The 259,550-nt window shown below is 45.3% G+C and overlaps 12 protein-coding genes, 1 long non-coding RNA gene and 1 pseudogene across 18 annotated transcripts; 8 read left to right on the top strand and 6 right to left on the bottom strand.

Annotated features, from left to right (window-relative positions):
* Positions 1 to 17,186: 17,186 nt before the first annotated feature.
* On the top strand, positions 17,187 to 34,870 carry LOC135896636 (carboxypeptidase inhibitor SmCI-like). Its single transcript, XM_065425114.2, has 7 exons — positions 17,187 to 17,271; positions 25,258 to 25,429; positions 26,399 to 26,632; positions 26,966 to 27,142; positions 29,204 to 29,377; positions 30,414 to 30,593; positions 34,723 to 34,870. The coding sequence occupies exons 2-7, from the start codon at positions 25,387 to 25,389 to the stop codon at positions 34,761 to 34,763; spliced, it is 849 nt and encodes a 282-aa protein (XP_065281186.1). The 5' UTR covers positions 17,187 to 17,271; positions 25,258 to 25,386; the 3' UTR covers positions 34,764 to 34,870.
* Positions 25,546 to 25,688, bottom strand: LOC135896643 (U2 spliceosomal RNA; annotated as a pseudogene).
* An 8,142-nt stretch (positions 34,871 to 43,012) lies between the features above and the next one.
* On the bottom strand, positions 43,013 to 63,590 carry LOC135896616 (neprilysin-2-like). 2 transcript variants are annotated; one of them, XM_070521713.1, is made up of 3 exons: positions 63,569 to 63,590; positions 45,679 to 46,133; positions 43,013 to 44,853 (listed from the first exon to the last, which is right to left on the bottom strand). In XM_070521713.1, the coding sequence occupies exons 2-3, from the start codon at positions 46,002 to 46,004 to the stop codon at positions 43,242 to 43,244; spliced, it is 1,938 nt and encodes a 645-aa protein (XP_070377814.1). In that variant the 5' UTR covers positions 46,005 to 46,133; positions 63,569 to 63,590; the 3' UTR covers positions 43,013 to 43,241. The 2 variants fall into 2 exon arrangements, with proteins under 2 accessions (XP_070377814.1, XP_065281161.1); XM_065425089.1 differs by lacking the exon at positions 63,569 to 63,590 and adding an exon at positions 47,973 to 48,055.
* On the top strand, positions 51,632 to 63,982 carry LOC135896634 (ipis-1-like). Of its 2 annotated transcripts, XM_065425109.1 has the most exons (7): positions 51,732 to 52,431; positions 54,931 to 55,005; positions 58,542 to 58,793; positions 60,521 to 60,745; positions 61,327 to 61,590; positions 62,880 to 63,196; positions 63,721 to 63,982. In XM_065425109.1, exons 1-7 carry the CDS (start codon positions 52,013 to 52,015, stop codon positions 63,945 to 63,947), a joined length of 1,779 nt encoding a protein of 592 aa, XP_065281181.1. In that variant the 5' UTR covers positions 51,732 to 52,012; the 3' UTR covers positions 63,948 to 63,982. The 2 variants fall into 2 exon arrangements, with proteins under 2 accessions (XP_065281182.1, XP_065281181.1); XM_065425110.1 differs by lacking the exon at positions 58,542 to 58,793 and having other exon boundaries at positions 51,632 to 52,431.
* Positions 63,983 to 70,452: 6,470 nt separating this feature from the next.
* Positions 70,453 to 87,233, bottom strand: LOC135896639 (uncharacterized). Its single transcript, XM_065425119.2, has 3 exons — positions 86,960 to 87,233; positions 84,355 to 85,546; positions 70,453 to 82,387 (listed from the first exon to the last, which is right to left on the bottom strand). The coding sequence occupies exons 1-3, from the start codon at positions 87,080 to 87,082 to the stop codon at positions 81,120 to 81,122; spliced, it is 2,583 nt and encodes an 860-aa protein (XP_065281191.1). The 5' UTR covers positions 87,083 to 87,233; the 3' UTR covers positions 70,453 to 81,119.
* A 2,456-nt stretch (positions 87,234 to 89,689) lies between these two features.
* Positions 89,690 to 104,410, top strand: LOC135896627 (BEN domain-containing protein 5-like). 2 transcript variants are annotated; one of them, XM_070521164.1, is made up of 12 exons: positions 89,690 to 89,937; positions 90,582 to 90,673; positions 95,056 to 95,368; positions 96,706 to 96,789; positions 97,588 to 97,638; positions 97,723 to 97,785; positions 97,866 to 97,925; positions 98,024 to 98,077; positions 99,398 to 99,451; positions 101,826 to 101,896; positions 103,092 to 103,314; positions 104,227 to 104,410. In XM_070521164.1, exons 1-12 carry the CDS (start codon positions 89,754 to 89,756, stop codon positions 104,337 to 104,339), a joined length of 1,362 nt encoding a protein of 453 aa, XP_070377265.1. In that variant the 5' UTR covers positions 89,690 to 89,753; the 3' UTR covers positions 104,340 to 104,410. The 2 variants fall into 2 exon arrangements, with proteins under 2 accessions (XP_070377265.1, XP_065281174.1); XM_065425102.1 differs by having other exon boundaries at positions 95,053 to 95,368.
* A 68-nt stretch (positions 104,411 to 104,478) lies between these two features.
* Positions 104,479 to 109,433, bottom strand: LOC135896615 (tigger transposable element-derived protein 6-like). The gene has a single exon (XM_065425088.1). The coding sequence runs from the start codon at positions 107,152 to 107,154 to the stop codon at positions 105,628 to 105,630; it is 1,527 nt and encodes a 508-aa protein (XP_065281160.1). The 5' UTR covers positions 107,155 to 109,433; the 3' UTR covers positions 104,479 to 105,627.
* Positions 109,434 to 119,468: 10,035 nt separating this feature from the next.
* LOC135896614 (uncharacterized) lies at positions 119,469 to 135,434 on the top strand. The gene is made up of 5 exons (XM_065425087.2): positions 119,469 to 119,583; positions 122,581 to 122,873; positions 125,496 to 125,720; positions 130,591 to 130,815; positions 135,151 to 135,434. Exons 2-5 carry the CDS (start codon positions 122,650 to 122,652, stop codon positions 135,221 to 135,223), a joined length of 747 nt encoding a protein of 248 aa, XP_065281159.1. The 5' UTR covers positions 119,469 to 119,583; positions 122,581 to 122,649; the 3' UTR covers positions 135,224 to 135,434.
* Positions 135,435 to 140,011: 4,577 nt separating this feature from the next.
* Positions 140,012 to 171,457, top strand: LOC135896632 (cathepsin L-like). The gene is made up of 14 exons (XM_065425106.1): positions 140,012 to 140,384; positions 146,164 to 146,271; positions 147,275 to 147,355; positions 148,547 to 148,591; positions 150,099 to 150,204; positions 151,638 to 151,751; positions 152,240 to 152,394; positions 153,540 to 153,636; positions 155,158 to 155,238; positions 157,828 to 157,947; positions 159,630 to 159,694; positions 161,941 to 162,034; positions 165,497 to 165,570; positions 167,367 to 171,457. Exons 1-14 carry the CDS (start codon positions 140,181 to 140,183, stop codon positions 167,448 to 167,450), a joined length of 1,428 nt encoding a protein of 475 aa, XP_065281178.1. The 5' UTR covers positions 140,012 to 140,180; the 3' UTR covers positions 167,451 to 171,457.
* Positions 171,458 to 171,870: 413 nt separating this feature from the next.
* On the bottom strand, positions 171,871 to 180,890 carry Aven (Apoptosis and caspase activation inhibitor). The gene is made up of 6 exons (XM_065425107.1): positions 180,562 to 180,890; positions 180,337 to 180,475; positions 178,099 to 178,259; positions 175,980 to 176,295; positions 173,879 to 173,965; positions 171,871 to 171,974 (listed from the first exon to the last, which is right to left on the bottom strand). Exons 1-6 carry the CDS (start codon positions 180,733 to 180,735, stop codon positions 171,916 to 171,918), a joined length of 936 nt encoding a protein of 311 aa, XP_065281179.1. The 5' UTR covers positions 180,736 to 180,890; the 3' UTR covers positions 171,871 to 171,915.
* A 145-nt stretch (positions 180,891 to 181,035) lies between these two features.
* Positions 181,036 to 183,574, top strand: smid (nuclear valosin-containing protein-like smid). Its single transcript, XM_065425105.1, has one exon. The coding sequence runs from the start codon at positions 181,177 to 181,179 to the stop codon at positions 183,376 to 183,378; it is 2,202 nt and encodes a 733-aa protein (XP_065281177.1). The 5' UTR covers positions 181,036 to 181,176; the 3' UTR covers positions 183,379 to 183,574.
* Positions 183,575 to 186,610: 3,036 nt separating this feature from the next.
* LOC135896640 (methionine synthase-like) lies at positions 186,611 to 232,597 on the top strand. Of its 2 annotated transcripts, XM_070521162.1 has the most exons (33): positions 186,611 to 186,700; positions 187,850 to 188,079; positions 189,344 to 189,433; positions 190,318 to 190,387; positions 190,591 to 190,683; positions 191,699 to 191,805; positions 192,425 to 192,484; positions 193,178 to 193,272; positions 194,341 to 194,441; positions 194,568 to 194,629; positions 195,635 to 195,782; positions 196,622 to 196,734; positions 197,599 to 197,739; positions 197,969 to 198,154; positions 198,822 to 199,001; positions 200,643 to 200,759; positions 203,603 to 203,743; positions 205,480 to 205,569; positions 206,255 to 206,353; positions 206,993 to 207,157; positions 207,978 to 208,078; positions 209,269 to 209,336; positions 212,016 to 212,136; positions 214,371 to 214,452; positions 217,114 to 217,212; positions 220,800 to 220,875; positions 221,997 to 222,152; positions 225,587 to 225,780; positions 226,564 to 226,694; positions 227,384 to 227,450; positions 228,673 to 228,774; positions 229,712 to 229,915; positions 231,679 to 232,597. In XM_070521162.1, exons 1-33 carry the CDS (start codon positions 186,673 to 186,675, stop codon positions 231,757 to 231,759), a joined length of 3,798 nt encoding a protein of 1,265 aa, XP_070377263.1. In that variant the 5' UTR covers positions 186,611 to 186,672; the 3' UTR covers positions 231,760 to 232,597. The 2 variants fall into 2 exon arrangements, with proteins under 2 accessions (XP_070377263.1, XP_070377264.1); XM_070521163.1 differs by lacking the exon at positions 228,673 to 228,774.
* Positions 232,598 to 233,615: 1,018 nt separating this feature from the next.
* LOC135896622 (uncharacterized) lies at positions 233,616 to 253,996 on the top strand. The gene is made up of 13 exons (XM_065425098.1): positions 233,616 to 233,720; positions 234,697 to 234,735; positions 234,902 to 234,926; positions 236,587 to 236,732; positions 239,446 to 239,548; positions 240,989 to 241,098; positions 244,392 to 244,547; positions 245,144 to 245,385; positions 246,425 to 246,528; positions 247,335 to 247,413; positions 249,102 to 249,269; positions 250,986 to 251,105; positions 253,744 to 253,996. Exons 1-13 carry the CDS (start codon positions 233,630 to 233,632, stop codon positions 253,873 to 253,875), a joined length of 1,515 nt encoding a protein of 504 aa, XP_065281170.1. The 5' UTR covers positions 233,616 to 233,629; the 3' UTR covers positions 253,876 to 253,996.
* Positions 253,997 to 254,543: 547 nt separating this feature from the next.
* On the bottom strand, positions 254,544 to 258,687 carry LOC135896630 (uncharacterized). Of its 2 annotated transcripts, none has more exons than XR_010562761.1 (3): positions 258,638 to 258,687; positions 257,257 to 257,361; positions 254,544 to 255,170 (listed from the first exon to the last, which is right to left on the bottom strand). It is a non-coding gene; the product is annotated as an uncharacterized lncRNA (long non-coding RNA). The 2 variants fall into 2 exon arrangements; XR_010562762.1 differs by lacking the exon at positions 258,638 to 258,687 and adding an exon at positions 258,498 to 258,521.
* Between the last annotated feature and the right edge of the window lie 863 nt (positions 258,688 to 259,550).

The following is a 259,550-nucleotide window of genomic DNA, read 5'->3' as shown; positions in this document are numbered from 1 at the left end:
ACGTTCGGCGCGGAGGAGCACAAAAGCCAGAGGTATAATGTTCCACCTCGTTTAGTTCCTCTCGAGGTGTAGCCTGTATGACACGGGAGAGTGTAGCGGTCGGGCGACGCGAAGTTGTCATACCAGACGGTGGATTAGTAGGACAATGCCAAATGGCAGGCGGACAGTGCGACAGGTATCGCTGCTCGGCAGCGATGGGAATGGACTACGTGCCCTTTGTATTCACAGGTTGACAAGTTTTACAGGAGCTTTCGGACATCGCCCGCCCCGAGTATGGCTCAAGGAGACGGTTTTCACGCAAGACAGATTGTTTTGTGCTCGCTGCTTTCCGGAAAATTAAATGTGAAGCCGCGGTGGCAGTATGCGCGTTTCACAGCAAATCAAAGTTTTACGCGAGGAGATTAGGGCGCAGGCAGCAGCTGCCGAGACAAGCAATATCTAGTATCGTCTATAAATGTCACCGTGTGCTTACGGAACTTACTAAAGTGCACCCACAAGCTGCGCTTAAAACTTGGGCCAACACAAAGCCATTTTTTAAAAACCTCGTTGCACCTCTATCACACTCGCACAAAAATGCATGACCTGCTCCGCTGCGCCGACTAGGTTTTGATGGCTCGAACACTACCGGGTATTGCATGAATTCCAACCGTACATTTGTTCAGCTATAGCTCGCAAAAAAACTTCGTCTCCTTATCACATTCTTAAAGGGGCACTAAAGAGAAAAATGATTTCTTCTGCGTCTCTTTTGAATCTGGTTATTAAAAAAAAAAACAGAATTTAAAGCCGACGAACAACACGAGGTACTTGTTGAGCCCCGAGCAATTGTCTCTGCAAAATGAAATATTAGCGAACTTAATTCGCTTTCTTACGCGTGAACTTCAATTGTTAATAACGCGAGACACTCCGTGCGCGTTGTGTTTAAATGTAAGCCACGACCTCTACTGTCACGCCGAGTCTGCGCTGTGCCTGGCGAGTTCACTGACCATTTTGACATGAAGCTGGAAAGAGATACACTGTTGGTCTTTTTGTATGGCAGATTAAGCGCGTACTCGTAGCTCACTGCGCGTTTTGTGTAGTCTGTCATTTACATGAGAACGAATCCGAAGTCTCAAAAAGCGTACATCCAGTGATTGTACTTCACCGCACTACCCACTTACTGCGCTTCCGTGCGGGTAAACAGCGTTTTTTTTTTCAGTGCAATTACAGTTTCAGCATAGCGGCGCCGAAACTTAGGCGAGCTTGTATGAGTGCATTGGTCAGGGCTAAAACACTGATATAACGCAGCATACGCAGTTACGAGCATACGCAAGTTACGAGTGAGTGTCGTAAACACGCAAGTTAATGGAAGGGAGTATATATACCTTCTCGACGTTGCTTAGTGAAAGTTGTTGAAATATGGCGGATCTCTTGAAATGCATAAGAAAAAAAACCTGCCTATTGAGTTTCGCTTGCGCATTACGGTGGAGTTCGACAGATCATGGTCGAAGGGGCAACGTCTAGAATCCCTAGGTATGAGCTGAATGCAATAGCACTGGTGCACGAACTTTCGGTGCAAGTCAAATAACCTAGGCGGCCGAAAAACTTTTGGATACACTCAGACTATGGCGTCTTTCAAAGCTATTTGTTGCATTGTAAAGGTAAACAGGGGCGTAATCAGGGGGGTGTTATCAGGCACGTACCCAGGGGGGGGGCTCGGGGGGGCCCGGGCCCCCCCCCGAAATCAAGTGGCATAACCCCCCCCCCCCCCCCCACCCACGCCGTCACTCCTCACACATTCCTAAAGCGCCGCCAGATCAATGTTGAGACTTGGCAGCTGTTCATCGGTCAGCATTATGCTGCCTTTTTCACTCCTTTTAGATGGCGGTAGTTATCGGCATCTCTTGTAATGTGAAGGACAGTTTTCTCATAGATTCCGCACCCGCGCGATTAACTCGAGATGCGTTCAGTTGTCACCATCTATTCAACCGTCACGCGCATAGCTGTTGCTTTTGTTAGTTCAACCTTCTTTGTTTAGGCTGATCCTGGGACCAGGAGAGGGATGCGGCTGTTACTCAGCTGGTCTGTACTCACATGGAACGAGCTGCGGCCGGAGAAAACGCCAATTGCGTTTAACTTATCCCTTTGCTTCATTATTACCTTGAGTTACGGCTCGCCGCGACGCTGGCAGATGCCCGGAACCATATACACGTGATATGGGTTAGATAAGGTGGGAAATAACATAATGTGAAAGAGCGTCCATCATGAAACCCTGCAATAACCGTTAAACCCATAAGCAAGATGACTGTCGCTCGTTACCTCGTCTGTTTTTCTCTAATTGTACATCACTTTTCGTGCAAAATTGGCAACTGGAAACAAAAATCGCAAGGAGTTGAGAAATTAAGCGATCTACTAAGGGAGAGAGTCAAGGCAACAACCAAACTGCAAGCAAAAGCGAACAATAAAAAAGTTAACCGTTGTTTGAGAATATTTATGGATCAACATCTATTCATTTAAAAAGGAAGTAGGGAAAACGCCGCCGGAAGTGGAGGACAATTACTTGTTTGGAATGACGCTTCTACAGTTATCGGTGGAACCGCCTCACGTAGCCACTTCTCTGCTGTGCTTATGTGGGTGTTTTCCAACCTTTCGCGGTGAGCGCAGTGCGTCTAGAATCGCAGAGTCCTGCGCTCTACGCGGTTGTATGGGACTGGCGGCCGCACAGTGTTACGCAATTCGCGGAACTGTCAAAACTGATCAACAAGGCGAAAATAACTGATATTCGAAACTATAACATGAGAAAGACTGAAGAAGCCGTAAGAAATGAACGCAGCCTGAAATCAGTAAAAAAGAAACCTGGCATAGGACAAACCATCATGCATGCACTAAAAGATAACAAGTATAATATCATCAGCAATCTCGAAGATATAGTAAAAGCAGCGGAAAAATTCTAAGCGGACCAGTATACAGTACCTAGAGGAGTCACGATACCTCACTTAGAAACAGTAGTGAACAGGATACAGAAACTCTCCTATAACTATCTATAACTATCGATGAGGTCAGATGGGCCCCGCAAGACATGAAACGATGAAGAGCAGGAGAAGGTGGAATAACAGTTGATTTAATCAAAGATGGAGAAGACATAATGCTTGGAAAACTGTCGGATCTTTATACGAAGTGTCTATCGACTGCAAGGGTCCTAGAAAACTGGAAGAATGCAGACATTATACTAATCCACAAAAGAGGAGACGTTAAAGAATTGAAAAATTATGGGACCATTAGCTTGCTCCCAGTATTATATAAAATATTTACCAAAATAATCTCCAATAGAATAAGGGCAACACTGGATTTTGTCAACCAAGGGAACAGGCTGGCTTCAGGAAGAGATACTTTACAATGGATCACATCCATGTCATCAATCAGGTTATCGCGAAATCTGCAGAGTACAAAAAGCCTGTCTATGTGGCTTATATAGACCGTTTCATCGGGCGAGGAGGATAGGGCGCGCGGGGACAACACCTCCTAGACTAGAAGGCCGGAGTGCTCGGCGAGTGACGTCACGGGCAAGAGGCCATCGGCACGCTCGGGGATACGGGTTCAGTGAAGGGATGGCGGCTTGGTTCACCTAGCAGCCGTATGCTTTTATTGACCACTCCACACGTTTTCTTCAGTCGAAACTGCGGAATGAGCAGCACGCACCTTACAAAGCATTTATTTAGAGGCACAGATACAAAACAGCTTTGTAAAGCTTGTGCATGTATTGATGCCAGAAGCTTTTATAGCATCGCGCTTTGTCGTCTTTTTAATGTACGTTTTTTGTGAATTATTATTATTATTTATTATACCCCATACTTCATACCTATTACTTCAAGTAAATTGAATCCATAAATACCTCTCCTTCCGTATTTTGTACTTGTGGTTTTTACGGCACGGCAATGACGAATGTAATGCACTCGATTAGCTTCACAATTGCGTATGAACAATCTTATTGGGGACACGTGTATTTATTACAATCTAGATTATGGTCAAACGAATAATTTCACTTTCGACGCACTAATTACCGCAGTCCACTAATTTACAACAACTCAAATGAGTTTAGAAATGGGATATAAAACATTTGTGCAGCTATATACACGAAAACAGCTGCCTTATTGCGCAGAGTTTCAGCTTTTCTCTTCCTTGCCTTAGCACTGGCATCCAATATTTTGTCATTCAACTTGCAGCAGTAGTTCTTCAATAAAATATTCGTCCTACACCACAAAAGGTGCCTTAACACAAATTCAGATTTATGTCTATCCTCGCAGGCGTCGAACTCTGAGGAAACATCACTTTCTGTAAATGCATTTGCTGTAATTGAGCAATTAACCTTTCCGTATTTTTCAAAAGTAAGTATTTAAAGAAGTTCTGAACATCTTACCCTAGAGTGCGCTAATACAATGAAGTCTGCACGTGGTAGCGCCCTAATCCAGGCACTCTGGGCTTCTTCATCTTGCGGAAACTTGAATACATTATTTTTCTGCCCTGATTTGTACATGTAATTGCTCCGGCAATTGGGCACGCAGCACTTAATAGGCATATCTTGGCATGGAACTCCACATTCCGAGGCAATGAAGACTCGCGGTACACACAATCGCAAGCACAGCACAAGTGTTGAGACTACATGCACTGGTCACGTCTAGAAAAAAATGTGCGTTCGGAAGCATGCAATAACATGGCCGAGCATGCCGGGACTTGTTTAACCCCGAAGCTATTCAAGGAGTGGCAGGGCTCCTGGAACTAATTGAATTGTCGCCACTTTCGTCCCCTCGGTCTTCTCCGAATAGCCGGGGTTAACCATTGTATATCTTCCGCGCTTCATTTTCAAAACTGATGCGCCGCTCGTAGCTTCGTAGCACGCTGCACGGAACTTCTATGTTGGCCTCTTGTGCGTGACGTCGCTCAAGGGGAGAGGGTCAGCCAGAAGGCCTTAAGTTCTCTAGAGGGTGTTGGCGGGGAGCCTTTCCTCCTCTCTGGCTTGGGCGAACCGGCGCGGCGCTGCTTGAAAGTAGTGCTGTCGCGTGCTGCGGAACGATTTCAAGATGTTTTAGATCTTACTTTGTGACATTTACGCCATGTCCGTTCATTTAAGGTCGCCAGGGAAGCCTTTCGGGGCATCAATAACTGGGCATGGCAGCATCGACAGAATGCGGAGCACTAATCCGTTTGTCTTCCTTGTGCAGCTGTGTGGCCTTCTTGGGTGTTTCAACGTTGGCTGTCCGGACATCAGCGTGCTGAACCTCTCTGCGCATGTCCATCTTTCAACGCATCAAGACATCGATCAAGAAATACGCCCACCAGCATTGGAATCTTGGCATCCGTATCATCATTCTTCGGCAACACGTTCTGATTGCCAGGAACCTGGACTGCAGGGGGCATCACAGTGCACTCAAGCTATAAATGGGACTCATGCTCGTTTTGCAACCACTGGGCATGGCAGCATCGACAGAATGCGGAGCACTAATCCGTTTGTCTTCCTTGTGCAGCTGTGTGGCCTTCTTGGGTGTTTCAACGTTGGCTGTCCGGACATCAGCGTGCTGAACCTCTCTGCGCATGTCCATCTTTCAACGCATCAAGACATCGATCAAGAAATACGCCCACCAGCATTGGAATCTTGGCATCCGTATCATCATTCTTCGGCAACACGTTCTGATTGCCAGGAACCTGGACTGCAGGGGGCATCACAGTGCACTCAAGCTATAAATGGGACTCATGCTCGTTTTGCAACCACTGGGCATGGCAGCATCGACAGAATGCGGAGCACTAATCCGTTTGTCTTCCTTGTGCAGGTGAGCAAAAAGTATGGAAAATGTTTTCGTTCTAATGACCTATTCCTGTTGGTGCTGCCGTGCCCTCGGCTTTGTTGCTTGCTACAGGTTTTCACATTGTGTCTGAGGAAATTATTATTGTTAGCCGGAGACATTGAATCGAACCCAGGCCCTGACATGACCCGAATTTTACAACAACTTAATGATATTGCAGTCGACATAAAAGATATGAAAGAGAACAGATTACTGAACATAGAGAACAAATTAGATGCCCTGTCCAGGCTTGAGAGCCGAGTAACGTCCTGCCAAGAACAGGTTAGTTGTATGAGTACAACGATTGAAAGGCTTGAAGCAAGGCTTGAGCATCTTGAAAATTATAGTAGGAGGTCAAATCTGATCATATATGGCATCCCAGAAACTGAAGAGGAAACAAATGAATCGCTTGAAGAAACCGTAAACAAAGATATTTTTCATGATATTTTAGGACTCGACCCTATCCCTATTGAGCGGATACATAGGTTAGGTAAACCGGCAATTGACAAAACACGTCCTGTAATCCTAAAGCTTTTAGACAGTAGGCATAAAACTGTGATACTCAAGAACGGAAAGAAACTAAAGGGAAAAGATTATTCAATTGGCGAAGACTTTTCAAAGAACGTTCGTGAACTAAGAAAGAAACTATGGGATAGCGCGAAGCCGAACCGAGATAAAAAAGAAAGGGTTTCCTTGGTGTTTGATAAGTTATATATCAATAATATTCCTTACGTTTGGGACTGCGAAAAAAATGATAAAGTGAGGGTTCGAAAAAACGACGGGATCGGCGCAAGTCGGCCCGTGACGCGAAGTTGTACGCAGTTGCGAAACCGCTCACCGATAAAGTGAGTGGTTCATTTACCTCAGCTTCTTTCTTCACTAAGACAGATAGCTTGTCTTGCCATAGTAACACGGGCCAATCTAGTATAAAAAGCTTGAGAATAGTTAACATTAACGCACGCAGCGTTGCAAACAAGAAAGACTCGCTTGAACTTAAACTGCTGGAGTTCGACCCACACATATCAGTCCTGACGGAAACTTGGTTACATGAGGACTTAGCAGATGACCTGGTATTTCCTCCTCATTATAAAGTTGTTCGCAAGGACAGGACCTCAAGGGGTGGTGGCGTAGCCATTCTCTTAAAAGACTCTGTAGAATGCGACCTTGTATATGATGTTCCTGACCTTGAATGCCTTTGCATAAAAATTTCTTGCTGGGGTCATTCTTTCATCCTGTATGGTTGCTACAGGCCACCAGATGCCGCACCCGACTATCTTATTAAGCTACAACATCACCTGTCTCATTTCCAAAATAAGAAAATACTGTTAATAGGTGACTTCAATCTGCCAGATGTGTGCTGGTACCGCTTACAAGGCGGTGCTAAGTCTGGGAGCAATGCAGACGTTCTGTTTGATGTCATGCTTACTCATGATTTAGCTCAAATTGTAAATCAACCTACTCGTGTACAAGGTTCATCTTCCTCTATACTAGACTTAGTTTTTGCTAGCCGTCAATATTCTATGCATACTGTATCGGTCGAAACAGGCATTTCAGACCATCACCTCGTAAGCGTATCGATAGATTTAGTTAAGTCCCCTTACCACAACAAAAAAGCCAGTCACGTACGTTGTTTCAAGGATTATTCTAGGGCTGATGATGCCGCAGTGATTGATCATATGGAAACTTGTTTATCGAGCTTCGATGATAATGACGATGTCTGCAAGCTGTGGGAGCGATTCGTCGAAATGTGTCAATATTGTCTAAATGCCTTTGTTCCGAATAAACGCAAAAAAGTTCACAAACGCACACCTTGGATGACGCGGAAGATTATTCAACTGAAGCGAAAACTAAAAAGATCTAAGAAAAAAAACCACCAGTTAAGTCAGATTGAAACGCTTAAAAATAATCTTGAACGTGCGGTTCGTGAGTCAAAAGACTTCTACTTTAACACAACATTACCCAGTTTTGTTAAAAATGACCCAAGTAAATTTTGGAACTTCCTGAGTGACAGCAAGAAACATATCTCAAAAATAACAGCGGAGGGAGATACTTTGACTGATCCGATTGACATTGCACGCCATTTTAATTATTTTTTTCACAGCGTATTCTCTGAAGAAGGTGTACAAACTGTACAAAGCGCATCAAATTTTCCTGTATCGGAGGTTGACTTTGTTAGCCTCCCTGGTGTATTTGCTTTGCTTTTAGAACTGAAACCTAAAACTTCTTCTGGTCCTGATAATTTACCCAATGTATTTTTGCGACGCTATGCCGAAATAATTGCGAAGTTTCTTTTTGTGTTGTTTAAAAAATCTCTGCTGTCATCAAAACTTCCGGTTGAATGGAAGACTGCTCGAGTTGTTCCCATCTTTAAAAAAGGTGACTGCACATTACTACAAAATTACCGTCCTATTTCTTTAACTTCCGCATGCTGTAAAATGCTCGAACATATTATTGCCAAACATATTAACAAATTTCTTGAAGAACACTCCATATTAAGCGACTTTCAGCATGGGTTTAGAAAGGGCTATTCTACAATAACACAATTAGTTACAATAGTACACACCTTTGCTAGAACACTGGATATGAATGGTCAAATAGACACCATATTTATGGATTTCAGCAAAGCATTTGATAAAGTTCACCACGAAAAACTGATTCAAAAACTAAAAAACATTAATCTTCCAGACATTTTAATATCGTGGATTCAAGATTACCTCACGAATAGAGTGCAATTTGTTTCAGTCGATGGGTGCAGCTCCAGTTGTCTCCCAGTCACCTCTGGGGTGCCCCAAGGAAGCGTCTTGGGGCCTTTGCTTTTTCAGATTTACATAAATGATATTGTTAATGTGGTTACTCCAGGAACTCATATTCGCTTGTTTGCTGATGATTGTGTCGTTTTCCGTCAAATTACGTGTACTAACGATCAAAACGAACTTGACCAGTGTCTTCGAAATGTTCTTGATTGGTGCAGCGAGTTTTCCATGGTTCTTAACACTGAAAAAACAGTTTCGATGCAAATAACACATAAAAAGAACCCAATTAACCACGTGTATACACTCGGATCATCTACACTAAAGCAGGTTAATAGCTACAAATATCTAGGTGTAACAATCACAAGCCGTCTTTCCTGGAACTCACATATAGATAACATATGCTCCTCTGCATTTAAAAAGCTGTGTTTTCTGAGGCATAAACTAAGAAATTCACCTTCTCACATAAAACTTCTAACGTATAACACTTACATCAGGCCAAAGCTCGAGTATGCTTCGGTTGTTTGGGACCCATTCACTAAACTTAACATAGATAAATTAGAAAGGGTTCAAAGAAAAGCTGTTAGGTTTATCTATTCCAAATTTAAAATCACCGACTCCCCCACTGACCTCATGGCGGCTAACAATATTGAAACACTTGAAACGCGAAGAGGAAAATATCGCCTTGAATTTCTTTATTCTTTACTTAACCATAAGTTTGCTTTGGATCCTTCACAGTACATATCCCCTCTAACCACACGTTATACCCGACATCATCACATTCACTCATTGACACCGTATTTTGCGAAAACTGACTGTTTTAAATATTCCTTTTTTCCGCGGACAATATCCGATTGGAACCATGTTATGACATCTTAATAGTTTGCAATATTTGTCTCCTTATTTTTATGTATATTTCTTTTCATTGTGTTCTGTATCTTTTGAGTTTTAAGAATATATGCCTGTCCTGCTTGGACCCTGAAAAGGGTCTGCAGTATGTACTAAATAAATAAATAAATAAAATACTATAGGCAGAAATATGTCTTGGGGGCACGAAAATGTGGCGCGCATAATCAGCCGCGGTGAACGCGCGTTATCAGTCGCGGTGCGTGTATGTGTTTACTATTTTGCTTATATCGATTTTAATTCAACAATCAAAACCAGCGTCTCTGTATTACCAGCATTAAATGGTAAATCAGCTCACCGTCTGATCGATTGGCGCAGGGAGTAAGACATAAAACATAAGAGCGCATGCTGGTGCACGGTCAACCTAAGGCAACCACGAAACATCTGAGCGGCAGGCACTATCAAATATTTGTGATACACTGGCCTCGTTCTCACGCATTTCAAGTCTAGTATGCTTGAAATTACCATATGTCTACGCTAGCCTTGCTGCATGAGGCCGATGGCGCTGCTCAACACAGCGATCACTGCGGTTGGTGAGCCAGCACGATACTTATGTAAGCTGCGTGATAGGGCATTGCCTTTTTGGCCTGTATACAGCCATATATGAGAGGGTTCGCATAAAAAGAATGCGATGGCTATTCTTGAGCACAAAATTTCCGTAATACGTGTGAGTGCGTCGTAGAGAACTGAACGAACACAACCGAAAAAAAAAATCGGTTATCATCCTCTTTCTCTAAAACGCAAGAGAAAACAGGCTAACGCCGCACAACGCTGATAAATATATAACCGTTGATGCCGTATGCTTGGACCATGCGCTATATAGAACGAGATATCTGTAATCCAGCTACTGCTTAGGACGCTCGCGCAGTTCGTAAACGGTCGCTTTGCTGGACAAGCTTAATTCGGACTGTAAGGTATGCTGCTATTACTACCCAAAACTATTTTATTCATGGGTGGAAACCTCATTCATCCAACCAAGTAGTCACGCAATGTAACCTGCAGCGAACAGTTTGAACGCTTGTCAAACAGCACAGCTCCTATCGTAGCAGAACGCTACCCACGCTGTTACGATCGTCGCGTATGGTTCATGGCTCCTAAACCGCAGCTTAGAAATAGAGGATAATACTGCAATAAGATCACTTTAGTGATTGGAACATTTAGAAATACACAATTGATCTCCGAGGCTGATTGTATATAGGCTCAAATATGCGCTCACACATCGCGCTGAGTGTTCCGTCCACCTCAACGCTCAGCAGAAATTTCGGCCTTGACGCCTTAAACCACTGCAGCACGTCTCACAGAACCGTTTACCACGTAGAAAACGCACGTCATACTAAACAGACCGCACGACCGCGAAAACAAACGCCAGAACCTGCCGCCGAGCGTATACCTGCCATGCAAAAGACCGCTTTCACCCAAGCCAGTATGGCGCTGCTCATAGGCGGCGCCACTGCGTTCACAATATGGCGGCGCCTACGAAAAAACGGTCTATAGATTACGAAAAGGCATTTGATTCAGTAGAGATACCAGCAATCATAGAGGCACTACGTAATCAAGGAGTACAGAACGCTTACGTAAAACGCTTCGAAAATATTGCTACATGCGTGTGGTATTTGTTTGTTTGAACGAGGCGCGTAGGCGCCATCTCTCCAGAAAAGAGGAGGAAGAACGAACTAGGCTCGCGCTGTGAATCTAACCGGTCAGCGCTGCAGCCGTTGTTGTAAATATATTCTGTAAATAGTTTCTCGTCTTACTGACTCGTCCTTCGCGTAAGAATATCTACAAATGTTCTACAGCTACCTTAATTCTACAAAAGAAATGCAGAGAGATACCTATAGAGAAAGGGGTCAGACAGGGAGACACAATTTCTCCATAGCTATTCACTGCGTGCTTAGAAGAATTCAAGCTATTAAATTGGAAAGGCTTAGGAGTAAAGATCGACGGCAGATATCTCAGCAACCTTTGGTTTGCCGATGACATTGTTCTATTCAACAGCAATGCAGACGAGTTGCAACAAATGATTGGAGACCTTAACAGAGAGAGTGTAAGAATGGGGTTGAATATTAATATGCAGAAGATGAAGATAATGATAAATGGTCGGGCAAAGAAACAAGAGATCAGGATCGCCAGTCGGCCACTAGAGACTGTGAAGGAATACGTTTACCTAGGTCAATTAATCACAGGGAACCCTGATCATGAGAAGGAAATTCGCAGAAGAATAAAAATAGGTTGGATCGCATACGGCAGACATTGCCAGCTCCTGACTGGAAGCTTACCATTATTATTGAAAAGTAAGGTGTGCAATCAGTGCATTTTGCCAGTGCTGACATATGGGGCAGAGACTTGAGAGCAAGTTAAGGACCGCGCAAAGAGCGATCGAACGAAGATTGCTAGGCATAACGTTAAGAGAGAGAAAGAGAGCGGTTTGGATCAGAGAGCGAACGGGTATAGACGATATTCTAATTGACATGATGAGGAAAAAATGTAGCTGGGCAGGTCATGTAATGCGCTGGTTAGATAACCGTTGGACCATTAGGGTTACAGAATGGGTACGAAGAGAAGGGAAACGCAATCGAGGACGACAAAACACTAGGTGGAGCGATGGAATTAGGGAATTCGTGGGCGCTAGTTGGAATCGGTTGGCGCAGGACAGGGGTAATTGGAGATCGCAGGGAGAGGCCTTTGTCCTGCAGTGGACATAAAACATGATGATGATGATGGAGGTGGTGGGCCCCCCCCGAAAAAAAATCCTGGGTACGTGCCTGGGTGTTATGGAGCTTCAGCACCCCCCCCCCCCCGAATTTCTTTCTTGCTGTCATGCAGCGCCGACCAAAACAGCCCCCGGCGCCGGAAATCATGCTGGATTTTGTCTAGAATGTGCCTTTCATGCTCGAAAAGATATTTCAGCTTGAACATTGCGAAATTGGGCTGGATTTCACGGCAACGCCCATGCACCGGGAGCCACATATCGTAACGCAAGGAGCCCTAGCCGCGCACAGTTTCAAGGGCATTTTGATGGCGAGCGGGCTCGTCGATGTATCTTGCGGAGGCCGCGGAACCTATGGAGCACATGAATTTCCATTCTGAAACCTTATGGGCCTAAAGTTCTCATAAACTTTTGATGCGAAAGGTGCATTGACATTTCCAAAGTCGTGCTTTAGATTTTCAATTCCGGCACTTTGAGGGTCTAATGTTGTTATAAACACTTGACGCCAAAGGTGCATTGACTTTTCTAAAGTCGTACATCGGACCATACGACGAGGCAAGCCAAATCAACGCACTATCAGATAAGTTCACAAAGCACGCAGCGAGGTCTTATGAGACGAAGCGTTGTGGTGGTTCATTTGCGCCGTCATGTCGCAGAAAAGAATATCGCTAAACACCCATACTTTTTTTCTAACGTCATCTTTGGAACGAATGCGGATATGGGTGAAAGAATTGCATAACTTACTACAGCATTTATAAATCGGTTTTATGCGTCGGTGGCCTATTACGATAGCAGAGACGATTTGAAAACTAGGAAAATGAGTTATTTAGATCCCATAGTCTGCGTTTGTCAAGACCGTCTGCTTGCGTAATGTTCTAATTATATTTAGGGAATTTTAGACTATATCAGAAGACTTCTGTACGTTTTTGTTAAACTGACTAGTTTTTATTGGAGCGACGACAGTGGACCTTTCTCGAACTAAATATAAGCTCTTTGCCTACTGACATCGCATAAACTGAAGCACCTGGTAGAGTCAATGCGCGTGATTCTTGGTGGTCTCCAGAATCCGGCCGTCAAAAGTGCTCTGCAGGTGCTCGCCGTACTAGAGCCGCTTTTCACAGCTCTTTGCATGCTGTAAAGCTTTTGCTCGGCGCCTGCATGCAGGGGAGGCCCACACACCAGCTTCGTCTTAGCGCCTGAATTCTCTCTATAGGTTCATTTGAACTATAGTGACTATGGGCAAGATACGGTACCCGGTAGTGGCTTCATTGATGATATTTCTGAATGTTTATCACGCTATTGCCGTGGTCGATGAGAGCGGTAAATTAATAAGTGCGGCGTCACTAAGAACGAGCTCCATTCATGCCGCCGAAGAAGCAAGCATAGCACTTGCAATTACAATGAGGAGAGGCTCCACAATTTTTTCCGATTCCCGTACAGCTATTAGGAATTACTCAGCCGGCTTCATCTCAGCGGAAGCACACAAGTTACTTAAACACAGTATTAATACTGATAATTACGACCAACTGGATAGCTCACACCTAGTCTGGTTTCCGGCTCATCAGGGCCACTCGGTCAGCCCCAGTGGCTGCAATCCTAACGAGCAAGCTCACTCTGCTGTGCGAGATCTCACATGCCGCGCATCAGATCAGGAACTGCTCCAGGATGACTGCGGCTCCTACAAAGACCCACTTACTACTTTTCACGAGATCACCTCACATTATAGGGACGGCAGGAGATTTTTTCCTCCCCCCCCATCAGAAGCTCAACCGAGCTCAGGCAGTCACATTAAGAATGATTCAAACTAAATCTTATCCCACACCTTTTGTGCTTAACAAAATTGACCGCGACTTTCCCGCGGAATGTAAAAGTTGTGGACACACTCCGTGTCTATTTGATCATATGTTCTGGCTGTGCCCCAACCAAAGGGCTTCGGATCTCAACAGTGAGGAGGACTGGAGTCGGCGCATATCCAGCGATGTCCTCCAAGATCAACTCCTGGCCGTCCGCAGAGCTCACGACATCGGGAAAGCCTTTGGCCTACCGGTGCCTACGTGGGCGGAGCCACCAACATAGCCCGGGGGCTTGTGCCCTCGGACCCTAGTTTCTCTGGACTAAAATAAAGTTCTTGCCATGCCATGCCTATCACCATAATGTTGAACTTAAGTTCACGTTTGTGCATCCCTCTTTCTATGCCATCATCATCCCTCATCACACCTTTATGTTCACGTTCCCACTCCCTCTGTGCAAAGTAGCAGGCTAGAGCGCGTTAGTTCAGGCCGACCTCTCTGCCTTCCTTCAAGTAAATTCTCTCTCGCTTTGTCAAAAAGGCCACTTTAGATCCCACCTGTAACACCATAGTGTGTGACTCTCGCTCAGCCGTTACTAACTTCAGCAAAGGCCGTATTTCTCCCCAAGCTCTTCGCATCCTCTGCCAGGCACCACACTCTAAAGACAGCATAATCTCCCTAACATGGATCCCTGCCCATGCGGGCCCTGTCCAACCACGCCTCCACAATCTCAACGAGGACACCCACTCCATTGCGCGAGGCCTAGTCAACCGCGCCGGAGTCACTGGAGATGAGTTGGACACCAGGGACAGTCTGACAACTTATAACGATCTCGTTAAGGCTTTTTACCTCAGTCGCCGAATCTTCCCCCCCCCCCCCCCCGCCTCATCCAAAGTTCAGCCGGGCGCAGGCTACCACCCTGCGTCTACTACGAACAAACACGTACCCTTCACCCGCCCGCCTCCACCTTATATTTCCGGACGTCTACACTACCCCCAACTGCCGGTGCTGTGGAATTCACCCGGCTACGCTTCCGCATATGCTATGGGAGTGCCCAGCACAGTACACCCAGACTAACACCACGACTCTCTCGTCGAGGTTGCATGAGGCTCTGCGGAGCTCCGCCCTCGACGACCAAACCTGGGCGACCCAGCAAGCCCGCGAGGCGGCGGCGAGGCAAGCCCTCGGCGTCCCTTCGTGGGAGGCGTAGGCCCGGCCATCATAAAGTGCTGGTTCTACAATAAAAGTTAATTCCTCCTCCTCCTCCTTGTCAAAAAGGAGCGTGTGCGTAGTTTCACTGCACTATTCGTAGTTGCAATGACTGATATATCTTTTATTTTTAAGACAGAGAGCAGCACCAAACAGAGGTCGTGACAATACACTTTAACGTCTATCATAATTCTACTATACCGATGTGCGCATGGCTGTAATGACCGTGTAGGTTACCACGCACACAATAACATTAGTTGACCTTTCTGTAGGTCTATATGTCTCGTCTCCTCGGAAGTCGACTATTCGGAAGAACAATGGAAAACAAGGTGCGGCTCATCTGAAATGTCAAAAGCCACCGCCAATCGCCCACATGCCTACAAAATATCTATAGCGATTCTACAACGTCACTACGACAAAGTGCGGGCCTTTTTTCTCGAAAACACCGATCCTACACAGAAACAATTTTGCATCAAAGAAAGACTTCGACACTTCCTTTGACGAGATAGTTGTCAAATGTCGTCCTATGCGCCTTGTCGCCTCGAAAAGGCTTATTTATTTCTCGTTATCGGCTCCTGCACTCGCATTTTGTTATTCTTAGCAATCCTTATTGCTGTTGCTAATGAAACAGTTTCGTCCTGACATCAGAAATAAGTTTCAATAAGGTCTAGATTAGGCATGGTCGAATGGAGGTATTGCCGAATCGAATCGTATACGAATATTCCAGAAAAATCACCTTTGACTATCCTATGGAATATGTAAAGTTCACGATATCAAAAAAAAAAAAATGAATGGAAATGTTCCCGGAAGTTTAGTTGCCATCAAAAGGCTCATTTACAATATTTGAAATATCTAGTGCCTTCAACAACTGCATGTTAGCTCAACTGAGAAGCTTGTAAATGATATACAAAATGTACATTCGCATATGTTGCACAATAATAAAAAGAAAGGAAGAATACCTCATAAAATGCTTGTAGTAGACTGCTGTGCTCGCTGAAGAAGCTAATGGCAGCAGTGCAATACCCTGCATTGTTTCGAAAGAAATCGAAAATGGTGAAATTGACCAATAAATTGCCTTGTCTAAATGAAGACGTCGAATGGTAAAGGCTGCCTAAGGAGAGACAGACGTATGCAACGGCTGGCAACTATGGTGTACGTGTGACCTCTCCATGTGTTTATTCAGAAAGTAGGTCGTCTGCGCAACTGCCGCAGAAGTGCGTTACCGCAAATATCACTGTTCGGGTCAGAGCGCGCGAAACCGAAACTATACTCGCGGCAGACAACTTCCCGTGGCTATGAAGGGAAAGCTGCGGAGGCAAAGCGGGCACAAGTGAGAGCGCTTCCGAAAAAGAGTCCCACGTTTTAGAACACGTTAGTTTAGGTTGGGGAAGACAGAACATAAACGCCTTATTAGCAACAGGTAAATGAGGCAGATTACGCCACTGAGCTGTAAACGTTCACTTATTTTGAGGCTTTCCTCTTCCACGTCTGGGGCTACGCGAAACCGCCGCACTAGGAAGCTGCGTCGATTCTGCGTCTGTTCCGAGATTTCCAAAAGCACTGTCAAACGCTACCGGACTACTTGGCGCAGTAACACACGTGCAGCAGCCACGTCGCCCGTAGCTTTCTTTCCCTTCGTAGCCACAGAAAGTTGTCCGCCAGTATTGGGAACTGCAGCGGTGGCCAGGAGGCGCTACGACAGTTTTCACGCGTAACTAAAGTATACTGACACCGTCCGGTATAGGAAGGTGCGAAGATGACACGACATATTTAACGATAACAGACGCGCGCCTGTATCAACGTTTGCATAGCTCAGTGCGCCCAGCCAAGTTCTGTCCATGGCCATGCGCGATGCGTTGAGCACATGCGCTGCTACGTCCTATAGCATGTCGTTTCCCTGTCACGTAAGGAGCCGTGAAAAGTGTCTCGAGACGATCGGTGAATCTGCTGACACGAAATCACTGCATGTGCTATGCTGGAAACTGTGTCCACCGCTCGCTATAGGCTGTGTGTTACGGCGCTGCCGATGGCACGCGAAGCTTCGGCGCTGGTTGCCCATAGGAAGCTGCAGCGAGCGCAAGGCCACGCCCCTCGAGGTGACGTTCTGCTTACGTCACCCAGCAGCGGGCAGACATCGCGCTGCGACAGCGAGGGGCAATGGACACGCGCAGCGCGCTTGCCGGCACATTCGCAGTGACACGTATTACCGAGTTAGCCGGGTTGGCGTCAAAGACGTTCATTGAAGATTGGCACACGCCTACTGTTTGAAGTGGCTTTTACGGCTAAGGTCTTTGCAGACGTCAGACTTTTTTAATGTTCAACGCGAAAGACAGGCTTCAGCAGTAAGGCAAGGATGACAGCACCGGCTCACGACAGATAAGTTTTTTTTTAAAATTTCCTACGCTCCCTATATCTGCTGACGGAATATGTGTTCTTCTGGGGAAAAAAAAAAGAATCCGCAGGGCTGTCGTTTGTGTCCTCTCGACCTTTCTAGAGACCTGTTCCTGTCACACTTTACACCAACAAGTACAAATTATACCAACTAACTTTATAAACAGTCAGTTCTTCGTAGACGTGCAACAGCACGAGTCGGACGGCTATACGTTAATGCATTCGATCATCTCCTCCTTTTTTTTGAAAATTTTTATTACTTCGGTTCTTTCGTCATTCTTTTTCTTTGTTGTTGTCACGCGGCAGCGAACACCTAAATACAAGGTGTCCCAGCTAACATTAGTCAACCTACTCATTAAAAGATTCAAGTATAAACACCATGCAAGCGATCTTGCACGCGACAGCGACAAGCGACGCGATGGAGATGGCTGTCGCGTTCGCTCGTCGCCTACAAGTTGTACTCCATGCGAGCGACGACTTCGAGCGACGTCTTCCCAGTGTTGCGGGTATGAGGGCAGCAATACAGGTGCCGAAACTAGCGTGACGCGTGCTTTATTAACTTAAGTTGATGTGTTTTACTGTAAAAAGCAGCATAAGATATTTCTGAAAGTCTTGCAGTAGGTTCTTATCCTTGCACGTATAAAAATTCAATCGTTTGCTCGTTCCGTGCGACAATCGCAAGTTCTTGAGTTATGTACATCTAATTCTGGCTTCGCGCTATTGGCTAGTCGCTCGCAGCACTTCCTGTCGACGAGCGACGTATTCTAGATTTGCAGAACCGAGCGATCGCGCGACAAGACCGAGCGACCTGTTCACGCGACGGCCCGATCCGTCGCTCGTCGCTGTCGCGCACAAAATCGCGCTCATGGGGTTTAGCCTTTAAAGGAGTACTGACACAAAAAAAATCCATGTGGTTTTTTCTGCTTTAATAAGTAGTTAATGACCCAGTAATCACGACATGAGACCTCATTTACTTCAGAGCGCGACAGGTAATTATCGGCAGTCTTTTTTGTAGCGACCAGTCCAAGTTTCGATTTCAGAGAGCAACGAAACGGTCCACCGGGAGTGTAAACAAAGTGGTCACGTGTTCGCAAAAAGCCATGACGTAGGCTCTGCCGCGCAGCCAGCGTGCGGCGCGCCGGCACGCGAGCTTCGTGTTGCTAGTCGTCTGCTACGCCTGCACGTGGTTTGCCATGTCCTCGCCATCATCGTCGTCGTCGTCCTCGTTTTCGTCGTCCAGCGGCGACGATTTCCTGCATGTGGGAATCGCCGCCGTATTAGACGTGGCCAATCACTTTCAATTTGACCCTCTGGAGAGCAGCGACTCGGATATTGCGGCCGGCGACGGCGAGCACGTGTAAAGAGCACGTGTAAAGCCGCATGGCAGCCAACGAAAATTCGTGACGTAGCCACATGACGTAGCGTTTTCTTGGCTATTTACAGACCCGGGTGATGTCAATGTCGCGAGGTGCTCTGTTTTACGGTTGGCTGCGCGCACGTACGTTAAAATTGATTTTAAATATGTTCTAAGCGATATTCGCCGCTGATATTTTACACACGATGTGTGTGTGACCCACTAAATCGATCTCAGAAGTTATCTCGACTTCAAATTTTTGTGTCAGTACTCCTTTAAGGCTTGATTTCAAGGCCTACGGTATTCGGTTGTCAAACCTCTGACGACTGTAACACCGCAAGTGTTATAATTGTGTCTTGCACCGTGGCATTTATAATCTTTTCTTTTTTTCGTTCAAGAGCTTGGCTAACGTTAGCTGGGACACACGGTTTTACAGACAGCGCCGAGTCAAATGGCGAAAAGTAACCTCACAAACACACATTGCCGCCGGGACATGAATTCTATAGTCGCGGTTACGCTAGTCTTTCTATAATTGGTGCTCGAAGCATGATGGCCATGACGTACTTCTGGTTCCAGCACGTTTCCGGACCGTGCAGTTATGCAAAAACGTAGCCATCTAGATTAGTCTATAGGGGCGTTTACACGCATGCGACAAAAGCGTATCGTATCAACTCTCGAGCGTATCGCATCTCATGTAAACGAGGGAAAGCGCTGGGAATACGCTGAGAAATACGCTGGGAAAGCGTGTCGCATCCAATGCGCCAAACAAGGGATAGCTTGAGATGGGAAATGCGCATTTCAGCGGTGCATGCTGACTACAGTGTAACCAGCCGTGGTTGCTTAGTGGCTATGGTGTTGGGCTGCTAAGCACGAGGTCGCGGGATCGAATCCCGGCCACGGCGGCCGCATTTTGATGGGGGCGAAATGCGAAAACACCCGTGGTATACTTAGATTTAGGTGCGCGTTGAAGAACCCCAGGTGGTCCAAGTTTCCGGAGTCCCCACTATACGGCGTGCCTCATAATCATATCGTTGTTTTGGCACGTAAAACCCCGTAATTGAATTGACTACAGTGCTCTAGAACGATTCTAGAAGCGTATATTATCAAGAATTATAGGAAAGCATTCGCTGCGGGATGACAACCGGTCAACCAAGCGGCGAAGGCCGCTGTCACACTGCAGGACATCAAGACAAAAATGGCGGATTACGAAGCAGCGTGGAGGAAGGAAAAAGGAAACTATGCTTCCGCGTTTGCAGACTGTGGCTATAGTCAGGGGCGTAGCCAGGGGGGGGGGGGGGCTTATGGGGCTTCAGCCCCCCCCGAAATTTTTTCGTGCTGTCCATGCAATGGCGACCAAAGCGACCCCCGGCGTCGGAAATCACTCTGGATTTTGTCTAGAATTTTGTCTAGAATGTCTTGACGCTCGAAAAGACATTTAACCGTGAAGATTGCAAACTCGGGCTGGATTTCGTGGCAACGCCCATACACCGGGAGTCACATAACGCCAAGCAGTCCCATCCGAGCACAATGTTTCGAGGGCGCTTTGATGGTGAGCGGGCTCGCCGCGGCATCTCACTGAGGCCACGGAATCTATGGAGCGCATGGATATCAATTGCGAAACTTTGTGGGTGTAAATCTCATAAGCTCTTGATGTGAAAGGTGCATTGACATTTCCAAAGTTGTGCTTTAGATTTTCAATTGCGGAACTTTGCGGGTTTAGTGTTGTTATAAACAATTGACGCCAAAGGTCTATTGACTTTTCTAAAGTCTTACATCGGAACATACAACAAGACAAGCCAAATTAACACACTAGCAGACGAGTTGACAAAGCAGGCAGCGAGGTTCAATGAGACGAAGCGTTGGGGTGGTTCATTTGTGCCGTCATGTCACATAAAAAAATATCAACATTTTTTAAAACCTATGCCAGGACATCCATGTCAAGACACTAAAGCCAGCCAAAGTAACTACGTTCTTATTTATTTTTTTCTACGTTGTCTTTTATTCGCGAGGACACATTGAGCCTCTTCATTTTTTTTTTTTTTGTTCTCGCTACCCTACCCGCGGGCTGCCAGAGCCAGCCAGAGCGCAAACGTTTTTCTCGTATGGCTCGACCACCGTGCGGTGCACTTCGGTGCGCGTTCGGTTTGCTCTGGCAGAGTGGATTTTCACTGGACAGGGTTTTGGACGCTTTCTGGCTAGCAGACGAGAAAAAAAAAAACAATGGTCGCTCGCCGCCATCACTGTGGGGACTCGAAGGATTGCACCGCATTCCTTGAGCGGAACCTTTCCGGAAAGTCTTGTTACGCCGCTGTAGGATACTGAGCAGTATGCGTATGGTTCTCAGTGGACCAAGCGTCTCATGTTTTCTTCGGTATTCCTTCCGTAGCCCCATTAGGTGCCCGAAGTAGGCATTAGATTCTGGCCAACATACTTTCCTATGCGTTTTTTTTTCATTTTGGTGCCTCCGCCTCACATAAAAAAAATACATAGTTGCGGCGTAGCGAATTGTCGCATGGTGAAAGTTCGATTTTGATACTCTTTTGCGGAAAGTAATGGGCGACGGGATGCTTCAGTTGCCGGATACGTTTATTATATTATTGCGAAAGCAGTTATATGGACACTCCAGGCGCATTCCTGCCATCGCCCTCATGTTTCGTATAAAGTACAAGGGTGATAACATCGTGACCACGCGCTGCATGCCGTATGTGCGAGTGAAAGCGTAGGAGGGGAGGTGGAATGGGTGAGCCGACGATGGTGGCTCAGTCTTGTGTGCGCAAAGGAGAAAAGCGGGGAGCAAGCGCGCCGCCTTCCGTCGCGTGCAATACATCCGGGGGAGTGGATGGAATGGGGGCGGAATATAGGATTCTGTGAATCTATGATTGTGCAACATGTTTATTTGCCTTGTTTGACGCATTATATACAGTTACTTCTTACATACATAGACTCATTGGAGACTTATACGTACACTTAAATATCTTGTTGCGAGGCTTTGTATATACATGCAGTGAACTTTGTTTCCAGTGACACTTTTTTGTCCTTTATCAAGCCGTATTTTCGCATTTGCATATCCCATTGTATCTTTGCATTTCTAATGTACGAGGGCGAGTGAAATGAAAGTGAGCCTATCCTAACCGCGCAATAATGGTTCGGTTCATTATCTGCGAGGCATGCGCGCAGGAGAACGGCATGTCTCATTTACAAAAGTGGCACGCAGGTGTGAAGATAAATGTTCTTTAATGCTCTCATACACTGGGTTGAATATGGTTGCGTCACATAATGGACACTTCAAAAGTTGAACAGCTCGGTGTCGCGAAGTTTTTCACAGCTGAAGGTGTTTCCAAAACAGAAATTAATCACCATATGACTGCCGTGTACGTTGAACACTGCATTTCATTGACCACTGTGAAGCGTTGGAGCAAACGGTTCAAAGGACGTTGCAAAGACATTGCAAGACCGGGCCAAAACCATCGTGCAATCACCCCTCACACAATTTCAAAGGTTCGTGAGCAGCTGAAACAAGAACGGAGGATAAGTATCGATGAATTGGCAGGCCGTCTGAACATCAGTCACGGTACGGTTCACGCCATAATTCATGAGCTTCTCGGTTATCGGCTCTTTGGTGCGCAATGGATCCCCAAGATTTTTATCCATCGCGAGAAGACGGAGAAGTTTCGCGCTGCCTTGACTCATCTGATCGGGTATCACAATGAGCATGACGACTTGTTTGCAACTGTGATCGGGGACGAACCTTGGTGCCACTACTACGAGCCTGAAACACGACAACAAAGCTGAAACATTCGAATTTACCACGCCCAAAGAACGTAAAGGCCATCGTTTCCGCTGGAAAGGTGTTGATGACTTTTTTTTTCGACCGACAGGGTCCATTACTGATAGAATTTGCGAAATCTTGAGAGGCTATCAATTGTTTCCGATATTGTGAAACGCCAGAACGGCAGCGTGTCGCAATCAAGAACGAACAACGTGGAAAATTGACGAATGTGGTCATCTTGTTCCACGACAATGTCTGTCCCCACGTCGCTTATGTGGTTAATACAAAACTGGAAAAGTTCAAGTGGGAAACGCTGCAACATCCGCCATGCAGCTCAGACCTGTCACCTTGCGACTTCTACATTTTGGGGAAATCGAAAAAACAGCTCAAGGGAACCAGATACAGACTTTTTGAAGCAGCAACCCAGGGAGTTTTATAAGACGGGAATCACGCAACTCGTTAGTCAATAGGACAAATGTCTAAATTCTCATGAAGACTACTTTTAAATAAAGTACCCCATTGTTGGCTCATTCATTTGACTTGCCCTTATATATCTAGCAGAACTCCTGCTTTTTATACGTGCTCTCTGTCGCGACTATAACTTCGGTGCAATTACTCACGATACACGACAAGGGACCGCTACTCCTGCGTAATACATTGGAACAAACGACAGCGTCATTGAGATATTTCACTGGCCATTGCATATATACAAGAATGTAAGCACGGTTCTTGAATGACAAAGTTTCATTAACATATTTGTCATCAACTTGTTCAGTTCATTGCCTTTTAATTTTTCATATCAACGGCATGCACTGCTTTCCTGGTTTCGAACTGATATATTTCTAAAGTTCGTGTGATATTTTCTTTACTTAATAAGTAGACAAAAAACATGGAAGCATTGACGTCGGTTATGTTGGACACAATTTTTGGCACATACGAGTATAATATTTTATGAAAAAATACATGTTTTACTTGTATTTGCAGTGCGTAGCTTTCAAGAATTCGTTTGCAGCATATTTGGCAATGACAATGCAGTTATTATTCATGTATTTGATCCCTCGATAAATTGTTTAAGAGGAAGCTTTAGCTCGGGCCCAATCCGACGCGGCCTATTCAAATACTTGTATAACGCAGAAACACTTTTCTGAGATAATCCTGCTAATTGCTTTTATTGAAATTGGTTGCATTTGAGAGAGAAAGTTAAATCCTAGTGTCTGTTGGAAACAGAACTTCAATTTAGGGCCTGAATTTTGTTTAAAATATTTTGGAAAATTCGAAAGTTTGAAAAAATAGAAGCACAACGTTTACAAACTAATAGCTATGCATGAAGAACAGATATTGTGGTTCTGTAAACTGCATTTATTATAACAGTCAAAGCGGACAAGTTTGCTGTGTCAATTTGTATCTTACGTGAATTGGTTACGTTGTGTACAAGGGTTCTGCAAAAGCCGTATTTCCACAATACAAAATTTTTTTGAGATTCATGTGTAACATATCTATTTTGTCCGCTGTAGATGTACTATGAGATGCAATTCACAAAATTGTGATATCATTTTTCATTGTTGAGTCACGGAGTTTTAAACTTGATAGTTTCGTTTCCTGAAAATTTTCAATTTTGGCCAAATTTTAATAAATAATTGACGACCTAAATGAAAAATTCGAAGCCAGTAGTCACTAGAATTAAACTTTTCCTTTTAAATGCAACAAACCTCCTCAAATTTAATGAAGTGCTTGCAAGGAAAAACGAATTCCCCTTCTACATGTACTTAATAGGAGCACCCGAGCTAAAGCTGCCTCTTAAGGAGGAGGCTGAGCTGCAACGTGCAGCTACATATGTATGTATATATATATATATATATATATATATATATATATATATATATATATATATATATATATATATATATATATTGGGCTAGTGGCGTAGCCCCCCCCCGAACAAAATTTCTGGCTACGCCACTGGCTATAGTCGTTACCTAAAACTAACGATCACTTAATCAGTGACTGTCACACATTCCCTAGTGTCCGTGACAGCCAATGACCGGTAAAGGTTCGATGGCAATCGCATAATTAGAACGTTTTCAGAAACACTGCTCCCTAGCGAGAGCTTACTCTGCAAGAATAAAGTTCAAGGAGGCGTAATGCTGGAGCAAGAAGAGTTGCCGAGCGTGGCATGCAGTGAGTGGAAATCAGAAAAAAAACATGTTGGAACTACTAACAATCATGCATCCCGAACAGCAGACCGCAAACTGAATATAGTTAACTTTAGGGGGCTCTAATTTAAAAGTAGTATGCTGAAGTACCAGTTTCAAGCAAAAGTGCTCATAAGCATGTTTAAATATCACCTCTTGAGAGGTGTGCTGTGAAAGGTTGTTTTAAATCGTCGATGGATGCAGAGTATATTCCGTTGACCCGCATATAAATTCATTTCGAGGCATTTTAAAGGCCGAGACCTTTTGGTGGAGTCACCACACCAGCTGCACTGAGCCGTATTTCATACAACAAAGGCATCACACACACACAAAAAAAAAACAGTCGACTGATACATCACACTTTTTTCTCTTTCAGTTGTACCTTTTTCTTTTCTTCTACGCGAAAAATGTCTGCTGCCTAACACAAACACGTCAGTTATAAAATGGACAACCAAGAAACTGCACAGGTTCTTCAGTCATCGTTCCTCGGCCGGTGAAAGAGTCTATGGATGTAGTTCGATATCTGCCTTCATTGCTCCTGCTCATGGGTAAGTTTCCACAGTGAAGCTATTTACCTCTAGCCTCCTATGCATCCCCTGCATGCGTTACCAGGGGGGGTGTACCCTGGCCGGCTCATACGTCCGTATCACGGCGCGTGAATAGGAATACGTGGGCCGATCCTTGAAATAGTGAAATGCAGGGCAGACCGGTGGCGGAGGTGAAGCAGGCTCCAAGCACTCTGCCAACTTCGAAAAATAAGTTTAATATCTTGGGTCCAAATGAACCACATAAATGCGGCGTTGTAAGAGAAACAACATATATCCGCGTACATACATACATACATACATACATACATACATACATACATACATACATACATACATACATACATACATACATACATACATACATACATACATACATACATACATACATACATACATACATACATACATACATACATACATACATACATACATACATACATACATACATACATACATACATACATACATACATACATACATACATCGGCAGCGCCGAGAATTTAAAGTTGTTGTCTATGTGATGAACAAACTTTGTGTGAGAGTATACTTTTCTTTAGGATGAAAATAAACACAATCATATGGATCGCAGTTAATTACATTGCCATCTGAGTACCCAGTTCACCAAAAGCTTCGCTTCCCTTAGATTCTAAGTTTCCGCCATGTGCATTGGATCTTGATAATGTTTGAAATGAAGGCTTAGAAAGTAAGCTAGTGCATGATGAATGAAATGAAAGACGAGGCTATTCTCTGCCTCAGACGAGCAGTTTCCTTAACTAAGGGCTCCACCCTACGAGGAAGTCACCCAATCTCATTGTAAATAAATGTTCTCTCTCTCTCTCTCTCCTGAAGCGTGCGTAGATCTGATACATTTTTTTTCTTCTGGTTTGCTTTTGCGCCACATACTAATACTATGGCCTGCATGTCCTCTGTTACGCGTTCTATAATGTAACGCTATTGGTGCTCATTTAGGGATTTGCTGCGTCTCTTCGAACAACGACTATTCCGGCTCTTCTGAGGAATGGGAAACAAGACAAGCCCCTTCAATGTGCCAAAAGCCACCCAGGAGTGTCCGAACGTCAACAGCTCGTCTGAAGTGGTTCTACAACGTGACTGCCGCACAATGCGAGAAATTCTACACGGATATGCAAGACGCTGGAAGAAACAGTTTTGAAACTATAGAAGCCTGTAACAAAGAGTGCAGAGGTAAGAACACCACACACAAACACACAAGAAGAGATAAGTTGTCGAATGTATACGGTGCAACAAGCTGCAGCCTCTATAACGACAACGTTCTCTTACTAAAGCGAAACCCATTTGCTAACTGCTCGAACGAAGCAGCTTCGCTGGAGGTTAGGTTGTGCGTCTCCAAGGTCGCACAAGTGTGCCGTCATTTATTGTTTCTGTCTTTCTATTGCTCGTGCATGGCAGCAATTTCTTTAATGTTGATAAAATTTTTCATCCCTGCAAGACGACCTGTCGCCATACCTTTGATTTCGAATGCGGAACGCGTTCACATTTTCTCTGTGACGTCAACAGATGAACACTACGGAATGTGCGGTGGTCCGAAGAACGATAGCCTCTGCAAGGAGCGGCCAGAGCTGCGCTTTTGGTTTGACCCGGACAGCAGGAAGTGCCAGTATTACATGTACGGCGGTTGCGATGAGAACAGCAACACATTTCGCACGAAGTTGGACTGCCTTACTGAATGTGCAGGTAAGACGTCCGGCAGCCGCTATCCCGAAAGTGGCCACGTTATGTCCCCTAGTAATGACGCAGTAAAGCAGTAAAGCAAAGTCAGAGCTGGTGGGCTAGTTGGTACTGCACAACTTGAGGTGATGCGCGAAAAAAAAGAAACGAGGACAAGGAAAAGAGAGCACTGTGTCTTCGTTTCATTCTCTCGTCCTCGTGTTTTTTTGCGCTTCGCTTCAAGTTATGTAATAAATCAGCACACAATAATTGAGTCAATATAGCCGGCACTTATGCAGAGAGAGATAGTTTAATTTTGGAAGTGTGGAGAGTTCATCATGAAGGACGTGTTTCTGGCACTTCAGTTTCTCTGTAGCATGTGACCCGTTAATATAAACGCTTGCCCCAAACTTCCTTGCGCTGGTACTTTCATCCCCTACACTTTCAATCATTCAGCTATATTTTGTGCTAAATACTTAGAAGCACAGCCTTGTTTCTACCAAACTAGGGAGTGAACGACGAGAAGCAAGGTGTATAACCGCGAAGCATAATGAACAATCTATTTCAACTCTGAGAACAACAACAACAAAAAAAAAAGAACTGTCAGCTCTCTAGAAGCTTTCCTCTTCGCATTGTCCGAGGCCTTCACTCGCTTCGGGGATACATCCATCTTGGAACTGAGGTACTGGCCGTCGATTTCGCCCCACACCTTCAGAAGCAATAAAACCTTTATTTGGTTAGTTGGTTCACAGCTGAAAACCTTGACGAGCAACGCAACTAAACACGGACAAAGATGACACAAGTACACAGGACACGCGCCCGTCCTCTGTACTTGTCTTCTTTGCCCATGTTTTGTCGAGTTGCTCGTTAAGGTTTTCACCTTCGGAAGGGCACACTGAAGGTTATTCAAATCCTCGTGAGGAGTAGCGCAGGCCTTGCTTTAAAGCAGCGACAACAAAGACAAATGAAACAGACTTAAGCCAAGACAAAAAAAAAAAAAAATGGACACGCCAACTAGCTCAAACCTGCGCGTTACTGACAGTCATAAAAAAACTGACAGAAAAGTGTTTTTCTTTATTAAAGCTCATAAATGAACGTTTTACTTGTTGTGTCTCGTGTACGAAGGAAAGAAAATTGTTCACTTCATTGCTTGCGAAGATATACAGACGTTTACGTACAACTTTTCGGAGCTGGCGAGTGCAAGATAACTGCGAAATTTTCGCGTTTTGAAAAGTGTCACTGCCTACGACAAGGGCCACTCAGGTTGCCTGCTTAACTAACCGACCCGCCGGGGTGGCACAGTGGGGGCTGGATACCCGGCCGGTGCTGCCGCATTCTTGTAGCGGCGGAAAGAAAAATAAGGCGCTCGTTTACGTAGATTAAGGTGCAAATTAAAGAACTCCAGGAGGGGTATTCTGTAAGACTCCACCTAGTGGACTGTCCATTTCTGCCGCTGCTGATTGGATGCAGCTGTACGAGCGAGGAGGAGATGAGCAGCCCTAGCCAATCAACAACGCAGCCTATAGTATTCGCTTTTACGGCCTCTACCAGTGTATGTGAAAACAATGTGATGTTCGGTTTTACTGGCTACTGTTACAGGCTGTTCGGAAATTGAACGTTTTCTGAGATCCCGTGGTTCCTCAACTTTCGTGGTTGACTGTATACGTGCAATGTATGCGCAGCTTTCTGTTCTCGTTGGCTCAAGGAAATGAAAGTTGTTTTGTTTGAATTTCGTAAGTAAAATCTAAATCGGCACGAGGCATTTCCAATTATTCATTTATATTTTGTGTTAAATACTTAGAAGCATACCCTCGTTTGCAACAAACTAGGGAGTACTCAACAAATTCAGATTTATTGACGATTCTTGGCTTCTCCAAAGTTTTTTTTTCCAGAGTTTCTCAGAGTTCCCATAGAGCTGGCTCCAATGTCCCAGAGGCCTCTGCCTCGGTGCAAACAGTGTCGTAGTGCGGTGGGAACAAGTCGAATGCACCACCAGTCATATTATAGTACATATGACTAGTAATAGCTGAGATCGCCCTACGCCCCTTTATTCTTCCGCGTCACAAATTCCGGTTTTCCATTTTCCAGAGTTCATTAACGACGCCTGCTCCCTTCCGATAGACGAAGGCGATTGCTTCTTAGAAGTGGTTCGCTTCGGCTTCAACACAGCATTTCAATCTTGTGAACAGTTCGTCTACACTGGTTGCGGAGGCAACCGAAACAACTTCAAGGATGCAAAAAGCTGCTGGATGACGTGCGCAAGTAATCGCCTCTTTTCTACAAATCTATTCAAACAATCTATTCTACAAACAATCTATTCTGCAAACCTATTCCGCCGAGATCGAATGATGTGCATCAGGACGGTTCCTATTCCGCGACAGACGCCTAAGAAGTTGCTCGCACTCGCTGTTTTCTGGTACAATGTCGTTTAGGTTACAGAAAACATACGAGAAACATGTCAAACGAGTGAGCTTGTGCGAGAACATAAAGATGGCACACTGCCATCCGTGTTTTCATTGATGCGTCTTTCCTTGTTTACCAAGCCTCTTCTCCTTGTAACAGTGATGGCTCTGATATTGTGTAATTGACTATAATACCGCTCAACTTAATTATACTCTACAGTGTGTTCCTTAAAGCGAAAAAAAAAAGCAATTGCAGCATCCGATATAATTTTTTTCTCCTCTTTCTCTTTGTCCTAAACAGTTAATCATCCAATATATTTATTGATAAAATTTTACTGCTAGTCATGAAGATTTGCTTGCTTCTGGTAAAGTAACGAGTAATCAGCAAATAGTCTTTGTCGGTTTCGCTTTGCTATTCATTGTATCAGATATGTACGTAACGATTGTCTAAACATAATTGAAATCAAGATAAGCAACAAGAAAATAAATAAGCACGCGTCACCGAACCTTTGCCCACCTTCCAATTTAAAGATGAGGAAATTTTCGTGAATATTGTTTCGGTATGTTTGGTGCTTAGCTAGCATGGGTATACTTAACTGGAAAAGGACTAAACACTACCTCTGTACATAAAAAAAAAGTTATGTCACCGTTAGCACTGTATGCGCAGAAACCGTCGAAGAAACATATGGTAGTGTGTTGTTGACGAAGCGGAATGATTTAACCTCATCTACAGATATCAAGACCTTAAATATTAAGCTTGTGCATCATTTATCTATCAAAGCAACGGTAGCGCTATTATTATATATATTCTTTTGTGTGTGGGTATTCTTGTAGAGCACTGCAATAGGCTACAGGTGCCGGAAAAAGCTTTAAACTTTCCTTCTTTCTTAAACCAGGAAACTCGAGGTGCCTAAAGTATACGCAAAAAAATACCCAGTGGTTCAGGCCCTTCACAAGCTACTTCTACGACGCCGACACCAATGAATGCACACTGACGAGAACTTTTTTCCGGAAGAAGAAGGGCCCGAAATACAACAGATTTCCAAACAAAGCCGAATGCGAACGAGTGTGCAAGCGTAAGTACTTTTCTCGTGGAGGGGTGGCACAACTATTCTGGCTGTCTTCTTCTCTTTAGTTCTCAATGTGTTTTGAAAAAGAACGGTGTGTGTGTGTCGTTGATTCCAGAACACCTTGCGCCCATGCTCAAAACTTCTCACGGGTGTTGTGAGAATGTTCACTGTCGGCATCAAGCCGGAACACGGACGGCAGAGCGCGTGGCGATGAATCGCAACCGGACGTACTCAATGCGTGACGTCATCCAGTCATGTGACCATTAACACTCGCGCACATCCGGGTTGAACCACCCTGCGCGATGGTGCTCCCCATAAAAATTGAATTATGGGGGTTTTACGTGCCGAAACCACTTTCTGATTATGAAGCACGCCGTAGCGGAGGACTACGGAAATTTCGACCACCTGGTGTTCGTTAACGTGCACCTAAATCTAAGTACCCGGGTGTTTTCGCCGCCATCGTAATGCGGCCGCCGTGGCCGGGATTCGATCCCGCGGCCTCGTGCTGAGCAGCCCATCACCATAGCCACTGAGCAACCACGGAGAGTAGTGCTCCCCATATACTGCGATATTTTCGTTTCTGCTCTGCTTATCTTTTATTTGAAAGGGAGAAAAGAAAACAAAAATTGGAGGACGCTTAAGCTTCGATTGCGTTCAAAGACCCCTTACTGCTTTTCATGCTTCCCGGCAACTGCAGCCCACGTAACCGTAACGTTTACCGGGAAACACTGGCTGCGAACGCTACGCACGAAGGCGAGCTTTCTGGTAGAAACGCGGCCTCTTGGGTGGGTCGATCTCCAAATATTTCGTTCTGAGAAGAGCTAACATAAAGGACATGTGCTGTCAGTGGTGTTTTTTACATTACATTTGTTTGTGGGCTGCCGTTCTTAAAATTTCGAGGGATACCTTTGTACACATGAAAACAAAGCTTGAGCAACTTTGGTGGTAGAGAAGTGGTTGGCCATGCGTGGTTCGGAATCCGAATGCCCATTCACCCTGTGAACCTTTGAAAGCTGAACCATAGGCTGAACTCTGAGGCTGGCTTAGCAGGACTCTTTGAGGAACTCGGATGTTGTTTGGGATAATATCGGCCTTGGTGAGATTAGAACAAGTGGTGAAGCTTACAAATTGTCAGCTATAGAGGTCTCACTGATAAGCAATACGGTGTAGGAGCCCTAATCCATAAGGACATAGTGGGCAACATTGACGAATTCTACAGCATTAACGAGAGGGTAGCAGTATCGTCGTAATCAAACTTAATAAGAGGTATAAATTAAAGGTAGTACAAGCCTACGCTCCAACATCCAGTCTCGACGATGAGGAAGTAGATCAGTTTTATGAAGATGTTTAATTAGCGATGAGAAAAGTGCCAGATTGAGCCGCAATCGTCGGCTCCACTCGCGCGCTTTCACTCGCACATACATCATACGGTGCGCGGCGACGGAGTTGTCGCCCTTGGACTTTATACCGAACATCGCGGCGGCGGCAAGAATGCGCCTGGAGTGTCCGTGTAATTGCTATCGAAATAAAACAGGAATGCTACATAGAATGTGAACTTGCATTGTCCGCTGAATGAAATTCACCCGTCTCTTGGGAATGAGAAATAGACCTTTTGCATCCGCGATGTGGCAGCAGTGCGTTCATGACCCCAGGGAACTTCCGGTCAGCCGTTTTCGACAGTCCAAGCCAAGAAAAAAAGAAGTATTTTGTCGCATAGTGTACTCCAGGCACATATTCTTGGTGTTTTCAGATATAAGGAACGTGCGCTGAACATCAAGCTCATGTAGGGGCTTTTTTTTGTTGCACTTAACACTACAATTCACCTGTAAAACGTTCCAACTCTGCAGCAAAACTGGTGCCAGCTTGAGGGTCCTATAAGTTTATAGGCTTTTGTAACATATGCCACTACTGAGGCTTTCTCTATGGCTTAACCGAAAGTCTTCTGGGAACTCCGATTGTAAGCATGAAAAGGGTCTATAGCAAAATAAGCAAAAATAAATAAATAAATAAATAAACAAATAAATAAGCACCTTCTTCCTGAGGTCGAACGTGCAGATTCATTATCTGAAGCGACATCTAAAGACCTGAAGTCGAGTTATGTGAATTTGAACTCCGAGGGGACCGGAAGTTTATTCGAATAAAACGGAGTTCGAGCGAAGGAGAGCCCCCTCGAACAAGGCACCCAATCAATTGTGCGACACAGCGCGCAAACCCTAAACCGTCACTGCGCTCGTATCGAAGGAGTCTTATCTTTCCGCCAATCAGTGCTCGACGACATGCGCCCGGAAGAAGCTTATAGGTTCGGCATAAACGTGCGAGGGTGAGCATTGAAGTATGGTGACTTGACGCGCGTCGTTCTCCCGCGTGTCTGTACTGGTGTAGATGACGTGGGCGAGCGCGCGCGTTATAGGAGGGGTACGTAAATGAGCGCGTGGTATAACGTGTATCAAGCATGAGTCTCCTTTCCGACTCCATTTAAGCCGGACGGGAAAGGAGGGCGCGCGCTGATCCGCTTGCTCCGGCTCGGTCTCGGCTTCGGTCTCGGTTTCCGGCTCGGTCTTGGTCTCCGGCTCGGTCTCGGTCTCCGGCTCGGTCTCGGCAAAAACCCGTTGCGTGGTTCTTGGGAGTTCGAATTCGCGGGAGTGTTTCTCTATTCTAGTGCATGGGACTTTGCCGGGACCTATGGAGCAGTTCGAATTATCAGTCAATTCGGATAAAGAGATTTCGAATTATCCGGATTTCACTGCATTTCTTTTGTTCTTCATCTATGAGCCCGAAATATTGTCACGAAGTTAACACGCTAAACCTTTGCAAAACGGTGTTCTTTGATTAACGGTTGACACTAAGATAGCACGCGTACCACCACGCACTTTGTCGTTTTCGTTCAAGTGGGCGGCGGCCGCAGGTGCCAGCCTGTCTCGCTTCAGTATGCGTTCTCACGGCAGCCAGCTTTCTAGAGCATATTCACGTTAGCTGGTGTATGCGTGGAGAATATTAAAAATAACATTGCTACGCTTCAAATTGGCCAGGAGAATTGAAGTTCACGATCACAGTGCCGTAGTCTGGCTGACAGCCTGTGTCGTGTTTGCATACCTCTGCTTTGAACTTGCGTTGTTCTTATCGTGGGTGCAAATCGAGCACCGCCAATATCTCCAGGCACCTCTTTGATTTTTAAAAATCATTTAGTATATGGACGGCGATTATAAGCTTGCAACTTAATGACACGTCTAGAGAAGCCCCGGCGTAATATTGAATATAATATTCCCGATACTCCTGGCAAACACTGCGAGAACTCTAGTAAGGCCTTAAGAACTTCCACGCTGCACTAAGTACCGTATAGATTCGTGTAAGGGCCACACCTGTGTTAGGGCCGCACCCTCAACTTGGCAGCCCAAAATTTGGGGGAAAAAAAGAACATTCCAACGGCTAGCACACTCAGACTTCTGCAAACCCGTTCGTATCCAGCTCCTCGGTCCCTTAACAGAATAGATCCTGGCCACTCACAGTCGTGCTCCAAATCTGGTCATGACTCATGCTCTTTTGAACACATTCTCTGGCTGTGCCCAGCCCTTAAAGCCTCGCCACCCATCACGAAATAATAATGGCAGGAATCTCTCAAGAGCAGCAATCTCCACATTGAATTCCAGGCTGTCCAGAGGGCCCACGACAATGTGGCGGGACTTCATCTCCCGGTCCCATCGTGGGTGGAGCCACCGACTTGATCTTTGGGAGCCTTCGACTTCGGCTCCCCAAGATCTCAGTCCCTCAGGACTGAAATAGAGTTCTTGTCATGTCATGTCATTCCGACGGATAAGCAATCACGTTACGTCCCTCTATGCTGCGCTCGGGCATCGGCGAATTTTCGCGATCTGCGTGCTTCCGCATGCCGCTACTAGATGGCGAGAGCAGCGAGTTGCAATGATGCAATGGTGCATCCGGGTATCCGGGGTCTGCACAAGTCAAGGCTGTGCCGGCACCATTTTGACCATCGAGTTCAATCCCGTGTAAAGGTCACGCCTCGTCAAAGTTGTAGGGAAAAGAAGTGCGGCCCCCACACGAGTCTAACGGCAATCACGCATCGAACGCAATATATTTAATACCGCACACTACAACTCCTGTTAAATTTGTTTTCCAGGAAAACACACGCCTATAAAACGATATCGGTATATGAAGTGAAAACAAGAATGGATATGTCCTTCACGAAAGCTGTACAGTCGCAACACTGCCACCTTGTAGACGTTTTGTGGATCTATATCTCCTGCTGGTACTTCTATGTGACCGAAACGGAAAGGAACATTACTTACTTCACAGTCACTTCTGAGAAATAAAAACCATCATATCAGTGTATACATTCGAATCAATCTGCTAGCCTAAGTCATTTTTTTACGATTCCTGGAACTCTGCACATCGTTTTCAACGCCAACAAAATATCTGCTATAGATTTGTCTGTTTTATCGTCTAAGCTAATTTGCTTTACAGGATTGCTCACGTCGTTATTTTGCATCTCGTCATGTTCAGATGATCTGGGGAATACGCTTATACCAAACGTCACACAAGACATGGTGCCGTCACATATTCCTCCCTTTAAAACAGGCAGTAAAATTACGAAAATTAGCGTCTACTACGCCTCACAGAGAGCCTGACCTCCACATGCTTCTACATCCTTTTGGTTTTCTTATAGTAGCTGAAGATATAGTACTCACGGACAGGAATGTTACTTTATGTAACACGACGAATAATGCTTGACATAACTGTTTATTAGGACACTGCTACGTACCAGTCTTGGATTTGATTCCCAACATGTCCCGCTAACCCCCCTGACGTAGTAGGAAATTGAAGAATACGAGAGGTATCGAGTTCCTTCATGACTATCAACCAGCGACGCACAAGCGGTGCATATGTCATAGAGTTTCCTAAATTTAATTACTAGAGGGAACTCTGGCGCTGCGATCGTCGAGCCACCATGTCACAGTAACCCCGTGAATGATGGGATGTGGTATGGATTTGTCTGATCTTCGTGCTTGCGGATTCAGACGTTCTTGCGGCTTTGTTTATTGCGCTTTATATGCCTTCGTTGTCGTAAATTGCAGAGCAAGCTCCACTTTTCGAAGTGCAGAAAACGCTGCGAACACGCACAGACGCTACTGAATTGCAACGCAATGTCTTGCAACGGTTCAGCTCGTTGAGGTGGCCAAATCGAAACGCGCCAAGCGTCTCAAGGCAGGGATAAATTCGCTCGCCCGCGATAAATTCATAAGGGCGTTTTGTGTCGCTGACGAGACGAAGAGGTCTCGTTAACATCGTTCTCGCTCTCTGCGGCTGTTCACTATACTGGAATAAACCACCAACTAGCCCAAGTCAGACTGCCAGCCATTCACATAAGCGCTATGCTATAAATAGTTTTCATGTGACAACACGGACGCATCTCTCGCTACGCTAGTGCCTAAAGATGGCGGCCACGATGACGTCAATGCATTGTATTATCGCGCGCACACTTCTTTGCTTATTGACGGTGGCTGTTTTTCACCGGTTTATCACTGTTATCGCTTTGTCGTTCGTCATAAGATGGGCCCGTCGTGCTGTCACGTTTCTTGATTGCACTGGTTCTCGACGTGCTAGTACTTAAAGATGGCGGCCGCGATGACGTCTGTACAAATTGTCTATAGTTGTCACTGCTATCGTCAGAGTCGTCGTTATTCATGACGGAGCCAATAGTATTCATTCTGTCCGGCGCAATGCAGCAGATTGGAAGTTGGAGCGAGCGCCGTTAACAGCGCTAAATACAGAAGTGACAGTTTTGCGCTTTGGCATTTGCTAAATGGTAAGATATGTACTACACGTGTGCAACAAACCCCAGATGTTTAGCATGTAGTAGACTCGCTATGGTGAATGCACAAAATGTGCGCACCCGATTAAAGGCGTTGCCCCTAACTACAGAGAGGAATCCTGGCGCGAGTATCTGTATATACAGTAGCCTCAAGTATGGCGGTTCAGAACATGGGAGGAATGATGACGGTTAATGGATTTGTCTAAGCTTCGTCCGTTTTGGCTTCAAACTGCTATATGGACTTCGCAAATTGATAATTTCCAACAAAATGTTGCGTCGTAAATGCAACAATCCGCAGGTGTGCGAGAACCTATTGCCTTAGTGCGCTTAGAAAGATATTTCTTGAAAATGTGGAAATATAAATCGCGACAGATAAACTCACAAGAACGGCTGAAGCCAAGCACGAAGTTTAGTCAAGTTCGTTACTACTGTTTGATCCGCACCGATGGCACCGGCTGTTGGAATCTCAGCGCTGCCACCAGCTGTTGGAACCTCAGTGCTGACACCCGTTGTTGCAACCGGACCGTTGGCGCCCGTTGTTGCAAATGGGTCGCAAGCCCCAAGGGTAGCGTTAGCCTGGCGGCCTGGGGCACACTGGAAGCATCCGAAGGTCCCGGCAAAGCATGAGTCGAATGCTAACAGAACAACTTGTTTATTCTAGCATCGCAAAGAGCGGGCGGTCAGGTCGACCGAAGTAGAGAGACGGGAGAGCACGCTACTCAACAGAAGAAATCGGAGCCTCTCTCCTGGCGTCCGGGGGCAGCTGCTCTTATACTCTTGGCGTCGCGGGCAAGAAGGAAGGTCACGGGACGACACCACGTGACAGCGGCGACGGACGGACTGAGAGACATGTAGAGACAAGGAGGTGACGCATCAGCCGGGCCGGCGCCGGTCAGACCTCCTCGCTTCACACTGGGGGAGCTCCTCTCCCCGGCTGCCGCGCTTTCACAAGCGTGGGCACACACACACACGCACACACACAAAGACACGTGGCACTGAACACGCCGGGACGCGCTCGGCGGGGATGCGTCGCGGCCGCTCCGAACGGGCCAAAATGTCCGCCGCTTTGAACGAAGCTCCGGCGTACGTTGCATCCGCGCTGGCTTTACCGCGCGTCGTAGGTGAAACGTAACACTACCAATAATTTCCATGGCAGTTAGACGATCGCGGCGCCCGAGTTACCTCTAGTAATTCTTGTTTAGGCAACTTTGTGATCACAACACTTGTGGCGGTAAAAAATTTCGTGGCGCCGTCTTTATCGAAAGCGCGCTGCATGCCTCTGCAGTTGGTCTTACGACGATCCGCATCGAGAGGATACGTCACCGTTCGCAATAAGAGTCTGCGAAGCAGCTGCTCACAAGAACAACTGCCTTCAGCTTTTCTGTCGGTGAAAAACGCGTTGGTGGCACCATTACGCATTCGTGATCTTTCGTTTCTTCTGTCCCATGTATGCTTCTCGTTAGAGTCGTAACCAGCACTTCCTCTCGACGAAAACTCACGGCTCACATGACGATGGATTAGCAGGAGGAGCATCGAGCTCCGAGTGAGGCACAAGGGAAAGACAGGGAGGTTAAGCAGAACACATCACTTGTCAGTGAAAGAGTCGGGCGGTTAGAGAACGATCACAGCGAGCAATTGGTATGCTTGAGCGACTCGAACGCGGTGACGTCAGCAGTCCCTGATAATGTCACCTATGCTCGCGGCACCGCACATTCATTGGGTTCATTGAACTGACGATGTAAATCTTGGTGACCTTCGCCGCTGCAGCTTCTCGACAACGTTCGATCGTCATACGTCGAGACAGACGTAGAATAAGTCACATTGATTCTTAAGCGACGTCACAAGGCGTTACTGTTTTACGTAAGTCGCGTGTACCGCTCTTTAAAAGCGGTTTTGCTTATTTAAGCAACCTACATAAACATCTCATCATTTACAAGTAGATAAGCTGAAACACTTGGAGGAATTCTTTTTGTATTCTTGCTCTTTCCGTACCGAAACCCCTATACGATTACGAGGCACGCCGTAGTGGGAGACTGCGGATTAATTTCGACAACTTCGGTTTCTGTAACGTGCACTGTACATAGGAGTTCTTTGCATTTCGCCCCCCTCCCCCCGTCGAAGTGCGGCCGTGGTGACCACGATTTGATCCTTCCTTGCGAGAAAGTTATCCTACTGAGGAACATAGGCAGTGCAAAAATGTTACGATTGCATCAGATATTACGCGTTGTACACAACATGAAAACAAACGCAATATTGTGCATCGCATTCGGTTTTATATAGCGTTTAATCAAGCGCTTCCCTCAAGCTTCGCCTCACCTATAGATTCCAACATCTGCAATGAATCTGCATGTCATTTTTTCCCTTCTGTTCGCTGCTTCACGTTTTTTTTATATTAGAAATAAAGGTATTTCGGTTATTCGATTTTATATTCGATGTCTTCAACTAATACTTCATGTGAGTCGAATTTCGCCCTATACTGGCACGCACGTGTTGCTTGTTTACATCGATCGAAATAGCAAAAGAGCGGTATTTACTTTGTATATTCTCACGCAAAATTATGGCCAGCGCTGTCGCAAGCAACATAACTGAGAGGTCCGGGTCAATTCTAACCACGTCAACTTAGCGCAGCGTGTCCAAAAACATCTGCGCATGCGCACATCTGCATTTCTTCCCGATCCAAAGCGCGGCTGGGAACTCGTGCTTTGCATCTGAAATGTAGCCGCGCATGCGTTGTGTAATGACGACTAAAAAAATGTCATTGCCTTCCTCGCTATAGAATAACAAGCATTTAAAGGCACGTCACTTACAGCATCCACAGCCACGTGGCCTCATGAATACTTGACGTGAAAGGTCAGGAGAAGGTCAGCTTATAAAGTCAGTTTTAACGCCACATGCGAGACCTCGGTGGCGGCCTGCGATTGCCACTCCTGTCGTTCACGGCATCATCACCGGTGCTGCCCCACATGTAGCACAGTTCTCAGAAATCAATCTGGCGTTGAGAGACATCGTAAGCTCCGGGTCAACTCCGATGCCACCTATTCAATTAATGTAAAACGTAGAAATGCTTTTATGAGACAATTCCTGGACCGATTTGAGTGAAGTTAGAAAGATATGTAAATTCTAGCGAATTTGAAAAAAAAAACACTATTTTGATTTGTGCCAGAAAATGTTTTATAAAAGTTGACAAAAACTGGTAAGTTATTTAAAGAAAAAAGAAAATAGAAGCACGAAGTTTACAAACCCGTAACTCCGCACCAAAAGCAGATGTCGAATATCTGCAAACAGCATCAATCTTATCAAATTTGATCCAGTGGTTGCCGAGAAAAAACGATTTATCCGTTCCCATGTATTTGGATACGGTTTGCCGAGCTAAAGCTTCCTTTTAAACGCCACTGAAATTGCGCAAACTTGCACGACACTGGACTTGCGAAATCCGTGGGGCCAATTTTACCTCTCTCTCTGCCGAACTCCCAAGGCCCTCCCCCACCTACCTCTTCTTGATCCGCCATTGTACCTGCTCTTACCCGCTCCCTCTCTATCACAGATAAATACCTCCTCTTAGTTTTGTTTTGTTTAGTTTTTTTTTCGTTTTGAACACCTCGACTTCCCTCACTCCTACGCACCAGCCTATATTCCTCCTCTCTCACAGAGAGTGAATGCGTTGAGAGTGAGTTAAGCGCACATAAAGGCAGCTAAGGAAAGCAGTTCCTGCTCAGACGAAACGTCCTCTCTTCGAAAAGTTGGCTCCAACAATGTTCTTTTTTACAGCGAAGCTGCGTATGGCTAGGGTTCCGTCCATTTTTGTTCTCCGTGAACAAAAACTATCATCGTCAATGGCTCATACCCCCGTAAGCATTCATTCTGCTGAAAGCAAGCAAAAGATGCAATGGCTCGCAGCCCCGTAAGGCAGAGGCTGCAAGCACTCAGCACAGTGAAGCGAGCAGTTCGCAAGCTCTTTCTAATCACGCATACAACATACAGAACAGCATGTCGAAAAATGTCATCAATGGCTCATACCCCCGTGAGCAATGGCTCATACCCCCGTAAGCAAGCAAAAAATGCAATGACTCATATGCCCGTAAGATTCATAACTACTCACTTTGCGTGAATTAGCTGCGATGACACTACCCCTGTTGCCGTTGATTTCAATGTGGATGTGTCGGTCCCGAAGAGGGAGTGGTTTACGCGTTCCGTGTTGCAGACATATCCCTTGCGATGCCACACCGATCCGGCTCAACCGACCACCCGGCGGCGCACGCGCATCGATTTGACATTATCAAAGAATGTGCTTGCAGTTAGGAGTGATCAAGACATTGAGTGCGCGTACCTTTCGTCACGATGACCACCCTTTAAGACAATGAGCGAGTTCGTATCTTTGTTCAAAATCACCTCCGTGTCACCTCCGTGCCAAACAGCTTCCCTGGTCAACCACCTTCACAGAGTGGAATGGCTCATAATGTTTTTCCACGACAGCTCGCAATTGTGAACTGATATACAAAATATATTTCATCTCAAGTTTTGATTGCGGTACTACAAATGCAACCAAATCGTTCGCGTATTTCGATGACGCTATGCTGGGGACGCGCCCTATTTATTCTTTAGTAATATGCCCGCCGCGGCTTCACTCGCTCCCGTAAGACGGCTGCAGGAACTGCCACTCCAGAAGTTTTATATAACCTGCTTGATGGCATGTTTGTACGTTTTCACGACCGCCCTCGTCGCCGTAGAGTTCTGAGAAACTCTAAGCTCGTCGCCCGACTACCACAGCGCACCACCAACATCCGCTACCAAAACATAGTGCATTGCATGCTGCAAGGTGTAGGCATACAAGCAATCCGTAATCCAACGTGAGGTTAACTTCGTTCGCTACAATTGTAATGTATCAAGAAGCGATCCTCTAGAAGCTGGTGCAAGTTCACTTCCAAACGAGCGCAGTTATACGCACACCTCTATGACCGCTGCAAGTTTTGGTTGCTCCAGCAGCATTACCTGCTAACTATGAAACAAATTATGGCTGTCAGTAATGCTTAATAGTAAAAGCCAGCTAAAAGGCACACGCCAGCGCAGAAGTGTTTTCTCCTATTTGTGCGCACTGTGTCAGTGCTTAATTTTCTAAGCAAGTGTATTGCCAAAAACTGCATAGCTTCCTTGAGCAACTAGCACGGTCTTGCAGAATAGCATGCATTAGGCTACCGAATGGTTCCGTTTTAATGCATACCGTCCTGTGACTGTAAGACCGAGAATCATGGTTGATTGCTATTCGCCTGGATCAATTAACTTAAAAGCTCTCCACGGCTACGACACCGATAAGCAGTGCGGCCAAAGTTATGTTTGCACGCGGGCGACCGCGGCTGAGCGTGAGCAGAAAGTAGACGGCTCCTTCCGGAGTTCCTATCGAAATTCGAGACGCAAATTTTCGTTCATCTCAGCCTGTTTAGTTAACAGCGCCAATAAATATACGCAGTAACAGCCAGGAAGAAGCGTACTGCATGATCGAAATACCATTTTTGATTGATGTCGGCTATCGGCCAATGGCAGCGTTCTGCGGGAATCTGCTCGCTGTTGAAAAGAGAGTAATTAAGGCAGAAAACTGGGCTAGCTGGGTTTCTGATAACTGATGCGTTTTCAGCGTTCCAAAGAGAGTGTTGAGTGAGTGAGAAAAAGGTGACTTCGCGCTACGCTTGAGAGAGAGAGAGAGAGAAGAATATAGGGATACAGGGATGTCCACCAGTCAAAAATCTCGTTGGCTATCCTGCGCTGGGGAAAGGGTGAAGGGGAAGAGAGAGAAAAGGTGCAGAGGCGTGTACGGACAGTACTTGCGCTAAAGCCGTTTGCGCAAACCAGACGTTCTGAGGAAGCACAAAAGTGCTCCGCTTGAGAACCCCATGCGCCGTGCACGGGCGCAAAAATTTGGCTGAGATACAGCAGCATATTCTATCCGCAGAACGGGTTTCCCCAAGCCCGAGGTGTGGTTCAGGGCCTGTTTAAGTGATGTGCATCGCTGCTTTTGACGGGGTACACGTCACCGGCGCCGCCCAGAGAATCGAAATCTGATGTACCGCGCCGGTACAGAGAAGGACTTGCCTTGTGCATGTTCTTTGTCGTATTTCGGCTTTTGTAAATGTGTACGATAAAAGTCCAGCTTTGAAGCGGAACTTGGGCGAAATCTGGAACCCCGTGCGAGTAAGCATATCTCATTCGATGTCTTCGATTCGATTCGAAGCTACGCCACACAACGAAGTCTTGGGCGAGTATAGCTAAGCCAAGCTTGTCGTTCCATCGCTTTTACTACAATCTCTGTAGATTTAGTTTATGGGACGCAAACCGCTTGCGTAACCAAGGGGCGACGGTACTGCGCATGTGCAGACTCAGACGTAGGGGTCTGCGCATGCGTAGTACAGTGGCCCCTAGTTCTTGCGTACGCAAGCCGCTTGCGTCCCCTAAACTAAAGCTCTCTAATCACTCAGGCCGATGTAGGGCTTCAAAGAAACCACTGTGTCAACAAGCTGTGACCACCGACAAAATATGCAGCCGTTCAGGCAACACATAGATTAACCGGCAGTTATACCGCTTGGAAGAGAGACACGCTACGAAGAGGTGCTGTGCTGTTCAAAAACCCAACTGCTCAATTACTCGCTACTTCTTTTACAAATAACGACAGTCAGTGCTCCAAAAAATATAAATAAGCACAGGTATAACGCGACACTTGCGCAACCATTGTAGAATTTCGCAAATGAAGTCACTAAACAAACTAAATAAACAAATCTAAACGCAAGTGTGTCAGCCGTAAACCTACGACACGTCTCATTGTTTGTACAAGCGGGTCATCAATATTGCGGGTTCATGTAGCTACCCTGCTTGCAGCCGAACGCGGTCACAAAGTCGGCCGCTCCTCGAAGAGCCGAGTTGCAATCGAAGCCCGCCGACATCCGCGTCTGACTGTGGCAGTAGTTGACGAAGAACACTTTCGCCGGCGAGAACTGGCCGGTGTTGAGCGGGGTGCCGTTCCTCTGAGCCGCCATCAGTGCGCGAAATGCCGGCAAGAAGACTCGGCCGCCCAGAGCGACGCTTCGCGAGGTCTCGTTGCGAACCGAATCCTGCGGAGCGCTGCCGTTGCTCTGCGTAGCGCCGCTCGACGCGTCACGGGCGGCGGCATGACGAAATTCGTAGGCGCGTTCCAGGCCTTCCAGGAGGGTCTTCGCAAAGCCCGCGCCCAGACCCCCGTAGTTGATCGCGCCGTCGCCGTCCCGATAATAGAACGGTTCGTGTACCGCGATCATCGACAGCGTGGCGGTGTCCAAGGTGGTTTCGTAGGAGAACGGGTCCTTGGCGTTGCACTGCGGCAGCCGCTTGTCCTCGTAGTACGCGTCGGACCCGATGAGCGCGGCGTTGCCCTGCCTCTCCGAGATCCAGTAGTCCAGCATCGTCTTCTTGCTCACGTACTTGAACGAGTAGATTCGTCGGAGCCGTTTGGAAGACCGGTACTCCGCCTTGGGCCAGAGATTCGTGGCCAAGCGTTTCAGCTTGTCCATCAACCGCGTCTTGGTCGCCGCCGGCAGGTCCGACTTTGCGTACTCTGCCACGGTCGCGTCTCGAACGCTGGTCAGCAGTTCGTTGATGCTTCGCCGCACGCGCTTGGGGAAGTTCAGGAAGATGTGGTTGGCGAAGAGCAGGAGCTTGAAGCAACTCTCGACCTGGGTCTCGCAGAACAGCGGACGAAGCAGGTTGGCGTTCTCTTCGCTTCCGTACTTTTGGACGAAGAATTGGTCATCCAGTATGGGCGCGTACACCTGCAGCGTCCACCAGCCCAGGTGACTCAAGACGAGCGAGGAATCAGCATTGGCGGTGATGCGGCGGACGACGTCCATCGTGCCCGTCGCCTTCACGAGGGCCTTGTCCACTGACGCGAACGAGGAGTCGTTGAGCCGGAAAATGTCGTTCACCAACGAAACGAGTCGTTCCGTCTTCTGGCCGAAAGCTTGCGCCAGGGAGCGGAAATCCAAGAGCGCGGCGCGCTGGTGCTTGCTGACTTCGGCGAGCAGAAAGACGACGTGCTTGGTGAAGTTGAACACCCTGTCGCACTGGCGGCGCTGGTCAGCGGAGACAACGTTTTGGTTCATCCCGTCCACGTCGATGAAGAAGGCCAAGTACTGGTCCACGTACCGCCGAACCGCGGCCTCGCTGTTCATGGCGATGTACTGGCGCCTCCAGAAATTGGCGTAGGCACTCGGGTAGACGTAGATCGCTTTTCGACCGGCCACGGGCTTGCCCGGAAGCATTTTCACGTCGAACCAGAGCGGTATGTTCCAGCGGACGCTCAGGTTGAGCTGGGCTTCGAACGGGTCTACGTCGCTGGGCGGCGTGTCGGGCCAAGGAACGCCGAGGTCGCGCAACAGCTGCATGAACAGCCTCCGCGTCTCGTCCACGTTCTCCTGTCCCCTGTTGGAGAAAGAAGTGCTCTTAAAACAAGCACCCTGCATTCGTTTGCCTTTATTGTTCAAACAACGTGTAAGAACGCAGTGAAATCTGAAACGTCAATTTCATGGCGTGCCATCATTTATGCTAACCCCTTCCGTCTATCATTACAAAATTTTATCTGTTCTATCTGTTCTTGTTCTGTTTAGCTGTTCTATCTCTCCTTGTATTTGTCTCATGTATGTACCATCGCCATTATAAATCTCCCTAGTATCAATCCTATATCCTTCACTTTAATGTCGCTCAAACCGACAGAAGAAACCGGCGCAGCGTATGCTGGCATCTTAGAATTGACGTGTAGTGGCTCACAATCGTGCTTTACGCTTCCGGAAAGATTCAACGTGCAGTGCTAAAAATAAAGGGCTGACACACAAATGCTGACAAATCGATCCTGCTTTCAAATTATCGTCTGGCTGAACCATGGGCTCATTCGCTGATTCATAGATTGATTGGAAAAAAAAAATTAACGCACCGACACAAACACTAACTTTGTTTCTACAATCTTATCAACCGTCTCAGCATGCTGAGAACCCCCCAGAATGACTGACTAGAAGACTCACTGAATGAGTGATTGAAGCACTTACCAAACCATGACGGCGTAATTGTCATGGAATAAGGGACGCGCCGATGTATTCATTCATTCAATCATTCAATCAATCAATCAATCAATCAATCAATCAATCAATCAATCAATCAATCAATCAATCAATCACCACGTGTCAGTTATTCCTTCACTTTGACATAGTAGCGGCCGCAAGAATCACAAAGCCAAGAGGCCAGCCAACAGACCTGTTCGCGCACGCTCCGAAGGACGATACGATCAGGCGTCCCAGCGACGTCTCGTGGTAGCGCCGTCGTATCTCGTCGGCCATGTTGCGCATCCACGCGTACTTGACGTTCCACGCGTACCTCCAGTGCACGTCCAGTTGCATCGACGCGCTGGGCAGCCAGCGGGAGGTGACGTACGCCTTGAAGTCGTGGCACGGGTCGACGCTGGTGTTCAGGGTCTCCCGGAGCAGCCCCTCGAACCTGGCGCAGCCGTCGCTGCGGCACGAGAGGCTCACGAGCTCGTCCGAGACGTCGTTGCCACGTGCTTCGGCCATGCGGGCGATCATCGCAGACACGTAGTAGATGGCCAGCGCAAAGAGCGCGACGCCTGCGAGTCCAGCGAAGACGACCGCGCACACCAGGCGCTTCGAGTAGGTGACCTGCGCCTCCTCGTCCGTCGTGGCTTGAGACAAAAACTGCGAAAAAAAAGAAAGAAACAAGAAAATCTTGGAAGTTGCTTTTCATTTATGAAGCGCCTGCCCTGATTTATCGCTCACGGTCAACGCCGCAAACGCCGACGCCGACACCGACGCCGACGACACCGGCTTTTCTGCGACACGAGCTCCTTAACGCTATCGCGTTAAAATATCGTTGGTAAATCGTTAGCGTCCTGTGCAGGAGTGCTCACTACGGTGCACGGCAGCACACCAAGCCTTACTGCGGAGTCTTGGGCTCACGTAAATTTGTGGTATGTAGGCTGGTTGTTCGAACCGTGACAGATGTTCCGAGGTAGCTTCGTGCTCACCCGTAGGGCAAGAGTGCTTCTGCCCGTGTGGCGTCTGCTATGTAACGGCTGAACTTTAGGCCTTCTGCCCATCTTCGAGGCCAGCATGTGTGTGACTACGAACGATGACAACGATGCGATGCGAATACGAGACGGCGGAAAAGTCGAACGCTATTTCACAATGCTTTCCATTCCTCCCCCCCCCCCTTCACAAACACACGCACTGAAGGGCTCCAAGCTGAGATTTGTGTTGTTCACACGCTGTTGATCGATCAAATAGGCTATTTCTCCTTCTTTCACAGCTGTCTTGTTTCTATTACTGCATTCAGATCAATCCGCGCAATCATCTATCGACCTCGATTACGTCTTCCTCTTCGTTGTTGTTTTTTCATCCACTTTCATTGCCATACATTTATCATTTCTTTATCTCAGTTAGTAAGTGCAAGTAATTCCCCCTACGTTGTCCTTGGTGTTTTTGTTTGTTGTCTTCTCATGATATGATTAACGTCACAAAGAAACTGGAGTGCTATGTGGCCTATATACCGAATTGATTCCGGTTTAAAACACGCATCTTACCTGTAGTGCGCCTCTAGTAATGATTCCTCGAAAGCGTGTGACGTCACCAGGGGCTACCCAGTATATATCGGTTGGGGCAAATATGTAGAGATCAGTCTTGTTCCCGCTCTCTCCTGTATAGCGTGCGTGTCAGCGTTATTTACACACCGCCTGCTTCGACGACGCCACACTAAGAGAGCAGCCGTAGTGGAAGCCTCCGAATTCGTTTTTACGACTACGCCTTCTTTAGCGTGCACCTAAATCTAAGTGCGCGGGTGTTCTCGCATTTCACCCCCGTCAGAACGCGGCTACCACGGTCGGTAGTCGAACCCGTGACGAAAGCGCGCGCTCTCTGGACCTGACATTGCGTGGTCGACCGAGAGACCCTTTAATCCGCGCGTCGCTTTAGAAGCGATTTTTTTATGCGAAGCATATTACTAGAGCTCAACCCAGCTCCTCAGGCGCGGCGGTGTCGCCTTCAATACCACGTGACACCGTGACGTCATGACAGAGGAGAAACGGGGCTCCAACTCGCGCCGTCGCTCGCGACGTCGCCTTCAAGGCTGACCACGTGACACCGTGACGTCACGACAGAGGAGAAACGGGGCTCTAACTCGCGCCGTCGCTCGCGGCGTCGCGGTGGTATATAAGCAGCTGCGCTTGCCTCTGCTAGACATTCACGAGGTGAGATGCCTCCTGGAGACAGAGCTGCTCGTTGGAATGAGAAGCGAAGGTTGCGGCGTGCTACAGAGACTGATAAAGAGCGGGAAGAACGTCTGGCCAAGCAACGTGCTCAGTATGCGGCTCGGCGACAAGTTACTTACCAAGTTTAGCCACCAATATGCTTCGCATCTGACTAGGCTTAACCAAGCTAAGCCTCAGCCAATTTTTTTTACAGGAAACTGCAGTTAAATCTTGTCTATCAAGACCTGGCCATCCTTTTCCAAAGGACTGCGCCGCTTTCGTCGCCTCTCACCTGTGGTGAGCCGCCCGGGGACACCCTCATTTTCGTTGCGGTGCGAAGGACGCGGAGTCGACAGCAGAACCGACCGCTTCGTTTCTTTTCTTTTCTTTTTTTTTTGCTTGCATACCATGGCGCGTGGCCACTACGGGAGATTGGCCAAGATTCGGGTGGTATTCGGAAATTGCAGGTAGTACTGCAATTGAAAAAAAAAAGAAAAACATATTCGGGAAGAAATGAAGAAAAAATAACGTATTTGAAGAACATAAGAAAATCTCCCTGAAGTAACTGCGGTATAAGTTCTTCCACGGCTGAGCAAACATCCTTATGGCCCCACCTATTCGATGATGATGATCATGATTCCCTGTACAAATGGCACATACCCACCGCGGGGGTCGGCCAATAACTGGTCGGTTTGGAGAAAATGTATGCAAAAAAAGTTTGGAAAAAACAAACTAGGGGAAGGTGTTCGAAGTGGAACAGTCATCACGCTACAGTGAATCGAAAAAAATAGCTAATTAATTATTATAATTGACTCTTTTTAGGAAGGCAGCCTATCGGAATCAAGATTAAAGTTTTTCATCGCAGTGCAAACATTCTGGTGGCTTTACGCCAATGTGGAAGCTCCAAACGAAAACAAGACTGGGACTTTCATGCTGAGGCCTACTTTGCACAAAGGGACCTCGAGCACCCTTTATCTTAATGATGAGCATCGTCGACATGCAAGGAGAAAGTGACCGATTGTTTCTGGTTCTCAGCACCGTGCACACAAAGGAGATGCTGACAAACTAGTTCTGCGTGTATAGAAATGTAGTGTCCACCGCTACGTTTCATTTCTTTGGTTTGCTTTATATGATGGTGCAAATACTGCGGGGGATTGCCAAAATTCTGTTGGTATTAGGAAATTACACTTAGTACTACAATTCCAAAAGCTTTTCAGGAAGAAATGAACGAAAAATAGCGCATGAAGGACTGAAGAGAATCCCCTCAAGTAACTATAAGTTCCTCCACGGCTGAGCAAACATGGCTCCGCAGCTTCGTGATCAGACTGTCTTCTTCTCGTCTCGTGTGAGATGATGATTCCACCTCTAAAACGCACAGGAATAACATGGGACCAGAACAGGAGCGCTTGCACATTTAAAACAAAACAGGAGAAAATAAATAAATTATAGGCAGTAAAAGAGCTAAAAAATGCAGCAACGGAATTCTGCAGAGTTGCTAGAAGATGAATGAAATAGAACTCGAAATTTGCATAAGGATTTTCAAGAAAGGAGAAGAAAGATAACATCAAATTAGCGAATACGAAACTCTTTGCGCTTCCTATGATATATATGCAAGGCAAGCATCCCTGTGACTGAAGCCCAGAGTATAGCGCTCCGGAGAGAAAGGATGATCGGGAAAGTCAGTGGAAGTTCGAGTTGGCGAGACGGGGCCAGAACAAACGAAAATACGCCAGACCTTAGCACCGCTAACTATTTTTAAGTATGCGACATCATACTTAAAATGCGATTATCGTGATGTCTCGACAGCCGAGTGCCCGTGCTTCGCGGGCGACTTCGCACACTCTCATTTACCAAAGTGGCGTTTCCATACGTCAATCTCTACGCAAGCTTGCCATTTCGTGCACGCTTTGACGCGTTCACATAATTGCAACGCAGCTCGCGTTTTCTGTTGCATGTACGTTCAAAGTGGGGGAAGTCCGTCTGCCCATAGAGTTTCCTACAAACTCTATGCGTCTACTCGTTTTGACGACATCTCGTCCGGTCGGTATAGGAAGCACGATGAACAAAAGAAACAAGCAGCGAAAACGCGGACCAAGGAGGGTATGCGTTTGGTCGGCGCTCTCGCCATTCCTTTCGTGCACCTGTATTATAACGCTACATAACGACATACGTGAACGATGATGAGATCGAACCTCTCTGTCTTCCAGCACTGCGCCAGACCATCGCTATGCAAATGAGCGTTTAACTGCGGAGTGCGGCACGCGGTGACGTGCGCACGGGCATATACAGGCCACAACGTTGCACCGCACGGCCTGTCTATAGACCGCCCGTGTTGTTGTTGTTGTTGTCCTGAGCGGCTGTGATTTCTTTCCCGCCCAGCGCGCTTCTATTTCCTCCATGCTATTAATGCTAAGCATTACCGTGTCCTGTCCATTGGGGGCACGTTAAAGGTTCATCAGAACTTTTTGTTGGGCTAGTTGGTGCATATTACTGAAGTACTATAGCGCCAAACAGACGACACAACGTCCGTGGCTCTTCTTCTTGTGTCGTCTGTTTGGCGCTATAGTACATCATTAAAGGTTCATGTCCGAGTCAGCCCAGTTTTTGTCGTATATCTGGTAACTGGCTTCTTTGGCGAAGCAGCCCCCATCGCGAAGCAGCGCCAGTTAAAAAGAAAGAAACTGCGTGCGGTTTGCATGTATAGCCATCGTATACGTAACTTCTGCCAGAATTAAACTACAAGCTTTGTAGCCCGAAAGAAATCACGTAGAACTGGATAATTAAATCATGAGATTAATGAGCCTTTCGAGAAGTGGATTTCTCTTCAAAGACCGTACCCTCTTGCTTTAGATTTGAGGTCGCACTTTTAATAGGGCGATGGTCCAATCGAGTAATGCCCCGTCTTGCTCGGGTACGTTGCTCCCGGAGACGCTCGTGTTACGGCTTGTAATGTTTTCCTAACAATTTATGGTGGTTTTTAATATATAGTGCAAGGCTAAGTCAAACACCATAACATGGGCAGTAAAGTAGAATAAATAAACACGAGAATATTCATTACTTACAGTAGGGTAATTATCTTTAGAGATCCGCAGGGAGGGCCAAACTATAGACAAATGTGGCAGGTGACTTTGCCCGTTGGATTACGGACCACAGGGCCGCTAATTCACTGCTGAAGCACCTGCACAGTACAGGGCTACGCGTGTGTTTATTTAATGCCTTTTCTTAATCTTTGCTTCATTTACCTCGTGGCAAGCCCACGGATTTAAAAAAAATTCCTAACAAAGAAAACAGCATAAAGTTCATTATAAGAAACAGATAATAGGAAAATAAACCAATGTACTCGAGTTAGTTACCAGTTACAGTTTATGAGCAAAACAAGAACAAGGTGAAAGCAGGAGCCAACGTTTCGACAAGTCGACTTGTCTTCTTCAAGATGACATATGCTTCTGAAGAAGACAAGTCCACTTGTCGAAACGTTGGCTCCTGCTTTCACCTTGTTCTCGTTTTGCTCATCGTCTTCAATCTCCATCTCCCGCCTTCCCCGTGGTTTCCCCAGTTACAGTTTAGTAATTCAAGAGCAAACTCAAAAGGAAGCAAACAGTACAGGAAATCGTTGTAACAATCACATTATCTTACAAAGGCTGTCGTATTATTGGTGCCACTCATCGATTTACACCACTGTGATTCAGAACACAACAAAAGCCGGATAAAATATTGTCTGCAACAGCAGCTAAGCGTCGCGGGGCCATACCTTGACGCTCATTCATTCATTCACAAAACTTTATTAGTGTCCTGAAGCCCGGTCTTTTCAGACTGAGGCGGGCCGCGTCCACGTCGGCACCGCCAGGCCGAGCCTTATGGCGTCATCGTGGACCCTCTGGACAGCCCGTAGCTGATCTTGATATGAAGAGCTTGTTATCAACTTGCACCAGTAAAGCCATTTTTCTTCGGCATACCTTGACGCTAGTCTTCAGATAATTTACCTACAGTAAGCGTGTCCCGAAGGCACGCATAGAAAAAGAAGAGTGCCTCACAATCATCACCGCTACACCGGCTCGCTGCACGAGCTATGACGTGCTGCACGAGCTGACCCGTCGCAACGCGCTCCATTAGCACCCGCGCACGCTCCATCGAACGGCAGCCCGTCCTCGACAAGCTCGATCGCAAACGCCAGTTCCACCCCCCGAGTCGCCTGCAGCTTCCCGAATAAGCGCCAGCTCCTCTCCCCTTTCGAGTAACGCGAATCCACCCTTCCCCTCGCGGCTTCCCACCGGCCTCCAGGACAGGGCGCCCACGTCACCGAGGAGTCCAACGCCGAGCGAAGCGGACGCAATGGAACGTCCAGCGCTTCCCAGCGATGGCGGCGTCGGCGGCCCGGCCCCGGACCAGCAGCTGCAGCAGCAGCCGGAACAAAGCGAACGCCGAGAACGGGGTCGCGGTGCAGCCCAGCCGGCGTCGAGGCAGCAGGAGGAGGAACGAGTACGGCCAGAGGCTGCAGACGAGGGCTCGCAGCCGATGCCGGCTCTGGGGCACCGAGAAGGCCAACAGCAGCAGCAGCAGCAGGACGAGCAGCAGCAGCAAGCACGGCAGCGTCGCAGGCAGAGCAGGTTGGAGGCGTCCAGCTTCGGTTCCTCGTCGTCGGAGGTCACCGCCACGGCTCCTTCGACCACTACCGTGCAGTCCCGGACGTCGTCGGCCGACTCCGCGACTTCCGTGTGCGGCGGCCGCGAGGCGAGGAGGCACGAAAGGAGGTAAAAGAGAACCTGCATGCTTATTTAGGCGAAGATGTATCGCCGGCATTCGGCGTCCTGCCACGCGAGAGAGATAGATAGATAGATAGATAGATAGATAGATAGATAGATAGATAGATAGATAGATAGATAGATAGATAGATAGATAGATAGATAGATAGATAGATAGATAGATAGATAGATAGATAGATAGATAGATAGATAGATAGATAGATAGCATTTGTTTGTCATGGGATTGGGTGACTTCCACGCGAGAAATTACTGAAACGGCCATCTGCAACGAAACTTCGCACTGAATAAATTGGATCTAAATGAGTACCCGCTGTAGTGGCTCAGTGCTTTTGGCGTCGCGTATACTATAGCAAGAGTGCTCAGGTGCCATTCTCGTGCAGCGGCGGTCAGCTGAGACGGTTCATTATTATTTTTTTTTGCATATCTATTGGGAAGCTGTCAGTGACGTATCAACGCGGTCTAAGCGCAATAATCGTGAGCTTGAGCAAAAAGGGAGATCCAGCACTCTTTTTAGCAGGCGCGATAAGTGCACGCGCTGCGCCTGAAAGAAGCCAGCACGCGAGCCCACGGGGTTTCTCCGAGATTGCGGCTTGATAAGGACTTGAACGAAAAAAAACAGTCAAAAACACAAAGGACAAGAGGAGAGGTTTAGACCACAACGACTGGTGGTGTCCACACACCACCAGTCGTTGTGGTGTCAACCTCTCCTCTTCTCCTTTGTGTTTTTGACTGTTTTTTTTTCTCGTTCAAGTATGTACCAACTGGCCCAGATTTCAACCCTTTTGATAAGGACGTTCGGTTGCGCGATGGTGAGGCGATAGTGCCGCGTAACTCGTCGGGGTCTGATAAAGCGCGTCACAATTGCGCATTTCCGCATTTCAGTTTCGGTTTTCGAAGTGAAACTGTCCGGAATTCATTATGATGCAGGAAGTATATATCAGCATGTGCTTTTTTGTTTGCACGGAACGGTTTACACTCTTAAAAAAGTTAAATCATCTGCCTTGCCTGCGTTTCCTTTCTTGAAAAATCGGCGCTCGCTACTTTCCTGTTGAGAACGCTGCGTCACACTGATAACGCGCATGCCGTTCGTGACTGACAAGTACCGAGCTCGCAGCGTTAAAGAAAGGAAACGCGGGAAAGACAAATGACGATCATTGTTGTGGGACAAATATACACCCCAAAGGGTGCAACCGTTTTAAGAGTGTGGCTTCTATATGGATATATATTGGATCTATGAATCTATATGGATCTATATATGGATCTATATTGCATTATAGATCAATCGTCTGGACTTGGTTCCAAGCACGTTGTCTTGGCACAGTGTCAGGGACCCCATTGACCGTATAGACGCCGACGTATCCACGAGGTCTAGGCGCGGCCAACTGCAGGCTTCTGTTTTCATGTTTTCGCATATCTCGAACGTCCGCTTATCTCGAACTTTCCCGATTTCTGAAGCTTCGGGTTAACTATGTATATGTATAAGAGAGTGCCTGTAAGAGGGCTTTCAGCTTAACTTCCCATTCCCATACGAGAACTATAGCTAGTTGTTACGCCACTGACAAAGGTACTTGCCTTCCTCAACCACGAAAATAAGTTCGCTTGTCTAAAATTGGCTACAGGCTGCAGCTTCCTTTGTTGATGACGGAAAGAAGCGCAATAAGCTTCATCAAAATGGGTGAACTGCGCGCGCTGGTATGCACTCATTATTGGGAAAAGCACGGCAGCTGCTAGGACAAAAACTACCTGCAGAAGCACTCGTCGTCTCCTAAAATTGCGAACATTTCCTAAAATTCCTAAAATTGGTTGCGCACTAATTTTGAAGAAAAGGAGGCGACCGGACAAAGCACTGTAGGCGCAACTAACGTCTTCAAACAGCCTTTACAGAAGAGATGCACACAGATCGCTAACAAGTCTTGCTACTGGACTAGGTGTTCGTGGTATAAAATAAAATTAAAAGCGCAAAAAAAAACAGACAAGACTGAAGAACACAAGCGCTTGTGTTCTGTCTTGATCACGTCTTTCTTTGCACTCTTTTAATTTTTCTTTACAGCACCGTGAAGTTTGTTCAGCATGTAGCCTAGCTAAGAATAATACTTCCCTTGTACGCCATCTTCTGATAGCAGCTAAACCAAGCCTTACAGGCTTATATAAACCAAGGCGCCTTAAGCACATAAAGAAAGTGCGTCCTGTTCGGCATTTAGGACTGAACTCTACAAAGGGTAAAAAAGTTCGTGGGAGTTTGACCACGATAAAGGTGCCTTCTCACGCCTCCAAGCATTCTTACGCCGTTTTCAGTACGAACCCTCATAAAATAGGCTTATTAGCCAATCCAAACAGCCGTGCTGAAATATACTTCACGCCATCTTCCACACAGTCTCTTCCATCTGTCGGTCACTTACGTCCTCACTGTGAACATAACGTTACACAAGTGCTTCCTCTCAGCAGCCTCACGAGTGCCTGTTCTTTTTTTTTTCCTCGCACGTCAAGCCAACGTGACACGCATTTGATAAGGGTCCCCCTCACCTACCGGCCGATGGGCTGGAGCGGACTGTTGACCACGAGGTAAGCACTCAGTACTGTCAATACTGTCAATACTGCCCCACAGGATTGAAAATTCGAGTTTATAACGGAGAAACTTTACATTAAGCTAAGCATTACGCAATGAACGACGCGACGGGAAATATACATTTTTAATGCGAATAGCGTTCTTGGCATTGTCAGACCAGTTTTCTTCTCTGGCAATAGACAGTTTTAGTATAGCGTACGCTATACCATTGCGTACGCTAAAAAATAGCGGGTCGTCACTGCGCATGCGCTGAACGCTAAACGAAATAGCGGGTATAGCGGGCGTACGCAACGCAAACGAGTTAACGTTAGCGTTTTTGCGGGGCTTGCGGAGTTTGCGGGAAACATGGCGGCGGTCCCGGCTGACCGCTTCGAATTGAATTTGGCGTTGCTTTTGTAAAATGCACTTCGTTCGTAGCGAATAACTGTGTAAACGGCTTTCGCTTAGTCTCAGGCCGCTTCGACGACAGAGTATTATGGATAACCTCGTGGTGTTTTCCAGAACGCTTCTCGTTTCGAACGAGTCGAAGCCTAACGAAAGAAACGTTCGAGATGTCAGCGCCACCTATCGCTACAGGCTCGGAATAGCCGCAACGACGGCATATGGCCTCTGAGATCCGAAGATATCACCGGCCAACTAAAACTGTAGAAAACGTGCGCTGCTTAGCGTACGCTATATCATAGCGTATAGCGTACGTATAGTTACGTACGCTAAACTAAACTGTCTAATCTAGCCATCCACCTATCCTACCAAACATGTGGGCCGATTGCGAACCTAGTGCGATTTTACAGCGCAGCTCTTACGTTCCTGCGTTCAGCGTCGGAGTCCCTCGGCGTAACCGAGCGAACGAGCACAGGGAAGGATGAAAGAGCGAACGCGGAGCGCAGCGGCGGATGAAAGACGGCGATAGCGAAGAGAGGGCGAGGAGGAAAGCGGTGGAGGAGGATAGGGCGAAAGCGTGAGAAGAAAAAAATTCGGAGGACGCTTCAGCTTCGCCTTCAAGAGTGGAACGCGATAGCATTCAAGGATCCCCGACTGCTTCTCACGCTTCCCGGCAACTGCAGCTTGTGTAACCGCACTGTTTAAAGGCCAGAATACATGGAGCGAATATGCGACGAATAGTCGGCGTTCGACGCCCGGCGGCGTACGCGCGGCGCCCGGCGCCGGAGAAAACGTCGTTCGCCGCCGATCTAGCTGGCGCAGAAAAGTTCGTCGGGCATCGACGATACCGGAAGCGGCAAACGAGCGGCGCCCCAAAGCGAGCCAATCAGGTCTCACTATCCGCCCCGACTTCCGACCTGGCTTCCCCGCTTGTCCGTGTATCCCGATCCCGCTCTATCGTTCACGCTGGTCTCCCGCTTTTCGTATTCATGGTATCCAAAGAGGCGCGGCTGGAATTTAACGACAAATTAATTTCGGCTGTTCAGAAGCGTGCCATCCTGTGGGACATTTCTAAACAAAATTTTACGCCTTTTTAGAGAGTTCCCCAATTCAAAAGCAATAATAGTTGTCGTTAAAGTTTTTTTTTGTCACGTGTTTCACAACAGCGCTTTTGCCTCGTCTAGCCACTCTGATGACAACGCAGCGACTCGCCGGCGGCGGCCGCCATGTCTTCGCTCCATGTAGCGCAGCCCGACGAACATAAGGCGTCGCGCCGCGGCAGATTTTCTGCCGCCCGAACTTCGTCGTGAAAGTTCGCTCCATGTATTCTGGCCTTAAACGGGAAACGCTGGCGGCGAACGCTATGCAGGAAGGCGAGCGGGCGAGCTTTCTGGTAGAAACGCGGCCACTCGCGGGGGCCGCAGATGCGTACGGATGCGCTGAGGCGAGCGCCATCTGGATGGCGTTGTTGCAAGGAACCGAGCGCAGCGCGCTGCTCTACGAATGGTAGAAACGCTGGAAAAAGGGCTTATGATTGAGTTTCCTCGTAACAGAATTGTGTTTTCTGGTACACTCAAAATATGATCCGAATCTATCATGTCTGTAAGTTGTGTTTAGGTTGTACTTTACAAATTTTCTGGCGCATCTTACTTTGAGGAATTCAGTTAGTTCAGTAACGCCTCTGCACCACGTGGAGGGCCTGCGTGGTTGTGGTACGGAATGATTTTGCGCTAAACGACGACCGACGCAAGGCGCCGACACCTGATTTTCTGCGACACGGGGCCCTTAACGCTGTCGCGTTATTATCTGTGGATCCCGCGCACTGTGGGAATCTAATGTACCTAAGCGAAGCGTTGTATGCCGTTTGCTTTGATTGAAGATGAATATAGCGGTGATGTTGGCGGCGAATGTGTAATTTCTTCCGCGTTGAATCCAAAAACGAGACTGGTGAGTTGATGTTAAACGTTACCATGCGTGCACCATTGCTGCTTGTCCGCGTAGTGCGAGCAACACACAGGGAGATTGGTTACTTGACGCGTTTCGCGCGACGCTTCTTCCGGGCCTGGCTGTCCTCGACGATGAGTGCTCGATCTGGAGCCGTTTTGCTGGCGCTTGTTTACGTGCTGCTTCTGCATACGTGGCCAGCACGCTCCTGACAAGCCAGCTCCAAGCGCTCTTTTCAGGCTACGGACGATTGTAATGCTTACACCCACAGCCCAGCACCGGCATTTTTGTCGCATGGGAAAGCAATCACAGCACGTGCCATAGGCACAATATGTGAAACGCTGCCGCGGCGGCGCCGGTCGAGATGCGCGGAGGCTAGCGCCATCTGGTGTTGCTGCGAGAAACCCAGCGGCGCGCGCGAGAAAGACCACAGCAGCAGCAGCGCCCGGAAAGTCGGGAGAAGAGGCAGAGAAAGTTTCGGTTTGAAAAGCGTAGTGCCGCGCAAGACGGGCTCTGCGGCGACGATCGCTACGAGATGGCACCAGTATAGCGCGCCGTCATCTGATCACCGATGACGCCACCGATCCCACACATGGAAACAAAGCGCTGCATGAGCGGTGGTCTGTCTGCGGCGACTGCTGTGAATCGCGCCCACGTGTCACCCACGCGCTGCCGATTAGCGAGGGGGTCGCGCCACACTTCGCTCCGTTTGCAATGTGCCGCGTGAGACAGATTGTCGGCGCCAGCGAATATATCGCGAAGTGAAAACGCGTATAGAGAGAGCTGCGGTCAAATTTCGCTTTAGAGAGTATGGTAATCCTCTGTGAATTTTTTTTTACCCACGCGATATGAATCGCGAACCTGTTGGACTAATCTGCGGCGCAGGATCAGGACTTCGGAATTAGCTTGCGGCTATTTTACACGGTGGCCCGCGGCCACACCGCGGTGCGGCCAGGCGAGAATACAGCACCAATCACGAGACACGCCAGTGTGGCGACGGTCAGATCGCGCTCGCCGCTGCAGCATTGGTCGCCGCGAGTCGGCAGTCGTCAGTCATAGGGTGCAATTGACGCGCGCGTTTCCCGCTTGACTGTCGCGATAGGTCGCGCTGCCTCTGTCGCTCCAGTGTGAACGTGCCCTAACTACCACATCGCATCTCTGTTCCACTGGAGTGATTTGAAAGGGAAACGCCACGATTCTCGCGCAGGATGTCGCCGTCTGTGCCGTTCTCGCTGGAACCCGAGCTCCGCGACCCGCTGCTCCAGCTGCCCCTGGACATGTGCAACGCGCTGCGACAGGAAGTGGGACACCAGGGCACCGTCCTGTTGTCTCCCAAGCTCGCGGCCTGCAAGCTAATCATGATGTACCACGGCGCAGCCGGCGAGACGAGGCGACAGCTCGGGCGCCTCCTCGGTTTGCACGAGGTCGATGCCGGCCCTCCAGAGGAAGACGTCGCCGCGTACGTGACATGTGTGACTAGGGATATGCTATTTCAAATCCAGTCCCTCAAATATTTATATCTGGCTAGGCGATAGCAGGCCTATAGACGTTTCTCTATGACGTATTGTAGGGGTTGAAGGACGGACTTCGGGATGAAAACAAAACGTGGGAGTATTTATTTTACATTATATACAGAGAGGTGAGAGTCATTTAACCGTCGTACAGTCGTTACGGGCCGGCAGCAACTCGGACGCTGCGGCCCGCGGCAAGAAGTTCGAGAGAGGTGAATCAGGGAAACAGGGAAAGCTCTGGTCTCTCTGGAATGCTTCTTTTAAACCTTTCGAGGACTGGAAGTCGCGTCATGTTCGACCAATGGGAGAGTCCGCTCAGATGACGCCATTTTCAGCCAATGGTTGGCGCCCGTATCGCGTTGTCACACCCGGCGGCTCTCTGCGGTCTTGCCCCGCAGACTTGCAATCCACTTCTTCTAAGGTGGAGAAGGGGGGGGGGGGGGCGCTCATGCTCCATTGTACAAGGGCCCACCTGCTCCCGGTGGTACGGCTCCGCAGTGGTGGCAAATGCCTTCTTCAAAGGCGAAGAGGGGTGACGATTGGGCTCTATTGTCCGAGGGCCCCTTCTAATCCCGGCGGCGTACGAACTTGTTTGCAAGTGTCCTGCCTCAGGAATGTGGCACCCCTGCTTCTGCATTCCTCAATTAGCTGTGCTGCGATTCGAAGTGGTTTGGGGAACTCGAAGTAGCCTCAGGAAACGGCGCCATATCTAACAGTATAGATATATACCCTGGAATTATTTTAAACGCGTATATGTTGAATAATTTTCGGCAAAGATATTGCGCGGACGACGGCCATCTTTAAGTACTTGCCTATTTCTGCGCGTGAGTCGGACACATCGCTGGCATATGCTCATATAAGTATATTATACGTTCTGACATGCCCATGTAATGACCTATGAGTTCTGAACAAGCAGTACATCGGCGCAGTGATAAATTCGTGGACTGCCAAACCCCCTAACCTTCCCCCTAGTAACGGCTTTGAATGTACTATTTCCGTCTCCAAATCGTCTTTTAACTCCAATCGCGTAACTGTAATCTGCGACTACCTTGCAAATATTTAAGAAAAAATTCAAACATTTCTTTTTGTAGCGATGATCACTTACGTCTACCGGTAAATATTCCCTTGTGTTACCTTATCAAATAGATGTGTTTTGATGCAGTTATTCATGCATTTTCTGCAGTGTAACCTCTTTTTTTTTCTTTTGCTTTATATCGTGCGTTTCTCTCATTTTACTTGCACAGGAGATCCCACCCAAGGTGACAAAACATTTTTCTAAACGCTTATGAGCGTGTGAATTTCAACTTGTTTAAATATAGTCACAGGGAGTTGAGGGAGGTGTGCGGGGAAATATGTATATACATTTTTTTAGTCTATGGTTCGGGCCGTTCATTTGGTATGCTTAATTTGCTACTTGGATATACTTTGATGCGTGCTGTATGTTGTTTTCGCTGTTACCAAGATAATGGGGATGCAGCTTTGTGAAGCTGTCTAGGACAACGTTTTCTGCAGGTCGTTTTTGTTTTCCTTTCGAAATGGAAATAGCGTTATTATTTAACCTGCTACGTCCATAATGTGTTGCCAATACCGTAAAGCTTTCACGTTACTACTTCAAATGGACCTCGACTGGTAAATCGGTTAAGCATTAATGACTGTTATGTTCGCCCAATCACAGCCACACTGCCACCCGCGGAGCCGACCACCCCCAGGGTTCGTTAGTGGAGACGTTCGGGATGCACGCCTGCCTGCTCTTCAGCAGCGACTTCCACCGGCCGCGAACCAAGCTGGGAGCAGCGGGCGCGATGACCAACTACCTCACGCTCTGGCACGACGCCAACGTCCGACTCGCACCCCGCTACCACCAGCCTCTGGTCATGCTCTCGCCCCACATCCACGCCATGTACGCAACCGCTTGTCGCAGCAAGAGGGCACCGCGCCAGCAGCGCTTTTAGCCAAGTTCGCATTTTGGGCTTAATACTTTAGGTCGTTACTCGGCTGGGCCACCAAGATGCGAACCTGGCGCGTGACAGTTCATATTGCCTTGCGAAAAAAGAAAAAAAAATGGCTGTGGCTTAGCTAAGGTTAAGCCCAGGATGCGAAGCATACTAGCCTTTATTTTAGTTGTTGAACCACTGTTTAGCTTGGTGAACTGCTGTTGCTTGGCTATATTTGATTCGGCTAGACGAAGAAACAACTCATGCAGGCGAGCGCACGAGCTGAGACCCGGCTATGTAGCTACGCGGCCGCAAGCGAGCGCACGAGTTGAGCCTCCGCTTTTGCAACTGTTATGACGTCATATGGTAGCTACGCGGCCGTGCGCGGTGCAGCAAGGAAGAGCGTGGTTGTGCGGCTAGTATGCTTCGCATAAAAACTGCTCGAGAGAACAGAACTAAGGAACAGAATAGGTAGATTAGCAACGCAGCTTGCTGTCTCTGTCTGTGTGTGGATTCGAGTGGGCGCTGCAGGGACTTTATGCTGCAGGGACTTCGCCACGTGCGCCGACGAGTGCCGCCTCCACATCGACGGCCTGTTCCGGGCTCTGTCGGACTTCACCTTCGAGAGGCCCCTGTTCTCCAGCGCATGCGTGGGGCCCGACTCGCAGCTCGTATTCGCCAGCCTGGTGCTGTTCGACTCCAGGCTGCCCGGCCAGTTCCAGCCGTCCCGCGGGTGGTTTCGCAATGCCTGTGGCAGTGCCAGCGCTGTGCATACGCTGCGACGCCTGGGGGCTCCTTACCGCACTGCCAGGTACGCGGTGCGAGACGCGGCTGAACTATCGTCAGCGCCATCCGCATCGCCATCATCTCCCGTTTATCATCATCATCATCATCATCATCATCATCAACAACAACGCAAAGCAAAGGCCTTACTCAGCGACTTCCCAATTACCCCTGTCTTTCTTCAGCCGATTCCATCCTACACTATCAAAAGATGTCGTTAAACTTGGGCTGCAGCTATAGGTGGGAACCTTGTGCGAATGAATATCTTCGCCTTATCTAATTACAACGGCGTTCCATGTAACATGACTGTATAACGAAATAATGGATATAGCGAAGTAATTCTGGCTCCCCCTTCAACTTTGTTATAGCGAGGCTTTACCGTACAGTTGAAAGATGAGCGTTCCTAGCAACTGTGTCGGTATTCGTGTAAGTCCGCGTTTAAAAGCGCCAGACATTTAATAAAAGGTTTCGGCTATTGTGGTTTAGTCTCCAGCCAAAACTGGTGCTGTTTTTCAGTGAGTACTTATTTATGCTCACGAAAATTACCGGGATGATAGCTGTTGCCGTAGTAGTTCAATTGAGGTCATCGCACGGCGTAATGCGGAAGGTGTGGATTAGATTGCCACCGGTACCAAGTTGTCTTTTCGTCCACTTTCGTTTCATTTAGCTCCTCATTTCTACACTTCTATTAAAACACAGGTAATTTCCCGTATGTGTTTCTTGGCTTCATTGCCTGCTGGTTTCACATAGCTGTGACTAACAAAACGCCAATACCTTGGTTTTCTTTATTCTTTTTCTTTAGTGGTTAATGACTTAGTCGCTTGTATTTGTAGAACAACTGCGCATATAATCAAAGTACTCCACTCACGTATTTCTTGTGTTATTGCATTAGGCTGTAACCACAGTGTGTGTTTCTAATAAATAATGTTCATAAATCCTTCCACGATTACCGTGATTGCGTATTCAGTCGTTCTGCAATAGCGGCATAACATGTCGTATAGCGAATTTATGCTATTTCTTTTTTTTTTGTATCCGACATTCCGAAATGCTTGAAGGGCTGTGAACTTGTCAAGCTGTCTAGGCAGCTTTCTTTCACAAAACCCTCTGTCTGTATTTGTGATAGATAGATAGATAGATAGATAGATAGATAGATAGATAGATAGATAGATAGATAGATAGATAGATAGATAGATAGATAGATAGATAGATAGATAGATAGATACTGACTATACTGATAGATACTGACTGACTGACTGACTCATTGCTTGCTTGATTGATTGATTTTTCGCCGTCCAACTTCTCCTGCCCACGTCCCAGGTGCGACGAGGCGACCGTGCTCGAGGTGCCCTACAACTCGCCGCTGCTGGAGTCCATGGTCGTGTTCCTGCCGGACTCGCCGTTCGGCGGCCTCGCCTCGCTCGAGCGGAGTCTCTCCAAGGACAAGATCATGGACTGCCTGGCGCGCCTCGAGCAGCGGGGCCCCGTCGACGTGACCCTGCCCAGGCTGCGACTCCGCTGCGCCACGGATTTCGCCCGTCTCCTGCCCGCCATGGGCGCTCGGGACGCGTTCGGAGCGGCGGCAGACTTCTCCAACATGGCCGCCGTGGAAGAAGGAAGCCGTGTCGCCGGAGCAGGTACATGTATATACGGAATGTATCAGGAAAGAAAATGATAGACCTAACTTTAAAAGGAACACTAAACGCCGAATCTGCCATGTGGTTGTGGCGTAAGACAAATGATTACTTGGTGGGTTTCGTAATTTAAAGAACCTATACTTCTGCCATTTGACGATCAGCAAGGTTCTATATGCACCTTCCGGGAACAAATCTTTACGTGTCAAAATAATTGCTGGCATGCAGGCGCTGATCCGCACACTGACAGAAACTTGGATAAAATTTTGTCAGGAATGTAAGACCTGGTACGAGCAACTTTAGCGATAGAATGGCGTGGCAATATAACCCGCATATACCGCACGTCGTATAGCATTGACATATGGCATACATTACCTAAATATACACGGGACCTCACGGCGACGGCAACGGCGAGGGCAGAAAATTCGATTGGAGTGTCCATGTAATTGCTATCGCGATAAAAACTGTATACGCTGTAGATGTGGACAGCGCCAGATTGCAGACCTCAACGCAAACCGGGGGCGCAGGAAGCCTGAAGGTGTCGGCCGCCAAGCACTTTGCCGTCTTCCGCACGGGTCTGCGCTCGGCAGGTGCGAGAACGGCGGCGCGGCCGACTTCGCTTCCGCCGGTCGTGGACCGCGCGGACGGACGCAACCTGGAGTTCACGGTCGACCGACCCTTCCTCTTCCTGGTGCTCGGCAAGGAACCCAGCAGCGTCCTCCTCCTCGGCTCCGTCACCAAGCCGAGCGGCTAGCGGGAAGACGTGGCCTCCGGGATCCGGGCTCGCGGGCCGCCTTCCTCGCCTAGCCTCCGGGATCCGGCGGCGCGCGCGCGAGCCATCTCGGAGGCTAGGCGAGGGAGGCGGCCCGCGAGCCGCCTAGCGGCGCCCGACGCGTCACGCGCTGCTCATTAGCAGCGCGTCTTTATCTTTCCAGCGGCGCGACCCGCTTCCGTTCTGTAGAACTTTATTTCGATTGTGTTTGTAACTTTAGCGAAATATTACCTGATTTATGCGTCATGTGCTTGCTTATTTCTGCGCGCTGTTAATCACTATGTGACACTTTTTTATGTTTTGTTGCCGTGTCCAAAGAAATGAATACTGCGTAAGGAAGCCACCGGGGAGTATGTACGAAAAGAAAACTTATAGCATAGTAACTTAAACAAGAGGAATCTAAAACTTGGAGGACGCTTAAGCTTCGCCTTTAAGAGTGGAACGCGATAGCACTCAAAAGATACCAGAGTGCTGCTCGCGCTTCGCGGCAACTGCAGCTTATGTAACCGTTTACCGGGAATCGCTGGCGGCGAACGCTATGCACAAAGACCTTCACTGTGTCTAATTCAATGCTTAATAAAAAAAAAAATAGGCGAGCTTTCCGGTAGAAACTCGGCCTCTTGCGTGGCCGAGTTGCGAGGCGGAGGCGAGCGCCATCTGGAGATGTTGCAAGGAACCGCGCGTGCCGCTTTCTGGCCCTTGATTTGCGCGCGCAAATCTGGGAGACCATGGGCGTTCTATGAATGGTAGAAACGCGGGAAAAGCGCTTTGCGTGTTATTTTTTAGGTTTCGCGTAGCAGGATTGTTCTCTCGTATTTCCAAACCACAATTCGACGTTATCGTGTATGTAGGTTGCGCTCAAGTCTGTCTTTAGCGTTTTTCTACGCATTTTACATTGAGAAATTGGTTCAACGATTTCCTTGCGCCACATGGAGGGCCTGCGTGGTTGGGTATGCGTGGTTCTAAATTCCTTTTGCCGAAGCGACGTCCAACGCTGGACGCCGGTCGCAGACGCCGGATTTTCTGCGACTTGGGGCCTGGCGCTATCGCGTTAACAAAAAAAGTCAGCACAAAAAAAGAAACATCGGGGCCTCTGTATGCGGATATACGTTCGAGCTCATTTGCTGTGATTGGCCTATATCTTGTTTCCTTGCATTTTCAGATACTTAAGCAGCTCCCGCAGTTTCGCATGGTAACGGCGATCTCGGTAACGACATATTCAACTCAAGTTTATTTGCATCTATACATGTACAGATGACAGTAGTACAGACAAAAAGCCAAATGAATACGGCTTGACGGGGTCTGTACCCCCTTGGGCATTCTCCCCTAATAGCTAGGTACAATCCTTAACAGCCTATAGTATTTTGAATGATGTTCGGAGATAGCACTAAATACGTTTTGCCCGACACCGTAGTGCTTACTGGCGGAGTCGCACTGCTTTCTTCAAGATATCTGTCTGTACATGGCACAGAAAACGCGCTGGCACTTGCATTCAGTAACAGAAAACCGTTTAGTGAAACAAAATACAAAAAGAAAATGTTCCGTTTATATGTGCTCTCTGGCATTCACGTCAGCCCCCATCTACGCCGTTACTACGAACTTTCTGCAATACACTTTGTGCTACTCACTTTGCGTGAATTGGCTGCGATGACACTATCCCTGTTGTTGGTGATTTCAGTGTGGATGTGTCGGTACCGAAAAGGGAGCGGTTTACGTTTTCCGTGCTGCAGACATATATATCCCTTGCGACATCACGCACAGAGAGAGAGACTATTAGAAAAAGAGTTCGATTCCCACCCAGCCCATTTTGCAAGTTGTTTTTTATTCATGAAGTGCCTGCCGGGATTTATCGCTCACGGCCAACGCCGCGGACGCCGACACCGACGCCGACGACACTGGCTTTTCTGCGACACGAGCTCCTTAACGCTGTCGCGTTAAAATAGGTTTTTTTTCCGGTGCGTATACAACAGCTGGTATGAAATAATGGCCACCCATCAAGACAAATGAGCTTGTACCTTTTCTTCAAAATTGTGTGTCGCCTCCGTGTTGTGCGCTAAACAGCTTCGCATGTCAACCACCTTCACAGGGTGGAATGGCTCACGATTTGTTAAGCCTGAGAAGATTTAACATACAAGACATGCGCTGTTGGTGTTTTGTTTCATGACATTTGTTTGCTGGCTGCAATTCTTAAAATTCCCGAGGAATAACATTGCCAAGAATGTAAGACGAGGTATGAGCAACTGTAGTGATGGAACGGTGTGGAAATATAACCCGCATATACCGCATGTCATATAGGAAGGCGTGGCATATATACCTAAAAATATATACGGCAATTTTCGCTCACGGACGACTCCGCCGACGCAGAAGCCGGCGCTGGTGCCGACACTGACGCAGGATGTTCCTGTGTCATAGGAGTCCTTGTGTATGGTGTCCCTCCCACACGTACTAACCCAGTCAAAAAAACCGTCAAGACGTTTTTGACGGAACGACAGCATCTCTGTGTGCAACGACACGATTCTTGTTTGCAACGATAGAATTCCTGTTTGCTGCTTTCCGTCACCGACAGAAATGCTGTTTGCAACGATAGAATTACTGTATGCAGCCTTCCGACACCGATAGCAATGCTGTTTGCAACGATAGAATTCCTGTTCGCACCCTTCCGACACCGATAGCAATGCTGTTTGCAACGATAGAATTGCTGTTCGCACCCTTCCGACACCGATAGCAATGCTGTTTGCAACGATAGAATTGCTGTTCGCACCCTTCCGACACCGATAGCAATGCTGTTTGCAACGACAGCATTCGTGTTTGCTGCCTTCCGTCACCGACAGCAAGGCTATTTGCAACGATAGAATTCCTCTTTGCATCCTTCCGACACCGTCAGTACTGCTGTTTGCACAGCCGTCTATAGCTGATGCCACTGACGGAGCGTCAATATGGCGGCCGCGACTAGATGGGCACTGTAACATACGCGTCGCCGAAGCAACGCATGTTAGGTTATGCGCGCGTTTATAAAGGCATGATGTGACACCAAACCCCAAGTATTCGATTAATTGTATCCTCATGAGGGATCGATGCTAGCGGATTTGTGTTGCAAGTCAGCAATTACGAAGGAAAGATGTCGCGATTGGTTGCCGAGGCGTCGTGCTCTTTCACAATTTCACAATTTCCGGCCTTGATTGTAAACGCTTAAAACAGTCGTACACGCGTGTCTTGCTTTATGGCAATAACGAGTCTACGCGTGTATGCACGTATCAGAAAAGTTGCTTCGTCAGTTTGCTTGCATGCGGGTGCACTTCGGAAGATTGAAGCTGTGCGGCAACTAATGCGATCGAGCACCGGTCGAGACTACATCATATGCACGTACAGTCCATGTTATCGGAAGCGTATCAATGTTTCGTTCCGTGGAAATCAATCACCGTAGTGATATTGTATTATGTTTGTCTTTGACTGCGTACGGAGCTGTCGCGCCAAGCCTGCGTGTGCGGCGGCAGCACATCGAAGCTATCTTGCAGATAGCGTTTTGCCTGCGGCCCTTTCCCTTCTTTAAGAAATCAATACAAATTTCACTTCAATTTGTGAAGAAGCATGTTTTATTTTTCTGAGGAAAAACCAAACATTACATATGCGATTCAAATTCAAGAGACCCCACTGAACTGTGTAGTTGTGAATGCTACAAATGCAAAAATGCTGTGAACAAGAACAGCGTACACACAACCTGTCACTTGGAAAATGCTCACATACTACTAATGCCTAAACGAGCTGCCAGAGCAGAAAAACTAGTATATTTAAATTACAACCAGCGTTATATGTAATACACTCAGTGTAACTTTAGGCACAGGGCAACACATGTAACAAACACAGAAACTAGTCAATTTTCAAATGGCCATTTAATATATAGGCTGCACTAATGAACCACATCAGGATGTTAAAAATGATGGGTAATCAGATCCCATGTACAACACTTTGTGCAAAAAATTACATAAAGCTTTGGAGGCTACGGAGAGAACAATACAGAACAGATTGAGCAAAAAGAACTAAGAAGAAATGGAAGTACAGTAATAAAGAGCAGATCAATATCTTATAGCGACCATATAATAATTGATACTTGCAGCCAGAGGAGCACGACAGTTCACATGATACAACATAGGTGCAGCTCACCCGTCCTAAGTAACAGGACAGACAAAATAAGTCCAGCATATACAGAATGGGAGTAACACAAATGCAACCATACAGAAAAGTTTACATTGCACAAAGACAGGGAATTTGTGGGTGCAGACTTAGCTTGGTTTATGTAAAGCATGAGTGAATGGAGACCTCAGAAAAGTCTGCGTCCCATACGCTTTATGATGGTCGAACAATCGCACCTTTGCAATTGAGCAGAGAATCAACTTTCTTCTCATTCAGCTTGCTGTTATGGTCATGTCTTCCTAGGACACTTGTACACCAGTGCTGTCGAATGCTAGCAAAACTAACAGGTCCTACAGAGCATTCAAGGCCAAGCCCTTCGGACATGTCTGGGGCTACCTCGAAATGCTTCAACCATAACAACAATTGCCACCGCGAGAGACCACCCAACAATGACCCATGTAGCCATCGACACACTCCAGGCACATGTTCGCCATATATCTAGAGTCCCTGACCACCATCTCGCTGGCTTCCCTGAGAAAAAACCCAAGACAGTGTTTTCCAGATCAGTTGCAGCTAACCAGCACTCTTTGTCATTGAGGCACTCGCCCGCAACAAGAACGCCATCCCCTCTGTGGTGCTTGAAAAAGCCTCCCGTGTACCTTGCCGTTCCAGAAATAGTGACGAAAGCTGGCATGACCACCACGGCTCTCAAGCAAATCACATTGGAACTTTTGCATTGTTCGTACGCTAACCGAATCCATGTTTACATGGACAGTTCCGTCTCGGAAAATTCGACAGGCGCCATTGTTATACCGTCTCAGTTAGTTGTAACCAAGTTTAAGGCTTCACACGTAATCATATCTACAGGTTCCAAACTGGCCGCTCTTCGCGCTGCTGTTAAAAACATTGAAAAAGAACCACCTAACAAACGGGCAATATTTTGTTAATCGAAAGCAGCTCTCCAGAGCTTGCGAGGTTTACGACGTGGCAATTATGAACACCTGGTGTCTAAAATCAACGAAACTTGCCATTGTGGTTCTGAACGAGGACATGATATCATCTTTCAGTGGCTGCCAGGACATTGTGGCATCGTTGGTAATCACCTCGCCGATGACGCTGCCGGACGTGCGCAGGCTGGCGCACCATCACTCCTTATACCTTTATCGAGAGTAGACGCTGCAAGAGAGCTTGGCTGTATCGCTCGTACCATCATGTTAAGTTACTGGTATACACCACAGAACTTTGAGTGTCATTTATGCAGCCTCGGCCCATCACTGAAACTTAAATTACCAGCAAACCTTTCACGATGTGACGCAACACTGCTGTGTCGGCTGTGGGTAGGAGTAGCATTCACTAACTCCTACAGCTATCACATTGGAATGGCGAACTCACCTATGTGCACTAAGTGCAAGTGTGAAGAGACCATCAGTCATCTTCTGTGCCACTGTTCTTGCTTTGATAAACAGTGTCAGACTCTCCAGTGTGCCTTGAATAGATTGGACAACAGGCCATTTACAGAAGCAAAGATCTTGGGAGCCTGGCCTCACAGTTCATTAGCCCAGAAAGCAGTTCGAGCGCTTCTTCACTACCTGAAGCCAACAGACTTGAATGCCCGATCATAGACATCCTGCACCTAACTTAGTGGGTGTGAAAGTGCAGTGTAGACTCATGTTCTCTCTCACTCCTCATTCCCCACCCCATGTGTAGTAGCAAACTGAACTCAGTCTGGTCAACCTCCCTGCTCTTTTTCCCTTCTCTTTCTCTCTGCTATGGTCATGCACATTTCTATAAGTTGTAGAACAGTTGCAGAGTGCAACATTCATGTCACTATGCAAATTATGGTTCACTGCCAATCTGTACACTTGGCAGGTACTGGAGCCAAAGCACTGCAGTGATCTTGCCTATGCAGCAAGCACGCGTATATACACTAGCCACTCTGGACAAGTATTTTCTTAAGACAACCACTACACTGAAACATTGCACCCTTAGCACCTGGTCTACCTTTGTTTCTTGAAAATGTTAAACACTAGCTGTTGACCTGTGTTCATTAACAAAGCTAGCAAAGGTACCAAATTTCTCTGTTGTGCCCGTTGTAAAGCCAGTGTGGAGATTACCGTGACTGGATTTATAAACTGCTGCAAAACCAATGCACTCGACAGCATCAAGGACATCGTTTGGGGTGCCAACGATGCTTGCGAAGCATCTGACTAAGCTGACTAAGGCAACATCTCTGGAAGCTCCACCGGGAATGTTGCTGTGGGTAGACCAGAGAGATTTCGTAGCCGAGCTTAGGTTTAATAAAGGTGTGTGATGTTCAAAAACTTGTTTTCAAAAAGATACGACGAATCAACCTAAATTTGAATTATAATTTTTTATTTCTCGGTGAGTTCAATATACAGGGGTCGAACTATACTTGTGTTCAACATATTTTCAAGTAAATACGGTATATAGAAATATAATATGCACACAAGCTCTGTAACCACTTTTCACACACAGTTTTATTCAGTAAAGGACATCATAAACTCTTTCCCTAACAGTTCTAATAATATGCAACATTTACTACAGCGTCCAGACTCAAATCTGCAGTTGAGGCTAGATGCACTAACAAGTTCAGCTTCGTCAGACACACTAATGTACACATTGGCTAGAACAATGGTACACACAGATAGCAGCTGTAGACTGGAGAAGCAGCTGTAGAAGGCATCAACAACAGTGCGGAAGTGTTCATAGCTGGCACATACAAGCACTGCAGCTAGAACAGCATATGTTTATGCCATACATGTTCCTCATTCATTACAGACGTGAAAAAGTTTTACCACATTGTGCACAAGTCAATGCATACGAAAAAAGTGCTTGTAAAAATGACAATGTCACTGTCTAGTACTGTGCACAATAGCCACCAAGTGAAGCACATTGCTAAGAATCACATAACTTAGTATTGCAACCATACACAGTTGCAGTAAAACTTCCCCTTGCGCTAGTTGTGAAGACATAATTGAAGGTACCATGAAAAAACAAACAAAAGGAAAAATATGAGGTACACAGGTAGCAAACAGCATGTGCAAAACATAGCTATCATAAGTCATTACAAGCTAGTGCACATTAAAAAGGACCACTAAAGTGAAACAATAAATCAGTTTAGACTAATAAAGCATTGTTTGAGAACCCTGAAGGCAGTCATTTCAAAATAATATTTTATTAGATGAGAAAATGAAGGTCGAAGCATCAGTATTTGAATTTCATGCCGAAACCTCGACGCCAATACGTCAGTGTGACATCAGGGATTCCAAAGTATATGTTTTCACATCTAGGCTGCGTTGGCTGAGTAAAGGTTCCCGAAACTTGCCATGTTTAATATTTGGTTCATTTAGAACACAATGTAGTCAATCTGTACTGCTATATAATTAAGTAGGCTCTAGAAGATGCCATCAAAATTTATGTCACAGTGACCAGTTGCGGGAACTCCAAGGAGGCGTTGCCACCCATCTTTCATTCTTGCGCTTTTCTGGCTTACCAGGCGTGTTATCATGGTAAGAGTGGTGTTTTCAGTGTCGTAGAAAGGTAGTTTACTGATGCAGAAGAAATCATTTTTTCTCTTTAGTGTCCCTTTAAAAGTAGACAAATAAAAGTGAATTTGGATCGCTGCTACGAACAATCCACTTTTTTACAGTAAAAATGGCTCCAATAGGAGTCATCCATCTTGGTTTACTGCCAAGCATCTGTATCCTAGCAAGTCGAGGCTCACAAATGCATGCTACAAAAATGCAGCAATACTTAACTTTTCTTTTTTAATATTTATTTTAACACGCTCCCTCATTGTCATTTATACCCCTGTTACACTAGATGTTTTAATGTCACTCAAAGTGAACAGCATTAGCATCGAATGACATTATTTGGCTTCTACACAGCAACACTTAATGCGATTAGAATCAAATTACTTTCGCAATCGAATGAGTTTGAGAAACTCAGTGCCTTTTACTCGGCATCTCCACCATAAGGGGCAAATTTGGAATTTGGGAGCCTTAGTTTACATTTCCAAGTTACATGGTCGTATTTGGAAGTGTTATGCGCTTGTCTGCATGTGATGCCAGTCTCTGGCCTGTTCCCCTACAGGGTCGGGTTGTGGGCGGCTGTATTGAAGCGAAGCTTTCTCTGACTTTCCCACTGCTGTTGCTGTGGCTACTGCTGTCTGCCACACCATGGCGTTAGGGTGTGGTTCAGAGCGTGTGTATACATGACAGTGGCGAGTCAGAGAGAAGAGGGAAAGAGAAAACTCGTTTGGACCCCACCATGTTGGATGTGCACAATGCCCTCTGGAGCTCTCTGGGCATTGCCACACCAGTCCCTTGACAGCTGTAATTATCCGTGGTCCCCCTCAAAAGCAGTGCAACTAACATGCAAGTCCAGAGGGGACATAGAACTGTAGAGAGCAAGGAGAAGAGGCAGTTCCCATACAAGGGGATGGGGGGAAGGCGACGTGAGAAGGCAAGGAAACCCTACTACTATACGACAGTGGTTGCAGGGAAACTGAATAAGCTTAAGTTCAAGCTATGGTACACGTATCTGCTATTTCTGAAAAATAAACACCGTGGAAATATCTCAAGTGGACAAATTACACAGGGCGTGCCAGAAGCAGAGCTGCTCTAATTAAACTGCACCACAGGGCCCAAGCAACACTATGGAAGTAGTTGACCGTGAAATCGGCACTTCTGTGCCCACCACGGTAGCTTTGCAGTTATGGCATTGCTAGAGGTCGTGGATTTAATTTTGACCGCGGCAGCCGCATTTTGATGGGGGTGAAATAGAAAACGCACATGCGCTTAGATTTTGGGACACATTAAAGAACATCATGGTGTCAAAATTAATCCGGTGTCCGCCACTACAGTGTGCCTAATAATCCCATTGTGGTTTTGGCATGTATAGGCCCATAATCCAATTCAAGTTTAATACTTCTGCCATGATGCAATGTGCCATGTGAGGCAATGACAATGCTCAGCCCTCTCAGAGGTTATGAAATATGGTGCACAACAATGCCTCAAGCAAACACCTCTCCCTGTGTGTTCTGTGTACTACATACATATGCAGACAAACAGCAGTGATGAATGCAAGGTAATGTTTAACATCAACTCACAACTCTCGTGTTAGACTAAGCGTTGAAGAAATTAAGGTTTCGCTGCCAACATCACCAGTAGTTGTCGTCAATCAAAGCAACCAGCAGAGAAAGCTTCACTTATGTCGATTCCCACAGTGCATGGGATCTGCATATTTTTTGTTTCTCTTTGGTTTTTGATGATGTCATGTGGGTTGATTAGGCGTTACTTGAAAGGACCAACTGGTACACAAATGCAAGTCATCGTTCAGCGGTGCCATGTCACTCATATAATTTTTGTTCAATTTATTGGCTCACTGCTAAGCTGGCTAAGCCTTGTCTTGGCTGTGGCGAGATTCTGAAATAGAAGTTTTATGTTCGTGTCATTTCAGTGAAGCGATGCTCCATATTTATTTTAAAATAGATAGACTCTTCAGACGCTCACATACACCTTGTTCTATTCTTGCAAAGTATTTTTGGAATGAGTGCTGCCGATATCACGACTGAATGACACTTAATCTTTCTTGTGTAGCACCACCATGGGTTGAATGGCATTTGTTGCACTGAATGACATTAAAATCTAATGACAATAAAATGACCACTGTGACAAAGGTATTAAGACAGCATCCAGTCATTGCCTATTAAAACTTTCATGCAAGTGGCATTGTATACCGCAACAGCAGCAAAGCTGACAAAGGGCATTTTGAATTTAGTTTCGAGCAGCTGCTTTTGTCTGCTGATGCAGGAAAGATATGCTGGCTTTGCCGAGGCTGAGAGCACGAGTGACATGTGGTTAGAAACCTTCTCCAAAGAGTAGAACACCCAGTGGACATAAAGCAATACCTAAGGCCACTCACACCTGCAATCAAGTGTTGTCTTTTGCTCCTTTCACACCCTTTCGCAGCATTGATTCATAATGGCCATGGTCACTGGACGAGGGAAGTCACCTTCAATCAACCTGCCAGTTTGAGCCCTAAAGCTATTGTGCATTTTGTGAACAGATGCTTCTTAAGCGCAGTCAACATATGTTGCGTACATTAATCGTGATGAAATAAATCTACTTCAGAAATTCCTTCATAGAAAATGTTTACTGCATAAAAAAAAATAAGGACTGAATAAGCATGAACACACAGTACACGTGGTTGCAGTAATCTTATAAGCCTCCTAGTACACAAATTGACAAACAAAAAAGAAATTTAAAAGTGATTTTAACATTGCAGCAGCCATTCATATATCTTTTTTATACAGTCAATATTAAGGCAAGTTTGAATGTATTAATAATTAATAAAAACATGCAATTTTTAGGGGGAAGTCACCCGATTTCTTAGCAAAGTACATTTGTCTTATTTCTAGCCATACAGTCCCAAACAAAAGCATATGCACTTCAATACACTGTAAATGTTTTGGGAACATCTGATGCTGGGGCTATTGCACAGTCCACTGCCACTATACAGTTATTCACGTTACTGTGTCAGCTACAGATTTGTCTCCAAGCTTCCAGGCATCTAGATAGTTTTCAATTCCATCCAGCAACCTGCCAGTCTTCAGCCAGTATAATAATGTGCCAAGTACAATGAACATGCACCAATGTAACTCCAACGACTGTGTATCGAAGTCGAATTATCAGAACATTTCGAATTATTGAAATTAGATAACATATGTGGCAATTGCTCAAGTCAAACCTGCATTTCTCATTATATGAACACACAAATACACATCAGCACCATATGTCTGCTGTGACGCTTTGAATTTGCTGGCTATCACCATGGTGCACTATAGTAACTTCACATTTCATTTTATTTCCTGCTGCATTCAAAGAGCAGTGGACCTCAGGAAAAAGGCCGTAGCTTGACTAGCTCCCGAGGCCCACAAGGTTCGTTCACAATGACACCATCGAGCATGTGGCACAAAGACGGGTTGCAGGAACATGAAAATTGACTCCAGTAAAAAACAGAGCACTTTTGTATTACTAAACAAAAAAACACCAAGAAAGACAGCAGCATAAGATATACACACAAAACAACAAATAAAATACAAAATTAAGGGTTTGAAGAACGCAACTTTAGAAGAATATATACAGGGATAACAAAACTAATTTCATTGTAGCAAATACTGGCTGTAAGGTTAGGTAAAAAGAAAGAAAGCGATGACAAGGTTTTATATACACAAGTGCAAAAAATGGAGACAATATACAAAAGCATAACAAGATGCTCCCAACTCAGCCTGAGTTGTAAGCACACATGATCAAGTTAGGATGCTTACTTACAACACAGTTTAACTACCTATTTCCGCAAGCTACATATTTCGCTTTTAACCGTGAATTCCGCAAGGATGAGCCAAACCATACAAAAAATGAGAAAAACACTTATTGAAAGAACGCTCGGAGGTCAACATTGCAGCACCTGTTAATATCAAGGGATGCATCATAGGGGCAGTTCAATAATGCTGGAAGATAATATTTAAGCATCTGTTGTCCATAGTTAGTCCGTGGTGTGTTAAGAGTGTAGTGCCTTGGATTCATGGCGTAACGGGTATGCCGCCGATAACAGTTCTAGATTAGCCAATTCTGACAGAGTTGAAACATTGCCCAGAATTTCCTGTCTGTAGTATAAGCACAGACATATATCGAAAAGACTGAATATTCACAGTATATTGCTGTCTTTGAAGAGGTCTGCGGAGGGGTGATCATAAGGTTGGTTGACGGCAATTCTTAAAGCCGTAGTATACGGAGAAGTTCCCCAAACTAGGTTACAGCAATGCAGATGCCACAAGAAAAGGGTTGTGTACAAGTGACACACCACCACTCTTCAGCTGGAGGAAGCACCAGTGCAGCAGAAACCGGAAGCAGTCCCACCGTGAGTCAAGTTCCAAGAATCTTCCGTCGCGCCAGCATCTCGGCCACCGGACAGGGACCAAACAAGGGTCGCGGGTTTGCCCCCTCGAACACATATGGTGCTTGCCTGCGTCTTTTGTAGAAAATAAACCCTGTCTTCTGCCACCAACCGTTGAGCATTCCTTTCACAGACGGGGCTCGACCCCACATGAAACCTGCTGACAAGGCAGGAGTTGAGTTACGAAGCGGAAAAGTTTTTGAAGTTAAGGCCATGGCTATAGGTGGAATTCACTATGCCATCGAGCTTTTCTCTGGCAAAATCATGGGCATCATGGATCCAGCATCTCGACTTTTTCTTCATGGCAAATGACATCAGCAACGAAGCAAAGCAAAGAAATGGGCACTTCTCCTCTGGCTTTGAGGGGCCGACAATTTCGAGACTGTGTACACACAGGTCACAGCGAAGACCCCGGAAGAAGTGAACCAATAACTTAGCCACACTTCGCTGGCTGCACATGGACCTCAGGCCCTCCGAGCTTTACAGCCAATATGTGTTTCAAAGATGTGACCAAAGGCCGGATGAGTCGATCAGCAGCTACATTGCAGCTCTCATAAACTTGACAGCCAACTGCAACACTGGAGTGCTGCCAATGGCTGCAACATTGACGTCACCTGACAGCCAAACGAGCACTTCAGCACCAAACCCAACCATGCTACCACAACATGTGATGCTCTGTGAGATTTGTTTGCGGCATCCGGGACAAACATCTTCAGCAGAGACTGTTCGTGGAAAAAGTGTTGACACTTCAATGCACTCTAGACTTAGCCTCATCAGCGGAAAGTGTGTCGTGGCGAACTCGGGGGAAATTACCAGCATGTCGCAAACCAAGCAAGGAAGCGAGAATTCATCAGACCTAAATTGCCATCGATGCGATGATTCACACTGCCCTGAAACATGCAAATTCAAGACAGCCGAGTGCCGCTTCTGCTACAAGAAAGGTCACATCAAGAATGCCTGCATTTCAAAAGAAAAGAAAAACAAGTGCCAACCCACTACCTGGCAGTGAGTCCTGCTATGAGCTACAATCAGCGAGTGGATGAATACACTCCTCCAAGTTCCTCACGGACTTGAGGATGGAGGCGAAGCTGCTCCAGTTTAAGGTAGATGCAGGTGCAGCTTGCTCCCTGATAACTGACGACAAATACCCCGAAACGCTGAATAAAAATGCTCTCCGGCTTTCAAGCAAGCTGCTGGACTTTCACACATGGTCAGGTGAAAAGATATGCATCCTGGGCTCTGCGCAAATTCAGATCAAGTTCAAATAAAAGAACTATGTGCTGCTGTTGCTGGTTATGAAAGGTACCAAGTGCGACCTTCCAGGAAAAACCTGGTTTTCGGCACTTCATAATCAGGTGAAAGGGATCAGCTACATAGGAGAGCCATGTCGGAGATTACAGAGGTTCTCTGACGGCCCCCAGATGTATCCGAGAAAAACATCTGGAGCTACACAGCTCCCTTGGTTCACCTGGGAACCAAAAATGGCGTGACTGTGAACCTTTGCAAGTGTCCAGTTCTGCCGGCACTGCAAGGGCCAATGGAAAAGGAGCTTGATCATCTACAGCAACACGGCATCCTAAAACTAAAGCAGCATACCAAATTGGCAACCACACTGGTTCATTCAGAACGACGACAGGACACTATGTGTCTGCGGTGACTACAGGAGTATTGTTAAGGGGGTATAGTAGGGCAAATCGACCAAAAAACTGATTTTTTTGATTTCATCAATAAAAAATAATACACACTGTGGGGAGCAAAACAGTGCAGCGGCGAGCGCGTAGGAGCGCTCTAAGCCATTTAAAAATGGCGCCAAAAAGCGCGCCGCCTGGTATTTAAACGTGACAGACGCGAGGGTTTGTTTACATGTTATTTTCCGTCATTTTTTCAGTGTTTACGTAATTATGTTTATTTCATGTTTACGTTTACGTAAACATGAAGAAAGGCTTTGGGGAAGACACCAAAAAAGCCAGAAAATTTCTGTACTCTGCTGGTGCATGCTGAACAGTTGTAGTGAAGGCGCAAACATAAAAATGCGTTTTTCTCAAAATAACATTTTTCAAAATTTTCGGAACTTGATGTACCTTTTCTGAAAAACTACTCAGCCCATTATGCTGAAATTTTCCCAGAATATACTCGCATCCCTTGCAAGTAATCTGAACCTAAATGTGTGAAAAAATCACTGGGTTATGACTAAAAAAAAAGAAAACATTATTAGAAAGACCCTCCACAGTACGAGACGTGTGACGGCAATATTTTTTTTCTTGTGACGTAAATGTAGCAAAGCATTTTTTAAAGGTTCCAGTTAAACCCACTATTATACAGAATTATTGTGCGAAATTTCACGGTCATGCTATTTTTTGTTTCTGAGAAAAGGTACATTTTATTTTCCATCATAGCTTAAAGTTTGGTTCTCAACTACACAAAAAATAAAAAAGGCCTTCAGTAAAAAATTACACCAATTAAGGCCAACACAATTGCTATTGAGCGTGCAGAATTTCACGCTAATATATAAAACAGTTGTTGAGATATGAAGCTGAAACCAAGATAGTTCATGCACCCTACCATACCCCCTTAACGCAGCAGTGAAGAAGGCATCATACCCGCTAGCAACTACGGATGAAGTGTCCGCAAACCCACATGGTGAAACCCCCTTCTCAACACTGGATATATATCAAGCATATCAACAACTGAAAGTCGAACAGCAGCACTGCTCACAGTCAACACAATAAAAGGACTGTTCAAAGTGAAATGCCTCCCATTCGGAATTTCCACCACACCAGCTACCTTTCAGCACCTGATGGAAACAATGTTGGCTGGAATTCCAGGGGCGAGTGTTTAGCTTGATGACATCATTGTTAAGGGGAAGGGTGCAATGTGCATGCACAGCGTCTGAATCAGGTTCTGTTGAGGCGAAGTGAGACAGGCTTTCGCCTCAAGAAAGAAAAGTGCCACTTTGGAATCGCGTCAGTTGAGTATCTGTGACATCAAATTGATGCCACTGGTGTTCACACCACTGAGAAAACGCTTGAGGATATGCTTCAAGCACCCAAACCATCTGACAAGACATTGCTAAGAACTTTTCTGGATCTTATTTCATTTTACGAATGACCTCACTTTAGAGGACAGAGCAACAGCTGCTGAATTGTATAGGCTTCTAGAAAATAACACACTCTGGAAGTGAGACAGCAAGCATCAAGCCGCTTTCGAGGCGCTTAAAGAGGTGATCCACACATCTACAGTACTCGTTCACTACAAGATGAAGCCCCCCCTTTTTTTTCGTGGATGCATCGCCATATGGTGTCGGCACTGTCCTCGCTCAGGAAGATTCTCTTGGCTGAGAGGCATCCATTGTATTCCACTGCGAACACGGCGACGCATTGAAAAGTACTCCCAGCTCGATAACGGTTTGGCAGCAACCTATGGCATGTCATTTTCATAAGTACATCGCTAGCCAGCACATGACCATAATAACAGGTCACCAGGCACTGACTGAAATCATAGGTGAAACAAAGCAAGTACCCTGGGTCCTTTCGCAAGGATTAACATCGCAAGGATTATGCGATGGTGCCTGAAACTAGCAACATACCATTACAAGTTGGTGTACAGGCCTGGCTGACAGCACCAAAACACCGACGCTCTCAGCAGACTTCCAATACTGGCACAGGCTGACGAGCTTTGTTGCCCGGGAGGAGTGCTCATGTTAAATACCATGCCCAGCTTGGAGCTTTCACCACATAAACTCTTGCAACTGACCCAAGAGGACTTGGTTTTTGTCCTCGGTGCTGGAGGCCACAAACTGGCAAAGGAAAGGTGTTCATCATACAGGAAACTTGAGACAGAGCTTTCAGTGCAAAAGGGGATGCCTTGTTAAGAGGCTCCAGGGTGGTAATTTCAACAAAGGCGAGAAATGACCTTCTTGAACTTGCGCATGAAAACCACTGTGGAATTGTGGCCCTGTAGCCATGCACATGCAGTCAATTTTGGTGGCAAGGCTTTGACACAGACATCTAAAGGCTTGCTAAAAGTTGTGCAACTTGTCAACACTTAAGGGCACCAACTAGGGCACCGGTCTCCGAATGGGAATATGCATTAACGTCTTGGGACACAGCTCACGCAAACTTTGCTGGCCCCGTAAAAGGCTGAATGCTGTTTATTGTCGAAGCATACAGCAAATCGTTCGAAATGTGCTCTATGCCCAACATACAGTCTTCCACATTGATTGAAGAAATCCTGAACTGTCTCGCAATATTTGGGCTCCCAAAAAGCTTGCGAGGATAATAGACCTTCCTTCACTTCAGTAGAAGTTGAGAGTTTCCTAAAGAAGAATGGGGTGACATATGCAACAAGCGCACCGTGTCACCCTCTAATGAATGGTCAAGCAGAAAGTATGGCTTTTGAAACGAAACGAGCACTAGCCAAAAACAAGGACAGAACATTCCTGTGTAGGCTGGCCCAGTTCTTGCTAAAGCAACACACCACTGTCTCCACATCAATGGGCAAACAACCGCTGCAGTTATGCTCGGGCACGAGCTGTATACAGCACCCATGCATTCAGCCCCAAGCAAAAGCGAACAAAACCCATACCAACTGCATATGCAACACAGTTTCGAGAGCACTTGTTGCAGGACAAGCATTTTTCTTTCGAAACTTCGAAGGGAACCCGACCTGGACGAAGGGAGCAGTTTTGGAAAAGCTAAGGCACCATTCAGGGCACGTTAAAAGCCTTAATGGTTTAGTACAACGACAATGGGATCACATAAAGCGCAGTGTTTTGAGACACAGCACAGAAGGTTCGTCAATACAGGATAACAGCTGTACACTATCCGCAATCAGCATGCTGCTCCCACAAGCCTATATATTGGAGAAAGTACACACGGTTAAATTGGAGTAGCCTACTACAGTTCGACAGCGACACAATTTGGAATTGATAAATACAACTACTCGACCTTAATAATGACTCTACAACTATCTTTCCAGAGTTTAAATTAATCAGTCACCTGTACCTGCAATCTTGAATCATGGAATGAACCTTCAAATTTCGATTTAGTTCTTTTCTACCTTATTAGGTAACTCAGATAAATATGAGATGTTACCAACACTTAAGAAGACACACTGCAATGTTATGTCTTCAACGCAATACAAGAAGTGGTTCTCAGTTGGAGGTGGATGACGGCACTGCAAAATGTGTGGCACATCGAATGCACTGGGTGTAGTGAGCAGCTGCTGGCAGTGAAAGTACATAGTGCCTGAAACAACATAAATGGCCAAGATATAACAGTACATGCCATCGGACATTTTGACATAGGAAGAGCAGGTTTTTCTTGGCACAGAGTACTCGGAACTGTGAATGACAATCGGGCCAACCTGGCACCTCAAATACTTGCACAGTTGTGGGAGGGTACCAAATCGTGAAATGAAAAGCCTTTTCAGATTTTCTGGAACATCATCAATTGGTCGTGCCTGCCCAAGAGCACATGTCTGAAAGCATCTCTTATATGTGTGCTCCAGCTCCTTCTTTGCAGACAAAAGATAAGACGAAAGTTCTACTTGTGCTGAAGCAGTCCGGTAGGCCTGGTGCATGATGCACCGTTCAGCAATTTGAACAGGCACATGCTTAGCAGCTGTTACAAGCTGGAGTGCCTTACCAATGCCATCTTCAAATGGAAATGTCGAGGTACCCCAAAGAGGCCCAAACATCCGTGCTGACTTTGAAAGATGCAACAACTGATGCATGTTAAATGTCATTGCACTTTCTCCGTATAGCTTTGCAGTCTGCTGAACAAATGCTAACAGTAACTTTTCAGCAGTACAGATTTCAGCTTCTATGACAATGTCTTTCAACAAAAGAAAGACTGCTTGTGTAAGAAGTGCAAAATGCGTCACATAGGCTCGTGGAAGTATGCTGGACACACATGGCAGACAATAAAACAAAAGCCAAGAGCGCCATTCAGCCGCCTTCCAATATGCCCGGTCTGATAAGGGCCGTCCTGACCTTGAGAAAATTATAGGTGGCCTTAGTGAACGTAGTCTTGCATCTACAAGCTTCAAGTGCCTGCCTATATACCACGAGGAACCAGTACACGACAGCCACAATTCAGTGATCTGCTTGGTAACGCCTTCCAAAACACAATGCATATAGTCAGGTGGAAGCCCCCAAACAAGATCAAGGCCTTGCAACTTGACCAGAGTTGATGGTCCCTTGATACCACAGACAGGTTCCTTACGCTGTGCTGCTTCAACCATTCCTTTGAGCACACCACTGTGAGTCCTGTCAGGGGCGTTCTGGCTGTTGAAAGGGTACTTCATTGTGCCTGCAGGCAAAGCATCATTTGTACTAAGCATCAGAATGATATCTGCATTTAGAATGTTCAGTTGGACACTGCAGTGAACATATGAAAGATTTTAAAACACTTCCGAGTAAAACATTTCACAGATAGCCCTTATGCAAAATTGATGGCATCTCTCAGCAGCACAGAAGAAGTGGTGAAAAGTTGCGACGTTGCAATACTGCACCCACCACTAAGTGGAGGAACCTGCCTAGGACAGTACAAGACTTGTGGTTTGCATGAGTCATGCAAGATAGCTCTAACATTTTCCGGGTTCATTTTTGACTTTGACTAAAGAGTTTATGAAATAGAATTTTTGGGTACCAGCTAGAAACAAAGGATGCAAGTATTCTTTCTTGCACATATATATCGCGAAACAAAAGCAACCAGCATGAGCAGCACTTTATCCAGAACCTATTTTGCGAGATTTTCCATCAGTATGCAGTTACTGTTAAAGTCAGATATGATTGATCCAACTACACTATGCATTTTTATGCACAGAAACAAACGCTTACCATTTTTTGCCGTTTATGATCGTGACAAGTTTCTTTGAAACAACTTACAGTTGCACAACGTCCTGAACTACACATAATTAAGGCATGAATTAACACTGTCAACGACAGTGCACTGTAATGTTTGGAGTGGCCCATGAGCATTGCCGATTAAAATTTAAATTTTGACAATACACAATCACTCCAGTGCAAGTGGTCTTGTTAGGGCTATTTGGCATGGCTCACAATTACTGCAAGTCTTGGATGGTCCTAGGTGGGTTCTTTCAGCTTTGTGATGGGTACATTCCTACAATATGGTGTGCCAATTTTGTGTAAGGTCTATAGCGCCATTGCCCTGCAGTTTCTGTTCGAAGAGAAATTTACAGGTAAGCTTCTGTGGCCTGGACCACAGCTGTGAACAGAAGCATAGCTGTGCAGGCACAAAAAAGAAGCCTGCGCACAGATTTTACAGAAGCAGATGGCAGCAAATCATGTTACTACCCATGCCACAGTGCAATGAGTGTCAAATACTATTTAGAAAAATGCATGTCTGAATGGCAAAAAAATGCAAAAGCTGTCAAAGGCCAAGAAAAACGGCACTACGCACCGCTGCTGTGTGTAATGCATAATGAATTTGTGCTTGCCTTTTATGCTACTGACCTTGAATGAGAAACAACACTCGCCCTATGGCAACACTAAAGTCAGTGTCTCCTTACTTTTTTTTTTCTTTCCACCATACAGCAGAATTTTTTGCCAGTTTTTCAAAGATAGAAAAAAAATTGCACTGAAAAGTGATGCATGTGAGCTGACTGCCATAATTTAGTCCAAGCTTCAAATAGTTTCGCTGTTTTCTAGATTTATAAGTACAGCAGTCAGCCTAATTGGAAAAGCTTTCTGTACTTCTTTTGCAGTATCCTGCTAAGGACACCTTCTGCACAAACTTGTCATCACATGCAGGCACACCCCTTAGCTGCTGTCTGCCAACGACAAACGCGACATCATTAAGGTATTAAAATTGTCGGATTTGCAACAAAAGTTAAAAATAATTAGTGGGAAAATGACTGCAGGTTAGTGACCGCATAATTGCATTATAGAATAGTATAAAAAGTATGCAGTCAATATAAGGTACATCAGGCATAGTCAGCCAAGGCTGCTAATGCACCAAGCAAAACAAAAAGCAGTATGGTACGGGGTTAGCTTTGTTAATTACTACAAACCTTGCTGTGAATGTTAAATACAGTAAGGAGATTTGACAAGAGCTATTTGGTATTCTTCAAATGTGCAGCACATGCACTAAAACAAAGATCAGATAAACATGCAAACCACAAAGCTTTCTTGGCAGCCTGTTTTCAGTTGTGCACAATACATTCGAAGCATACTAGTATGCATAAGCAAAGAGCACACACTGTTTTTCTCATAGACTTGACAATAGCTGTTTGCTGTTTAAGTGATTTCACTTACCATCTATAGTGATGCCTTGCTCCAAGCACCAGCTGCACCCAAAATACCCATTGTACTGCTTCCTGTTCAGGATAGCGGCTCTTGCTGGGGAGTCCACACAACACACAATAACGTGCACTGCTGACTCAGTAGTTCTTCCAGCGTGTGACCACACCAGCTTTCCGATGCTGTTGACTTCTTCAACAAACTGCTTCATGAAGAGGTGCATAGGTGGGTGAACATGCGAATACCAGACACCTGAAATTAGCACATTTTGCCACCGAGTTAAAACTGGCAGTTCATTAACCATCACTTGGATTGGCCATATAGAGTTTTTACTAGCATCGAACACAGGTGCCCCATCAGTGTTCATGGTCAAAGTGATGTCGCTCCATGTCATGTTCTTCTGCTTTCTAACACTGCGGTAAAGAATGCCATCCGTGATGTCACAATAGACACCCGACACATGAGCAACAGATGCAATCTTCTGCAAATTGGAAAGCAAGGTACTGCCAACCTGTTTCAATAGCACCAGAAGCTGCTGCTTAATGTTAAACATTAGGAAAAAACTTGCAGAATTCATTAAATGTTGCAGCTTCTTCTCACTGCTGCAAGAAGCACAAGTGATGGTGTCTTCATCTTTGACATCGCTGTACTTTCCCAGATATTGATGGCAGTTCTGGCAGTATAGGTGGATTCTTAATGCTTCTTTTCTGTTCTTCCACAGCCTCCTCACAGAATATGTAGAGCATGGCACAACTTGCACCCCAAACAGAGCATTTATTAAAGTAAGAAGCCCTTGTAGTTGTGTCCATGTAAGGCCAGAAGTAACAACATATGCCAGCACAAGGAGAAGAGCCTGTGCTTTTGTTGTTGTCTGGTTTGGAAGGTACTCCTCTGAAAGCTTTGTGAAGTACATGTCAAACTCATCATCTTCAAGGGCTTCATGCTCGCTTCCTTCAGCAGCATTCTCTGGTTGACTATCTGCATCATCATCATTGTTCAACTCGAAGGCAGAACTGCATTCATCCCTACTGCCTGTTTCGCTTGCAGATTCGTTAGTGCCTTCTACGTTGCTGACATAGGCACTTGTGCTTTCACGAGCATAACTTTCAGAAGCAAGATCAGTCTGCCCAAGATGATCTGCTTCATTGTCGTTGGAATCAATGTCAGTGACATCCGCGGAAGGGCTGCTCAGGTTTGCCAGATTCGTCTGAAAGAGCAAACAAATAAATTTTATCTTCTAGGGATAACACTGACAAAACAAGTGTCGCATTCACAAGACACATATATAGGGCATAGTGGTAACAGTGCGATTACCTCTGCTGTGTAAAGCCAGTTCACTGATTAAAATTCAGCGCAAACAAGAACCGTGTTGTTCTACATACATATTTAATTGAATTATGGGTGCGACAGTGTACGTCCCAAGGAGCAGCAAGGTGTAGGGGTCTTTCCATTCGAGGATGTTTCTCTTTACAAATAGCAATGTTTGCAGAATTTTACCTCAGTTTACCAACCCTACCTCAGTTAACGAAACCCTGTGAAAATGTGCTCCCTAGGAGTTCGCCTATTCTGTCATCAGCCACCTCTGGCCAAGTCCTTTTTGCAAGCACCCTGCCTTGTATTTACAAATAGTGTTGGCACGGCATAGCAGGTCAGCTTAGGTCTAAGCACAAGGGTCAGAAGTAATTATGACAGCCAATTATGTGCCGAGAAGTAATGCCAATGTAACCAAGTATTGTGTTTTTGTAGCATCTCCCGTTGCTGTCCAAGTCACTTTGTTTCATGAGCATCATCACACCCTTCCTGCACTTTATAGCAACAAATGTGGACGTCAAGAGGAAATCCGCTAAACATGGCTGGCTATATGTAGCGAGCTATTGTTCCATGTTTAAAAGTTAAACCATCCAGATGCAATATCCATGGATCCAAGTGTTCAACTCTGCACATAGTTTGTCGTACTCACAGTAATGCTCACAGTAATGCCTACCACAACAATGCTCCTTAAAGAACCAATATTTCACTGGGTTATTGAAATAGAAGTGTTGCAATCTGTCTACATGCTCAATCTCACAAAAATCCATTTCAATTAGTATAGATGCCTAATACTACATAGAAAAAAAAAGGAAAGAAGTTATCCTGCCAGCAGTTGCAGAAAACATTCACCACATGCACCACAGCGCATTAAAGTATGTCTCCCTCTAAGCCAGTAAAATTGCATAATTCAATGTCAGTAATAAGTGATACTGAAATTTGGAAACAATACAGTAGCTACACGATTAGGATACCTCGTGAACTTCGTTCTGAGAGAAAACTGATCGCTAAAGTTATGTGCGGCGGCAACCGTGACTCGATCGGGGCACGTTGTAACGTCCTTGGCTTTAAGCGCACTCAGAAGAAACGTGCGCATCCCGATCGAGTACCAGCACGAAACAATTCTCGCTTTCCTCGCGTCGAGACTGATCGATATGCGGGGCAGCACTCAAGACAAGCGTTTTTTGGACAAATGGCTCGGGAAGGAGACCGACGTCTCTGACGCGTTATAGTTTGCCCCTCTTGCAGTAAAACTCATTACTGCTTTTTGTTAATCGTAGATTGGAATATTGAAAGTTACAACGACACGTACCTGACTTGCAGCAGTGGACGACTTGGCTCTTTTCAGCACGTACTGTCGAGTTTGCCGTGGCACTTGAACGTTCGAGTCCGGCTGCAGGTACTGCCTGTAGCGTTTCCGCTGATTTTGGGACATTGCTAAAAGTTCGAAAGCCCAAACTTTCCGCTGTGGCGAACACCGCGATGCAGTCTAATGTGACAATGTAAGCGTAAGCAATGGCGGAACACTGAATTCACACACGATCACACCATAGAGAAAGAAATTATCACACGATGCACGATGTCAACTGTTAGCTTGGCTATAGCTTGGCTTCGTGTGAGTGGTCAGAATCACGTTCTGCTGGCGAAAGCACGTAATGCCAAGCCAATGTCAAATTATATATTGTAAAGTACACTATGTCACTAAATATGCAAAAAAAAGTTTCAATTTATTTGCTGGCCGTAATTACAGCCAAACAACTCGTAAGCAAAAATGTTACTGCTTGAAATGCGACTCGGAGCCTGCACATCGGCCGCTGTGAAAATTTGTAACTGCTTATCCCATAGAGTTTCCTACAATTTTTGTAGGAAACTCTATGGCTTATCCATACCTGAAACGTTGGTTAAAGCTTGAAACACTACACATGGCTAGAGTGACCTAGTGAAAGCATTGTTCAAGAAAAATGACGAACAATTAGTTGATTGTTTATTGTGAATCACTTTATAAATGAAGGGTTCGGAAAACCGCCTTGAAGGGTTGCGGCATACACATACACGTAAAAAAAAAACATGGAACGCACGCATGCGTATACGAATGATTGACTGATTGAATAAATGTTTTACTGATGGGATAGCGAATGGGTAAACGCCCTTTGTTGTCCTTCTGTTTCTTCTTATAAGGTTGGTTATGCTAGCACAAGATTCGCTCTGACCAAGATAGTGCAAAACGACAAAGGATCCGGAAGAGAGATTCTGAATATCGCAGCCGAGAAGATACTATATCTTAATTTTACTCGTGCTTGCTCGAAAATTATCAAGCACATGCACGTATCTCAGACAAGCAAGTGGCTAGATTAACTTTATTTTGTGCTTTGTCAACTGATCCAAGCATAATCGACGTCCCTGCATATTTTGCGCGCAGTGCTACCACATCTTGGTGTTGCAGTACATTTGTAAAAGCGGCGTGCACAGCCTACCCCTTCAGTAAACCACAGCCAATTAGCCGTCAAAACTCTGATACGTGTTGCAGAAGCTGCAGGCGGCTATATTCTCCTCTCGACGATATATTTCATTGTTTACAAGTAACAGGAAGGCACATGTAACCGGCAAACGGAGGCCTTTATAGAGCACCTGAGATTATGTAAAGCGGGAGGATCGATGCTAGAAGCAGGGCGGCCCGTGGGCCTTGGCGAGCCCCAACCCATGGACCATGTCCGGGTTCTAGCTTCGGTGCCCCATTAGCCACTTTGGCGTCATAGAGGCGCTGCCATACGCAATAATGAAACATTACACACACACACACACACACACACACACACACACACACACACACACACACACACACACACACACACACACACACATGTACACGCAAATATATATATGTGTATCTATATTAGTCACCAACTTGCTGAGATGCTGAGTCCTGCGGCGCTGGTTCTGCGCTCACACACCCAGCGACTTCTGCAACCCCAATCAGAACAAGTTATTTTTGTATGATTGTGGTTGTTGAGCATTTATGATCTTTATTTCAGTGCCCGTTTTTTTCTAAGCTTTGGTGCATAGAAGCTGTCTTCAGTTTTCCTCGAGCAGAAATGCCAATGCGTTGTTAATTAAATTGCATGCACGATTACCCGTTTCTGAACAGAATCAAGCTGTTTCAAATTTCCTTGTTTCGGCGGTGTCGTTTTGCAAGATCTGATAAATATATGCCCAAGCTTGGACCATCATATATGTAGCGTCATGGCGATATCAGCATTCCTAATAGTTTGCGGCAGAAATTGCTACATATCGTCTCGAATACAGCCTTTCTGTGGACGCACATGCATGCTTATCTATGTATTTGATCAGCTGTGTTCGCTATACCTGTGTTGCATTACTGCAACATTAAAAGGAAATGTTTTTTTTCCCCTGAAATCAGCACTGACCGTGCGCTGTTGACCCTACGTATGTCTTTTCCGCAGAATATCGCTCCCAATGCTCTAGATATAACACACCCTTTTGGAGTATCTAATTCATGTGACGTTGTTGATGTCTTGCTGAAATATAACCCATGTTTTTGTAACGCAGTTACACTTATTCTCATATGAGTTACGACGTCATTTTATTAATGCTTACGCCTAATGAAGTTATGAAAATTCCCATTAAGCTTCTGTACAACTTTGAGCCCGCTGCTGTTTTGCAGCATTATTCTTATTTTGGTTCTGCTGTGGTCCTTATTATATTTCGCAGAATATCGCTCCCAATGCTCTAGATATAACTTTAGAGTATCTAATTCATGTGACGCGTTGTTGATTTCTTGCTTAAGTATAACCCATGTTTTTGTAACGCAGTTACAGTTACTCTCATATGAGTTGCGTGGTCATTTTATGAATGCTTACGCCTAATGAAATTATGAAAATTGTTATCATTAAGCTTCTGTACAACTTTGACCTCGCTGCTGTTTTACATCATTACTCTTATTTTCTTATTTTGGTTCTGCTATGGTCCTGGCGAAGTCGCATGCGAATCCATAGCCATAGACTGCACAGCTGTCATCTTGAAGGATACGACTGTGTCGGTTCTGTTGCTCGATATCAAGCAAATTGTGCATATCCTCCTTGGTCGGGATGCGCGTATTAGTAGAGTATGAGGTGGACATGACCACTGCGGTTCTGGAGCACACCGCAGTGCAAAACTTTCATCCTGCAAACATTGCGGATTTCGATCCCACCGTCCGCTACGACGTGTGGTGGAATGGGGACGAGACCACGTCGGGAGGATACTATAAGGCCAGAGTGCTGCACATGGCTGGTAAGTACCACTCATTCCTCATTAAGCATACCTTAAGCTTATACGACGCGCCTTTCGAACGATATAATCTTTACCAGCGTGTGCTTTGTCCCACTCATTGTGCAGTAGTTAAGCAAACGGCCGACGGAATCTCGTAACGAGGCTTAGGGGTTTCCATGCGGCTGCACACAGGTCCGCCCGAGACGTATCACTGGGTATGGCTTTGATTAGAGTCTTGGGCTGTCTGCAAAATGCCTGAAAGGGTTGGCATTAAGAAATGGAGAGTGAGTGCAGCACGTCCTGCCTCGGGCGCTCAATGCGGACACCGCTTCGCAGGAGCCATCAGCGCAAATGTGTGCTTTTGTCAGTTACCAGTATACTTTTTGTTTCGACACTAAATTTTGGGCTTAAATAGTGTTCATTGACTCCATATTTAGTGGGATGTGATGACACCTGTCCACTGCTTGAACAGATAACTGTCATGCAGTGGACGTGGGAGCCACACTTGCAAATGCTTTGCAATTATGAAAAAATGAAACGAGAGTAATGCCAGAGGAACTAGTATACTGGCCAGATTTCTCATTACAACCCGTTCATGTTTCTCGCCTAACATTGCTGTCTGTCAGCAGTGTCAGCTTTGTAATACTTTGTTAAATGCAATGCAGAAACTGAAGAAGATATGACAACGCATATGTCCAAAAGGCTCAGAAAGCCTGTAGTATCCTTGGAGAAAGGCAAGAAGAGGGCCAAAGGAAAGGTATGGCAACTTATAGTTAACAGGATTTTAGTTTTATATGTTACTACTGATTTGGGTCATGTGGCTATGTTTTATGAGCGAAAGAATGTTGGTATACTTGCTAGCATTTTCTAAACAAGTTAGGCTTGTTGAAGGCCTTACAAGAACATTGCGCCTTTGTTCTAGGGAAATGACCTCTGCAGAAGACATCATGTAGAGCATATATTACATCCTCCCACGCACTGTTTCTTGTGATTTTCAGCATAGATAACTAAACACCCAACACCTGTTTCCTTGTGCTTTGTTCATTTTCATAAAAATTCCTCAATATGCTGTCATTTAAACATTGTACAGTTGTTATGTCGTGCATATTACTCAGTACGACAGTAATGGAGGCATTACTCATTCTCTACCTTTATTCCATCCTCTTTTTCCTCCCCCTTGGGCGACTCCAACCACGCGCCTTCTCATGACGCTGCGGTAGGCAGCGACACCTTATATAACAACAGTGTTATCTTAATTTATGAATGCTCTTGTTCACTGACAGCACCATTTCCAAAAGCTTTCCTCTGTTGATGAAACTTGCCTCAAGTGACAAATAGGATTGTGTAAGAGTATGGTCTCTATAAATTAAGCTAGTCTGCTGTTTAACACCTCTTTGTTCTTTTTACAGTACACATATTTCTATTTATGCATGCAGCATTAATACGACTTAGTTTGCTAGCCTCAGCGCAAGGGAGTGTTGATCAGGCTCTTGGCATGGTTATCCGAAGGGATTCACCCAATGAGAGTCGTAGGTAAGGTCCACCTTCCAGAAGCGCTGGTACTTGGAGTGGACGGGAGCATCAACTGGTTAGCAGTTGAGATAAGCAAAAGACGGTGGAAAAAAGGCAGGAAAGAGATTGATATGAACGGATCCATTACAGGCATAGATAACGGTGCAAGGCAGATGGAGAAGTTTTGAGGAAGGAGAAAAAATATAGCACACCTGATTAACTCAAGCCAGCTAGGCTGTCACCGCCTCGTTTCAGGTGGGATGGCAATAAATCATCATCATCGTGCGAGTGTTGTGGCGCTTATTCGAATAAGACTGGGAACAAGATGACACACAAAAAGGCACATGCGGCAATTCGTGTAGCACTGTGTGTGTAGTGTGTGTGTACTGTGCGTGTTCTTGTGTCCACTGTCCAGTCTTATCCACGCTAAAACACTCCCGCCAAGATGCCATACCAACAAGCCCACATTGCTACTATAGTTGTTGATCCAGCTCACTGACTACACTTCAGTGATATACGGTTGATATGTTTTATTTTGTATTAACTCATGTCATCGGCCATTGAACAGCTGACGATGGTCTGCGCTTTGCAGGTTTCTATCATCCAAATAGAAATCATGATTAGACATTATGCTAAGATATACAAACAATAATCTGACGAATCATAACTGAAACTGACGTCATTCACATGAGGTCACAGCTACTAGATGCCTGCCATCTTCATGAGCACAGGGTCTACTCTGCTCAGGGTACAGCAGTAAACAAAAAGATATATTTTGCGTTTGTGTCCTGTGAGCCAAACTGCTAGGAATGTTGGTGCTGCATTATGCCAGACTGCTAGCTCAGGGCAATAGGTCTCTTGAACACACACTTCTGTCATACTTTATTCACACCGCATGGCTGTGTACGTAATTTGTGTAGTCCAAGAATTTATCTCAAGGAAACCATAATATCAACCGGTAGTGAAAATGTGTCTCTGCTGGTGAGATAAATTTCAATGATGGATGGAAAGATTAGGCGAACAAAAGGTGTGGAATGATGCTACAGGTTCAATACATTGCCACAAAGTTAACAAGCGAGGCCTTGGCAAAACATTCTTTTAATAATGGTTTATACTCTGAGAGCGCGCATACCGCTACGCACTTTGTTGTTCTTGTTCAAAGTGGCCAGCAGGTGCACCCGCCGTGGTTGCTCAGTGGCTTTGGTGTTGGGCTGCTGAGCACGAGGTTGCGGGATCAAATCCTGGCCAAGGCAGCCGTATTTCGATGGGGGCGAAATGCGAAAACACCCGTGTACTTAGATTTAGGTGCACGTTAAAGAACCCCAGGTGGTCAAAATTTCTGGAGTCCTCCACAACGGCATGCCTCATAATCAAAAAGTGGTTTTGGCATGTAAAACCCCATATTTCTTTTTGGCCGGCAGGTTCAGGATCCAGCCTATCTTGTGTGAATAAAGAAAAATATGCACATGCATCTACTCTTGTAGGAACTCTGAAACGGGTAGCAATGAGCATCATTAAATGAACATGGAAATAGGGGAGCTTTATGGCACCCAAAATAAACGAAATGTTATTGATATCGGTCCATTTGGCTGCACCACAAGAATGGATAACATTTTGGTTATTGGTGATGCTATAAGCTCCACTTTCCACTTGGTTGACATCAAGGGGCTCACTGCTGCTCCCTTCAGAGTTTGTGTGAGTGAATGCGTGTGCATTTTTCTTTTCTCGCATTCTTTCATCTCATTACATATTAAACGTGTAGTAGCATACTAAGCCTTTTGTGTGGCTAACCTCTCACCTATCATTAATGTTTCTCTCACCAGTGCACACATATCTTGACTACTGTTTGATATTTTCTTGCAGTACATTATTGGAATACACAAATTATTGAGTGGGCTGGCTGTGCTGTGGGAGTAAAGTACAATGGCAGTACGTGTTCAAGAGACCGTTCCTCTATGCTAGCGGTCCGGCATAACACAGCACCAACATTCTGAGCAGTTTACCCCATAGAACCCAAATGCAAAATATATCTTTCTGTTCAGTACTGCATATGGTGCATATACGTCTGTGTGCTTAATATTGTTTCCACATGGCAATAAACTTACAGAAAATGATAAAATGCTTAGGAAATTGAATAGTACGATTCTTGACTATGCTCACCCGTCGTGGTTGCTCAGTGGCTATGGTGTTGGGCTGCTGAGCACGAGGTCGAGGGATCGAATCCTGGCCACGGCGGCCGCATTTCGGTGGAGGCGAAATGCGAATAACACCCGTGTACTTAGATTTAGGTGCAATTTCTGGAGTCCTCCACTACGGCGTGCCTCATAATCAGAAAGTGGTTTTGACACGTAAAACCCAATAATTTAATTTTTTTCTTGACTATGCTGGATGGTGTTATAAGTCTGCAATTTTTAAAGATGCCTTGAGTGTGAATAGATAAACCACAGTTATATTGTTTCCTATGGGAAACTGTGGTTCAATCCGTGATCAGTTCAGATGCTACCTGAGTTATGGAATTAGACTTATAAACTGAGGTACCACTGTATTCGCTGCATTGCGTTTTCAGGGAAGCTTGGCATGCGGTAAATTTCTTCTAATAAGATTTAAGCATGCTTGAGTTTCAGTAGATCGTTTTATTTGGGATGTATGAAAGTGAATTTCTGTGCTGTCATGCATTCTGTAGATTCAAATAAGGCTTCACAGGCGAAGAAAATTAGTCCTTGCCCAGGGTTAAACAAACAACCACTGCTTTTCCGGGGTGATTGCTCAACCGAGCTAACCAGGTGGCTAGCATGCGGAAGCTCAAGAGCAAATTCAATGACAGCTTGAAGGAAGCCATGCTTTGCTCATGTGTGAATGATCTTAAAACACCCCTCAGTGCAGAAACCGCCGACAGGAACACAGACAGAAGGCTTCATTGTTCTTAAATTATAATTTAAAACGATAATTTGCAGCTGAAGAAAATTGAACAATTGCGATGCTCCCTAAGGTGAAATTTGAGCACAACTCTGTACGTGTTTTCATTTTGGAATATATTGGCTGACACAGACAATTTGTCTCGTGTGACATGTTGCAAATGGGGCAAAGTGTGGCACGACTTCGCCAATCTTCAGATCATGAGAGCCAGCGCGTGGGCGCGATTCACAGCCGCCACCGCCATACCTCCCAGATGACGCATGCTACTGTGGCACCATTTTGTAGCTATCGTCGCCAAACTGCGCTTCTCATGCTTTCACCATACCCCCCTCCGCTTTCTGCCTCATGGTTCTGCTGCACCCTCCTCTCTGCTTTGCTCCTCGCTTCTTTCATGCCCTGCGGCGTTCTGCATTCCCTCTTTCATTCTTTGCTGTGCTTGTTCGCCTGGTTACAAGTGACAGTGCTGACGCTTGCTGCAGGAACAGGCACCTAAGAGCTGTGCCCTAAAGATTTGTCGTGGTTTGGGATTCGAACCTGTGAGCGGGACAAATTTTTGTTCAACTGCAAAATTTTGCCTAAAATGATCATATAAGCATGTTTTGCGCATGTACTGTGTGTTTTACATTTGCGAGATTGCACTGAAGGGATTTTAAGATGAGTTCTGTTGTGTTCTTGCCATGTGCTTAAAGCTGATTTTGTTTACAACAGCAGGTCACACAGGCAACAAAAAGTATGAGAGTGGAAGTTCAGCAAACTGTAGAAAGGGAACTTCTCGCAGAAATCCAAGATGCATGCCCGCAACAGCATGTGCAGTGCACATGCTGTGAGCAAGGATGCGTTGTTCTAGAAGAACTCGCGAAATGCAAAAAAGAAACTGCGGAGCAAAGCCAGCAGCTTGAGGAACGAAGGAAGCAGTTTGAAGACGTCGCTGAGGAGCTAAGAACTCTAAAGGAAAAGATGCTCATCTTGGAGAGCAGAAATGCACATCTGCAAGATGCTTTGGCTTCCAAAGTCTTAGCAAGTGGTGAGTAAGCGTTCGTTTGCTGAAGGTGGAATTAAATATACTCGAGTGCAAGTAGAATTGGCAGAGAATTGATGCATTCAGCAGCAATACTCAATTAGTGATCTGTTGGCGCGATCGCACACTTCTGCATGGAAATCGTGCTCTGCAGGTATACCTTAATGCAACATAACGAAGCACTCTCGCTAAAGCACTGCAACTAAACTAAACTAAACTCTGTCACACAATTTGTTGCCAAGTATCGGTCCTCAACCAGTCTCTGCCATGGATACTCCCTGGCAGCAGCTGCCATTAGCTTAGATAGGGTAGCTTGTCTAAAATGTACATGGAAAGCTGTAACTGAACTGAAGCAATGCTCTGGAAGACAGCCCATGCATTTATACGCTTGGCAAGGCAAGTGCTAACTTGACTCGGGTTGCCACGTTGCAGCATGACAATGTGTGACATGGCCCTCACATGGACATGTGTTTGCTGTAACCCATCTTCTGGGTCCAAGAATGTTCATTAAATGTGTAACGTGGTGCCATTGCAGTAATGCATATTTTGACGATTGTGCTGGCTTCGTTTCCACCTAGCAGAAGTTCGGCCCAAGTGAGCCCGTAAGTTGGCTCGTACTGCTCGCATCAGTGGCCCTTTCGTTTTAGTATCCTAAACATCTTAAATATGTCTGGTTGTTAGTTCATCTAGGCCTGGAATTTTCACTCGTCTACTGATGGGAATTAGTCATATCTTTAAAAGGCCTTGGCAACATTCACATTTACCTGTTTCTCATGCCATTAGTTCGTAATTTTTCAGTCTTGAAATAACTGCTAGGGCATCATAGTATATAAAGTAAAATTTGTGGGCTTGTTTCAGCAGATGATTGAAGTTTATTCTGATTGATTAATGGAAGGAGACGGACCTGTATTGTGCAGTATTAGCCAAAAGCAACAGTGGAGTTTGTATCACATGAAGTATGATTGAGTGCCTATGCAAAAAAACATCAGAGAAGAATAACAAAAACATTTGTGAAGCTGAGGTGGACTTTTTGAACCCCTTTGTTTTTTCTAATATTGCAATACTCGAAATATTTCAGACTCGTGAAAGCTAATGTAGATAGTGGAGAAACCTCAGTCAACGAGCAATTTTATTTGCTTTCTAGTGTGTCTGCAGGTGTACGTTTTATTCCTAAATAAAATTTTGTTCTTGCATACTCATTAGAGTGCTTGTGAAGCTGTATTAGCAAATTGGTAGCTACATGTGCGTGTCTACCATAGGTCACAGCCAACTGTACCAAATTACATTCTATTCTGTGGAAGCAATCCAGTCATCTGTAGCATGATGTATTGCAAAAATTTCAGAGAGCAGGATTATCTACGCCACGTCGTTGGGAGTTTCGGTGGTGGCAGGTCCTCCAGGACCAACAGGAGCACAAGGAGCCAATGGTAAGTTGTAAAGTGTGTAATTGTGTCATTTTTGTTAGCTTAATATTTATATCATTGTACAAAAGTCTTGACTTGGCTTTTGTTTATAAAGTTTTGGAAAAATTATAATTGAAATTATGAGCGTGTTCTGTTTCAATATGCAAGAACATTTAAAAAATACAAATTTACAGCCCGTCAGCTGGCAAAAAATGTTTTTTATTACGGCTGCTCACTCTTAGGAAACACTCCATAATGTGACTTTCTAGGGTCTGTAAAATGCACCGTGACTGCTGAGAAGTGGAATACATTAAGAGGCTATTTTTAATGACCACAGCCATTTGAAGGATGACGACATATCTTTACGGGTGTCTGTCAATTGGGCTTTCTCCAAAAATCACAACCACATAAGAGCTCTCCGTTTATTCATAATGGCAATTTTTAAATAATGCTAGAAGTCTTCATAAAAACACCCTCTATGCCTTCCCTGTTTTGTGTGCTATTCATGCAAATAGCACATAGAAGGCATGTGGTGTACTGGGGGCGAGGGGAAAAAGAAAGCATAACAGAAAATGATTATCCTGAGTCATGCTTTATCACCATGATATGCGCTCCTGTCTTTGATGGCAACTGGCAGAGGGCATGAACTGCTTGTTTGGCCACAAGTTTGACTTCACATGTTTATTTGATGCAACTAGTACAAAGGGCCACTGTTGTTAGCCATGGGCACTTTTATATATTTTTACAATCTGGTGGATGACTTGTTCTCTCATATCTGTCACCTAAATTTGGATATTTTTGTTTTATCTCTTGGAACCACAGATCCCGTACCTCTGGTTCAGCCGCGCCAGGCAACTTTTTCTGCAAAGCCCAGTAAGGATACATTTTCTTTGTGGTCGTGTTGTTGAACCTTTGAGAATATCACATATGTGAGTGGTCATTAAGTTTTACCTTCAGGAACCACTGCTGCCCCGGCTACCATTGTACAGCCACTATCAGCTGGCTACTTGTCGGAGCCCAGTAAGAATAATTTTTCTCTGTGGCAGTTCAGTGAATCTTTCAGAAGATAATGTGTGTGGTAATTGCACTTTTGTCATCAGGAACCGCTGTTGCCCAAGCTCCAAGCCATCCAAATGCAGCTGACTGCATGTCAGAGCCTAGTAAGGATCATTTTTCTCTGTGGCAGTTCATTACATCTTTCAGGGCATATTTTCTGCAGTCTTGGCAGTTCTGTCACCAAACAAATTTCCTGCTGCAGGTACAAGCTGCACACAAGTGCAGAGCACTGCAAGGGCTTTGACTCCAGAGCCAGGTAATGAGACATTCTTTTGTGGTTGCATCTTCAAGTTGCACTTTCATGTCTGCATTCATTTTATTGTGCAATTTTTAAAGAAATTATAACTGCAGCTTTGCACAATAGCATGGTAAGACTGTATTTCTTTATACAGCACTGTTCAGTTCCAAGTACAAATTTTTTTAGTTGTGCAGTACTTCACACATGTTAAATTCAATGGTAGATCCAAATCAAGTTTTTCTGCTCTGCATGGAGCAATCCTATTCCAATGGCAGAATGAGAGCGTGAGTTGTGTGTTCCAGTGGCAGATTGGGATCAGCCACCGATTCCGGATCAGTCTGTGGAGCAGAAATATTTTCTCCACCAGAATTGGCAGATTTGACCGGAAGTCCATGTGACATATTTCCTTCACCCACCTCTGCTTCCTGTCATGGTCGCTTGTTTTCGGTCGCGGGTGGCTATGGACGTTAAAAATATGGATGCTACGTCGCGCCGTGCGTTTTTGTTCCTGATAGTGACAGCTCAGACTCGGACACTATAAATTCCTAAGTGCAGTGATGATTCTTTTGATGCGGAAGAAAAACAAACGCACGGAATGCCCGGTGGTCATGGTGATGAGGCCTACCCAATCCACCTCTAGGTTAGCGCCCTCTCACTTGATTTCCTTGTACTAAGTACCCCATGGGAAGGCACACATTCCATTTGCAAATTTGACTAGAGCTATCTCAGTCCGAACGACTTGCTCCGTTCGTGATCTGGCCAAGCGCTCGCGATCTGCCATTGGAATTCAACATCATTGATATTCACTCTTGCTCAGCAGTGCTTACTCACTGCAACTACCTTACAAATTCATTTGTGCCTACAGGCGCTCGTCATGCATTTGCACTTTTTCACATTTGCTTTTATGATGTCACTAATGCCTACTCGTGCTAACATTATGCCCAGTCATGTCCAAAATTTCACGGAATAGAAGTGGTTTATATATTTTTCTTTTTTTCTTTTCTTGACTAAATTAGTTATGGTGGGCACACAAAACTGAACTCTGCTTTTGACAGAACCTAGCAGTTTACCTGAAAAACACTACCACCGACCACCTGGTAAAAGTTAATTTTCATGCGGAGTGTTTTTTTTCCAAATTGAGAGGTATCTGTGAAGCAGCAGAAACAGAACATGACAAGCAACTGTTATATTATTATTATTATTATTATTATGTACTGTATATAGTGTAAAGAAAATGGGTTGCATGGTTTGGCATTTTAAGAGAAAGATGGCATGTAAAGTTCGAGAAATGCTAGGTTTTACGATATTGTAAAAGTGATTTCAACATTAATTTTTCAGCGCCAGAAGATGGCTTCATCAGCGAGATGCCAGGCATGGTGCCAAATGACTTCGGTAGGAAAATATTTTGTTTCACACTAATTGTAGTTAAGGGTGTGCGAATATTCACACCTTTCAAATAATGAATAGTGTCCCTTCGATTCGGTCTTCGAACCAAATAGTCACTATTTAAGATGCGAATTTCTTTCTAATACTTTTTGAATAAATTAAAACGCCAACTATGCCCAACTGAACATAGAATTGGAGCCAAGGTATTGTAAATTTTCGCCCCCATATTTCATAGTGGAGCAGGCTACGTTGCTCAGGTTGCCAAACTTTACAGGCTATACAGTGATCATTTGCTCACTCTGAAGAGCCCTGTGCGTGCGAAGACAGTACTTTCTTGCTTCTAATGGTCCACTTGTGCATTTAATAAACACTTCATAATGTACCATGTAATGACGGAAACCTTGTTCTACATCAATTGTGATAACTGTTCATTATTCGCAAACTATTTAAAAACTGTTTGGTTCGATTCAGTTCGCTATGGCAGTATTTGGGTTGTATTTGACTCGGGTGTCAAAAATCAGTATTTGCACGTCCCTAATTTTGGTGTGTGTCCATGTAATGTTTCTCACTACACTGCATGTGATGATGTACACAGAACTGACAGTACAATGCCGCTGTGCTTTCCTGTCACGCTTACAGTCAGGCTATTAATGTTGAGGGTACTTAGCTAGTTGAAACTGTTGAATCTGTGAGTACGATGTGAGCCTAGCAAGAATATTACAGGGTGCTGAGGGTTCAAAGTGGTGAAGAGTCCCTCTGACAGAAGCCGCCCTTTGAGATCTTTGAGCCGTCAACTTCTGCTTTAAGTACATTTGCTTTTGGACATACTAACATTGCAGCTTTGATTGCTCAAAGCATGCTTAATTCCATGGAAATAATTCAGTCATCCATACAAACACTGCCTTGCACATAATGGTTTACGAGCCGCATAATCTTTTCTGCTTAGCGGGATCAGGAGCTATGTTTGAATTATTGAATGCTCTTTTGAGAACAATACTTCCGTCACATGCTGAAGCCAGAAAGCTTTCCTTGAGTGTGCAATACATCGAAGTACGTGTGGCCAGTAGCAATACATATACAATGCGAATGACCTTCTCTGCTCCTAAAATTAATGGATTGCCTTACTGAGGGCCCACATGCCATGTTCATAGTTGATAACCACAACAGCTCAGACACTGTGTCGACACTTCTGTGATATTATAGATAATTACATAAATAGGGTTGTGCAAAGCAGAGCCACAGTATTCCTTGATTTCTTTTGCATGTTATTCTGCTTTGCTGCCGGTATGGCAGTTTAAACATTGTACAGTTGCTGACCGATGTTCTGGGCCTCGCGGGGACCGAAAAATAGTCCGAAAAATTCGTTCACTCCCCCCAAAATAAAATTTATTACATTTTAGATTTTTGATTAAATTCTTAAATAAGCTTAGGGCAGCTTAAGAAATCTCTAATAATGCCCTGCCTCATACAACGCTTGGAGGCAATCAGATGTGCTTGGATTTGTGCAAGAGTGACATCATCTCCATACACGAGCTGATTAGAGCGTCACTGTATTGGTGATTTCCGTTGCCAGGGTTGCCATGGAGATTGAAGAAATGAGCCATGTTTCTTCGCACCACTTGGCTCTCGCGAAGGCACATGAGGTGGTGCACACAAATGCGAGGCCACACAAATACATACAAAGATGCGACATTGTCTCTGTGACACACCTGCTCTGTAGAGACTGCTTGCAGAAAGCAACCGAAACTTATACTGGTGTCACGTGGCCACTTTCAATTGAGACTGACCGCGATTTGGATTGAAATTCTCGACAGCGATTGGTTTTCTTCCACAGATTGAGCAAAAAAGCCTATCGCGACTGGGAAATTAGATTTGGATTGGGCTTGATTGCAATCAAAAGAGTGCCGCATACAACAGCTGTATTAAATGCGATGACGTCTCCGATACACACCTGCTCTGTAGACACCCCACAGAAAGCCTATATGTGCACACCACATGCACAAATCAACTGAAACTTTAGAACTATCTATCCTGCATTGAGTGATTATAATGATAGTGCTGACTGAAAAAAGAAAGAATAACACTGTCCCTGGGAGCGTTTTGTCGGCCAAGAAATAGTGGGAACCTGTGAGACCAGAGAATTTGACGCGCTTTCTGTCGACAGCATGGGTCCCCCTATTTTGGAGGCTATAGAGCCTACAATACCAGTGTGTGGCATGTCCCACACAGCATTCTTAGCAACTGATATTTTTGGTTTCTATTCCTTGGTAATGTGTAATGGTTACATTGTACTCTTTCCTTAGCATGGAACTCCTCTATATTGCTTTTGAAGTATCAAACCTGGCAGTTCAAGGGAAAAGTTGTACATTTTTCTTTGCAGCTGACAGTGACCTGTTCGCTGAAGAAGAGGTCATGGATGTGGTAATTGGATCTTCAAGAGATGATGGAAAGGTAATTTTTAAGTCACAGAATTGTTCTTTAAGGCTCCGTGTTACACTTAGGTGCTAAAAGTGCTCATACATTTCAGAATGTTGAAGAAGTTTACTGAGTTATGCACCTTTTGTTTTTTCTTTCCGAATGTAAGTAACTGTGTATGATCCATTAACTATATTTATGGCTGAGTACCGTATTTATGCATCTAGACCAGTCCTGCTCCTAAATTAACACCTGAAGGTCTAAAGTCAAAGCAAAAAAACCGCTTTTCTTGAATGTAAGCTGGACAAAAGAAAGGATGACAGACACAAAATGCAAACAGCATTTCTTAACTGCGAACCTGCCCCAGATCATGTGATGTCATCATTGCTGCTAGCTTTGTCGCTTACCGTATCACTGTCAGCACATAGAGCACACCATATTTGGTGTCATCTAGGGCACTTTAGGTGCTGCGCTCCTTGAAGACATGCAATCAAGCTTCGTGGCATGTCGTCTCATGCTGCATTGACCCAGCTCGCCACTTGCTCTAGTGATCTGCATTTGATACAACCTTTGCTGTTAGCTTACACGCTTCATCAGTCAGCCACATCGCAAAGTATTTCCGCAGGCAGTCCTCGAAACACTTGTTGATGCAGACGTCAAGTGACTCAGGCTGGCCCATCATGCCATTTGGAATGATAGCGATGTACGTTCAAGTATGGATCAAGGACAAGGAGACAGTTCTTCAACGGTGTTGCCACTTGATTCTTATCCACTAGCCAAACATGTCACTTTTCAACTGGGTATCAGCATCTCTGGGGAAGGCTTCCTTAGCAGGCAGTGTCTTCCTCTTATAAATTATGTAGATAGGCACCTGTGGAAAAGAGTGGTCGTACAGATATTACATGGAATATATTTGAAATTCGGCTACCCAATGTCTAGGTAGATTTCAGTGATTTCATCAAGCTGTAGCAGTGAATATTCTCGCAGATAATTGTCAGTTTTCCAAGTTTAGAGCTTGCTACTGATGCCTAGGAGATTTTTATGTAGGAGGGTCTGAAAGATGTATAAAAATATTACTGAATAATTTAGTTCCGCTCATGCAGGTATCGGCCCAAATGACACAAATAAATGTGCCAAAATGCCAGCAAACTGCAGAATTGAGAAAATACAGTGTATATCGTCCAGTATAAAACCTGTTAGCTACTAGCTCTGTATGTATGATATATTGCAGATGTATGCTGGATCCGGGAAGTGGATTGATAAGGCAGCCTGGGGGACACTGTTCCGGGCGTCGGGCGACTCCATGTTTTGTCGCATGGCTTCCACTATTTATTGGACGCCCGATGAACTCCGGAACAGAAGTGTCACCGGAACCTTATCCAACAAGTCGCGGTCCATGGGAAGGACGGAGGCCAGACAAGCTGTTACACCAGAGAAGCTGTCATCCTTGAAAAGTATGCACAATTGAACATACTGTTCAAATGAAAAGAATGTAGCAGCAGTATTTTTTGATACAGCCACTGACGGTGGTCCTGTGCTTTGCAAAACAGTGCGCTTAATCTGCATTGATGTGCCATCCTGTAATAAACAAACTGAAATCCTTAATAATTCCTCATAGCAGTGAGCTTGCTATTGAAAATGATATTTATACAGAAAACATACTATCTAGTAACTCATTTCAATTAATATTTCACATAACGGAGACATTAAAAAACGTCTACTATTATTCCACATTCAGTTGTGGTAGTTGTCTGTTTAATTCTGAATAAATTAGAATTTTATGGTGTCTGGATGTAGTGCTGAGGTCAAACATAGCGGCACTATCCAGTGTGCTTGATATCGACAGCTTTATAATATCAGGGAAATTACATCAGCAAAAAACAATGCATATGTATAGGAGTGCTACTTTTGTGTAATTTCGCTACTTTCTGGAAGACGATAAACCAACAAGCCTACGTGATCGCAATTGAGAGCTGCAATGCTGATCAGAATGCTTTAGCCTATCATTAACCTTTAGCCTTACTGACTCTGACGGGTGCCAGCTGTGTGCATTAGCTAATTCTTCTGCTCATCTATAGATGGCAAACGCGAAAGGCCACAGTAACAGCGAAGCTGTTGTGCTGAAGCACCACGTTGTGATAACCTGCTACTCAAATATTTCATGTTGAAGCTCTAAAAAGAATTTGAGGCATGCAAATGAATAGGCAAGAAGTAGCCTGTAATTTTGTTGCCATAATAAACACGTAGCTATGATAAAATATTTCGTTTAACCTTCGGTATATTGTTGGGAACATGCAGTCTCATGCTGGAAATATTTGTTTAGCTGCTTTCATTACTTTATAGCTGTGATTGCTTTTCTTGTGCAGGCCTCCTCCGGATCTTCATGGGCAGCGATGTGACGCCAGAAGACGAGGAAAAAAGAATGAAGAGCGTACGCCGGCACCTGGCGCAAAAACTTGCTGATGCACAAAGGAAGTAGTGCCGCTGATACAGCTACAAAGCCTGTCCCAAAAGTTTGTGCAGTTCATGCCACCACACCCTCTGCTGCATTTTTGCTGACTCACTGCACAAGTGAGTCAGCAAAAATGCAGCAGAGGATGTGGTGGCATGAACTGCACAAACGTTTGGGGCAGTCCTTGTACAGTCATCATCAGCCTATTTTATGTCAACTGCAGGGGACGTATTCTGAAACGTTCGCCTCGGCGAAGTTTCGCACTGGCCACGCCTCCGCCGTTGCGGCGCGCCCTGAATGGCTGCTTTGACAAAACTGGAAAATCGGGTGGCGCAAGTGCATTTCCAGTTTTGTCAAAGCAGCCATTCAGCGCGCGCCGCAACGGCGGAGGTGTGGCCAGTGCGAAACTTCGCCGCGGCGAACGTTTCAGAATACGTCCCCAGGACAAAGGCTTCTCTCCATGATCTCTAATTATCCCTGTCCTGGACCAACTGATTCCAACTAGCACCCGCAAATTTCCTCATTTTGTCGCACCACCTAGTCTTTTGCCGTCCTCTACTGCACTTCCCTTTTCTTGGTACCCATTCTGTCACCTTCACGGTTATCTACTCTATGCATTACATGACCTGCCCAGCGCTATTTTTTTCTCTTCATTTCAATTAGAATGTCGTTTATACCCGTTTGCTCTCTGATCCAAACCACTCTCTTTCTGTCTCTTAAAGTTATGCCTAGCATTCTTCGTTCCATTGCTTTTAGCGCAGTTCCTAAATTGTTCTCAAGCTTCTTTGTCAGTTTCCAAGTCTCTTCCCCATATGTCATCGCTGATAAAATGCACTGATTGTATACCTTCTTTTTCAATGATAATGGTATGCCTCGTTAATTCGATGTCATTGGGACCGCAGAAAATCTTCAAATTCGGTTTGCCACATCCTGTCATGTTCAGGCTCCAAGGGCTCCAAGGCTCCAAGGGTCATGTTATTTCTAGTTGACCAACTACATGCAGCATTTGAGAATTTCCACAGTAGCACTCAACAAAACTGCGGATAACATTCAGCGATCCGATAACTTCCCCGAGAGCGGGTGCTCGGAACGGCTCGTTAGCGCCGCCATTGTCGCTGTGATCGCACATTGGCCGCATCAGCGGTAGGTTCACACTCCAAATCTGAGTAGCATGTTTGTTGATCTTTTTCAAAGTTCAGATACAGTTGAGCCCGCTTATAACGAACCCGAGCGTCACGCGGAATTCGTTCGTTCTATCCAGAAGTTCGTGGTATGTGGGCCACACACAAAAATTGACATCAATCAAAACAAAAATTTATTGAGAAAAAAAATCGGTGATCGTTGTCTGCTTCGTCAGAGCACACCCAATGACGGCAGTTTCAAGCTTGTTCAAAGCTGCGATGTGTTCGTCACCCAAGGCCTTAAAATACACAAGATTTCTAAGTGCCTCAATATGGCTCACTGCTGTGGTCGCGCTTACGGGTGCTGTCTCCGACGGATTGCTGTCGTCGTCCGATGCTTCGGCGTCGCTTGATGCCCGCACTTCCCGGACGGCGGTCTCGTCGCAGAACGACTCCGCAACTTCAGCAGCGTCGTCCACATCAACAAAATCTTGCCAATCAAGATCGCAGCCTGCCAGGTTAGCGTCAACAACGCGTCGCCACAAGTCGTCGTCAGGCTGGCTTTGTTCAGTGTCTTCAATGCCTGCTTCAGGTGCGTCAGCGAAGCCGGCCTTGCGAAAACAATTCCGGATGCATTCGGGTGTCACTTCGATCCACGCCGCTTTAATCATTTCTATTGCCGAGTACAGTGAGACCTGCAGAGGCACATTGGCAGCGGGGCGATCAACTGCAATCAGCATCCGCAGCACAACACGGCGCCTGTAGGCCGCTTTAAACGACCGTATTACACCCATGTCCAGCGGTTGCGCTTTTGAAGTGACATTTGGTGGCAGAAAAAGCAACTCAACTGCCGATAAGACAGCTTGGACATGGTGGGCGGTACAGTTGTCGAGAATCAGAAGAACTTTGCACCCTTTCTTCGCCATGCTGCTGTCAAAGTCGATAAGCCATTCCGCGAACAACTCGCATGTCATCCACGACTTCGAGTTATGCCTGTAACGCACTGGTACATATGTGCGGAAGCAACGTGGCCTCTTTGATTTACTGATGACAAATGGCAAGCATCGATCGCTTCCATCCATGTTGGTGCACAAAAGCACAGTTATGCGAACTTTGCTGTGCTTGCCGCCAGCACATTTGTCACCCTTCATAGCGTGCGTTTTGCCAGGCAGCATTTGATAGAACAGCGCCGTTTCATCCGCGTTATACACATCCCTTTCAGCATAACTTGATACACGGGCCAAGTTTTTAGACATCCACATGTTGATGTCTTCGTCGCTTACCGATGCCGATTCGCCGTTGATGGTCTTGAAAATAATTCCGTGGCGGAGCTTGAAGCGATGGAGCCAGCCATTGCCAGGAGAAAAATCTGGGAAGTCCAGGAGGAACGCTAAGTCCTTTGCTTTGGACAACATCAGCGGCCCGCTGATGGGAACATTGCGTGCTCGAGTATCAAGGAACCACTTTAGAAGCGCGTCTTCAACGTCTGCATATGTGGCTTTCCGTAGGCGCTTCCTCGTCGCAGAGTCCGTGGCGGCACTCTTGTAGATTTTGTCCTTCTCTTTTAGTATCGTGGATATTGTCGATTTCGACAAACTATACTTTTTCACCAGTTCGTGGTTTTTCGCGCCTTGGGAAAGGTCTTTCAAGATCAACAGTTTCGTGGCCAAGTTTAAAGCTTTTCGCTTCACTGTCGAAGTAAACGCCGGCGAATCGGCCATCTCGGATAGGCACGGGACCACACCAGTACGAAACAACGCCGACAACGCTAGCACAACCACACAACACCGCACAACCACAAGCAAGACAGTCCCGCAGTCATGTGAGGTGTGACGCGCGGTGTTAAGGGGGGGGAGGAGGGAAAGAGGGGGTACAAAAGCACGTGATCACGTGCTACGTTGTCAATTGGTGGAAAACTTCGCCGCTGCCCCGACGTCGACGATGGCGAGTGCAGTCCCGTGGCCAATGAGCTGTCACTTTCAGGCTTCCCTTTGACTTGCGTGTTCACGTTGTTCATGCGTTGCTCATGCGTGCTGGGCCGGCTTTTTTTTTTTTTCTCGTTATCGCGGCGATCCCCTCGCCGCTCCTCCGTGCCTCCGGCGAGACGCCGCGGGAAAGCCAATTCTCGGAGCGTGCACAGCACAGGGTTGGCGGTTCTCGCCACGTGGAAAGTGGTCCGCGACACCAAGGCTTTCGCTGTAGCCGATCGGCTAGGCTCGCGGGCGTTCGTTGTAGCTGAGACCGAGCGCCATAGCCTAAACGTATATTTTGACGGTCACGCCGGACTTGTTCGTGATAAGCGAGCGTTCGTCTTAAGTGGGGCCGTTATAAGTGGGCTCGACTGTACTCGGCGAAGCGAACTGCACTGGATTCGCTATCTCTGCGCAGAGTGCACTGATGCGGTCACAATCCTCGGCTCCTTCTTCATCAAGTGCACGTGAATAGTCAGCATCGACGGTGCTTTCCTTCGAGAAGCCATCGTGTTCAAAACACCGCATGACCAAAGTGGGTTCCACTTGCCTCCATGCATACACAATAACACACATGGCCCCGAGGAGGTCGATGGAGTACTCCTTGCCGTTGTCGAAGCAAAGGAGCATGCGCTCGACCAGGTGGTGGCGGTAAATCTTCCTTGTGTGTTGAATGACGCCTTGGTCCATTGGCCGCGAGATCGACGTGGTGTTCGGAGGAAGAAATACCATCCGGATAACTTTCAGGTGTGGGATGACGCCATGCGCTGGGCAATTATCAACAAAGAGTACATTCCTGCCTGTGGCCGCGAACTTGCGGCCAACCTGCCGAACATAATCTTCAAATATTGCGCCTGTGACCCAAGCTTTCTTGCTGTGCCGGTATGATAAGCTCATCTCTTGGCGGCAGCCGTGCATTTTTAAAGCAGCGAGGCTTCCCACTCTTTCCAACTACAAGTAGCGGCAGCTTGTGTTTGCCACACATGTTCGCACCGAACAGAACAATGATTGTTTCCTTTCCCTGCTTTTTACCCTTGACCGCGGTGTCCTTCACTGCAAACGTTTGCAGCATCTTGTAAAAAAAGGACTGCCTTGTCAACGTTGTACACATCGTCTGTACCGTACTCGCTAAGCAATGGAGCCAACATGTGTTCCTTCCAGGCGTCAATGACCCTCTTTTTGCGCTGCCGCTCTCGCCACAGACTGCTACGAAGGTCAAATTATTGCGCTCTTTAAAACTGCTGAACCATCCATTGCTACACTTGAACTCTGCATGCCGAAGTTGTAGAGCCAAGTTGCTGGCCATCTCCCGCAGTATCGTCCCATTGACGGGAAGGTGGGCTGCGTTTGCTTTCTACATCCAGCGAAGTAAAGCTGATTTCACATCTTGGTACGTGGGAGCCCGTACTTGCGACCGCTTCAAAAAGAAAGGGGGGACTTTATATGCAGTTGAATCCCGCTACAATGAAATTTACGGTGCCCGAAAAAAAATTAGTTCTTCGTTATCACAGAAATTTGATACGAAGCGCAGAAATAATTGCTCAAGCAGAAGCAAAAACTTCTAATGCCAAAAATCTGTAAGCTTGGCTTATTTGCGCTTCACGGTGAGCACTGCTGTCACGTGATTTTCACATTCAGTCTGCAGACCCATCGCGACATCGTCTTCACGGACATCAACAAAATTCCTCATTACATCGAAAGCGTCCATCACCTGTGAGGCAGTTGCCTCAGCAGGCACATCCTGTACGTCATCTTCGACATCAGAAGAGTCTTCATCATTGCAGGCGGCTTTGATAATCTGCTCATCATTCACCTCTTCATGAACTATAGCACAATCGTCAGCACCGATGTATTCATCAAGCTCGAGATTGGGCAACACATTTCCCATTTTTTCCAGTGTTTTCCAGGCGGCCGTGATCCCCAGTGCCGCTGACGCCTCTTCGTCTAAGGATAATGAATAAAGGGAAAATGAGACACCCACCTGTTCGTAGCAATTGCTGCAAAGGAAGCCCATACGGGTTCCTCAAAAGAAAAGCCTCATAGTTAAAGAAAAATTCGTCCTGGTCAGGGACTTTTTCTTCAACTATGAGGCTTTTCTTTCTAGGAACCCGTATGGGTTTCCTTTGTAGCAATTGCTACGAACAGGTGGATGTCTCATTTTCCCTTTATTCATTACTTCTCTCCACCTTGCGGGTTTCCGCAGAACTACTACATCAGAGTCTAAGGATAGATCTTCGGCAAATCCGGGTGCCTAAAACAGTTTGCAATTATTGAGTGACCCAGTGTGTTCCTGGCAGCAGACATAATTTGCAGTGCCACGTACATGTCCACCTTCGTGTCTTGGCTGGTTTTACTGTTGAAGAGCAGCCGCTGAATTAACCTCCCGCGGTAAGCGTGCTTCAGGCTCAGAATCGCACCCTGTTCGAGAGGGTGTAGGACAGATGTGCAATTTGTAGGGGAAAACATCAGCTCCGTGTTAGTGAGCTTGCCTTCTTCGGAGTGATGGGCTGAACAATTGTCCAGAAGCAAGCAAACTTTATGGTCCTGCCGCTTCATGTTGCAGTCGAATGCCACCACCCACTCTGTGAAAATAGCACGGGTCGTCCATGACTTGTTGTTCGCCTTGTACTGCACAGGTAGGCTACGGGATCCCTTGAAACAGTGCGGCTTGGCACTTTTCCAATGAGTAATGGAGGACGCTTGTCAGAGCCATCCATGTTTGTGCAAAGCAGCACCGTCACACATTTTTTGCTGTTTGCCGCTGTGACAGTGCTGCTCCTTAATGTCGAGCATCCTGGCCGGCAACATCTCGTAGAATAGCCCGGTCTCATTGGCATTGTAGATGTCTGCCGGCGTGAAGTTGCTTAAAATGCCGGCCACATTGCTCACCTTCCAAGCTCCGTCAACGTCTGCGGACATCGATTTGCTGCACAACACTTTTCCGATGATGTTATGGAGGACCTTGAAACAGTTCAGCCAGCCAACGCTGGCTTTAAAATCGTCAATGCCGAGTAGGCAGGCGTGGTTCAAGGCTGTTTGCTGGACGATGCTTCCATTGAGGACGTTCTTGCCGTGTACTTCAACAAACCACGCATGCACCGCCTTGTCCAGCTCTTCATGGCGGGGCCGCGTCACCTTTTTGTGCTTGGAAGATGTGCCTGAAGCAAGTGCCTTTTTTACGCTGTCCTTATTTCCTAGAATCGTACACAGCGAACTGGCCGGAATCCCGAAGTCTTCAGCGATTGCCACTTCCTTCCTTCCACTCACAGCTTGGGTGATGATTTCAGCTTTCTGCTTGAGGGAAAGGGTTTTGTGTTGACATCTCGTCCCACGCATGGATGAAAGCTCGTCGTCGAAGAGACACGCTGCGAGTGACGCGACCACGAAAAAAAAAAAAAACCAGAATGGCGAAACTGCAATCACATGATTTCGTGCTTACTACGGCTTTGGATTTAACTTAAACTTTTACCTATAACACTTTTTCTGGTTTTGATTTTGACTGCGAAAATTTCGTTGAAGCGGAAACGCTCACCAAAAATGGCTCGTGCAGAGATACTTGGGGCTCTAATTTCTATGGGATACTGACGGGGAATGAAGAATTATTCGTTGTCCTGGAAATTTTGTTGTAGCGGTATTCATTGTGGCGGAATTCAACTGTATTAGATATATATATGAATATGCTAGTTCTATTAAGGCCGGGTGTATTATTACTGTGTAATAAAACTTTGAAATGATCAATCAAAGGTGTATTTTCTATACAGCAACTATCAGCGTAGTCAAGCATGCTTGGTACGCAGACCACTATAGGGATGTATTCTCAGAAGATCACTTTCAGAGGTAGTTTCACTTTCGCGAGGATCAACAATGGACAGCTGCACACAAGCATCGGGTGAATGCAAGAATCTTGACCGCTGAATCGTGAAAGTGAAGCTATCGCTCAATGTGATCGTCGGAGAATGTTGCCTCAGGCGGCGGCAGCCAATAGTACGTACCAGCAGAATTTCAGGCCGCCAGGCTGACAGGCTGACAGACTGACAGACTGACAGACTGACAGGCTGACAGGCTGACAGGCTGACAGACTGACAGGCTGACAGACTGACAGGCTGACAGGCTGACAGATTTACAGGCTGACAGACTTACAGGCTGACAGACTTACAAGCCAAAATAACGTATAGCTGACAAGCTGACAGGCCGACAGCCTGTTGGGTTTCTTGACTGGGAAGTGCTTACTCTCTCCCTTTTTCCCTCTTTATATTCCCCTTTCCCCACCCACAGTGTAGGGTAGCAAACCGGATGCTGTTCTGGTTGACCTCCCTGCCTTTCCTACCCTTGTTTTCTCTCTCTCTCTCTCTCTCTGCAACGCGGGGCCCTTAACGCTATCGCGTTGATGTATACGGCATATCACGGCGACGGCAACGACGCCAAAATATCGCTTGGAGTGTCCATATAATTGCTATCGCAATAAAAACTGTACTCCATAGATGTTGACTGCACCAGAATAAAAAACTGGCCCTTAGATCGGCATATTTTATTTTGTTATAGCGCAAGCTGAACAAGAACAGAAAGGTACATCTGGCACACTTTCTGTTGTCCTTGTTCAGCGCTTGCGCTACAACAAAATAAGATATGCCGTACCAACAAGCCCCTACAGCTACCCTCATCGACTTAGATCGGCGTGGAGCTTTATTAAAGCCCACGCCGAACACTCGTCTATTCGCGCCGTTGACCTCTACTTTCTCGAGTCAAAGGCTGGATGAAGGATTTAGAAATGCGGAGCTTGAATATTAAGAACTCTTCGACCTGCCGCTTCAAGATGACTGCGAAGAAAAATTAATAGGCCTGCCGCAGTTCAGTGCATCCGCGAGATATGACGGACCCCTTTAACATTAAAACATCTGGCAAGTACATCTGACTGTGCGAAACCGCCTGCGTTATATAATTGGTGGTGATCTTAATTACAGTGGCACTTTTTTTTATTGCGATAAAGACTTGCCCTTAAGGCATAATTCTTGGTGCGTATATGTGTATTATATGTGTGCTGTGAGGCCTGTGTTGTGTGTGAATTGAAGCAGTGTGTTGTGGAATCTGTTGTCATGTATGCAGCGGTCATAGCTGGTTGTCACACTGTAGCGGAGGCCGGCTTGCAGTAGGAGACGTGAGCGTTCCGGTTTTAAACCACTACATGTCCATATTAGGTGGTATGCATCTGCTTCCATCACAGGAACGGAGCAGTATGGACACGTAGCACCCAGTGGTAAATGCGACAAGTTCCACCTTGAGATAACATACAGTGGCACCTGTCCCTTGCAAATTCATCCCAATTGCCCGTCTTTTTTTCTTTTCCTTCTCCTTTTCTGAGATGAAAAGATGCATCAAAGCTGCATCACGCTGGTAAAGCTAACCGGAAATTCTTTTTTTTCATTTTCATAACAATTTATCTATCCAAATGTGTTCTTTCGCAACGGTTGCCACGATAGATGCGTGAGCTGGAAAGCAGCTTGGCTCTCTTTTTTTTAGACGCGAACATGTCGCCGCATGCCTTCCCGCCGCGAGGTGCCAATGGCGGCCGCAGGTGAGTTGTTTCCCATTGTGGGGCTGACAAAGCGTGCATCTGAGGCGGCTCGTCGACAACTCGAGATGTCTGTGAACAAACCCACCCTGGCAGTGCGTCATGCAATCGGAGTCCGAAGGCACAGCGGCGACAAAACGCTGTCGTGTAGCGACGAAAATAACATCGGATTGCTCGGTCGGCGCACCTACACGGAGATATGCGACATCAAACTCGCTGTAAGAACGCGCTGCTGTTACACTTTAACAAAACGCTCTTTCACGCATTAAAGCACAAAAGTAACTGGAACGCCCGCGTATTTTTGGTCGCACACTTTGGGAAGTATTATCTCCAAACTGGTGTCACTCCGGGAATTCATTCCAAGTGGATACGCCTCGTAAACTCGCCGGCTACAATTCGTAAATTGCAGTATGTGCCGTAAAGTTATTCATTAAGAAGTTAATTAGGGAATTTTTTGTAATTAGCTCATTGTGTGTTTCGATTTTTCGTGCAAGTCCGCCTCTCTGAATGATCCAGCCCAATGGACTAGAAATATGTCATAGCTGGAACAGACGATTTAAAAGAAAATATTCCGTAAAACTTCGAAACAATCGCACCGCATATAGATGGAATCGCTTCGCAATATCATGCACTGCCGCTTCTTCGCGTGCGGATGCTGTTCTCCGTGTGATTTCTGAAGCTGTCTTTGAGGCTCGTGCAGTGCAGCTGCGACAGTGTTGTTGTTGTTGACGATGGGGGATTGGCCAAGAAATGGGTGGATTATTCGAACTTATTATGGAGCATAAATTTCCTAATAGCTATTGAAATAGCATTGAATAGCGCAGAATTACCTGTTAAATAAGATCAGGAAGGTCATATTGAATGAGTGTCTGGTCCCAATGCTGCGGTTGTTGTAGTCGTCGTCGTCGTCGTTGTTGTTGCTGGTGTCTCAAAACATGGCTCTACCCACGACGGGGACTGGCCACGCTGGGTGGATCGAAACGTGCCGCTTGTCATCCACTCTGCTCGCGCGACTTAGAACGCTCCTTTTCGATAGACTACGGCTCAATCTCTTGCTCCAGCTTTTGCCCTTTTTGGTTTGGCTTGGTTCCTTTTATGATGGCGCATACCCACTAGGAGTGATCGGCCAATATTTGGATGGCATTATAGGAAGTTGCAGTTACTAATGAAACTGGTAAAATTGTGCGGAAGAAATGAATAAAGACAACGTATGAATGACTTGGGAAAATATCCCTGGGACAACTATAGATTCCTCCATGGCGGAGCAAACATCCGTGTGGTAAACTCCGTCAGGGGAGGGATCCTATACAGAAAGAATAATCAGAATGGGAAAAACTTAAACCATTTCAACCGGCGACTTCGAATGCACTTCGCGGAATGCTTTTCGGCTTTCTCCGGATTGTGCTCGGGCTTTGACAGCCCCGGCTCGTGAGACTCCGAATGGTGTTTGGCAGCTCGGAGCGATTTCGAGTGCTTTTCCTCGGTCCACTTGTGCTTGTGCTGGGGTGCGTTATAGGACCCAATGCCCAGAACCCACTACAGGGGGTTAGGCCATGAAACGGGCGGCAGGAGGTAGCTTAAGAGAAAATATTTCCTAACGGTAGAAACGAAAAACAGTACAAAACAAAACAAAGCGAAACAAAACAAAAAGAAATATCATCGTCTTCTACTTTCACCAGCATGATGGCGTACAGTCGCTAGTTACCGCTCGTCCTGTCCACTCCTTTGTCACGTCCCGTCTGAAGTCGCGGTCCTTTTCCTCCTTAAACATGTCGGACCAATTGGCCCAAAGTTCCCCCCTCTTGAACCCTTAATTCAGTACACGCGGTCAACATTAGCCACGTGCAAAATTCTTCGCTCAAGCGGCCGCGCAGCTTCGCTTGGCGAAACTACATGGTTGATTTAACCGTGTAGTTGTCCACGTCTCCTTTCATTTAAAAGAGTTGGATTTCCTTTCCCGACAATGAGAACTCGCCGTTCCAACGTTAGCGCGAAGAGCAGTGCCGGAAACCCGCCGTGGTTGCTCAGTGGCTATGGTGTTGAGCTGCTGAGCACGAGGTCGCGGGATCGAATCCCGGCCACGGCGGCCGCATTTCAATGGGGGCGAAATGCGAAAACACCCGTGTACGTAGATTTAGGTACACGTTAAAGAAACCCAGGTGGTCAAAATTTCCGGAGTCCTCCACTACGGCGTGTCTCATAATCAGAAAGTGGTTTTGGCACTTAAAACCCCATAATTAAGAGCAGTGCCGGAAGCGGGGAGGCCGCATTCTCGTCCCAATGCGAACGCTGTGATGCCGCTCGCTTCACCACTATTTCAACTGCGCCGTGTCTGCAAAACTCGGGTCGCACGACCGCGGCAGCTGTTTTTTTTTTATGCGAAGCATACTAGCCGCACAACCCACGCTCTTCCTTCCTGCGCCGCGCGCGGCCGCGTAGCTATATACCATATGACGTCATAACAGCTGCAAAAGCGGAGGCTCAGCTCGTGCGCTCGCCTGCGGTCGCACAGATGGTACTGCGGCCTAACTCCCGCTCCTCCCGCTAGGGCACTGACGTCACAACAGCTGCAAGCCGGGCTCAACTCTTGCAAGATGGGCTGGGTGGGAATCGAACCGGGGTTTCCGGAGTGTGCTACCACTGAGCCACGAGTACGATGCTTCAAAGCGGTACAAAAGCGCCTCTAGTGAATGCGGTGTTGCCTTAGAAACGAGCTGTTTCTAAGGCTCAGGCGTGCGTCGCTTGCTCAGGCGCACATTTCGTTGCCGCGCCGAACGCTGCGTTGCTCGACGCTCACCGCGTCCAATGCGGGGCGCGTAGTCGCTGCGCCGTAGCCCATTGGTGGGTCGACGGGAACGCTGTCGCGTTCCGCTCTTGAAGGCGAAGCAGAGTAACGCATAAGTTCTTTCTTCGTCAGGCCGAACCAAATATAGCCAAGCAGCAGCAGTTCACCAGGCTAAACAGTGGTTCAAGAACCAAAATAAAGGCTAGTATGCTTCGCATCCTGGGCTTAACCTTAGCTAAGCCACAGCCATTTTTTATGCGAAGCATATTACGAAAGCTCAACCCAGCTCCTCAGGCGCGGCGGTGTCGCCTTCAACACCACGTGACACCGTGACGTCACGACAGGCACGTACCCAGGATTTTTTTTCGGGGGGGGGCCCACCACCTCCATAATAATAATAATAATAATAATAATAATAATAATAATAATAATAATAATAATAATAATAATAATAATAATCATCATCATCATCCTGTTTTATGTCCACTACAGGACGAAGGCGTCTCCCTGGGATCTCCAATTACCCCTGTCCTGCCGCCACCCGATTCCAACTAGCACCCGCGAATTTCTTAATTTCATCGCACCATCTATAGTTTTCTGCCGTCTTCTACTGCGCTTCCCTTATCTTGGTACCCATTCTGCAACCCTAAGAGTCCAACGCTTATCTAATCTGCGGATTACATGACCTGCCCAGCTACATTTTTTCCCCTTGATGTCAATCAGAATATCATCTATACCCGTCCGCTCTCTGATCCAAACCGCTCTCTTTCTCTCTCTTAACGTTATGCCTAGCAATCTTCGTTCGATCGCTCTTTGCGCGGACCTTAACTTGCTCTCAAGTCTCTGCCCCATATGTCAGCACTGGCAAAATGCACTGAGTGCACACCTTACTTTTCAATAATAATGGTAAGCTTCCAGTCAGGAGCTGGCAATGTCTGCCGTATGCGATCCAACCTATTTTTATTCTTCTGTGAATTTCCTTCTAATGATCAGGGTTCCCTGTGATTAATTGACCTAGATAAACGATCTCCTTCACAGTCTCTGGAGGCCGACTGGCGATCCTGATGTCTTGTTCCTTTGCCCGACTATTTATCATTATCTTCACCTTCTGCATATTAATATTCAACCCCACTCTTACACTCTTTCAGTTAACGTCTCCAATCATTTGTTGTAACTCGTCTGCATTGTTGTTGAATAGAACAATGTCATCGGCAAATCGAAGGTTGCTGAGATATTTGCCGTCGATCTTTACTCCTAAGCCTTCCCAGTTTAATAGCTTGAATTCTTCTAAGCACGCAGTGAACAGCTTTGGAGAAATTGTGTCTCCCTGTATGGCCCCTTTCTATTGTGTGTGAACAGCAATAGAAACAATATTGTGTGTGAACAGCAATTGTGAACAGCAGGGAGAAATTGTGTCTCCCTGCTTTTCTTGTGTAGAATTAAGGTAGCTGTAGAACCTCTGTAGATATTCTTACGCAAAGGACGAGTCAGTAAGACGAGAAGCTATTTACAGATTATATTTACAACAACGGTTGCAGCGCTGACCGGTTAGATTCACACCGCAAGCCCAGTTCGTTCTTCCTCCTCTTTTCTGGAGTGATGGCGCACACGCGCCTCGTTCAAACAAACAAATACCACACGCATGTAGCAATATTTTTCAAGCTTTTTTACGTGAGCGTTCTGTACTCCTTGATTACGTAGTGCCTCTATGACTACTCGTATCTCTACTGAATCAAATGCCTTTTCGTAATCTATATAAGCCACGTAGAGAGGCTTATTGTACTCTGCGGATTTCGCGATAACCTGAGTGATGACATGGATGCGCTCCATTGTAAGGTATCTCTTCCTGAAGCCAGCCTGTTCCCTTGGTTGACATAATCCAGTGTTGCCCTTATTCTATTGGAGATTATTTTGGTAAATATTTTATATAATACTGGGAGCAAGCTAATGGTCCTATACTTTTTCAATTCTTTAACGTCTCCTTTTTTGTAGATTATTATAATGTCTGCATTCTTCCAGTTTTCTGGGACCCTTGCAGTCGATAGACACTTCGTATAAAGAGCCGCCAGTTTTCCAAGCATTATGTCTCCTCCATATTTGATTAAATCGACTGTTATTCCACCTTCTCCTCCCGCACTCTTCATCATTTCATTTCTTGCAGGGCCCTTCTGACCTCATCGCTAGTTATAGGAGGGTTTCTATACCCTGTTCATTACTGTTTCTAAGTGAGGTATCGTGATTCCTCTGAGCACTGTATACAGGTCAGCTTAGAATTTTTCCGCTGCTTTTACTATATCTTTGAGATTGTTGATGACGTTATCTTTTAGTGCATACATCATGGTTTGTCCCAAGCCAGGTTTCTTTTTTACTGATTTCAGGCTGCGTTCATTTTTTACAGCTTCTTCAGTCTTTCTCATGTTATAGTTTCGAATATCAGTTATTTTCGCCTTGTTGATCAGTTTTGACAGTTTTGACGTAACGCTGTGCGGCTGCCAGTCCCACACAACCACGTAGAGCGCAGGACTCTGCGATTCTAGATGTACTGCGCTCACCGCGAAAGGTTAGGAAAACACCCACATAAGCACAGCAGAGAAGTGGCTACGTGAGGCCGTTTGACCGATAACTGTAGAAGCGTCATTCAAAGCAAGTAATTGAACTCCATATCAGGCAGCGTTTTCTCTACTTCCTTTTTAAATAAAAAGATGTTGATGCATAAATACTCTCATAAACAGCGGTCAACTTTTTTATATTTTTCGCTTTTCCTTGCAGTTTGGTTGTTGCCTTGGCTCTCTCCCTTGGTAGATCGCTTAATTTCTCAACTCCTTGCGATTTTTGTTTCCAGTTGCCAATTTTGCACGAAAAGTGCTATACAATTAGGGAAAAGCAGACGAGGTAATGAGCGACAGTCATGTTGCTTATGGGTTTAAGGGTTATAGCATGATTTCATGATGGACTCACTTTAACATTATTTTATTTCCCACCTTATCTAACCCATATCACGTGTATATGGTTGCAGGCATCTGGTAGCCTCGCGGCGAGCCGTAACTCAAGGAAATAATGAAGCAAAGGGATAAGTTAAACGCAATTGGTGTTTTCTCCGGCCGCAACTCGTTCCACGAGAGTTCAGACCGGCTCAGTAACAGCCGCATCCCTTTCCTGGTCCCAGGATCAGCCCAAACAGGCAGCATAATGCTGACCGATTAATAGCTGCCAAGTCTCAACATTGATCTGGCGGCGCTTTAGAAATATGTGAGGAGTGGTGGCGTGGGTTGGGAGGGGGGGGGGGGGGGTATGCCACTTGATTTTGGGGGGGGCCCGGGCCCCCCCGGGCCCCCCCCAGGGTACGTGCCTGCGGTCACGACAGTGGAGAAACAGGGCTCCAACCCGTGCCGTCGCTCGCGGCGTCGCCCCCCGCATCGGACGCGGTGAGCGTCGAGCAACGCAGCGTTCGGCGCGACAACGATTTATTCATGAAGTGCAACGCCGCAGACACCGACACCGACGACACCGGCTTTTCTGCGACACGAGCTCCTTAACGCTGTCGCGTTAAAATAAAGGCTAGTATGCTTCGCATCCTGGGCGTAACCTTAGCTAAGCCACAGCCATTTTTTTCTTCTAATCTTCCCGAAATTTGCAGGGATGTGCACGGTGATTCCAAAACCACGACGCTCAAATCACGTGACCTACACTTTTTTTTTTAAATTTCTCCGATGTTCTTGGCACGCGCAGGGCTGCGCACGGCACGGACGCACCTCGCGCCATCGACGCGTGCACTGTGTCAGCCAGCATTCCGTGTTCGCCGGTGGCTGCGAGACGACGCAGTTGGGTAAGTGGCTCTTTCCATTAACAAAAAAACTAGTTTGCAGTTAACGGAGATATGCTGCGCGTCAAGCATGGATCAGGCTCGAATGTCACGAGCTGGACGCTATTCCTCCTTTTCTTTTTTTCTGGCCATTGTGAAAACCCGTTAGCTTAGGAGGCTTACTGCTGTGCCGTCGACGACATAACAGTGGCTTAGGCGTTGCGCTGCCCGAGGGCGCGTTCGAAGACCCACGGCCGCATTTCGACGGGGGCGAAATGTGCAAAAAAAAAAAATGGCTGTGGCTTAGCTAAGGTTAAGCCCAGGATGCGAAGCATACTAGCCTTTATTTTAACGCGACAGCGTTAAGGAGCTCGTGTCGCAGAAAAGCCGGTGTCGTCGGCGTCGGCTCAGGCGTGCGGCGCTTGCTCAGGCGCACATTTCGTTGTCGCGCCGAACGCTGCGTTGCTCGACGCTCACCGCGTCCGATGCGGGGCGCGTAGTCGCTGCGCCGTAGCAAAGCCACCGAGAAACAGTCTCTGTAGCACGCCGCAACCTTCGCTTCTCATTCCAACGAGCAGCTCTGTCTCCAGGAGGCATCTCACCTCGTGAGTGTCTAGCAGAGGCAAGCGCAGCTGCTTATATACCTCCGCGACGCCGCGAGCGACGGCGCGAGTTGGAGCCCCGTTTCTCTGTCGTGACGTCACGGTGTCACGTGGTATTGAAGGCGACACCGCCGCGCCTGAGGAGCTGGGTTGAGCTCTAGTAATATGCTTCGCGTAAAAAAAAAAATGCCCATGTACCGTGCATTTGGTGCGCGGTAAAGAACCTCAGGAAGGGGGGTGGATGTCAAAATTTAAATCCGGAGTCCCCCACTATATCGGCGAGCCTCATAATCAGAGCGCCGTTTTGGCACGCTAATCACCAGAATTTAGGAAAATTAGCATGGTGCCTCTTCCTTTTTTTTTACGTATCGGTGGCAAGAGTACTAATTGTGAGGAAGCGTGATGCGAACTGTGTCCTCCATCGTCGATGAGCTTTCCTTCGAACGAACAGACCGCCAGCCGTATCGCTGCTGCTGCCGAGTTGCCCAGATGTTCTCTATCTCTCGCTTGCCACCTGGGACGTATTGTGTGACGATCACTTCGGCGATATCGCCTTCGCGTGACGTAGTACTCAACCAGCCAAAAAAAAAAAATCAAGCTCATATTATAGCCGAAAGTGATCGTCGCAGAATGTTGTTGTTGTTGTTGTCCTAAGTAGCCGTGGCTATTACCCACAGTGGGGGATTTGCCACGAATCGGGTGGTTCAATTAGGTGCATAACAATAATAATAATAACAAGGGAGTTAACAATTTGAGCGTTGGAGTTTAAAAGTAAACCTTTTGTGTTTGGGGCAAAAAGTACCGCCCCTGGATCGAGCGCGCGGAGCATGCGTAGGCTCAACTTCGTCGTCGTCGTCAACATGGCGGCGACAATAGCCATAAACTAACACCATATGGATGAGGTAGACGTCGAGGTTTGTTGCAACAACAACTGAAAGCAATTGCAAGTTTTGAGCAAATGTATTCCTGTGGCTATAACGCAGAAATTGCCGTACGTTGAGGAATCCCAGGTGGTCGTAATTATTCCGCAGTGCCCTCTATTTGTCATCTACTCCCGTCATGGTGTACGCAACTGCTTTTTTTTTTAGCCAATTCTGTCTAGCAATGGCATGGAAGGAAACTATGGGAATTATGTTGCGGTTAAATTGACACTGCTTCAAAATTTCTCATTAATTCCACACCTCTTCTATACCGCTGTCCGCCACTACGCCTTACCTCGTAATCATATCGTGGTTTCGGCATGTAAAACTCCAGAATTTAAGTTGATTTACTTTTTAATTTGTCGTAGTAACAAGCAATATGTACGCGGCTGGAGTGCACTTTTGTTAACGCTATATCGCAGATGCAGCCACATCAAGAGCACTCGCACGATTCTCACCTGTCGTTTCCTTTTCTTGTTTCCTTGAACATTCCAACATTATGTAATGTTCTGTGGGCAGGCGTGTATGGACTTGTCCAGCTTTACAACAACAGCCACCCGTGTTTTCACCTTGGCAACTGCGCCACATTCGGCTACATATTACTGGCATAAGGGTCATAGGTACTACAAACGCTGCTTAGAATCGGTGAAACCACATGCCTTATAGCATATATATATATATATATATATATATATATATATATATATATATATATATATATATATATATATATATATATATATATATATATATTTGTAAACATAGTGTCGTATCGTACAGCTTTGATCGAATAATTAGCACACAGGGGAGCTTTCAAGCTTTTTTCTGCGGTTGCTCCCTTTGATAATTTCTCCAATAGACATACATACCCAACTTTCTGATCACGTTCATTTGCTTTAGTGAGAGATTCACGGCAGGCCTTTATCGAATTGTCTGAAGTGTCCTATGTCAAAACTGACTCTTTTTTGATAGCAGAGAGGCAAGAGTCGTGTTCCATTGTTCACAGACTCGCTGTTCTGCTCAGTCAGTCACTCATGCAGCGCTTCTGAGCTCTGGTCGCCGTTTTCACGCGGCCATCTTGACGAGAGGCACGAAGTCGCGAAAAAAAAATGGCTGTGGCTTAGCTAAGGTTACGCCCAGGATGCGAAGCATACTAGCCTCTATTTTAACGCGACAGCGTAAAGGAGCTCGTGTCGCAGGAAAGCCGGTGTCGTCGGTGTCGGTGTCTGCGGCGTTGCACTTCATGAATAAATCGTTGTCGCGCCGAACGCTGCGTTGCTCGACGCTCACCGCGTCCGATGCGGGGGGCGACGCCGCGAGCGACGGCGCGAGTTGGAGCCCCGTTTCTCCTCTGTCGTGACGTCACGGTGTCACGTGGTATTGAAGGCGACACCGCCGCGCCTGAGGAGCTGGGTCGAGCTCTAGTAATATGCCTCGCACAAAAGAAGCATGGCTTCCAATATTACATTATTACGATTGCTCCGTTCTCTTGCATGCAGGTGCATCCAGCGTTCGCAGTATTCAACTGGAACGTAGTGGTCGCGTGCTGGTCCACCGTCGACACCGACATGGCGAACGCAGCGGGAGGTCGACGGCCAGGCGTAGGGCGTAGCGGCTGGGTGGCGTCCTCAACACGCGAGTATGTGCGCGACCATGCGGAAGGGACCGCTCCGAGTGATCGCCGTGCCGGGCTCCCTGCTTCCAGCCGTCGCATTCGGCGCACCTACGAGATGACCTGGTGCTCAAGCGCTCCTGCTGCTGCCTCCCCAGCAAGGCATACGCTGCTACGCAGGTATATATAGAATCAGAATCAGAATCAAAAATTTATTATTAGAAGTTGGGTAACAGTTACAAGTACTTAGTATGCAGAAGGAGGTCCCATAGTGAAAGACTGTATCGGGACCTCCTGTACAAGAACAGTTATTGTAGTTAACATCTAAAGGCAACAACAGCATATAATAAGGAAGTATACAAGCAACAAGAAAAGAACGGTTACAGAACAAAATACAAGATTGATTACAAAAAATAACAAGGTTTAACATATCTCATGGTAGCAGCGAAACTGTGCGCGAACAAAATACCAGCAGTTTATTTACAACAACAAAAGAAAAAAAAAATATATATATATATACACACACACACACACACACACACACACACACACACACATATATATATATATATATATATATATATATATATATATATATACACCTAGCTTTCCCAATACAGAGTAAGAATGCGCTGTTCAAGCCCTTTGTGTGCGCGATTGATAGCTGCCATCGGGAGTATATACAGTGACAAACGGCCCACTCTCCATGATGACAATAGCCTCGCCGACGCAAAACATTCTGGGAGCCTGTTCGCTTTCGCCGTTCCTCATACGCCATACGTAGAGAGGTGTTAAACTTACTCCAGAAGAGTCTAAGCCTAAAAGCCTAAAGCCTAAAAGCCTAAGCCTAAGAGCCTAAGCCTAAGAGCCTAAGCCTAAAAGGGGGCTAGGCAGGAGTATGGGAGGCCCAGTTAAACACCCGACCAGCGAAGATGGAAGGTGATCAAAGAGAACCCAAAACGATAGCGTGCGCCACTCGTACATTAATTACGCATGCGCACGCGCAGCCGTCGCCCTCCCGCTGCCTACAAATGCATTAACGCGTCGGTTATGCCGCGCCGGACATTGCGCAAACAAGCTACGCGGAACCTACCTGAACGAGAACTGTTGAATGTATGCGTACCAATGTTTGGTGGTCGGCGTTGTGTGGAATGTGTTTGTTCGGCGATGTAAATATGTGGCATCGCACTGCTCCTACTTCTCACGCATGTATGAATAAGTAACGCCTACTATACGTATAAGCGTAACCCCTACACACATCATTACCACGTATAACACATTCTGCGCAACACGCCTACAGCCATTAATGCTACGGGTATCTTGGACAGTTCCCGTTCGGGAAGGTTCCGCTTGAATTTGTGTTATGTCATCATTCCCTTGTGAAAACAGTTTCTTTTTTCAGAGTTGAAGGTTGCGGTTCGGTCAGTGTTTAATTGCTTCTAAATTTACCTTTAAATGCCACTTTTATTCTTGATATGGCTAAGATTACCATTACCTGTGTAAATTACTAAAAGGTTTCTGGGTAATACCTCGTTAATTGGCGATTCTATAGTGTCCGGCATAACTATAGGGGTGGGCACCATGAAGGGTCTTTTTTTGCATATTATAGAAAGAACAAAGCACTTTACCTCTAGAATTTTCTCCTGTATGGTAACAAGATAACATTTATTTTACTGCCCCAGTTTGCGATGATATACATTTTCTGAGGTATGTGAGCGTAACGAGCAATGTCTTTCAACTAGCCAAGCGGCCTAGTGTGGATGCTATGCAACTTTCTTTTTCAGCGTAAAAAAACCTTCTGTTAATATCCTTGAATTATTATTTGCCAGAGGTTAATTCTTACCTTCTCAGTCACCCTGGTAATGCTAGACTTCGTAGCGCGAAGTGACGATTTCAACAACACTTTCGATCTAAAAAGCATAACATGCGATGCAGACGCTTCGATGTCCCCTGAAAAAAGTTCCCCGCATTGCCAACTTTAGGATATTTAAACACCTCGCTCTTTGCTTCCTTTTTAGAAAGAACTGTTTCTGCAATATATGACATGTTTGTAGTATAGTGTCGCCCCCTGTCAGATATCTGTGTCATCGCCTATGTATGTGTTGTAGTTGTTTAGCTAGATGGCGCACCCCCCTTCTGTCATGAGACGAGCATTGGACCAATCGGGAGGTGTCATCTGGCGTGTGAACCCTTTATAAGCAATAAACAGCCGCCGGTCGGCGGAGTCTTCGTTCCGGTTTTCAACGGGAGCAGTTCGCTCCGCGTCTCCTTTACTGCGCCGGCGTTAGCCGCGCGTTCGCTGGTCGGGGCCCCCCGCTTGCCTGCCGCTGCCGACACAACAATGTTCCTTGCTTGAACAAACCCAGAAATGTTTTTTAACCCCTCCACAAGCTTTGAGAAAGAGCACACGGCAATCGGAAGCCGCATCTCAAATGAACAGCAGGCTCAAACAAACCAGCGCAATTCAGTTCTGACTACACGCCACTGCAGCGATTCCTCTCGCTTCAGCAATGCATCACTATGAGTGCACACCGTCTTTTCCAACAACCCTTCGCGGCAGCTCAGCTGCTATGGAGATGCACTGCTCAGCTCCAGGTGTCTGCTTCGATCCTGGCGACGACAGCCGCATTCCTATGGGGGTCGTATAATGCAAGAAACGTTCGTGTACCGTGCCTTGGGTGTGCGTTAAAAGAAAACCGCAGGTGGCCAAAATAATCCCCCCGCTACGACATGCTTCGATCATGATCGATTGTGGTTTTTGGCACCTTTAAAAACCTCGGAGTTTGATTGGTTTCCCGTTAGGTTGCTGCAGGCTCTGGAGCGCGCTGCTGCTGCTAATCGGCGCCAACGACAGCCGCGCGCGAGTTCATCGGAGTCACAGAGTTCACGAGAGTCTGGCCAAGGTTCGGAGCACGAGACCCGAGGTTCGGCGCAACGTGCGGCGCCCGCGAGCAGCCATTTGGTGACCGAGGATTTTCGGGTCACTCGACATGGCACTAGTGGCCAAAGGATGCGCACAAGCTTCAGGTATATATGCCGACATTCCAATGATATATACGTGCGTATACAGGTGCCACATTGATGTATATAGCGATGCGATGTTGCGTTGTCCGATGTGCTGGATAAAACGACCCGAACAATCATCGCGTCGCCCGTAAGCGCAAGACAGCTCAGCTCGGTGATTATTGCCGCTCTTTGAAATAAGAAGACGTGGAGTTCAGTATACGATATGTATTTCCTATTTCGCGCCGTTGATACCGTAGATAATGTATCGTTGGGTTTTACTATAATTGGCGGGGAAACCAACTTGACAAGCGTTGGCGGCCTTGTTGGTATGAGACATACTTAGGATTGTTTAAGCGCATTGACAATGAGGGAAAGCAAGCAGGAGTATACATCCCTTGTGTGTGGTCACTGGCTTGTCCTCGTCCGTCAGCGCGCCTAATAAAACTCCTAAGGTGAAACTAACTGATAAGTCACCAACACGTGGATGCAATCCATGCGCTAATAGCAGCAGCTGTTCCAGGCGAGAGCTATGGCGGTGTGCGCTGTGCGGTATACACGTAGCGGTGCTAGTACGGTGCACGTAACAAGCACCGAGGAGCAGGCAGTTAAGCCTCGCAGAGGTAATGAACTGCAATTAGTAGTGCTACAGCAAACAGTAACACCACCGGTTCATAACTGGGTGTTTCCTTGGTGGGGGGGAGGGGCTACCCAGTTCAAATGAGATTATTCTATCCGGGTCGCAAACAAGACGAACGTGATTAAGCTAGATGACGGGCAACGCAACTGCCTGTGCCGTCAACCTCTTTTTGTATGCACCGTAAAATACACAATCCATATATAGAACAGAGAGCCGATGGAATATACCGTATTTTCTCGTAAATAGGGCGAACACGGATGTGTCGCCCCCCTGTGTATGAACTCGCGAAGAAATTAAAAAAAAAAGTGTAATTCGAATATAGGTCCGGCCCTATCTTTTCTTTTTCGAAAAAAAAAAGCGAGAAGTTTTGAACATGACACACCTTTACTTACCCGTAAGCTCTGCTACTACATTTCGCCGTGTCGATGCCACAAACTGCGTCCTCGTTGTAACGGCCCGAAAAGTCGTCGGATATGCTTAATTGTCAGGCGTCCGCAGCACCCCAGTCGATGTCACCCTCGGCGCCGTCAAGTGCGTTGGACAGGCAGCATTTCTTAAAGCCAGTCTGAATAATTTCCAGACTGGCTTTACGGTGGACGCCACGGAGGAACGATACTTTTGCCAGCTTTGTTCAAGAATATAGGTCGATAGCTCAATTTTGGGTTACATTTTTCGAAAAAAAGGTATCGACTTATAATGAAATAAATACGGCATATATTGTTTGCCGTGATGTGGCGCTCCTTGGAGCATATCCTAAATATCGGCTAATTAGTTAACTAATTAAGATTAATTATTAATTTTTTGTTCACTTTTTGGCTAAATTCGTTGTATTACGTTGTGGAGGCTTTTTGAGCAGTTTTTTTTCTCATCGTGAGATGGGAGTAATTAACGACGATGCCCGTAGCCATTACCCAAATTAAAAACAAATTTTGCACCCATATGAAAAAGTATGCGTAGAATACAAGTACCCAAGATTTATTATATTTCCAGGTTATTTTAGTTAGTTCATTTTGGGAAACCACTCGACAATGTTTTGTAAATTGGCACTTAGGATTTCCTATTTTCTTTTTGTCTTCAAGCAATAAAGCAATACAAAACTGATGTATTGCTTTCCCGGCAATCTGTGCACTATGTGGGATAATAACAACGTTGTCTTGTCATATAATACAGTGATCCCAACGTGCAGAAGAGACCTTACTTCTCACACTTTCAAAGGCCACAGAAAGTTTCCCAAATAATATTTTGGTAAACTGAAAACGTAATCAAACTGGGATGTAAAACTTTTTGCAGTACATAACTTTCATTCGGTTCATTATTAATGAAAATGGATTTCTTAGGCGCATCACTCCTCAGCTTTATGTCAATCGAGGAAAGAAGAAATTTGTATTTTCAGAGGCTGTCTTAATTGTGAATCGTTAAAACCTTTTCGTGAACTCATGGTGTTCGCAACTTTACGCATGACGCAACCTTTATTCACCTGCAATGAAGTGTGTTTGAGTAGCAGTGATAGAACACCCGTTGAGGAGGCGCGTTGGTATATTCGTTCGAACCCACGTAAATTGATGAACTTTATGCATCATTATATTCGTTCCCTTGTCTTTGAGCGTGATGTTACACGCAGCCGTGTTAGGGATACTCGAGTATACCGAGCTTATAACTGGACAGGACAGCTCGCCCTTTCACGCCACCTGTAATACCTTCCCTTCCATCTGACCCCCAAGTGGGAGTGCTCCCTTCCCCACAGTCGGGTGCACTGTAAGATAGCTTACAGCCTTAAAAAGGCTGCAAATCTGTCTATAACTCACACCGTACACCCTTTGACTGTAAGGGTGTAAGTTGAAGAAATTTACACCCGTATTTTACGTTTAAGGGAGTAAGTTTAACAATTTGCACTCTTAGAAACAAAACATGCACTCTAAAAAGTTTACACCCTTTGTGGCTTATATCGTGCCCAAACAATAATCGTCATCTGCCTTGCTTGCGTTTCCTCTCTCGAAAACTCTGCGCTCGCTATTTTTCTGTCGAGAATGCTGTGTCAAGCTGATAACGCGCAAGCCGTACGTTCGTGACTAGGAAGTACTGGGCTCGTAGCGTTAAAGAAAGGAAATGCGGGCAAGACAGATGAAGGTTATTGGTGGGGAACAAAATACAACACAAAGGGCGTAAACTCTTTTTTTAGAGTGTGGTGCAAATCTGTTTATAACTGACACCCGTACGCCCCTTTTGGATGTAAGGGTGTGAGTTATAGACCGATATACACCCTCTTTCGCTTCGAATGGAGTTATATTACAGTGTAGAAGAAGTATCTCTCCAGCGTCTTCGGGCCGGTCCTTACACCAGCCATCATTTGTACTCGGGGGTCAATCATATATGAAGATACTGCGCCGTCAGCAGATGCCCACCGTCTACCTTAGACAAGGACAGGTCCGTGAAAAAGTGTACTTGGAGGTGTCAAGTTGGGAAGCAGCTAACCTGAAGGCTGCGAACGATGGCTCACAGACAAGACATTTTATAAGTCGTTTTTGCAGTATCTTCATGGAACGGGCAAACGTGCTTATACTTAATTTCATTCGTACGTTATGGTGCGTGGCAACCCCCAAGCGGAAATAATTATTTAAAAAATACTTAGAGAAGTAAAAAGGCTTGAAAAACGTCCAACAGAAGCACGGGGGGGAAGGAATGGGAAGAAATAACACTGACAGTAATGATATCCTTCGGAAGTAGTGAAAAAGGATGGGTAACTTACGGATGCATTGCCACTTTTAGGAATGTGGAACGTTTCAGACATCAGTCGTGTCCACTCATCATCGCATTTCTGTGCAGTAATTTAGTGTATTTGAAAGTAGATTCACAGTCGTGTTCCACGCAATCTAGAAGAGCTTAGTTGAGTACACATCTTGGTTGTTTACAGACCTTATTTTACTGTTCGCGCATACAGTTATCCAAAAGTAGACTGCCATAGCGCGCTTCGCATGACACGATCACATTAGCACACGTTTTCTTGCGCGTACTGTAGCATTTTTCGCTTTCTAAACTGTGCAAAGTAAATCAAGAAACAAACTTCTTTTAAAACTTGAAGTGAAGAGATAATCGCGCAGGGTGCTCTCTCCTTCGATCGGAGCATTGCCGCCAGCACAGGTCGCCATGTTCACACGCCACGCAGGCAATTCCCCAACGAAATGCGATGTCGTCTGCTCTTCATCTTCTTATATGGGGTTTTACGTGCCAAAACCACTTTCTGATTATGAGGCACGCCGTAGTGGAGGGCTCCGGAAATTTCGACCACCTGGGGTTCTTTAACGTGCACCTAAATCTAAGTACACGGGTGTTTTCCCATTTCGCCCCCATCGAAATGCGGCCGCCGTGGCCGGGATTCGATCCCGCGACCTTGTCGTCTGCTCCGTGAAACGAGTAAAATAATTGCCATACGGATACAGTTGTTTAGCGCGTGCATATTCGAAACAGCCAATTCCACAGAACTGTCTGTAACGTAATGCGTCATATGTTTCGCTGTTGGGTGTTTCGACGTTAGGTGGTTATATATTCAAATCGATGCCCCATCCCCAAGAAGGGGAGACACGAAATGACCACGCCAATTACCACCCTGGTAATGCTAGACTTCGTAGCGCGAAGTGGCTATTTCAACAACACCTTCGATCTAAAAAGCATAACATGCGATGCAGACGCTTCGATGTCCCCTGAAAGAAGTTCCCCGCATTGCCAACTTTATGGGAGATTTAAGAACGTCGCTCTTTGCTGCCTTTTTAGAAAGAACTGTTTCTGCAATGGCACGTTCCTTGTTTGAACATCCCCAGAAATCTTTTTTTTTAACCCCTCCACAAACTCCGAGCAAGAGCAGACGGCAATCGGAAGCCGCATCTCAAATGAACAGCAGGCTGAAACAGACCAGCGCAATTCAGTTCTGACTACACGCCACTGCAGCGATTCCCCTCGCTTCAGCAATGCATCACTATGAGTGCACACCGTCTTTTCCAACAACCCTTCGCGGCAGCTCAGCTGCTATGGAGATGCACTGCTCAGCTCCAGGTGTCTGCTTCGATCCTGGCGACGACAGCCGCATTCCTATGGGGGTCGTATAATGCAAGAAACGTTCGTGTACCGAGCCTTGGGTGTGCGTTAAAAGAAATCCGGAGGTGGCCAAAATAATCCCCCCGCTACGACATGCCTCGATCATGATCGATTGTGGTTTTTGGCACCTTTAAAAACCTCGGAGTTTGATTGGTTTCCCGTTAGGTTGCTGCAGGCTCTGGAGCGCGCCGCTGCTGCTAATCGGCGCCAACGACAGCCGCGCGCGAGTTCATCGGAGTCACAGAGTTCACGAGAGTCTGGCCAAGGTTCGGAGCACGAGACCCGAGGTTCGGCGCAACGTGCGGCGCCCGCGAGCAGCCATTTGGTGGCCGAGGATTTTCGGGTCACTCGACATGGCACTAGTGGCCAAAGGATGCGCACAAGCTTCAGGTATATGTGCCGACATTCCAATGATATATACGTGCGTATACAGGTGCCACATTGATGTATATAGCGATGCGATGTTACGGTGTCCGATGTGCTGGATAAAACGACCCGAACAATCATCGCGTCGCCCGTAAGCGCAAGACAGCTTAGCTCGGTGATTATTGCCGCTCTTTGAAATAAGAAGACGTGGAGTACAGTATACGATATGTATTTCCTATTTCGCGCCGTTGATACCGTAGATAATGTATCGTTAGGTTTCACTATATTTGGCGGGGAAACCAACTTGACAACCGTTGGCGGCCTTGCTGGTATGAGACATACTTAGGATTGTTTAAGCGCATCGACAGCGAGGACAAGCAAGCAGGAGTACATCCCTTGTGTGTGGTTACTGGCTTGTCCTCGTCCGTCAGTGCGCCTAATAACACTCCTAAGGTGAAACTGATAGGCCACCAACACGTGGATGAAATCCAAAACTGTTCCAGGCGAGAGCTATGGCGGTGTGCGCTACGGTATACGCGTAGCGGTGCTAGTACGGTGCATGTAACAAGCACCGAGGAGCAGGCAGTTAAGCTTCGCAGAGGTAATGAACTGCAATTAGTAGTGCGACAGCAAACAGTAACACCACCGGTTCATAATTGGGTGTTTCCTTGGTGGGGAGTGGCTAGCCAGTTCAATTTATAGGTTATTCTATCCGGGCCGCAAACAAGACGAACGTGATTAATCTAGATGACGGGCAACGCAACTGCCTGTGCCATCAACCTTTTTTTTGTATGCACCGTGAAATACACAATCCGTATATAGAAGAGAGAGCCGGTGGAATATACCGTATTTTCTCGTAAATAGGGCGAACACGGATGCAGGTCGCTCCCCTGTGTATGAACTCGCCTAGAAATTTAAAAAAAAAAGTGTAATTCGAATATAGGTCGGCTCTATCTTTTCTTTTTCGAAATAAAAAAACGAAAAGTTTTTGAACATGACACACCTTTACTTACCCGTAAACTCTGCTACTACATTTCGCCTTGTCGATGCCACAAAGTGCATCCTCGTTGGAACGGCCCGAAGAGTCGTCGGATATGCTTGTCAGGCGTCCGCAGCACCCCAGTCGATGTCACCCTCGGCGCCGTCAAGTGCGTTGGACAGGCAGCATTTCTTAAAGCCAGTCTGAATAATTTCCAGACTGGCTTTACGGTGGACGCCACGGAGGAACGATACTTTTGCCAGCTTTGTTCAAGAATATAGGTCGATAGCTCAATTTTGGGTTACATTTTTCGAAAATAAGGTATCGACTCACAATGAAATAAATATGGCATATATTGTTTGCCGTGATGTGGCGCTCCTTGGAGCATATCCTAAATATCGGCTAATTAGTTAACTAATTAAGATTAATTATTAATTTTTTGTTCACTTTTTGGCTAAATTCGTAGTATTACGTTGTGGAGGCTTCTTGAGCAGTTTTTTTCTCATCGTGAGATGGCAGTAACGACGATGCCCGTAGCCATTACTCAAATTAAAAACAAATTTTGCACGCATATGAAAAAGTATGCGCAGAATACAAGTACCCAAGTTTTATTATATTTCTCGGATATTTTAGTTATGTTCATTTTGGGAAACCACTCGACAATGTTTTGGAAAATGGCACTTAGGATTATTTTTTGTCTTCAAGTAATGAAGCATTACCAAACTAATAAATTGCTTTCCTGGCAATCTGCGCACTATGTGGAATAATAACAACATTCTCTTTGTCATATAATACAGTGATCCAAACTTGCAAAAGAGACCTTACTTCTTACACTTTCAAAGGGCACAGAAGAGTACCCGAATAAGATTTTGGTAAACTAAAAACATAATCAAAACTGGGATATAAATATTTTTGCAATACATAAATTTCACCCACTTCGCTTTATTATTATTGAAAATGGATTTGTGAGGTGCATCTATCCTCAGCCTTATGTCAATCAAGGAAGGAAGAAGTTTGTATTTTCAGAGGCTGTCTTTAATGTGAACCGTTGAAACCGTTTCGCAAACGCAAGGAGGTCGCAACTTCTCGCATGACGCAACTTTTATTTACCTGCAATGAAGTGTGTTTGAGTAGCGGGGATAGAACACCGGCTGAGGAGGCGCGTTGGATTATGCGTTCGAACCCACGTAAATTGATGAAATTTTTGCTTCATTATATTCGTTCCCTTGGCTTTGAGCGTGATCTTACGCGCAGCCGTGATAGGTATACTCGAGTATACCGAGCTCATAATTGAGCGGGAACGCAATGTTCGCCCTTTCATATGTTACCTGTAATGCCTTCCCTTCCCTCTGACCCCGACACATGGCGGGAGTGCTCCCTTCCCCACAATCAGGTGCACTATAGAATAGTTTACAACCTTAAAAATGCTGGAAATCTGTCTATAACTCACACCCATACACCTTTTGCGTGTAAGGGTGTAAGTTAAACCAATATACACCTGTCTTTTACGTTTAAGGGAGTAAGTTCCTCACAATGGTGCGCACTGTAAAATAATTAAAAAATAAAAATAAAAAGTGCAAAATTCTTTACTAATTTATCTTAGTTAATTAACTAATTAGGCGGAACTTAAGATATTCTCCAAGGAGCGCCAGATCACGGCAAACGATATATACCGTACTTATTTCATTATAAGTCGATTTTTTTACAACCTCAAAAAGGCTGCAAATCTGTCTATAACTCTCACCCATACACCTCTTGAGTGTAAGGGTATAAGTTACGCCAATTTACACCCGTCTTTTACGTTTAAGGGAGTATAAGACTAATAATTTGCGCCCTTAGAAACAAAACATGGTGCAAATCTGTTTATAACTGACACCCATACGCCCCTTTTGAATGTAAGGGTGTGAGTCATAGACCGATATACACCCTCTTTCGCTTCGAAGGGAGTTAAGTTATATTACAATGTGGAAGAGAGTCATATACCGATATGCACCTTCTTTCGCTTCGAAGGGAGTTAAGTTATATTACAGTGTAGAAGTATCTCTCCAGAGTCTTCGGGCCGGTTCTTACACCAGCCATCATTTGTACTCGGGGGTCAATCATATATGAAGATATTGCGCCGTCAGCGGATACCAGCCGTCTACCTTAGACAAGGACAGTTCGTGAAAAAGTGTCTTTGGAGGTGTCAAGCTGGGAAGCAAGTAACCTGAAGACTATGAACGATGGCTCACAGACAAGACATTTTATAAGTCGTTTTTGCAGTATCTTTATGAAACGGGCAAACGTGCTTATACTTAATTTCATCCGTACGTTATGGCGCGTGGCAAGCCAAGCGGAAATAATTATTTAAAGAATACTTAGAGAAGTAAAAAGACTTGAAAAACGTCCAGCAGAAGTACGCGGGGGAAGGAATGAGAAGAAATCACTCCGATAGTAACGATCTCCTTCGGAAGTAGTGAAAAAGGATGGGTAACTTACGCATGCATTGCCAGGTTTAGGAATGTGGAACGTTTCAGACATCAGTCGTGTCCGCTCATCATCGCATTTCGGTACAATAGTTTAGTATATTTGAAAGTAGATTGACAGTCGTGTTCCACGCAATCTAGAAGAGCTTAGTTGGGTACACGTCTTGGTTGTGTGTACAGACCTTATTTTACTGTTCAGGCATACGGTTATCCAAAGGTAGACTGCCATAGTGCGCTCCGTATGACATGATCACATTAGCACACGTTTCCTTGTGCTGAATGCAGCATCTTTCGCTTTCTAAACTGTGCAAAGTAAATAAGAAACAAACTTATTTTAAAACTCAAACTTCAGAGATAATCGCGCAGGGTGCTCTCTCCTTCGATCGGAGCGTTGCCGCCAGCACAGGTCGCCATGTTCGCACGCCACGCACGCAATTCCCCAACGAAATGCGACCCGTCTTTTACGTTTAAGGGAGTATAAGACTAATAATTTGCGCCCTTAGAAACAAAACATGGTGCAAATCTGTTTATAACTGACACCCATACGCTCCGTCAAACGAGTAAAATAGTTGCCTTATATATATACGTATGTATAGCGCGTACGTATTCGAAACAGCCAATTCCACAGAACTGTCTGTAACGTAATGCTTCATATGTTTCGCTGTTGGGTGTTTCGACGTTAGGTGGTTATATGTTCAAGTCGATTCCCCATCCCCAAGGAGGAGAGATACACGAAATGGCCAAGATACACGAAATGACCATGCTGCAGCGGTTAGCGTACTCGAACTGACACTCGGTGCGTAAAAGCTATTGATTGCTTTCTTTTCTTGTTCGCGCATTTCAATAGCGGCGTTGTCACACTCACACACTGATATGCGATCTTCGAGGATTTCACGAAGACTTCACTGCTTTCAGGTGGTCACGCGAGGTACGTGTCCCAGCGAGGACGCGCCCGCGGGAGCCCTCGACGTCCGTCAGCCAGCCCTAACTCCATACAGCGGAGGGCGGCGTGCTCTATCGCGGGGGCTCGTCTTGTTCCGGCTTCTGCGACGCATGCGCAAAAGCATGCTCGTGACTCGAGGCCCGTGGTACTTAACCTTTCCGTGCTGCTCCGTTGTCAACGGTGGGAGCAGCCGGAGCGCTGGGCAACCGCAGCCCTGACACCTGCTGTAAACTAAAGGCTTTTGTACAAAGTTGCATTTTGTTTGTCCTCTGGTCAACAAGTTACAAATGCATGATGGTATGACATCACCCGAGAGAAATGGGTGTTGCAATTAACGCCCTTAAAGGAATGGTGTTTGGTTGATGAGGGAGCAAAATAACTTTTAAAAAATGATGAAAATAAGAATGATTGCGCAGTATAACCGTCGACGATGATCGTGAATGTATACAAACAGCCGAACGCTTCTAAGAAGCTACGACGCTATAAAGTAAAGCTCTTTCAAATTATTTCTATTCCATTTATTCTTTTAGCCCTCCTCGAATAAAAATAATAAAAAGCATGAACTCGAGCCATTGCGCTCTGCGAAGGTGGTTGACCATCGAAGCTGTTTAGCACACGACACGGAGGTGACACATAATTTTGAACAAAGGTACGAACTCGTTTATTGTCTTGATGGGTGGACATCGTGACGAAAGGTGGGCACACTGTCTTGATCACTCGCAACTGATAATGTTAAATTGATGCGCGTACGCCGCTGGGTGTTCGGTTGGGCCGGATCGGTGTGGCATTGCAAGGGATATGTCTGCAACACGGAAAGCGGAAACCGCTCCCTTTTCGGTACCGACACACCCACATTGAAATCGCCGACAACGACAAGGGTAGTGTCATCGCAGCTAATTCACGCAAAGGGAGTAGCCATCAATTTTACAGGACTATGAGTCATTGCACTTTCTGCTTGCTTACGGGGGTATGAACCATTGATGATGACAATTTACGACATGCTGTTCTGTATGTTGTATGACTGATTACAAAGACTATGCACTGTTCGCTTTACTTTGCTGAGTGCTTGTAGCCTCTGCCTTACGGGGTTTTAGCCATTGCATTTTTTACTTGCTTACGGGAGCATTTATGAGCTTACGGGGGTATGAGCCATTGATGGTGATATTTGTTAATGGAGAACAGAAATGCACGGAAGCCTAGCTTTATATAGCTTCGTTGTAAAAATTGCTAGTCTATCACCCTACGTCAAGAAAAGTGCGAGAACTCCCCATCGGGTATGACAGGACACATTTATTATTATGTAAATTTTTAATAAATTTGATTTTTATAAATTTAAAATATACGTGTGGTCTCTAGCGGTGGCGAACGCCAGCGTGGAAGGCGACTGCAATTCTCTCCTTCCGCTGCCATCTCCAGCTGCCGCCACGCAGGGAGAGAGAGAAGAAATACATAGAGTTAGTATACTAACTCTAACGGAAAAGCTAGGCGAAGTAAGTGGAAAATTGCAAAAACGTCGCAATGTTGCTACCTTTAATTTTCGTAAATGCAAGAAATCAAAATATGATGCAGAAAGCCAGTTTCGCCAAAGGCGAAGCGTCGACTACGATAGCAAATTATTAGACAGCTGTACGAAGTAAGGATGAACTTGTAAACATTCGCTTAGTAAAGAAATTAACAAGCATGGTGCCACGCGTGCACAGGCAAACGTGAACACATCTCACTCGATGACCGCGGACACTCGCTGTCAAAGCGCTGGCGTGAGGAAGAGAGGCAGCAGCAGCGAGCGAATCGACCTTCGTACTGCCTATCGCTTCGACTGGAGCTAATCTGCGGGAACGCAGCGCACACGAAAGCATCAGCCCTTGGCGCACTGGATTCTGTACCGACCGCAGATGGCTTTCAAGATAGGCATCTAACCGGCGAGAACCAATCTTGTCCGCCTGGCAAGATGGCGCCCCCAGACTTGGGAAGGCAAGGTTCGCGTTGATTTCGCGTCTCGTCTGAATCGCATCTCGTCGTCTGCGCCCGCGCAGAGTAGCAACATGGAGGCGTCTCTGCGGTTACAAATTTCGAGTTTCCTCTAGAGTTGGTTACATTAACTCTCTATGAGAAGATTATTCTCCTTCTCGCGCGCTCCCACCTCAGTATTTAAACAGTCAGCCAACGGAAAGCTCTCACACGACAGCGCGTAAATGTCAAACCATGCAGTTGTAATTGTTGACGTTCGGAGGAGGACTTTCCCTTGCATCGACGCCTTTGTATCAATGGTGAAAGTACAAACACAACGAAAACGGACGAAAGAGCCAAAGAAGGATATACTCGCTTTAAAAATTCTAAGCGCGTCATACGGTCCTGTTGCATTACGTGTACTCAAAGGACGGACATCCGTATAAATAGGACGGCGAGAAAATGCGCGGAAATGAGCTGGAAACCAGGAACTTCACCGTGAAAAGAGGACATCCGCTACTCAACACAGCAGGCGTGTTGCAGCTCTTCCGATGTTGGTATCTGAACATACTGTGTAGTCCTGCAACTTCTGCGCTACCCAAGCAAAGCTTTTAATAACACAAAAGTTGGCAGCCAGTGGGCGGAAACCGAACGTGCATGCACATAATTGCGATTCATAATTTAATGGTCGAAGTAGTAGTGCAGGCTCGGAACATCAGCGTAAAGCTCACCGTTATTTTTATTATTACTTAATTCTTCGCTGCACAGTTGGGACAGCCGGTATGCCACGCAATATCAATCGTAGGATTATTGCGGTTTTTCTGAACGACGAGACACGCGAGACAACCATACGCAGTGGAGTGGGTATTCATGTAGATGTCCTGAAAGCAGGTAGCTCGGGCAGAACTGCTGTGTGAATATCAGCCTCGATAGCCATGAAGTTTAAAGCTGAAACAAAGCCTGCCGTGAGGCATGATATAGTGTGTAGCTATCCAACATTGCTGTCTCTCCGCACCGGTATCCAGCTCAGAGAGCTCGAGGAACAGTGTCTGCTATACAAAACTAAAACTTAACTGGGCTAAACCAGTAGGTAAACACACTTATGGTTTCGTCTGCGCACACGCAAATTATTCTAGAGACATTGCAGACTGCAAAGTAAACTGCAGCACCGTAGTATGGCGCTGTCATATGCCCACATTGCAAAATGATTGCACCCTTAAAAGTGAATGAGGGCGTAAATGCGTCTTAATTCACATTCTTACACCCTTTTTGAGATTTAAGGGGAGAATTATAGACATATTTACACCCTTGTTAACATGAAGAGTGTATATGATTTTACAGTGCAAAAGAGCGGCACCTAATAGCGCCCTAGGCTATCCCCGTATCCTGACCGCAGTTTTCACCTCCAAGTTAACGGCCGGCGAAGTGTTGTAATTTCGCAGGTTGAGTGGCCACAGTCCAATGTTGCACGCTATGGAATAACCAAGTTGATTGCCTTTTATAATATCATCTTTATATCATCGCAACGCGAACAAATAACGCGTTTTCCGGCTCAGCAGCATTCACGGTTGGTATATGTGGAGCTATACGTTGACGCCTGCCTTCTAAGGGTTTCTCTGAAAAGCAGGTTTTAGCGAAGGGCCGCGCAAAATGCCTATCCATAAATTGAAGAGTGTTGTATTTGCAACTAATCCTTACATTCTGGAAGCTCCTTGGTCCACCCCCATCACAAACTAATAGAAATCTAAAATGTGAAGTGGACATCAAATATGTACCCATTTTTAAATATTGGGGAGAGATAGAGACAAACATTTGCATGATAGAGACAAACAAATATTTGGCTGGGATATCTTCCTCGCATGGTGGAGCCCATAGTTCACGGCACCATTGTCTTGCGCAAACTCCGCGGGCCCGTTGGATCAGTAATGTCGCTGATTGGGCGCGTTGGTAAGACATATGACTAAGAACTTAAAGCGCACAACCAGACGAGGACGGAGGAAAAAGACAAGACACACGAGCGCCAACTTGCAACGATTTATTGAGAACCGCAAAGCAGAATACAAAGACATGTCGCGGCCGTACAACGCGCAAGCGCATCCAACAAAACAATCAGTGACGACGAAAGTAGTGCAATTCCTTCGAAGATAAAGTAGTCGACGGCTTGGACGCGTTCGGATATTCTACAAGAAAACTGGTGAAAATCTACATGCGCCAAAAGCACAGCCTTCGAGAACCGAGGCAAGACGCATTGTGCAACAACGGAATGTAGCAATCTCGGAGGCCACATAAACTCTATGCATACGATTGAAGTTGGACAGCGCTTATTAAGATATGATGCCTTCGCGTAGTTTCATCCACTTGACATCTGTCAGCAGCCACGGTGCAGCGCATAGTTATTCTTACATTCACTTTTTCCTTCCTTTCGACACTATATAAGTCCGATTATTTTCCACCATTTCAAGAGGTCACTTCCTTGGGGTGTTCAGGCATTTTTTCTCATTTATATGCTGCGCTTTGTTTAAAGTGTTAGATATTACCATAAAGTTTACTGCAAGTTATAATCACAATTCGTACCATTGATTACGTATGTTACATGCCGTTCCGTCCACTATCTATGACACAAATTTTATTCGTCGAGAAAAGCATTCGCAAAATCCGCAGAATAAGCGAGAGGACATGCAATCTCTGCGAGGCCGTCAAATGTTACTGCGGTTCCCCTGGTAAGAAGGCTTTGCCTTCAGGAAGTCGGCTGCGCCTACATGAAAGCTTTTCCGTATAACATGAGAGACCTGAAATGGAGCGGTGCTTTGCAAAGTTGTCGCTTCTCTCACTTGCATGCAGCGGATGTAGGGAGTTATCCACATGGTAGGAGGCGCTGCGCGCGAGTAGACAGAAACATAAACAGTCGAAAACGAAAGTGAGCGTCAGTTTTTGTTGCTGTCAACTCTGCGCTTACCGAGCCTCATCACCGCCCTGCCCGTAGCAGAGGTCCGTGCGCGCTTTTCGGATTACTTTTCTTCTATCAAGCAGATCGTAACAGAACGAATTGAACCCAATGAGGCTAATAACTTCGGCAGCAGTCGCCGCGCTGTGCGCCCTACTGGCGCTCAGTTCCGCGGCTCTCGTTGGAGCTCCGATGAAGCACGACCCGAAGGAATTCGAAAACTATCTCGACGAGGCTCACTTTGTGGCGGCGTCGCAGGTGGATGGCCGTGAATTCTACGACACCGTCGTCGAAATCCTCGAAGCCGAAACTCAGGTAGGCGCCGTAGTTGTTGGATTGATTGCCTGGAATCGCGGCGCGGTAGCAGCGCTGGGCCGCAATCGCGCGACCGACTGCATGGCGATTGCTCACGCACTCGCACGTGATTCGCGCATCGCGCAATCCTTTTGGACTGCAGTCAAGGGGAGGACGACGACAAAAGAAAAAGGCGCAGTCATCGCTAAACGAGCAACGCTGCTGAAAAACTTGCTCTGTAAAGAAAGCTTTCGGTGCGGTTTTGAGCTTTACCAGCTCGTACAGTACATACGACACGCGTTGAATGCTCGCATGTATCCAACCAAAATTTCAAAAAAAAATCGCAAATACTGCGCGTGTTCGCTGCGTTAATTTAGCGAACTTGAACGTCAGCGAGCCTGATGCGCGCACGCGTTCTTTTGTGACTTTTGTGATGGATTCTACTTGACATTTAGTACTCGAATTCCGTTACAATTAATCCCCGTAAGAATAGTTATGCACGTTATTTAGAACATCCTTAACGTGCGTTATGAGATATAACATGGCATTGTCATTTCTGCTGGCAGCCAGGAAAATTTCTGAATCGAATTTCTCCCGGCACTCATCCCCTATTGGCTCGATAGGAAGGTTAGGTTAGGTTAGGGAACACCTGCAGGCTCTCGGGCACATCTGCAGGCAGTTTTTACCGGCAGTTTGTCACGTGACTTCCGACCGCCAATAGGAAATGAGTGCCACATAACATTACAACACACACACACAGCATGTGCTATATATATATATATATATATATATATATATATATATATATATATATATATATATATATATATATATATATATATAGCACATGCATGCATGCTCTTCACATTGTTTTGGTTATAGTTGGTAACACAAATATTGTCTGAATTCCTTGGTTGTACATTGTTCGTATGAAAAAACAGAGCTCTGTCTTATCTATAAACGGTGGAGCGCATGTTTGCTTTAACGGCAATGGCATGATCCGGGTATATCTCAGCCACAAGTTGATAGACAGGGTCTTCATGATAACTGACTTGAGAGGCACACGTGATTGAAAGCCACTGCAGAGCTCGGTGCAGTGGCTATGCCAGAAATAACTCGCGCTGGCATCAGTGCGCTTTGTGCAGCTTTCTGATTGTAGCTACTGCTCACATTATCCCTCCCACAACACTTGATATATATATATTTGTTCATTATTTCAATCTTGAAGAAGCCTTTGTTGAACTGTAATTGCATATGTTTGTGCTTTTTTATTTGCCACCTCGTTTTCCATTCCTCTTTTTGAGGCATAATAGTGTGACTTGAATGAGATAAACTATGATTGGTTTGTAAAGCACTGGTTGTCTGTGATGACTAGGCTATGAGAATGGTGGAGGATGATAAGCTGGTGAGCAGAGATCAGCTCATCTTGCCAGGCATTTGTTAACCAAAGAAACTGAAGTTATCAGCTTATGACCAATCCCCCGTAGTGGGTATGTGCCATCATAAAAACGGAACCAAACCAAACCAGATGACCAGTTCTCTGCCTCCCACCATACTTCTAATTTCTCCTCGCTGATAGTAAGCAGAATAAATACATGTTTCTGCATGATGCTTATAATTCGGATCTCTATGGAGGATTGAAGTTGCTTGGACTAGTCAAAAAAGTTTGCTGTCGTCATGCTATGTGTTCACGGCAACTCAGAAGTCTGGAGAGCCATACTTAATGCAGAAAGCTGTTTTTGGTTGGAACTTAGGCATCCAAGTCTTTTTAGCGTCCCAAGGGAGAAAAATAAGCAGGGAGCATGTTTTTGAGCATCTGAATATGTTTATGTGGGAGTTTTGGGGGGTGTAGTTTTCAGTGCAGTAAAATTGCAGGTGAAGATCAGTGCCTTTCCTGTGCTGTCCTCTTCTCTCTGTTCTTCTACAGGAGTTCCTTTTCTTCACCCCTGAAGTGCTTGGATGTTTTAGAGAGTGAGCAGGGAACACTGTTAAGCAAAAACACAAGCAATAGCAGTTGCCACATCTACAAATGCACATGTGTATGCCAAACAGCTCTGGGTGTGCGTCACACAACCCAGTCAAAATTTACATGCCGGTGAAAGTGAGACATGTTTTGGGTGTAGTACACGAAGGGCGGCACCCCGTATCTCATCATTCCAGTATGGCTCTCTTAAGGTGGAGGCGCCAGATATTTCCTGCCCGTCTGGTTGATTTACTGGAGCGATGCCACACCCGAGAGCTTCCTGCTTTCGTGTGTCGCAGGCTTATTCTCTTGCCAGTTGTTATTATTTTAGTTTTCTCTCTTAGCCCCCACTTTTTTTGTTGTTGTTGCTGGTTTCTGGATTATAAGCACGTGCGCATTCCTTTCCACAAGAGTTTTCTTTTTTTTGCATGAGCTATGGTTCCATTTTTTTTTCTTCACTCGTGCATATCGAATAGTGCAGTGGCATCATAACACACCACACCCAGCATGTGCATAAATACATCAACTACAGCCATATGCAAGGGCAGCTTTTCCCTTTTCTTTTATTAACTTACTTTCAGTTGGAATTCTTTATTTCAGTTCTTTGTTCCGTTTCTTCTTTATGGCGCTGACAGTAATAATAAGACTAATAGCAGCTTTATTCAACAATTTGTCGAATTTAATAGACCAATATGTTGAAAAGTGACACGAGGTGTTGCCATTAACACTGAGAGAGATGCTGTGCCTAATTAAATGCTGGGTGTGTTTACCTGGCTGATGGCCTGGCATGGCACTCCAGCTGGTGGGGGATAATTATCGGTATACACAGTGGTCGCACAAACAGCACATGCCTCCCACACACATGCACACAGAGAGAGACTGTTCATAAAGATTCAGTAAGACCTGCAGTTTTCAAAAATATCGGAAGTATTCTTGTTACGGGCAATCTGCAAGCGAAGTTTCTTTCTTCGTTAGCCAAGAATCTCCCGCAGATACAAGCCCAAGTTGTGATACAAATGCCACACAGCGTTCAGAGATTGTCTGTCTGACATCCATTGGCTGTGCTCACGTAAAAAGTACTGCGAGTCCCTCAGAATCATCGCACAGTAAGCATGCTGGCAAGTCTAATAACCAAAGTTTCTGTTTAAAGTAGTTGGTGCAAACCACGTTGAGGCTGATGCGGTGAAGGCCTGGCCTTGCCGACTGAGGCCTCACGGCATGCCAAACTTGCAAGATGGATTCATTTTGTGACAAGTTTTGTGTGGAAGGTGTGCCTCTTATCACACAGCGTTGTGAATGCCAAATGACAGCACTGCCCCGCCAATCCACATCTACCAGTACTGCTGGATACATCTGTACTAATACTGCAGCTTTATTATAAAAACACATCTCTTTAGAGCTATAGCGCTATGGGCTTTATAGCACTATAGACACAGAAACTTAAAGAATGCAACCATTTTATCTTTTTTCCCCCCAAAGATGGGCGCTTACTTCAGTGTGCATACGCAAGCATTTCGCACACTTCGTTGCCACTCACCTACTAGTTATCTGGACATGACACATCGATGACAGTCTATTTGTTTCGCTAGTTATTGGTTTGTCATGGCCTGCAAACAGTGCCAGAGAACATGAAAGACATGCGATGAGCTTCGTAGTCAATGTGTCTTAATTGTGATCATATTGATGTCACCTTGCAATGTGGGTGACACCTCAATACATCCCATACACTATGGGAATGCCCGGTAGGTCAACACGCACTTCAATCTATACTTGGGACACTACCAAAAAGACCACACAAACTTGAGAAGTGGCTGTCTAACCCAACACCATCTAATGTGGCCATGTTAACAGAGCATACAATAGCGCTTGGGTTAACCATACCACAAGAAGGAGAAAAACGCCAATCAAGAGTCGATGCCACCGATGTCTCACCTTCAACCCCGTTTCTCGCAGCCTCTCACCATCACCCTAGTGCCCAGTAGGCCTGGACAGGACGCTGAAATGAAATAACTGTATCTCTCCCTCTCTCTTTCGCCTTGCTCATCCTTCATGTTGCCTGGAAATGGTGCCATTTGCAAGTTGATGAAAAAGCTCTACCAAGGCAAGAGAGGGAGATAAAAGAAAAGAAAGGCTAGGGGGTCACCCAGACAAATAAAGTTTGGGGGACGTAGGAAGATAAGAAGGAAATAGAGAGACCGGGGAACTGAGCGCGTGCACACAGTTACTGCTTTTCACAGCACAGGATAACTGTTAACGCTTGTCAGTACTGGAGTTCCTTGTGCAGTTTTTGTTGTTTGTAAGAACTGCAACAATGCATCCATAGCACTTTCTGCCTGGGGAGTTCCCATCTAAATACATGGTGGCAGAAACATTGTTTCACTAGGAATAGTTGCATCAGAGGCAGCTCTGAGGTAAAGTGCCTTCTAAGTTATGTGTCTTGCATAAGCTCACTCATATACTGTCTATAGTATGAGTATCTTGAGCTTATGAGTAGTATACTTAGTACACTTATATGACTATATTGTCCTATCAATATATTCAGCAGGCATTACTCCTGCACACTTCTGTTTTGCAGAAAAACCTCTACAAGCTTTTTTCTGTACGGATTTTTAAAAAAACTTATGTACCACAAACACCGGCTTCTTAAACGCATTCAACATAGCCTCTGCTGCAAAGGTCAAACAATTCGCCTAGATCAAGGTCTCTGGAACACTCCATCCCTTTGGAGATGATATAATTAAATGTAAGCCAAACAGTAAGTACAGCATCTATACTAAATATGGTGGTGGTGATAATTACGGTACATGTCATTTAAGTGGTGTTCAAGCAGGGTTCAAATGATGGAGCTATAGGCTCCTGCTTTGGCAGCAAGAGCCTAGTGAAATATTTTCTCCTGCGCCTACGTTGCCTTTCTCTTGAAGTGACTGTCGGTTACTTTGTTGTCCCCGCTGTTGGGGTCATTGCCTCCTGCTCGAACTGAAGTAGCTGTCCGACAGCAGCACCACCACTGCCGCTTGACAATATAACCAGTTGACTCTCCGTTCTCAACCTGTCAAAACGTGTGTTACTAGCCTCCACTAAACCGATCTTCAAACTCTTTTACCGCCAAGGAGTGCTAAGTGATAGAATGCCCTCCTGCATTCCCAAAGAAAAGGAGAATCATGTTTTGCCCACCGAACAGAAATATCCTGGCGCTCTCAGAGAAAAAGAACCTGGCACCTTGGCCTTAGCACTGTTGGATGCATGCATAAAGCATCAAACGACCGACTGTGTTTCTTGGAAAACGACTGCACCATGTAGTATTCGAATGCTTGTGACTGTACGTGCATATTCTTCCATGAGTGTGTGCACTCTGGTTATTTCTTTATTTCAAATTTTCTGTCTTTCTTCTTTTCTTATCTCTCTTTCCCTGCTTCCCCCCCTCCAAGTGTAGGGTAACCAGCCGGGCATGTCCTTGGTTAACATCCCAGGTTAACCTCCCTGCCTTTTCCTCTTGGTTTACCCCTCCCTTTGGTGACACCTCTGGTTCTTCTGCTGCTTAGGTTGAGGCTGCGAGTTTGGCTCTAGGTTGCAGTGACTACATTCTCATGGAGGGAGATTGCAAAATACGCTTTGTCTTCTTAGATTTCAGTGCTCCCTTAAGAAGCCCGGGTAGCTTAAATAAATTTGTAGTCCCCTCCCCCCCCCCCCCCCTAAGTTTATGTTTTGCCCTGGGTTGCTAAACCCCATAATCTAATTTAAAGCTTTTCCATTGAAGCGTCGCTCTGTATAGTAAATAATTATTGCAACTAACATGCTCTAATGCATTTCCCCTTCTTTCTTTTTCGTCGTACACAGGTTGTCTCGGGAGTCATAATCAGACTCAAGATGAAGATGACAGAATCGGTCTGTAAGGTGTCGAAAGGAAACTACACCAGGGAGCTCTGCACTGCAAAAAAAGGGAAGGTGAGTTGTAACATGGCCTTTTACTGGATTTTACTTACATGTGGGTTGCCTTGGGGCATAATGCGAAATGTAATATAAAAGCATGGAGGCGCATTTCATGCACATACTGCAATGACAACTTGTCAAATGTATTCTTTATAAGCCATCACTCATACCTGTCAGGGTAATCAGTTCTTAACATCTCTGAATGCATATTTATGAGCTATAATTTTACTATAGCTTTATCTATAGCTTGACCCGGGATCTTACTTAAATTCCCAGTATAGTTATTATTCCTTGCTCTAACCAAAACAAAGATTACATTTGATTTCCTCACTATAATAATGTAAAGCATCACATTTGCATCCTTTGTGTATGCTGTGTATATTGTGTATTTAAGTGTATGTCTGTGATTCAGTTTTTATTTTATTCACATTGGAGCATCATGATATTCTTTTCTACTGGTTCGCCTGTGCAACTGAATAATGTCACGGATTGCAAGTACTTGGTGCACTATTTTCTACACAAGTGCATCAGCCTATTTTCTCTTTCTTCATGGAGGGACTACAGATACCCCAAAAAATCATGTTATCTATCTGTTGCACTCTTTAGGTCCTCAATATGTTAAACTATGAATTTGAGGATTCCTTTTCTTCTGCTTCCTGTATTTTTCCTGGCTTTTCTTTTTTTTACATACCACAGTGCCTTATTTATAGAAACGCTTCAGGTTTAATTCTTGGTTCCAATGCAAGTGGAGTGCAAGACCATTAGTGTACTGGGCTTTGTTCGCATGGAAAAGAACTTCAGGTAGCTTAAATTATAATGCAGAAACATCTCTCTGTGGTACATCTCAAAACCCATGTTTATGGTCAGTCAGTCAGTCAGTCAGTCAATCAATCAATCAATCAATCAATCAATCAATCAATCAATCAATCAATCAATCAATCAATCAATCAATCAATCAATCAATCAATCAATCCTGTTTTCCACTTGCATATACTCAACTGCCGTTGTTTTCCTGCAGCCAGTGAAGATATGTGAAGCTGAAATCTACAGCAGAGCATGGGAGAACTATCGGAACGTCAACTCATTCACATGCGAAGCGGTATGCATACTTTCCTTTGCCGGGCCGTTTTCTGTTTTTACTTGCATCATGCTTTCCTTTCTTCTGAAATCTTATAGCGACATAATTGGTTATGCAGCTCTTACCTGGATGTATATTTGTATATAGTACCAGTATAATTCAGGTTGTCATTATTTGACTCAGTTTTTCCAAACTAGGCATTGTGATTTCCTAGACCTCACTAAGCTGGCAGTCACTCCAGGCCATGTGTCAATGACAGTGAAACGTCATTGACAGATTTCTAAAAAGCAAATGCAAGAAAAACATGTCTGAAAAGACCCAATATGTGCAAATCACAATCTGAATTGGGCATTTTCACTGTTCTCCACTGGGAACATATAAACCAGGAACAAGTTAATGAAGATTCTGCTATATCCGTAGTATCATGCCTCCTCGTTATCCTTGAAGAATTGGCATTTTAGGAAACTTTACGCATTTATCACGAATAACATGTGTGAAATTACAAAAAGTGTCACTGTTATTGTTGTGTTTTAAAAGTATGATTCCCACACTAGAATCCTTTACGTCTGTCAATAAAAGCACTGTCCGTAGGAGGGAGCAAGTCCTTTTACCTTGCATCTTTTTTTATAACCAGTGCTGCTGCTCAAGCAGCTTTTACTAAATTCCACTGAATGCATTTGACTGCCTTCTTTAGCTTTTGGTGCACGTGATAAATGAAGCTTTTGGAGTAGCTCTTAAAATTTCTTTTGCTTTCATTGCTCCTGATGTGGCTGATGTTTCTCCTTCATATACATATGACTGCTGTTTACGTTCGAATAGCATCCTTGTATTGCTGCACAATGCTGTTGTCATTTATTCAAGTTCTTAAGCTGCCCGACATGTTACACTGAAAACATACATTGATATTCTTCTGTATTTCTTTTTCTGTTCTATTTATTTACTTCCTTGGGCTGCAGAGTGTTCTGTACTTACTGCTATAGTGTGTTCATTTTCATTGTTCGTGCAACTGCTGCCTCCGCTGTTGTAATGCTTGTAATAGGGCATAAGCAAATAATAAAGTGAAATTCCAAGTTCTAGTGCTTGCACCTGTAAGTAACGCTTGTCACAAGTAGGTTGGTTCCTGCGCTGTAATTGGTACTTTGTAAGTGGAAGCATTGCTTATTGACCAGAATTTTCTCCGCCGAAGTAAAAATTTACTGCTCTCTACTTCAGGCCATGTCAATCGTCACACGGATATCGGGTGTTGTAGATCCCAAGGTGCGTATTGCATTGCTGCCAACTATTACAAGTTTATCGTAAAATACTCTGTTTCTAGAGCTTGCTTGTGATTGTCATATGACACTACTAAATTTATGATTCTTCATTTACATATAGCCTAGGTCAGAACTGATTTCGAGAGAGCCCACTGATTTTTCAAAGCCTGATTTTTCGGACGTAGCAGTGCTACCTTACCACACCAGACCAATGTATAATGGCGACCGAAATTTTTTGCTGCCATTATGTGAAAATTTTATGAAACACTTCATGAATGTTTCTGTTGTCTGAGGCACGGGTAATCCTTACTACAGTATACAGCATAATAGCTCTTCACAGCATTCCTATGGAACGAAGTCTGCAGATTTTTCAATAAACAGTCGACATCTCAACTAACAAAGCAATTTTTAAAGTTTTTCGCTAAGTTTTAGTACATTTTGTGATTACATTATTGTGTTTTATGTTAAGGTGTTGTAAAAGATTGTGTTGCTGCTCTTATTGATATCCATAGCAACCATAAAAAGTTATGTTTTCTACAATTGCACGAGTCCTTCTGCTGAAATAAGTTATCTTCAAGTATGAAATGTTGATAGGTTGCAGATTTGTATTGCTTACACTGCAAAAGATTGTGGCTTTTTAAATATGTGGCTAGCACACAATAGTTTAGAAAACAGATTCCTCCAAAGACAAGTGGGCATCTGTGTATTACTGTACATTGTTTCATCACATCTGCTCCCTCTTGCTTTTCCAACTGAAGCTTGCAGAAATTCATATCCTCAAAATAAATTGGCGAAAGACGCAGCAGTCAAGAATTGTCTTCTGAATGATTTCATTTGGTCAATTTGTGGTAATTATAATGCGTACATAATTAAATAATCTGTTTAATTCATACAAAGCTCAAAATTTTGGTTTGCCCAGCACAATTTGGAACCGTCTAATTCGAACAAGGCCATAAGTTAATTTAAAGCTCTCATGCTTCTGATGGCAGTGTAATGTGGTTAAAATGACTCGACTGGGAGGAAGTCATTATACAAGACTAATTATGAAATGGTACAGTCAAAGCTCGTTATAGCAATGTCGCATTTGACATGAAAGTACTTTTATTATTCCAATATTCGCTGATATCATTGAGAAACATTTCAGACTTACTTTATACTAGATAAGTTGTTATATCTGTGTTCATTAAAACAAGGATAGACTAATTTATACTCTGCTGCCACTATGAGATGGTGCCACATCTAGAAATTTGACCAGGTTGTAAATCCATTCGTATACCTACTGTGGTTTTAAATGTGTTTTATGAGCACAAAAGTGTGCATATCTGTCTGTATAATTATGTATCTGTATAACACTGTTTTTAAACTATGTCATGTTCAACTTCGGATAGTTAATTTTTTATATTCCAAACAAACGTTTGTGTGCTCCTTAGCATTTGAAATTACATTGGTCGAATACGTTTGTGCATGATTCGGCAGGCACCTACGAATATGGTTGTTTGCTTTTTCTCCAGGACCTAACTTTTGCCTACCTGTCGAAACACCTGAAGCTGTCGCAAGAAAGGTCCCTCTTCAGCGTCTTCGCCCGCACATACAACAAAACATACAAGGACAAAGAAGGTTGGGAGGAACTTGACTTTGTATTTTAAAGGATTGCTGATATAAATGTTTTCGACTCTTCATTTCTTGCACAAAATGAAGGTCTGGAACCTTGAAACGACTTAAAAAGTACTGGAAAGCTTCAGAATGCTCTAAATAATTTAACAAAATAGCTTTTCTACGACCACTTTCGGTTTTGTTTCCTTGGAGGTGATTGGGCCATGACCCCATGATGCAGAAGGTAGACACGTAGCAGCAGGAAATTGTAAGGTTTTGGCACTCCCTCCGGCTTGCTCAGTTATCTGTAAGGCAGCGCCATCGGGCCTCGCAATGAGCAGAAGCATAGAGGCCATTGAGCGCGTAGGAGCGAGTGCTCAACATCGTGATGTCCTGCTCTTGCGGGACCACCTTCTGCGTCATGATGTCAAAACACAGTCTCTTGGGAAACGAAACGAGAACTGGCTGTAGAAAAGCCATTATATTAAATAATTTAGGGCACCACAAGGCTTGCCAGTAGGTTTTGTAGGAACTGGAGGTCTAAAAGCTTCAGTTAACGCAAAAAATTGAGTAAAAAAACGTCAGTACACCTTTAGTATAAACATTACATCAAAGCTGCTCAGGAAACTGTCATAGCACAGTCGTGACAGGCGCTGGTTGCTGCTGGCTGTTTTGAAACTGCGTCATCAGTTTTAAGATGACCCAGTTTATTTATTTTGCTGGAGGCAGTGCTTATCTGTGATATACAAGTGTGGCCAATGACTGTCAAGTTTGTTGGTGTTTAACAGCAAGCACAAAAAGCATTGGATATTTCAAGAAGCTGAAGAAAAACAGCATACAATAATGAATGAAACTGTGAAATTTACATAAAAATAAAAATGGGTTGTAACACACATAGCAGGTGTATCAGCAACTTACTGCTATTCTCGAATAGAGAAGTGCACAGTCATTGAATGCTACTGGTACTGACATATGTGGCAAAAACTTGGAGGTTAATAAATAAACTTGGAAAAAAAAGAAAACAAGCTAAGAACCACGTAGCAAACTGTCGAACGAAAAAATAATAGGCATGACGTTAAGAGACAGGTGGACTGTGGTTCGAATTAGAGAGCCAATGGGGTAGTGCATATTGAGGAGGAATGGAGCTGGACAAGGTGTGTATTGTGCAGAATAGGTAAGCAGTGGTCTGTTCAGAGGTACTTGCTATACTTGGTGTTGGTGCTATTTGGGAAGGGAAACTCGGTCGAAGGCAGCAGAGGGTAGGTGGTGTGAGGAAATTAGAAACGTCGCAGGCATGGGGTGAAGTCAGCTGAAGCAAGACAGAGGTAACTGGAGATCTCTGGGAGAGGCCTTCGGCCTGGAATGGAGACAAGTTAGGCTTTTGATGACGGTGATGCTGACCGTCTTTGAACAACTGACTGTCTCTCAAGCCGTGCTTCTTTTCTTTTTGTCCCCAGAGCAAGAAGCTCGGTTCATGATTTTCAAGAACAACTTGAAGAGAATTGCACTTTTCAACAGACTCGAAGAGGGGACTGCACATTATGGCCTCACGGAGTTCTCTGATTTGTCACGTAAGACATCTGATATTTTTCACCCTTTTAGTACCTGGCCATTGTATCTTTACGATGGTAAAATCTTTCTCGGTGTTCACTTTCTTTTGAAGGCTTGGCCGACAGTGCTTACGCATGTTTGCCTTGTAGCAATGTGAGAGAGAACTGATTATTAGCAAAAAAAGAAGAAAAACAAAATGGTCGCTGTTCAGTTTGCTTTTTTTATGCATCTGTAGAAAGTATTGTAATACACCCATTGTCAACCTGTCATTATAAATTTTAAGCTACGTCATTAAACTGCATAGACAAAAAAAAAAAAGCCAGTGCCACCACCCACAAGTCACCTGTGGCAAACCGTACAAATGTACATTTGCCAGAGGGCATAATTTGCATGTACTGTGAACTAAACGTGTTCCCTTTAACTGTGGACTGCACTGTTGCACATTGCAAACTCAGCTTCTGCTGCATTTGCAAGCAGAAGTTCTGAATGTGAGACATTTGTACTGCAGCGAGTGAATTTGAGCGCCACTACCTTGGCTTGAAGAAGGATCTGGCTGAGCACAAAGAAGAGGTCAAGCCAATCAAAGTTGGACCCGTGAACGAACCGCTACCAGACCTTTTCGATTGGAGAACCAAGGGAGCTGTGACTGAAGTGAAGAATCAGGTAAGCACGGTGAAGTTGATTTAGCACGTAACTCTTTAGGTGTGTGCACGAACAGCGATCACAGGAGACCCAGAATTCTTCAAAAATTTAGAAATAGGTTTGTGTGAGAAGGATACAGTAAACTGAGGGGTTCATTTTTTTGTTAATTGCAGCCATATAAAGCAGAGACAACAAAGTGAGGGAAAGCACAGAGGAAATTTCGCAGGCACTTCGAAGTTGTGAATGGCAGCCTACTGATGTTACTTCAAAGAACAGTACATATACTCGAGCTATTCCATTACCATCTAATTCCTCAAATAAGAAATAACAGCTCAACGAAATTTTCAGCAAAAAGAGATTTTCTTTATTCCCCGTCCGTGTCCCTTAGAACTTAGAGAATCAAAATTACTGCCACGACAATGTCCATGATGGGCACATTTTCGATTCAAGTACGTTTTCCTAAGGCAAGCCTCAACTCCCTCCACCTCCAGAGAGAGAAAAGTAATTCTTGAGAGCTACCTCCGTGAGTCTTGATGCTAACTAAGTGTTGACAACCGAATAAAATGTAAATATCAACAGTCTTTAAATGTCCCCAAAGATAGCATTGAAAACAGCCATGCAACAGGCTACCGTCAGTTCCAACATCATTGCCATTGTGACCACAAAATGGCTTCAGAATAAGCTCATCATAGCAAGCATTGTGAGATGCCTGATAGCTGCCAGGGTGCTTTCGTCAATAAGGATGTAGTAACCCTGCCCGAAGTGAATGGACTTAGGGATAGTAAAGGAAAGCTTGATGAATCTGTGGTGGAGAATAATGAAGGATGACTGGAGCATTGGTGGAAAAAAAAAGCAGGGAACATCAAGCATAGATATTAGGAGAATCGATTTCTTTAAGATCAATGATTTGTTAACGCAAAACATTTGTCTTAAAGACCGAAAACAGATGCAGAAAAAAGTGAAAGTGACGAGCTGTTTCAAAGGGGACACTCCTAACATTCATCCATCAATCCAGCAGCAGCCGGCTCGCATGCTGCTTCATACCACTGTGTCACCTCTATGTATTGTAACACCATATGAGAAGCTCAATGCTCAGCTTTGCTGTCACTTCCTATGCTCCATCCTTGAAATGAAATTGCCGATTTTTCTTGTTCATTTACATTCAGGGCGCATGCGGATCCTGCTGGGCATTCTCGGTGACAGGCAACGTGGAAGGCCAGTGGTTCCTGTCGCGCAACAAGCTGCTCTCACTGTCAGAACAGGGTAAAGCTTTACCCAGGCCTTTGAATCATGCCATCCCGTCAAAAAGAATGGGCCTCCGCTCATTTGTGTCCCACTTTAACATGGTTCGGTAATTGTATGTGCATGTGTGTGCGTGGTTAATGAGATGCAGTTGACTTCTCTTAGTTCAACCTCAGTGGGACTGAGGGAGTTTACTTAGTTATCTGAAGGAGCCAATCAAAATCATAGGTAAGATAATACCCCAACATGGGGGTATCAGCACCCCAACATACGGCTGCTTTTGGAAGCCTTCAGGTCAAATTTGTAGAACGAAAGCATGCATTTTAATTAGTCTCATTATTTCTCATTTCTTATGAATTCTCAATTTATTGTGAGCTCCAATTCTCGCTTCAAAATCTGCCGAAGGCGGGTTGAAAATTCAATGTTTTCAACAGAAAGTAATGTGGCTTTGATGCACTTACTGTTCCTTAGCACCGTGAAAACAGATGCTGCAGCTATTTGTATCGGCAAGTGTTTGCATGCTGACTAATCAACTTTGAATTGTCCTTACAGGACAATTCGAAATTGTTCCAGCATGAGAGGGAATATCGCACATGTCGAGGACACTGCTTGGGCAACATTGGAAGAAAGCAGGACAATTAGACGCAGAGTGGGAAATTACCAAAGGCAGTGAAAATTTCATGTGGCAGGAACTTCAAGGGCAATCCTTAGGACATGATCAAAGTTTTGCTGATTGAGGTTCTCATTGCTTGCTGTGGAATAAAACATTGCCCGTTTGTGAATTAATATAGGCCCATGCATTGAAAGAAAACATCACAGAGTCACTTAAAAGGAACATGCTGAAGAAATATCGAAAGTTGTGGTTGCTTTGGCAGTGTCCATAGGAAATTTCGAAGCTCCCATTGAAGCCTGCAAAACCCTCCTTTGAACAGCGAAATAAACTTGAGAAATGTTGCCACGAGCAAATGGCTAAATATCCCTGCTTGAAGCTTTTCACGCAGTATAAACTTCCAAATCGGCCCTTGTATATATGCTTCCGAGTTCAGAAGCGTTAATTTGCGAGTGTTTATTGTAAGCGGCCATGCCTTTGTTCCAACAGCTGCAGCTCGGCAAAGTGCGTAGAGATGGTGAGGTGGGTGCATGAGCACTGCAGAAAAATTCAAATTTTCGATACTTGAAGGACTTCCGCCGTAAGGTACTGCGAGAAGAACAAAGTAAAAACAAGTGCACAGGCTTGTCGAGTGCTTCCCGACATCTGACCAGATGCAGTATCTTTTAATGCTGGCAGCAGCCCAGCACATGACCCTAAAGGGTGAAAGCTAGAGGTATATTGTTTGTTGTTAGAAAACTATGAGTATTGCAAGTTGCAAACTGATGAATGAATATCTTGCTTTTCTGTAGTCTCTTTCTCCGATGCAGTGTCTTCGTTTTGTGCCTTTTTTTTTTGCAGAATCTTGAACACCGAACTTGCCAATTCCATCATACTGCTGTCATCTCACGATTGTATCTTTCTTGCTTATATTGTTGTTTGTTTCGTCGCAGAACTTGTTGACTGTGATCATGGAGACAATGGATGCAAAGGTGGCTACATGGGTCAAGCTCTGAAGGCCGTTATTGAAATGGGTACGATTATTGGTGCAACACTTTTGCATTTAAGAAAAAAAGTATTGATATGCACTACAGTCGAACCTGGCTATATTGAACTCGCAAAAAAACACCTATCAGTTCTTTATAGAGCATAATTCGATATAAGCCTGCTAAATAATTGGATGTCATAAAAGCACATACCATTTACAAAATCACATTATTGATGAAACTAGCTTCATGAAATATTCCTACATTTTCTTCTGCTTGGGCAATTTCGCTGCCTGCGACACACACACTTTTCCACATTGTCTAAGGAGTCGGAGCAGCTGAGGCTGCAACCTTCCGCATTTGCGCAGAAGCACCGGACTAGTGCGGGCACGCCAATCACTTCGGAGGATGTGGGCCAAGGACCGTCATTGCTTTCCTCATTGTGCCCATTTTCACTTGTGCTCGGTACGATGTCGGCAATGTAGTCTTTGTTTTCGGGCTCTCCCATGGTCGCAACACCATCATTTGCACTCACAAACTCGTCCACTGTTGATTCGTCAACAGCTATCGGAAATTCTGACAGCTCGCTCCAAACTTCAGCAACACTTGCAACAGCTTCGTTGCATTCATTAGAATTTACAGTCATCACCGAGCACGTGGAAGCCAGCACGGCTAAAACAATTTTGGATGAACCACTCGTACACAGCCGTACGTAGTACATGTCGGGCGCCACGGGCACTGGGTCGTGTGTTTGGCTGCTTTAGCCCTAATCTCCCCCTTATTCTTCAACATCCTGCTGAGAGTGCTCCTTGGAATCTTGCATGCTGTGGGGACATCCGACTTCTCGCCACGTTCGACTCGATTTATGATTTCGAGCTTCACGACGAAAGGTAAATTCTGCCACTTCATCACGGCAACACTGTGGGAGAAGGCCCACAATGCGCACACACAACGAACCAGAAAAGCAGCGAGACAACTCGCACTTTTGCCATCTTGCATGATGAGGGCACAAGAGCCTTTGATTGGCTGTCCGAGCAAGCGTGCGGGCTAGGATCATTTTTGCAGGCGGGTGTCGATGGCTCATCCGAGGCAGTGCGGTCGCGATAGGGAGAGTGGTTGGATGGAGCTGCGCCGCCGGGTCCCCCCCCCCTCCCTCGTTTCTATGTAACTGTACCATGTCCAGAAATCGTTCGATATATAGAATAATTCGATGTAAATGGGTTTGGTATAGTTGGGTTCAACTGTACATCAGTGCCTTGATTACACTGATAGTACAATTTACACTTTACTGTGTATATGGCCAGGAAAATACGTGTTGATGCACAGCAGCCATGCATGACATTTCTGAGAGCAGTTCTCACTGCAGTGACTGATATGCTAGATTCTTTCAGCTCTCAATCGGTCTGTAAGCAACTCCACAGAACTAGCTATTTTACACAGCCTCCGAGGTTGCTTCGAGTATGTGTGGAAATTGCCTAAGCATTTCTTCAATACTGGTAACAATAGTAAAGCACCAGCAATATAGCAAGTAAGAATTTTGTTAGGGCACATCTTTAATTGTGACCAATTTAGCTGAAGTGAATACATATGCAGTTTTTCTTTTTTTCAGGGCCTAATTTTCCAAGGCACCTGATTATTCGAACTTACTCCCTGTACCACTATGCACTCTGTAGATCCTGTGAATAACAGTAACTGAAATTTAGGCTGCTGTGTTGTGAATATCTTGTGAATAAGCTTTCAGAATATTTTTGTTTGTCGGTGGTGTAGATCACTTTAGCTGCGACTGTAACTGTGCCTGCTTACAGTACTCCTGCAGAACAAAGCCAGGGAATTTTTAAACGAAGCAGTCAACATGTTGAGTAATAAAACAATATTTAGTAGCTTGCACCAAGTTTCAATACTTCTTTAGTTAGAGCATCTTTGAAATTTTTAGGTTGACGAGTCTGGAACAATAATAAGAGAGAGAGAGAGAGACCACAATATGCCTTCTTAACAAAGCCAGGCCAAGTCACAGAAAAATGCATGTACATTTAGATGCCTGTATGACAAAGACCTTGTAGTCGTTTTAGCTGTTCATAGCGCATACGGAAGATAGAAATTCAACCGGGACAAGTGTAGTCCTTAGTTAAGCAGGATATCTTGTTTTAGAGTTGCTCCTGTAATTACATATCATAAGAAGCCAACAAACACTGACACCAAGGACAACATAGGGGAAATTACTTGTGTTTAATAAATGAAATAAAGAAACGAAGAATTAATGGAAATCCACTTTTCATCCACTTTAATTTCCATTAATTCTTCGTTTCTTTATTTCATTTATTAAACACAAGTAATTTCCCCTATGTTGTCCTTGGTGTCAGTGTTTGTTGGCTTCTTATGATATGACTAATAAAATCGGGACCCTCGGTTAACCCCCTTTCTTCTCCTGTAATTACAGTGGTAGTAGAACGACAGCAGTGCTGGAGTTTCTGTCCAGTAATGATGGCATGAAACTTTGGCACCGAAGTATAATCTTTGGCTGCCTTAATGGCATCCCTTTTCTCCTCTCTCTCTTCCTTTTTTTGCCCTTTTATTTGGTCTGATGGAAGTGAATGCAAATCGTGATTGAAGCAATCTTGTTTCATTTATTTTTCTTAGGAGGCCTGGAGACCGAGTCTGAATACCCTTACCAAGGTGTAGACGGTACATGCGAGTTCAACAAGACTGAGACCAAGGCCCATGTGCAGAGCTTTGTGGGCTTGCCCCAGAATGAAACCGGTGAGAAGGCAGTCAGTTATTGTGACCTTCTCGTTAATTAATTAATTAATCCTTTCTTTCTTTCTTTCCTGCTTGCTTGCTTGCTCTAGTGATGTTAAATGTCCAGGCACGAACACGCAGGATTTGTAAGCTTGCACCTTTCTTCAAAAAGATGCAAACAAATGTGCCGATTTCCAGTAACGTCAGAAAAATGTTGAACGTTCGAAGCTTGTGCAAAATGAAATTTGAATGCCAAAATTCAATTAGCCTACTTTTCCATTAGCCGTAACTTAACTTCATGGTTCTTCCTTCAGAACACAGCAAGTATAGTCCATTACCATGTTGACATCATGTGCAACTAAGCATAATCCAAACCATGTCAAAGCCACCTATCGCATCTCACGAGTTTGTCTTCTAGTCATGTTTTGCACCTCGGTTATCCATATCATTGATTTTGCACATGCTGTTGATGGTGGCCATATTGGCGATTTTGTCGTGAACAGTCGTTTCTTCATCTCCATGAACGAAGTCGGCTATACTGAAGCCATCCAAAGCCACATTGTCGACAGCAAAAAGCACGCCATGCATTGGTCAGTGATGGTGGCACTATGCCGACTGCACTGCATGATCTGGGTCTTCAGGCATATCACCCGGCCATGCAGAATCCTTGTATGATGCCTGCCAAGTGGCGCAAGTATCTGTGCGCTCCGTCGCATCTCAATTGCTGAAACAAGTCCACATCGGTGGGAAGCGTTCCTCGGCGATGTCCACCTGCTTGCCGTTTTTGACTTCGGCGATAACGTCCACCTTATCCTGAAGTGTCAGAAACTTCCGCTTTTTGGTTGTAGAGGAGACATCTTGGCAGGCTGGCCAAGCCAGGAGCATGTTGATGTTTTTTCTGTTTTCGCTGCACACCTCAGGACCCCTTCAACACATCAAACCACAGAGTAAGCACTGTGCCTGATATGCTAAGTCTCATCACATGTCTCTATGGTTGATGTCGATGTGGCCGTACCAAACTGGCTATCAACTGTGAACGAGATGGCAGCAGCGATGTGTTTCTAGTGCCTGCTATTGCTTTCGGTGCTTTGCTGTTTTTGCAAACTAAAATGCGGCGGCCATGCTTTGGCAGTATTTTACACAGATTAAGCGCACATCAAATGCATTTCAGCGCTTTTTGAGTTCTGTTAGTAACTTTGTATATTACACGATTAGGTGATATGCATAATAAGGTCCCGGCAGCTTTCGTTGATTCGGCATTGCAGCCTAGTCCTAGTGATGTTTTTTGTAGAGAAATACGAAATGCAATGAATCCTATGGCCATTTGTGAGCAATATGAAAATATTTTGTTGGGGCGAGCATTTTCTTATCTCGAGCTTTCGGTATCATGGTGTTAACTATATAGGCGAATCAGCATTGGTACGAGCAAAAGCGTTCTTTCAAAAGACGTTCACCAAAGGAGGACTTCAGGATACGAGAGAAAGATTTAAAAAAATATTTAATTGTTGATCCTCATTATACTTAAGATAGGCCCCCATGCTACAACTACGTTTAATCTGATCACACTTCATTTGGCTATCGTTTCTGCTACTCGAAGGCATGTTTCAGGGTCTACATTGCAACGTAGACTTCTCTCTTATGTGCCTTTTATAGGAGCATCATTGTTTCAACTGATGATACTGTTGTTTTGCTTTGTCTTCCAGAGCTTGCCTACTGGCTTATGAAGCATGGGCCCATTTCTATTGGGATCAATGCCAATGCAATGCAGGTGTGTTAATGAGATGGCATGTTCTCTTTTTATTCCCTTTTTTTTGTCATTAAGACTAACGAAATGTAGCAGTGTGTTTCATAAGGGAAGGGACACCAAAGAGAAATGCTGAGCTAATAACCTAATGTAGACTGGTAGACTACACATACGGAGCCACAAATGCACCTTGAATAGCAGCTTACATCCTTTGGGACGTATCTTTGTCCCAGTACAATAATTGTGATCTGCTTGCTTGTGTTTCCTCTCTTAAAAACTCTGCGCTCGCTGTACTTCTGTCATGAAAGCTGTCCCGCACTTATAATGTGCACTCCGTTAGTGATTTGGAAGTACTGGGCAAGCAGTGTTAAAGTAAGGAGAGGCATGCAGGAGAGATGACAATTATTGTTGTGGGACAGAGATATGGCCCCGAAATGTGCAAACTGTTTTTAGAGTGTATGCCAGTCTTGCCGTGTGTGGAGGATGCCTGGCAAGCCAGAAACGGTGAGCCAATTGATATGGATGGGTAGCAACACTGGCTCGAAATTCTCACACCAACTCCCCATGACGTCACTAACTCCCCAAATTCTTTCCCTGTGGCCTCCCATATCGGAGCTGGAGGATTGTGTGACGTATACGTCATGGGCCCTGTCTCCTTTTTTGTTTCTTTTTTAGCCTCGCTTTTTTTTGCTGCGTGGCACACTTATGACGGCGCCACGCGTGAGCTGTTGCGCTTGTCTTGTTTCGCGCAGTGCATCATTTTGCATGCTGTAACACCTGACTAGCGGTATAAGTCGGTGCAATACGAATACTGAGGCAGACACAAGCAGACTGCAGAGCATGATCGCGTGCTGGAACAGTGCAGAAAATGACATAGTTTCGTTGTCCGTGCGCGCGACTGCATGACGTGGGAACAAGCAGAAGAAACGGAAGCACATTTCTCCTGCGACGGGAAGTAAAATAAAAATGCACAGACATTCGGTTTGTGCGCTTTATTATTTCTGTAAACTTTAATTCGTCGATTGAAGCACCAGGGAGGGTATTCTGTAAGAGTCCACCTTGTGGACTGTCCATTTCGGCTGCTGCTGATTGGATGCAGCTGTATGAGCGAGGAGGAGACGAGCTGCCCCAGCCAATCAGCAGTGGCCGAAATGGACAGTCCACTAGGTGGACTTCTACAGAATAGTACCCCCAAGTTATAAAAATAACAGATGTTGCGTAGAATAATTCTCGAAATCACGTGCCACTATGAGCGACGCCACAGCACTGCCATGTATGTAGGCGCACTTGTGCAATGTTTGTTGGCTTTCTGGCTGGGAGCATGGTACCCACGAGGAGAAGCGCAAACAGTGTTCGGCTTGAAATTTCAGCTCTTTCAGCGGTGCGTAGCAGCGTAATACTTATCAGACACAATCGTTAGCGCACATTGTATGCACGACGCTTGTCAGCTCAAAATGGCCAGACCTGGTGAGGGGCCCTTTAATAGCTAATGCTTTTATTTTGTTATATTTTGTCAGAGAAATGAAGATGGAGTTCCAAAAGCGCTACCTGCAAGTGTAAACTTCATTCAAGGTTCAGCCGACAATTGAGTCATCGCTTCTTGTGCTGTACCCAAAACTTGAGCTGATGTAGCACATCCAAAATTGCAAATAAGTGACTAGAGAGACCCTGTTTGCAAAGTAATAATGAGATATTTGAGAGCGACAGAATGCGGGGCGAGTGGGTGGACATTCATGTTGTGAAAGGTTTGGCGTAGGGACTGCGGACACAAGGAAAGAAAAATACAACACATGCACTGACTATCTCCTCAGTCAACTAAAAAAACAGTGCAGCAAACAATTTTCGAGAGTGTGGGAGGGAAGATACATTTTTTCCTTGCCCTCTTAGCATCACAGTGGTTTGGGAAAGGCGGTAAGCATTGCCTATATAGCAGACCTCAATAACGTGCCATTGCAGGATTATGGACAAAGAATACGAGACGGGAAAGTACATTCTTCCGGCTAATCTTTACTTCCCAACACAAACACTTATATGGAAATAAATGCCACAAGATTGCAAGCAATCACACGTGTGTACTTATATTGTAAAATGCCACTAACTGGTAAGGTTTGTATACTATATGGCAATCCACAGAGTAACAAGGTAACTATTCTGCTAATGCACCGTATACTTCTTCAACTCTTGACTTGCTTTTGCTGTTTGCTTCTCACTGTCATGCCTCAGTAGCTGTAATAAAATAATCCTTAAATTTATTTTCCCTCTGCTTCCAGTTCTACTTTGGCGGTATCTCGCACCCGTGGAAATTTCTCTGCAGCCCAACGGACATTGACCACGGGGTTCTCCTCGTTGGATTTGGCGTGGACAGTACGTTCCTGCTCTTCCATTTTTCAAATTCTTTCGGTTCCTGACGTATGATAGTCGAGCACATTGCGAAGGCATAAACTCTGTGTATCGCAGCGTTCATTTAACGAGACTGTTGCTAATTTTAGTGAATTTTTAGCCACCTTAATGACAACTTTACCTTTTTTGGAGTCTTGGCAACCTTTTTTCGTGACTTTCTTGTGGCGTATGTATGTGGTAAGTTGCCAGTGAAATTTCTCATGGGACCTTGGCTTAGTTCAGTGCCTCGACCCCATTTGTCACTACTTCTACAGATGTATCAAAGAGCTTCTCAGTGAGCCATCCAGGTGCATCAAGGCTGCTTTTCTAGAGAAAGTACAATCTTGAGATCTTGTACCGTTTTAGAAAATCCATTTGTTTTTTTGTTCTTTCTCATTTTGAATGCCGACTCACCATTGCAGCCAGTAATTTAGAGCTCCAGTTAAAAAACATTATAAGGAAGATGTCTAAGAACGACTAAAACATTAAAAAGAAAGACAAAATTCAGAAGAAATCGTCATCCTTATAACACCACTTAGTGACTTGAGATAGAAATTGAACCTTTTGGGTCACAACATGGCGATTTGTCAAAAAGCAGTTGCCGACACTAGTGTATTGTCATATATAAGTCTAATCCAAATTTAAGTTAGCTTCCCCTGAATGCTAATTTCTATAATTGGAAGAAAAAAAAAACACGCTACATGCATGAGTCACAAATAAATTTATTCGTTGTATCAGTCTCAAGCCTCGTTGCACCCAGTGGCAACACAGAAGTCCCTGCTATTGCTATTGGTGTTGTCTTTTGAAAAGCTAGCCAGCTGTGGTGTATTTAGTATGGGACACATTGCAAATGCCCTGCTGGCCTTGTAAAACTCTTGCTTGGGCTAGCTGGTTCATGCTTGAAGTAGTAAAGGCAAGACGCCGGTCCTGTCGTTTGTGTTCTTCTTGAGTTCTGGTCTTCTGCGCCTTGCCTTTACTACTGCTGACCATGTTGACTGGTAGCCTCCACCGTGTGCTGTTTACCCATTAGGTCCGTGAAGACCCGAGTGGCATGCTTCACACATCCAGTCAATGTTTACAAAGATGCAAAATCTCTTGCCGATCGCAAGATTATTTGCTGCTTCGTAAAACAATATTGATTTCTGTGTGAGTGTTACTGAAATCAAGATAATTTTATTGCATGATGTGTTTCCTCGCCACCACAGACCTTGCAAGCCACTGGTAGAAGAGACAAGGTGGCATCCGTATATCTTTGCATACCTGCCAACTTTCCCAAATTTTCTGTAAAGTTTATGAATTATGGGATAGTTCTATGATTTTATAATATTGCATCATAGGTCATGAAAAATGAATTTTGTTCACCAAAACGTGTCACTCATTGCTTTCGGAACAGTCTGTTAGAGGTTTGATTCTGAATTCCGGTGAAGTACTTGCTTTGAGGAAGTTTATTCAGGCAAGTTCCTGAAGCAGACGAAATCAACTAATGCTATGTCACTGTATAAGTCACTGTAATCTAAAGCATTGTGTTGCTTGTAAGTCTCTGCTGTTATGTTTGGTGTTGTTTGTGCACTACTTCTGAAGGTAAATTATCGCTAATAAAGTGTGTATGTATACAACAAAATGTGTGTTCAGAGCAAGCTTTAAAAAGAAACAGCGTGCTATTCTCTGTCCCCCCTTTCCTGTGTCATGTCCATGTAATTTTGTGAACACTAACGTTGGTAGCTTGCCAAGTACGTCTTTGGCTGAAAAAAAATTTACTGGAAACTGACTCCAGAATTGGCTTTAAGCCATTGTGATGCTTGTCATGGACTAATAGACCCCACGTGTAGGTTGAGTCCATATGTAGGCGAGCCCACCTATCTTGGAAAGCTCATTTTTTGAAAAGAGGGTTGTCTATACGGGGTGTCATAAGGTAATTTCAAGACCAGTCTTCATTAAAGTTAAGAGGATGCATAGGTCCATGAGAACTGACACTTGGGCAAGCTGGTATGGACACATCTACAGCAAACTCTCATTAAGTCAAACTCTGATATCACAAAATATTGGTAAAGTTGAATTTTTTTTCTGACCATGGTTTCAACCCGTCTGTGTTTCACCTCTTATCTCGAAAAGCTTTTGCACTTAATTCCGGATATCCTGCAATCTTGACTCCGAAAATACCAGGAAAGAGACAAGAGGGGAGCGTCGGCAGCGTTGCTTGCGCTCGTTAGCCGAGTGGGACACCACACTAGGCTGCACTCCCCATTTATTCTTCCCGCTTTTTTTCGGTTTATCACCATTTGTGCACACTTCCTCGGCTGTTCGCTGCCACTTTCTGTGGCCTCACGCCACAGTAGGGAGCTGTGAGTCGGTCCCTTTCTCTCCCTCTCATTTAGGATGCTGTTAGTGGTGTATTAACCATAATCTTGTCTTGGGCATGATGGTCGGCACTTTTGAGCAGACGTGATCAGCCCACACCCTGCGCCCAAAAGAAGCTAGCTTGCGAACACACAGTGTTTCAGCGGGATCGCAGCTTGATAAGGATGTTCACTTCATGGTCGCATGATGGAGAGACTCAAATGCCATTTCACTTGTGGGCGTTTGCTAAAGGCTTCACAGTTGCGCTCTTCCTTAGTTTCGGTTTTCGAAATAGCAGCGCCAGCTTTTTGCGTGTCTGCGAACGGTTGTGCTTGGATGACTGACTTCAAATATATCATTGGGATCATTTGTCTTGATTTGGTGCCAAGCATGCTGTCTCGGTACGATGCCACTAATGCTGTTGCGTCGTTTCCAGTAACACCGTTGGCCCGTTGACGTTGATGTCTCCATCTGCGATGCTTGCGAAAGTGACTGGAAATATTACTAGCGGTATTTTGGAAAGGCTCCATGTGGTCTGTGCTTCTATTTTTGTGACTTCGCTTATCTTGAAACTCCGCTTGTCGAAATTTTTACCGGTTCTTATAGATTTAAGTAAACCAAGGTTTACTGTATGTGTACACAATGCCAATTCATGATGGACATTGAGCATGCACAAAGCTCTTTCTGTCTTTTTTTATTTTTCAGGAGGATTTGAACTAAGACATGTGGGGAATACGAGCAAATAAAATAGAAGCTTGTAACTCTGAATTGTGCTAGAACTGAAGCAATTTATCAGCAGACTTGCCGTCTGTCACCTAACAGGTGTAGTGTTAAGATACATGTGGCTTCAGTCGAGGTCTTCTCGAGATCTTAAGTCCGATCACCCGTGCTCCAGGCCACAGCCAAAGCAGAAGTTGAGCATGTTGCAACAGGAGCCGGGCACTTGGAGGACAATCCTTGGTAGCCTTTGTTGATTGTCAAGCTCGCATTTTATGGCAACGCGAGATTGACCATTAAACAGCACGGACTACAAATACGCAGAAAGCTAGCTTGCATTCCTTCTCAACCTTGTCTTTCCAACTGCAGTGACGCTTTTTCTTCTCCACACAGAACGAAGTTTCCGCCGCAAGCATGTACCATACTGGATTGTGAAGAACAGCTGGGGCAAGTACTGGGGAGAGAAGGTGAGGCTAGCATTGCCTTTCAGCCAACAAGCTCAAACCTTCCTGCTTTTTAAAGTGAAGCTTTCTTTGCCTAGCCACCTGCAGTTTGGTGTATTGTCGTCATCTCATCGAGTAGAAGCTGTTGCTGTCTGGGATAGGATCGCTTTTTAGAGGCTTTGCAAGACTCGACACCAGATGTGTCCATATACAGCTGACAGCATTTCTGGCACTACACCGAGCTCACTATCTTTGGACAGTGCCAGGAATGCTTTCAGCAGTCTACTTCGACTGCTCTGGTGCAGAGTCTCGCGAAATCTCGCAAAGGTGACAGTATCACCGAAAGCAATCGCTTGATAATAGTATTGCCCGTAGTTAAACTTGCCTTTACTCTACAAATTACGCTATTGTAGAAGATGACCATTATGGTATGCATCCATCGCCAAAATCCTCTGCCACATTCATATCCATTCGCATCAAAGCTTTGCTAACACCGATTTCCAGAGTGCATGGGATCTGCATGTTTTTTCTTTTTCTGCAATTGCTGTTAAGGGTTTTGTTCCTTTCAGACTTTATGCCGTTTACAAATGCCAACATTTCATCTTTCTTCTCTGTCACATTCACTCCACGCTTCCGAATTCTGTCTCAATAAATTGCCATTCGCACACCTGTTTTCAGGATCCCAGAATGACTTAAAATAGTAATGTGCAGTGATTACAATTAAACCTCCCTATACTTAAGTTAAAATAGGCACAGCACTTCTTATAACTCTCACTAAATCATAGCCTTATTTGGCTCTGACCGTACATTCATGACAGTAGGTAAAAACACAGTGCTGGCCAAGTTGCGATACCTTTAATAAGAGACCTTTTGGTTTCCCTCACAGGAACCTTGTGTATGATTTTCTTTGTGGGACTTAGAATGTCTGTATTTTGACGACTTTTAACTTGCTTAATGCCACAGTTTTATTTACTTCGATTATCTTTAAAGTGCTGTGATGCACACCTCTGACTATGCCTGAGATAATAATATTTGAACATGGAACATCCATAGACTGCTCGCACCATCTACTCGGAAGTTAGTTAACCTAAACATTTATGCTATTTGTTTTAAACGACAGATAATGTGGCAATGTTTATTGACTGTTGGTGTTGCTCACGGCTCTTGTTATGGACATGGGCCAGTGAAAAAACCCCGTGCATAAGATGCACAAATTCAATGACTTTTTGTGCACTGTGACAGAGGACTTCGATGTTCACTACTATGTAGGTGTCCTCGTAGAGCAATGACAAAGATGATATGTTGACTCATTGTCCACCCAACACCCAAAGGTTTAATGAAATATTGCATGCTGCAGTGCGCTTGTTGGCAGTTTAGGCAACAAGCGAAGTGTCACGCTAAAGGTGACATGTGACAAACCACGTGACATTGAGAAGATGGAGCTGATGTAGGCAATGTTTAACACATTAGTGTTTGATGTGTAGGACTGCATCATATGCGTGTAAAACAGCATTGAACACTCTTTTAAAATGAACAGACTACGCAAAATAGCCAATTACCTTTTATCATTAGAACGGAATGTTCATTGATATCCATTGATGAAAATATTTTAGCTATTTAAAGTGAATTCTTGAATGCATGATTTTTCCGCAACGATTTCAACTGGAACTGTGTCTTCATTACATCTATTATTTCATTACATCCCATTTTGTTAGTCATGCTCATCTAACTGCACTTTTACACCTTTCCAACCTTTGAACACTCATTGAACCATTGAATTATTCAAACCAACTTTATACGTCTATCTTCTTTTGTTTCAGGGCTACTACAGAGTTTATCGTGGTGATGGTACCTGTGGTGTTAACCAGATGGCGTTGTCTGCAGTAGTTCCACCGAAACACTAGTCAATTTAATCTTTTTATAGCCTGCTCTTTCTTTTATGACATTATTTTTTACAGGAAGGAATGCGTGCACATTCTTCTTTTAAGATTCTGAGATTGATTTGCTCGGTAATGCATAGTGTTGATGCTGCCCTTAAAGCATGCCCTAAGCAATGGGCAGCTTGTTTTATTTCCTTTGTGCTTGTGAGTGGTGGTTACAAACCTTAACATTGAGTTTCGGGATGTTTGTTCAAGTTTACACTGCTAGCTTAGGTTTTCATGTGGCTATTGTACCTTAATGCTCCTTTTCTGACTATGGTCTCACACAAAAACAATGCTTTTAGTGCATGGAGAAAGAATAGACAGGAGTGGTAGCTGCCTATAGACTCTATTGCGAAAGCGTTGGACTGCTGTCATATTAGGCTGTTGATACTGTTGCTTTGTGATTGCAACAGCTAAAGCATGGTACTAGGGTCAATTTGTATGCTTGAAGATGGTTCTGCACATTCATTTGGTGATTCACAAACATGTTAATTTAACGTCACTGAGCACGAAATTGAGAAACTGTTCGTGTAGAAGCTCAAGATGGCAGTGCCGATGGACTCAAAATAAAATAATCTGTAGGTGCAGCGTGAGTGGTTAACTATACAAAGCACGGAAAAAGGACAAAGAAAGGAGAAGCACTATTAGGTGGCATCTGGGGGCACAAAATGGAAGCTACCACTGTGATCAGTCTCTGTTATTTCAGCCACCAGATGGTACCAGCATGACGTAGCCTGCAACACGTCGCACGTTTGCGATGTCATCTGGTACTGCGACATTAACTGGTGATGCTAAGCACATAGTGTCATGAATGCACCATTTGGCACATTTGTGATGTCTTGTATTGTGAAATTAACTGGCGATGCTAACCAGATAGCATTATGAATGCGACACTGTCTGTCTGCACCACAAAGTGCAGTTTCCATGCCTGTCCATATCCTTTCTCTGTATGCAGGTATGTGAAGCAGAAACATTCTTTTTATTCTTGCAAAAGTGTGTACTTAAAGCTTAATATGAATTACTTTAGTACAAAAAATGCATAATTAAATAACTTTTTTTGTTCTATTAACAATGAAAAAATATTTGTTGTCAGAAACTCGTTGTCCTCGTTAAAATGACCTGCACAACTTTTGTCTGCTGTGTACTCTATTGTATCTTTGTATTTTTATGATCGCAGTGCAGTTTCAAGAGATCTCACTGTTTTGAAAACACAGTCATTTTAACGTGTTTTTGCTAGCATTAAGCTTTTGAAAAGCTTCAGAGTGTACTAGCTTCAAATGGCTGCTCAAAGCTCCGTACTTTGTTTTTGAAGTCACGAAGTCACAAGTGTTGCTTTTCAATTTTCGTGGTGACGCATTCATTGTCCACTCCCACTGCACAGTAGAGAGAACTGGCATGCACAGAAACCTGCGGGATTGCGTATTGCATCCCGTTGCCAGGCCTCCTCTCGTTTGATCGGCTGGCACCGGTACAATAAGATCATCTTGGTCTTAGGTAGCTCGTGCTTGCCGAGACTCATTTTAGCACAAAATGCTGGAGGAAAAAAAATAATGCCGGGCACCCACATTGCCAGGCAGTCCGATCACTCGCCGTGTAATCTTGGAACTTTTGTCAGAGAATCTACATTTCACTGCTACTACAGTGCCCTAGCATTGTTACGGTCATAGCTTCCTCACTTTTGTCATGAAGATTGGCCGGCTCGCAAGTTACTGTAAGAGCTCATTAATCGTGGTGCTTCTAAGGCAGAGGTGGTGCACATGTGTTTGCATATGCACAGTGGCACTTGTAGCATTTTCATCGGTCACATGGCACTGTGATGTCACATTTTCTTATTGCTATCCTCGTCGCTTCTTTGTACTTACTTACTCATTGCAGTTGCTGATGTTTTCCATGTATTTGGGCTCGCATTAATCGCAGCTGCAAGGCATGGTTCTATGGCGTGCGCCACGTAGCGAACAAATCGAATGTTTATTCAAGCCAGCATGTCATGTCTACGAGCTGTATACGAGACTTAAGGGCCAAATAACATTGTTTTATGATGGTTTTCACACTAGCTACTTATCGTGATTTTATTTTGGCTCACAGGTAATGTCCCTGTGCTGTGTGCGCACTTATGCATGTTGGCACAACTCTAAAGCAAAAGCTGCACCATGTCACACGGGCCAGTAATAGCCGTGATTATTCTTTAGTTCAGATGACATTAGATTTTTACTGGTTTTCCCAATTGTTCAACATCTGAGCCCTTGATTGTTGCTGTGAAAAAGATAAAGCACTTATGGTTACAGTAACTGAATCTTCAATCAGCTTCCTGGCTGAGCTAACAAAATAGCATGAAGAAGCTTTATTTTCAGTCACATCTAATAGTTATTTCATACAGATTTAACACAATATGTACCACTCGGCTATCTGAAAATTACATTTTCTGGATAATCCAAGTAATACTTTTATTATGCCCAATATCACTCGGACCTGTTTTGGCACATTTCACAACAACCATCTCATCGTTTCTCAATTGACAAAAAAAAAAAGAACTATATCACATTTACTTGGTCACAATATCTAAACTTAACATCCATGCTAACTATGAAGTCTTTTGGAACTGTATGCCACACATTTAGACCAAGCTATATTCAGCCACTTTGTTGTTGAGTACATAAACAGTGTCCAGTATCTTAGCCTGTTCTCTGGATGCTTTGTGTTGTTTACTCCGGTAACGAAGTTTGCCATCTTTGCAAATGTTGATCTATGCCCTTTAAAGAATGCTGCTACATAGATGACAATAGGTGTTTGTAACCCGCAAGCTCATTTTTTACGGTTTATGGTGACATTTAGGTATAGTTTTGACCTGTCTTCCAATGGCGATTATCAAAGCGCAGTCCTGTCGAGGTTGCGCCTTTTGTGCCGTCCCCGCCCGAGATTGTGAATTTTAGTAGTTTTAGTAGCCAGTGACTTAAGTCTTCTTTTTACTGCTTAATTTTATGGTTACACCAGCAGTGCTGGTTTTGTACTGTAATGTTGACTCACTGCTGTTATTCAAGACTCTCTGAACAAACGAGAAAGTGATGCAGAAATATTTAACGTCGCATTTACGAACAATGGGTCTTTTCCTCATACCAAACTATGCAACTCTTTGTATACTCCAGCTCTTAGATGTTCCTGTTGATATGCGATGCGACTGTTTCTGCCGTGTTGATCTTGAAGGAGTACTGACATTTTCTTTACTTTTCATATTTTCGTGTTAGGCAAAGGTCCAAAGCCCTGATCTAAATTTTGGAAAAAAATACCATGTGTTGGAGCAACCTAAATAAGTTACCGTAACAGTACGTGTTTCTGAGAACATGTTTTGGTTTTAGTACTGAGGAAGCGTACGTGTTGTGATGTTATGATACGTTGGGTCACTCTATTTCTGTGATTACTGCAGCTGCCATACTAGACCGCAGGCAAAGAAAACACTCGCAGCACTTTTTTTTTTTTTATGAGCGACATGATTGTACCTAGCCTCCTTGCTACGTGATTCCAGCAAATTTTGCTCAGTATCACGATGTCATGATAGTGAGTATGACTCCAGGTCCGGCATTTTGGCACCACCCTTAGTACCAAATCAAAATATCATGTTTCCCGACCTTCATACTCGCTAATGGTAATCGTTTTACATGCGAGATATGTGCAATGGAGATTCTACTTTGAAAATGTGTGTCAGTACTCCTTTTAAACACTGATGTTGTATAAGGACTATGTAACGTGCACATCATAATGCAGTTTGAGATTGCAGTGTCTTGTGTACGCTAATCTCGCAGTGATGTTGAGAAAGAAATGAGTGTGGCAGACACTTGAATGATTCATGTTACTCCTGCACAGTTGTTTTTACTTTGCATTGACTCGCCGCTTTATTAACATTTGTTGGCACATTGAAGAGGGTTTCTTGTAGGTACCTCTTCCCTTTGTTGCAAGTTTTTAGATTATGCATTTGAATAAAAATTTTAAACAAATGTGTGTGTCTGTGAACGTTTTAATGAGAAGCATTCTTTGCCTTGTAGTGGGTAGTTGGGTTTCTGCCGTGCCTCATTTTGTGCCTCTTCGATAAAAAGAAAATTACTTGTCTGATGGCGAAATTTGAATCGCTGTCCCCCAGCACAGTAGCCCAAAGCTCCACCCGTTATACCTAGATGCGTGCATACTTCTATTACGTCAAACTAGGGCCAATCTGCACGTTCCCTTTTGTCAACCTTTCTGAAAAAAAAAAAAAAAGCTCACTGAGAGCCAGGGAAAAAGTTGCCGTCTTGTCTTCTGTACCTTCTGTTTTTTCCATTCGTGCTTTCCGACATAAATGCACTTCTACACTGCTCAGATAGACATTGACAGCAGTGAACTTTGCATTGTGATGAAATCCAAACATGAGAGATTTCGGTTTCAAAATAATGTGCTTTATATAAATATGTTCCATGCGTTAGTCTTGCAAAACACTGTCTAACCAGTCTTCTAGGTCTACTGTCGGCTTCTGAGGTTCTGCAAAAGAAGAAAGGGGTTGACAAAAGCATGAGAGAGTAAAGTTTAGTGAAACACTTGCCACTTGATTTTTGTAGCCTTCAGTATTGACAAGCGCTTGAACTTACCAGTGTATGAAGTGCACCTTGGGGTCAACTTTCACTTTTCCGTTAAACTACCATCAGCATAAATTAAAACGAAAACAAAAAAGAACTGTTCAGAATGTCTGTTACGTATAATTACATGACGGTGTGATTTGCAATCCTCATGTAGCTAGATTATAAGCATAGTGCAGCACCAAATGTACATTCCAAAGCCTCGGCTGAGTCATGGTTACAAATGCAGACAAACTTTGAAATGCCAACGATGCATCCTAGTAATTAGAAATACATTCGCATTTGAATGTACACCGATACAGTAGTGCATGGGGGAATGCATAAATCATCTCGATAAACAACTGCTTAAAGACTTCGAATGAAACTTGTTGCACATAAGAGGGAAAGCCGAGTTCAACCAACTACAGGAAGAGTGTTTTGATTTAGAGCCTCTAATATTTCATAAAGATTGGCAAATATTGGCAACTAAAAAGACAAATTGAAGCATGAAATTGTACAAGCCCTTAACTCTGAAACAAAAAATGGATATTGCAGATATTGCAGACTGTATGTGTTGGAGCAGAGCTGCATTGACCTGTGGAGCTCACCGGTGCTAAAAGATGTGCAGGGAGGGTAGCCCCTCTTTCAGTTTTACGGGAACCTAAGCAAACATGGAGACGTAAGGTTAAAGATGCCTTGGAACTGGTATCTACCGTTAGATGTGCCCTCCGTGAGCAGACGTTTTTTTATGACCCTAAACGAGAGGCACCTTCGATTTTCGAATACCGATGCGGCATTGCAAGACTTTAACTGAACAAGCAACTTAGCACAATAAACACCACAGACACAAGAAAAGTGGACAAAGACAAGCGTTTGTATTTGTACACCTTTCTTGTTTGTGTAGCTTCTGTTGTGCTAAATTACTTGTTCAGATATGAAAAACCAACTAGCCCAACAATCAATTTTTCTAGATTACAACACTTGAGGAGGACAACAATGAGTGACACCAGATTGGCTTCCCACAAGCAAAAGATGCAGTGCTTCTTACTTAAGTGCAGCCTGTGTGGCTCACAGAGTTTGTTCTGGCACTTGCAGTTTTTGAGTTGTGCAGCCCTATGTTTGAGCATCCAAATCGAACAAAACAGATGCACGAGTTCACGATTTATGGAAAATTGTCACAATGCTTACGAAGCTTTCGCAAAAGCCCTACTCATAAGTTAGTGGCATATTAAAGAATGTCGTACAACACATCACTTTTGTCCAATTTAGAACTCTCTCGATAGACGTAATTTACAATACTGTGATATCGTTTATTTTTCCACTGTTGTATTACCGAGTTGAAAACGTTATACTTGTTTTCTGACATTTAACATAATAACTGATGGCCTAAAATAAAAGAAATCTGCTGCCTACACTCAGTAAATTTCATTGTTTTCTTTTAGATGCATCAAACCCCATCGAATGCAGTGCAGTAGATGTGAACAAAAATTATTTCTGTATTCTCATGTATTTAGATAGGAGTGCTGTTCTCTGCGAGTCGGCCGGTACTGATGTCACATCAGATGTGCCATATTCTAAGATATGTGGCACCACTCCAATTTTCACTTTGTCGCTGCTTTCTTACTCACAAAAGCCCTGCTCTCACTACGAATGATCAATTTGTCGTTACCGAAAGCCTAATTTTTCAATCTAGCTCAACTTAATATATTTCTCCTTTAATGTCTCATTAAGCAGCAGTATATTCAATAAGTAATAAATGTTTTGCACAAGTAGCTAAAAAAAAGAAGGGCATGAAGTAACAAAAAGAACTTGGTTGTGAACAAGTCTTACGAGGTGCCGGCTTGACTGGCTCTTCCGTGGCTTTGAGTTTAGGTTCAACAATGGTTGTGGCCGTCTCTTCAACTGCAGGTAACACGTCTGGGAACAGTAAGAAAGCAAAAAAGGAGGCCCCAATTCAGAACTTTCAGCGTTTAGCGTCTTTGAGATTGCAAGGAGATGCTTCCTTGACTGTGCTAAGCATATGACAGCCAAGCACATGATTACCTTCGCATGATTTTTATTCAGCTCCTTGCACAAACACTACCGTGACCGCATGCCATTTCTTTTTACTACACCAGGCCTACAGCAGGCTTTTCGACAAAAGCTTTGAGCAATAATACAAACAATGCATTAGAGATTAGGAGCTGATTTCTTTGGCTATATGTGTATTCCATGCCAGTGGGCACCAGAAGTTGCGAAATAATCATTAATAAGGTACTTAAGCAACTAATAGAAGCAAATAATTTTATATGATGGCTGTAGCACACACGTAATTGTGAAATTGAAGCCACAGAGTGCTTGAAGCATGGCTACTTAGAATTCAAAGGCCTTTAGCACCAGTTTGGAGATGCGTTCCCCCAAACTCTGTGGGGAGGTACATTGATGTTCCACGCAGTCCTGTCCAGCAGTAAATGAAGAAGGCCTTGTGGGAAGATCACTTGCGAGACACCAGTTTACTCGTGTCACATTTAAAGGACAATTTACATATTCAAGCGCCAATTTGGCCTACCTCGTCACCTCTATGCCATACAAGTAAAAATTGAATGAAATATATTCAGAGGTCCTTTCTTTTCTTACTTGAACAGGCACTAAAACTCTTTTTGAACACAGTAACAAATAAAAAAAATCTCCGCTCTGTAGACAACACTTCTACAAACACACAAGCCAAATGTCATTTCACTGCATGCAGCAGGGCACCTAAAACTATTGTATCATAGATAGCTTACTCTGTCTTGCAGCTTTCCAGACCTCCACATCTTTTCCTCCCTTATGCAATGTGTTCAATGACGTAGAACGAAGCGCGCGATGACCCATAGTTGCCAGCCACTGGGCATGCATGTATGTCTTCCCAGATTTTCATGGAAATGGGGAACTAATGAGGCGTTAATGCATCTCGCCCGTCCTGTCGCCACTCCTTTGTTACCCTCGGGCAGCTTTGTCAGTAGCCCACCTCAAGCGATTATCATGAGCGCACCGCAGAAAGAAGAAGAGGTCATAGGCAAAACACTGCTATCGGCACCGCTGTAGTTGAAAGGAAACATTGCGCTCTTTATCTATCTGTTCTTATCGGGCCCCTTTCAAAAGTTTATCCGAGACTGTATTTTATGAAAGGCAAGGCACTTCTTCCTCTGTGTTGCTCAGTTTACAAAAAAAAAGAAAAAAGAAAGTGCTTTAGGGTACTTTTGACTTTCTAACTTGCTAAATAAAGGTTGTGCTCGTAGTTCTCATGCTCTGAACATAAAGATTTTTTTTTTGGTCATATAGACACATTCAAATCCAGGTTTTTCCCCACATATAATAGAACAGTAGGATTTGATGTCCAGTACTAGAATCTGTTCCTTGAAAAAAAAAAAAGAAGTTTTGATACTTTTCGAATATGTAATTTTTGTTACCTGTATTAGTTTTTTTTTTATTGTAATCACTTGCCTATGTCAACTGCTTCAATTGGCCTAATTGCTTGCTTACTAATATACACTTTTTCACACTTCTGCCATTGCCCAATGATAGTGCGGTAGCACAAATATATTAAAAAAAATAATAAATTGTAACGGAACCGAACTACCAATCAGCCAGGCTCATCGCCAGCGATCAAATATAACGAAAAAGAAGCATTGATCAGCCAGGCGAATCGTCAGTATTTATGCACGGTGACAGTTCTGGCTGCTTGTCGGGTTAAAACTCCACAACGGGTTCAACCTCTCCCGTCTTGCATACTCTGTAAATAAACGCCTTAGAATAGATGGAGATGCGGGGTACGACTCCCTCAACGTTGGCAACGCGCTTGGTTGACCATCAGTTCTTCTTTGTTACATAGATTTAAAAACAAAAATTAAGAAAAAACGAATATAAAATGCATAAATAATATAAACTTTGGCAATATACTATAGCACACCTTTCTCATTTTGTTCATCTGTGAGCGAAAGCAAAAACTGCAGGTTTCTCTCATCCTCTCCCTTCTTGTCGTTCCGCGAGTCGTCCGACCAAGGCGACTTGAGAGAAAGGTTGAGCAACTCCTCCAAATCATCGTCCTCTTTGGTTGGCTTGGGCTTTGGCTTGGCTGCTGCAATTATGGCTGCTTGTAAAGAGTTCTTCAAGGACTCGCCAACATCTGGCATTGTCTTGGTCTGTCGCTTCCCAGTCCGAAGGAAGGCCTCATACTTTTCTTTGCAGGCAGCTGCCTCGTCTTTGAACTCCTGTATAACGCTGGCCTGAAGAAAAAGAAATGAGCAAAACTTTCATTCCAGTGCAAGTGCATTCCTCGACGTGCGACACCTCATGCACGAATGCGCAGGATTGAGGACAATGCAGGAAGCTTAAAGCAGTCACGTCCTTCAATGACTGGGTTTAACCATGGGTTAACATCCTCCCGAAGAGACACTTATAGCTGTTGTGATTTTGCAAAATGCCGAATCTGAGCTTGTAGATTGAAACGAGACTTAAGCGAGAGAAATCCCAATTTTGACGCGGTGTATATGCTCATGCAGCAGAAATGTGTCAGCGTGTCGCCATCTCCGACTCGGAAAATGACACTTTGCACATGGTGCTTTCAACAAGGGCGAACACTCCAAGGCACTCGTGTGGCTGCCTTCATTCAGGTGTATGAATGAATGAATTCTTTTTTATTAAAAGAAAAGGGAGGAACGAAGGTCGCTGGTGGGGGAGGAGGGACATACGAAAGAGAGGTAGACAAACACTAAATCACGCGAGCCACGCCGCTAGCAACGCCAAAGTAGGCTAACTTTACTAGGTGATCAGGGTTTTCGAGAATGTCATTCTGTAAAGCTTCATTATGGTAAAATAGAAAAATATTGCTGTCATCTCTATAATTATTGAATTTGGGACTGTGTAAAATGAGATGCTGCAAGTTGGCTTTGCATACGGTGTGGCAGAAGGTGTATATTCGGGGGGTAGTGACATTAATGCCCTTCTTTCAGTCAGCCAACGTCTGCCATTTGCGAATTATGTCAGGGGTACTGGCTGTGTTGGCAAGTATTTTATTTATGAATATTTCCTGGGTTCGGCTGAGGGCGAGGTCCTTAAACGTGTGAGGAGGAGTGAGATGTTCAAGTCTCTCCCGTTAGTGTACTTGAGGAAATGGTGTATTTGTGCCATTTCAAAGTGAGAGTTCGGCAGTAAAGCCGCATAGAGGTGGTCACCAAGATCGGGAGACCCGCGTAAGAGAGGTTGGAGACAATAAGGTAGAACTCCTGATTGTGAGGTGACAAAACCATGCGCCACCTCGCCAAGTCCAAGTTTGTTCAGTGTGAAAACATGCGAATATAAAAGGCAGTGTTTTGTGCTAGATGCCCGCTTAATTTTTCTTTAGACAAAATGCAAATGGTGTGAGAGTGATTTTGGATGTACTTACCTAGCATGCGAGTATTTCTAACTCCAATTAAAATGTTTTTCTTTAGGCAGTAAAATTGAGGCTATAACACAGATGTTGGTTCTAGTAAGCACGATGTGTCCATGATTAAAGAGTTTCAGTTGCCTTCGCTAGACTGTGTGCAAATTTAGTATTTTCTTTTCTCCTATAGGAATGTTTCCTGGACCAGGATGAACATTTCTTCAATTGCAAAGCTTTATTTTGGAGAAACCTGCATGGGTTTCCTTTGTAGCTTTGTGCTACAAGTTAGGTGGATGACACATTTCCCTTTGATGAAACATTTAAGTTGATAGTATTCGGCATTTACATTTGCTTTTCAGTGTTTGTTTGTGCCTGTGCTTTTTATGCCTGCATTTAGAATCGTCAATTCTCACTAACTTGCTCAAGTGTCTGTTGTATTCAACACAATGCTTTAGCTTGAAAGAGATAAATGTGTCAGATTGGCAAGTTACACAGGGCAGGAATATGTCTAACCAGGAAATGGTGCATTATCGTTTAGGACCTCATTTACAGACAAGGGAAATGTACTTGCGTAAATCCACTAACACGATTTCTTAAATATTGCACAGGCCATGAACAACAAAACACAGCCAGGGGCGTGTAGCAAGTTCATACAATTCCTCACCGGGAAAATGTCCTCTGGTAGACCAAGCCGCTCGTGCAGGGGAATTGTTTGCAGCGCCTCAACGATTGTGTCGCAGTCGATGGAGAGAAACTCGCTGAGCTCGGCTGGTTCGTCTTGCCAGTCCTGTTGCTCCTTGAAGCGAAAGTGCGCGCTCGCTCCAGCTGTAAAATAATATGATTATAGTTTTTTTTCATTAGAGAGATTTGTGTGCGTAACTGTTAAATGTTCTGTAACTGCATGCCACATTGTTCTAATGAACAGGAACACAACAATGTATTTTCTTTCTGTTCTATGTACAACATGTTCTTTTTTAGTTTGATTACAGCTGATATTTGCTACAGTGCAACTTCTTTTGTTAAATATCTGTAAGTTTCCTTATGTGACTGTAACGATGGTACACCAGAAAAAGACAGCTTGCTTGGTTGCCTAAAAGCATTCTGCCAGCTGCATCATGTTCACACACACACCATGGATTGCATACTTTTATGTTCGTTGTCTTCTAACACTGGTGTACATGTTTGCCTTCTCAATCTACCAACAGAGGGTGCTACACGCCTTCCTAGCTTTTTCTGTAGGCTTTAAGTATATCCCCATTGACTGATGTTTTCTGACTTTCACTGTCCCTGTATTGTAGCCTTTCCTATGGGGTGTAAGTATAAACAAACAAGCAAGCAAAACATATATGCCTAAATTAGGAAAGCACTAGCTACCAAACTATATGCCCTTGGTAACATCCCACAGTGTTTCAAAAAGTGCAAGGAATGCGGTGAAGTGCCAGCAAAGGCTCCTGTCCTTGCTGCCGTATGCACAAGCACTTAATAAGCACAGATGCACAATGCCTCGATTAACTTTCTCATTTAGCTAGTCAAATGTTTCACTGTAGGTTTACTGTACAAATGGAAAAAAGGAGAGGAGAACCCATATTGTACATTGCTGAATATAATCAGACCCTGAATCCAAAAGCAGACAGTTGCAATTTTCCAAATAACAAAACAGTCTCTTCGCATGAAACAGATGTAGGTTGCTGGAAAGGTGATCTAACATTCTACACTGTTATTTAATGTACATTTAATGGACGTCAAGAGTGGGAGCAAGCCACACGAAGTATAGAGGTGAAATGACAATTATTAACAGAAAACTCGCAAGCAGTTAGTGTAACGTTGCTAGCACATGACAGGGAGACATTAAGCTCTGTTGTTGTTCTATCTCTAGAGCCACATTCGCCAACATTCTCAAGGCGACTGCGGGACCGCCGAATGAAATTTTCTACAACACCCACCTAGGAACAGGTCTAAACTACCTTCTCGTTCTCTTCGGTTGTTCCATTACTGGCACCACTCTCCGGAGAAGGGCAGGATTAATAAACCAACAGGCGGGAGAACAGCTGTCATCGTAGCTCAATTGGTACAGCGTCGCACAGGTGATGTGGAAGATGTGGGCAAGCTGTCTTTCATTTGCCTTTACCTAATCATTTCTTGATTACAATTAAAAACAACAGGTAATTAACTTCCCCTAAGTTTTCCTTGATGTCACTGTCCCCTGCCATGCAGGTTGCATCTAACCAAAATATCAAGCCTCCCGGTTGCCCCTTTTCTCTCTTGTTCAATGAATAAGAGAGCAGTAATCGTGTTGCCATAAAGGCTAAACAGTTGCTTGATTTTTGTGAGAATTGTGAGGTTTAACATCCCGAAACTGCACAGTGAATTATGAGGGACTCAGTAGTTTAAAGGCGTCAGGCGAATTATGACAGCTTTCTGCGGACAGCCCTCATGAGTTTACCAACAGACTGTACTGCCTCACTTTCGTATTTCCCGATGACCCCCTGTACCTCGCTTCGACCACACGAAATAAGTACACAATGGAGTCCTTTGCCTTATATGCGTGCAGTATAGAGGCTGGTGTAAATGGGCACAGTTGATGACGTTCGCTTCAGACGGGAAAGGAACGTTTAACGGTGAGGGGCACAGCGGCACGACTAATGGATCGCGCCGACACGGAGAGGGCCTCGTTCAGGCAAGCCCAGTTAGAAAGTCCTATCAACAGTTTCCGGTTGTGTGAGCTCTCAACACAGTGCACCGAATTTACCGGCTATAACTCTGCGACAATGACCAGGAAACATGATATGGAGCTCGTGACAGAAAGGGTTTGAAAGCACGCTTTCATCTCGATGCTCACTCGATCAAACATGCCAATCATTAATATTATTTTTTTTCGCAATAATAACTCTCGTCCACTCGCCTGATGCGCTCAGCAAGAGGTCAAAGTCCTCGCCGCGCTTCCTGTTGTACTCGGTTTCAACTTCGACGGGCTCGTCGTAGCGACTCCAATTGCTGGTGAGTCCCCGTTTCCTAAACTGGGGGTCGCACGTGGGTTCTATCTGCAATACGATACACGACAACGAGAACAGGCCTTTAGAGTTCGATCTCTTGATTTTACGAACGACAGGCTCGTGTTTATTTTTACCGGTGTAGGAGCCGTAGTCGCTACGGATGAGCTTTTGCTCTCCGTTGGGTTGGACGGAACATCTCCACCGGATTTAGGTTCCGTTTCCTCCGTCGACTGTTTCGTTTCAGCGTCCAGAGGCTTCCACTTCTGCCTTTTAGCTTCTTTTCTCTTCTCTTTTCCTTTCGGAGCCATCGCGATTTCTAGTTTTACCAGCTGTCGTTGACAATCTTCACTCCGTTGTGTCTACGATCACGTCGTCAGCTACATTTTATAAGCGCTGCCATCTTTTGGATTCGAAACGAACACTGTACTATATCAGCCTGTAAATTTTTTCTATAAAAGTAAAACAATACAACTAACGTTTGCAAAAATTAAATGTAACTGTTTTTAAATAATTTGTAAAACTAAAGTTCCGACTCCTAATTTAGTAAAATTTGTTCTTTGAACAGCTGAATACTGATTGAAAACCTAGCAACAATGAAATCAAGATGGCAGCGTCCATGGCTGCGCGTTGTTTACACGTTGTTTCAAAGCGTGTAAGCAGCGGTGTTTAATTAACTTGCTTCCAGCTCAACGTCTACACCGTTTATGACCACGCATGCGTAAAAGTTATAGCTTAGCTGGCGTATAAGCATGAGCGAGCCGCCAGCAAAGCGCAAGCGGTATTCTTTCGGCGGCGACCCGCGACTCTTGCCTCGCGTCAGGCAACTTCTGAGCGAGAACGACGATCTCGATGCCGAAGGCATTGTAGCGACGCTGCAGCGACGACATCCAGAGTACAGACGCAAGAAGAGGAACGCTCTGCTCTACTCTGTGACAAAGGCGTTGGAGATCATAGTGCAGGACGGCCCGCAGCCGGCTACGGATACGGCGGGTGAAGACGATCTCGACGGCAGTAGCGTTACAGACGAAGACGTGGTGCCGTATCCCGACCAGAACACGATGAACAAGTCCATAAACGATCTGTACAAGACGCCCGACCCCAAGCAGGCGCCGAAAGACAAAGGCGCCGGTTCGGAGAAAGCGCGCAGGACGCCGAAGAAGCCCAAGTCCAACGACGTGGATGCGGCCATACAAGACAACCTCAAGAAACGCATGGCCAAGGAGAAAGAGATTGCGCTGATAAATCCGACGGCGCGGTTCGCGGACTTGGGTGGGATGGAAGGCCCGTTGGAAGAGGTGTGCAACATGCTTATGCACTTGAAGCACCCGGAAGTGTACAAGAAGTTGGGCGTTGTGCCGCCCCGAGGGTTTCTGCTGCACGGACCTCCCGGCTGCGGGAAGACGCTGCTGGCGCACGCCATCGCGGGTGAGTTGGAGCTTCCCATGATTCGCGTGGCGGCGCCCGAGATTGTGGCCGGGGTCTCCGGCGAGTCCGAGGAGCGCATACGCGAGCTGTTCGACAAGGCCGTCAACAGCGCCCCGTGCGTCTTCTTCATCGACGAGATCGACGCCGTGACGCCCAAGCGCGAGACCGCGCAGCGGGAGATGGAGCGACGCATCGTCGCTCAACTCCTGTCCAGCCTCGATGACCTGTCGCAGCGTGAGCTGCCCGCCGAGGTGCTCGTCATTGGAGCCACCAACCGTCCCGACGCCCTGGACCCCGCCCTGCGGAGAGCCGGGCGGTTCGACCGCGAGGTATGCCTCGGCATTCCCGACGAAGCTGCCCGCGAAAGGATCCTCACCGTTCTCTGCCGGAAGCTGACCCTTGGGGCCGACGTCAAGCTCAACGTCGTTGCTCACAGGACGCCCGGATACGTCGGCGCAGACCTGATGGCCCTGACGCGGGAGGCCACGATGTCCGCGATCAACCGAATCTTTCGCGGGATCGAAGAAGGCGTCAAGGCGACCGGCGACGGTCCGCGGAACCGTCTGGACATCGCCGTCTCCCTGCTCAAGGAGGTTCCTCCTTTGAATGACGAGCAGCTCAAGAACCTCTGCGTCGACGTCGCGGACTTCGAGGGCGCCCTGAAGCTGGTCCAGCCCTCGGCAAAGCGCGAGGGCTTCGCGACCGTGCCGGACGTCACGTGGGACGACGTGGGCGCCCTCGCTTCCATCCGGGAAGCGCTTCAGGTCGCCATCTTGGCTCCCGTGCGACACCGCGACAAGTACGAGGCCCTGGGTCTCGTCACTCCGTCGGGAATCTTGCTGCACGGACCTCCCGGTTGCGGCAAGACCCTCCTGGCCAAGGCTATCGCCAACGAGTCCGGAATCAACTTCATCTCGGTCAAGGGCCCCGAGTTGCTCAACATGTACGTGGGCGAAAGCGAGCGCGCCGTGCGCCAGTGTTTCCAGAGGGCGCGCAACTCGGCCCCCTGCGTCATCTTCTTCGACGAGCTGGACGCTCTGTGCCCTCGACGTTCCGATTCGGCCGACGGGGGCTCCGCGTCGCGAGTGGTCAACCAGCTTCTGACCGAGATGGACGGCCTGGAACCGAGGAAGCAGGTGTTCGTGCTGGCTGCGACCAACAGGCCGGACATCATCGACCCGGCCATGTTGCGGCCCGGTCGTCTGGACGAAGTGCTCTACGTAGGTCTGCCCAGCTCCCAGGAGCGCGTGGAGATTCTGAAGACGCTGACGAGAAATGGAACGAGGCCGCTTCTCGAGGAGACCGTGTCTCTGGAAGAAATCGGCAATGACGAGAGGTGTGAGGGCTTCTCCGGCGCCGACTTGGCCGCCCTTGTGCGTCAGGCGTCGGTGATTGCACTGACCAAGTACCTGAAAGACGGGGCTGAAGGGCGGATTCTGATTGGCTCCCAGCACTTCGACGCTGCTTTTGGAAAGGTGTCGGCTTCGAACAAGGGACGCAGGACTATTAAGAAAGTGGAAGGATGAATGTGATGCATGAGATATGTGTTGTGTGCACACACAAACTTCAATTTTTTGTTTGTTCTTAATTTTAACACATGACCCAAATCGTCACTGTTGCTTCGCTCATTCGTCAATGACGGTGCTGCTCATTGAAACCTTACCATATTTTTGTTCGTTTTCTTTGACTGGGGGAATAAATATTTGTACATGCACTTTGAAACCTGTGTACATCTGTCTTGGCCCAATATCTTTTGTGTGATGGAATAATGATTAACATGTTACTAACAGTGCTACTCGATCAACTTCGGCCTCGCTTAGGTGGGGTTGTTGTTTATGTGTGCAGATGATTGCTTAATTGGCGCCACTTATTACACATATTGATGCATTAATTGCACTAGGAAAAATCGAGCAGTTGTGACTGTGCGATGCATTCTTTGCAGCAGTGAAAAAGCCTCTCGTACTCTAAAGCAGTTAAGACTATGTTTTCTCACATGGACACAGTAATCACAGGTTCATGACATGGTCTCCCTTTAAAATCTTAAAAGCTTTAAAAGTTAACACAAGAAATAATGCTCAACTTCATTCAATTGTAACTGTGTGTGTTGCTACCTGGTATGCTTGATATAGACCAGTCGATTGCATGAGTTTCGAGAGCATTGTGGTTATTTATTTATTTATTTATTTATTTATTTATTTATACATACTGCAGCCTCAATGAGGCTATTGCAGGAGTGGGAGGAATAACAAGCATACAAACACTTATAAACAAGCTTGCATGAATTGTTTCAGTGGTAGTGAACAGATGTTGGCCTGTAATGAATTCCAGACTTCAATTGTTGATGGAAAAAAACTGTATTTAAAGGAACCAGTGCGGGCAAAAAAGGTTGACATACTTAGAGCATGGTGACTCCTTGTGCATGAGGGTTTGGAAAAAGTAAAATAGTTATCTGGAGAGGAGAGGCGAGGAGAATTGATTAACGTGTGCAGGAATTTTAGGCATTCAAGTTTGCGACGCTCTGCAAGAGGAGTGAGAACAAGTAGGGGAAGAGAGTTAGACGGCGAAAATTCCTTGTCATATCTGCTTCAAAGAAAATGCGCTGCCTTTTTTTGCACTGATTCTAGTTTTTTGACGTCATAGTGTCTGTATGGATTCCATACAATGCAGCCATATTTTAATATGGGGCAAATGAGGGTTTTATATGTAAGAAGTTTAGTTTCTTGAGGGGCAAGACGCAACGGACGATGTAAGTAACCTAGTCTTTTAGGGGCCTTGTTACAGGTGACATTAATGTGTTTCGGCCATGACAAATTGTGTGTTAGTAGGATGACTAAATATTTGAATTCGGAGACCCTATTTAAAGTAGTATTGGTAAAAGCATAGGCAAAGGAAGAGGATGAGCCTCGTTTAAAGGACATGGAGGAAGTTTTGAAAAAGTTGATATTCATTTGCCATGCTTTGGACCAGTTACAGAAGTCAGCAAAATAATTGTTGAGGACAACATGATCAGTAGAACATTTAAATAGTACAATATAAAACGCAGGCATCTGCAGAAAGGCATATTCTAACTGAAGTGTGTAGGGGAAGATCATTAATATAAAGCAGGAATAATAGAGGACCCAGCACTGAGCCTTGGGGAACATCTGATGAAACAGGCATCAAGGGAGAGTTAGTAGAGTTGAAACATACATTTTGCGAACGCTGGGAAAGAAAGTCCGATATCCAGACGCATTCTTTAGTATAGCGAACAGCTTGTGCATAAGTTAGGGTGCATAATTTAGAGAGGCGTAGAGGTTTTTAAGAAATGCACGAACGAAACTTGAGTGTTTAGCTTTTGAGTCGCTCCTTACGGCTGTAGTAAGTTCTTGGAACGTAAAAAATTCGGCAGAGACACATAATACTGCTTACGTGTGGGAATGCGAAAGCATTATAGTCGCTTTGGCAAAACTTGTTTTTTTTCTTTTTTTTTCTGCGCTTTCCTTGTCCGCGCGAGCTCTCGCCTACGTTTTCACTGCGCCTTGGTAAGGACAAATGAAAACGCGCCTAATGAGAGCCGCATTCCGGGCAAGTTGGTAATCCATTACTCAAGTGTTATTGCGCAACAACAACAAAAAAATACACGGTCGTAAGAGAAGAAGAACACACACCAAGCGCAAACTTTTGTCTCAACGCGCTCGCTTGCCCACGAGGAGTGCATAACTCGAAGGACCGCTCAGCGGCCTCGAATTGGACATTAATGTTTTTTTAGTTAATATGCTAACTTTATACGTTCGTGACGTGGCGCCACCTGCCGCCCATTGGCTGCACCGTCACGTGCCCAGTGACGTAAGCACTACGCCTCTCGTTCAGTCAGCCAGGTGGTTGTGACGTCATGTGTGCAATGACGCACGCACTATGCATGTCTTTAACTCTACCAGAACCGTGGAGCCGTCGAGAAAGCCTGCTCGTCTCGCACTCCGGAGGTCCGGGTTCGATTCCCACCCAGACCGAAATTTACCTAATTTTCTTTCCCAAGGCATTCATTTACTTTGTTTATGGTGATCTCCCTGAGAAGTCTGACGTCAATTCGAGTATTCTTTGATGTGCTTTTAGTCTTTGCCGTCGGCCATTTTTGGTACCATCGTTCGGTCACGCCGCCGACAACAACACCGGATTTTTGCGTAATGGGGCACATAATGCTTTCGCATAAAAACGGGCGCCTTTATTTCTGACTGCTTCCCTCCTTGGAGAGAGACACAAGAGTTTGTCGGAGACACTGAAGTAATGAGTTCATTAACGTGTTCTACAACGCTCTAACATAAGTTGAGACTATATACATGAGCTACCAGTGTTTCTTTATTCCTAATTAAGCTTTTGGCAGTCCTTTCCAACTTAAGGTTTATTTGCACATAGTTGTAAGGGGCCGAATTAAAATGCCGTTAACGAGTTATAGGCTATCGAATTGTACAAAAACAGTGCCCGGTTCTACGATCCGCTACTGGATCATGAGAGCACGACTGCCTCCATTCGCCAAGTTCCCTGTGTCAATTCTAATTTTTTCTTCTTCGTTGTAACCACCCAATCGTGACTCAGCCCGAAGAGAAAGAATGCCGTCGAGTTCCTCTCATTTTCTTTTCATTCGATAAAGCGTCTTTCTCTCACCGTTATCGTCGAGTCTCCTTTTCGCTTGAAAGATAAGGAGATAAAAGGAGCGCGAAGCGACACAGCTGTGTGTTGCCCGCGCTTACTTCTACGAGTAGAGCTGACTGTCGACGCGACTGTCAGGGGAGGCATGCTTTCAGTTCATCACGTTGTGTCCACCCTGGCTTTTCAACCCTAGCATGGACGACGGCGGAGTTTCACTCTCAGGTATGTGTGCGGGTACTATCACTTTACCGCATTGGTTCCTATTACGCATGTTTTCACATTTTTCTCGCGCTTACAGATGTGGTTTTACACGTTCTCTTATGCCTCTCTATCCGCATCTCGAAAGTGCGATGTGGAATACTGATCATAAGCGCAGAAAACAAAGGTTAAAACTTCCCTAAATTTTGCACCAGGATCGCATCGCTGATGACGTCAATATGGCGTCATGAATTTTACTGTTTGTTTTCTTTTTTAATAAAGATGGGGAAATCTTAAATATTTCCCCCCTTTTTCTGCGTTAGGAAGGTGCCAAAGGGTTTTACGTTTAATCATGCTAGCAATGTTGTCTTTATTGAGAGACCAATTGGTAGCCACGAGCAGGCGCGGTCAGCATTCATGACGTCACAAAGGGGTAGTGCGGAAATTTCACCATCGCGTCACCACCCGTTATGTGTTTTCTTCTTTCTTTCATTTTTTGGTTTACCAGGTCGCAGGTCACGATGAGACTCACTTGTATGGTTCACCGACTGTGCAATATACTAATCTAGCCAAAATTAACGCCTGTCTACAGCGCAACAGTATCGGCAATTGGTACAACTGATTATGATACGTATATGTAAGGTAGCAGCGAAACAAAACAGCCTTCAAAAGCGAACAAAAGAAAGATGCTCTAAACCGCTACAATCTCATCTTAAAGTTTATTGATAAGCCCATCGACTAGCAGCCCATAATGGCGGAATTCCGACGCCTCTGCAAAATGTTCTCTAGCTTTACAGAGGCGTTGAAGTGCCGCCCTTATGGGTTGTTAGAGCGGGCATTTTCTAACGGCAACATACAAGCAGCGCAGATGTACTTGCATAATACTACGGTTGATTCGCACGCATGCTGAAAATGGTTGTGCAGACTCCTTAAGTGCTTCGCTAAAATGTTTCACGTCGCTTCACACGAAACTGGCATGTAAGTCGTGCAAACAGCGGCGTTCGACAGACCGAAAATAAAACCTACACACGCCGTTAGCGCGTATCACGTGGTCTTCAGACCACCTGGCAGCGGTCACTGCGGTTGGCTCTTTGGTGTCCTTTGACGTGCCGATTCCCCGCCATGGACTCCTAGACCAAGAAAGCGGATGAGATTTACCACCCTTTCTTGCAGGCGTCCCCTACAATGACGGACTGAGGGCAGCCACAACGACCATGATCGCGGATACCTTGAGGAAGCGAGTCATGGTCATGGACGGCGCCATGGGCACGATGATTCAGCAGTTCGGCCTCGACGAGGCAGCGTATCGGGGTTCCGAGTTTGCCAACCACCTGAGACCACTGCAAGGCGACAACGACCTGCTCAACCTGACCAGGCCCGACGTCGTTACGGAGATACACAAGGTAGCACGCACAAGATTTACATATAGCTCACTCCGGCTGTATATCGGGATCGTATATACGTTGTTCAGTGTAGGAAGTACACAAAGTGTGACTTTCGTGAATACACAAATCGCTGCATTTCTTACTCTGTCAGAAAAACTATAACCTCCATGTCCCATAATCGCATATTATTTATGAGAGCATACAGATCTTCGAACTCATGCGCTCACATATTGGATTATTGGATATTGAGTTATGAAGCATATGGCTTCTTTCGATAAGGTAACATCTCCAAAGCGCTGCCAAGAAAACACGAACAGCGAAAGCCCACATGCACATATATACGCTTAATGTGCACGCGCACTCACTAAACACAATTAATGTGCACAGTACCACAAAAAGACGAAGCGCACGGTTTTAGGATTTTCGAATATATCGACCCCGCGTGTATACAGACATATGTCGTCTCAAATGCCTGTCAGAGGCGTACAATGTGCAACTTAACGCGCACGCAGGAAAAGAGGACACCAGAAACGGAGATATCAGAACAGATGGATGGACATTTTGGGCGAACATAAAACAATATGTTTTTCGTTCGTGCACACGCAAGGCCAGACAGTATACCTCGAGACTAAATTAGAAAGCTTGCGCTTAGTTTCTCAGAACTTCTGGTTTGCGCGAGCGGCTTTAACTCAAGCGCTGTCCGTACACGTATCTACACCTTCTCTCTTCCTTCTCTCTCTTACCGTTCTCCCATCCCCCAGCGTAGGGTAGCCAACCAGACTATTGACTGGTTAACATCCCTGCCTTCCTGTATTCCTCTCTCTCTCTCTAGTAACGTAAACATATAAAGGTCTGGACTTTTTGAGTTCTCTTCCGAATAATCTAAAAAAAAAGAAAGACAGAAAAAAAGCTCCGGGCTTGAGGCTGTACTATACCGACATTTCTTCTCTCACTTTACTTCGATCCCCTTTCCCTTGTCCTAGTGCAGGGTAGCAAACCGGAGGCTTTAACTCTGGTTAACCTCCCGGCTTTCTCTCATTTGCATCTCTATCTCTTCTCTTTCTTTTTCGCACTCAGCATATCCTTCATCCCTTTTCAAAACAGTATGTAGAATTAGGCCACATGCCATTCAGCGGCTTTAAACATTTAGCTTTTCTACCATAATAAATGTCTCTCTCACTCAACTGCATGGAACTGCGTTGGTCATTGTGTTTGTCCTGTTTCACGTGTCACAGTACCTGATCACTCCGTTTCATCTCTCTCTCTCCCTCTGCTTTGGTAGCACTACCTGGAGGCCGGCGCTGACTTCGTGGAGACAAACACTTTCAGTTCGACATCCGTGGCCCAAGCTGATTACGGACTGAGCCACCTGGTAAGCCTGTGCGCTTACGTACTGATTTCGTCTGAACTTTGCTTAGTCAAATATTCTCTATTTACACTTCAGTAATGGTGGCGGCGCAGCTAATTTCAAACTACTGTGCGCGTGCGCAGAATGACGTATTTTACGATGAAGGTGAGATGGCGTACAACTTTCATGTAACGACTTCACGTGCATACCTCTCAGGCGCTAAGATGTTCGTCCAGTAATCCGTTGTTCTTGCTTTATTTGGGACATGAAACTACTACCGTTTAGCTGTAGGCAAAATGTACCAGTTAAATGGTATGTCGAATGTGTGCCTGCACCCTTGTAAAAATAATTCTGGATAACTTGTGGATTGTCTGCTGACCTATTGTAGACTTATGTTAAAAAGGAACCCAGAAATGGTAGGGTCTAGGAATGAGGCAATGCCTGTGGACTACCCTGTTTTAGACTTTTCCACTTGGCTATGTAAACTCACGTGTGCTGTCTGCTGGATAAAGTGGTGAGCTAGTCTATATCTTCGGTCTGTTGTAGCCCACGCACCAGCGGGTTATAGAAAGTTTATAAACACACTATAGTTCATCGAAATTGCAATATCGTAAATGCACAAGCTGTCACAGACAGACTTTATACTTCACGAAATAAAAGGAGTCTATAGAACTTCACTACACACTATCAGTTCATATTGGTTAGAATAAGCAGTTCGAACTACCGCGGTTCTCCTAAATATGAAACAGTTAGAGAAGCACATTATGCTATATGCTTCTTACTGCAACGTTGCGGACTATATAGTGTGCTACCGAGACTTTGTGTTGACTACCATGTAAAGAATCATTAGTCTATATATCAGTGGTGAAGGAGTTGGACATTTTCTCTTGTGTTGCTTGCACGGTTAGGCCTACCGTCTGAATCTGGAAGGCGCCAAGCTAGCCCGGCAAGCCTGCCAACAGGTCGAAGCACAAACAGGTCAGTGTAAAACTTCGTTCTACGTTCTTGCCACATTTTTTTGTCTCTTATTCATTGCACCTGATGCAGAGTTGTTTCACTATGAATAACATCAAATGCCTAAGTTTTGCCTAAGACTTGTCGAAGTCTTCTTCGAGTTTTTTCTCCCTATGCCGTTGCTGAATCTGCTGAATCTGAAGCTCTCTATTAACACTCAATTTCAGGCCTGCCGAGGTTCGTGTGCGGGGCGATGGGACCGACCAACCGAACACTGTCGATATCTCCGTACGTCGACCGACCGGATGAGCGCAACGTATGTACGTAGCAAGTTGGCCAATCGAAGTATCAGCAGGCCTGAACACTTTGAAGTCGCCTGTAAGTCGGTGTAAAGCGAAGGGAGTGGAAGGAGGGAGAGGGCCCGAGTGAAGACATAAATGAAAACGCTATTGTAGATATCTAAGCAGCATACACACTGCAGGGCGAGTTCATATGTGTTTGAAGTAAGTAAATATGTGCGCAAATTAAGGATAAAAGACAAACTGAGACTGGAAAGTACAGGTTTTCGAGAACGCCCGTGTACTAACATCATCTTCTGAAGCTCGGCTTCACTTACGCTATCGCGCAAAGTATGAATACGTGATTTTGATTTCCGAGCCGCATTGCAATATATCAAGCGTCGGTGTCACTCACCGTTTGCGAGATTGTCTGGACGAGGTGCGATTTGTCACAGGCGATGTTTATGTCGCAGAATCTGGCAGTGACGTGAGAGCGATGCTCATGGCGGGTGGATGGGGAGGACACGAAATGAAGTGCGTACACCTTCACTCATGCCAAAAAAAATACCGTCCAACCTTTATACTTACGGTATAGTCATATGTCAGCGCGGAAGCGTCTTCCCGGAAGCCCACAACAAAAGGATCGCGACTGCGTTTGTGTCGGCCAAAAGGGACACCCTGTATCTATGCCGACTTGGCGTTGATTTAAGGCCTCCTGAAAAACCGACACTCCAGTATTGGGAAGGTCCAGGGCAACCAAAACGGACGCATCTCGTTGATATCGTAAAAAAAAAAAGAGCTGCGAAGAGGCAATTTTAATGCAATTGCATTAAGCCTATGCAAGTGAGCTCCTTCAAATCTTCAAATTGACTGGAACGGCACACGGGCATTGTTCTAGCGCGTCGCTGCGTTTGCCTTCACTGTAGGGTGGTCACTTGAAGCGCGTTCGCATGGCGAAGTTGGCGCCTATAGCGGGTGCTGTGGTGTTGGCGACACGATATGTACCAAACGACGTGGCCTATAGCACGTGACAGCAATTTCTGTGACGTGCATGCAGCTTTCGACAAGCTGAGCGCTGCCTACGTGGAACAAGTGCACGGTCTCGTTGACGGAGGTGTCGACGTGCTTCTCGTCGAGACTGTTTTTGACACGGCCAACAGCAAGGTAACAGACTTGTCAATAGCGCCATGCTCGTTTTCTGCCTTCCTCGGTGATTTTCTGTTTTAGTTGGGGTTGCGCGGTGTCAGCGCGCCCTCAGTACCAGCACGCACGCTCAACACGCACGACATGACACGTTTGAAAGCACGGCATGTGTCTTGCAACGGATGACTTTGGTAACTCTGCGTCACGTGTTTCCGAAACAAGAATAAATGGACCAACGGCCGTCTGAGCTTCTTGCATAAATGTTATACTGCTTTCGTTAACTATGCATGCGCCATTGTGCAAGAAAAATACAAATCTGGCATTAACTGATCAGGTATTTTCTGTGCGATATACCTAATGGAAATGACATCGTGGAATGAAGATGCTTCCAAGAAACAACTGTAAAAGAAAGAATAAAATCTCCATTGGGCTACGCCATTGGTGGCAGAAGAAATTTCTAACTTGTTGCACAGACTTGAGCGACCTCAAGTTGCCTATATAGTTTGAAATCGCTCGCGAGTTTCTTACAACTCCATATGGCTCTTACTTTCAATTGTGGAAAAGTACTCATGAGACATATTGACAAGTTTGCATCAACATCTCCAAGTTTTTTTTTCATTGTTCCTTTTTTTTTCTTAAGGCGGCCCTGTTCGCGATTCAAGAGTACTTCGAAGCAACTGGAAAAAGCCTCCCTGTATTTGTAAGTGCTCTATAAAAAGGCTTTTTTTTTTTCGCATAGTCACGGCGAGGTTACTGACGTCCGTAAAATGCAGCGTGAGAATATTCGCTATGTCGTCGCAAACGCTTATTTCTAATGTTTGTCAGTGCCATCGTGCACATGCTGTCTTATTCTAGGAGAGAAAGATATGCATCGCGCGCGGTTACTTGACGAGACCCCTTCTTCAAAAAACAGTAATAATAATGCAGTCGAACGCTTTCATGACGTGGTACTAGGGGCCTCCGAAAGCATTCGCTATATAGGTAATTTCGTTGTAAGGGCACTCGACTGTAATAAATAAATAAATAAATAAATAAATAAATAAATAAATAAATAAATAAATAAATAAATGCAAACGGCGACCATAATGCACATTTATTGGTCTATTTGGTGCAGTCATACTTCGTGAATAAAGTTTTCAACAACAACTTCGTGAAACATAAGTAAAATTCTTAAAAGCACTTCCTGTTGGGCTAGTTGGTAGCTGTTCATTATAAAATATAAAGACGCCAAATAAACAGACACATACAAGAGAAGAGAACTGGACAGGGCGCCTGTCCCGTTCTCTTCTACTGTGTGTGTCTGTTTGTTTGGCGTCTTTATATTTTATAATATGTAAAATTCGTTTCTTTTTCTGGCCTAACGTTCTATTTTGCTGCTTTTCTTTTGCTTCAGATTTCAGGGACTATCGTCGACAAAAGTGGTCGAAATTTGTCGGGCCAAACGTGCGAGGCATTTGTGCTAAGCGTCAGCCACGTAAAGCCTCTGTGGTATGTCCCGCGTGTTCTGTATGTTCGAATTCACCATCGATAGGGAAGAAATTGCAGAGAAGCCCGAATGACGGACAATTCTTGGCGTGGTTGATTAAGAAATTATAATCTGAGGTGACCTTGTAAAACGGGGACTTAGCATCAAGTAAGTTGGCTATGTTATAGTTTCAAGTAAACGCGGAGAAAGTGACAGCTTCATTACGTGATAATTTCGTGAGAAGACATATGAAACTTCAGGGCTGACTGTCCCCGGGAGACTTGTAACTAATGATTCCAAACGATAAGAACAAACAAAATATGAAACACCCTAGTATAATACGAAATAAAGCTACACACATATAAACACTCTAGTATACTGTGCGCTGAGTGCAGGTACAAAAAGCAGCGTGTTTTGCAGATGAGATGTTTTCTTAGGAACGGTGGCGACTACTGGCACGAAAGCAGGTCACAAGTGCACTTGCATGCAAACACGTGCACATACATACATACACACATACATACATACATACATACATACATACATACATACATACATACATACATACATACATACATACATACATACATACATACATACATACATGCATGCATGCATGCATGCATGCATGCATACATACATACATACATACATACATACATACATACATACATACATACATACATACATACATACATACATACATACATACATACATACATACATACATACATACATACATAGGCATGCACGCACATACAAGTTTGTACGTTTCAGTGTTTTCAAATGTGTGCAGGGTAACATTGTAGTCAAGAGTGTGACGGAAAACTAGGTAAAGTTGTGGTACATCAATTATAAATCTTGTCACTGACCTGTAAACGACGAAATTGACGTTTCGGTGGCCGTACGGTTACCTTGTTCACGAACATAAATGGAAAGCGGTCTCCACTGAAACACCCTATGCACGCTTGAATGTGCGAAGAAGTGACTTCGCACTTGGTGAAGGTATAGCACGAACACTTGTGTAGTTGTTGTTCCTCGAAATGTTGTTTCTTCATGTGTGAGTCCGAGGAGTTATGTTTTTCGCACAGCGTCGGCCTCAATTGCGCACTTGGAGCCAAGGAGATGCGTCCGTACTTGAAGAACATGTCTGTTTTCACTGAAGCATACGTTATCTGCTACCCTAATGCTGGTAAGACTCACCGGACGTTTTGTGCACTGCTGTACTTTAACCAGCTACTGCAGTTGCTCTTTAAGTGCGCTTCACATTGCATATTCATTTGACACATGCTCACTGTATTGACATTTCTCCTGGCAGGCTTGCCTAACGAGTTTGGTGAATACGATGAGACTCCTGAAGACATGGCAGACAGCATAAAGGTGGGTTGCGAATAGTGCTTCGTGTTTTCGGTATTTAGTTTTCTTCATATTTGGGGTTTATTCGTCGATGCTTATTTTTTCCCATTGAATCGGTGTCTTTCGGTGCTTAATTTCAATGCCGGAGGGAAATCGGTGTTAATCGGGGCTTTGGAAACGCCGAAGTAGGAGGAGGGCCTCCCCTCCTTCGTACTCTCTGCTCAAGTGGAAAGAGTAGATGACTGATAATCATAGATCATTACGTTTCAAAGCAAAGTGGAGGCTGCGACGCATCTTGCGTCGCATTTACATTCGATATCGTTCACGCACTCTCACGGTGCCGCGCGAAAAACGTTGCGGCACTTCCCTTAACAGCCTTGCCGTAAAGTTTTGAAAGGATGAAGCACCAACAGTGACAACACACTAAGGAGGAACAAAGACAGGAAGCGCCTTGTCCTGTCTTTGTTCCTTCTTAGTGTGCTGTCACTGCTGGCGCTTCATCTCTTGAAAGCTATGCACCAACTAGCTCCACAACGCGTTTTATGCGTAGCATATTGCAATCACTCAGTTCAGCCCTGGGGCGCGGCCGGGCAGCCACCATTGACCTTTAGCGCAACCACGTGACGTGACGTCACGTGGTGTGTATATATATATATATATATATATATATATATATATATATACATATATATATATATATATAGAGAGAGAGAGAGAGAGAGAGGGAGAGAGAGCGTTTTCTGAGGGATCAACAGACAATTGAATAAAGGTTTCTGCCAAAGTATAGTATATTTGATACTATAGGGAAGTTCATCCCTGGGGCGTGGCCGGGCAGCCACCATTGACCTTTAGCGCAACCACGTGACGTGACGTCACGACAGCCGAGGGAAAAGCTGGGCCCCAACTCGCGCAATATGCAACGCATTCTTGGCTTAACCAAGCTAAGCCTGGCCATTTTTATTGCTGTAAGGACCACAACATTTGTCTGTGTGCCAAGCAGGTCGGCGACACAAGGTGCACTCTTTCCAGGAGTTCGCCGAGAGTGGTTTGGTGAACGTGGTGGGCGGTTGCTGCGGCACGACGCCGGAGCACGTTCGCGCAATCGCCGATGCTGTGAAGGGTGTGCGACAGAGGGCGCCACCGGTGGGAGTCAGGAGACGCTGCCTCAGTCTGTCCGGTAAGTTCCGCGCTGCGAGGTCTTGAACACCCTCGTTCTTCTCTATACTACAGTGAAAACTCGTTATATTTGAAACGGTACATAACGAAATAGTTGATATAACGAAGTAAGTGAAATTCCCCTTGAAAGCCCCATGGAGATTCACAGTGCAGTAGATGCAATAACGGATATAACGAAGTAATGGATACAGCGAAGTAGTTCAGGCTCCCCTTCAACTTCGGTATAATGAAGTCTTGCTGTATCTCCTTATCTTCCCTTTCTGCATCATCATCATCATCATCACCATCGTCGTCGTCGTCGTCGTCATCATCATCATCATCATCATCATCATCATTTATGTCTACTGCAGGATAAAGGCCTGTCCCAGCAATTTCTAATCACCGCCGCTTTTCGCCTGTGTATATAGCAAAAGGGAACGTGCGTCTGGTTGACTTCGCTCCCAACTATACTTTTTTCTTGTGCGCTTCTTTCTGGAACTACAACATCTCTGTATGCGGTATACGAATATGGCGTGGACGAATGTTATTTGGGGTACACTGGTGATCGATATTAAAGCAGCATTCATTGAGCGTTGCAGACATGGGCAAAGAGAAAGTGTGTCCAGTTCCTGTTATTTTATTTGTCCTTGTCTCTTACTTTCCTGTATCTCTTTTGTCCTTGCTTTTTGTCACGGTAATTATGGCGTATATATAGGCACTTTCTAACGGCCGCTATCACTTGAGATGGCGTTTCCAGTTTTGACATACCGAACGTAAATTTTAGAAAGCATGCTGACGGAGAAGCTTCCCACGTTCGCGTCGGTTCGACATAGCTGTGGACATGTGCTTGTCGTGTAACAGGACTTGAAGCGGTGATAATCACATCAGAAACACTGTTTGTGAACATCGGTGAACGCTGCAACATTGCCGGATCTCGAAGATTTGCGGAGCTGATTCGCCAGGATAAGTACCAGGTGGGACGACTGCATGTTTGCTTTACATTTATATGAACTTTATTGCAGAAGTGCATGTGTACAATAACACCTTTAGTACAAAGTGTTCCGAGTTTCTTGCATCTTGCATGTTTTAATATGCCACGCCCCGATACCACGGTACTTGTAGCAGGCCAGAGCAAGTTATAGTTCAGGCCGACCTCTCTGCCTTTCTGTCTCTCTCTTGGCTTAATTTTACCGTTTCTTTTTTTTCTGGTACTGTTATTGGGGTTCGTGTGGCCGCGATGTGTGTATGTTTGCTTTCCATTACACCTAATTTGCTCACTGCGTAGGGTGTACATCGGTTTATCAATGCTGCCCTAGGATAGCATAATTTATACATCTAGCTTTAAAACAGAAAGACGACTGCGGACGCGGAATTTGTGCTATCTCGTGGCGCGAGTAACAATTAAGGTTTCGACAGGCAGCAAACTTTTTCTTTAGTAGACTTGCGTGGCTTTAAAGGACGACGTAAATTTATACGACAATACTGTTATTTTGTCCACCGGGGCGTGATCATTGTAACGTAGGAGGGTACGCGGTACTTTCTGTGCAAGATGAACTGGCGTTATGTGGACTTCTCTTGTTGCGGTGACACGTACAAGTACCGTTTGGCGCACGTGATTTAACAGCTGTGATGAAAGGATTCGTAAGTCCGTCTCTTGGTCATTTTTTTATCTTAGTAGCTTCTGTATTGAGTCCAATGTGGAGTCTGCGATAGTAAATGCTTAGTCACAATTACAACTCGCAACTTTCCCAGCGCAACTAAGTGATTCGTGTTTGTGGCGAAAGCGATCCACCTCGTTGTATTGATAAAGTTCTGGAACATCTCCTTCCCGCTAAAAGGATGCGCTTCAAGTAGCCAAGGAGCAAGTCGAGATGGGGGCGCAGATTTTGGACATCAACGTCGACGATGGTATGATTGACGGTGTGAAAGCGATGACCAAGTTTCTCAACTTGATTGCCAGCGAGCCTGCCGTGGCCAAGGTGAGTGGTGATGCAGACGCGGTCATTATTAGGTGCTATGACAACTCATTCAACCAGCTCATCGCACTTCCTAGTTCTTCAACACCGCAGTTTGGCTATCCGTGAATGTAAACTCCGTGTTCTAAGTACAGTAGCTTGACGTCACTGTCGTTGAAGTACCAAATGAAACAGAATTGGTGGCGACACACGAGTGAAACTGCGGCTCAGTGCAGTGTGATTTGTGTTTCAGGTTCCTATCTGCATCGACTCGTCAAATTTCGACGTAATTCTGGCAGGGATGAAGTGCATCCAAGGAAAAGGCATCGTTAACTCTCTCAGCCTTAAAGAAGGCAAGGAGGAGTTTCTCAAGCAGGCACTCTCGATAAAAAAGTTTGGTGCCGCTGTGGTGGTCATGGCTTTCGATGAAGTGGGTCAGGTGAGATGTTGTTCTTTGACACTGTCACTCCCTGTTGCCTTTTGTTCACTGGGTTTCGTTGTAAGTATTTCTCATAGTCATTGTGACTTGCGAGCAATAATATTCTATTCATAACATACTGACGCATCAATTATCGTCTGCGTGTTTTAAGCATGTAGTACACAAATGTTAAAGTATTAAAATTAGGATGAAAGAAAATCAGCCAATATGTTTTGTTGTCGTTCACAGCGTGCCACAGTTTTCTTGGAAACATAATGAAATAGCTGGTTATTTTGACTCTGCTCGTATCGGCTGCGCTGTCAAGGAAACGTTGAGAACAATTCACGATGAGTGACTAACGGAAAACTTCATTCGATGGCAGTTCTGCAAGGGTTCTGCCACTGGAAATGTCCGTTTCGACGTAAGAACGTTGCAGAAAATAAAAAGTTGAATGCCCGAATGAGACAGCGAACTCAGAAATTGAGCAGTTTGTATTGTAATAAAGTTTCAGGTTCATAACGTTTTTGGTGCCTTCATGTGGGAGGATTACCGGTTCTGCCTGCGAATGTAAGGCCCAGTCGCGCACGTGTGCTTATCTGCGTGTGCTTGCCTCTTTGCGTATTTCTAAGATACGCGTAAAGGATGCTAATATTAAAGAAATTCAAACTTTCTTAAATTGCTGTTTCAGGCCACTGATGAGAACCGCAAGGTGGAGATATGCACAAGGTCATACGAGATCCTTGTTCAGGAAGCGGGATTCGACCCCAGCGATGTGATCTTCGATCCTAACATCCTGACTGTCGCCACCGGCTTGTCCGAGCATGCCAATTACGCAGTGGATTACATCAACGCCACTCGTCGAATTAAAGTAAGTAGGACATGTAGTTTGCCGAACGGCATGAATGCGCTTACTTCATGAGGAGAGGACTTCTCTATAGAGCCGAGTACTTGTCATGTACATGCGAGGAAGCCAGAGCCTTTCAAGCTGTGTTGTACAGCTTCTTGCCTGGTGGTTGCTCGCAACATTTTTGTTGCAAAATAAACATAATTACTAAGGCGAAAGCCTTATAGGTCTCATTAGTCAGTCGACCTTGAGCGAAAATCCGTCGACGACGCGAAAGGTACAGAAGGCTACGAACCCTCGACCTTTGGCGGGAGTCGAACCACGACCATTTGTGGGAGCCGCACCCATGACCTTTGGTTCTAATCAAGGCGAATTTAATTTAGCGTTAATTAAGGCATTCGAACACGGGACTTTTGGTGGGAGTCGAACCCACGAGCCTTGGTGGTATTAAGGCGAAGTTAATTAACATGGAGTTAATTAAGGCTCTCGAGCCCCGGACCTTTGGACTTAAGGAGGATGACTAAGCAAAGTACACTTAGCGAATAAAGGGGGATGACTAAGCGAATTAAGAGGATGCGTACGTCATGTGCCCGTCTATAGTGCATCGGCACTTGGGCTCTCGCCTTCAAATCGTCTTAGGGATAACATAAGCGACCCTGTGAATTATTATTATTATTATTATTATTATTTCTTGCTGCTGTTGTTCTGCGTTGTGCAAGCGAAATCTTTTAAGAACTTTTAAATACGTCCTTATCTCTGTCCACTACTTATCCATATAACAATTAGTTGCTCTCTGACGTGTGCGTTTACCAGAGATAATGGTCTCGTAGTACAACAAGCTGGGAAGTCTTACTAATTATTACTGTAGCAGTATAAGTGTGGACAGCATTGAGGGAGCTTGAGTGAATGTAGTAATTTACTACGACGTTACAATGAACAACGAACCCACACACGCACGCACGTACGCACGCACGCACGCACCCACATTATCAATATCTGCGTTTTTTCATGTTTGAAAGTTGAACTCTACGTAGTGCTTTCTGATGTTTAAAGCAGCAACGCTGAAAGTTGTGCTCCGTTTCACGTGTGCTATCGTTCATCCTGTCTAGTATAGTATTCCGGCATAGACATCTCGCGTTTTCTTATGCCTTCTACTGTTCGCTTTGGGTTCTTTCGCATTATATTCTGCTGTATCTACATTGCAGGTAGGCTTGCGAACTTGGGAGTTTTTATTTTGCAGACATTGTGTTGCGTATGTAAATATCTTGTACCAATTATTTGCTGACTTTATATCCGAGCAGTGACTAGTCCTCCTTTTTAATATTGCCCACTGTCTGAACCTATGATGTCTGTCTGACTGAACTTTGTTCATGTATTTTGTGTGTGTATATTGTGCAAGGGGGCCGGGGCCCTTGTCAGCTGCTCTGTCGCCTTTAGCCTCAGCCCCCTCTTAGGCTGTGTCTGAGGAAACAATAAAGAAAGAAAGACAACGTGAAATGTTTGCTTTTCTACAACACCGGGTGAAAATAAGCCGGTTTTTGGATCGTTTAATTACCTGAGCACGACGAAGTTACTGAGCGATGTTTCTATTTACTTGAAACTGTTTATTTCATTACGTATAAGCCGGCCTTCACTAATTTGCTGGAATGTCGAATTCTGTTCCAGGCGACCCTGCCGGGTGCCCGAGTCAGCGGCGGAGTGTCGAACCTGTCTTTTGCATTCCGTGGTCACGATCGCATTCGAGAAGCGATGCACAGCGTTTTCCTGTTGCACGCAATTGAGGTGAACGCTACTTTTATGCGCTGAAATTATGTTTGTGTTTGAATCCGCTTTGATACACAATCAGTGTAATTGGTTTATGTGTAATGTTCTCCTGTACCGGGTGCCTTCTTTTTTTCAAAGGCCATATAGAATTTAAGAAGGATCGCCTGCAGCAGACAGTGTAATTTTAGTCCTCGAGCTGGATAGTATGAAGCGGTGGGCATTACTTGCACGTGAAATCGAAATACATAATCGACAAATTTTTAAAGAAACCACACATTATCTTTACAAATTAAGTTACTTCGTGGGACGTATTGCAATTTACGAATTGTAGCCGGTGAGCTTGCAAGGCGTATCGATTTGGAATAATTCTAAAGGTCGTACTGGTTTCGAGATCGCCGTGACAATTGCGGTAAATGTTCTCTATTGTTCTATGGAATATTCTAGCATATAAATGACATCCGATGTGATTTATATGCTTGAATCTTCCTTCTGTAAGAAACAATATATTGGTGAAATGGGGCAATCAATGAACGTCAGATTAAATCGACATTGCGCGGAACCAGCTAGAGAAGCTTCTCAAATTCATCGCCGAACATTTCAACCAACCAGGTCGTAACTTTGATGAACTTAAACTCTACATCTTAGAGTCAAACTTCCGTTCTGAACGAGAAAGAAAACACAGAGAATCATACCTTATCCATAAGTTCAAGACATTGCAACCAATAGGCATAAATGTTTCAAAGGAAGCTCTAAAACCTATTCGCTATGCTGAATTTCAAGCTATAGGGAACAACACTTAGTTTGGTTTCTTAGCGTTTTCTTCTTCTTTCTGTCTTCTTCCTTTTGTTTATTTATTCCATTTAAGTAATATTTTTTCACGAGCACCGGTTTCTGCCGCTCCTTCTATTATCTCTTTCGGAGACACGATAGCCCACGACCACCAGCGAAACAGGTAATAGAGGGCTGCTGTGCACGCCGTTGACACGCCGGCTGACACACGGGCATTGACACGGGATTGACAGACGGTCGTGTCCCTGGCCTTGTGGACAGAACTCCTTTATTCTCAACTCGACACCCTCGCCTCTAACACACCTTCGCTCGTTACCGCATCCACCTGCCTTACAACCTCTCCCCTTTAGAAGAACCCCACCTATATATACTGTGGCGAGGAACGCATATGCCGCCTTGAAGAAGACAAGTCGACTTGTCGAAACGTTGGCTCCTGCTTTCACCTTGTTCTCGTTTTGCTCATCATTCTTGAGAAGTACAGTCTCTTCCTCAGTCGAGGGGCGGCGTTGTGCTCAACTCACTAGAGTGGAGGAAGAGCTTCAAGCGGAGGATAGTTTGAGATTACGGTGTTAGTCTCCAACTCGCTGGCCATTCTCCCCCACCCCCTCCCCGCTAGTACGCATTTTTTTTGTAAAGGTAGCTTTACTGCAGACACACTATTGCTGCGACTGAGCCAGCTTTACAAACGCAAATTCGATTATTTCAAACGAACCGAGATGGCAAATGTCGAGTCTAGTTGGTGTGCATAAATTACGGCATCAGAAAGCTGGCACGGGATTTGTTCGGCAACATCGCATGACTAGCTGTCTGCAGAAAAGAATACCCGAATGTGAAGACAGCACTTATCGTGAAGACAGGTGATTGGTCGAATAAGCTGGTGATGCCTTAGCCCGCACAACGCAGGGAATGTGCGCAGTGTCGGTGATCGCTGAGGCCACGCTTTGTTGTGTGCTATTTCCCTCGATGAATGAGAGGGCCGCTCAAAGGGGGCGCCGCACTCACGCAAACACCGCTGGCAGAAGTCTGTGCGAGAAGGTACCATCAGTGTGTTCTTCTGCAGCAAAATTAATTTGGCTGCACAAAGGTTACGTTCATGGTCTAGTGCAACGGAATTTTTATTTCCTTGAGTAATTGACTATTGATTACTAAGTGTATGCGCAACATGAGACGTCATATACAGTTGACTTCTTATTTTCACCGTGTCTGCACGCCAGACACTATGTCCCAATTCCTGTAAGCCATTAGAAAGTTTCAGGCGTGGTACATTCTCGTATCAGCAGTTCAAAAATACGGTAATCCTGTGTGTTGGGCCTGCTCCGCTTTTCGGTTCAGAATAGTTGATCGGGCTTTCAGGCCATTTCTCGTGCGGTAGTGGCGCACGGCCAAACGATTTATTTCCAATATCGGTAACAGTTACGCTCTTAACATTTTGACGCTGTGGTTCGACATCTTGGCTTGACGCAATATTTGCATTCAGCGCACCCATTCAAGATCTGTTATGATATGAAACTGGGAATATAATAGTTGTAGTAACGATTTATTGGAGGCTCAGCAGTTCAACCCACCAAAGTTTATATTTGGTTTCAATTGAAGCCTCCGGTCGTGCAGTGAGCTTTGTTCCTTTTAATTTTTTTCTGCGTATAGTGGAATGCATGCATATATGACAATATAGAGTTCTAGTTTGTCCGTAAAATTGTTACCGGTTGCGGAATACTATGGTGAGGTGTACGGCAGCAACAGCGCTGGTAGCGACATCTGTGGACGCAGTGTCTAACCAGAGAGCAGGTGAAGCTAATGCTACAGTAACTTGCAAATGCTGCTTAACCTGCTGGTCTAAAACGCTGGTAGCGATATGTTTGTAACGCGTGGCACTTTTATTGCTTTCCTTCAGGGCCAAAACTTGTGCAACACAAGAATATTTTCATACGAATTTCAGTTGGACAAATTGTCAGAAAATTTCTCTACCATCTTTGCTGCTGTCGTCCTTGGTTACCGGTAATCCGTCGCCGGTAATCCGTTAACTGTATGAAGTTTGCAGATAAGCTAAAGCTCTCCAATTTTTCAACATATAGGCAGGGATGGACATGGGCATCGTCAACGCCGGATGTCTTCCTGTGTACGACAGCATAGGCCCGGAACTTCTTGAGCTCTGCGAAGCAGTCGTCATGAACACAGACCCAGACGCAACCGAGAAGCTTTTGGAATACTCCAAGGTTAGTGCAACCCGGTGTCATGTTATTCGCACGTAACTAAATAAAAACAGTCTGACCTCTAAAAAGCTGTAGCTGTAAGAGAAGCACTATGGAAGCGTACAATATCAGAAATCTGTAGTTGGCAGTAGTAGCATTACCGGAACTTTATTTTCTAGGGTGCTTCTTAGGTCCTTTCAAGAGGAAGCTTTAGCTCATAACTGTAACTCTGATTTCTTGATTCAAATTCACGTAAAACGCAGAAATGCTTTCGCTAGACAGTGACTGGATCGATTTGAAGAAAATGTGGTGCACTCTAAAAATCATAGCTCTTGACGTAGAACGTCAAATGTTCTATGAAAATTGCCGAGAATCAGTAAGGTTAAAGAGAATGGAAGCACGAAGTTGATAAATACGTAACTCGGCACCAAAAAGAGATAGGGCATTCCTGTACGCTAAATCTGTTAGAGCATTTCAAGCGCGCACATGTGACCTCAGCACATCTCACATCACATACACCTCAGCGACTTTCAGTTTGGATATGACATTATCTGGTTCAGCAACACTGGGGACGAATTACAACAATTGATTGAGGACCTTAACAGAGAAAGTGGAAGAGGGGGTTTGAAGATTATTATGCAGAAGACAAAGAAAATGTTCAATAGCCTAGCAAGGAAACAAGACATGAGGATTACCCGTCAGCCTATAGAGTCCGTAAAGGGGTACGTTTATCTCGGTCAAGTACTCACAGGGGACCCTGGTTATGAGAAGGAAATTTGCAGAAGAATAAAAATGGGTTAAAGTGCATACGGCAGGCATTGCCAGATGCCGACTGGGGGCTTACCGCTATCATTAAAAAGAAAGGTCTGGAATCAGTGCATTCTACCGGTGATAACATATGGAGCAGAAACTTGGAGGTTGACAAAGAAGCTCGGGAGCAAGTTAATGACCGCGCAAAAAGCAATGGAACGAAAAATTTTAGGCGTAACGTTAAGAGGGAGGAAGAGAGCTGGTGTTGATCAGAAAGCAAACGGGGTTAGTCGGTATTATAATTGACATTAAGATAAAGAAATGTAATGCGTAGGATGGATAACCGGTGGATCATTAGAGTCATAGAATGGGCGTCAAGAGAAGGGAAGCGTATTCGAGGATGGAGGAAACCTAGGTGGGGTGAGGACGATAGAAAATTTGCAGGCGCAAGTTGAAATCAGTTGGCGCAGGAGAGGGGTAATTGGAGATCGCAGGGAGAGGCCTTCGTCCTGCAGTGGATGGGAAAATAGGCTGATGATGATGATGGTATCTTACAACTACAACTTGTTCACGTAAGGTCACGTTGAAACGTGTATTATTTGTGCACCTTCGGCACCTCACTTATGTGATGCACTATGTTTCAGTCGCGAGCGTGAGGTGTGCACTGTGGCCGCTGGTCTGAGAAACGTGCCACTCCGCTAGTCCGGTGGTAAATAGTTTCAGGTGCGCAATGCATTTCGTATAATAACTACATCATAATTTGCGACACAACAGTATGAAACTTTGTATTACGTCTAATCAGATGACAAATAGGTGTATCTTTTTTGTGTGTGTGACGCACTATTTTTCAGTCGCGGATGCTACCAGTGTGAAAAATGTCTCTATACCCTACGCAGCGTTGCCTGCTAGGTATAAAACGGCCTATAGCTATTTTTGTGCCGAAGTGCCGAATGCTGTAGCAAACTTTCTTGGTTGAGCATTTTATTGGGGGTCCCCCTCTTTTCATGCAGGGCTTAAGCAATGAAGGCAATCGTAGAGAAGCTGAAAACAGCTGGCGGAACGCTTCTGTCGAGGAGAGGCTGAAGACGGCACTAATCAAGGTAGGCTGTACAGTGAGAGAACCTGTAATAACAGTTGATGTTGTCCTTAATGCGGGTTCACAGATACTGTGAGCCATCTATGAGATGGCCTCTATTGACTGACTTATCCGCATTACCGTCCACATGATTCGTAGTAGAGTACACTATAGTACATGACAGCGTAAAAATAAAAAAAGCTATGCGTGCGCTGGTCACACTCAAACGCAATTTGCACATATGCGCCAAGCAGCCAATTAGGTTCGTCAAATTCCGTGACTTCAATCGGTTTTTGCGCGTCTGAAAGGGCCGTCTGCTCCGTACAGATGTCTCTGTGTCATTGATTTTAGGAGCAAACTTGAACGTCTTGGCAAATTTTATAGGTGATACCGATATCAGTGCTTAGCCAAATGTGGTATTTTAGCTTGAAACAACGAGTTTTCTTTTTCAAACTAGCCTAGCATGTACATTGGCATAGCAAAGTAGTTAAGCTGTGAGTGGACTCCGTCTGTGTTGGATCTCTTTCAGAGGTGAAAAGCAAGCGCACTACGGTTTTGTGAGCGGAGCTTGTTTGGAATTATTACGATGGTACGATGGTAACGCTGGGCTGAAATGCCATACCAGTGCTGAAAGTGCGGAGACGCGTAATAATGCCGTCACGTTAGTTTTAATTTTACACGTGACGGTGAAGCGTGGATGTCGTTTCCAGGGTTTGGACTCTCACATTGAAGAGGACGTTGAAGAAGCTCGCAATAGAAAGGACACTTACCCGCTCACCCTGAATATCATCGAGGGACCTTTAATGACGGTTAGTTGCCACCAAAATAAGTACGTGCGTATGCCCCATTTCGCGTCTGCTAACACTCAATGCGAGATACCCGTAACTCAGTCGAAAGCATAAGTTTAAGATAATTCATAATTTTAATCCTAGTTGCCAACATTTTCTTCTCATCATGCTAGCCCAGCTTGCGCTATCAATTGCTGCTGAAACGTGTAAATCGATGTAGGGTATACGCCTTAATCACATTAAAAAATAACCACATGTTCACATCTAGTGAGATCAAATCATCTAATGAGACCTTGCATAAAAACCGGTATGATTTGCCTAACAAAAAACAAATAAGATCATGTGGGATTATGGTTAAGAGGCACATTATGGTTATGAGGCAGGCTCTTTTTTCGACTGACGTACAGCCGTAGCGCATAGTACAATATGCTTTCAGTGATCCAAACTCGGCTGTTTCGTAATTCTTGATAATACGAGCAATCCTCAACGTTTAACGACAGCAAGAAGAGCGTGAACGAACGGGACACCTAAGGTAGAGCTTGCGCTTCTTCATCGTTCTAACTGACCAAACATCCACTAGCCCGAAATACAAATTCTCATTTCATCTTTATTTCACACGCGCTGTTTACTTTCGTGCGTTTCACGCTCGCGCCCTTTCAGGGCATGAGTGTCGTCGGCGACCTGTTCGGCGAGGGCAAGATGTTCCTGCCTCAAGTCATCAAGTCAGCGAGGGTGATGAAGAAGGCGGTCGCCTACCTGGTCCCTTTCATGGAACGAGAGAAGGAGCAAGCGAGGAAGCTGCTAGGGAGCTCAGCTACAAACGAGGTAAAAAATGGTGACTAGGCCTAACCTTTCGAAACTGTGTCCTGGGGTACCAATGTCAGTAGATCACTCTCTCTAGGACGCTGTTGAAGTTTCTGCAGGACACCAGTCTTGACGAGCGGCTCTAGCAAGGCAACTGTCTCATATACATAAGAACTAACTACTTTTCTCATCATCACCACCCATCCCAGCAGATTAACTCCCCTTCCCTCTTCTGCAATGCAGAGTAGCAAACTAGAGCGCACTAGCTCAGGTGGACCTCTGTGTCTTTACTGTCAATAAATTATATTCTGTAGTCTATAGCTTACATACGTTTCTGCGCATAAACTAAAAAAAGGGGGAGAAAAAAAGAACAACGAAGCATAAATAAACACGGAACAGCAAGCGCAATATTTTCGTAATTTCTCCGCGCAACCGCAGGTATATTTAACCAGCTAACCCGCTCTCAAATACCCCCCCCCCAAAAAAAAAAAAAAAAACTAATTGTGCTTCGAGCATTGGAGAGACGCATCGTTGCACTTCATCTTGTGCTTGCAAATTTCGCAATTTCATCACCCCGCATGGTTCTCTGCCGTGCTCGACTGCGATTCCACGCTCTTGGCAACCGCACTATGGTGCTAATTGGATCGGGTATTGCACTAACGCTTAATAAAGCACAAATTTCAAATTGACGGGCCACATTCACTTCTGGCTTAATAAAAGAAGAGCGCACTGTAATAGACATCTCTGAGAGTGATCGATGGAGACTCTATGGACGCCTGTCACTACATGATTTCGCTGATTAGCCTCCGATGTTCTCGTTTATCTTATCCGACTCGCATAGGTTAGCCACTCCGGTGTCGTGGTTCTGGCCACGGTCCGGGGTGACGTGCACGACATCGGGAAGAACATCGTGGCAGTCGTCTTGGGCTGCAATAACTTCAGGCGAGCGACTTTTCGTTGTTTTGCCAAATATTGTGGAACAGGTACAACGCAGAAGCATCGCAGTCCGGAAGCATCACCTTCAGCCCGAGGGCTGCCGTGACAACGATGGCTCCCGCCTGCCGCAGGCGGTCTCTTGCGAACGACAAGCTCGCTTGATTGTCTGGTGTCATTTAACGTTAAAAAGCAGCAACGATGTGGTGGTGGTCTATTAACTTCGACAGTACGAGAAGTTTGGTTTCTAAAGAGCCCGCCATCCCAAAAGTATAGCTAAATAAACATACATAATACAAAAACTACGCGAGAGAAAAGTATAAGAAACAAAACAAGAAAAAAAGCAGAAATAATCAGAAGCTTTCACAACCTCTTATAAACTGAAATTAACTCTCTGCATGCACTCTACAAATATGCAGAAAGAGCTTGATACAAAGTGTAAATCTATAGAAATTGTGCGTGACGTAGAGTCAACGAAGGACCAACGTGCCAACCACGTGTATAGTATATCCTCATATTGATGTAGATCAGCTGAAATAGTGATGGTAATGGTGGCAATGATGGTAGTGGGTTGTATCAACAGGCTAGTTTAGCCTGGCGAATGAAGCCGGAAAGATCTGTTCCTGGTCGTCTGTTGCAATGTGACCGGAGTGTTTACACCACACGTCCAACGAGCCGGTGTCTCTTAGGAATGCCGTGAACTTTCTTTGCGGGCTATAACGGACACTTCTGGAAACACGAGGTGCTGCAGGCCCGCATGTGGAAAGTCTTTTACCGTGTAGGTGTTCAGGAAGGGTGTTTCTTTCATCCTGGTAGCTTAGGCACGACCGAAAAAGATGTTCGATGTCTCCTGTCTGCTTAATTGTAAGAAGTACAGAGCGGAGAATTGGTACGCCTAGTCTTGAGTGACCATGGTAACCACCGGGAAACGTTAAATTAGGTTGTTTGTGGTGTGATGACTGGGCATACTCATTGTCGAAAGGGGCAGCACAAATGCTACCAAGCTTGAGCTTCGGCGGGGCCAGAGTTCGACACATAACATGCAGACGAACGGCGCGTCTCTTAGGTCTTTGAAGTCGGTTTATTTCTTTCGCATCCTTACAGTGGGTGGTGTCAGCGACACCACTGTGATAACATAAGATAATCGCAGCACCATCTGGCCGAACGCCTTTCTGGTGCTTAGTTCTGTTTCTTCGCAGGGTTATCGACCTCGGCGTCATGGTCCCGTGCGAGAGGATACTGGATGTCGTTCGAGAAGAGAATGCTGGTAAGCCCAACTCTTATCACTGTCGAACACAGATCGCAGTTTTACACTCCGCGTATGCTTTTCATGGAACCGACAGACATAAATTCGTAAGTTCGTTGTTGTAATTGTGCGATTCGTCGTGATTGAAATACGGTCCGTAGTGAGCGGTGAGTTCTACGTTCTAATTCTCGCTTCGCGATTCAGACGACATCTTACCGTCTACACACACTAAGTGGCTCCAGCTTGGAAGCTGATATGTTCGCAACCTTTATCTTGCCTCCATAAACTATCGACTGGCCCGTTTCACTTAAAGCGCCAGTTGAGAATGGGCTAGTATACTTTTGAGTCTTCATTTCCACGCATGTGGCGAAGAAACATTAGTTACTGGTTCTTCATTTATTCTGTAAAAAAGCATCGGTTGCGGAAGACCGAAGTTACTCTTGTTAAATTTCTGAGATGCCACTGCGTAGTGTGACGACAAATGGTGCAACAGAAGGTCCTCGGGCTGATGTATGCGGACTGCACAGTGCCGCTAGCATACAATGCAAGAGATCTGCAGAAACTTGTAAATACGTGTGGTAACGCAGCGACAAATCTAAGCCTTAAGTTTAGCACGGAGAAATCGCGAATAATTATCTTTACTGAAGAGACGAGTAATTGCGTGGTATCAATTCAACAGCAAGGCGTACCCATGGTCAAGCAATATAAGTACTTCGGCGTATAGGTCAACGAAGGAAGGACTTACTCAAGCACCCGCCAAAATAATCTGAAAAATAAAGGGCAAGCGCAATGCAGTAATAGTGAAACATAGAGCACTTTGGGGTGACAGTAAATATGAGATGGTGCGTGGAATCTGGAAAAGAGTAATGGTGCCGGTGCTAACTTTCGCAAATGGCATTGTGTGCTTAAAATCTGATATCTTGTCGGGGTTAGAAGTTGAACAAAGATAGGTAGGCCGGTTGGCTTTGGCAGCCCATGGTAAAACCACAAATTAGGCAGTGCAGGGCAGCATAAGTTGGGCCTCTTTTGAAGTCAGAGAAGCGCAGAGCAATATTAGCTTTTAAGAAAGACTCAAGAACGTGGATCAAAATAAATGGGCGGCTAAAGTGCAGAAGTGCCTGTACCCTAAAAGCGTAGACGCAGAACGGAGGAAGAGGTCAAGAAAATTGGCGACCAAGTACAGGGTAACTGAAAGTGTAAATAGACAACCAGGATTCATCAAAAAGAAAGTGAGAGAAACAGAGACAGTGACATTGATGCAAAGTATAGAAAAAAAGAAGAGCATGGAGGTTTACAAGAATGGGAAGAGAGAAATTGGAAAGGAAAATTTGTACGGTATAACGAAGGGAAGTGCCTTGCTTTCTGAGGCTCGAGATGGTTGCCTAAGGACAAAAACATACCGAAGCAAATATTTGCAAAAAGATGAGGCAGGTTTATGCTTCAGCAAAAATTTGGAGACCGTTCAGCACATCCTAATGGAATGCGAAAGGATTCACCCAATGAGATCCGTAGGTAACGTGCATCTCCCCGAAGTGCTTGAATCTAAAGTGGATGGAAGCGTCAATCAGTAAGCAGTCGAGATAAGCAAAATACGTTTAGAATATTGGTAAAAGAAAAGCAGGTATAGGTAGCGATACAAGGTAGGTAGTGAAGCTTTGTGAAAAAAAAAAGATTATGGAGATGTGTACAAAAAATGGTAGAATAAAAAGACCATGCACAGCATACTTTAGTAAATCAAGCAGTCTATGTGACTATGTGTGACCGCCCTGCGCCAGTTTCAAATGCGGTGCCAATAAATCATCATCATCATAATAATAATCATCAGTATCACGGATATGAAATTATGTTCGACTAGCCGTTTTACGAGCTTTGTTGTTTGATTTATTTTTTTGTGTCGTCAAAATACTTTTGAAAACTTGCTGGCTCGGAGTCTTTGGCTGTTTTTAATGCGACATAATTGTCGTTTCCCGATAAGCAACTAATTGGTCGTGAACAAACGCTATTAAAATTTATGACGTCACAGAGTGCTAGTGCAGGAACTTGAGGGTGGCGTCGCCGCCTCTCTTTCCCTGTCGCTTGTTTTCTGGCCCTGAAAAGCATCTTCTCACTGTAAGAAGGGCCGTTTGTGTAATGTGTGAAAGTGCAATGTGCTGATATAGCATATAGTGAGTACAACCTATTGCTAATATATGTATTTACTACTATGTATTTACCACTTAATTACCATTATTTACTAATATAGCTTATCTTATTGTTCCTCATCAGTGTATTTTGCTTATTTTGCTTTTGCGAACGGTTTCGCAAAGACGGAAAGCTGCTTGTCGAGTCGGCATGACTCCTTCAACAGAACGTAGAGTCGCGTTCAATATGAGCTGTAGCACTGTGTCCGTGGTCGAAGTTACCCAACGCGGACTGCACAGCGGTGCCGACCAGCGAAACATTGGCTATTTAATGCCACCAACTAGAACTGTGTTTAGTTCTCAAATTTTTTTGTACGTCGGCACCGCCGTGCAGTCCGGGCACCCCTTCAACCACGGGCACCGTGTTGCACTTCATGTTGAACTCGAATGTTGATGAGAAACGCTAACATCCACTCCAGTTACTGGCATGAAATCTAATTGCCAACCTCAAACATACTTTTATTTCTCTCTCTCTCTTTTTCTTTTTTTTGTGTTGTGGTTCGACCCGTTGTCTGCGAAGACATCCTTGGCCTGTCTGGGCTCATAACGCCATCCCTGAACGAAATGATCCACGTGGCAACAGAGATGGAACGCCAAAAGTTTGCCATCCCGCTGCTTATAGGGGGCGCCACGACATCGAAGTAAGCTGTTTTTGCCTTCAACATGGCGGTCTTCATCATTACACTTCTTCGTCGACCCCTTTTTAATCACCGACGACCCGAGGACCTTTCCCGAATTCCTTCCCTGCACGCTTAAGAAGGGGCCGACAAATTGAGTAGGAAACGGCGGTATAAGAGTTATGAAAGGGGATATACAGTATAAGGTGTATCAGAAAGGCCGGCCTACGTTTCCATGGGTGGGCCTATCTTCGTCAAAGGCGAAGATTCGTCAAAGACGAAGATATTTCCACCTATCGAAATGTAGACCAACCTTCCTGATGCACTTTATCCTTGTTTGTAGCTTTTATACCATAGTTCCCTGCAGGTTTGTTGTTCAAGTTATAATTTGCTAATTTACTGAACACGTTCGTATGTTTTCGTTCGTAAAAAGAAAGTAAAGGGCAACAATAGATCAGTATGACTTGGTGAAATGTCTATTGAATAACTTTCTTTCAGTTTATCTCTTGATAAAAAGTTTGATTCTTAACATATAATGAAGGCCAAAAATTCATGTCCTGGAACTCGCCTGTAAACCGGAGTGCCAGCGCGTACGTTAGCAAATTTTCGATTTAGGCCGTCAGTTTTTTTAATACAGTTTGTTAAAAACACAAATTTTCGAAAAACATAGCTATGACTTTTACAACTCTCTGACTCAGCAATGAAAAACGATATCACAGTTCTGTAAATAGTATCTAATAGTGAACTTAAAGCAGACAAAATTTACAGAGCTGTGATACATGTTTCTGGTGCAGATTTACGCATGCGTAAATTCTTCAAAAACAAAGGCGAAGGCAGCGCCATTTTTCCACTCACTACGAACGAAAGCCTATCCGCACGTTGTAAGGTAGCCAAAATTTATAGCAGAAAAAACGGGTACTACATTTCAACACGAATAAAAAGACCAGGAACAGCGTACGTTATTGAAAGTCACGTGGTAGGCCTGTTATGCATCTTCATGTTTTTGCCGCGTGGAGCGCCGAAGGTCACTGTTCACGACTTTAGTGAGGGATTAAAAATATAAGTCCACTTTTAATGAGAAGAACATTGCTCGTTTTAGCCACAACGTTAGGCAGTCTTCGCATCAGCGGTGTTATCTTGATTCATGTTCTGAGCGGTTGTCTGTCTCTTTAAGGACAAAATGGACGGCGCTAAGCAGACAAGGACGAAGCGAGAGACATACGACATATACGGGCGCCCGTAATGTCGTCCGTGTCTCACTTAGTCGTCGTCTGCTTTGCGCCGTACATTTTTCCCTTATGTAATATATTCATTTTAAGGACAAATATTATTAAGGTCCAAGCATGGCGCTGTCCAACTCTGTGATGTCACGCAAGTCAGCTATAGTGCGACAACTTCAAGGTGGTACATGCTACTTATGTGTTATCGCCCTGTGCTCGCGGACGAATTTTTGTGGCAACGAAGGGAAAGCTATATAGAGGGGCAGAGCTTCTGCACATGTGTTAGTGCGCCAAGTAGTCCGGCAGAGTTTGACAGTGCTTTTGGTTTCATGACACATATACTGAATAAGCATAGCTTCCTTGTGTGACGGTGTGACGGCTTCGCATTTGCCCTTAGCGCGAAGGAGAAGAGCAGAAAAATTTAGTCAAATTCAACACTAAGTACGGTACGTTGTTTTATTTTCCTGCTCTAAATAATTTCTTCGGGTTTCCTACTTCCCGGCTTAAGCTACCCCTGATTGAGAATGTGGAACTTTTTTGTCAGAAGCGCGTTTACTTGTGCGTTCATTGCCTCCGTAGCCTTCCTTTTATTGTCACAGGAGTTTGACCACGAGATGTAGTCTTTCGTTTTTTTTTTCAACCTTTTATGCGTGGCTTAACAACTCAACGGTTGCGGTAAGACTCATTTTCGCCGTCCCAGAAGTGTAAAGTACAAATCTAGCTTGAGCGTAGTATTGCTTTTTTCAGTGCCAATTTAAGGACACCACATGAATGACAACGACCGGAGGGTGGAACCTCAAACAGCCAAACAGCGCACACAATTGAGATTTTCAGGAGAATTCAGACAAATACATACATACACGAAGGGTGGTAAATATATGCGCATAAGTCAGAGTGATATTGTGGCAAAGGCAAAAACCCAACATTAGAAACATGCAGCATGACCAGATCAAACAGATACGAATCGTAAGCAGAACTTTGCTTTTGATGCACCGATGGACGTGATTTGATGATGATGCCGCTGTGTTAATGATGCAGGCGCCACACCGCGGTGAAGATAGCGCCGCGTTACCGCCAGCCGGTGATCTACGTTCCTGACGCTTCGAAAAGTGTCGTCGTGGTAAGAGATCGGCTCTTCGTTGTGTCACTGATATTTAAGCGTCGTAAGGTCAATTCGTGTTCAGTCTTCTTCAATACGCTGGGAACACTTTAGAGCAACAGTAAGTTACCCTGTAGACTGGTGAGGCGTTTACTTCGAGGCTCTATTTGCTTTAAATTGGAATAAAATAGTTCGTTACTGCCGGAGAAAACAAAGATTCACCTTCCTAAACTGCGCGCCCGAACAGCCACACACTGACGTAACGCACTGACGTCACAGAGGCGGCAATGTGACGTCAAGGATTTCAGAGCAATTTCTCGTGTATCGACCTTTCTCTTTCTGTTTCTTTTTACACAGAAAACGTTTTCCCTCTGGTCTTTGCTCTCTTGGGGATGCGATATAATCCTTGTTATACGATAAACGATTAACTAGTCCAAGGAAAGTAGTTTTACATATCGGTGACGTCGTGGCGTGGAGAGGGGGCAGGAACTATGAGGCGCCACCTGTACATTGATTTTTGTGCCTACTCTGGCTTAACGACGTGCCGTTTATTTGCGGAAGGGCTGATGTAGCTTTTGGCATTCCATACGCGCAATTTGCCCATCCTGATTAACTTGCATTCTGCTGCATTAGTGAGGTTTAGCTTGTCAGTATAACGCATTACCCTTCGAAGTATTACCCTTCGAAGTATTGCCCTTCGCGGAATGTCGGGCTGCCGGAGACGTAAACGTGGGAAGCCGCTTTAGTGACGCCACCTGGTGACGCGTACATGAACGATGGGGAACACACCACAGCGCGCGTTGCCTGATCTCGGAGGCCATGGACGCACATGATATTGCACTGACCGACCATCTTCAACTAAGCTGATGTCGCATAGCGTCGGCCTTGACGTAATAATAATATATGGGGTTTTACGTGCCAAAGCCATTTTCTGATTATGAGGCACGCCGTAGTGGGGGACTCCGGAAATTTTGACCACCAGGGGTTCTTTAACGTGCACCTAAATCTAAGTACACGGGTGTTTTCGCATTTCGCCCCCATCGAAATGCGGCCGCCGTGGCCAGGATTCGATCCCGCGACCTCGTGCTCAGCAGCCTAACACCATAGCCACTGAGCAACCACGGCGGGTGGCCTTGACGTAGTCGTTAACTTGTGGTGCTTCTAGTTTTCCTTCGGCGAGAACACCCATATAACGGAAGAAACTTTTTTCCTAACCCTCTGTGGTTGGACGAAGTGTCACAAATAGCACGGAAGGATCCAAGGTGACCTCTAAGGGGATGGAGGAGCGGGGCTTGGGGGGCTGTAGGGTTGGGAGGAGGTTCTTATATCAAAATATACAGATTTCGGGAAGGGCGTATAGCACGCTCAATTCTGTCAGCGCCGGGGTGAAAACATTTCTCAAGGGGCGTCAAATGCAATTAGTTTCGTAATAAAAATTTAGAGCATTCGCGCACTTATCGTAATACCCCTGTAGGGGCGAGTTGGTACATGTCCAGCAAAAGCGAATAGAGCAAACCAGGTCGCCCTGGTTTGCGCTATTCTCTTTTACTGGACGCGCACACTTACCTGAATACCAGCTGAATATCAGCTGATATTCAGCTGCAGAATGTGAGTGGACCAGCGGTAGGCTGACGGATGCCTCGGTTCCAAATTGGGGGCTTTTCATGAGGCAAGACGAGAGAAGGTTCGCTATAGGTACGTCACGGCCGCTTGATCGAAACGCGCAAGTTTGCTCCTTTCGATCGAGCGGCCGTCGGTACGTATAACTGGACCCGGATAACGCCAACGATGACTCCTAGCTAGTCAAGAACGCCGTATACACTGGTCATTCGCACATTAAGGACGTTATGTTAATAGGCTTGCGCTGTTATCAGAATACCTTCTTTAGCCTTGCGGAGCAGCCCAGTGTGGAAGAAATGTTAAGAAGACGCCACAGCAACTATAGCAAGTATGGAGCTCGTTTATATTAGAGTATTCACGTTGCATTGCCGCTCTCGTGTAAATTGTAAATGTTTAAGCGTGACGTGTTGTTGGGATAGTTGGTACATGCTACTTAAAGGGAATTAGATGCACAACATCAAAGAAAGGATAAAGAGAGCAAAAAAAAAAGCACCGATGGTAGGATAAGCCGTCACTGGCAAATTGCGAGTGACACCCGGTCCTACCGTCGCGTTCTTTATTTATTTTTTTTTGCTTCCTCTGAGACTGTGCGTCTAATTGAGTTTATGTAAATGTTTTATAACCTTGTGATTTCGTTTGGACCAGCAAAAAAAATTGACTTAGTTTTGAGCTGCACTGCTGCTAGGCGGCGCAACGTTTCTTCGTAAAGTATAGAGTATTGGATAAACTATAGAGGGATGTAAGCACGCACGCTCGCTCACTCACTCACTCACTCACTCACTCACTCACTCACTCACTCACTCACTCACTCACTCACTCACTCACTCACTCACTCACTCACTCACTCACTCACTCACTCACTCACTCACTCACTCACTCACTCACTCACTCACTCACTCACTCACTCACTCACTCACTCACTCACTCACTCACTCACTCACTCACTCACTCACTCACGCACGCACGCACGCACGCACACGCAGAGAGAGCGAGAGACAGAGAGAGAGAGAGAGGCACAGATGTGTGTAGTTTGACGTGTCGCTGACATTTATTTCTGTCCAGTGCACTTCCCTGCTGGACGCTAACAGAAGAAAAACATTTGTCGAAGACGTCGAGGAGGAGTACGAAGAACTCAGGGAGGACTACATGGACTCGCAAAGGGTAACTTAATTTTGCACGTTCTAGAAATTTGCGATAAATGGGGGGAGGGGGGTGCTGCTACTCAAGGTTCCGTACAAGTCTCCATAACTTCTTCAGACCCAAAGACAGCTCAGTGACATAATCGCTTTTAAGCTTGGTTGTTCTTGCAGACTGATATGTTACGAAGCTGAAGGACTTACATTTCAAAGACAGTGTCTGCGTCAGTGGACTGTCTCCACTTTTTCTCATCGGGTATTTGGGTTTCCAGCCTTTTCTATATCTTGCGGGCCGTTCCCATGGGTCTATAGAGATCCAAAAATGTGGGTCGATCCCGAAGATAGTGAAGTAAAAGAAATTTAATTAGTCCGACGCCATGGTCGGACGCCGAAAACAGCGTTTCCATATAAGTTGACAAAGTGAGCATCTCTACCCTCACGTTCGTTCTCGTAAAAAAAAAAAACGATTTTTAAATGCGTAATCATTTCTATGCCTACCCAACGAGGAAACTCGTCCTTCCGTCCGTCCGTCCGTCCGTCCGTCCGTCACGTAAGACGATCGCTTTCAAGATAGGACCCGCAGCAGCGAGCGATTTCACCTTCATGCTGCCTCTCTTTTCAACGCGAACTCAGCAGCCGGAACACAGCGCACACGAAGCTATCAGCACCCGGCGTCCTCTGTCCCCATCGCAGATCGCTTTCAAGATAGGGCCCGCGTGGCTGCGCCATACGCAGCTGTCGCCGGAGTACGGTTGGTTACGGTTGATAATGGTTCGACGCTGAAGAGTGATAACGGCTTATAATGATCGGAACGTCACCAGCGCATCTGGTGCCGCCATCTGCAGTAGTTTGCTTGCCTCATCAATTCACCTTGCGCCGCCGTCCGCAGCAGTTTGTGTCGCCGCAGCTCTGTCGTTTACATTGGTCGCATCAGGTTTCGTAACATTGATAATGACACCGGGCCGCGTGGAAATGAGCCAAATGGCACAATGCTTACGTATAGTTATACAACTCCCAGAGGAGTTTCTGCGTAATTTTTTTTTCTTTGCGTAAAAAGCAAAGCGGAGCTGTAACATCGTGTGTAGGGTCGGTGTGTCAACGCTGAATTCTGGATTGTTACACACACACGCCATATCGTGGTATTCTAAGCGTATTTTACGAGTGATTGTCGTTGTCTAGCTGCCACGACAGCATGGTGTTTATCACCCTAGTGCTAAATATTCTCGACCACTTGCTAGCACTAAACCCCTTCCATATACAGTTACGCATGCGTCCAACTTTACATCCGGGACGAATATTTTTACGTAATCGTTTACAAGTTATGTTTGAGGGAGATTGCAGACGGTGGGCATTATATTGCACAAAGGGTCTGATGAGGGCTGCCTGTGCGTCTCGCCCAACGAAGACACCTTTCCAAGATAGATTTGTATCAGTGAGTTAAAACCCTATGTGAGGAAAACAGACAATGAAGCTGTTCTGTTGATATTCTATCTCGTTTATTTATGTGCGTATTTGGAGCGGACCTACTTGTCACTATGAACTGTTTGTCCTGTTTGCTCGTTTGTTTGTTTGTTTAAGCCGACCTGTCTTATGCTAAGCACTGTTTGACTAAGAAGGAAATGACAGCGGGCATCACCCATGATGCAGACCTCTTCTTATGCACACGTTCAATAAAAAAAAAAGCTGGAGAAACATAGAGGAAATTAGCTGTTACACTTCGTGGAAATGTAGAAATAATAAGAAAACAAAATTGGAAATATAACTCTATATAACTCGCCTCAAATGGCAGCCGAACCCACACCTTCCGCATCACGTGTCATGGTGCTCTACCGTTATAGGCTACCGCGGCAGCCGTCCTCCAGCAAACATTGCTAGGTATTTCCTGTTCAAGGTTAGCTTTTGAAGTGTCAGCCAGATCCGCTAACGACTATGGCAGTGGCACATCCTTTCAACCAGGAAGGCGTCGCGTAGAACGTCAACTTAGGAGCCAGCTAACAATTAAACCAATAAATCATCGTGTATAACACGACCTACGAGGGTTGATACCTCATGGCACCTCGTGCTATCGAGGCTAATGAAATCGAGGCATTCGCTATTCATTGAGCGAGAAGAATAAAGGAAGCCGAGGGGCTCGACTTTTTTATAGGTATCATCATATGAAACAGGCAGCTTCAATTAAACACAATCGTTAAATTATTCTATGTTTTGTCTCATTTCATTACCTGGTTCTACTTCAACGTCGCCCTCCCTATTGTGAAAGACCCACAGGCCGCGTACCATTATCTTGCGCGATCGTGTGGGTTTATATGAGAGCATACGGGATTTCATACACGATTCTATAGGATCATGTAGGATTATAGACACGCTGTATTTTTTTTATAGGGCGTTTAGTCTTTGTTTTTATGTTGCGTATTGTGCTGTTTTGTTTTTGTGCATGTCGTATGTATGTGACGTGCACTGAGCTTATCATTTTCATTTCTCAATCATCCCATCCGGAGCAGAGCGCCAGGCAAATCTCTCCAGGATTTCTTAAAAAGCCGCCCCTCTCCCTCAGGAGCATATGCCTCTCCACTTGGAGGGCGAAATTATAGAAACATGAAAGGCTCAAGTAGATTCTTAGTGCCTTGTATAATCTTACACTTGCTCACTTATTGCATGATGCTGTCGTTTAACACAATGAATTGTCAAAACTTCTACACTTATATATTCTAAGAAATTAGTGTATTCTGTATATGCGCCTTCATAAATATACAACTTTTTATTTGCTCTTGCATTTGTGTGAGTTTGCCAAAATATATAGATTATATGCTCCGTTTGCATTCCAAAATTTGCAGTTAAAATTTTTTTTCATATACTAGTAACTAGTTATAGCTATGTTGATATATATTGCGCCCCCCCCCCTTCCCTCCTACATTTAGATGTAATGTTATCCACTAAGGCTTTCCAAAGTACAATGAATGAATGAATGAATGAATGTGCAAAGGTACAACCGGTGTAAACGGGAAAAGGCTCGGCTTTAATTATGCCAACATTAGTAATGATATTGTCTGTATTGACGTACGAACAATGTTTTTTGCACACCAGTGATTAGAACATTTGCGAGTATGCCATACACGGCTTACTGAATGTTAAATAATTATGGTGACTTTAACACTGTTAGTGCTTCCATAATGGAGGCTAACTCCAAATTTATTTGAGCTTTTCCGAAATAGAAGAACAATACGCTTCGAAACGTTGCAGTATCGTAGAACATTTTTGTAATCATACATATATAATGCGATAGCTGAAGTCGCTATACCGACGTCACTAGTAACGTCACTTCAAGCTTGCAGAATAATTAGGCACGCTTTATTCAGCTCCTAGCTATAATTAGTAGCACTGCATCAAATAATTTCTGCGTCCTTTCTTTATGTATGCAAAAATGTTCTAGAATGCGCTACAATTGTTGTACTGTGAAAATTCGCAACTCAAATAAAATAACAAAGCCACTAACCTGTTACCCCTACCTGTGAGTTGCGTCTCTTCTATTTCTAAACATTTCTCCATCAAAGCTCGCCAGATTATAGATATTCCTCAAGAATCCATCCTTACTTTCTTCCTTCCTTCTTTTAGGAAAGGAAGTACGTCTCCCTGGAATACGCCAGGCAGAACAGACTTCAGCTCAACTGGAACACTGATTTCATCCCAAGTATGAATCAGCAGATCACTTTCAAACAGCAGTGATGGTGCTCTAAGGCTCAAATGAAGCTTTGTGTCACGTCAACGCTACAATAGTTTATTTAGAGAGTCTATTCCTACAGAGGTTTCTTTTTTTTTCATCATTTCGTCTTTTTGTTTCTCTTTGAAATATATCTTTGAAATATCTGCAGATTGTTTGTCGAGAGCCTGTAGATCAATGGGCTTACACTTTTTGTCGACTGGTGTCTACCTGTAAACAACTCGTTTGAAAGTCTGTGTGCCATTATTGAGCAATAGACATGCTACAGACTTTCACCTATAGAGAATTTGTAGATTATCCATAAAGCAGAAAAAGAAAAGCGCAAAGAGAGAGCGAGGGAGAGAGAAAGACCGAAATGCAATGGGAAAGCCAGAATGCCGGAATGTTAAAAAGAAGAGAAGTTTATGGTGCCGAAAGGAAAAGTTAACATGCAAGCAAAACTGACCGCTTTAAGTCCATAGACACTCTAAAGACTCTCTAAATTTCTTTTCGTAAGGAATCCAGACCAGACAAGCCAAGCAGTCTTCCATGCAGGGAAGCATCCTGTGTCGTGCACTCGTAATTTCTTCTGCATTCTCAAGGAATTTCCCCCAACCTGTGCATAGGCAAAGGGTTCCTGGCTGACAATCTTAAGCCTATAGTACTACGTGCGGGCTAGAGCTTCGTCCGTGCAAGTTAAGTGTATCGTCCTGAAACCGGGAACAATACTTGTAAAGGTTCTTAATTACCCAGTAACGTCGAGTGGAATTAGAGCTCTGCTTGTACGATCGCCCCTGTAACATGCGAACTTCCGTAAGCCCAATGCGCTATCTCTCTCTCTCTCTCTCATTGCACGCTGGTAGGTGTGGTTTCTTTCAATTTTATTAGGTATTTCATCTCCAATCTGAGCACCGAAATATATATGATATTACTGTTTTCAATTTAAACACATGTGCTGTAGTATGTTTCTCTCAGTACTGATACTGCCTTGAAATCTTGACGCAGCATGCTTAAGTTGACGAGCTGCCTCACATCTCGACAAACCTTTTCTAACGTGCAACGCAAAGCAATTGGATCTTATCCACGGTGTTCTTGCGTTCCCGAATGCACAGTAAGGCCACTGTTCTTGGGCACGAAGTTTTTCCACGACGTCGACGTTGGAGAGCTGGTGCCTTACATCGATTGGAAACCGTTTTTCGACGTGTGGCAGCTGAAAGGGAAATACCCGAACCAGCGGTACCCGAAGATTTTCGAAGACGGTGACGTGGGTGAGTCGTCCGTTGGAAAAAAACAGTACAATGAATCACAAAGCGCTGTTTATAACCAAGTCGTCTCACGAAGTTAAGTTTTCTCAAAGCACTAGAAATTATAAGGTATTCTGAAAGCACATAATTTATTTAGGAAATAAGTACTCTTTACAAAGCCTGTAGATTAGAGAGCCGGTACATCGCTTTGATAGAGCTACTCGGGGAAAGACGGCGATAGCGGAGAGAGAGCCAAAAGAGCGCGACGAGGAAAGCGGGGGAGGAGGGTACGTATGGCGAAAGCGTGAGAAGAAAAGCGTAGTGCCGCACAAGACAGGTTCTGCGGCGACGACCGTATGGAAGATGACACCACAATATAGTGTTTTAGTTGAGCGTCTTTACGGTACGCTCCGCTCCGAGCTGCCCCGCTAAGCCACAGCGGAGCGGCGGGCGATTTTCACGTTTTAGTTATACGTTTAGCGTAGCGGAGCGGACCTTTCGTAGTTGCAGCGCCCCCTGGCTAAATTCAGGGCAATGAAAGAAAATAAAAACACTTTATGATCACTCTTATACAGTAAAACGTATATATGTATATATATAACTTATTGCTCCATGAAGTATCTAGACGTGCGCTTGTAATGCGTTACCGGTCCATTTTATCCAATGGAAAATAAAGCGCCGTCTTGGGGAACGCCACGTGTTAGCCAGCGCGCTTGCTTTCTGCATCCAATCCAATCCATTCTGACGCCAACGGTAGCCAAAGTGCTGCGCGGCACGCTCCGCTCAGGCAGCTTCTAAGCGGACCGTGTTCCTCGCTCCGCTATCCCGCTTACGGCTAAGCGGACGGCGCATGCGCATTCGCGCTTCCGCTCCGCTTAACTGCTTAGCGGAGCGCAAACACGCTCAACTAAAACACTCTAATAGCACGCGGTCGTCTGTTCACCGATGACGCCATTGATAAGGCATGCGGCGAGCGCGTCCACCGATGCCATATGTGGAAACAAAGCGCTGCATGAGCGGATGTCTGTCTGCGGCGGTTGCTATGAATCGCGCCCACGCGCTGCCTCTCGCGATCTCCAGATTAGCGAGGCAGTCGCGCCTCACTTGGCTCCATTTGCAACGTGCCGCGCGAGACAGGTTGTCCGCGCAAGTCAACGTATATCGCGAAATCGAAACTCCTATAGAGCTGCGCTCAAAGTTCGCATGAGGGAGTATCTTATCGCCGGTGAATTTTCGAAATAGCTGAACACCAGCAATGTTGTTCTTCACATAATTCAACCTATCGAAGCGAGTATATCTGCTCCAAAAATGGCTAATTTTTCGATCGTCGCGGACTTGACGTCGCCTCCACAGTTTGCAGTCGCATTCAGCGCCTGCAGAACGCAGAAGAAAGTTTTTCGAGATTGGTTTCTGTTACAGTCGAACCAGAATAACGGACCCGCATAAATGGAAGCATTCTCTAAACCATACGCTCAATATTAGCTGCCCAATACTCATGTTAATCTAACTCCTTTTATAAGGATATGAACGTTAGATATATGAACTCTCGGAGTGTACTTTCAGCGCCTTAAAGCTGCTTGCGTTATATTGTTTTAAGTTTTCTTGCTTTTATTCTCTGTGGGGATGAAAACCCCGTGTATAACAAACGCGTCACAGTTTCGTTGAAGTTTGTCTTGAACGAATTTGGGCGTATCAAATTGCCTGATATGTTGGACCATTTCTAACGCGCAAGCCTGTTCGTTATAACTGTGTTCGACTTCAAAGAAGCCGTCGTTTGGGAATGCAATGACGAGGTCGCCTGCGCTGCTAGTAGAAGTAGTTGGAGACGGTGCAATATCTTGGGTCGGAGCTCAGTCAGGACAATTCAAACGCTAGGCAAGAACCTGCTTGTGGAATGTATGGCCTATCTTTGGCCAGGATAGGCTTCGCGAGGCACACGGAACACCATTTCACCTCTCAGCGTTGTGGGGATATGAAAATTTCTGAAAGTGCGCTTTCCCACGCATCCCCCCCCCCCCTTTTTTGTTTACCAAACTAAGACGGCGGACGTCGTCCTAGAAGCGGAAACAAAGCAGGAACTCGCGATCTGATGCCGCTGTTGCCGGCAGCATCTCTTCGTTACTACACGTTCGCTGTCTGCAAACCTAACCTTAGCTCAAATGCCGCGAGGACGAGGTCTGCCGTCTTGTGTAGGACAACCTGATACTTTGGAAAAGCTAGCTTCTAGCAGTTTGTATATTGTGGGGTCTTCGGGTCTCACAGGAGTACCGACCACCGCGGGTTCGAGCTTAGCGAGCCACAGGGCCGCGTCAGCCGTCAGCCTCTAGCGCCGCTGCGCGCGAGCTCAGGCCACAAGGGGCTACCGAGCGACGCACGCAAAAACACAGTATTGCCCTAAAATGAAGGAAACCGTTTATTGTTTCCAACGGCACCCAACACTGCACAAACGCCCGGTCCCGGGACGGCGGGGAACCAAAGGGGTCCCGCACCAAGGGCGAAAAATACAGCTAGGGGCGCCTGTAGCACGTCGCTGCGAGAGCACAGGCTCAAGCTGGGACGCGCCGCTAGGAAAAGTCCCGGCGGCTATGCTACTAGCTCTGGCGATAACCAATGGGCCAACTCGCGAGAGCTCGGGCAATCTCCTTCGGCTTGGGCCTCCGATAAGTGCGGCTCGGCGTGGTACGACCTCGCGCGAGCACTAGGCACCCGTTCTTCGGCTTAGCGTCGGGATAGGAAACAACACGAGGTACGCGCTCCCCGCACGGGCAAAGGCGCCGTGCGTGAGCTCAATCCTAGTCACAAAGGTGTCGGCGGATGAGAGAGAGCATCGTACGTACCGGGCGCTGTCCCAAAGGAGAAGAGAGCCCCTACCGTCACGGCAGTAGCCACGAGGGCCACTCCCGTGACGTCACTAGCTCCGCCCTCACCCACGAACCATGGCGAGTGGAGCGCCACCGCTAAAACTGGTTCGGAGCAAGAACGGCATGGCTTTTTGGATTGCAGACATGGGTGAAATGCGGCCGCGCCATGGCGCGTCGAATTCCCCAAATCCCCACAATATCCCATGTTGAGGTGAACTGATAGAATAGCAAAAAAAGCAGCTTCTATCTATCTATCTATCTATCTATCTATCTATCTATCTATCTATCTATCTATCTATCTATCTATCTATCTATCTATCTATCTATCTATCTATCTATCTATCTATCTATCTATCTATCTATCTATCTATCTATCTATCTATCTATCTATCTATCTATCTATCTATCTATCTATCTATCTATCTATCTATCTATCTATCTATCTATCTATCTATCTATCTATCTATCTATCTATCTATCTATCTATCTATCTATCTATCTATCTATCTATCTATCTATCTATCTATCTCCATCCATCTCTCTCTCTCTCTCTCTCTATTTCTATCTCTCTCCCTCTCCCCCCTCTCTCTCTTTCAGGCGAAGAAGCGGAGAGATTGTTTGACGAAGCGAATCAGATGCTTAGGGAAATCGTTGACCGCAAGATGCTCCAAGCTCGTGGTGTTGTGGGGTTTTATTCGGCGAACAGTGTCGGCGATGACATCTTCCTGTACACAGACGACGGCTTTCCCAGGAGACAGAGCGCCGGCACTTTGTTTGGACTTCGACAGCAGGTGCGCTTTTCGACGGTTGCTTTGCCCTTTGTTGCTCGTTACGCACGCTAGCTCATATACAGCTGACAGTTTTCACGTTTCTATAGGTAATTCGCGCTTACAGATTCGTGCTGAACATCGGGGAGATGACGATTTTCTCCTTCACGAACCTTCCTCCATCTTACGGGCTCTTGCAGAGCTGACTTGCCAGTTTTGCCCAAAATAACAGCAAGCGTCCCGCGAGCCTGGATCTATTGCTTATTTCTCGCGATACGGGAAAGTAGCATCGAGGTTAATAAAATTTTAGAGGAAATGTGTGTGCAATTTAAAGGTCAGGCGTCATTTTATACATGCTGTTAACGTGACACCTGGCGCAGAAGCTTTTAAGAAGCCATTTCTGGCGCCTGTAATTCTACTTAGATTTGTGTAAACTTTAGGCCTGACGTAAGATTAGGTCGCAAATTTGCATTGTTTAAGATATATTTTTCATGATTTAGGGAAGAGAGTGTCCTTTACTGATAAAAAAAAAAAATCTGAGGATGTGGGCCGTCATAATATTTACCTTGTCTCGAGCGAAGTTGTGAATTAGGCCAGACCGAACTGACAAAGCTATTCGTTCGTAAGCTCTCTTAACGATTGGCGTGTAACCTGCCATAATGAGGTTTCCAGCTTGAAGATTGCCTGAAACTTTCTCTTAGGAAGAATTCTATTGTAAGAGATTTTTTTTTTTGGTACTACTGGTCCTGAACATTTTTCTTTGCTTTTACCAACGTTCTCTGCCGTTCATGTGCGTATGTTTACCAGGCTGCGAAGGGCAAGGCTTCGCCCTTCTACTGCCTATCTGACTTCGTGGCGCCCATGGAAAGCGACGTCCAAGACTACGTCGGCCTCTTCGCAGTGTCCGCAGGATTCGGATGTGAGGAAGCGTGCGCTAGGTATGCGTCGGCTGCGAATCTGCGGCCGTATTCAAGATACGTTTAGCTCGTAGGAGCTCTTTGACATTGGCCAGAAGCCATCACTAATGACGAGTCACACAGGAGAATTACCTAGAATATTCTTTCGCGATAAGTTCTAGTGTCAGAACATTTTGTGTGCATGGGCCCTGCGGCATTCACAGTTTTTTTTTTTTGTTCGTAAATGGTATTTGCCATTAGTCTGCCTGCTAATGATATGTCAGTCGTCGCGAATGGCTGGAATCTGCTGTTACAAACGGCTTGAGAGCAATATAACTTCTCTCTGAATACCAGCCCTGCTCTTCACGCGTCAACAATAAAACAGGGAGCGCAAGACAGTCACAACCAGTTCCTCTAATTAGTGACTGCTTTCAGATATGTACGTGCCGTGCCTTTCTTGGGGTAGATTTTTCATTGCCTTGAACATACCGGAGTTGCGTGTTCCTATAAAGCGGGAAATAACGTAAGAAAAAAATACATAATTCCTTAATTTGGCAGGATGCGTTGTTGGGCAAGTTGGTTCATTGTATTTGGAATGTTTGGATGCGCTTTGTAGACAATCACAAGGAAGAAGACAAAACAGGCGCCCGTCCCGTCTTCTTCCTTGTAATTGTCTACAAAGCGCATCCAAACTTTTCAAATAATTCCTTAACACGTCTTCATTATTTCAGTTTCCGAAAGAACCACGACGATTTCAAGGTCATAATGATAGAGGCCCTCGCTGACAGACTGGCAGAGGTAATTTTTGTTTGACTACTGCTTGAACATTTATATTTTGCCTTTGCACCGGCTACGTTGTCATAAATGAAACACGACAGCGCAGTAACACAGGTAAACGCACGGTGATCACTAACAGGCTTATGCCCTAAAAACAGTTACAAACATCGTGTAAATTTACACACACAAACTCGCCTATGACGGGCTTAAGCTAACTGTTCTGATGCGTCAGTTATAGACGCAAGCCTTCTCATCTTTAATGAAGAAAACATGCGGGGGAAAAGTTGATTTACTGAAGACAAAACTCACGCGTAGTAGGCAGGAATTCCGCCTTTGCCTCAGGTATTTCTGAGCGTCGCTAGATGAATGACGTTCCCGATGCCCGAGCTCCTGTAGACGGGCTCAGGCCTGCCTACTTTAGTGTCAGCGCAGTAGTGACGCAGCACCTACACTACAGAAAAGGGCCTCCCTGAGGCGTCGGGAGAGACAACTCCTTAGTTTCAATGGTGTGATGGTGCTGCCAGCGGACGGGTGAGTTAGATATATGCACTCGCGATATAGTACGATGTAGCCGGCCAGTAAGTTTCGCGCGTTCGATATAGAGAATATTTTGCATTACATTCGGGATCGATACACACACACACACACACACACACACACACACACACACACACACACACACACACACACACACACACACACACACACACACACACACACACACACACACACACACACACACACACACACACACACACACACACACACACACACACACACACACACACATATATATATATATAATTTAGGAATACTGTAGCCCTCACTTGAGGACCATTACAGGAGAGGAATTGTCAAAATAAAAAGACAAATTTCAGCACCGACAATACAACGTTGTACAGCATTGTCAAACACAAATTACAGGGACGATGAACAAGTATGCACAGTATACACAGAATAACAGTAAACATGATCAATTCTTAATTATCGCGTTGTCCGTAATACAATTCTAGTTGAGCATAAAATTCGTTCGCATTTTGTGCTGTTACAGTGCAGTTCGAAAGGCCCTTCCATATATTAATACACGGAGGAAAGAACGAGTATTGAAAACCATCGTGGCGTGTTTTATAAGGCTGTACACAGTCACGACCAGTTCCTCTTAGTGATTACTTTCTGATATGTACGTGCCGAGCATATGTTCGGCTTCGACCGTATCGCTCAGCGTGTGAATCTGCCGTTTCAGGCGTTCGCTGAAATGTTACACGTCGAAGTAAGGAAAACTTACTGGGGCTACTCACCGCACGAAGCGCTGGAGCGAGCGGAGCTGTATTCAGCCAGATACAAGGCAAGTGAGCTGGTCAGGCCACCTATCGCCCGACTGCTTCGACTTGTGTGCACACACCATCAACGTCAAAGTATCTGAACAGCATGGCCGGGACGGTTTTGATGGTCATATTCGGTTGGTTACTACTGGCACTTGTGTAGATAAAGTATGATTTTTCTTTAGATTCAGTGCAGAGGTACGGGATTTGTTAACCTTGTATTTCAGTTTTTTTTTCGTTTGCCAATCTATGCTATTTCTTTAATGAGGCCTTCAGCCAAAAATTATGCTTCCCACAGTTGGTAGAACTTGGCGTTCTCTCTTAAGAGGAAGCTGTAGCTCGCTCTGAATACATGGAAATGAGTAAATGGCGTTTCTCGGCTACCGCGGCACCGAGTTTGACGAGGTATTTTGCATTTAAATGAAGTTAGAACCTCGTTATGCAGAAAGCAAGGACAACAGCCAAACAGCCAGAGACGTATTTATGGTTTTACCTCGGAATTATCCACTAATTTCTTGGGCAATTTCCAAGTGGGTATGAGTGACGTCTTCGCTGGACAACAACAACAACAACTTATAACAACAACAACAACAATTTTATAATCGCTACAAAGAGATTGTCTTGAATTCTTAAACATTTTATTTTTGTTCATTTCCTCCAGTTAGCTTTACCATTTACAGTTTTTAATAAAGATAGCCTAATTTCATCCAAATCTTGGCCAATCCCCCACAGTGGGTGTGCGCCATCGCATAAAGAATACCATACCATACCATACCAATAGCAACAATAGCAGCAACGACGAACTAACCGTAGCATAAACACAGGGGTTGTTTGACGTTTGTCTCTAATCATTTAAATCGGTACAGCGTTGTTCTCTCCGTGACTGTTGGTCTCGAGATGCGGCGGTCAGGAACGGGGCGGTATTCCCTGCGTCCTCGAAATGGCCACCCCGATTCGCAGGGCATCCGGCCGGCGCCCGGCTACCCTTGCCAGCCCGACCACTCAGAAAAGCTGACGCTGTGGCGCCTGATGAACGTCCGGGAGGCCGTGGGCATCGAGCTCACCGACACGCTGGCCATGCGTCCCGCCGCGTCCGTCTGCGGTCTCTACCTGGCGCACCCGCAGGCCGCTTACTTCGCTGTCGGTCGCGTCGCGCGCGAACAGGTGGGTGTGCCGCGCGCGGGTTTGGCGGAAAGGAGAACATGCGGGCGACAAAGAGAGAGAGAGAAAGAGATGAGAAGAGAGTGAAAGAAAGATAGAGTGGGAGAGAGTAAGAGAGAGAGAGAGAAAGAAAGAAAGAGAGATAGAGAAAGAAAGAGAGAGGAAGAAGCAGATAGAGGGAGATACAAATAGAAAGAGAGAGAGAACGAAGCAGAAAGAGAGAGAGAAAGAAAGACAGAGAGAGATCGCTGAATGCTGCAATGCTCAACTCCGTTGAGTGTGGAGAGAGAGATTGTGAGGAGGAAGAGGCGATATTTTTTCGCGACCCTTTTGGGGAGCAAGATTCGGCGCTTTGGGGAAGCGGAGGAGGGGGATATAAAGAAAAAAAAAGAGAGAAGGTCGAGGTGGTCGTAGAGCCCTCGGCTGTTAGTGGTAGCAAGGCGGCTCATTCACAAGTTACACGACAGCCTCGTGTCCTCCAGGAACGCTGGAAAAAAATTAACCCCGTATTCTAGGACGCTCTTCACTCAGCCCTACACGTCGGCTCGAGGAAATGGGTGGTGGCGCCACGTCTCGACTGTATAGTGGTCACTGCTCTACGTTAAAGCATTTCTTGAGAGGAGTAGTGTGGTTTGTAGTCGAAGCACGGCGCTACAGTGCTCAACTCGGTTGAGTGAGGAGGAAGTGTTTCGAGTGCAGCATCGTTTGATAATACGGGGGTTAATGTTCGACTAATTTCTCAAAAAAGCGCATACTTTAATTCCTGATGCCAAAAAGGGGTAAGGCGTGCAGACACTGGCACAAGAGAAGTGGACAACATGAACGCATTATGCATTATGAATCCTTACCAACTAGCTCAGCTTTCTGTCGCCCTAAGCTTCATTTCTAGTACTCTGAGCCCTTTTCCTTGTTCTCCTACTTACCTGCACAATTCTGCTTCTTTGCGGCGTTCGTGTTGTCCACTTCCCGTCTCTTGTGTCCGTGTCTGCACGCCTTACCCCCCTTTTTTTGCATTAAGAATCTTTACCAACCAGCTCAGCTTTATGTCGTTCTAAGCTCTAATTCCTACTTGACAACACTCGTTCTCACTTTCCATATGTTACCACGTTCTTGGCAGATCCCTCGCTGTAGGAGTCAATGTTCCCGAACTGCGACCACAATGACGCCAACAACAGAAGCAGCTAGAGATGAAATGCAACAGCGCTTGTCTTCGTTATTTCCTGTCCTTGTCCCGGTGTGCGCTGTAATTCGCAGTAACGGAAGACAACGCAGATTTTGGTTAACATTTGTTGCGAATCGCTTCATTTCTCGATGCGTGGACGATCTCTTTGTTGGTATGCGCCACATGTATTTAGGAATCAACATCAGCGTTAACACAGTCAGGTTAGGTTAGGTTAGATTAAGTTAGCGAGGGCGGCATATGCGAGAGAGTACTCTAAAGCCAAGGTCACTCTAGCCACGTGACTGGCCTCCCGCACTCCCGCTCCTAGATCATAGAGTGAGAGATGAAAAAACAAAGCACAAATAATACTTACAAATAGCAAGAATAACACAAAAGCGGCAAGTGCACAACATTAAACACAACGTTCAAACACTTATTCAGTGAAAGAGAGTGCTTTCTTGACAAACAGATACGCGAAAAGAAAGAAATCTGCAGGACTTGTTCCCCCGGAAGTCGTAAGCTGTGATTTTATTGAAATACATAGGCGGGAGTTAGTGTCAAAAATTTCGTGACAGCATCCTTTCGTCTTTTTCTTTATTTTCAGGTTGAAGACTACGCTAGAAGAAAAGGCACTACGTTCGACGAAATACGAAAGTGGTTGGGCCCTATACTGGACACAGATTGAGGCATGGATTAGACCGCTGGATCATAGAATCAGCGGCTTGTTACGAAGCCGAGTGTAGTGGTCGCCTGTCGGCTGGAAGTCAAGTGCTGCTAAAACGGAGACTCAGTGTGGGGATAAGATCATGTAGCATGCATGCATGAGCTGTCATCTGAACGCATATGTTTACAGTTCATTGCCACTATCTCACTAGTCACCTACCCACGTGTCCATCAGCCAACTGTTCATCCTTAGACTGATTTCCTTCAACCGTCGCTCGCTCGCTGGCTCGCTCGCTGATTCATTCATTCACTCTCACTCAATCGCTCATTCCCTCACTACCACAGACTCACTCATTCACTCTCATTCACTCACTCGCTCACTCACTCTTGCTCACTCAGTCATTATCTCTCAATCACTCATTCCTTCGCTGGCTGGCTGCCTGGCTCCCTCACTCGAAGTAAGCATTCACCCAGTCAGTTAGTGTGTCGGTTAACCACATAGTCGTTTTTTTACCCACTCGATCGGTTGGTTTAAATGTTAACCACTGCACCAGTGGTTGACCTACGAACTACATTTCCGCTTTCTTTAACGAACCAATGCAGCAACATAGACGTGCTCTCAAGAAATCTCTCCATATTTCAATCGAAATTTCGTATTTACGTAGACCCTATGTGTCCTGCGCGTTCAATGTATGGATATCGATGCCTTCCCGTCGTTCTGCCGAGGCTGAAACGTTTTCGCTGTATCAGCGCGACTATAGACTATACGTTACGAACCTAGAAACCCGGAATCACGCTAAGCTGGCACGTGATGCGAATCAAGTGGCTCTCCTACAGAGGTGAAAGAGGAAGAAATAAAGGTTATCTGTTCCCATCTGCAAGCACAGACGTTGTACTTCCTGATAGTTACTGCTTACGGCAGCGTCGCACCAACTATATGCTGTGCAGCGAATGCTACGCGTGTCGCGTCAGCCAGTTATGGACAGGGAGCGGGAGTGTGTACCGGTCCATGGCCCGCCGCAAATCTTCCCGCAAGACGACGATGGTTAGGTAGATCACAAAGGGATTAGCGGAAGACAAATGTGACATACGTACTTGGTTGAAGGCACACTCGGCTTCTCTTCATACCTGGTTTACTGACGTTACCAATAAGAGCAACTCTGGCGATCTTTCCCATGTCCAGTGACCTTAGTAAAACTTTGAATATTCGTTCTCTTTTGCACTCTGATTATCTGTGCCAAAAGGTATGACCGCAAGTCATTTAGTTTTCTTGAAAACGAATTTCAAGAATTGGTTGCGTGTTCCCGACTTATGTTCACGAATGAATGCTTTTATACTGGTCGCCATGTGTTTGAGATGTCGGAGTGTACAGCACCACTTCGCCCAGGAACGACGAAGCTGGCTCCTTTGTTTCTACGGGACGACGGCCGACAATCATTTGAAGACGACAATATCCCAATATGATTTAAAAAAAAACGCCAGTGTTGCCTTTTAACGTTTGGCGCTGTACGGGGTCGAGGCGGTGCAAAGTGCGCCCTACCTTCAGTCCACAATGCTTGTATCCGCTACTTAAACTCCATACTCTATCCCACCCACCATAGAGTTTCTCACTATATCATAATGAGAAACTCTATGCTGTCCGCAATGCGGTGGTGCCACTTTCGATAAAGAAGCTTCGTTGGCCAACGCTCCCCCACAGGCAAACCCGTTCCTTCTCTTACCTGCCGTTTATTGGCCACTAAAGTGTATATAGTAGGCGAGTGTCGTTATATGAAAAAAAATGTCAGAAAACAAAAACAAATGAATGCATTCTTTAATAGATGAAGATGACAGGCAGTGTAGAGTCCCGGACAGTGAAGTGATAAGAAGAGGACGAGGCAGAAGAAGAAAAAATGGCCGACGAAGAGCAGCAGCTCGACCAGGCCGTCGGCAAGCGGAAAAAGAAGATACACTTTGCTGTCGAACCATCCACGAGAGACGCTGGTAATCCTTTGCCTTCTCCCATTCGCCACGAAGGAATGTCGTTTGCGCGGCGCCAGTGTGATATCCGCGGCTCCATGTGTCAACGGCGCTCTGTCAGTCCTGCCCGGTTTGAAGTCCTATAAGATTCGGGGCTTCCACTTTTGTAGAGTCGTGACAGCACAGCAGCGTTACAGTGTCTACTCTGTCAACTCAGCGCCTCTGCCGCTTGCTCGTAGTGACGTCATGATTAGGTAGTACAAGAGACCGAGTTTACCCGACCTAACAGTAAGAAACACTGGCGATATTGTAGTTATGATCGCCATTATCATTACTTTGTCGTTCATGCATTTTGCCTGTGATAACAATCGTCTCGAAGTTTCAGCAGCCTTAATACAAGGTAGATTTTTTTCTAGCCATGAAAAAATACGCACGTCGAGTTGTTAGCAGGGGCTTTTGAAGCGAAATTTTTTTCAGCGCCGGTACACTGTAAAATAATTTACACGCGAAAAAGTGAAAAAAGGTGTAAATGTGTCTATAGCTCACCCCGTTAGGGTGTTATCTATATAACGTACACCCTAAGGGTGTGAGTTATAGGCACATTTACACCCTTTTTCACTTTTAGGGTGTAAATTATTTTACAGTGTATCGTCTATTCCTATAGAAATTGCAGTGCTAGGCAATAATTTTTAATACGATTTATGTTTACCGGTGATATCGCTCGTGTGTCAACGGTCCTTTCTTAATTGTCCTGATAACGACGACAGCAAAGTCTGCACAAATTCTCCATCTTAAGAGGGCTTATTACAGTGTAGCTTATGATTACAAATAACAGAAGTAACTTTTTCTTCGCGTTCTGTAAGGGCGACCGGTGTGACAACGTTCGAAACGTATAACTACGAACAAGCTATGAACATTTTGGATGTGGATAACTTACCGTGCCTCTGCCGCCGTCGTGTGAACATCTACAACTCTCACTGCTGACTACGTTTACTTGCAGAAGCAAGGGTAGCAGACGGCGCTCCAGCGCTTGACGGAGGTATGTACTTTCTCGCGGTGTCTGTGAAGAATACGTTGTGGGTGGAAAGGCTCGCGGATAATCGAAGGATTAGAAGCGAACGCTCTTAACGACGATTTCAATTTTCTTGAACTTCCTCTTGATTATGTTTCGTAATCCGTACACTCTACGCGTCACTTGTTCGCAGACCTCCGGAGCGTCGGTCGCCTCGTGTAAGTTGTTGTGCTCCCAACACGGGATTCCTGTCCACACTGCACTTTGTCACTGGTACATCAAAAATAGTATAAATGGTGCGATTTTACTGTGATATATATATATATATATATATATATATATATATATATATATATATATATATATATATATATATATATATATATATATATATATATATATATATATACCGTGAAAGTGAAATATACCGTGCTAGTGCAACGTACGTCGTGCTCTCTTTTTCTTCATTTTACTACTGGGGCCAGTGGAATTTTCTCAGCCACAAATATATGTATATATGTATGCAGGTTGCTTTTTTTTAGCAGCACCAATTTTGTATAAAGATTGCCTATATGGCAGATAGCACAATTAATTCTAACCCTCAATCTAAATTACTCGGCCAGACAGCCATGACTACGAGAAATGAAAATGTTCAATTGAATAGTTAACGTAATTACACTAATTAACTTTTAAATTAATTACTTTGCGCCACACATTTCAATCTACGAATTATAGCCGCTGAGTTCGCACGGCGTATGCACTTGGAACGAATTATCTGGACAGCACTAGTTCCGGGATATTAGTTTTCAACGTGTCCGACGACAGGCATGGGCGTTCCAGTTACTTTTTTTGTAAACAGCTGTTTCATGCAATGAAGCAGAACCTGACTGAATGCCAAACTGCTCGACTATTTTTTCGTGCGGCACTTAGGCGGAGCGTTTTTGCAGGGGAACGTAGACCAGACAAGAGCGGTCATACTCGGAGCAACGAGGATTATGCTAAACAGCTGTTGCCTCGACTAAGTCTTCTCGTTGAAACGCTGGCGCTAAATAAATAAAGGCGTCTCCTTAACGGCATACAGTGGCCGTCAGACTTAATCCAAAAAAGACTGGCAGTGGCTTCGCCCGGCTATGCCAGGATATACGTATCGAAAGGTAAGGCATAGTATGGTTAGCCTTGGTTAATCTTGATTGCAAGTCCAAGTTAGTCTGGTTGTCTAGCTATGTTGCGGCGTTCAGCCAGTCGTTCGGCGCGCTGTTCGTCTGTTTCCTGGGCGATTCGTTTCCCCTTCATCTTGTTCCGACGTCGATTCCAGGCGTCGTCCTGCTTATCAGAATTGTCGCCGTCCATACTGCCGCCTCAACTGTGGTTGCGGCGCACGCGAGCTCTGTTTTTCAATCCTCCGGCATGTTATCAGGCATGCGACGCAGCTGGCGAAGCGAGCGGAGGCGAGCGCAACGACGAGGAACGCGATGTGACGTCATGTGCCTCCTCGGAGCACGGCGACGGCGAAATCGCAAGTTCGCGGCCAGTAAAGCTTTCGCTTTAAAATTGAGACATATAATGCTGTCTTGGTACCCCTTTTCCTCACGTATAACCTTTTTCCCCATTTTTTCCCCGGTATATAATCGTGCCGTTTCAAAATAAAATTTAGTTGGATGTCAGCGCTTCTGCGTGTCTTGGTAGACAGGAAGGTTGGCAGACAGGAGCGTTTACGTTACCGCCCACGTCGAGTGGGAATGCGGCCACCGTTGGCAGTAATCGAACCCACGACCTGGTGCTCAACAACTTAACGCCACTGCCACCGACTCACTGCAGCGAGTTCATCGTAAAGTGTGTTCAACTCAGCATGTGCGCATACCTCGTATGCCATCCCAGTGTAGTGCCACCCCACCTGAGACACAGACATGAGGAAGGCGGTGCCCTGCAACCCCGGCTCTACGGCAAGTACCGGCTGTCGCTGTGCCTCATCCCGCTCGGCTTCCTCGGCATCATCGGAGTAGCCTATTTGATGGCTATACCAGGTCAGTGTGTAGATGGAACGGGTCTAGTAATTGGCACCAATCCTTAGTTAGTGCACTCCCGCTAACAACACAGTAAAAAAAAAATGTCGCACTCTTAAGGGTGCTAGTTCGTCCCTTGACTAACTGTTTTGCCACATTTTCTGGAAGCGTGTCTCTAAAGTGCCCCCCCCTAAAAAAAGTGTCGCTAAATCTCCGCTAAATTTTCCTGTAAAGTCGCTGATATTGTCGCTAAAGCTTGTGAGTAAAGCTTAGGTAACGGGGGCGTTCTTGGAACACCTTAATGTACACTTTAGCATGGCGTAAATCATTTACCAAAATGTCTCACGTTTGCATAGAGTCTACGTGAGTCAGGAATAAACTGTAAATTTACGAGCAGTGCGTTGTGGGATCTTACTTAACGGTTAGACTTGCATAACGACGAGCGACGACAGCTGAAATTCGCCGTTTACCTCCAGATTGTGATTTTCCAAATGCAGCACACTTCAAAAGAACACAAACAACCAGATTTTCTTAGCACGAAATACATGCGGTCTACATTATTTTACTGAATTTTCTAGTTCTCGGCGCTCCTGAAAGGATAGCAGAATTCTACAAGACGCACAAGGGCGCATGCTAACAACGCGATTGCAGTCACGTGACCTTATGCAGGCCAAATACTGCGATACAGCTCCTTGATTTACCTGAAGACCCTTAGCAAGAGTGGTTTGTCCAAAACCCACGTGATAAGAGAGCAGTGCGTTCAGGCTCGCATGAGCGAGCCCAACCACTCCTATCGTTACGGCTTTCTACATTCAATCTGTCTTATTGTCCACCTGTTGCGTTATAAATCTCGCAATAAAATTTGCGAATGTACACCATTCCAATTTGTATGCAATGAAAGCGTAGAAGCAGGAGCGTTAGGACCCATTCAAATTGCTATCGTAAAAAAAAAAATACAGAAAACATTCATTTTGTGAGCACCCTGTGATCCTTTACCGTTTTGCAACCATTGTTTCAGCATGATCACACAGTCTACGCGTCACACAGCTAATTTGGGTCAATTGCATGCAGCTTTTGAATAAGAACATGCGCCCCTGGAAGGTTATTTTTAAAGCAAATTTTTGAACTTCAGAGTCGCTAAGATGTCGCCAATTTTTCTCTCACGTGGATAGAAAAGTCGCCGGCTGCTAAATTGAAAAAATTTGTTGCTAGACAGACCAGAAATTTGCTAAATCTATCGTTAAAATCGCTAAAATGGAAACACTGATGACTAGCCCCCTTACCCCTGAGGGACGAAATTGAATTGTTGATGGGGACAATTCAAGTTTTGTTTGTTGGCGGCTTTTTTTGGACATGTAAACGCGATGATACGAAACTATGACACGGAAAGTGAATGATATGGACACTTAATAGCTACCATTGTCAAACTCCTGTGTTAGATATAATTTGCCCATATATTATGATTGTACGCGCCCATGGAATTTGGTAGAATTAATACACATTTTTGAACTACTGTTGCTCTAGTCAGAGATATATGCTCAGCTCGATGTTGTCTTCAATATTTTTTTTACGGCCTTAAGAATAAAGATGAGACAAACCAGGAAAAAAAACCATGACAAAATGTTTGCTGTGATGAGGGCGTTTATTGGCTCATTTTGCAGGAAAGAGCCCATAGATACGCCGTCAGATAGTGGAGAGTATTTTCTCTCCATACCAGGTGATTTCTCAGTTGGAAACAGACCTATCAAATTAGCGCAATTTTGTCTCATTACGTGGATTCTTAAAGAGGCAGAAGTTACTTTCGCGGCAAATATCGGTGTAGTGTAATTATAGAATCTAGCTTCACTGCTTGAATGTGCAGTTATTTACTTTAAGGTGTACCTCCCATTTGCGAAATCGAAGCCAAGCAGAGGTGAAGTCGTAGCCATTTGGCAGAGATCCTGCACTTTGCACTAGTTTCGGGAACTGTGTCTGCAAACTCAGTGGCGAAATGCACGGATATGCCAGTTAAAGATAATGAGCCCTTGACTTTTTTTTTTCTCAGCGATCATGAGTGTTAAGCACAACTTTGATGCGGTTCGTGGCGTTGTCTATACGGTGCAAACTTGTTACTTAAAACGTTCATCTCGCAGACGAATAGACTACGTTCACCGGTTTCCCTTTAAGATATTGCTACGTGCTACTGGAAGACGACAATGTTGACTTGTGGATTTTGTGGGACGTACCCATAAGTGGTCACGTACTGTTTACCTGATGACGACGGCGTGCTTCGCTGGATGTTGGCTGGCTTCCATCTTGACCAGTGCTTCCTGCCCTTTTAAGTACACCCTGTATACAGTTTCCCCACTGTGCTTTCAAGTAATAATGCGAATACAGTTAGTTGCGCGGCTGGGATGAGCATCGTTGTCCTTCCTATTCATCAGCTGAATATGGAAATGTACCCCAGAGGAAGAGCGTAGTACAAAACCGAGGGATGTTTGCATCTATAGCATGCGTGACCTGATGTCGCGCTCCAAGTTTCTCGCAGTTTGGTAACCTATGTCAACACCGAAGAAAAGGCAAAGATTCCCGCTTGCGATTTGTTTCCACATTGTTGTTTCCAAACACTAATAGCTGACGAGTGACCATATTCCTTTAGTTTCAAAGAAATCATGTTTACAAATCAAATTTAGCTCAATATAAGCTTTAGCTTTCAGTTCATTTCATAGTGAACATTTTGGTTCCTTTCCGGCAGAGTCGCGCACTCCAAATGGAACGCAGAGCTCGATACCGCTGGCGGCATTCACGAGCGCTGTGCCACCTGCAGTCAGCCCAGGCAGACCTTTCCCGCGTTACAGGTATGTACCTCGCGAACGAGCGAAGCCCACCCTGTTGGTTCAGTGTCAAAGCCCGTGTTCTCGCAAATCGTCTGCTACAAAGCCGACCGCTATTTTCCGTCGTCACGTCACAGCCAAAGCTATACGCTCACTCGCTCGCACGTGCGGATCGTCTGCTCTTGCCTTGCTATGCCGGATCGTCTGCTCTTGTCTTGCTATGCCGAGTTCGACGTTTTGCTGGCGGCTTGCAGGACCAGGTAAAGCAGACATGATGGATGCCCGAAAGCCAGACAACTGGGAGCAGTAAGAAAGGGAAATCATTTTCCCAATCAAGCTTTTTATTTGTTAGGAACGAAATATTGAATTAAAGAAAGTAAATATTCGGTACGGTTTGTTTTACGCTGCGTAGCTTCCAGTTGCTTGCATTCGGGGACTACATGCCAATGCGCAGTAAATAAATGTGTACTTTGGCGCCATAGTTTTCGCTGCGCTGCCACAGAAAGCTGTGGCAGCGCACCTGCGCCGAGTGTACGCATAGGATCGGAAGAAGAGGAGGAGGGGGTGCGGGGGTCAGAAGATGAAGAAGAAGAAGATGAAGCAACAACAACAGCATGGGATCCCAGTGAATGGGATGTGAAATAAAATAGTCATTTAATAATGCACGTAAATGTGCTGTCTTGAAGTGGGCTAAAAATAAGAGAAATAATTTGATAAAATTTAAGATTAACAATGAGATAAACAAGATAATAATTAGATAAAGAATGACGGCAGAAATTAGAAAAGTGCGCTCAAGCTGAATGCGGGTTCACTTCGAGGGTCGAGGGTCGTTTTTATTTTAATGAGATTGGGAACAGTGCAGACGACAGGACAGGATAGAGAGAACACAGCGCATTTGTTCCTTATTCCCCCTTTTTTCCCCTATTGTCTGCGCTCTTCGCCGAGGTTAAGCTTTACAATGCTCCAGAAGTGAGTCATGCACGTTGATTTGCTAAGTGTTGCATGCCTTTGCAGGCACCTTCCTCAGCTTGGGTTCTAAGGGCCGACAGAATGAAGCTCAAGGTTCAATTTTGCATCCAATTATTTTATACGACCTTACTTCGACAACGCACACATGGACAATGGAGTGGCTTGTTTTTCTTAGGATATCTGCGAATAGTCTTGGTCACAGAACCGAAGATTGCGTATGTACGCGCTATAATTGCGACGAGGCGCACGGAGGCTTGGTCACGTGTCGAAAATATAGTACAGTCAGAAGTCAATCAAGCAGCTTCATTTAGATTGATAACTTGTTTGAGAAAACGCTTGACGATACGCAACTGGCATTGTTTGTGTACAGCTCGTTCAATCGCGATGTCTCAGCGAAAAAGTTGAACTCCAGACGTTCTAAAATAGCACTCGTAGCGTACACGTTACAGTTTGTTTTTTTCCAAAGTTTAACGATTTGTTTTTTTTATGTGACAGGTATGTGGCTCGACCAGGCATGTTCGACGCTCCACGTGTGCTCGTCACGACCATGCCACCGGACAACGCCATCACCACGTCGGAAGTCCCCAAGGTGTCCTGGGCTGCACGTGAGGACACTTTAAAATCTGTAGCTGAACTTTTTTTTCCTGAGAAACCAACGCATACAGTAGGCAGACTAACATGGATCAACCGTGCCGCCAAGACAGGGAGGCCAGCGTGCTCCTGACGCCAGCGTCTTGCTTAAGCATTGCGTCCTGGTCGACTATAATTAAGATAGCATGGATCTAACTAGCCTCCCGAGGTCAACAGAAAAAAAAAAAGCAGTTAGTATCTGCTGAAGAGGAGTGCACTGTCATTTCCACTATAGGTGTAGGATGGTTTGGTGGTCGTGGATTATACAGCGGGTCTAACCATATTGAACACTCGTCTGAATAGATCAACCCAACCCCTAGTTTTCGCGTCAGTAGTGTTGTGTACATTCCGAAGAAGGTTTTCAATGTGCTTTTTTTGTGCCAGATTGTTTACTTTAGCACTGTTCCAAAGAAGCACACCAATATTTCCACTTGAATTCGTTCATATGTCCGAGTTTCGCTCAAATGGTGCATTTATTATATACAAAGAAAAATTGTCAAATCTTCATCTACATGTTTGCGGCCACGTGCTGCACTACTGTTCACTCCTGCTGTTATAGTGATTCCACGTGCTGTTATTGTTACTTTCCGAGAAATTCATCTAAGCAGTGAAATTAAACTAAATGGGAGGGGCAGGTCTTAGCATCATACTCCTATCGGCTTCTTTGTATATATTTCCCTCTGAAGCTTGCTTCGATGTGAATTTGTCTTTTGCCGAGGATAAGGATTCAGCACACGAATTGGGGCGTCTACTTCCTGCTGATGGCTAGTGGGCAGCAATTCCCTCGGCTTTATAGATGTATCTATAAAGTAATTATAGTAAATTAGGCATATATACCTCATTTAGTTTTATTTTGTTTACAAGTGCTAACTTGTGTCTGAATAGAGTTCGGATATGCTTTCTTTCTTTGCTATTTAGCGACCTGTTTCTGGTTCCCCGCGCCTCCGTATTCCCTCCTAGTCAGTGTCATACGCCATGTTTATTCCAATTCACGCCCGCAAAGTGGCTGTGTACACAACGTCGTGTCCTCCGCGGGTATTTCTACGTCACAATAAATAGCGTGGGGCAAAAAGCAATGTAGTGAAAAAGATACACCAGAGGAGGTCCGTCATTGGGCTGCTAAAGACCAAGGAGCATTTCTTTACGCTAGTGATGGTCAGCGAAGTGTACGTGTCGGTGCACGATATAAATTATTGCGGCCCTTCGGTAAAACTCTACAGGTTCCGTCCGCACATTCGTGGGGGTACAGTGAATTAACTGGTGCAGATATTTCGGAAACCAGCCGCTAGAGGGGCCTGCTATCGCACGTGCAAGATGACGCACTCTGACTGAAGCACACGACCTCTGGCTTCGAGACCGCACTAAAAAAATAACATGGGTATTTTCTTCTTAAACAGAAAAGTAATTTCTAGTTAGGCTTTGAAATGGCTGAAAGAATCCGTTTAACATAAAATTGAGCGTGGATGTCCTGAAAATCGCGAGTGTGGGTCACACGAACTGTCGCTGACACATTAGTGTGGGTTGGGCACATGTGACTACGAAGATGGCGAACGCCGATTCGAAGTTTCACATTTCCATTAAAAAAAAATGCTTATCGTCGTCGCTTGCACCACTACAAGAATTTTGCCTGCAGCTTGATGAAGCACCCTGTATTTCACAAAAAGAAAAAAAAAGAAAAAAAAGGAGACACCGTTCTGACAAAGATGGTGAAGTCGGCATTCCTGGAGTTCATGCCGACAAAGCCCTCATGGTAACAAGAATTCTTGGTGTCGTTATGCGCTCCGACGGTTTTTTTCACGTTCAAACAGTTGACACTGTAAAAAGTGCAAGATGCTGCAGACTACTTAGATGCCATTCATTCGAGAAGCCGTACTCGCTGCGCTCGATGTGACGCCTTCCTTTGACTAGCGAGCGAATTTGTTCCGATACCTTCCATGCTAAACTTTTAGGTAGTCGAGAATGCAATCCTGATGCCTTTTGTTTCAAAGTTCTTTCGAAAGCTTTGATATTAAGTTTTAAGTAGTCTGGAATTTAGGCTTCACTCTTTTTCATGCTCTGAATGTCCCTAAATTAAAAGACCAGCTCACACATGTGTGTGGGTTCATTTGCGAAATAAAGAAGTGAACATTTCGATTTGTTGCTGCTCGGGAATAATGTCGGGTATCACACAGAGAAATAGTTTCGTGAAATAACTGCTCTTCCTGATCAGCTCATGCGTGGCCAGGGGAGCTAGGGTTAAGCATGTTCTTGACCTGACTGTGACCTGGTCGTTACTGCGTGTGACCGAGCGGCAGAACACTCGCCACGAAAACGATGCCAGTACTGCAAGAATTGTGAACCGCGGTTCGGAAAGATAAAGATTCTTGGCAGAAGCAGGGAAACGAAGGCACGTGAGGTTTTGGAAGCATTCCATATAAAGAAAGGAGAAAAAAAACTGTGTTAGTGATACTTCCGTGACTCTCTTCAAAAGCGAAATGTCCTATCCAGAACGGTTTGGCAGATGATGCATTATGGTCATTGTGCGCATGTCTGTGAATTTCCTTATATTTGCTGATTTTTCGGTGAATAAAGATAGATGAAGTTGGCGCTTGTCCTGTGTCGTTCTCCCACTTGTGATCGTCTTAGTTGGCGCTGTTCCTGTCTAATTCAAGTATGCACCATCTAGCCCAAATGAATGTTGTCCTGAACCTCCTCTACAGCGTGGCTCATAATCAGGAAGTGGTTTTGGCACGTAAAACCCCACATTTTTTAGTCTATCACTTTAGTGTGTCTCTATCTTTTTCGGCAGCTGCTGCTGGAGAAAGGTGTTTCTTTCCAGCATTCTGTAAACTAGCAAACACTGGAGCGCCATTCACTTGATATTTTCATCATGTTTAAGAAAGAGAGCAGGGAATATACAACCACAGTAACGTTATGTAGCCATCAAAGTTCGTACTGCCGCCTGTTCAAGTTTTCAACCGTATTGCGCATTAACATGCCTGTCCGTTAGTGTCACTATGAGCGCTTGACACTGAGAAGTGGCCGGTTTATTTATTTATTTATTTATTTGTTTATTTATTTATTTATTTCACAATAACGGTAAAGGCCCTCTAGGGAGGGTATTACATAGGGTAAAGGTTGCACGGTGAGGCAAAGAACAGTGCGTAAATGTAAATGCAATACAAAAACAAAACTAGGACAAAATTAATTGCAGTGCATCAACGTTCGACGTGGGTTGACTTGCCGATTAGTCGTAACCGGCGTACGTACGCGCGCCCCTCTGCTGCAGACGTTCCCAGGAAGCCCATGTGGTGCTTCTTTGACTCCAAGGATTTCACCTACACGGTGAGCAGCCTGCCGCTGGAACTGTGCTCCGCCATCATCTTTTGCTGCCTCGATCTCTCGCCAGGAGGAGACAGCGTCGCCGTCTTGACGGCTGACGAAGGTTGGTGCTTGTTTTGCGAATTTCGCGTTACGTTTGGCCTCTCCCTTGGAGAGCCTCATAGATAGTCGAAAAGCAGTGCAATGTTAAAAAAAAGAAAAGCAGGAAAAAAATAAGGTTGTTGGGTGTTTAGCAAGCACGCGTACTCGCAAAATTTTTATGTAGGTTATATATCGATCATATTCAAGCGAACCTTTTTTTTTTGCCTGAAGTAAATGGGCTTTCTCACTTACTGATATAGTTATTCTCTGTATCCACTGCTCGCTTACATGTTCTCAGGAACACCGACATTCACACACTCTCTCACAACAGCTCGCTCTCACCCACCCATCTCATCACTCCCTGAATCACTCGCAGTCACTTACCCATTCTTTGGTTTGCTCATTCGCTCTATGAACTCTCTCAATCACTCGTTCTCTCTTACAGCTTCAGTTTACCACTCACTCACTCACTCACTCACTCACTCACTCACTCACTCACTCACTCACTCACTCACTCACTCACTCACTCACTCACTCACTCACTCACTCACTCGCTCGCTCGCTCGCTCGCTCACTCACTCACTCACTCACTCACTCACTCACTTTTGCCGCGTGCAGAGAGGTACCGCGACATCGCCGAGCGCCGCAAGGCGTACCCGTGGGTGCGGCTGTTCGTGGGCGTCGGAGGCCCACGGGCCATGGAGGAGGGTTTCCGCGTCCTCAGCTCGCCGAACGTGACCAACATGACCGTGGTGCGCCTCTGCCGCAGCCTGCACAAGTTCGCCGGGCGCATGGGAGGCGAAGGCGTTCTTTTCCACCCGCCAGCTAGCACCGACGGCGCCTACCACCAGTTCATCGTGGTGAGAAATTTCGCGCACAGCGCTTGCCGTCTATGTCGATGGACCTTTAGATGAGCGGTCCACGAGATAAGCGCTGACAATGCAAGCTTTAGGAGTGCAGACCTCGAAGGACTGATTTGGTCCGCCTTATTTTTTATGCGAAGCATACTAGCCGCACAACCACGCTCTTCCTTGCTGCGCCGCGCGCGGCCGCGTAGTTACCATATGACGTCATAACAGCTGCAAAAGCGGAGGCTCAACTCGTGCGCTCGCTTGCGGCCGCGTAGCTACATAGCCGGGTCTCAGCTCGTGCGCTCGCCTGCATGAGTTGTTTCTTCGTCTAGCTGAACCAAATATAGCCAAGCAACAGCAGTTCACCAGGCTAAACAGTGGTTCAACAACTAAAATAAAGGCTAGTATGCTTCGCATCCTGGGCTTAACCTTAGCTAAGCCACAGCCATTTTTTTCTCGTGGAAATATAGCTACACGCAGAAAACACCGGCCGCAAGCTGGAAATAGCCAATCTCGCCTCAAGCAGGAACTGAACATACGTCCGCCCGCTGAGAAGCTGGTGATATATCGGAACTTCGTACTGCAACACTCGGCTTCCGGCATTTTTGTCACTATGGGTGCATGGCCGGATTCGTTTGAAAGCACTTGTAATTGGCACTTCAATTAGTACGCGTTGCTCAGTTTATAGGTACAGCGCGAATCATTCTGCAAGGTTCTGACAAGTAAAACGCCGTCACCCCTGCAAACAGTCATAGCATTTGACAGTCAGCAGTGACGTCAGTCACAACACATGCAGTGAACATAGTCTGGTCGCACCTGCATCCGTAGCCTTGTCTAATGACACAGATTCAGCGTCACCATTCAGCGACACTTACGTTAACTATATTTATTTCCATTTGAAAAGCAACCACTCTGCAACGCCTACTTTGTATTCTTTGTACGAAGCATATTCATACCTAATGTTTTCAACGGAAATAAGCTTGTACTTTACACATTCGACCTTCCCCCGTGATCTTGCTCACTTTCTCTTCATTCTTCTTTCCTTCAGAACCTTCAAGAATGTCTTGGTGCATTTGACATTGAGGTTAGCGTTGTGATCCCTGAAGACGCCATCGACGACAGGGCATTCGTGAAGTACGAGGCTTACTACAGGTAAACAGGTTTTTTATCACTTGGGCGGACATGCTTCAACTTCAAATCTATCTTCTCAAGTGGATAGTTCTCAAGTCAAAGATCCAGTGGGTATAAGAACCTGAAAGAGAGAAGCCACATGCCAGGTTCGTTAAGGCAGGTCAAAATTATCCGTCTTCAATCGGTCACCCATGTTTAGTCTAAATAGGCACGTCTACAGTGTCAGGGACGTAGGTCGCTGCTCACGCTCTTAACGTGGAAATGCATCTGAGTTGGGCAACTAGACATAGAAATTATAGAAAGGTGGTAGAAATAGATGAACGAAAAAAAAACAGTCAAAAACGCAAAGGACAAGAGGAGAGGTTCATACCACAACGACTGGTTGCAGAAGGGTTGAAATCTGGGCCAGTTGGTACATACTTGAACGAAAAAACTAGTCAAAAACACAAAAGACAAGAGGAGAGGTTCACACCACAACCAGTCGTTGGGGTGTGAACCTCTCCTCTTGTCCTTTGTGTTTTTGACTGTTTTTTTCGTTCAAGTATGTACCAACTGGCCCAGATTTCAACCCTTCTGTAGAAATAGAGTCAGCATAGACTAAACTTTGAAGGCAAGCTTCAAATCATGCTCCCCTGATGAGTATTCGTGTTCACAGTTTACAGGTTTTTTGATCACGTACTACTTTTGATCGAAATGAAAGAATCAAAAGCCGACTTCTTGGTGTGTATTTGGACTATGTGGCTTATTAGCCGCAAGGGCATGCGTATCAAGAGTAGTTAAGTTTCACTTTAGCAATTTACACAGCACTTGCATTTTCTCCTAACCAGGTTGCTCAAGAACGTCGTCGTGTGGGCGCACATTCCAAACATGAGCCACGTGACCTGCTCCTTCGATGGAAGCTTCTTTGTGAGTATTTCGTGCGCTAACTGCCCTCTCGATGCGTTATAGGTTTAGCTACGGAAAATGGAAATCGAAGTTCCCATAAGGTTGTCGTGAGTGTGGCAAAAACATTTTCGAGGGAAATGGATGGATGGATACAACTTTCTTGTACGTCCGGGAAGGTTTAACGCGACCCGGGCTCAGGTCTCCCATGGAGGAACGTCAAGGCCCTGCCTCAACGCCGCCTCACGGGCTTGCTGGACTGCCCACGTCTGGATTCCAAGGTCTGAGCTGCGCAGAGCGGCGGCCCACCTCGACGACAGGGTCTCCGGAGTAACTGCCATCCCTCCTATAACTACATTGCACTCCCACAGCATTTCGAGGGAAAGCGACCAAATATATTCGAGGTATTTGACGGATGGTCGATTCCTCGCTGTTTGCCTCGAAATCGCTGAAACTAACCACAATGCTCCACGCTCGCAGCCAGTATGTACGTGGAAGCGCATGAGGCTGCTTGCAGGCACCGGCTTTATAGTCTGTTCGCTGTATAGAATAAAATGAAGCATCCAAAATCAGCTGTGGGGACGGTGAAGACAGCTCAGTGCATAAATATGTAGATTGGCGCAGGACAGGGGTAATTGGAGATCTCAGGGAGAGGCCTTCGTCCTGCAGTGGACATAATATAGCATGATGATGATGATGATGATGATGATGATGATGATGATGATGTATATACCTTCTGTTCTAATGTCTGTACTCGGTGATAACCTTACAATTCAGTGCAAGTTCCGCTCACAAGGCCGAAATGCCCCGGTTCATTGCGCCCCATGCGCTTCAAGACACACGTTCCCGAGAGACGCTCATATTGAAAAAGTTCGCTTCCGTAGTTACGTCGTGGAATCGAGCGAGTGTAATTGGATGGAGTATATACGCAAGGTATATTTGACTTGGGCAGCGGTGTTCTTGCCACTCCATTTTCAGCTTGTCAGTGACCAGAGATCCAGTTATCCATTTGATTAGCGATTCACCTATACCCAGATCACACAAGCTTTGCCTCTTCTGCCCTATCGGTACATTCACGATAAGGCCGGCTTCACTGCCACGATCGCAGCGCCGCCGAACGCATTTACAGCTGCTCTCGACGCGAACCCAATGGTGTATGAACTGATACAGTGAATGAGTTTTATAATGTACTCGTGCACCCGCACGTGCCAGACTGCGCACAGTAAAGTCACGACATTTTCTCTCTTGAGGGTGCGACTTGTTTCAGCGAGGTTCTAAACGAGTGAGTTAGGTTTCGGTCTTAAGACAAGTGTAAATGGAACCAACTGTAGGAACTCATACAGATCAGAACCACACGAAGCGTATAGCATACAGCCGTATAACGTAGTAAGGTTCGTCGAAATTCTCGACACATACGTTTCACTCCTATTCGTGTAGTCACGCGTATTCGGCAAGGCGCATAAGCACACTGTACACAGACTCTTGCGGAAATGAAGGAGAGCGAACAAAGACGATCCCAAGGAAAGGGCACGAAGAACAAGCGCTCGCTTCATCTGATCCCGGGTGTACTTGAGCTAAGTTGGCATTGTAGTGTGTCTGAGAGCGTAAAGTCAACACTGAGTCCAACTGCCGGTACGTCGCTCCAGAATTCGTTCAAGCAGGCCTCGAGTTACGTCACCGATAACGCCGGTTTTCCTCGCTGCTTGGCGCAGGAGCCGTGGTTCGAGTGGCTAAAGCGCAAGCCTCTGTCCGTTGCCACCAAGAGCCTTCTGTCGCTGAGCCTGGCGCCGCTTCGCTACCCGATGCCGTCCGCCCAGGCAGGCAGGAACTGCTTCCGCAAGGAGTCGGCGATAAATCCTCAGAGGGTTCCTTTCGCCCAGGTGGGCACTCCGGATTTCTGCGCCCAAAGTTCACTGCACTAACCATTGCGTCTGTAATGACGAAATCACGGGAAGAGCGGAGGCAAAGAGACAGTCACACTCGATGACAAGTTAAGAACGCAGATGAAACTCCTGCAGAAACGCTTGCTGAGTCTGCTTTTTATCCCTCCGCGTCTCACAAAATAGTTCCCTTGGGGACGACTTACGCTCAATCCGCACGAACTTCCGCACGCCTTCCACACTCGTGCGAACGTGCAGTAAAACTGCACATGTTCCACACAGGTGCACAAATTTCGGTTTACAAAGAGTCCGCACGAGCAGTGTAAGACCGAAATTTATGCATCTGTGTAAGACATGTGCAGTTGTGCGCATGTCCGCAAGCGTGCGGAAGGCGTGCGGAAGTTCGCGCGAATAAGTTGGGTCCTCACATATGCCAGCGGCACGAAGAGGTGCCCTAGTTGTTAAACACCACTAGCACAGTCATTCTCTTTGCATTGTATTGACGAGAGAATAAAAGCGCTCGTTGGGCGGGTTTCATAAATAGATGCATTGAGCTTGCGCTGCCTTTGAAGTATGCGAGATCTATGTATAATTTAATGTAGCATAACACGTTCCGATAATCTCTATAGACGGCTAAATGGACAGCAGTTTCGTTCCAATTTTGACGAAGCCGGCAAAATAGGCAAATTCGCGGAGATGGTATCGAAGTAAAAAAAAAAAAAATTGACACAGGCTACTTGGCTGTTCGAACAAGTTGGCGACTGTGCAGCATGCTTGAAAACTCGACGGGAAGGGTGACTGTGCACAAGAAAACGTTGTCAAGCTTTGTAGTGCTCCTAATGTAAGCTACGTTTCGTTTTTAGAACGTTCAAATACACCTATACAATGTGTGTTTTAAAGCAAAGCTTTCTTCATGTCACTGCCCAACCACTATCGACTGCGCAGGTGCATCATGACATGATATATTTTTGTATCGGCTTATATAGTGCCTAATTCGGAACGTACATCCTGCATCCTTTCCGCACCCTTTACTCTCCTTAACATCTAATCAGTCCCGGTTTACTGTGGCGTTTGGCGAAAGATTGTGTGCTACGTGTGTCCTTAGTTCACTCACATATGACTTACGGCACATGTGCATAGTAGCACGCAATTCAAGTGTGCGCAAATAGTCAGCACATATTTTTGTTTCGGCAGTAGCAAGATCGAATGGGTTTCACAGATAAATGAAAAGAAAGGTAATCTGAACTGCTGAACAATCAAAAAGAAGCAATTGACGTCATCAGACGTACGTGAAAGAAGTGTAGTAGTCCCTTTCTCTCAGTTTTGAATGGCACTCCTCTTGGAAGACTGAGACAGCTGCGGAAGAGGAAAAGTAAACAAGACATCCCGGAACCAAGGATAAGTCGCATTCTGTAAACAAAGAGGACTGCTCATTGTAGATTTTATGTGTTGTGTTTCAATGCACCGTTGTTCACAAATAAAAAAAACTTTGCTTACGTGAACATAAATCCAGTATATGTTCTACCTAATTTCTCTTTTCTTAGCTTTTCCTTGTCGACACGAGGAGGCGCTAGTTGTAAAGACGTCTTTGAGATGCATTCTAGTACTTGCACTTGAAGTTGTCTTCTGAGCCATCAACGTAGACTGTCTCCTATGCTGGCCCGAAGGGAACACACCCCGTGTGCTCTGCATTCTGGTTCCGTGCGAATGGTTCAGGTGTGCCTCAGGGTTGCGGACATGACGGCGGAGGAACCGCTGCCGAGGACCGCGTGTCACGTGTACCACGACCTACACGACTGCTACGTCACCTTCTCGTCCAAGGCACTGAGCGCCATTGTGAGTAGCACTGCACGTTATTGAAGTACTAAAGCGCCAAGCAGACGACACAAGAAGGGACAAGGACGAGCGCTCGTCCGTGTCCCTTCTTGTGTCGTCTGTTTGGCGCTTTAGTACTTCAATAACGTGCACCAACTATCCAAACCAAAAGTTCTGCTGGAGCACTGCATGTGTAGGTTTTGATCGTGGTAGCCAAGGTGGTGGCTTGCTTTGCCGAACAACCGCGAGATGCAGTTGGTTGCTTGAAAGGAAGGACTTTTCATACACGCGGCTTGAGCGGAAAGCCTCTCGTGGTGTCGCTGCGGGCGCTAGCCTCTAGAAATTTGATTTAAACTCACTGCACTAATTTCTATGTGAAGGCTTTAGATTTTCTATAGAGAGGCTCCCTTAGGCATGCGGCATTGCTTTTTTTTTCTTTTTTGCTAGCGCTTGTAGGCTTCCCTAACACGGCCCACCTGTGGGCCTGTGGATCAGAGTAGAACATATGGAAAATAGGCTTGTTCATGATAAAAAATGACGTACTGCGCGAAGGACAAGGACTGCCAGAGACGACATACACTGCGCAGTGTATGTCGTCTCTCGCTGTGCTTGTCCTTTGCGCTGTACGTCATTTTTTTATCATAAATTACCATCTAGCCCAAGCAACCACCTTATAGTTCACTTGTTAACGGCTTTTGTTCCGTAGGAAATATGTGGGATTTATATGGCGAATGCGACAAGCCTTGACAAGATAAAACCGTCTGTAAAAAAAGGCGTCCAGATGGTATGAATGATTGACGTTTTTACAAGAATAGGATATTACCGTTTCGGCGAAGTCGATTACAGGCAGCAGGCGCGTATGGTTGGCACCGAGCTGAATCTGGCGCCTATAGCCTCAATATGTTGGCGTTCAGGTGACAGCGCAAAAGGATGCGCAGTGACCGCAACTAATTGCCACCTGTTGACGCACGCTGCCAGTGCGCTACCTACTCAAGTGACATGGATATACTGCCATCTTGTATCGTGAACAACTGTTCCATGCGGGAGCCAAAATGCCTGTGACATCGTTTTCCTTGAATTTTTCAGTCATTTAGATTTCACCTTTTTTGTATGAAATTTAAGCTTGCTATTTTATCGCTGTTAAACGTCAACTACATGACATTGATCTAAAAGTTGTTAAATATCATAGTTGTATTTTTAACAAGAGACCTCAGTACAGTCTTTGACTATGGAACCTACTTTTGTACACCAGATGCTGTAATATGACCGAACATTTATTAAAAGAAAGTCGCAGTTTCGCCCGAAAGGCGAAGCATCGATTGCGATAGCAAATTAGTGGACAGCTATACAGAGTATAGATAGCAGTTTCATCGGTCATATAAACTTGTAAACAAAGGCATACAATTCTCGCGCACAACTTTCTGTGGCTATGAAGGAAAAACTACGGGCGCTTGTCTACTGCACATGTGTTACTGTGCCAGGTAGTCCGGCAGCATTTGAAAGGGCTTTTGGCTATTCGGAACAGACGCAGCTTCCACGTACGTGCGATGGTTTCGCGTTTCCGCGGAAGGGAGACGCCGCAAAATAAGTATACATTTGCACTCAGTGATGTGTTCTCTATTATTTAACAGTTGAGAATGAGGTGTTGATGTTTTGTCTTCGCCGACATAAAATAGTGTGGATTAAAACACCGAACTCTTTTCAGAAGCGCTCTCAATTGTGCGCGCTTTGCCTCCGTAGCTTTCTTTTCATGGCCATAGGAAACTAAATTAACAATGGTATAGGAGTATAACTAAATTAACAAGCATGTTGTCATGAGCAGCCGACATGAACACATCTCAGTCGATGACCGCGGGAACTCGCTGTCAGAATGCTGCAGTGAGGAAAGGTGGCAGCGGCAGCGAGCGAATTGATTTTCGTGCAGCAGCTCCCGTCAACGCAAACCACTCTGTACCCGTCACAGATGACTTTCAAGATACAGCGGCCCGACCGGGTGTGCGCGGCCGCCCGGGCCGCCCGCAGTAGAACCCCTCTCCCTACTCCCCCCGAAGCCTTGCGCGCGACGGAAGGCGGCGCGCTTCCTCCCCGCTTTCCTCGCTTGCATGAGCGACATTGAGCCGTAACTGCCGGCTCACCCTCCCACGCTTTAACTCGCACATATATCATACGGTGCGCGGCGACGATTTTATCGCCCGTGGACTTTATACGGAACGTCACGACGACAACGACGACAGAAATGCGCCTGCAGGAGTGTCCATACAATTGCTATCGCAATAATAAATTTGTGATTCTGATAATGGGTTCTGAGCAATTGGACAGGCTGTCGAAGGTACAGATAGGAACGGATGCACTGATTACTGGAGAACATGTAATTGGGTGGGATCTAGTGATGCTTGGAACAGATAACCGATGGCCTATCGTAGTTCTCAGAGCGCGTGTCCAGGAAAGGGAACCGTTGCCACGCGTGGCAAAGAAGTGGTTGAAGCTACGATATTAGAGAAAGTGGAGGCATAGCGTGAGATTGGCTGACGGCAGAACCGGAATATTGAGCTCCCTTAAGGGGGAGGTTAAAATCGGCTGATGACGTATTAAGCGTACCAAGGAAGTATCGAGACAGGGCTGACCAGAGTGCATACGGCTCTCTCGCCTCTCGACGCAGGCAGAAGTGGTGAATCGACACTTCCAGAACGGCCTGGCCGTGGTCGATCTCAACTTTGACGACTACCTCGGCGTCTGCGGCGAGCGCCATCGGCTCTTCAACGCACTGTATAACATCGTCGATGGGTCATGAACTCTCGCGGCTAAAAGTGCGGACTCGACCTGGACGCGGCACGGCCCGGAGGTGTCCCTCACCAAGCTCACAAAGCGGGGTGTCCTGGAAGGCCAAAATAAAATTTTGTCTTCGTCCGGAAGTGCGGTGCTAGCTTGGCTAAAGGAAGTTAATAATAAGTTGGAACTATACACGGCGACCGTGTGAATGTGCAATGTAATATAATGGAGTGTATTGACTTTCTCTACGGCTGTGATAATATAGTGCAGAATAAGCCAGCCACACTAGAAACAAATATAATTTTATAATGGAAGCAAGGAGACTTCCATGCTAATTTTACTGTTTTATTTTCCCCAACAAGAAACCAAAAATATTAACTTCCAACTTTAAGAAACTATAGCATGAAAATTATTATTGACGATTAGAATTCACTTAATATCTCATTTTCAGTAGAAAAAAATCCTATTTAGGTATTTATTCTTTTTAGACCCACTGCCTCCCGATTCATGGCCAATCCCCTATAGTTGGTTGTGCTATAACTGCAGGCACCAAACCAAACCAAACCATATAGCAGCAACATGATTGTGAACTCTTCATTTGAAGCAGGCAGGTCGCTCTGTTCCCTCATTCCAAACATTTAGCGATGACCTGCGTTGTCATGCAGCAGTACTTAAATAGGACTTCGTCAGTCGCAATTTATCAATTTTTTTTAATTAACGCCCGAATTGAACAAGCACAACGCAAACCTGCAATTTGATGTGGATAGCGCGACGACGTCGTGCTGCTGTGGGTCAATGTGGTCACTGATATCGACTTGAGATAACTCGTAGCACGGTACCACTATGTGTGCCTTCTCGTGTAAGTGTCCCCACGCAGCCCTAGGATTCATCCCGAGAAAGAAATCTACACGACCAAAAGGCACTTCCGAGCCGGCGAGGCTGACGCCGACGGGCGTTGGTAAAGTCTTCGAGACCACCGAAGCATTGCCACTGTTGAACATAGGGGGCGTGGCAAGCGCAAAACCTGTCCTCGACCACAGGGGGCGACGCCATCGCGGTTGTGGCGCCACCTATCGGGGGCTCTCGGACGAGATCGAGTGACGTACGCTTGACGACACGGACGGGGTCAGGCAGGTGTCGCTGGTCAGACGAGCTGCTGTCGCACGCATCGCCTGTCGCCGCATCGTGTCTCCTCGCAGCACATGAGTCCGGCGGGGCAGTCGTCCGTGCCGTCGGCGTTGACACGGCAGGCGTCCGGCTGCCTCAGCAGAGAGACGCACACCAGACGATTGGAAAGCAGGCAGCGACGGAACCACGCTGCGCAAACGGGCCGAGAACGCCGCGAGCTTTAGAAGGGGCGTCCCCGAGCAGTTTGCGTTTCGAAATTTCGATTGCGTTAGTGCGCATTTACTTTCCGTAATTTTGTTCACCTGGCTGGTATACCGTTCCCAATGCCTGTGTCCCGTATTGATGCGTCAGCATATTTAGGGTACCTCACGCACTTTCCGGGGCCTATCTATCTACAGTCGAACCAGGATATATCGAATCTGAAGGGGATCGCAAAAAAGTTTGTTATATAGATAATTCAATACATAAAATAAAAATATTATACATTGATTTTTTAGGGAATTTTACAGCTGTTAGTTCTACACAATAATTCGTTATATGTGGGTTCGAGATATCCGGGTTCGAATCTATCTATCTATCTATCTATCTATCTATCTATCTATCTATCTATCTATCTATCTATCTATCTATCTATCTATCTATCTATCTATCTATCTATCTATCTATCTATCTATCTATCTATCTATCTATCTATCTATCTATCTATCTATCTATCTATCTATCTATCTATCTATCTATCTATCCATCTATCCATCTATCCATCTATCCATCTATCTATCTATCTATCTATCTATCTATCTATCTATCTATCTATCTATCTATCTATCTATCTATCTATCCATCTATCCATCTATCCATCTATCCATCTATCCATCTATCCATCTATCCATCTATCCATCTATCCATCTATCTATCTATCTATCTATCTATCTATCTATCTATCTATCTATCTATCTATCTATCTATCTATCTATCTATCTATCTATCTATCTATCTATCTATGTAAGCACTAACTAACCGTTCGCCGGCTACCTGTGTCACTGGGTAGTCAGTGGTCGAGTGGGGGGCTGCCCATCGGGCTGCTGTATTGAGGTGACAGGGTAAGGAACGAACTATCGGATCAACTTGGCTAACTGATTATGTTGCAATGCGTACATACGTGCCACTCTTCAACCGAACTCTTTCACGCGGGTATGGGTCACTAGATTCGGGCAGTGAGTAGGGAATGGGGAGGAAACCGCCGGGCACCCACTGGTTCAAATGAACACAAGCGTATACCCCGCCCTGGCGTTCGGGTTTCTTCAGGGGTGACGCGCTCGGGGAAAGGTGCCTGCGCCCAAAATTCCCGTCGAAGCCTTCGTCAGCCTCAAGCGAGGCTCACGAGGTTTTAGATACATCTTGCATCTTGTTTGTATACCTTCGGCCAATAGTGTGCCCTAACGTTGGATCGCCAATTTTTTAAAATTTTACTGAAATGGACTTGTAGAAAACTGTGGCCCCGAAGTTAGGCGGCGCTAAGGGCCGAACGATCAAAAATAAAAAATAAATAAATAGAATAATAAAAGCTCTACAGGACCACAAAGGAGCGCAAGCAGGGTTCGGACATTAAGCTAAGTATCGCCAAGCCAAACCGCTTGGCGATGCTATTTCTAAAGCTGTGCATCAGATAGAAATTTAGCATGGCCTCGATTACTATGCCATTACCTTTTAAATCGGCTGTGAGACTGTAGAACGTAAAACTAAGCCGAGCACGATTATAAAGACGACAATAGGCAGTGTAGTTACTCTTTTAGTACGAGAGTCGCTAAATGCTCCAAAGTTGGGGGCAGGGGTGTGCGAAAGTTTGAAATTTTCGAGTTACGAATCGAATAATGCCTTGTTAGATTCTGTCTTCGAATCGTATGGTCACTCCTCGTAAATACGAATATTTTTCTAATAGACCTAGAATACTGCGAATCACCAGCTGTGCGATAAATTCCATCTCGGTGGACATAAGAAACGACAAGTTACGCGGCGGAGCATGCTGTGTGTCAGTCATGCCCTTACAATTCGCACTCACCAATGGGTGCAATGAAATCGTAGTTCTGGCATGTAAAACTCCAGAAGTTAGCTAAATTTAATTGGTAATTATCACAGCGCAAACAGCGAAGACTGAGGGTAGACACGAAGTGACAGTACCAAACAAAAGGACCGTGCAGTTGGAATCGATACCAACAAGCCCAAGTTGCAGTTATCCGAAATTTAAATATGAGGAAAGTAAAAAATCGTCGCTCACGTTTCATCGCTCGCGCGGTTGTCGGAGCCACCAGCAATGTCAGAACCAACAGAGGAACGGCGAGTCGAAGCATTCCCAAGCTTAGCCGAGTGGTCATCACAGGTGCTTCAGTAACGATCGGGGAGAAAAAAAAGTCATTCATTCATTCATTCATTCATTCATTCATTCATTCATTCATTCATTCATTCATTCATTCATTCATTCATTCATTCATTCATTCATTAAGTGCTGAACATATACTTCTTCGTCCGCAGCCATATTAAATGCTGCAACCCGTCATGGGGTACCACCTATCCAGCATGCCTAATGCCACTACAATCCATGCAGAACCAAGCCTTTGGATTACTATCATTCCATACACACCTTATAACGTTTCGCACCAACTCCAAGGCTTCGGCGTACTCAGTATACAGAAATTGGTCCAGTTTAAGCTAGAAATTTTCTCATTCTCGTCTAGAGATTAGTTTATTATGCCCAATATTTTATGGAATGATAGTCTGGTATGGGCTAAATGTAACCATATTTGACTCTAGTGGAAATATTTTGTTTGCCTACGATACACTCCAAGTATGGTAGGCACACCGCCTACTATTGTGCACTAGCATTATGGAATAACCTCGCTTCTTATATTAAGCATTTTCCCACATTAGTCATCTCCAAGGAGGAGTTGCTATAATTTTTTTCATCGATACCTAACGCTTCAAATCCGATGAGGTACTTTTTTGTGTTGTAGAGATTCTTTTGACTTAACTATGTTTTGGGGGGAATTATTTGAGTGCATTTTCTGTGCACTGCCGTTGTACTCCAAATTAATTGTTTATATATCTCCTTCCGTAAACATATAGACATATATTTTTCTACCTAGTAAATAAAAAAGACATTCATTCATTCATTCGAGTGCAGCGTCCCAAAGCAACAAAAGGATGGTGAGAACAGCAGTAATGTGGTCTTCCATGGGCTAATTTCGACAAGAATGAAGGAGTTGCTGCCGTATGCCCGCTTAGCTGCTGTTTTCTAAATAACTCCATTTCAAGCACGCACGGTTAGAGGATTTTTCAAGAATCGTTTCATCAACGAGAGACGAAGAAGACGCGATTATCTGCTAATTTAAGGAGTGTCCGAAGGACATCAGTGGTAAATGTATTAGTGAGCTCTGAATGGCAACTTAGAGCTAGCGTAACATGACAAGTGTTCGATATCAGGAAGATAGTCGTGGACTAGAAAACGGGTATTCCGTTTACCTACAACGAGCAGAGGGGAACGAAAACATAGGCCAACGCTTACGGATTGGGATTTACCAAGTTTCCAAGAAATAAATTTCTAATATTGCTATCTTCTAATGCAAATAAATGCGGAGAGGACACAGCGCAGTCTGGCTTACCCAAGCCAGCTTCTTCTTCTTCCTCCTCCTCCTCGTGCAGTTCGAGTTTCTGTGATAAGTTCCATTTATATTATATAAAATCAAGCTACAAGTTTACCTTGACTTACGTTTCCAAACCAGCTTAATTAGCTGCAACAAACAATAAAAAAACGAACAAAAGTATGCGATGGGAGAACTTTAAGAAAGTAAGAAAAGTGAGAAAGCTCAGACGCTTATTAATCTGATTCCTCTGGGTTCAAATTTCGTAACGTTTCATTTCGTACCCATTGCGGCGGTCGCAGTTCGATGCGCGCGAAATGCAAAAACACTCGCTCGTGTGGCGTGCATTGGGTGCACGTTGAATGATCCCCGGGCTGGGAAAATTAATCCCGGAGTCCCCCGACTACGGGTTGGCTCATAATCAGGTGGCGGTTCTCGCCCGCGATATAGTGTCCAGAGACAAGTGATGTGCAGAGTACTGGACCAGTTGGACAATCGTCCACTACCAGAACCCAAAGCTTTAGGTCAGTACTCCCACAGAACATCCAGGCTGAAGGCCTTGCTCTCGTTAAGACCTTACTCGTATTAAGGTTCCTGCGGTCTGCGGGGCTTCACGATAGACTGTAAGAACGCCGCCCCCTACCGCTCTGTAGTGTAAGCGGTTTGTTCGTGCTCGTCTCTATTTCCCTCTACCTCCCCCTTCCGCTCTCTTTCTCTTTTTATGCCTCTTCACCCTTCCCCTCGTGCAGAGTAGCCAAACGGAACTGCCTCTGGCTAACCTCCCCGCCTTTCTATGCATCCTTTTCTCTCTATCTCTCTCGCCCGTAATACCCCGGCATTCAATAAAATAAATAACGACTCAATTATTTATTTTTCCTCGTTCTTTATTAAGTCACGAGCCGAGTGACTGTTCCAGGTAGCGTGACCCAACGGC

This window comes from Dermacentor albipictus, chromosome 7, assembly GCF_038994185.2.
Source record: "Dermacentor albipictus isolate Rhodes 1998 colony chromosome 7, USDA_Dalb.pri_finalv2, whole genome shotgun sequence".
NCBI lineage: Eukaryota > Metazoa > Arthropoda > Arachnida > Ixodida > Ixodidae > Dermacentor > Dermacentor albipictus.
The sequence above is the reverse complement of the archived record's forward strand: the minus strand, read 5'-3'. Positions and strand labels throughout refer to the sequence as shown.

Excerpts from the sequence above, each read along its gene's own strand:
- LOC135896634 (XM_065425109.1), top strand. The coding sequence starts at position 52,013 with ATGGAACGTCCAGCGCTTCCCAGCGATGGCGGCGTCGGCGGCCCGGCC. Across the intron at positions 55,006-58,541 it reads AGCGGACTGTTGACCACGAG|GATGTCGCCGTCTGTGCCGT; the intron begins GTAAGCACTCAG and ends ATTCTCGCGCAG. Across the intron at positions 63,197-63,720 it reads AAGCCGTGTCGCCGGAGCAG|GAAGCCTGAAGGTGTCGGCC; the intron begins GTACATGTATAT and ends CCGGGGGCGCAG.
- smid (XM_065425105.1), top strand. The coding sequence starts at position 181,177 with ATGAGCGAGCCGCCAGCAAAGCGCAAGCGGTATTCTTTCGGCGGCGAC.
- LOC135896640 (XM_070521162.1), top strand. The coding sequence starts at position 186,673 with ATGGACGACGGCGGAGTTTCACTCTCAG. Across the intron at positions 206,354-206,992 it reads TCGAGGGACCTTTAATGACG|GGCATGAGTGTCGTCGGCGA; the intron begins GTTAGTTGCCAC and ends GCGCCCTTTCAG. Across the intron at positions 228,775-229,711 it reads TGTATTCAGCCAGATACAAG|GGCATCCGGCCGGCGCCCGG; the intron begins GCAAGTGAGCTG and ends CCCGATTCGCAG.
- LOC135896639 (XM_065425119.2), bottom strand. The coding sequence starts at position 87,082 with ATGTCCCAAAATCAGCGGAAACGCTACAGGCAGTACCTGCAGCCGGAC. Across the intron at positions 85,547-86,959 it reads CGTCCACTGCTGCAAGTCAG|ACGAATCTGGCAAACCTGAG; the intron begins GTACGTGTCGTT and ends TTGCTCTTTCAG. Across the intron at positions 82,388-84,354 it reads GCAAGGCATCACTATAGATG|GCACAATGAAGTACCCTTTC; the intron begins GTAAGTGAAATC and ends CTTTGCCTGCAG.
- LOC135896636 (XM_065425114.2), top strand. The coding sequence starts at position 25,387 with ATGGATGTAGTTCGATATCTGCCTTCATTGCTCCTGCTCATGG. Across the intron at positions 27,143-29,203 it reads CTGCCTTACTGAATGTGCAG|AGTTCATTAACGACGCCTGC; the intron begins GTAAGACGTCCG and ends TCCATTTTCCAG. Across the intron at positions 30,594-34,722 it reads ATGCGAACGAGTGTGCAAGC|GAAAACACACGCCTATAAAA; the intron begins GTAAGTACTTTT and ends TTTGTTTTCCAG.
- LOC135896632 (XM_065425106.1), top strand. The coding sequence starts at position 140,181 with ATGAGGCTAATAACTTCGGCAGCAGTCGCCGCGCTGTGCGCCCTACTG. Across the intron at positions 148,592-150,098 it reads CGGGTGTTGTAGATCCCAAG|GACCTAACTTTTGCCTACCT; the intron begins GTGCGTATTGCA and ends CTTTTTCTCCAG. Across the intron at positions 162,035-165,496 it reads CGTTGGATTTGGCGTGGACA|AACGAAGTTTCCGCCGCAAG; the intron begins GTACGTTCCTGC and ends TTCTCCACACAG.
- Aven (XM_065425107.1), bottom strand. The coding sequence starts at position 180,735 with ATGGCTCCGAAAGGAAAAGAGAAGAGAAAAGAAGCTAAAAGGCAGAAG. Across the intron at positions 176,296-178,098 it reads TACCAGAGGACATTTTCCCG|GCCAGCGTTATACAGGAGTT; the intron begins GTGAGGAATTGT and ends CTTTTTCTTCAG. Across the intron at positions 171,975-173,878 it reads GCCAGTCAAGCCGGCACCTC|AACCTCAGAAGCCGACAGTA; the intron begins GTAAGACTTGTT and ends CTTCTTTTGCAG.
- LOC135896616 (XM_065425089.1), bottom strand. The coding sequence starts at position 48,002 with ATGAGGGTGTCCCCGGGCGGCTCACCACAG. Across the intron at positions 46,134-47,972 it reads CCCCGGGCGGCTCACCACAG|TTTTTGTCTCAAGCCACGAC; the intron begins GTGAGAGGCGAC and ends TTTTTTTCGCAG. Across the intron at positions 44,854-45,678 it reads TTCGGAGCGTGCGCGAACAG|GGGACAGGAGAACGTGGACG; the intron begins GTCTGTTGGCTG and ends TTTCTCCAACAG.
- LOC135896614 (XM_065425087.2), top strand. The coding sequence starts at position 122,650 with ATGGCGAACGCAGCGGGAGGTCGACGGCCAGGCGTAGGGCGTAGCGGC. Across the intron at positions 122,874-125,495 it reads AGGCATACGCTGCTACGCAG|GTTGCTGCAGGCTCTGGAGC; the intron begins GTATATATAGAA and ends GTTTCCCGTTAG. Across the intron at positions 125,721-130,590 it reads AGGATGCGCACAAGCTTCAG|GTTGCTGCAGGCTCTGGAGC; the intron begins GTATATATGCCG and ends GTTTCCCGTTAG.
- LOC135896622 (XM_065425098.1), top strand. The coding sequence starts at position 233,630 with ATGGCCGACGAAGAGCAGCAGCTCGACCAGGCCGTCGGCAAGCGGAAA. Across the intron at positions 233,721-234,696 it reads ACCATCCACGAGAGACGCTG|AAGCAAGGGTAGCAGACGGC; the intron begins GTAATCCTTTGC and ends GTTTACTTGCAG. Across the intron at positions 247,414-249,101 it reads CCTTCGATGGAAGCTTCTTT|GAGCCGTGGTTCGAGTGGCT; the intron begins GTGAGTATTTCG and ends TGCTTGGCGCAG.
- LOC135896627 (XM_065425102.1), top strand. The coding sequence starts at position 89,754 with ATGCGCGTATTAGTAGAGTATGAGGTGGACATGACCACTGCGGTTCTG. Across the intron at positions 90,674-95,052 it reads AGAAGAGGGCCAAAGGAAAG|CAGGTCACACAGGCAACAAA; the intron begins GTATGGCAACTT and ends TGTTTACAACAG. Across the intron at positions 96,790-97,587 it reads AGGAGCACAAGGAGCCAATG|ATCCCGTACCTCTGGTTCAG; the intron begins GTAAGTTGTAAA and ends TTGGAACCACAG.
- LOC135896615 (XM_065425088.1), bottom strand. The coding sequence starts at position 107,154 with ATGGCCGATTCGCCGGCGTTTACTTCGACAGTGAAGCGAAAAGCTTTA.